This window comes from Cupressus sempervirens, chromosome 8 (assembly GCF_028749045.1).
Source record: "Cupressus sempervirens isolate cs-2001-9-10 chromosome 8, ASM2874904v1, whole genome shotgun sequence".
Taxonomy (NCBI): Eukaryota; Viridiplantae; Streptophyta; class Pinopsida; order Cupressales; family Cupressaceae; genus Cupressus; species Cupressus sempervirens.
Window position 1 is genome coordinate 42,448,507 of NC_143125.1, and position 288,358 is coordinate 42,736,864.

At 36.2% G+C, this 288,358-nt stretch overlaps 6 protein-coding genes, 1 long non-coding RNA gene and 1 pseudogene across 8 annotated transcripts; 6 read left to right on the forward strand and 2 right to left on the reverse strand.

Annotated features, from left to right (window-relative positions):
- The first annotated feature begins 10,686 nt into the window (after positions 1-10,686).
- On the forward strand, positions 10,687-142,153 carry LOC149541485 (Pentatricopeptide repeat (PPR) superfamily protein). The gene is made up of 12 exons (XM_089796738.1): positions 10,687-11,277; positions 30,809-30,972; positions 31,724-31,801; positions 72,841-72,920; positions 97,976-98,060; positions 98,714-99,133; positions 110,569-110,676; positions 140,713-140,780; positions 141,011-141,098; positions 141,506-141,577; positions 141,734-141,787; positions 141,909-142,153. Exons 1-12 carry the CDS (start codon positions 10,821-10,823, stop codon positions 141,987-141,989), a joined length of 1,755 nt encoding a protein of 584 aa, XP_089652864.1. The 5' UTR covers positions 10,687-10,820; the 3' UTR covers positions 141,990-142,153.
- On the reverse strand, positions 59,299-61,225 carry LOC149541486 (uncharacterized). The gene is made up of 5 exons (XM_089796496.1): positions 61,012-61,225; positions 60,742-60,894; positions 60,270-60,670; positions 59,760-60,165; positions 59,299-59,624 (listed from the first exon to the last, which is right to left on the reverse strand). The coding sequence occupies exons 1-5, from the start codon at positions 61,223-61,225 to the stop codon at positions 59,299-59,301; spliced, it is 1,500 nt and encodes a 499-aa protein (XP_089652622.1).
- A 24,816-nt stretch (positions 142,154-166,969) lies between the features above and the next one.
- LOC149541487 (uncharacterized) lies at positions 166,970-175,266 on the reverse strand. Its single transcript, XR_016355134.1, has 2 exons — positions 175,136-175,266; positions 166,970-167,708 (listed from the first exon to the last, which is right to left on the reverse strand). It is a non-coding gene; the product is annotated as an uncharacterized LOC149541487 (long non-coding RNA).
- LOC149541488 (heavy metal-associated isoprenylated plant protein 39-like) lies at positions 167,495-168,751 on the forward strand. Its single transcript, XM_089796073.1, has 3 exons — positions 167,495-167,633; positions 167,715-167,790; positions 168,188-168,751. The coding sequence occupies exons 1-3, from the start codon at positions 167,628-167,630 to the stop codon at positions 168,454-168,456; spliced, it is 351 nt and encodes a 116-aa protein (XP_089652199.1). The 5' UTR covers positions 167,495-167,627; the 3' UTR covers positions 168,457-168,751.
- LOC149541489 (heavy metal-associated isoprenylated plant protein 39-like) lies at positions 174,205-175,543 on the forward strand. Its single transcript, XM_089796074.1, has 3 exons — positions 174,205-174,468; positions 174,550-174,625; positions 175,012-175,543. The coding sequence occupies exons 1-3, from the start codon at positions 174,463-174,465 to the stop codon at positions 175,269-175,271; spliced, it is 342 nt and encodes a 113-aa protein (XP_089652200.1). The 5' UTR covers positions 174,205-174,462; the 3' UTR covers positions 175,272-175,543.
- Positions 175,544-182,370: 6,827 nt separating this feature from the next.
- Positions 182,371-183,724, forward strand: LOC149541490 (heavy metal-associated isoprenylated plant protein 39-like). The gene is made up of 3 exons (XM_089796075.1): positions 182,371-182,656; positions 182,738-182,813; positions 183,194-183,724. Exons 1-3 carry the CDS (start codon positions 182,651-182,653, stop codon positions 183,451-183,453), a joined length of 342 nt encoding a protein of 113 aa, XP_089652201.1. The 5' UTR covers positions 182,371-182,650; the 3' UTR covers positions 183,454-183,724.
- Positions 183,725-207,830: 24,106 nt separating this feature from the next.
- Positions 207,831-208,737, forward strand: LOC149541491 (heavy metal-associated isoprenylated plant protein 39-like). Its single transcript, XM_089796076.1, has 3 exons — positions 207,831-208,059; positions 208,160-208,235; positions 208,349-208,737. The coding sequence occupies exons 1-3, from the start codon at positions 207,970-207,972 to the stop codon at positions 208,606-208,608; spliced, it is 426 nt and encodes a 141-aa protein (XP_089652202.1). The 5' UTR covers positions 207,831-207,969; the 3' UTR covers positions 208,609-208,737.
- An 8,219-nt stretch (positions 208,738-216,956) lies between these two features.
- LOC149541492 (2-alkenal reductase (NADP(+)-dependent)-like) lies at positions 216,957-224,768 on the forward strand (annotated as a pseudogene). The gene is made up of 6 exons (XR_016355135.1): positions 216,957-217,292; positions 217,403-217,577; positions 217,706-217,872; positions 223,815-223,896; positions 224,144-224,267; positions 224,347-224,768. The product of XR_016355135.1 is annotated as a 2-alkenal reductase (NADP(+)-dependent)-like (transcript).
- Positions 224,769-288,358: the final 63,590 nt, after the last annotated feature.

Sequence of the window (288,358 nt, forward strand, 5' to 3'; positions counted from 1 at the left end):
TGAACAAAGAAAACCTTGGGTGAAATGTTTCTAAGGCACGATTTTTGAGGTAGGTTAATAGAAAAGAAGCCCCTGATAACTTTAGTCTCCTGCCTTATGACAAGGACTAATAAGTAAGTAGATAGGCTTAACCCTTGTAAGATGTTTGTTGGATTGTTCAGATTACCTGACTTGTCTTATGCCAAAAATATTTAAGTTGGTCAAGAAAAGGTAAGAGGATAGGGATGTGGATATTGTGAGATAGGAAAAAATGAAGGGCGAACATGAAAGAAAATAAATAATGGAAAGAAAGAATGCCAAAGTATCCTACATGTATGACATCAGATACAACTACAACCATTTTAAGGCCATTTGGTTACAAGGGGTGCAAAAAATAGGATTTTTGAAAATGTTTTTACTAGCTCGCGATTTAATTACACTTTGGAACAGGGTGTGAACATTCACAAATCATAACCAATAAAAGGTTCTTGTCAAAAATGTAGTTTAGATTTCCTTGTAGATTGTTACAAAATTGTGGAGACATCGACAAGAAATGTTAACTATTTCTTAGAGAACATTGGAAATTTATGGGCTCATGGAATACCATACTTTAAGAATTTTCTCAAAACATGTTTACTGCAAAGATTGAGAAACATTTTAAGCAAATGATACTAGAGACAGATGGCCTTTGATTTGGAAAAAGATTATTAAAACAAAGGAGTGTTATGTTATCCTTAAAAAGAAACAATTATTGAGTGCCTAAAAATGATATCTTGTGGAAGGGTAATGAAGTCTAAGAAGAAGCTTGGCCTATGAAACAAAAAATACACTAGGAGGAATATTGTGTTTGAATCTATAATAACTCATGCAATAAACACTAAACTTGAATCTCTGGTACTTAGTATCCACCATTGGTTTTAAATGAAAATTATCATTGTAAAGGAAAACCCAATCAAGGATTAAGTACAATGTTTGAAGGAAGGAGGCATATATCCAAAGAGTTCTTGACTATAAGAAATTGTGATTTGCAACGTTAATGAGGGGTTGTTTATCTGTTTATTTTCAATAATGCTTTAGTTGATATGAAAGCTTTAGCAAAATTTCTAATTATCTAAAAATATCAAACATTTGGGAGCTACTCTTATTTTTGAAATAGAGACAAGATTTTTCCAATCTTTTAAATGAAAATGTTGGATGGATTTAAATTTTGATTTGAAAGCCTAGAAAAAGATATGACATAATTTGGATATTTATTTTGATTTAATGCCTAGTGAAAATCTAATTTGATTCACATATTTCATTTGACTTAATAGTTAGTTGAAAACCAACAAAGTTCAAATGGAAAACTAGTAGTGGATTCATAGCCTAAGAAATAATATTAATGATCACCCTTCCTAGTAAAATTTCTTAAATCTTCAGTTTTGTTGTACTATTAGTAGGTGGTATGGCCTCAAGAGACTAAAAATAGAAGATTAGTAGATATTTTAGAAAACCAATGTAAATCCTCCCGGTTTGTCCATTTTCTTCTGTGTAATAGTCACAAATAGTGAGAGGAAAAGACTCCACCCTAAACATGTCGATCATAATGAGGTTGTCAAGGCTCTCTGCAATGAAGTTGACCGACATGTCAAACAAGACATAACTGATTTTGGTTATCACATACATTGTACAAAAGATTTTAAGAGATTGCTAGGAATCCAACCAATAGATTATGATATTGCTCTATTTTTTATGAGAAGGATATAACAAAACAAAGAGATGCTTGTTAGGACTCATATTTGGCATGAATTCACAAACCGATAGCTTCTCAATTTATTGTGTGTGACCTAAGTCAACAAAAAAAATTATGGCGATGATCAACAACCTTGACCAACTTAATTCTTTAAATCAATTTGCCATACGATTCATACAGATAAAGCTTTTTAAATTATCCATTTCTTACAAAGCAACATTCTTTCAACTATTTACAATGCAAATATGTGTTAAGATTCCTCACAGTTCATTAAATTGTGAAAAAATATAATTCTTTCAATTGTATTAGACTCTTTTAGCTCAACTATCTTATTCCATTGGACAATAGTTTTTAGTGTAATGTCTAAATATGTTTTTGAGCTTTTAAATTAATAGTGAATTAGGTATTTTTCAGATCTATGAATAATTTTTTTGTGGCCTAACACACTAACCACTAATTTGCATAGATCTTGCTTTTAAAAGAAAAGTTAGAGCATTTGATTATATTCATCTTCTTCAATGGTCTCCTTTTGTACACAACCAAAATTATAGAAGAAAAATAAAAGGGAAAGTGAATCTTTATGGTGTGTAAGGATATTTTAGGACAAAAGGATATGCCTAAATCTAATGGTCAAGATAGCCACAAATTAGTGGATGATATTCAATATAGATTTAAAATATGTAAAATAAATTTAGTTTGATGTAACTTGTTATTAGTCTTATTTATCTCCTTATTCTTAATTTTTAACAAATTTGTGTAAAAATCCTTTTAATCTTTTGGTGCGTGTGAGAGAGGAGAGTGGGGAGATGGAGAGATAGAATAATAAATATATATGAGGTGGTAGATAGATAATAAATAAGTAGGTAGAACAAAAGAGAAAGAAAGGAAACAAAATATAAATAAAAAGAGGTGAAGGATAAAAGAGGGATACAAAAAAAAAGTTTCTATACATATAAGTGTTAAGTTTCAGGATTTGCACCCTTCACTGAACTGGAAAACGTTTAGTAATCCTTACTTAACATGGGATTTGTTTGACTATATGGGATTGGACAATGAGATGAAACCTCTAGATTCTAGGCCGGCTCCTATTAGATCCTTTAGTGATAATCTCGAAAACTTAATGAAAACTTGAGGGAAAAGGGGAGAAATTGCAGAAAATAAACCTAAAACCTAAAGCTTAGACTAAGAAAATGAGGTGATACACCAAAGGGTTATGGAAACGTAACCCACATGTAACAGAGAAGATTATATAGCTCTATGAAACATAGATGAAGCACAGCTTCCTATAAAGGCTTGCACAATTGATTTATAATAAGTTTTTCACACTGAAACTACAAAGAGAAAGATAAACTAATACCTCACTTTGACCAATTTCACCTAAAAACACACGTCATAACCTGCAAACAAACTTATTGTTCTACACAAAGGTGCTGAAATGAGATAGAAAAACAAGGAATAATGAAACATTCACAAGTTAACCTATCCAATCATTTAAAAATGCACACAAAAATTGTAGAAAGGAAAAGGGCTAACTGATAACTTCACCAAGCATAATCACACTGCTGTTACTTGTATTATATTTCCAGAAATGAATTACAGACTCTATAGAATGAAGTCCAAGACTCAGAGAATAGCCACAAAACCTCTATCCATAAAATCAGAACCTCCCAAAATGAGTTGAAAAACTCATACTTAACACCTTTTTTCAATTGCATTTTTCAAAAGCCATAAATGTTGGGTCAGATACAACGCCAAAGGCCAAACTTGAGTCCCTAAAAAGACTCTGAAAGGTGTACAAAATCCCCCAAAAAGCATGGCCTGAAAAATCATCACAACTGTCCCTCATAAATGCAGTTATCATCTCAAAAAAGACTCCCAAAAGTCTTTAAAATGTAATAACTTCACTGACCAGCCCAATAACTCTGCCAAAATATCTTGCTTTGACTTTTAAAGCTAAAGAAAATATTTTAATCCTTTATCACATTTAATTAGTAATTCATTTATCTAGTCAATATTAAATATTAATTAGATAAATGAATCATAAAAGCCTTTGATACTTATATCAATTAATAATAATAATACATAATCCACAATTCTTTATTCATTCATTTATTTATAATATATATGATCATTGTATTAATGGTATTATTAAGTGATAAGTTAAATCGCTCAATAACATTATTAATACAATTGATAATATATATTATAAATAAATAAATTATGGACTATGCAATATTATTAATAAGTGATATAGGTGTCAAAGGATAAAAATATTTATTATGTTATTTATTATTATTATTATTTTAAATATTGATTAGATTAATGATATTATTAAAGCGACTCTAAAACCATCACATAATCTCATTAATATAATCAATACATAAAAATAAAGATAATAAATAATATAATAGACATTTAAAAGTGATAGGATTAAAACACTCGTTCTACCTTGATAAGCATAGGCAAGAATATTTGACACTCTATATACCTTATAAAAGGTAACGTTTTGAAAGGCCATGTTTGGCATTAGTAAGGAACACTCACGGGATAGGAAAAGAAGACTTACGAAATATTATAACAAAACATTTCTCACAAATGCCGACCAAAAGAAGAAGCTTCTAAGAGCATATGAAACCTAAAATGACATTAAAGCATTTCATTTTCGCACTTCATTATTTAGAGAAGGCTCTGCTGCCACCATGAGAAAAATGAGGGTTTGCTGGAGCCTATGTGATGACATTCTGTAGCTCAAATCTGGACTTTCTAGGCACTTTTTCCTGTGATATCACTGCTGCTAGAGGTAAAGCCATTCATTTCTTCCATTGTCTTTATCTGTTGGGCTGTTATAACAGAAGAAAACAAAAGAAAGGTGATCTGCTATGTGTTTTCTTTGCTTCTTTCACTGCATTTGGACTGCTGAGTCCTCTCATCATGGCCGCAGTTATAGAACTCAGAAGGTATGCTTTTTGCCTTTGACTTGCAGGGTTTGAGTGGCCATTTTGGGTCTTCCACTTTGCTTATTGCGACTTTTTGAACATGCTGAATGTGTGCAATGTTTTAAGCCGACAATCTATGAAAGAAATCTGGTGTTTGTTTTGATTTTCTCTTGTGATTTTCCTTGCTCTCTTCCATGTGCATATACTGAAGCTCACTCTGTGATAGCCGCCCATATTACTGGAAGGTATGCCGCCATGGAAAACTTACTTGTTGGAACTTAATGTGGTCATCTAGCACAATTTCCCATTTTCATTTTTTCTCTACTGATCTTAAAATATTGAGCCACCTTGAGGGTTATTGCTTTTGGGCTTCAGTGTTGGCCATCATTAACAATTATTTGTTGTTTGGATTTGCTTGTTCTATGAGCCTTGAAAGATTGCTGTTGGTCGCCATTGTGAGAGGAAATTGATGGAGATTTTGTAGAATCTTGAAAAATGTCACCATGAGAATTTGAAAAGTATGTTGTTTTCTGATTCCAGCTATTCCTGGGTTTGTTGTGTTTGTGCACATACAACAGTTTCCCAACGTTTTATTGGTTCCATATTTGTTATAAAATAGGCCTTGCCTACAGTTGAATCTTCACTATCAATTGGAACAATAAAGCCTCTGCCTCTGCTTTCGTCTCAGAATAATTGTCATTGTGCTTGTCTCGATATTATAAAGATTTATCACCATTATATATGCTATGAATACCGTTAAAGAAAACACTTGGAGAGCTGGTATAAATAAGCCTCTTGACTTTGCATTCAAGGCATGCATTTATTACATTCTTTGTAATGAAGATCAAAACTATTAGTGGATGAATTGGGTGCAACCAAATGGAACACAACAAATGCTCCTTCAAACACTCAATAGAATTAACTAGTAATTTGTATGCCTTAACAAATGAACCTGTAGGCCTTCATGAATCATCAACAGATTCTTCATTGCTTTGTTTTATGACTGCTGATTGAATTCCCATAAAAGAAATGTATGTATTAGCTTTTGCATTTTTAAGCTCTCTGTACTTTAAGCTTTGCATACACTTGTTGTTGTTGTTGTTAACAAATAAGTGTTTGGAAGATGATAAAGCTGCTATCAAAAAAAATTCGTCTCTTTGTGCTAAGTTGAATTCACTTTCCAAAACCTGCACTTGGTTTTACTGTGACTATAACAACACTTAATTTTATCAATCCCTCATACTGCTGTATGGACATTCCATTTGCATTTGGCTACTATGTAATGGACACCCAGGAATGCCCAAAAGCTGAATCAATTGCTGAAATTATATTAATTCTAAAAATGCTGCAATCAAGTACAAAGAGATGTATTCCAAAGGACAAACCCTAAGGGAATGACGTCTAGAATGTTACAACAGAGAATGAACGTCCTCTATTGCCAAAAAAGGAGTGTTATTCACACATCCAAGCTCTTATCTAATGCAAATCATAATCATCCGATACAATAATCCGATGCTCAACAATGAGACTTTCAGCCCTATTTATCCTTTTCTTCATCCTTCTGGAAGGAACTAAAACATTAATTAATTGCAAGGGCTAGAAGCTTCCTCCTTCCAATAATTAATGCATACCCTAAAAACTCCTCCCTGGAAATAATTAATTAAATCGAGAGGCTTCCGTCCTTCCAATAATTAATACATACCCTAGAAGCTACTCCCTTGTAATTAATAATTAAATTAATTAAATACAAAGTCACCTTTAAATTTAATGACTTTATAAAAAATTAATTTAATTTTTTCTTATCCTCCACTTAGACTTTGGAGAACGTGAAGGCCAAAAGATGGGATCATTACAAATCCGCCCTCCTTGAAATTGCTTGTCCTCAAGCAATTAAGTAACATAATGGACTCCAACCTCCACCTGGATCCCAATATGTGATATCCATATGGAAGTTAAACCAACTGCAAACCCACATCATCAGGACCAACCCCTGTAGCCTAGCATTCAAAACTTGTGCTGATGAAGTCAGAATGTCACCATAAGGCAACTCCATAGAAGATCTATGAAACATCTTCTTCCCTTTATCCATCCACATAATATATATTGGATTGGAATGCATATTATCACCATCATGCATTGAAAAAGATGTAGTTGTAGGTGAACCATATGTACTCATGCTAACTGTATCAACAATAGGTGTTGCCGCATCGAAATATATGGACATAGGAACAACATTAACTGCTGCAACATAAAACTGAACTGAATTTGTAGTTGATGAAAACTCATAATCATTAACATGTGTGGCTTCATTAGAAAATACCTCAACCACTACATTTATACCATTAAACTCCTCATTGGATGCTTCAACTGACATAGAAGTGGCTGCTGATATGATAGTATCCTCACATTCTCCTAATTCCACTATTGCTACGTCATCATCCCCTGACAAGGCTTCATATGTGGTCTCCTGACTTTGCATGCATGTCTCTACTGACTCTGCTGAAATGCCCACATCACCAACATCATAGCTGGCTGGCTCTATACGTGTCTTGATCCCACCTGAGAAATCGACTACCTTCTGCTCTGGAGCAACATACAAATCATCAATGTTGATGCCCATCTGTCTAGCCATAAGCTGCAACATCATATCCATTCGCCTATTCTGCTCCTGTTGCATATGTTGGCTCTTCTCTAATGTACCCAATAACTGTCTGAACATCACATCTTGATCTGGACTAGTATACATCTTTATCCGACTATCAATATGATCTCCACAGGATGGCAAGACTTATAGCTCTGATACCACTGTAATGGACACCCAAGAATGCCCAAAAGCTGAATCAATTGCTGAAATTATATTAATTCTAAAAATGCTGCAATCAAGTACAAAGAGATGCATTCCAAAGGCCAAACCCTAAGGGAATGACGTCTAGAATATTACAACAGAGAATGAACGTCCTCTATTGCCAAAAAAGGAGTGTTTTTCACACATCCAAGCTCTTATCTAATGCAAATCATAATCATCCGATACAATAATCCGATGCTCAACAATGAGACTTTCAGCCCTATTTATCCTTTTCTTCATCCTTCTGGAAGGAACTAAAACATTAATTAATTGCAAGGGCTAGAAGCTTCCTCCTTCCAATAATTAATGCATACCCTAAAAACTCCTCCCTGGAAATAATTAATTAAATCGAGAGGCTTCCGTCCTTCCAATAATTAATACATACCCTAGAAGCTACTCCCTTGTAATTAATAATTAAATTAATTAAATACAAAGTCACCTTTAAATTTAATGACTTTATAAAAAATTAATTTAATTTTTTCTTATCCTCCACTTAGACTTTGGAGAACGTGAAGGCCAAAAGATGGGATCATTACATACTATGAAACACATTTTATCTCTGCTGGGACTTTTATTTGAAGGAAAAAAAGATTTGGAAACTTATAATGTTGCTGAAACTAACAGAAAACTTGATAAATTTTGTTTGGAAACTGAAACTCCAACTTTGAAATGGTCTTCTTCCTTTACTGGTGGCTATTATAAGTATCATTATTGTTTCAAAAAGATACATCTAATGTCTTTATCCGTCATTTTTAACAAAATTTTGAAACAACAAGTCTAATTTCTTTTTTTCTCTTTTGATGGTTCTTTCTTAGAAAATCATAATAAAGTGGCTTTCTCCTTTTCTCACCGTGATTAGGCTCCCTGCTGTTGTAGAAGATATTTGGCACATTCTTCACTTGATATCTCTTTCTCTTATTGTGAAATTTGCACATTCAACAGAATCCTTGCATTTAATGATAACCTAAAGTTTTGAAACCACCATGAATTCTGTATTCAATCCTCTTGTTTGATGACTACCTGTTTGCACCAATATCAGAGAAAGTTTCTTTTACTGTCTTCTTTGCTTGTAAATTGTTACAAGAAACATTAGATGTTGAGAATTATCCAAATACTCATTGTCTTTGCATGCTGAAATGACGCTCTCCTTGTTAGGATATTCTGAATTTCATGTGATATTTAGGCTATCCTTTATGAGGTTCGAGCATGGGTTCGTGACACTCATAAATGATTTATTTATCTCAAAACTAGACTTCAATTATCACTACTTACTTTTCTTTCATGATGAAATGCATCAATAGATAGAGTATGTAGTCGTAGATATAGGTAGTCATTGCTTAGATCCTTCAGGATCTAACATTAGTTGCTTCATTTTTTTTGCAGCTGCTGGAGAACGTGAAGCTCAGAGCTAGACAAGTGTGACAAGGACAAAAATCATAACCAGTCAAAGCAACAGGCAATGACTGGTTATCTCTACTCCTATTTCTTTCATGTATATATTATCTGTTCGTATATTTCTTGATGAAAGAAAACTAACTAGTTATCCTCACGACTTGTGTGAGATTTTCTCTATTCAGCACATTAATTCATTTCATATTTTGTAAAAATGAAAATTGTACATATCAGCTGATGATCTATACAATGAACATTGTATCTCTTTTGCTCATGATTTCGTATATGATTGCAAAAATGATGAAAATGAATAGAAAATGAATGTTTTCTTCTGCAACTCTTTCTATGATGTTACTTGAAGTAAAATTTAGCATGTGTAAAATTTTGGTAACAATAAGTAAGAAATATATAAATAGGAATAGTAAGGTAAATATAGAGAGTTTAAGAATTAAGGAAACATAAAAATATAGAAATACTATTCTTAGAGAGGAGGGATATGAGGAGAGGATAGGTGGAAAGAGAAACATTACTATTAAGATTTTTTGCCAATAGAGAGGAGGATTACGCGGGCAAGCCTTTCAAGAGGTTGAAAAGAGGAGAGATATCGAGTCTAAGGAGGAAAGATAGGAGGAGGGGAAGGATAACGACGAGGAAGATGAGAATCAGGGGAGTGGGGAAGAGACAGAGCGCGATTTTGAGGAATTTGGGTCCAACCACTACACTTGTATGATTTCGGGCAAAGACAAGAATGTGGTTTGGAGGAATTTCAATAATGTTTCTGCAAGGATGGGCTTAAGAGAGAGATGATTAAAACTCTAGGTAAGGAGAATAAAGAGGGCAAAATACAAATGGAGGAGTTGATTGACCTTGCCCTTATTATTTTGAGTGACATCACCAAGGAAAACCCTCAGATGGATGTGCTTAACAATGCAAAAAACAACGCTATTGATAGCTATCAAACCACTAAATGGACTTACCATGAAATCTAGGAGCTCAAATACAAAGTGGGAAGATTGGAGAGGGATAATTGCAACACACAAAATAGGAAAACTAAGGAGGTAGATGAGATGGAAAACAAAGTGGAGGAAGTGAAGAGTAGAATTCAGACCATGGAGGGCATTGTGTAAAAAATTGCTGAGCAAAGCCATAACATTCTGAAAGCGTCAAATGATAATATAAAGGTGCTCATAAACAAAATTGAAGAACACACGATAGATAAGGAGGATGACCAATCTCCCAACTGCAGCAAAGATAAGTCTCCTGAGGAGGATCGAGGAAGAGAACTAGATCCAACACAAAGGAGAAGGACATCCAGGAACCTAACAAAGATCTTTCAGACCTCAAAGAGGTGGTTGGAAGAATGTTTGAGCTGGAGATTCGAGTTGCAGAAATCCTTAGAGAAATTGCTTGAGTTGATCTCCTGGCTTTTGGGTCTTTCCTAATTTTTTGCCCTGCTTCCCTATTATTATTTAATTTTATTTAATTTTTCTTTAAGTGCTTTTTGTAAGTTAAATTTTAAGTTCTGTAGAGTTTTAGGACCCCATTAAAACCTATTTTCCTTAATAAAAAATATAAAAATATAGAAATTTTATAAATATATAATAATAATAATCATCATATATGCAGCGCTCAACACTACAAGTTATAGAAAAATGATATTTAAAAAAAATATGGTTCACTCATTCATTGGGTGGCCTAACGGTCAAAAAAAAGTTCCCTTCACGTAAAAGGTACAAAAAGGTAAAAGAAAATAAAAAACAAAAGCTAAAATTCAGATAACATTAAATCCATACGATGTGATGAGAACAGTCGATAGAGGATAACGTAAAAATAAAAAATAATTCAATCCGTTCTTGTCCACACAGTCCGTTACAAACCAGAAAATATGACTTCTAATTCGAAATCCTGTGTCACCGTGAAATGAGATTTCCCTGTAATGGCCTTTACCAGACGCAACATTTCCTCAGTAATACCCACATCTGCAGTTGTTCTCATATCCAATGCCTCTCCCAGATATGCAGTTGCCTGCAAAACCTTAAAATTCTCTATACTATATAAAGCCCTGAAGTTACGAGCTGCAGGGAAAGAGAGCTATGACAGCAAGGAGACCGAGGTTCGAATCTCGCACGAATTGGACACCCTTGGCAAGCAATCCGTATTGCAGAACAAGGAGGATTTATTGAGAAAAGTGTCGGCGGCCAAAGATGCTGAAGAAGTTCTGAATATAATTGAGGATAAATTTGAAGGAATTGGCGGTGGGATTATTAGCGGCGAGGATTGTGCGGCCATTATTAGTGCGGCGCTCGCGCGGAATAATGTGGACTTGGCCTTTTCTATATTGCAGGCCATGCGCTGCAATTTGATTCAGAAGACGCTGGAAAGAAAATTAGGAGGTAAAAAAGAAAAGAAATTAAGCAAACTCGTAAATACTTTGCTTTATTTTGAGGCTCACAAAACTATTTTATTCCATGAGTAATTGGCTCATCGCCGAGTCCAGACCAGTAATGGCGACACTCCTGCTTATATTTCTCGTTTTTCCGCGACGCCAAGGAGTAATTAGGCCATCACCTGGCCCAAGCTGGTTTCTTAGTTTTACTTTCAGGGTTATTAGCATTTTCCTTGGCGTAATTGGGACATCACTTAGCGCACACCCGTTACACTTCGAGGAATACCAATACTCTCAATTATTTTTTCCCGCAGAATAATTAAGACAAAACCAGGCCCAAAGTGATTTCTACTTTATTATTGAGTCTCATTAGCCTATTTTTCTTCCGATAATTGGAACATCACGAGGCCCGGACCGGCTATAAGAAAACCCAATCCTCACATTTCTTTCAGTCTACTTTTTCCTACAAACGGCAATTAGGACGTCACCAGGGGCACATGGCTGCGTCCTTAGGCTGAGAGGCGATTAGTACTCGAGTCTCCTGCCACGGTAAACCACCTTAAAATGATGTGGGTACTAGGCGACTACTGTTTGGGTGTTTTTCCTCCGTAAGCCATCTTCTTATAGTGTAGGTGCAAGGGGATTTCAATGACCTTTATGTAAATGAATAATTTTTTTCTTTCCCAAAATAATTTTGTCAGTTCCAGGAATGCTCCCTAGAAAGTGCCCTGCCATTCTGTAAAACTACTTCCCTATTTCATTACATATCTTTTATTATGACCTCTTTAAGAATGTGGATACTATTAGTAATAGTAAGTGCTTTTTACCATGTCTAACTACATTCGAGGTCCTTAGTGTTCCTGAAGTCAAGCATCAGCCCCTACTCTGATACCATTTTGGAAGATTAATACAGGACATGACTTGAAAGGAAATCTTCTACTGGCTGGTGGATTGCAATACCATGGATCTTTGACTAAAGACATTTGTTAATATTGCTTTAATGTTACATTTTTGTGTATACTGAATTAATTATGATGTGCCTTCAATCTACTTGATTTGTTCCACGGTGTGCAACCCCGCCTCCCCACTAAAAAAAAACTTGCACTTTTAATACCTTTGCTCACCGGTTACTTGTACATGTGTTACAACAGATATTGAACCCTCTCTTGGAGAGATATATCTCTAGTCAGTAGGAGACTTAATTGGGAACTGTCTTTCCAAAGTTTATAAATACATTATATAAATTGCATTTTTCTGTGATTAATCATTAATGTTCCACTGGGTTTCCGCAACAGGGAGCAGGATGCACAGTAACATGTTTACAGCAGAGGATGGGAGGTCCTCTTTTTCCTTCCGGGGCAGCAGGGCATGACAATTAAAAATAAGGAAAAATCTAAAAATAAAATTAAACTTCAAATTATTCATATTGTAAGGCATTAATCATAGTCAATATAGAACCATATTACAAGGCATACATGATCACATCATATTCACCATACACACATTGTACATAACATTATAATTGAATTGAGAGTTCACTTGAGAGTGAACACACAAATTGACAAGTCATTGTTTCCATTTCCAATGTGCGTCTATAATGAATGAAATAAAATACTCAAAAGCAACAACTACAGAATGGGCACATAGATATTTTGAGGGTGGGGTTTGGTCCCAGCAGCTGAAAGGGTGCTTGGCTGCACTTTTATATAGTTGAGCGCTGGTGCAGGAGCAGGAGCACACAGGCAGGCAGACAAGTGGCAACACCAAAAACATTTATTGGTTTGATTTGTTTAGCTTAGTTTTGGGTTTGTTTAGCATCTCTCCATGTTATCAGCTCTGGTTGTCTGTTCAGTTTAGCTGTGACAAGCATGTTATATGTGGTCTCTTCTCTTTGATGAGAGCTTTGGTTTAGGGAATGAACATCCATCAAATCATAAAAGTTTAAATATTGTTAGATGTTGTAGTTGCAACTGCTTGGGTATACATGTATGCATATGTGGAAGCACAGACAGGGCACATGAATTATTTGACATAATGCCTCAAAGATGTCTCATTGACACAATGTTTGCAAGATATGCACAAAATGGATCCATCAAACAGGTTTTAAAACTTTCAAGCGAGTGAATTGGCAGTAGTAGAGAAAAATTCCACAACTTTTGCCATCTTGAAATGGGAGTTTTGTAGCAAGGTAAAAATTCATAAGGCTGCATTTTCTCGGGAAAAATAGACATAGGCAGGAGAAAGTGAAGTGGTCGTTCACGTAGGAGTTGAAGAGGTTTAACTAAAGTTTCATTGGACCAAGTAAAGATGATGATAACACCTATGCATTGTGGTGGAAAAAAGAGTGTCACAATCTGTGTAGAACACCTTATGAAATAGAGGTAAGGAAAAGTATCATGTGTAGAAGCAGTAATGTGTAGGAGAAGGGGAAGTCGAAGAGAGAGGTCAAGGGGTGTGAAGATGTGGTACCAGAGAGGGAGAAGAATAAAACAATCTGGAGATAAGGGTTTGTGCAAAAAGAGATTAGTAGTGATCTGAGTGAAGAGAGTAAGTCTGCTATTGGAGTTGAATGGGGCTGTGTAGAAGGTAAGAACTGTAGAATAAGGAATAGAGGAACCAAGTCCATGCTAGTAGAATATTGGACAGTGCGGTAAGGTTGAAAAGTAAGCACATAAAATCAGGGATGCACAAAGAAAGAGGAGACGTAGTCAAAAGAATAGAGCCCTATGTGGAGAAGTAGAGGGGGTCATGGAACAACCTGTCGATAGAGAAGAGACAAAGGCAAAGTTTGGAGGCATCAAAGTACATGTCGATGTGCAGATTTAAGTCATTGAGTGGAATGGTTGCCCATCTTGGAGTGTAGCATAGAAGTATAGAGAGGAGAATAGCTGTGCAAGGAATCTTAATTGTATATTACAGAATCTAAGAATGGACCACAATAGGAGAATAGTGTTAATTGTACGATTGTTTCTGCAAATGTAGAATCATAGCCATTGTTATTGATGAAATGCAGATTTGGATCTCATATAGATATGAGAGGAGGAGACATGAGACATGTCTCTATGGTGTAAACATCATTTAAATAATATTATATTAACATGAATAATAATAATATGTATTATAATATCAATACACACACACACACACACACAATAATATATATTATTAACATGGATAAGTATATATAGGAAATGATGATTACCAATAACAATAATGAACATCAGTTTGAATCAATCTGACTGAAACTACAACTTTAACACTCCCTCTTAGCTAGGGAGGATTTGTAGAACGCATTATGCTCTCAAGTATATGAAGAGATATCATCTTAGTATGATATTCAATTCCCTATGAGGGTAAATTTGACACCTTTCATAACACACAATTGAAACAATTTTTCATAACTTAAATATAGCTTAAACACCACCTTAAGTGTGGTCTATAATAGTAACTATGTGATGGTGTTTGGCAAGATCCAGCCCAAAGAACCATAACAAGTTGGTTATCATGGTGTCCAGCAAAATCCGGCCCAAAGAACCATGATGAGTTGGTTATCATGGTGTTCGGCAAAATCCAACCCAAAGAACCATGATAACAGGTCTACCATTTATAAGATTGTCACCTTACAATGGTTACCTTTTGTCTATTTGTTATCATGACTTCCAGCACTCTGGGACAACAACTTATTGAAGTTTGTCATGATAACAGGTCTAACATTTATAAGATCATCACCTTACAATGGTTACCTTCTGTTTATATGTCAATGAAAGATCGTCACCTTTCATTACATATCATATGTGAAATAGTAACCACCATGAACCAAGTCAGAGGGTGGTGCAAAGGCTTTCACCTCAATTCTCTCTTATAGAGAAGAATATGTTACAAGGAATTTTACTTAGAACTTCTCCTCATAAAGAAGATATTATTCACAAAGGATTGCACCTCAAAAATACTCCCTTTGAACAATGATCCTAGGAAGTCAAGTCCAGTAGTTACTCCCCCCAAGGATTCTTGTCAGACTCAGTCTGAATCTGATATCAATTTTTTGATTTTTTGGTGATAAGTCATCACTTGCTCATGATATTGTTGGTAAACAGATTCGTCCTTTCTTGTTTCTTAGGAATATGACTCTTAGTGCCCAAATCATGAACAATATCTGGTTACAACAGTTGAAAAGCCGTTCTCTAATTATTGGCTTTTCTCTGAATTGGTAGGTACAACTCCCTTATGGAATGATATACAATGAATTATGTTTAGATCCTAAAACTAACACAGGGTATGCTCTTAACCTGAGAGCAGAAGAGGCAAACCGAATTAAGCCTAAACAGAACTTAATCCAGGTAAGGGGAACTTTCTAGTCTATGAACCAAATGGTAGAACTCACACATCCTATGAATTCATACACTCAACACTTAACTAATCTACAACAACTATTAACAGAGATATAAATGAAATTTAAAAAAAATAAATTCTAATGAGTCCTTCTCCGAATATTCCACAGCACATCCTACTGGGTTTATTCACAACCTCAAAACAAAGGAATGAAACATCCTTTCCTTCCTACTGTAACTTAGTTTAAGAGAAAGAATCAGCTAATTAACAACTATCAACTCATTGGAACAGAAAAAAATTGACATAAAATACTCTCTAATTGATTCTGCAACATCAAGTATCCGACACCAAAATTTTGCCGACCCTCCATTAATCATTCAACTTCATACATATAGAGTTTGAGAGATGACCGTTACAATAGGAATTTTAATTGGTTCATCTTCTGAGGATGACAAATGGCAAGATGCCAGTTTGTCGTATTACAAAATTTACAAAATTTGCAAAGTTTACAATAGAAAATTAAAAGGGAGCGTCAGCTAAATCACTTAGACTTCTTTCCTTTTTCAGTTTTCGCTCTATATGCTTTAGTAGCAACTATAATTGGAATCAATTCTTCGTGATTAGGCACATGTACATTAGTGGACCTTAAGAGGCACTTCGAATGCTCTCGAGCTAGCTCCTTCACTGCATTTAGCTGACTTGTCAATTCTTCAGCAGCCACGTGTACGCATCCACCAAGCGTCTGTAGCTCTATCACTCTGTTTTGACTCCTTGAAGCCATTCCCGACAGGTTACTCAAGTACATGGAGAAGTTGTTCTTCATTACCTCCACTCCAATAAGAGCTTTCCCTTGACCGCTAGTTTGTGGATTAGTACGTAATCCTTTCATCATTCAAATGCCCTGTCTTGAGTTTTCTTCACTTTATCTCCTGTTTCCTTGAGTCCTTCTTTAGCTTCTTGAATCATCTCTAGCTTGAATTGCATACCTTGAAGCCATTCAAACAAAGGCTCAGTTCCTTTCTTTAAAATTTTCGCTTCAACTGCCTCCTTTGCCTTCATCTGGATGATCATTTTCAGGGGAGAAATGCACTCATCACATCTTGCCTTCTCCGCGGCCAAAGTGTTGTGATTAGATATGATATTATCCTGCTCAGTTTCCAATCGAAGGATAACATTTCCAATTTGATCGATCAGAGCAACTCCATCTGCATTGAGTTTCTCAATCCATTCTTTTTCGATCTGGCCAAAATGCCTATCTTTCTGAAGTTGTGAGATGAAAGCTTGCACTTCTTTTGCTTTAGGGTTCTCAGTAGCAGGCACACCAGTAATGGTTGCCAATGGAACAATTAACTGCTTGATAAATCTTTTCAATTCTTCTATCTCGGCCTTCATCTTGATTTTTGACAATTTGAGGTTCTCCAGTTGTTCTTCTATCACCTCATTACTTGATCTCCATAGGCCCACCTTTGTATCATGTCTAGCCTCTCCAAGATCAATTGAATGTAGAGTGAAATCATCAAGCATCATGTCTTCAATTCTCCTTGCTTTGTTTGGCTTTGCTATCTCCATGGTTAAGTGTCCTATTTTTGGATCTTGCCCAAGTATTGATAGTCTTCTGCTTCTTAGCTTTCACTATTGCAGACCCAGAGCGAACTGCTTGAGACACAGTATCTTTTATAGGGATACTCTCCTCTTTTCTCTTTCTCTTCCTTTCTAAGATGTCTTCTAGCCAGGACTCTGTACTAATCACTTTAGAAACAGCCCCAAGTGACTCTATACTGAACATTTTCTTCTTCACCGGAGTCACTACCACTGTAGTTGCAGAAAAAGGATTCTTTGGATCTTGAAAAAGAAGCCTAGATGAACTTAGGGCTTTCTCTTCCTCTTGAGTTTTCTTCAGAGCTTCATCAGATTTAGTGGACTCGCTACTATTGCTTTTTTCATCCACGATTTCTACTATTTGAATGGGGGAACCAGTTGTCTTCAAAAGAGGAGCGATTGCAGATGGACCAGGGCTATGATGAGGAGATGGAGTTGGAGTAATGTGAGGAGATGGAGTTGGAGTAACGTGAGTGAGACTGGAGCAGTAACACCATCTTTCAGCTCTTCAGTCCTCTTTTCTTCGGTGCTAGCTTGGGCTCCAATACCTGGTAGAGGACCGCCCTGGCAAGTTGGAGTTATTGAAATGTTCTTCTTTGGGGGTTGATCACCTCCTCTTGCAGATTGAGCTGGTCCTTAAGCAGCTGTGGTTGTAATATTGGGTGTGGCACTCTGAGAAGAAGTGGAAGTAGCAGCGGCTGGAGAAGCTTGAGTAGTCTTGCTCTTACTCCAGCCCTTTTTTGCCATCCACTTGACCCATTTTCCAGTTCTCTTGACGATTCAGGCCATCATAACATGAAGGTCTTCTTCCATATCAACATAAGGCTCATAATTGATTGGAGTATTTCTCAATTTGGTCAAATATGTATTACTATACATATTTTGCCCATCATCTTCTAGCCCTTCCACATCTAAGTTAATACCATATGTCTTTATTTGATCCATTGTCAATCTAGCAAAAGCTCGATCTCGGCTCTCCAACTCATCTTTACAATCCGCCCAATAATCCTCCACAGTAGTAACATGCTTGATTACGCTTCCAATCTGAAGCACATCTCTGGCATACCCATTTGGGTCAAACATAGGCCTCACCACTTCATACTCCTCTAACTTGTACTTGTTCTCAAATGTCTTAAGCATATTTTTAGCATTTGATCGAGTCTCACAACTGTAGGCCCCAACTTTCATGGGGAATTCATACCCCTTCTTCCTCAAACTGGCGCTCAACATGTTCACCTGAATCGCTTGCCCCACGATCTCAATGAGTACAATCATGTCGTTCAGGTATCTAGGTAGCTTCAAAGGAAATCCATCAAATGCTACAAGATGCAAATAAGAAAAAGATGAGAATTGAATGAAAAAACGGCCAAATTGATTGATGACCGCCATTGCTTTTGGACTGAATCTCCACTCCGAACATCCTTGGAGTTCCCTGCACATTCTCATTGTGAATGCATCATTTACTCAGATATATTCCGCATAACTATTTTGCAACTACAGACATGGATAAAATTCATAGCTTTTCACATCATCAGGAAAATTCTCTAATCTGGGCAGTCCCGACCACAATTGTAGGGAAGCCAACATATATATCAAAAAAGAAGACATATAAAATGAATTGTAGAACTTAGCCCAGAGCCCTAGACAGATGTTCACTTACCTCATATGCCCAGTCAACATATTGTGTATCTGAGCAAATAATTTGCACCAAAAAGAAGTATTGTTCTACAAAATTAAGGGCTTCTACCTCACCTTTAAGTCGATGCAAGAGGACCAGAATGTCCACAATCTCAGGCTTGAGATCAGTGCCGAAAAGGGTTTTAGGGACCTTACTCTTAGCTCCCCTTGGCTTTTGGAACCAAGAACTCATGATCTCGTTTCGCCACACCATCTTCTTCAGAGAGAATTCAGACATAGCTCCTCCAATTGTTAATTCAGAGAACTCCTCTCATTTTGGAATCTGCAGGCAGTTCACTACCGCTTGCCTATCAATTGAGATTAGCACTATTTGATCTGGTAGTAAGATTTGCTTTGTATCTGGATTGTAATGATTGATGCATTCAATAATCAACTCTGGAGCTTGTATTGCTACTGGAAATCCGGCTGCCTCTACTAATCCACTTCCTTGAAGTTTCTTTGTTATGGGGTGAATTGGCTCTGTCCTTAGTCTCCTTTGGAAGTCTTGCATGTTGAAGAAGCGAAGTGAAGTGTCTGTGATATTTTGCCATATAGACTTGATTCCACCCAGTCCATCAAAACTGGTGAATCTTGTTGCCATTTTGTCTGATATGAAGGTAAACTGAAATCGAATAATTGCAAATAGTGCAAAGAGTGAACCTTGTAACTTTGAAAATTTTCGGAAGCACTATTCAGCATAATAGTTCAAAAGAGAAAGCAGTGATTTGAAAATCTGTTACACTTATCTTTATATAAGAACCCTTAATCTATCCATTGATTTGCATGATCTATGCCACATTAGCAAATTTAAGGATAAATCCGTTGAATTAGTAAATGTGTGGGTTCTAACAGATTTTTCCCTGTCTTTTCACTGTTCCCGTTGGCCCAACGGTAACTTTCTTTAATTACAGACTTACTTTCCCATTTTTACCCTGTTTTGGAGAAATAGAAATAGAGTACTCCTTGGGAAGAAATCTGCCTGACTAGATTCTGTTTAAAATACCTTCACAAACTCAACTGATTTGCTTCAATTATCTTTCCCAAAACATCCCATGATCAATTCACACAATTACTATGCTTGCAGGAATGATTTTCCATTACATGCGAAAAATTGCTGTCGAGGGTAGAAAGCCCGCAGAGGAGAAGGTGATTTCCACTTTTCCGCTTTTGCCCTCGTTTTACCTTCGCTGCCCTAATCACTTTACTTTAAGCCTTTGGAAAATATAAAACTGGCTTCGGGAGTGAAAAATGGGACCCACTGACTCGCTTTACCTTTTCACAAATGCCTTTTCAGAAAACTGACTTCTTGGCTCAAAACCCGCCGAGGAGAAGTTGTTTCTGAGTTTTCTGCCGATGTTTTTTTTAATCATCTTAGTGAGTTTTGAATGATTCCCACAGTGAAAACATGGCGATACTTGAATGATCTATCCATAACATAATTCGCCTCTCTTTATTTAAGCTCGCAAACCGCATTTGTGAATCTCGGTGGAGTTTCATCTTCGGGGTGCAAAAACCCACCAAGGAGAAGACGAAACTAGATTTTCCGCCATTTCAACTTTCTTTATGTTTGGAACAAAATGAGCTGCAAGTAGTTCATCTGAAGTAACATAATTCAAGAATCTCCATCGAGCAAGGTCCTAAACTACCCAAAAGACTCATGATGATAAAGAAAACCCACCCGGCCATACAATGCGGGAGAAGGGAAAAGATGAAAACCCGATGGAGATACTTATCATTTGAGGAAGATAGGACCAACTGACTCGACCAAACTAAACACAATACAAGTTAATTTCCACTTTGCAAAATTGGTACATGATGAAAAGTGGGGCAACAGATATACATAGAAGTAGGCCCATCAAAATCATGTAGTCACACACATGTATTTCTAGATTCCCTTTGAGTATCAATCTTCTAAGCTCCTACGTTTTTCTTAGAAGAAGTGTCATACTCCCTCCTAATGTAGAAGGATCTCATAATCTTAATCATCAAAGATGTTTGCTTCAAGAGCCTCACTTTATCCATTTTGATCATTAGGGTCTTTGGAGCTACTATCATTAGATTGAGTCTGCACAATATTTGGTTGCATATGTAAAGTACCAACCTTCTTTTCTTGTAAGAACATCCTCAAACATAAAGGAAAAGATCAAGGCAAATAACCCTTATAGTATATACAAAATTACAAATAAGAGAGATAAATGTAAGCAATAAGAATACTTATCTGCACATGAAGATTCATAAATTGTCATCTTACACTATTTGAGAATAAAACATCTCCCCTTTAAAAAAGGTTCAAGTGGGAATGGAACATTGACTATTATTCTCCCCACAATGTAAAATTCCCACTCATTCTTATATTTTTGAACAATTTTGCATCAGAGCAAATATGGATTCCTTTGGCATCATTTCTTGTGTTGATTTCCCCAAATGTAAGATCTACCCCTTCTGCAAGTAAAAAAATTGATTCCTTTCGTGCTCTCATGTTATGTGTTGCCCATATCCGCACTCTCATGTTATATGTTGCCCAATGATTCCTTCCCAATTGAGACACTTCAATTTGTCGGGTTGTCTATTCAAGATGATCTTAGACAATGTTTGATCCACTTATCCAATATGGTTTGTGTTGCCCTTGCTATCCAAAATGAGCTGAAGACCTTGATGAGGTAGTTAGATAGTGGAAAGATTGAATATTATTATTCCCCCTACAAAGTATAATTTCCACTCATTTCATTTTATGGAGTCGGAACGTTTCTACCAATTTTCTTTAGGAGTAAGCTTGTAATCCACCCTATTGACAAAATGTTGTTCAACTGAATTACATATTTCCTATCTCAGCTACCATTGTGGTGACTCCTCTCCTTAGTAAGTTTTTTCTTAAAGGTGGGTCCATGATGCCTAGCACTTTTTGTATTAATTTAAACAAAGTTTTCGTTCTCAATTTCTTTAAGGTGGTAGTTAATATGAATATCTTATTTTGACAGTAAATGTACATTCTTATTCATTAAACTTAAATTCCCATCTCATACTTCCTTAACACTAAAATTCTACTATCAATACTAGAGAATCCATCTCAACATTGTTTACTCCCTCTGAATCAATATCATCGAGATTAGTGTCATATGATTTGCACAGTCCATTAGTTGACCGAATTATATCCTCATGTTCAAGGTTGCCTCTAACAAAATGTCAGGCTCTCTCTGAATCTCAATCTCCCTCTTCTTGCAATAACATTCTCAGAGGAAAAGATCAAGGCACATGGCTCTTTTTTTTTTTTGATAGGTAACACTGTTGGTATTATATTGATAATTAAAGAAACTTACAATATAGTGGTATGGCTAAATACCTTACTGCCATAACTACCCATTTCTTGGCCATACCTATGCCATTACATAAAAAGTCAGAGTATGAACACTCTGCAAAAGACTAGACCACCCATCCCAAATACAAAAGAGAACAAAACAAAATGAAATAGGGTATCTGCTTGTATTCGCCGAAGTCACCACCATCTGGTATTGTTACTCCTCGAACCAATGCGCTGCTTCCTCATGATTAAAGGTTGGTGTTGATTGGTCGTCCATCACCGAAATTCCTTGCCTCCCCCGACGACGCTTACCATTGCCCTCCCCCTCTTCTTTGAGTAGCGAGGCATCCACCCAAACTCCCTTTGATGTGGACGCACCCCCTCCAGTTAGTTCTTCTTCACTATTTGGTGGCGTAATTGTTGCCTTGCAGTGAGTGTGCTCTTTCTCAGCATGGCCTTCATGAAGCCTTGTTTATTCTCCGCTAACGCCCAAATTTGCTCAGTTAGGAACTCCACCATCTTTTTCCATCCTTGCTCTACTTTGGGGATATGGGCACCTTGTGGATTTGAGGAGGGACACACAACTAGTGGCTGAACTTAAGAATCCCCTCCACCAATTAGCCTCCAAGGCATTAGACCCATCTCAATACCTACACCTAGAACAACTCTCAATTATATCTTCCATCCCCAATAGCCACTGCCTATCCACACATGCTGCAACAACACGACGGACCTCCTCTTTCGATTTCCCCACCATCAATGCAAGCACAACAAATAGTGATGCCACATCTAGGTTTGATCTCCTCTTCAAGAATGCGTTTAGGTATTCTGGCCCAAACCTCTATTGCACGCCCTCCAGGAAAGCCAGATCATCAAACACAAATGTGTTTGAGATGGCGCGCGATAATCTGGCCTTCGTAAGTTTGCATCTGAGAATCAGTGCCTAGAGCAAAATTTGCCTCCATTTCTGTTGCGGTAGGAAACAAATGAGTTTGGCCTTCCTTCTATCTAAATTTAACTTCCTTGGAACTCTCTAGAATCGAAGTACCAAGGAAAAAATTCACTCAAGCTGGCACGCATAGAGGATTGGGTATCTCTGCATGTCGTGATATAATTTAATGCCGTTGGAAGAAGGAATCATGATGCCTTCCCCTTAAAATCACCTAGGATGAAAAGTTACATATGTGATTTAATGTGTCTAATGGCCAAACAATAATACTCTTTTTAATCTAATGCAAGGTGTCGCAGGTCCTCAAAGATTTCATTTTGGGAACCCATTGCTGCATTAGCACCCATGTTGGCTAACATGTCTGCTACCTTGTTTGCTTCCCAAAATGAATGAGGAACCTTAAAGTCATCAAATTCTAGAAGCAAGTCTTTGATCTCTTGGATAAATTTATCAAGGTGCCATGCCTCCATCTTCCCTCTCTTAATGCCATTTATGATGATCCCCGAATCCCCTTCCAAATGGATTCTTTTAAATCCTATTTTTGCTCCTAAGACTAGAGCCTCTCTGGTTGCATAACATTCTGCAATGTTATTTGTGCCATCTTGCGAGTGTTTGGCCACAAAAGTGAGAATATTTCCCTTATGGTCTCTTGCTACACAACCACACCCTGATACACTTGGGTTTCCCCTAGCCACCTCGTCAAAGTTAATCTTGATCATCCATCCTCTGGAGGTGTCCAACACACCGTTGCCCTTTTAATAGTTGGGTTAACCCTAACAAGCCCATGAACGGGCTTAAGGCACATGGCTCTTATAGTATATATAAAATACAAATAAGATAGAGACTTCGTTGATTAAATAAAATAATCAAGGATAATAAATAATTCTATATAATAAGATAAGATTAGTACAATGCAATATAGATAAATATTTAATTTAAAGATATACTTTAATCTACATTCACTTATATTCATAAGAGATTATATTACTATCTGGTTGCACATCAACTAATCCTCTTACATTTAATAATGTCAAATTGTTAAATTAAAGGATATTTTTATATTTATTGAAATAAGATAACATAATACATCTCACCTTTTGTACTCTAATAATGAATCTCTTTATATTTGTCAAATTATTAAATATCATTTTTGAATATATATATATGTGTGTGTGTGTGTACAAATATATATCTATATATATTTCTATACATCAATTAATCCTTTCTTTTTAACAATGTCAAATTATTTTAATCTCATTACTAAATTAAAATATTATCCTTAAATATTTGCATCTATATATGTTTTCATATTTAATTATATGCTTACCATATATCTATAGCATATCAATAATGTAAGGACTTTTTAACAATATAAAAGAAACTTTAAATAATACAACCCATACTTACCTTGATGGGATTGGGACTTGATGTCCTAAACAACCTCCTTGATGTGTCTCAGTGCTAAACTAGCTTGTCTTAATTACGGTGTGTGACCCTTGCTAACCATGTGGCTTATTTCCCTTGTACCTTGCATGAGAATCCTCAGAAAGGATCAAGACAAATAACTCTTATACTACATATAAATAAGAGATTAATTGCAAAAGTAATAACAACAATTCTGAAGATATAATAACAATACTCATCTCATTATTTTTATTACTTCCTATATAACTTATTATTATCTCCTTTTACTAATATATATGTTTCCATCTTCTAATTAAATACTTAAACATATATCTATTTATATATTAGTAATTTAAGGAAGTTAAATAATATATAAAAGAAGCATAAAATAATACACATATTCACTTTACCTTAATGGGATCGGCACCCGAAACCCATAACTGACCTTTATATATCTTATGCACTTAACTTTATTATTACCGGGTATGAACATTGTCCTTTAATAGGTCAATGAACCTTCGCTTTGTAAGATTTTAATATATCTTTTCCCATATTTTCCTTTCAAAACCAATAATGTGCCTTTTATCTTCCTTTGACCACTTGACGAGGAAACCTCTGCCGCACGATCATGGTGCCCCCCCCCCCCCCCCCCCCACCATAGGTTTTAAGCAATAAAATTCAAGATTAAGGTCACCCCGTCGATTGTGCACATCTTGAGGACCTCTGAACCGTCAATCTTGCAAATTTGTCGACAAAGAATAAAAAGCTTAAACTGCAAGAGGCAAGGATACATGTCTATGTCGTTCCTCACTTTGGTTGGCTTGTTTGGTTCACAGATCACCATCGCTGCACGATCATCATTCTCATCGCTGACAAGAAGATTTAGAGACCACCATTGCTGCACGATATACATCGAATTGATTTGCTGCTGAAGTTTTAAGACTTTCAAATAAGTGCAATTCACTCGAATAAAGCTGAACTCCACCATCTCAGCCACAAATTATAGAACATCTTGATTATATGCAATAGGCATAAAGAATATGTTATGTGAAGCCTCAAAGTCATAAAATCCAGCATACATGAAGCACATTGAAGTAGGAGATGACATCAATGGTTCTCTTGCACTCGTAGATGTCATTATTGCATGGGATGAATTTGGAGGGTGTGCACAAGAAATTCTCTCACGTATTGTGTTTTGCCACATTTGTCAATTTTTATATGGTGTCTTTGTGATGTGTTTACATTGTGACTATTTGAAATTTGGAATGTACCTCATTCTGCATTGCCTTCTTGATTGGTTCATGTTTTGTGTGGACAATCGTATGGTCTGTTTTCCATTCACCTTACTTTATTTCTCTCTTCCTGCATGTCCTGAAAACTAATCATATCTGCATTTTAGAGACCAACTTCTCCTTGCGGTAATTTCTGTCGAGGGTATTATCCAAAGATATCAACATCCTTACATTTGCAATGATCTGGCTCTGATACCATGTTAATTCTAGGATCGTTGCTGCAAATGTAGGATCATAGCCATTGTTATTGATGATCTTCAAATGCAGATTTGGATATCATGTAAATATGAGAGGAGACATGTCTCTATGGTGTAAACATCATTTAAATAATATTATATTAACATGAATAATAATAATATGTATTACCATATATATATATATATATATTATATACTATAATATATATATGTATCAGTGTTACGGGACTCGGACTCGCCTCTGACTCGGAAAGTCAAAATCCGACTTGGACTCGGACTCGGCGACCAGACTCGGCCAGGACTCGGAAAATCATACAAGTATAATAACGAACTTTTGAAGGAAAAAATTGAATAACATAATATAAAGTTGAAGATTTAAGATTTGAGATTCAATCCTTAATAGATTCTTGGCATGCCACATCATTTTCAGAATTCATATACATTGTAAAAAACATCTTCTAGAAATCTTTCTTTTAAAAAAAAAAAATTAAAAAAAAAATAAAAATCAGAGTCCACGTGGACTCTGCCAGGACTCGGCCGAGTCCGAGTCTAGAGGCAGATTGCCTTGGAAACATGGACTCTGCCTCGGACTCGCAGAGTCCTGGCATGACTCGGCGAGTCCCGTAACACTGATATGTATTATATACAGTAATATATATTATTAACATGGATAAGTATATATGGGAAATGATGATTACCAATAACAATAATGAACATCAGATTGACCCGACTGAAGCTATGAGTTCAACAAATAGTACAAGCAGGTGAGGTTTATGAGATGCCGGATAGATGAATTGATGACAAAGATGTGAGGAGTCGATAGGTCATTGAGGGCCTATGTAATATAAACTATTGTTTTTAAGTTTGATTGAATGAAATTGTTTCAAGTTATGTTAAAATCTGAGCTCGAAAACAGAGAGCCCCTATTTTGGTTTGTGTTAATTTTTGAGTAGAGTTAAATGCTTTAGGGAGTTTTTGTCTTGTGTCAAATGGTACCAGAGCCCATGTAATATAGCATGTAGAAAAGTTGCTGAACATGAGGCAGTCTGACACTAAGACTTGCGGGTGAAGAGTGGAGTTGTGCAAACAGATTGCCAAGTGTGAGGCAGTTTTCACTTGGAAGTGTGAATTGGTTGTGCAAAGCTCAAGAGAATCATTCAAAGTCTTGGGTGATTAAAAGCTAGGAAGTTGCGAAGTTGAATGTTATAAAAATTTAAGAGCAGCAAATGAGAGAATGAGTTCGAAGAAGAGGACGAGGTGGGTCATGAGGAGGCCTATGCTGAATTTGTTTTAGGAGCAATACTGGAAAGAGAGTAATAGGTTGTGGAATATCTTATTAAAAAAGGATATTTACAACTGGGAGGCGAAAGAAGTGAGAGCATCTCGACCGTTGGTGAGTGAAATTCAAGAACACAATGAATGTGATGGTACCTCACCAGTTGAGGTAGAAGATGAAGTTCAAAATATGGATTTGGAGCTTAATCAAGAACCCAATGAAGATGGTGTGTTAAAAGAGTTTGTTTTGAGTAGAGAAAATGAGAGAGAGGATGTATTAGAGCTACTTGAAGAAGTTGCAATTGAAGGTGGCGGTGATGAAGAACATGCTGCAGTAGTGGAGGTAAAATTAGATTTGTGTTATCAAAAGTTGATTTACTAAGAGAGGAGAATCTTTGGCGGAGGATTGTATATGGTGGATGCAAATCCATGAGAGGATGAAAGAGTAGTGACTAGAGTTGTGGATGTAATAAGAAAATTAAATGTGGTCTCTTCTCTTTGATGGTCGACTGATTAAGATGAGAGCTTTGGTTCAGGGCATGAGCATCCATTAAATAAAAAAGAAGAAGTTTGTTAGATGTTGTAGTTGCACTTGCAACTTCTAGGATATACATCTTTGCAAAGGTGGAAGCACAGAGAGGGCACATGAACAATTGGAATAATGCCTCAAAGATGCCTCATGGATGGAAGGATTGCAAGATATACACAAAAAGGATTTGTCAAATAGTTTATCAAAACTTTCAAGCAAATGAATTGGCAGGAGTATATACAAATCCCTCAAACTTTGCCAGCTTGAAATGGGGGTTCTGTAGCAAGATATAAAATCATAAGGACTCATTTACTTGAGAAAATGGACATAGGTAGGAGAATGCAAAGTTGTGGTTCACGCACATTGAAGTTTTTTTAGAACAGGCAGAGATGATGAGAACACCCATGCATTATGGCAGAAAGAAGACAGTTACAAGCTGCTTGGAGGACCTGATAAAATATGCAGAGAGAATAATACTTGAGAGAAGGGGAAGTTGAAAAGAGAGGTCAAGGGGAATGAAGAGGTGGTAGCACAGAGGGAGAGGACAAAAGAGGTGGACGATTGTGGGTTTCGCAGAAAGTGAATAATAGTGACTTGAGTGAAGGGAGTAAGTTTGCTCCAGGAGCTGAATGGGGCTGCAAAGAAGATAGCAGCTGTAAGGTGAGGAATAGAGGAACCAAGTTGCAGAAAGTGAATAATAGTGATCCGAGTGAAGGGAGTAAGTTTTCTTCATGAGTTCAATGGCTCTGCATAGAAGCTATAAGGTGAGGAATAGAGCAACCATGTCTACTAAAGTACAATATTGGACAGCGTTGCAAGGTTGAAAAGTAAGCACATAGAATCAGGGATGCACAAAGAGGAGGAGAGGATGTGAAAGAAGAAAGCCCTATGTAGAGAAAGAGATGGGGGTCCTGGGGGTGAAGGGAAGGATCAGCCTGCAGACAGAGAAAAGAGGAAGGTAAAATTTGGAGGAAGCAAAGAATATGTCATATGTGCAGATTTAAGATATTGAGGGGAATACAAAGATAGCAAAGACATGTCTCTGTCAATTTGCCCATGTTGTAGTGTAGTGTAGAAATACAAAAAGAAGAATAGCTACAGATCACAGAATCTAAGAACTCACCATAGGAGAATGACACAATCTGGTGAGGTCTGTGACAAAACCAAACAGATGAATTGATGAAAAGGATGCAGAGATTAGAGAGGCCATTGGGGGCTTGTTTAACATAAACTGGTTTTTGAAGTTTGATTGAATGAAATTGTTTCAAGTTATGTTGTGATCCCAGTTTGAAAACAGAGATTGTCTGTTTTGGCTTGTGTTTGTTTTTGAGTGTTGAGCTGAATGTTTGAGGGAGTCTTCGTCTTGTGTCAAGTGCCATGTATTATAAACCTGATAAATTTGAATAATATATTATAATTATGCATGCTATCTTACTGAAAATATGTTAGTAGGGGTTGCAGCCATTAATGGTAACCTCACATGTAAGTGAACACATTCCCTGTAAGGAGAGTTTTAAGCAAGATTATACTTTGTCAATCTATTGCTATTTATTTCTGTTATTTAGATGCATAGCCAATTTGCTGCCGTTTTATTATATTATAGAATTATGTTCTGGTGTTGTACCACTGTACTTTGCTAGGTTGTTAAGGAAACACTGGGCTATAGCCTATATGTACATTTATAATGGAGATAACGCTCTGCAAATAAGTTCCCAGATGTATTAGACGTACCTTTAATTTGGGCAATTATTAAAAAATAATAATTTACACTGAATGGCTACACTGGTGTGTATTAAGCATGTTTTTAGAATTACTTAATATCTACTTAAGATGTGCTTTCAGGCTACAATCTAGATTGACTTTTTGGATCTACAAAGGTATTATGTTCTGTTAACCACACAAAATAATTCAGATTTGAAGAATATAAGAAGATGAGAATTTCAGACATATACCAATACCATTGCAATGTGATGTCAAAGTACTGTCAATCAGACAAACAATTCTGTCTCTGCTTGATCCATGCAATTGCAAAACATATTCAGAACACAGAGATAGAGTTAGCTTCTTCCCAAATAAAATTGAGAAGCTAGCATGTTCATAGGAGGCCTGGCTGTCCTTGGGACAGTTGAGGGACGGAAGAGATACCTTTGGCTGTCCTGGGGATGACTTCACCCCTTGCCTTCCAGCCAGAGCCCTGGGGACATTTTCAAGGGCTCTCTATGTTCTAAAAACATGTTGGGAACAGGGATCACTGGAGAATATCTTTTTATGTGCCCTCATGTGACACAGTTTTCTTCCTCAAATTCCAATAACTGGTTGACAATAGATAACAAAAGAAAACCACTAATTAACATGTCATTGTCTAATCTTTGCATGAAAATTTTTGAATTCTTATTTAGCAGAAAAAATTCTTATCAAATCTCAGATGGTACTAATAACTTAAATAACAATAGAAAATAATTTGAAGGACTAAGATTTACGTTTATGCAGTAGTTTTATGATCTTCTTCTCATTTCTTATCTCCAAGTGGCTATGCCTAAAATGATAGGATATAAGGTAATAAAGGAACTTCTTGTCAAAGCATTGATGAGATTAGGTATCCTTGTGGAAAGCCAATGAAATGAATAGAAGACACACAAGTAGTAGGGCATTTCTTAACCCATTGGAACCATTTTATAGAGATTTACAACTGCAAGTTTAGCTAATAATCTTTTCCTTCTCTTCACGAGACATGAATTTGGGAATGGTACAGCTTGCAGATATTTATCTTGAATCTAATCCCGGTTTCTCTGTTTTACTTATGTTAATGGCTATGTATTATGGCTTTGAAGAAGTATGATTTTATGATATTTAAGTTTGAGCTTACTTTTCCTAGAGTTTGTTGTGTAATAATAATGTGGGGCACTCAGTGTGTAATGTGGGTTCAATTTTTCTTCACTGCAATAAGGTATAAATTAAGTAATTCATACAATTGGCATGTTTACTGTAGAAAGCAATCTAAGAGATTCTTCCACTCAGAGATGGAGATGGGCACAGCCTGATGTGACAACTTATACAACACTAGTGCGGGGACTGGCTGCATCTTTACGGGTTTCAGATGCCATACAAACTATTAAAGATATCTCCCGCATTGGTGCTCCTACAGGAAATGAGGTATCAATGGAGTTTTTAATTTTTAAAACCTAAAATGTTTTAAGTTTCTTTCACTGTGGGACATCAAAGAGTTGCTCATGACATAACTCTGTCGTTATATCTTGAGTTTTGTACATTGGCAAGTATCAAGGCTTTTTTGAAAGACGAAAAACATATTGTTTTTTTTTAATCTTATAATTAATGGTCATATTCTCAGCCTTAAATTACTTTACACAAAATCAATGTCAGAAAGTATTGTTTTGGAGAATTCAGGTTGTTAATAGTCTTAGATTAGATTCAACATTTACTCTAAATAGCCTAATTGTGTGTGCCACTTTTTGTTTGTCTATTAAATGACAAATTCATGGGTGATTCAGAGCAGCGCTTGCTAGCATGTGGGGGGCCCTCGACATTATCTAATTTTGAAGTTTATTGGAGTTTCTCTACATCATCTAATTTTGAAGTTCATTGGAGTTTCTCTACATTATCTAATTTTGAAGTTTATTGGAGTTTCTCTTCTTGGATACATATACCTGTGCTTTAATAATCACATCTGTTTTTGGGATTAGTTACATCAGGTAGATTGCTTTATTAAATATAACATCAAAATCTTTTGGTTGCATTTTAAAATTTACGGGAGACAGACAGAGAAAGTTAAACGTGTGCAGTAAGCCATAGTACATTCACATTCAAATATAATATTCCCTAAAAGGCTAAATGCAATTATAGTAGAGATTCAAGGTATTTTATTTAATAAGGAAATGTGTTGCAGGTACCTTTTGGAAAGGTTGTGAAGTGTCCAAACTGTATGATAGCCTTGGCTGTAGTACAACCACAGAATGGAATCCAGGTGAGGGCTGGGGATTTCATTTTGAAATATGTTTGTTTAGATAATCAAGGGGCATTGGCGAGTGTGTAGGCTTGGGAGGCTAAAATGATGTAACAAAATTCATGAATTATCATTTTATTCAGAGGGTGATCAGTTTTTCTTTGTTGAAGGATTTAAGTAATAGAAGATAATTAATAGTTAAGGGCTAGGATTTTAACCCTCTGTTTTGTTTGGCTATTGAAATTACTTGGTTGTGAGGTCCCCCATGATGCCTTTATATTTGAGTAAAATTATATAGTACTTGCATGCTAGTATACGTGGTCAAATTGTTACCAAATCATTTTGTTCCTAAATTTTTTTTGGACTGACTGCACTATCCGGTTCTGTTTAGGTCACTTTACTTTTATGAGTTGTTTTTTTAATGAAACATAGACTGTGTTTATAAAACTATTTATAATCTAACATTGACCGGAAAATTGTAATGCTGATGAAAAAATTTTAAAAACTCAAAAATGATTAATTGAAGCAAGACAAAATCTTGCATGTCTGTGACAGAGAAGAGAAATAGCAAAATTCGGCTGGAAAAACAGCTATAGTTCTTGGTGTACAATACTGTGGAAGGTGCAAAATTTTAGAGAAAGTCGTGTTTAATAAACGTATAAACTCCGGTTTGGCTCAAAACATTTGGGTGTTGGTTTGACACCTTTACATGAACTACAATCAGAAACCAAAGATACAAAGATTGGGGCTCCCTCACTTGTCTTAGAGTTTCTTGTTAGGCATATTCACTAACGATGCATGGATACTATATCCTACAAATAGAACCCTTGATATCCATTGAAAAAGATTGAAGCCATACTGTGCACGGATGATATATATCCCATGGACTAGACAACCCTTGAAATCTGTAATAAAAAAACTCTAGAAATTGCGTATAAAGTTTTTAGTGAATAGAGGAAAATTTAATCGTGTATAAAGTTTTTAGTGGATAGTGGAAAAGTTGAAACCGTGATTAATCACACAAAACATTGAGTTTAAATTAATCAAATTTGCTTATGAATAATTTTTTCTATTTCTACATAAGGAAAAAATTGTGAAACATAATGTTCCACAAAATTGTGATTCATTCACAATTCTTGCTTCTTTAGATTTTCATTTAACCATCAGGGTATGTTGTTATAGATTTTATATGATTTAATTGAAAACTTTTTTTTTTAAATTTCATTTTATAGCTTAAAGTTTATATCATTATAAATTTCCGTATCATTTTTTATATCTTTTATTTTTAAATTCAACTAATTCCTAGTGTTAGTATGGGTTTGAGGCAGTGTCTCAAATTATGGAAATGCCCTCTGGACATCAATAGAATTATTTTGAAAGATTTTTCTTGACCTAAGATCAATCACCTCCCCTTTGAAAGCTATCTTACGCTTCTTGGCCTAAAGACATACATTGGTATGCTTTCTAAATGAGAGGAGATAAAAGTGAAACCTTAAAATCGTGATTTTACTCATAGCATCCAATGATTGGAAATGCGGAACCATAATTCTTCTTCTATCATGCATGCCTTAGTCGAATGTTTTTTTCTTGCGGGCTGTAAAGGGCACAACATCACACATTGCTATGATTTATTTATATTCAATTCATTTTAGTTGTTGCAAGAAAAGGACAGCAGATCATACCCAATATTTTTCCACACTCCCAGATGCAAATTGACGATTTATTAACATCTCCGCCACCATATTAGTTAGCTTGTTAGCAATACAATTTGCGCATATGGCTGAGCTTGTAGTCCTCAAATGGGTTAGGAATCTCACTACATTGCCCACCTCTAAATGCAACTTTATTATGTTTAACATCTTGCACATGCATAAGTGTAATAATGTAGCATGGAATTCAGCCTCATTGTTTGTGACAACTGGTAGCCTTTTTGGAAGATAATTGACTAGTTACCATTTCTTAAGATGTTACCAGCCCTTGATTGGCTAAAGTTTCTTCTCATAGCTCCTTCAAAATTGAGTTTGTGCCATTCTTCATTTGGAGGGATCCACCTTGCACTTGCATTTGAATCCTTGTTCTAGGGGGAAACTTTGGAGGTTAATGTTTTTCAATGAGCGCTATGAATCAGATTCCTCGATGTTTGATGCAACCCTGTGAGTTTTGAACTTGGGTTGATGGTGCTACCTGCAAAACAGGTCCACTTTCATGAAAGTTACCAAGGGATTTTGGTGGTTTTGGATGTAGTAATGTTGATATCATAGTGGCACAGCGGAGCCTAGGTGGCGGTCTACTCATCTCAATTGAATTCAATTATGCACATGTGATCCTGAAGAAGCATGGCATTTTCAGCAGATATAGCAATCTGCGTCTGCACATGTTATGGGATCCTAGAGTTTGCGGATTGCTTTAGGACAAGCAATCTTTGGGTGGTGAGGATTTGTAATGTCCCCATTTTTAATAGAATATTTTAATTAGGTTAATTAATTGAATGGTCCTAAAAATAAAATAATATCACAAGGATTTATTTAATTAATAAAAATGACCAAATCATATTAATTATCTGTAGGTGTTTGCCGTGTCGACACTCTTTTGTAAACCCTCGGGACTTTTGTCTGAAGGGGTATTTATGTGCGACATGTAGGTAGTTGTTAGTATGCAATTTGGATTATTTCTTTGTATTTGCGAATTCCTGTTGAAGTTCTGGATTGTTTGCCATTTCGGAAGTGGAAGATCTTCCCTACTCTGCTATTCGATTTCAACAAGATTCAACCGTTGCCCTATTCCGTTGCTTGTAATACTTTGCTCGGATCTAGAAAATCAGAGCACCATCTTTGCCTGTGAGTTTTAATTAGAGTTTATTTGTATTCAATATCTATTCATGATTGGCATCTATTTGATGGATTTGGTTTTCTAATATTATTTGCATATAAGTTTGTATTCTCTTTCCAATCTTTGTGCAACACACCCCATTTTGTGCACTGTATGAAATTTCCATCCACCATGCTACCTTCCTTTGAAGTCCTCCCTCCATTCATCGTACTACCTTCCTCTGAAGTCCTCCCTCCATCCATTGCACTACCTCCCTCCGTACTCTCTCTAGCCACCATACTACCTCCCTCCGTACTCCTCCCTCCATCCACCGTAATACCTCCCTCCATACTCCGCCCTTCATACTATACTACCTCCTTCCATACTCCTCCCTCCATTCACCATACTACCTCCCTCTGTACTCCTCCCTTCGTACACTGTACGCCAACATGCCAACATTTTGGTACACCAACCTCCCACCTGGACAGGAACATTTATTAACTAAATCAGTTAATTAAATAAGCCCTTGTGACATTATTTGATTTTTAGGACTATTTAATTAATTAACCTAATTAAATATTTTATTAAAAATTGGGGACATTACAGGCAAATATAAATATTCAGATTGAGGCGAACTGAAATCTTCTAGGCAAAATCTACCATCAAACATCTTTATGTGTGCCCCATTAAAGGAAACTATTTTTCTTAAGGTTGCAATTAGTATGCTATGGCATGTGCCATATAGAAAGAGACCTAACACATGCTTGGTGGAGTTGGTAGAGGTGGTGGTTCTTTGGGGGCGACTTTTCCCTTCCAAGTCCCATAAACATCCCTTTAGGATGGGGGTGGGGGGGCACGCTTCCCCTTGGCTATTGAGGAGCAGTATTATTTTCCCCTTGTCCATTGGCTGGATTCATCTTTCCTCTTGATAAGGATATGTTCAATGATTATGCTTTTTTCAAGGTGGCTAGGTATCGTATTTATTATGATATTAACAATACAAGATTCCCATTTTAAGATTGGGAATTTCACAATAGATCTAGTAACTCACATCTAGTATCAGGTGTAAGGGAAAATTACTTATGGTAAAATTACTAGAGAACCATGCATGAATGAAATAAAATCTTGTGAAGCTTGGAGCTTCACATATCGGAGAGAAAATATTTATCAATAAGAAAATTTCTACTTTAATATAACTTCTTCTATAGTTTTATTACCCCTTATCATTGTTTATCTTCAATGACATTTTTTTTACAATTGTAAGGTAGGTTTTGGAACAATCTTTTTATGTTAATTTCTGATTCTATAAAAAATATGATAGGCAGTTGACTATCTCATCCATATGGGAAGGATTAAAAAAAAAGAAAAGATTGCAGACATGCTTAGATCATTGTTCTTGAAGTAATCAAATCAACCTTTTCTTTTCTAAGTCAATCTTGATTATGAGTAATTGATAAACCATTTTGATTTATCTTCAATATTTATGGTTTGACAAGTGACATTGCATTATCAATTATCATTAATAGTCTCAATTCTGTTTCCAATTTTGTACATTCTGTGGAACTTTTGTTATTTACACACACCCACACATATAGTGCTATACATATACATACATAGTTATATGGTTCAACATAACTCGAACATGAAGTTCAAATTTTGCCAAATATCCAACGGTTGCAAAAAAGTTGTTGAAATTTGGGAACAATTTCACATACAAAGTTGATGTTTTAACAAAGTAGCTAGGGCACAAAGGGTGACCATTTTATTTGTAGATGCGACACTGTGAACAAAGGAGAGGTTTAATTCTTAATCTTGATTTCGAGTAATTGATAAACCATTTTGTTTTATCTTCAATATTTATGGTTTGACAAGTGAGTCTCAATTCTGTTTTCAATTTTGTACATTTTGTGCAACTTTTGGTTATTTTGATGTAGGAACATCTTGAGTCTTTGAGCACTCTTGCATCAACCAAAAATAATTCTTGTTTTCTATATCAGTCTGTTGTTTGCGAAGTAGTTGTTGTTGCTTTTGTTTTCATGTTGTGTGCAGTTGTCATCATGTTGAGGACCTATCCTAGATCCTTGTCCTGAGTGTACAAGTTCTAATGTTCCTTATTTCTTGAGTTCTGTGCCATTCTTTGTAGTCCCTATTTCCTCCTATCTTCATCCAACGAAGCGTGTTGTTTCGATTGGTGCGGTTTCCTTTGCTTACGTGGCGTCTTACACAGTTGGGAGCAGACTCCTAACACACGTGTGGACCTACCTTTAAGTGCGCATGATTTAATATTGTCCTTTGCGTGGATTTTGGTTTTCTCTTCCAAGTTTGGACCTATATTGTAATTAAATGCTTGACTAGCCAACTTGTGGCTTAGCTGGCTATAAAAGAAGCTTGGTTAGATGTAGGAAAGTATGATTGGAGTATGATGATTAGAGGATAGAAGATAAGGGATGTAAGTAGAGGCTCTGAGATTGTAGATTCTTATTTTGTATTAAGGTTGCAACCTGGAAGGCTTCACAATTGGGCATGTTGTGGTTTCTTTATATGTGAATTGAAATAACTACACTTAAAAATATGCTGCATCTAGCCTTGTGTTCTCTATTGTTTCATTTATAGCTTCTGTGTACATCTCTGCATAGGGGAGTGTTAAAAGGTTTAAGTTGAGTTTATTCCACATGTTTTTGGATGATTGTTACTCCTTGCATGAGGTGGTATCAAAACAAGTTTTTTTTTGAGGCTTGGATCCTGGAGAACCTTGTTGAATTTGGTTGTAGTGTGGTAGATCTGAAATTTGACCTATAACTTGTAGAAGGTTATGATCTTGTAGGAACTATTGTCAAGATGGTTCATGGTAGAGGAAATGCTGATAATGCTATTATGGACATGTTGAGGTAGATTGTAGTGAGACTTGAAGTTGTTGAGCTCAAAGAAGTGGTGTGCATCTTGAAGATGTTAGTGATGATGAAGAGGCAACACCAAATCCTAACCATGAATGTGAGATTGAACAAGATGAGGAAAGACTTCTGAGAGTTTTGTCTAGGGCGAATGCTAGACCTGCTGTTGAAGTTGCTTCCTATGATGGAAGACTTGAGACTAATGCTGTATTAGATTGGATTGCCGAAATGGATAAATACTTTGAGTATGAAGGTCCTCTTGATAATAAGAAGGTTAAGATGACAGTCACAAAGTTGAAGGGTCATGCTTCACTTTGGTGGGATCATTTGCAAATGAGAGACAAAAAAGGGGCAACGAAAAGATCAAAACATGGGTAAAGATGATTGGAAAGATGAAAAAGAAGTTTCTCCCTATGGATTACCAAGTTAATTTGTTGAGGAAAATGCAAAATTTGAGGCAAAATGACATGAGTGTGAAGGAATATATTGAGGAGTTCTACATATTGGATATCATATCTAGACATGTGGATGATGAACTTGAGAAAGTGGCTAGATACCTGAATGGTTTGAGGACATCAATTCAAGATGAGATTAGCTTTTTTAAGATGGACACTATAGAAGAAGCATATTGGTACACTTTGAAGGCTAAAGAAAGATTGGCGAAGAAACATGATCAGAGACAAAGAGGAAGAGGTGGGAGATTTCAGAGAAGTAGAGGGAAAACTTATGGAGAAAGTAGAGATCTGCTAGCGTAATGCAAGATAAAGGAAAATCAAAATGGAAGGAAGAACTTGTTAGTAAACTAGGTAATTACACTAGAGGTAGCTATACTGGTTACTCTAGGAATAATAATGGTGGCAAAAGAGAAGAAAGATCTTGGTTTAAGGGTACTTGTTATAAATGTGGAGAAGGACATAGAGCTTTTGAGTGTACTAACTTTGGAAAGAAGATTGGAGGTAATAGCATAAGCACTTTGGCTTGTGAAGAAGTTGTTGAAACACCTAATGAACTTGAAAATGGTGAGAACCTGATGTTAAGAAGGATCTTGTCGAATGAGGAAATTGATGGAGAACCTATTTTGAGAAGTGTGCTCAAAACCAAATGCAAGATAGTTGAAAAATGCTGTTCAAGGTAATCTTTGATTATGGACGTTCTGATAATTTGGCATTTGAGGAGTTGGTTAACAAATTGTAGTTGCAGAGATTGAGACATCCTAAGCCTTATCATGTTGCTTGGAGCCTTGGATTCAGAAGGAGCATCAATTACTTGTAAGTGAGCAATGCCTTGTTAAATTCAAAATTGAGAATTATCATGATGAAGTCTTGTGTGATATTATGTCTATGGATTGTTATCATATTCTTTTGGCTAGACCTTGGCAGTATGATAGACAAGCCTTGCATGATGCTAGATTGAATTAGTATACTATTTGGGTAGAATGAAAGAGCCAGAGTATGTTTGGTTGAAGGTAATCAATTTGCTAGAGATATGAAAGAACAAAATGTTTGTTTGTCTTTGATTCTTTGAAAGACAGAGAAACAAGATGATTTAGAACATGCACCTGAGATTGAATCCTTGTTAGCAAAGTTTCAGACATTATTTTTGATAATGTGCCTGATGGTTTACCACTTGTGAGAAACATACTTCATTGTATGGATTTGATACTTGGAGCTAGTTTGCCTAATAAAGCACCGCATAGATTGACACCTGATGAAAAGGATGAATTGAATAGACAAGTGCTAGAATTGCCCGAGAAGGGTTTGATTAGAGAAAGTTTGAGTCTTTGTGCAATATCTGGTGTGTTAGCACCTAAAAAGAATGGAGAATGGAGAATGTTCATTGATTTTAGAGCTATAAACAAGATAACAGTGAAATATATATTCCCTTTGCCTAGGATGGATGTTATAATGAATGGTTTGAGTGAAGCAAAGTATTTTACCAAGACAGAGAAACAAGATGATTTAGAACATGCACCTGAGATTGAATCCTTGTTAGCAAAGTTTTAGACATTATTTTTGATAATGTGCCTGATGGTTTACCACTTGTGAGAAACATACTTCATTGTATGGATTTGATACTTGGAGCTAGTTTGCCTAATAAAGCACCGCATAGATTGACACCTGATGAAAAGGATGAATTGAATAGACAAGTGCTAGAATTGCCTGAGAAGGGTTTGATTAGAGAAAGTTTGAGTCTTTGTGCAATATCTGGTGTGTTAGCACCTAAAAAGAATGGAGAATGGAGAATGTTCATTGATTTTAGAGCTATAAACAAGATAACAGTGAAATATATATTCCCTTTGCCTAGGATGGATGTTATAATGAATGGTTTGAGTGAAGCAAAGTATTTTACCAAGATTGATTTGTAAAGTGGCTATCATCAAATCATAATTAGAGGAGATGAATGAAGAACTTATTTTAAGATTAGTGAGGGTTTGTATGAATGGTTGGTTATGCCTTTTGGTCTAGCTAATGCATCTAGTACATTTATGAGGTTGATGAATGAGGTTTTGAAGAGATTCTTGGGTAAATTTGTGATTGTATCTCTAGATGACATTTTGATATTTAGTAAGAGTAAAGAACATCTTGAGTATGTTAGACAAGTATTGTCGAGATTGAAAGAGGAGAAATTGCCGATTAATTTGAAGAAATGTTCATTTATGAAGGAAAAAATTGTGTATCTTGGTTATGTCATTTCAGCTGATGGTTTGGAGATGGATCATGCAAAGTTGACAATTATTCTTGATTGGCCTACACTTAAGAGTGTTGGAGAGGTAAGATCATTTCATGGGTTGCCAAGTTTTTATAGGAAGTTAATTAAAAATTTCAGTTCTATTTGTAATGCTATGATTGAGACTATGAGAGGAGATAAAAGCAATTTCAAGTGGACATGTGAAGCACAAAAGAGTTTTGAAACATTGAAACAAAAGATTGCAAAATTGCCTACACTTGCTTTGCCTGATTTCAGTGAAGCTTTTCAAGTTGAATGCGATGCTAGTGAAAGTCCCATTGGAGCTGTTTTCAGTCAAGAAGGAAGACCTATAGCGTTCTTTAGTGAGAAATTGAATGATGCTAAGAGAAAATATTCAGTTTATGATCAAGAATTGATGCTTAAGATTTTGTATTTTGTACTGACCATAAAGCTTTGCAGTATTTGGGAAGTTAGAATAAGTTGAATCAGAGACATGAAGTGGGTTGAGTTTTTGTAGAACTTTTCCTTTTCATTCAAATATAAGAGTGGATAGTCAAACAAGGTTGTTGATGCTTTGAGCAAAAGAAGGAATCTGCTGACAGATTTGAGAGTTGAAGTACTTTGGAATTAATTATTTAAAGTATTTTTATGAAATTGATCCTAATTTTGCAAGATCCTTGGAAAGCTTTTAAAGAATAGATGGTGAGAGATAAGTGGATTGGTTATTTCATTCAGGAAGATATGTTGTTTAAGGGAACTCAATTATGTATACCTAGAGGATCTATGAGAGAGAACGTCATGGAGGAGAAACATAATGTAGGACTTGCTGGACATTTTGGAATTGATAAGTTAATAAAATTGATTTCAGATAGTTAATTTTGGCCGCAAAATTATAAGATTGTGCAAAAGATGGTGAGAAGTTGTAGAATTTGTCAAGCATCTCAAGGAACTAGTCAGAATTTGGGATTGTATTCACCATTGCTTGCACCTGTTAAGCCTTGGGATGATATCAATATGGATTTTGTTCTTGGTTTGCCTAGAACTCAAAGAGGTAATGATTCTATTTTTGTAGTATTGGATAGATTTTCAAAGATGACTCATTTCATACCTTGGAAGAAGACATTTGATGCTGTACACATGGCTGAATTATTCTTTAAAGAAGTGGTAAGGTTGCATGGTTTGCCTAAAACTATTGTTTCAGATAGAGATACTAAGTTTACTAGTTATTTCTGGAGGACACTTTGGAAGAAGCTGAATACATAGTTAAAGTTTAGTTCTACATTTCATCCACAAACATATGGACAAACTAAAGTTGTGAACATAATTTTGGGTAACTTGTTGAGATGTTGGTTGGAGATAAGCCTACTAATTGGGATTTGATTATGGCACAAGTAGAGTTTGCATGCAATAATTTTGTAAACAAGAACACTAAGAAGACACCTTTTGAGATTGTTATTGGAATAAATTCTAAGGGAACTACCAAATTGAGAGATCTGAAACTTGACATAAGGAGAAGTGCCAAAGCTGAGGAATTAGCAGATTTCATGAAGGCTTTAGATGAGGAAGTTGAAATGAACTTGGAAAAGAGTAATTTGGAATACAAACAGAGCGTTGATAAAAGGAGACATAAATGTTTTGAAGTTGGTTATGAGGTTATGATTGATTTGAAGAAGAACAAACTTCTAGTTGGTACCTACAACAAGCTTAAGATGAAGAAATTTGGTCTGTGTTAATTGTTTTGGATCTCTGCAAATGTAATAATATTGCCGTTATAATTGATATTTTTCAAATGCAGATCCCAAACTCTTATAAATGTAAGAGTAGGAGACATGTCTTTATGATTAATCATTATTAGTTAATATATATTAACAATATAAATCACAATATAACATATGATTTATGTATATGTATAATATATTATATATATAATATTATAATTATACTACACACATATATATAATATTATAAATATATATTATATTATATATACAAATATATATTATATTATATTATATTATGTATACAAATATATATATATATATATATATATATATATATATATATATATATATATATATATATATATATATATATATATGTATGTATGTATGTATTAACATTGCATCTTAAGATTAAATCAATCCGATTGTAGCTATGATCTTAACACTCCCTCTTAGCTAGGGAGGATTTGTTATGGAACACAATATGCTCTCAAGCATATGGAGATATATCATCTCAATGTGATATTTACAGATATCAACAAAAATCCATCAACTCACAAACACACACACACACACACACATATTAACATATATTACATATGGAATTTACTTCAATTCTCTATGACGCTAAATTTCTCAACACTCCCTCTTTAACAAAGAGTGAATTAAAGAAATTTGATTACAAGACTTGAACACCACCTTAAGCGTGGTCTCTGATAGATTTAAGTTATGGTGTTCGGCAAGATCCAACCCAAAGAACTATAACAACTTTCATGGTGTCCCGCAAAATCTTGCCTGAAGAACCATGATAAGTTGGTTATCAAGGTGTCCGGCAAAATCTAGCCTGAAGAACCAAGATAACACTTGGTCCAACATAGTTTTGTGTTAGGAGATAGGTCAACTATTAATAAGATCGTCACCTTACAATAGTTATCTTCTATTCGTTATCATAACTTTTGCTACTTTGGGACACCAACTTAATGAAGTCTGTTATGATAACAAGTTCAGCTATTGATAAGATCATCAACTTTCAATAGCTCCTCTCTAAATATATACATCAATGAAAGATCATCACCTTTCATGACATAATCACAACAACACCATATAGTAACTCACATGATATCCACCATAAACCAAGTTAGAGGGTGGACCCACCATAGTTGCTACTAGAGGGTGGAACAAGGGTTTTCACCTTAGACTTCTCTCTCATAGAGGAGAGCACATTACAAAGAATTTCACTTAGAACTTTTCATAGAGAAGATATCATTTACAAAGGATTGCACCTCAAAATTCTCCCTCTGAACAATGATCCTGGGAAGTCAGGTCCTCTAGTTACTCCCTTAGGGGCTTTCTTCCCCCAAGGATTCTTGTCAGACTCAGTCTGAATTTGATATCAATTTTTTGATTTTCTGGTGATAAGTTATCACTTCCTCACGATATACATAGGAGTAGGCCTAGCAACATCATGCAATCACACATGTATTTCTAGACTCCCTCCGAGTATCAATCTTCTAAGCTCCTGCATTGCCTTAGAAAAAGTGTCATACTCCCTCTAAATGTAGAAGGATCTCATAACCTCAATCATCAAAGATGTTTGTTTCAATAGCCTCACTTTATCCATCTTGATCATCAAGGTCTTTGGAGCTCCTATCATTAGATTGAGTCTGCACAATATTTGGTAGCATGTGTAAAGTACCAACCTTCTTTTTTTAATAAGAACATCCTCAAACATAAAGGGAAAAATCAAGGCAAATAACCCTTATAGTATGTATAGAATTACAAATAAGAGAGAGACTACAACGAGTAGATAAATGTAAAAGATAAGAATACTTATTTGCACATGAAGTTTCAGGAATTGTCTTCTTAGATTATTTGATAACGGAACATCTCCCTTCTAAAGAAGGTTCAAGTTTGAGAATGGAACATTGACCTTTTTCTCTCCCCTACAATGTGAAATTCCCACTTATTATATTGTCAAGAGGGAATACTTATCTTACTATTCTGGAGAAAAATCTCATCAACTCCTTGAAGATGTAATTTTCTTCTTTCTTCTTTCAAGTTCCAATTTGGTCCTTGTTGATGCGAGTTTTGTATCACTTACATAACATATTAGTAATTGGATATTCGATATGGAGTAACAAACATAGAATTCCTCTCTTGAAAAGTTATTGCTCATGGGATATGAGAATAACTCCAATGTTCCTTACACTTGTGGATACTTGCTTAGTTTTATCGACGTGATTTGCTGGTAATCACATAGACGGCCTTACGTTGTTCATTCAAAGATGACTTGGATTTTGGTGGAATGATGGTGATGGTGATGTGTTTGTGAAATATGCAGGTGGCAGATAATGTTGATGGTGGTGATGATGGAGGATGTGTTTGCCAATGATGATATTGATGGGAAAGCGATGGTGGTGGAGGGTGAATGGGTGTGTTCTGATACTTGACTTACTTCTCTAACTTCCTTCTCTAAACTTCGACTACCCAGCTACTCACTATTCTACTCCTACTCCTATGAATGGAAGGTTAGCAAATGGATAGGAATCGAATCTAATGAAGGCTAACTAGCGGCCCCACCTCCACAGATGCAGTGATTCAAAGGAAAATGAACTAGTTTACCACACAAGGCTTCCCAACCAGCCGCTAGGATGCTAGTGGTCTAGTATTGATCCCTATCAAACATCTACTAATGCTACCATACAGCTATCCATCTACTTTACTCTTGCTTAAACAACTTGAAATGCAACCAACTTTACAACTTGAAAAGAAATTTGATTATGTGGAAGTAGAAAACATGCAATAACACCCAATGTTCTTAATCACCATGCAAGTCACAACAATGAAAAAGAGAGCAATTTTGGTATTATCTTAGAACAATCTCTCCAACACTTCACAAACGAGAGCAAGTGGCCTTATACAAGGGCCAAAAATACAACGGACAGTGGAGATCAAAACAAGATTAACGATCCAGATTGGATCCTAAAAACCCTATTTAGGGTTGCCACCCCATCGGCCAATGAGAAGATGCCACCTCGTCAATGGACCAATGACAAAAGTGCAAAAAGTGGCAACCAATGAGAAGGCACCAAAATGGTGGCCAATCAGAAATAGACACTTGTCCTATTCCAGAAGAAAGAGAAATTGCCACTTGGGCTTACATCAAATGATCTTCTAATATAACTCTTCCCTTTTCTTTCATTTTCTTAGCTAAGACAATGAACTTAGCTAGCCTTTCGTTAACTTCTTCCATAGGAGGACAAGGTGTGTGCTTCGCCTTGAGTTCCGCTGACTTCACCACGCTGCTTTTTGCTTGTAGTATCTTTTCATGATCCTTATCATATTCTTTCGCAAATCCAATAAAAACATTGAGAGAGGAAAGGGTGCCCGAATTTTTTTTCTTAATAACAACCCTTCTTGACTCATCCAACCTCGATCCAAAATCTGTCTCATTGATCCTCTTCTCTGATGTCTTCAAAATCAAGTGCCATCCAACGTCGCTCATCATGGTTGAAATGGAAGTGTCGACGCTTGGGCTGTGATGTGCAACCGCCTTTTGTATCTTCTTTGCCAAGGGGGATTGTCCTTCCTTTAGTCTGTCCTTCATTCGTATCATGTCTACTCTGCCGATATTGGTGTCAGTTATTCGCTTCATTTTCGAGAAGAAAGGTGTTTTGGGCATCATATCCTCTTTGTCTTTCTTAGTGTTTGTCCGCTTGGGATTCTTACTTGCACTAACATCCTCCAACTCATTGCCCTATTACAAGATGGTAGAGTGGTGGACTAGAAGGCTAGCAGAACCAAGGGAAGCAATCCTTAGACTAGAACGAAAGAAGGATGTCAGCTTAAGGACCCCTTTCAACTCTAAATGATTAAAATTCACCTTAACCAATAGCCGGACAGTGACTTTTCGGAAATTTAGGATCAGACCTCAAGAACTTCAAATCCCTTCCAAATCAGAATTTTATCATGTAATTCACCTTCAAATAAAATCACCCAACCTAGGGCAAAAATCGCAGCTCCTTGCAAAAAATCAGAATTTGCAAAAAAAATTTGCAAATACCATGAAAAATCTGCCTTCCCACCAAAAATCGCCAAAGACAAGGGCCAAATCTGCCCTTAAGGAAAATTGCCAACGGAAGGGAAATTTGCCCTCAAGACCAAAATTGGCAAAAAATGGAGAAAAACTACCTCGGAAGGAAAATCGCCCAACACCAAAGAGCTGCTCCAAGAAGAAAATTCGCCCACCAATGGAGAAATCTGCCCTCAAATAAAAAAAAGCCCAAAAGCAAGGAGGAGAAGATGAGAAGTGAGGAAAGAAGAGGAAGGAGTTTCCTCTTATAGCCAACTCCACAAAACCTTCCTAGCTGGCCGACTTGGACCCTGGGAGAAAGAAAAACAAAAATTAATTCCAAATCTGGCCCAACAATTGAATACTTAACCAAAATTAATTTTGTCATGATGAAAATTAACTTTTTAAATTGCCAATTAGTTCCAAATTGCAAAAAGAAATTAAATAATGCCTTGGGGGTGTTAAATATTTTCATTTAATGAGGATTTAGTAATTAATATATCATTAAAATTGGATTTTGGCTAGCCAAAAGCCATTTTTCAATATTAAATTACTAATTTCATTAAACGCTAAAAAGTTTTCAAGGCAATTTAATCCATTTAAAGCCAAATTTTGCAATTTTAATTCAAATCGATTTTGCTAAGCAATTTTAGCATTTTAACACATAAAATTATTTCTCTAAAGTCTAAAATCGATTTTGCAATTTGATTTCATCTTCACAAAAGAAATTTTCATTCACCAAAAATTGAAGATTTTCCAAAAGACCAGATTTAACAAAATTTTCATTTTTAAAAAATGATCCAAATTTACACAATTATATCCAAACTTTCAAAATAAAATGTCTAAGTACAAAATTCACAATTTTATCTTGCCAAGTTGGAATTAACTTTAAAATTTGTTTGGCCTAAGGATAGAATTGGTGGCTTTGGAAAATCAAGTTGAAAAAATCGGGTGAAAATAAGCTAAGTCTCCCACTGGCCTAAAGGTGTCCAAGGCTCAAAATTTTTCAAAACTCAAAATTTTTGGACAACTCCAAAAATTATTAAGGCAACCGAAAAAAGGGGGTCCCCAAAGTTTTGGGGCAATGGTGTGAAAACCCCACAACAGTCCTTTCATTCAATCAAGGTCAAAATATTAATAAAGTTTACCAATAGCAAGAGATATGTCTTGTCATTTGTCTAAACCCATCCATGGTATGCCAATATCTTGAGTAAGAATGCTCGTGCCACAAGAATGAGTTTGGAACTCATACCCTAAGTTTCATTCATCAAAGAGAGACCAATAGATGGTTCAAATGGATTCGCAAAAAATTCATCCACTTCTCACAACTCTAAGCTCCTTTGATCATACAAATTTATATGTTCAACCTTCTGAAATAGAGTTGATAATATTAAATTCCTTCTTAGAATATCACCAGCTTCTTGATAATATTGATGACTTCAATTATTATGTCCACAATCATCTAGATGTCTAGAATCTAGATACTAAGATTTGTATTGATAGAGCGATGGGATTGATATTCATATTTCTACAATCCTCGATTTTCTATAATCCCTTACATAACCTAATATGCATCCCACACGATATTGATAAAGGCCGATCTTCCTCATAGACCCAGAGTTCATCATTAGACATTGATACAATCCTATAAAATTTGCTGCATTCACCATTCTTAATCAATGTGAACTTTACATATAGTTGGTACAGGTTCTTATGAACTTCAATTACATCAGCTTCTTGGTCAAGTTCACTGATCAATTTCTTGAGCCACTAAAAACAATGTCATATTGAATGTTGTTTGTGATGCCAGTATATTGGCTAGTCCACAGGTCCATTTAAGCCATTGTCTTGATACATTTTGTAATAACCCTGTCTGGTTATGACTAATCATACATCAATTTCTTTCACTAAATCAGTAGTCTGACATTTAGTCAAACACTTGGCAAGGAGATTGTTACTACTGGAATGAATTGAACTGGCTCTCACAGCTCAATTGGATGATAATATTAATTCTTGTAAATGTGTTCTTGCTTTATAGTCTTTCAATATATGGACTTTGATTTTCTTTTGCTATAGCTAATGTAAATAGTTAAGCCATGACAATGAAACCAAATTCTGGAAATGATATATGTAGTCCAACTTGATAAACATCAACTTGCAATTTATTATTCAAACTCCTGAATTTAAGATATGCTCTCAACAGAGATAATGAAGAATTCTGAATTCAACTACTCAATGACAATTCTCAAATTCTGTAATATATCTATTGGTGGACTATGGTTTAAAATATGTACTTGATTTTACCCATAGGAAGCACTTGAAGATGCATGTTAGTGGCAGCCCCAAGAATCAGCTCGACTCTCCAAAACATGGGTGACGTAGTGGAGAAAAAGGTTGCCCATCAGCAGCCTAATCGACAACTCTGGTCGCCCAACAAAATGCTGATGCAGCAGGTGATTCTGGAACAGAATTGACAGACACCCCAGTGCCAGCTTCCCTAGCCACTGAGAATTCAGTATGTAGATGCCCAAACTTCAGCATATAAATACATCAAATAGCTGGCTTCTCACGACAGTAGTTAGAGGATCTTAGCCACTCAAATTCACCACAATACCTTCCAATTAACATCACATCCCAACAGCAAACCGAATGGTGTCCAACAGTCATACAACATTAATTTCTCCAGCCACGATATGCACAGCAAAAGCCTCCCGCCAAACACAGGATGTTTGGGCATTGAAATAGAAACCCTTGCCATAACAAGAGGAATGAATGCCTAGGAATCAGAGAATAGAGACGTCCAATATGAGAATGTAATGCTGCCAGCTTCTACTTCAATAAGTCTTTCAAGCAACAGCAGTAACAATAAAGAAAGACCACCACAATTTCCAGAATTCCATCCACTACAAACTCTCAGCACAAAGACTTCTTCCAAAGCAATAGTAACACAAAAATGGAAGATTAATAATTCTCGGAAATCCGATTCACAATACCTCAGCTATGAATTGTCACTTCTCAGAATTAAGCCTCAGCCGGATAATCAATAAGAAATATATTTTCAAGATTATTCTCCTTAGCTATTGGAATACAGTAGGAGAATGTTGGTCAATTGTATACTACATCACAATTGCCAAGAACTTCTCAGACAAGACGCTTATACTTGAGCAAGGGCTCACAAGTCAGAAATTAGGAAAAAGCCACGAAGGCACAAAAAACAAATATATATCCAAGCATGCTTTTCCCTATGAAATGAGCTCTCATTTATAATTTTTCATTGGCCCAAAGTTTCCTAAAAAACTCTAATTCAGAAATTGTGGAAGTTTTCCAAAATAACTCAACACTAGAAATTTTCCAACACACTTTTTAGAAATATCACTTAATGTCATTATTATAATAATATAAACATTACGATAGCAACTTAATAATAAATAAGAGCTCATGCAATTATTAACTTAAGATACCACAGGTGACGACCAACTGCTGAAGCCACCCACTGCACTGCCAAAAATAGAACTACCAAAAACAGTAAATCTATAGCTGGAACCCCCAAAACACCCTGTCAGCTCACGAGGGTCGCTATGATGAGTGAACTCCATCAACTGCGTAGACTTGCCAAAATCGGGGACATTACATATTTTATCACCATTTAGAGGAACACTTAACTATGACATATTTGATTATCTTGACAACATGTAAGTTTGAATTTATTCAATATATTTTACTTGACTAGTAAGAGAAGTGTTTATCCATTCACGTCCTCTTCTTGCTCTTTGTTTATTTATTTATTTTAAACTCTCCTGATTAATTTATAATTTTCGTGATTGATTCAACTATTTTAACAATAAGACTCTTATAAGACTCCCATCTGTCATATTGGATCTCAGTTATTATTTGTGGGCAATAGGCCCGTGCATGCAAATCGTGGTTCCTTGCTTGCTTTCTTTTTCATTGATATATTGATTTTGATATACATGCTTTTCTTTGATAGACTCCCATCTTACTTCATCCTTGCAGATTGTCCATGTGACAATATTCTTTCTCAATTTCTCATAATCGGTCCTATGGGGAATGAGCCACAATCAAGTAGAGGAGTTTATTTATTTAATCTCACTTTCAATCCACGTGATTTATAACTCCTCACGTGTCATTGATGTTTCTCTTTGTCTTCCATTTGGGGTTATCCACGTGGGTGGTCTTGTAAGGTGACCCTTTCTACTAAGTGGAATCAAAATGATCCTTGGCATTTGGTTGTGGGCCCATCTTCTTGGAGGAACTTATAAAAAGACTATATTAAAGTACTTGGCCTTTTGCTATTCTTGACAATAATATGGTTTCTCAGTAGTAATCGAGACATGACCATACAACCAATAATAGTAATTTGGTTATTTCTTGATAATGATTATTACATTTGATTGGTCATTGCTCCTTGTCTTTTTCATCCGATCAATGGATGGTGCCATTTGTTTGAACCACTTCCAAGGTCAATGAATGACCATAAAATTGCATTAAATATCTTTCGTATCCATGTTATTTGTTTTCAATTTTCTTGCTGTGTCCCTTGTAAGTTTATTTGCATTATATATCCCTTCATTCAATTTTTTTCCCTCTGTTATGTAATATGGGTCAATCCCCTCTGAAAATTATTTCCTTTCATATTCTTTTGTTCCCTTATATCTCCCACTTAGATCATCTACTTTCAGGAATATTTTCATAATTTTATCTAGACTATAGGTACAAAATTATGTTCAATCTTTAGCACTGACTACAGGTACACTTGAATCATACTCAACAACGTGAGTTCCTCAAGTCAATAATTTCAAGAAATAAATGTACCAATAGGAGACATGAATTTTTACCAATATCAGATACCAAGTATAGAGCTTTCCTTTAGGATACTATATTCCATATAGTATTTGCCACTCAAATATCTCCCTGTGTAACTTAGTTTTGAGTGGTCCTTCAATGAAATGGCTCCTTCGCTTAATACAATCGCTTGACAATATGCACTTGGATGGAATGGATATAATACCTCCTTACTTTTGTGTCATATCCTTTGATGATTGCTATGTTTGAATATCCTTTAGAACTTTGATTGCTGATACAAAACCAATAGTATTCTTTTTATATGTTCTCCATTTGTGGCTCTAAGTATATATAAAGGGATGTCATGATGCACATTCTCTATTTTGTATTGTAATATCTTTTCTCTTAATTGTTCTACAACTTTTCTATTTTCTGCATTTGCGGCTTGCTGCTCTGATACCATGTTAATTGTTTTGGATCTCTGCAAATGTAATAATATTGCCATTATAATTGGTATTTTTCAAATGTAGATCCCAAACTCTTATAAATATAAGAGGAGTCATGTTTCATGAAGAGACATGTCTTTATGATTAATCATTATTAGTTAATATATATTAACAATATAAATCACAATATAACATATGATTTATATATATGTAAAATATATTATATATATAATATTATAAATATATATTATATTATATTATATTATATTATATTATATTGTATTATATTATATATACATACATATATATATATATTATATTATATATACATATATATGTGTGTGTGTGTATTAACATTGCATCTTAAGATTAAATCAATCCGATTGTAGCTATAATCTTAACACTCCCTCTTAGCTAGGGAGGATTTGTTATGGAACACAATATGCTCTCAAGCATATGGAAATATATCATCCCAATGTGATATTTACGGATATCAATGAAAATCCATCAACTCACACATATATATTAACATATATTACATATGGAATTTGCTTCAATTCACTACTTGGCTAAATTTCTCAACACTTGTAAGATTCTATGGAAATTCGACTGTGGAAATGCTTTTAAAGTTGAATTGTGAGAAGACATGGATATTTCACCTATATTCAACATTGCAGGTATCTTTGAATATTTTGAATCAAACGATGAGCTGAAAACAACTTGGATTATCTTAAGAAGAAGACAGATAGCATTTAAAGGATTTTGAATAGTAGAATAAGTAAAAGCACCAGAGGAAAAGACTACATGGAATACCTAGTTCAGTGGAAAGACAAACCAGTTGAAGACAATTCATGGATTACACAATCTGAGTTGGATCTTTATGATTTAGGTTAGAATACTAGTCATGTGTGATGTGGATATCAACTCTTTATTAAACCCAAGTATTTGATGCAAGAGCATCTTGGGTCTTTGAGCAATCTTGCATCAACCAAAAATACTTTTTGTTTTCAGTACTGGTCTATTGTTCATGAAGTAACGATTTCTGCTTTTGTTTTCATGTTGTGCGTAGTTGTCATCATGTCGATGACCTATCATAGATCTTTGTCTTGAGTGCGCAAGTTCTAATGTTTCTTATTTCTCGAGTTTTGTGCTGTTCTTTGTGGTCCTTGTTTCCTACTATTTTTACCTAGCGAAGTGTGTTGTTCCGATTGACGCGATTTCCATTTCTTATGTGGCGTCTTGCACAGTTGGGAGCGGACTCCTAACATGCATGTGGACCTACGTTTAAGTGCACATGATTTCATTTTGTCCTTTGCGTGGATTCTGGTTTACTCTTCCAAGTCTGGACCTATATTGTCATTAAATGCTCGACTAGCCAACTTGTAGCTTAGCTAGCTATAAAAGAAGCTTGGTTAGATGTAGGAAAGTATGATTGGAGTATGATGATTAGAGGATAGAAGATAAAGGATGTGAGCTGAGGCTTTGAGATTGTAGATTCTCATTCTGTATTAAGGCCGCAACTGAGAAGGCCTCATAGCCGGGCATGTTTTGGTTTCTTTATATGTGAAGTGAAATAATTACACCTACAAATATGCTACATCTGGCCTTGTGTTTTTTGTAGTTCAATTTATAGCTTCTACATGCATCTTTGAGCAGGGGAGTGTTAAAAGGTTTAAGTTGAATTTATTCCACATGTTGTTTTTGGATGATTGTTACTCCCTACATCATATTTATACACACCTACACATATACTCTTATATATACTCTTATACATATACATAGCCATATGGTTCAACAAACCTCAAACATGAAGTTCAAATTTTGCCAAATAATCAATGGTTGCAAAAATATCTTTGAAATTTGTGAACAATTTTGTATACAAAGCTGCAGTTTTAGCAAAGTAGCTAGGGCAGAAAGTGTGACCATTTTATTTGCAGACACGACACTGTGAACAAAGGGGAGGTTTAATTGTGTTTGGCACAATGTGAACTAAGAGAAAATGAAGAGTTTCATCTTTGTGACAATCAACATGACCCCACATTTTCACTTTCATTAGAAACATCGCTGTGACTCTTGCATGGCTGCAATTCTTGTGCCACTCTAGTGCCATTTCTTTAGGTTTTTTTCTCCATTTCTTGTATTCTTTGAAAATTTAGAAAGCTTTCTAAAAAAGTTTCTTTATTTTATTTTTTCATTCTAAAATAATTTAAGAGTACATTAGTAAAAATTAATATTTTAATTTAAATATTGACTAATATGTCAGGCAAAAGCCTACAACGCAATAGTAACTTGCGAGCCTCTCATGTGGGAGGTCTTGGGTTCGAATCTACCTTCGCTTAACATATAATAATAATTACTTCGAACAAATAATAATAATTAATCTAGGCTTCGGTCGTTTACCGATAAAAAATAAATGTCAATATAAAGTTAAAATATTATTTTGTTTGTATTATATTTAAAAAAAATAACATTAATATAATAATAAATTTAAATTTAGTATAAGAAATACTAATTTTAAAGGTTTCTTTGTTTTCTTAATTCCATAAGAAGTATAAAATATTTTTTCTAACTTCTTTTTTGAGAAGCAAGAGGCAGAGGCCATTGATTAATTTAAAAAATAATACAATCCAACTCAAGGAACACTGAGAGGACGAAGTTGGGTAATAGTCCTTCAATTTAGCCTCAATAGATGCCTTACAATCTTTCCAAAGTTTATTTGAACTCCTCTAAGGTTAATAGAAAACCTTAGCCTCTCCATCTCACAATAGCTCATTTCCTTTTTTCTACCTTGGCACCAATCTAGTTTGAAAAACAATACCACAACCACTAGAATGTTATTGAGAAGGAAGAGCTAATTTAGTGATATAGAACGAATATGCTAAAATATGAAAAGTAAGAAGTGAAGAACAAAATCATATAACTAGAAAATTAGATAACAAATGAAAATGGAATTTAGGACTTCAGGTGATTCTTGTTACATGGAAAAATCCTTCAAAGGGAGTGGGAGTTACAATCAGTGGAACAAAGTTTTATAAGTCATTAGGGGATGGATTATCAATCCCCTCATTCACAAGCTCATCTGCTTTCTTGTTACCTTCTTTGTATATGTGATAAAATAAAATCTTATCACAAGATTTGCAAAGTTCCATAGCTTCTACAAGCTTTGCATTTAACTTCGAATTCGTAAAGGATCCTTTTCTTAGAGCATTAATTATGATAGCTGAATCACCGTCTATTTCGAGCTTCTTAAGTCCTAGCTCTTTACAATGAGCAAGTCCTTCCACCAAAGCTGAATTTTCTGCCCAATTGCTAGTAGCTTCACCAATATCTTTTGTTATCATTGCAAGCTCCTTCTCTACATCATCATGTATACAACACCCAATTTATGCTTTACTTGGATTCCTTGTAATGTCCCCACTATTAGGGTTAGTTTGGGACAAGTAATACCTGCAAAATAATGGCTAGAATCACAACAACAAAACTAACTATATTATTCTACCTTATAATTTAACCCCAATCTTAAGGACGTCTCTAGATCGGGATTCATAGCTCATAGCTACCTCGCTGTCTTCCTGGGAGCGCATCCCTTAAGATTCTTCTTGGATGAGACATCCTCAATCCAAGGCCAATCACATATACATATGTTGACATCATCAAGATATTTTGGCACATGGAGAGTATCCATTGATTCTTGGCCATGGTGGTCAGATGGAGATCTTAAAATCTCGCATACCTCATGCATTGAGTCTCATTAATCTCCATGGTGTTAACCCCATGAGCTAACACAATATTATCCACAAGTATGATTCATTAATATAAATAAATTTATAAACATAATTCAATAAATATCATCCATAAACATACCTTTCTTACCTTCTTTTCTTGGTCCATGTGGCTCTATCCTTAGTCGCCCATTTAAAGAATTATTCCTTCTAGATTATCTCAACTCTATACTTATTTTCTAAAATTCTTCCTTTTCTAATTATAAGGAAAGGATAAAATATACTTTTTGTTTCTTCTTTTCCAAGAGTCGCAACCTTTCATAATACAAATCCTTTGAAAAGTCACAACACTTCATAGTTATAATCCTTTCAAAAAGTCACATCATAACTAAAACTCTTTGGAAAAGTCTCAATAATTTATAGCTTCAACATTTTTGAAGAGTCACAACTATCCATAATTATGACCCTTTTGAAGGTTCACATCCTTTCAATATCATTGATACTTTTTAAGAAAGTCACTTCCTTATTTTCTTCATATTACTTTCCTCTTCCATTTTTCATTTTGAACTCCTATCTTCTCCTCTTCTTTTTTCCCTCTCTAAAATAAACTCTCCTCCCTTTTATAGCTTAATTCTAAGGAGTCATGTCTATTTGTTAAGCTTTTCTCGACTTTTCATTAGATTTAGTTAATTTATATTATTCTATGTTATATTATTTATTTACTTACTTATTTGTGTTTATTATTATTTATTATTAAATTCTATTTAGAAAGTTAACATACTTTCTACAATATTGTCTCTTGTATTTCATTTTGTTTCTTTTGTTTCTCTATTTACTCATTCAAATTTTAATATTTCTTAATTATTTAAAATATCATACTAAATATTATTTCATTGATAATATAGATTAAATAATTATTATTTACTATTTTTTATATTTTTTTATTACTTTTAATATAACTTTATTAGCATTATTTATTTAATAACATTGTATTATCTAATTATTATTATTAAAATTCTATCTTAAAAGGGGTATATGACATTCCCTCTTGAGGCACCATCAAAATTTAACTCATACCATCCCTTCTTTGGCACTTTCTATATACAATCTTTTCTTTTGTTTGGTCCTTGAGCATCCCCCTTACCAATAAAGGGAGGAATTTTGAGGCCCATCCATCAGCCTCATTGCTTCTCATCCCAATGAGATATAACTGCAAATTTGATATTTGACTTTGACAGTCTATTGTAGGTCAATTCAACAATGGAGGCCTCGATTTTGTTGACGAGTTGTTTGACCTCCATATTCTTATCTTGGAAGATTATTCTATTCCTCTTCTTCCATAGTTCCCACAAAACTATTAAGGGAGAGGAGATCCATATGGAGTGGAAGATACTACCAGATCGTAAGAAGGGCCAACCGATGAGAAAATTAATAATTGAATTTGGGAGAGCCGAGCTCCAACCTAATTGGGAACACAACCATAACCAGTAGTGGTTAGAATAAGGACAATAAGGGAAGAGATGATCAGTTGTCTCCTCCTCAGACTCGCATAGAGGACATCTACTCGATCACTAGAAGCCCATTCTTCTAAGCCTTTCTATTGTGAGAGCTCTCTTATGGAGGACAATCCAAGTAAACACACCAACTTTGGGTAGGCAAAACTTGTCCCAACATTATTTGAATGGAAGAGGGCTCTTCACATTACCTTGGGAAGTATCTAATAAATTGTAACCTTGCTTGGAACTATATTCCCCACTACTACCACCATCCCATTTAAGAACATCCTTAAAACCCCTGAATGAGACTTTCCCAGAATAAAGTAATTTTTGTAGAGGTTCCCTATCTCTTGAGGGGATATCCTTACCATCTAAATCCTTCCAATGCTATCTAAGTCTGTCAACATAAAAAACCACATAATCTTTAACCTTTGATCCCTTTCTTGCTTCAAGATACTCCATAGAATTGGTGAGGGAAGGGAATTTATCTAGGGCCTTAAAACCCCCCCAAGAATCATGCCAGAAGGAGGCATCCTCCCCATTTCCTAGGTTCTAAGTGAGTTTGTCTTGGATGATAGATCTACATTTGATCATAAAATTCTAGAATCTTGAACCCCTTGGAGGATTGGCCTCCCTAAAGAACTTAATCGGGTTAGGGGAAGACAAGTATTTGTGGGTTAAAATCCTGACCCACTTTAGATGAGGGTATTTCAGCATTCTCCAAACTAAATTAGGTCCTAAAGTTAGCCCTTAAAGTTTGATGTTCTTGATACATGCCCCCCTCAAAAATCCTTAGATCTACAAACCTGATCCCAAGCTAGGAACTTTTTTTTCTCAGCACTACCTTGCCAGAAGAATGTTCTCAAGTGACCATTAATTTCATTAAGTTTACAACTCGGAAGGTCAATGCAAGAAAGTTGATAGATAGGTTGGGTAGATAGAATAGATTGAACCAAGGTCTTCCTCCCAGTTGCAGAGAGCCAATTCCCTTTCCAACCTGTAGTTTTTTTCTTTAATTTATCTATAATCGGGTCCCAAAGCTTTGTAGTTCATTGCCCAACATCTAAAGGTCATCACAAATATTTACATGGATGAGAACCTTTATTGAAATCAAAAATTGCATAGATTTGCTCTTCAATGATAGGCTGCGTATTAAAGAAGAAGATATTCTATTTATCTTTATTGATTTCTTGACCCGAAGCTAGAGAGTATTGTGTTAGAATGTTACACAGAGCGGTGGCCTCCTCAATTGTACTTTGACCATAAAGCATAGTATCATCTACAAAATGCTGGTGTGTAGTCAGATCAAGAGTACTAGTGATATGAATGCCCTTAACAAACCCTAAGGATCTAGCCTTGGAGATAGATCTCCATAGAGCATTTGCCATTAAGATAAAGAGGACAGGGGAGATTGGATCTCCTTGTCTTTATCCTCTTGAGATATTAAAAAAACCTGCCAGAGCACTATTGACTAAGATAGAGTTTCAGAGTTGAGATACATTCAAAGATCAGATTAATCCATTGCTTCAAAAATCCATAGGCTTCTAGACATTTGCATAAATATCTCCAATCTACCCTATCATACACTTTCTTAATGTCTAATTTCATGAGCATGCTTGGTGTCTTTTTGTTTTGGACTGAATGTATAGCCTCGAGAGCTATGATAATCCCATTATATATAGAACGCCTTGGGACAAAGCCTGTCTGTTCCTCAGTAATAAGGTTTGGTAGGATCAATTGAAGTCTAATGGCTAGGATCTTAGTAAAAAGCTTATACAAGGTATTGCAAAGAGCCCTAGATCTAAAGTCATTGAAGGCTGCTGGTTTATATATTTTAGGAATTAAAGCAATAAAGTATTATTAACTTCCTTCAAAAGTTTACCCTAATTCCTAGCACCTTCTAGGGCTCTGGTCATGTCATCTCCTATGAAATCCCAACATTTTTGAAAGGAGATAGCATGAAAACCATCTGGGCCCGTGGATTAGTCTGGATTCATTTGGAACAGAGCTGCCTCAACCTCCTGCTTGGAATTCTTTTGCATAAGTAACTTATTTTGATTAGGGGAGATAAGTTCGGCGATATTTACTAGGACATCTTGCTGAGCCTTGAGGTTAGAACTCACCGAGTTATTGTAAATAAAAGTAACAAGAATCGGAATCGGATCGGAATCGGATCGGAATCGGCAAGGCCGAATCGAATCGTGAATCGGCAATGAATCGGCGATGAATCGGCAAATTTGAAAAAACCCTTTAAATTTAAAGATTTTAACAATTTAAAAATTATTTTATGCACCCTTTATTGAATATAACTTAAACACACTATAACATCATCAAATAGAAGTTAAAACTTAACATACATAAACATGGAACATAAAATCCATCACATATGTAACTATGTTATCTAAAATGTAAATTGTAGGCTAGCTGAAGTAAATAGAAATCAAATGATCACAATGATTTAAATCATAGAACGTATGTAAGATGATCCATAAGACATCAAATCATAAATGTATGTAAGAATCTAAGATGAAGATCCATGAAAGTTTGAAACATATGTCTATCAATGATTCAGTATCAATATCTGTAAACAAAATATAAAAACAAGGCTCCAGCTCAAGCCTCAGACTCATAATCATCATCATCATCCTCAACATCATCCTGAAGCTCGGCTGCAGCCTCAGCCTCAGCCTCTGAGTATCCAGTCTACCTAGTAGCAAGGCGTCTAATGTAGGTCCTAGAGGACTGCCGAGCCATATTTCCCGCATGTAAGATGGGCTCATGAACGTCGCTAGGGCCTGTGCCTGTGCGTGCACGTGTGCGTCTACCAATGCCTGAAGAACGTGCTCTAGCTGCCTCAGCCTCTATATCCACCTAGTCAACCCACACACGGTCTTCCTCAGTGAAGACTGGATCCACAACCTTTGTGAGCCACTTTGATTCTGGATCAATCTCCTCTAGAATGATCGGAGAGGAGTCAGTGCCCAAAATCTGTCTGATCCTAAGACGGAGGTTGTAATGAACAAAGACAATATCATTCAACTTCTGCACTGTCAACCTGTTTCTCCTCTTCGAATGGATGTGCTCGAACATGGACCAACTGCGCTCACATCCAGAAGCGCTGCTTGGCTGACTTAGAATACGAATGGCAATTTTTTGAAGTTTTGGGGTTGTGGCCCCAAACATTTGCCACCATCTATCTGCAATAAGGGAAAAATTGAAAATAAAAACAATTAGTCTCATTTACAAATTACAAGTTAACTCTAAAATTACATAATCAACTTTAAGATTAGAATCTAGATTCATGAACATTGAATATATTATTTAATTTTTACCTGGCTGTAGTGTTGTCTGAGCATTTATGGCCATCCTGCTAGAGAAAAGTGGCCCCTCTTTATTGTTGAATTGGTCTAGCTCAACAATCGCAGCAGCGCTATCTTCATCGCTACTCAACCTCTGAATCACTGTGTATAAGCCAGTGAGAACCTCCGCATCCGCCTTGAACTCAGGACGGAAACGATATGCCGGATTCAGAAAGTAAGCTGCTGCATGGATGGGTCGATGGAGCTGATTCTGCCATCTCCTATCGATGATGTCCCAAATAGGGCCATACCTCTCCTGCACTCCTGCATATTGGGCTCTGATGGCCTCCTTGGCCCTATCCATGCCCTCATAAATGTAGCCCATAGAGGGCTTCTCCCCATCAGCAGTTCGTAGCAAAGCTACAAGGGGCTCAGTGACCTACATATAAAGTAAAACAAAAAACTTGAGTCAAAACTTAAATATAAAATAATATAACTTAAAGTAAAAGTAAAATATTAAATGTTAAATTGCAATAAATTTACCTGCAGGATTTCTCTAGCGGGTTTCCAAAAACCATCCTCATCAAATATGCAATCCGCCACATCTATCCCTACAGTGGTCATAGCATAGGAAGAGGAAATCCACTCCCGCCCAACAAACATGCTCCTCAATTCATCCCTTGATGTCAACAAGGACTGCAAGGTGATGAAATTCGAGGCAAACCTCGTGATACCTGGGCGAGCTAACTCTTTGCCTTCTGTGTACTTCCTCATTTTGCTAAGGACAAATGAATGATTATAAATGAATTTGCATATGTTTTTTGCCCTTTCCACACATGACTTGACAAACTCAAGTTTGCCAATTTCCTCCAACATGAGGTCAATGCAATGTGCCGCACAAGGGGACCAAAATATGGTGGAGTGCCTCTCCATCAAAAGTTTACCTACAACAATTTTAAGTCAATTAGAAATTCAAATAAATTTATTTTCAAAACTTGAAAAGTTAAAAGTTTACCTACAGCAACATAACTTGCTGCATTATCCGTCACCACCTGGATCACATTTTGTTCTCCCACCTCTGCTATGACTTCCTCAATAGCCTCACATAAGTATGTGGCATTTTTTACATGTGCGGAAGCATCAATGGATTTGATGAACATGGTATATCCTACAAGTAACAAAACAACGAATTAGAATATTAAAATTAAATGGATCATCAACAAATTAGCATTCAACAAATCAAAATTTACAATTATGTATGTAGGAAAGTAGAATGATCAATTACCTCCACAGGATACAAGAAAATTGAGGAGTGTTCTATTCCTCCTATCTGTCCAACCATCAGTCATGATGGTGCAACCCTTTGCAATCCACTCCTTTCGGTTCTCCTCGAGCTCAGCCCTCATGTCCTCTACCATCTCATCCAAGAGGTATCCGCTCAACTCAGCCTCAGTTGGGGCTTTAAACCCCGGACCACAAATAGGAACCGCGTCTATCATGTTCTGCCAATAAGGAGCCCTGTCACAAATAAAAATTTAGATGTCAAAGACTCAAATTATAAAACAAGTAAATATAATTAAAGTTTTACTTTTACTTTTAATTTTAACTTTAAAGAAAACAACGAAAAAAGAATCAATTACCTGGCTGCAATAAATGGAATGTTGCAAAAGTACCAAAATTTGCATATCTCCTTTCTGGCAGCATCATGAATTTCCTTGTTCAAACCCATGCCCTCAAGTGTGGGTTGGGAACCAGGAGTAGTGCGGGGCACAAAGTAACTATCCATTCTGCTTTTTCGCACTCTAGGCTGCAATAGGTTGGTGTGGGACTCTATCTCAGTATGTGACCGACTAGCACTAGCACGAGCAGAAGAACTAGGATAAAAAGGAGGCCTAGAAGAACCCTCTCCAACACAACCTACAGATGCAGAAGCTGATGCAGATGCAGATGTGGATGCGGCTGCAGATGCGGATGCGGGAACATGGGAGCCAATACCCCTTAACCCTTCAAGTTGCATTTTCCTATTGGCTTTGTCTTTTTCAATTTTTTCTAATGCCATTAAGCAAGTGCGTTTTGCCTCAGGAGTTTGGTGAGTGCAAATTGTAACATCGTGTCCAGGTATAGCAGCAATGTGGTATTTCAATCTATAAATACCCCTAGAAGTTATTTTTTCTTTACAAAAAATACATTTTGTTTGATATTTGGTTCTTCCAGGAAACTCTTCGTTATATTTCCAACATTCATCTTTTTACCCATTGCGAATTTGCAAAAAATGAAAGCAAAGGCTGCTGCAATAAAAATTTATATGTAAAATATCAAAGTTTGAAGCTAATAAAAGCTACAAAACAACAAACCCTATTTTGCAACTTAGTAAAAATAAAGAACATTCAAGATCTAAACTAAAAATCTTGAAAACTATAAAAATTTAACAAAAAATGCATAATACACTAACATGCAAAAAAAAAAAGAGCACTTACCTCTTGCAAATGAGTTGAGGAGTGTTGAGATTGGCTCCCTAATGCTCCCAATGCAATTGATGGCCTCCCCAAATGGATTGCTGATCTCTTTTGTGCTCTTTCTTCTTGCCGGTTAGAAACCTATGGCTTTTCTTTTCTCTTCTTCTCTCTCACTTTTCCTCTCTTCTACTCATGTTAAATAAATAGAAGGCCCTTTAGGGTTATAACAAAGAGAAATGGTAAAAAACAAAGTAAAAAAACCAAGCAATTTTTTAAAATTTTACAACTCTATACTTTATTGGCCGCGGGCGATTCCTGCCGATTTTTCCAGGCGATTCATGCGATTTTTTGCCTGAATCGCCTGAATCGCCGATTCAGGCGATTCACTTGAAGAAATCGGCAATGGCGATTTCCGACTCCAAAAAAATCGCCATTGCTGAATCTAATCGCCGAATCGCCGATTCAGGCGATTTTATGGCGATTCTCGTTACTCTGTTGTAAATATCTAAGAAGTAAGATATGGCCTCTAAATCAATTTCTTATGGGGATTCTTTTAGAATACCATCTTCTCCTCTAATGGAAGTTCGAATAATAAAAAATTAAACTATTACTTTATAATAATTGTTTTTAAAAAATAATAATATTTAATTATAATAATTTTAAATTTATGATATATTATTATATATAAATTTTCTTATGTAAGTTTAATTCATTGACAAACTTTTCTCCAAATTTTTTGCCCATGCCAAACTTCATCCGAGTTTTATTTTTGCCGAGCTCAAACTCAAGTTCAAACCATGTGACTTAGCTTATATGTACATATAGTGAAATATATACCATATACAACCAAGCCTAGCTGTACCAAACCATGCTTAAAAAACAATTGGTGAACAGACGAGTCCGAATCTGTGATGTCCCCAGAGAGTGGGCCCCTAACGGAAGGTGACGTAGGTCTGTCCGTGCGGTTTGTCGCTACCACGTGTTCGGGGTCCTCGCCAGCGAGGCTATCCTGGGGTTGCCCCCTTAACGCGGGGAGGTGCCGTTTACTAATAGTCCGGGCTTTTGGTACAACGGTTACTAACTCTGTTATGACCCTCTCTATAAAGGCCACAGAAACCCTCAAACTGAACTTAGGAATTTTGTCAAACACTTGGCGTGTAACAGTAACAATATTCAGAATATGGTAATTTCAGATTTGATACTTTCAGAATATAATCACAGAATTACAATATATATAAAGCCATTGAACTATATTTCAATTACAATGCAATAAATTCTGAAATTATTTTATTACCAATTCTGGACTGATTATTACAATGACTGTATGACAGCAAATTTAACCAAAAATTGACATATATTTCAGAATGCAAGAACCTGGTTTGAAGAACTATGGAAGAACACCACGTTTTGCTGCAGATTGTTGATGAAGACCTCCAACCGCACCCCCAAACTGTCCTTAATTTGCTGCTGCTGCCCAAACTAGCAGGGCCGTACCAGGCCGTACCTGTACGGCTGCTGAAATAAAATAATATTAGGGTTTTGGGACCCCCAAATGCAAGGAAAATGGGCGCCTAGGGTTAGGTAGTAACCCTGTAAAACCATAAAAAATAACTCCAAGGGGTTGAGGAGATATGAGCAATTATGTGGTTCCGAACCCTGCTTTGCCAATTCTGAAAATGCACTTATTCTGTCTTCAAACTCTTGTCAAATGCTTCTCCAATGATAGGGCAAATCTGAAATCCTTATTCCAACCAAAACAAAACCCTAACAACGAATTCTCAATAAGCTCCAATGAGATGGCTGAATACCAACTCCAATTATGCAACAATTCAGGTGATATTTCACACCCTCAAAGTCGCCAATCCAAGGGAGTGATTCGTTCCCAAAGATCGAATAATTTGCAGATCCAAAGTCCACAAATGTCTTCACAATGAAGAAGTAGAAGAGTTCTCCAATCCAAGCATGTCCAAATGAGAGGCCCGACCCTCTATTTATTCACTTTTCTAAGAAGTTGCTAGAACTTCTAGAAACATCCTTTATAATTTCTCATTATAATGCACTTTTTATAATAAAGTAATTTTATAAAATAAAAAGTGCAACTCAAATTAAAATTATAACATGTGGGCCCCAATATCACATAATGATAAAATATAACCTCTTAACACTTCTTCAAGAGCAAGATATGACTATCTGATCCGCAGAATTGACTCTCTTTCCACACCATTTGCCTACGAGAGTCTGGAATAGGCAAATCCATGATCAATGCCATGTCGAACTAAAGAGGGGACATTACAGTCCGCCCCTCCTGAAATTGCTTGGCCTCAAGCAATCTCAACGCCGGGTGCTGCAAAATAGCCTCCCCCTCCCAAGTAGCATCCTCAACAGGTAAATCTTTCCACTTAACCAAGTATTCTCTGATCACCCTTCTACGAAGCTGCTTTTCTCTGCTCTCCAGGATGGATTCTGGTACTAAAATCAATTTTCCCTCATCGTCTAAAAGAGGTAATACTGCAGAAGGCACCACATTCTGACCCAACGCCTTCTTGAGGCGTGACACATGAAACACATTGTGCACTCTGCTGTCTGCGGGAAGCTCCAACTCATAAGCCACTTCACCAACTCGCCTGATAATCCTGAATGGTCCATAATAGCGTGGCTTAAGTTTCTCTGCTCCACTCTTCTTAAGAGTAGATTGCCTGTATGGCTGCAACATGAGGTAAACCATATCATCTACCTCAAAACTACGCTCAGTTCTCTTCTGGTCTGCATACTGCTTCTGCTGGTTCTGAGCTCTTGCAATATTGTCTTTGAGGGTAGCAACTATATCCTTACTCTCCTGTAATAATTCACCTGCACTGGGTACCCGGCTGTCGCTCAACAATAAATCCAGGAAACTAGGTGCTTCATAACCGTAAAGTGCCATGAAGGGTGTCATCTGTATAGTCATATGATATGTAGTATTGTAACAATACTCGCAGAGATATATCCATCTGACCCAAGCTCGCTGCTGAGCTGCCACATAATTCCTTAAATACCCTTCCACCCATTTGTTCACAATTTCTGTCTGACCATCGGTTTGTGGGTGATAGCTAGTGCTGGGTGTAAGCTCCGTGCCACATAATCGGAATACCTCCTGCCAAAAGTGACTCATGAAACGGCTATCCCTATCACTCACAATGTTCTGAGGCAAGCCGTGCAATCTGAAAACCTCCCGAAAGAAAACCTCTGCCACCTGAGCTGCTGAATGTGTAGTGGTGATAGGAAAGAAATGAGCATATTTTGTTAATCTATCTACCACCACATAAATACAATCTCGTCCTTGTACCTTGGGCAAACCTATGATAAAGTCCATGGAGATGCATTCCCACTTCCTGTCGGGAATCGGAAGTGGCTGTAGGAGCCCTGCCGGATAGCTGTGTTCTTGTTTGTTTTGCTGGCAAACAAGACACTCTCGAACATACTGCAAAACATCAGCTTTCAGCCCTTTCCAAGTGAACCGCTCTCGAACTGACTTGTAAGTCTTGAAGTACCCGGGATGGCCTGCTGTCGGTGAGTCGTGAAGTGCTCTCATAATCAGTTGCTTAACCTTTGATCCTGGGACCAGGTAAATCCTGTTCTTGTAAATGATCAAATCATCCACAAGTGTGTATCTGGTATCAATCACTGTTCCCTCTACTATATCGGAGGCCCATGTATCCCTGGCATACTCTGCTATAATCAAGTGTCGCCAATCCTCTGATATCTGAACCATAAGAGTGAGGTGTGGCCTTCGAGATAGAGCATCTGCAACAACATTCTGAGTTCCCTTGACATATGAGATGTCAAAATCATATGCCTGCAACTTACCCACTTTTGTTGGCGATCATTCAGGTCCTGCTGTCCCAAGAAATGCCTCAGACTGTTATGATCAGTTTTAATACAAAACTTGCTACCCACAAGATATTGTCTGAATTTGGCCAAAGCATGCATGATGGCCAACATCTCCTTATCATATATACTGAATGAACGCTCAGGGCCTCTGAGCTTCCTGCTCTCATAAGCTATGGGGTGCTTATTCTGCATAAGTACAGCACCTACTCCCTCTCTAGATGCATCACATTGAAGCTCAAATGGCTTCGTGAAATCAGGTAATGCTAGAACTGGGCACGTAGTCATTATCTCCTTAAATCTCATAAAACAGTCCTGTGCCTTCTGAGTCCACACAAATTCCCCTTTTTTCAGTAAATCTGTCATGGGAGCTGCATGTCGTGAGTAGCCACTGACAAACCTGCGATAAAAACCACATAAACCAAGGAACCCCCTCAACTGTGTAAGGTTCTCTGGTGGAGGCCAATCAACAATAGCGCGAATCTTTTCAGGATCCATCCGCACTCCCTCTGCACTAATGATGTGTCCTAAATATAACAGCTCGGTCATCCCTAAGTCACATTTGGACTCCTTTGCATACAAGGACTCCTTCTGTAGAATGCTCAACACCGTCTCCAAATGCTCTAGATGCTCCTGCCATGATCGGCTATAGATCAAAATGTCATCAAAAAACACCAGCATGAATTTCCTCAACTGATGGTGGAAAACTCTGTTCATAGTGGACTGGAAAGTGGCAGGTGCATTGGTCAGGCCGAAAGGCATGACTACAAACTCAAAGTGCCCACAATGACATTTGAAAGCAGTTTTCTCAATATCCTGTTCACGGACTCTGATCTGGTGATATCCTGATCTCAAATCAATTTTCGTGAAATAACAGGCCCCATGCAATTCATCTATCAACTCTTCAATGCGAGGAATAGGATACCTGTTCTTAATGGTTCTCTTATTTAATGCCCTGTAATCAATACACATCCGAAGCGTTCCATCCTTCTTTTTTACCAAAACAACAGAAGATGCAAAAGGTGACTTACTAGGTCGGATGTGCCCCATAGCTAGCAACTCCTCAATGGTCCTTTCGATCTCATCCTTGAGTCGCTTTGGATGTCGATATGGTGTGATCATGATAGGTTTAGCACCTTCCTCCAGTTCAATAATATGCTCAATACCTCTGTCCGGTGGCCTGCCTGGTGGAATCTCACTGAATACCTTTTCGTACTTAATCCTCAACTTCTGAATATCAGGATGATATTCCACCTTATGTTGCTCCTCCTGTGTAGGTATCAAATTACAAACTGCTGCCCACTCTATATCATTATGCCTAGTTAATCTCTCCAGCCGCCTAAATGAGATAGTCCTGATGTCTCCATTACGGATAGCCTTTAGCACATGAATCCTACCATTTATTTCGAATTGTATCTCCATATCCTCTAATCTCAGGGTAACCACCTTCAATGAATGTAGCCATTGCATCCCAAGTACTATGTCCATGTCACCCATGTTGACCACATGATAATCCGCCTTAAACTCATAGTTGTTCAAGCGCAAAGGTAAGTCTCGTACCATCCTGTCACAACGAAGAGTGTATCCATCAGCTACCTTGACTCTTAGTCCTTCGAACTCCTCAGTAATGAGTCCACGCTTCTCTACAAATCGTGCATCAATGAAATTATGCGTGGCACCTGTGTCCAACAATGTAATAACCTTCTGTCCAGCCAAGACTCCCCGAAGTCTGAAAGATCCCTCTCTCTGGATACTAGACAGTCGTGCTTCCTGTAAATGTAGCTCTGTTTCCTGCCTTTGCCCTGCACTGTCTATCTCCTGCTCTCCCTCTGCTTCATCAGGATCCTCATCATGATGTTCTGAACCATCTGAATTTGAGCCTTCGTAATAAGCCCACATTGCCCGGTTGGCCTTCCCTTTTGGCCTCATAGGACAGTCATGGCCGTACTCATACGGGCCTTTGCAATAGAAGCATAGCTTCTTCCTACGCAAGTCATTAAGTGTCTCCTTGTCCAGCCTCTTACTTTCTTCCTTAGGTAGCTGTACCTCTCTATGAAAGGGTTTCCTGTCCCTATCTTTTCCTGAAGGGAAACTCTTTGCCTGACTCTTTGCCTGAAATTTATTTTTAGAAGCTGAAGAGGAATCCATGTCACGAGCTTTCTTAATGGCTTCCTGCAAAGTGGGAGGGTTGAGAGCTTTAATCCACCCTCTCAACGGATCAACTAACCCATCCATAAATAAAACCAATAGCCTTTGTTCAGATACATCTGTTACTAACACTGCAAGTTTCTGAAACTCTGAAATGTATGTTTCCAATGAGCCCCACTGTTTAAGCTGGGCTAATTCCTTGAAATGGAGTTCTGGATCTTTCTTATCAAAACGTTCAATCAGTCTCTCCGTAAACTCCACATATGAGGTAATGTGTGCATGACCCATAGTGATCATACCATGATGCCACCATTCGTGTGCTAACCCATCCAGGTGAATTGCTGCATACTTAATAGCTTCTTCCTCAGACATAGGATTCAATTGAAAGTATGTGTCAAGCTTTTGAACCCAAGCTCTTGCTGTAGACTTCCCCGAGCCATCATAATATGGTAACTGTAGTTTTCCTACTTTCTTTCGTAGCTCATAGTTCTGAGTCCCGTCTTGTCCACGGGGCATATGCTTCATCCGCACATCCATATACTCTCTAAAGGTGATTGCAGCTGTAAAATCTGGTCCTCCTGCTTCCCAATCTCTCCTCAGCTGATCCTGTATGTCAGTGATCTGGGGTTCTGGTACCGGCTGCTCTGGAGCTCTAGGAAGGAACGTAGGAATCATAGGCCTCGAACTTACTGTCCGAGCTTGCTGGGGGGCATGACCGAAATTGTTCCCAATTTGTTCGCCTCCATTATGTCTCTCATCCTGATTATTCCCATTCTGATTGTGACCATTCTGATTATTTCCTCCACCTATGTTAGCGTTCAACCCCATTTGTCGAGCCATCATCTGCATCATGAGCTCCATTCTCTGATTCTGTTCTTGTGCTCTTTGTTCGGCTAATCACTATCCCTGTGCCAGGGTGTCTAATAACTGTAAAAATCTTTCCTCTTGCGGATCTGGACCGGCATTCCCGCCTCTATCCATATTGTAGTCGTAGTCTTGATCAAAAAATACCTCCCCTGTGTCTGTATGACTGGATTCTATGTCCACCTGGATAGATGAGCTAGACTGTTCGCTCTGCAGGTCAGAAATCCTATAAGGCCTTTGTCGCATGCTCTGATTTTAGTGTTTTGACATTTCGTCAAACACTTTCCCTCCTATCCAGCTGTTCCAAATTCCCTATAAGACCTCCACAGGATGGCAGGACTTATAGCTCTGATACCACTGTTATGACCCTCTCTATAAAGGCCACAGAAACCCTCAAACTGAACTTAGGAATTTTGTCAAACACTTGGCGTGTAACAGTAACAATATTCAGAATATGGTAATTTCAGATTTGATACTTTCAGAATATAATCACAGAATTACAATATATATAAAGCCATTGAACTATATTTCAATTACAATGCAATAAATTCTGAAATTATTTTATTACCAATTCTGGACTGATTATTACAATGACTGTATGACAGCAAATTTACCCAAAAATTGACATATATTTCAGAATGCAAGAACTTGGTTTGAAGAACTATGGAAGAACACCACGTTTTGCTGCAGATTGTTGATGAAGACCTCCAACCGCACCCCCAAACTGTCCTTAATTTGTTGCTGCTGCCCAAACTAGTAGGGCCGTACCAGGCCGTACCTATACGGCTGCTGAAATAAAATAATATTAGGGTTTTGGGACCCCCAAATGCAAGGAAAATGGGCGCCTAGGGTTAGGTAGTAACCCTGTAAAACCATAAAAAATAACTCCAAGGGGTTGAGGAGATATGAGCAATTATGTGGTTCCGAACCCTGCTTTGCCAATTCTGAAAATGCACTTATTCTGTCTTCAAACTCTTGTCAAATGCTTCTCCAATGATAGGGCAAATCTGAAATCCTTATTCCAACCAAAACAAAACCCTAACAACGAATTCTCAATAAGCTCCAATGAGATGGCTGAATACCAACTCCAATTATGCAACAATTCAGGTGATATTTCACACCCTCAAAGTCGCCAATCCAAGGGAGTGATTCGTTCCCAAAGATCGAATAATTTGCAGATCCAAAGTCCACAAATGTCTTCACAATGAAGAAGTAGAAGAGTTCTCCAATCCAAGCATGTCCAAATGAGAGGCCCAGCCCTCTATTTATTCACTTTTCTAAGAAGTTGCTAGAACTTCTAGAAACATCCTTTATAATTTCTCATTATAATGCACTTTTTATAATAAAGTAATTTTATAAAATAAAAAGTGCAACTCAAATTAAAATTATAACATGTGGGCCCCAATATCACATAATGATAAAATATAACCTCTTAACACTTCTTCAAGAGCAAGATATGACTATCTGATCCGCAGAATTGACTCTCTTTCCACACCATTTGCCTACGAGAGTCTGGAATAGGCAAATCCATGATCAATGCCATGTCGAACTAAAGAGGGGACATTACAGTCCGCCCCTCCTGATTAGTAACCGTTGTACCAAAAGCCCGGACTATTAGTAAACGGCACCTCCCCGCGTTAAGGGGGCAACCCCAGGATAGCCTCGCTGGCGAGGACCCCGGACACGTGGTAGCGACAAACCGCACGGACAGACCTACGTCACCTTCCGTTAGGGGCCCACTCTGGGGACATCACAGAATCTGATGGCTGACAATTGGTGAACATAACCTTAATCCCTACAGTCTCATCTGCCACACTGATTGCTAGTGAGCTGTGCCGGATTCACTTATGTAGTTCAGTATGCAGCTTTCATTATCATCATCCCAATTCCCTAGTGATAGGTCTAGGAGTTGTATCTGAAACATTGGAGCTTAATAATAACATGCAGTTGATCCCAGAAGATGATAAGATCTCAGGCAACATACTTACTCATTCAGTATTACACTGCTTGAAATTGTTTGGCCACTTGCAGATTAGTGCACATAATTTAAAAAAAAAAAAAAAAGAATAACAAAGAACAAGAGGACAATATCATAGACAGGTATGACTGTTACTTAAAGAGTATGCCACAATAATAGGATGCAAAAGGGGAGCGAGTGTTCTTAGTTACAGACTTGATTGTAAATTCCATAAAGCTTGCACAAGCATTCTGTGTCATACAATGAATGTTAAGTCACACTTAAAGCTGACAGGTTCGGTGTTTACTGGTATTCTATAGCATACCTTTAGGTTTGAGTAGAAGTGATCTAACTTGGGCGTCCTATGTAGCGGTCTAGATCAACTTACTAATGGCATTTTTTATTTTGTTGGGGTGTATCCCTTATAACAACTCTTTTGATGTTGCATCTTGCTATCTGTAAAGGGAAAGGGAAAGATAATCTATATATCACTTTTCTATTGTTCTGATCAGAATCCAAAGTATACATTCATTTTTAAACTCTTTTATGTTTCTGTTGTTTAGATTTGAGATGCCTTAGGTACTACTTTCACTATAGCTGAACCCAATGATCCGTTTGGTCATTATTATTATTTGTTCCTTTCTTTCCATGCTATGTTTTTGTTTTCTGACAAAATATGAGTGCTTATTCAGACAAGTGTGAGAAATAATGATTTTTAAAATCACTTGGCAGAGCCTGGAAGTGAGTTCTTGGAAAACCTTGTGCCTGTAGTATGGTTTGGCTCCTCATAGCAATTAAAATCCCACTAAATTCAAAATTGCATTCCATACTTTACTGTTCCAATCATAGTTACCTAGTGAAGGGATATATTAATGACCTCAGGCACAGGGATAGCATTGCGGATAAGGGTATGGCTTTATATATATTTAAAATCCCACTAAATTCAAAATTGCATTCCATACTTTACTGTTCCAATCATAGTTACCTGGTGAAGGGATATATTAATGAGCTCAGGCACAGGGACAGCATTGCAGATAAGGGTATGGCTTTATATATATATATATATATATATATATATATATATATATATATATATATATATATATATATATAGTACTAAAGATGTGGGGTGTGGGTCTGAGTGTGTAACTTATCCTCTATTATGGGTCTTACTTATCCTAGTACTGTGATTTCATGGGTATTGCTCGTCAAAGTACATACTATGTCAGGTTTTGTTTTATTTGAACATTTTAGGAATAAACTCTCTACAGTCTCAGGTCTATTTTAGTTCCCAAAGAATCATCTATGTTTCAATACAACATACACCCTTAAAAGTTCTCTCTTTATTTTGAGTCATTTTTCATATTAGTCCCAGATGGCAGATGCAAATAAAACTAAGATAAATAGGCTTATCACACATTTTTGTAGATGTTTTAGAATCATTGACCCATGATAAATGTTTTAACTTGAGTTGTATACCATAGCTAAAGGGGTATTTTCAATTTTCACTTTCAACTTTTAGTGTTACTGATCATTTACATTCATTTACCATCTTCTTGACACAATCTGTGACAAATTTTCCCCTTATCTGTATCGGTAACGGATTTTTCTAACTTGTTTCTTTCCTTCAAAATAAAAAATATAGAAATAGAATTAATGAGAACTTTTATTGCATGCAAAAAGTAGATCATACAAGCAATAAATACTTGCAAGGATTATTAAAGCACAGATTAATCCAAATTTGTTCTTGGCTTTTGTTTTTGGTTCAATTAATTTATTGTATTGTGTGTACACTTTCATGCTAAATTTTGTCCTATGGCAGCTTGTATCCTGTTCAAAGTGCCGTTACCAATATGAGCTTATGTCTGGTGACATTGTTAGTCTACAGTCAGAATCAATCAGGTAAACCTCATTCTGTACTTTTTGTACTTATGTTATTGAAATACTTCCATTTACTTCAATGTGATATACATACATTTGAAAATTTTATTCATTCCACAGCATTTATTTTTTATGTAGGTCACACATTCACACTCACAGAGATGTGCAAAAGATAAAAGTCTCCCCGTTGTGGGGGAGTTTCATACAGTAAATCGACAACATATTTGGCATAGTCTATTCTATTGTATGATTATCAATATGATTTTTTGGTAGGTGGGTATGTCTAAGTTTCTGACTAATCTTTAGAGGCTAATGCCATAGCATGCATTTATAAGCCACATATATGGAGCAATAAATGAATTAGAGCAATACACATATTCATAATTATCTTTTAATGCTATAACATACATGCCTAAAGTGATCATCTCCCATAGGCCCAAGAGCAGATGACCATTCATCTTGGAACCATTCCTCTTGGTCTTGTGGCCTTCCGTCATTCATCCTTCATGAGGTGGTATACCTAGTGAGGAAGCTTGTGATAGGCAGATGGCAGGACTAGGGGGGTGTTGTGTAAATCAGTCCGGTTACCAATCAAAACTTTAATCCAACTCACTGTATTCTATGATTTACCAGCAGTAACTAACTTGAAAGGAATAATGACACATGAATCAGTAATGACAAAAAAAATCCAGATTTATGTGGAAAACCCAAGGATGGGAAAAACCATGGTGGAATTTTAACTCTCCGCCATCCATCCTTTGTGAGGTGGTGTACCTATTAAGGAAGTTTGTGTTGGACACATGGCAGAACTGAGGGGAGTGAGTGGGGTTGGGAATCAGTCCGATCACCAATTGAAACTTTAAAATACAAATTTCTGTATTCTATGATTTACCAGCAGTAACTAACTTGAAAGAAATAATGAACCTGAATGAGTAAGAACAAAAAATACCAGATTTACGTGGTAAACTCAGGGATGGGAAAAACCATGGTGAAATTTGAACTTTCTGTCATCCATCCTTCATGAGGTGGTGTACTTATTGAGGAAGCTTGTGTTGGATACATGGCAGGACTGAGGGGGGTGGGCGGGGTTGTGAATCAGCCCAGTCACCAATTAAAACTTTCAAACCAAATTTCTGTATTCTATGATTTTACCAGCAGTAACTAACTTGAAAGAAATAATGGACATGAATGAGTAATGACAAGAAACACTAGATTTACGTGGAAAACCTGGGGATGGGAAAAATCATGGTGAAAAATTAACTCGCTAGATGAATAGTTTGAATTGCAATGATCAGCTAAATAGTACCTGATGAAATTGAACTATGGCTCATTGCCCTAGGGTAAAAATACTAACAAGTTGTATGGAAACTCACTGCCATAGGACAAGATACAAAAAGCTGCCCGCAGACTCACTGTCATCTGGCAATCACAATAATATCTGAGTAGAATCTCCTGATCATGAATTGGATCGAGTGACAAAGCTCATGGCATCGAACACTGTCACAGTACGCTGTTTCTGATGATATTTTATTGAAACTCTACTCTTTGCTCAACTGATTTTGCTTACACACTTTTCTTTGCTTTCACCACATCCACACACACAATTTTCTGCCTTGGGTGAATTATTTAAATATAGGATGGATCATTAAAAGCTTTACTTCAAGTTGGCCTAAACAATGATAAAATAATTTTACACAACATAGGCTTTCTGGACGTAAAATACATGAGGTGATCCACTCGACAAAAGAGAGGGGACCCAAATACACTTATCATAACCCTTTAAAAGAGGTCCAATGGTCCGCACAACAACCAAAGCCATAACTGAAACGTAAAATGTAAATAGGTTATTAAGGCTTATAGAGAAGTTGACCAAGTGAGCATCTTTCGAAGCAATCGTGAATCATGTGGATCTCCATGTACGAAGGAGACACTCAAATAGGTACCCAAACATAACTGTGTACACCTGGACCAAAGAATGATTTCAGATGAGGAAATACATCTGGATATATTGAACTATAGCAAGATTGAAATAAATTGTAAATAGAAGTTATGTTCGATCAACAAGTATCACTGCAAACCATGTCTAGTAAACATTATGAATACCCCACACACAATGAGCCAATCTGTCAAAGCTCACTGCATTTGACATAGGTCGTTACACAACCAATGCCAGATCTTCAAACAAAGCTTTAGCAAATATTGATTAACAGCTGAATATGAACAAAATCCAGATTAGATAATCATTTCAAATCTTCTTCATCAATCAATATCTCAGTCTACTGCGATCACTGCAGTTAGTGAATGAAGTCACACAAAAGAATGAATAACATCTCAATCTCAAGCAACAGCAGACTAACTATCATCTTCCAGACTGAACCACATTACACAAGAAATGTTATTATCCTGAGAAATGCAATGAACTAAGCACTATTCAGTCATATCAGCAGCATCCAAAACACAGTAGAGGTGAATACCTTCTGGACAACTTTCTGACTTGAGGGCAACTGAACTGACTGATCTGATCATTGCTGTCATTTGGAAACATATTCCAATTTGTGGATGAATAACTTCCTAAGAACAACTGAACTGAATCATCATTGTCTAATCATCACTGTCCACCAGATGAGCGTCTTCTGACTTGTGGACGAACAACTTCCCAACATGAGAGCAACTGAACTGATTCAATATTGTCATCTGGGTCATTAATCATAAGCAGGAACTTCTGGAGCACATGTATATCATGCTGAACCAAACTGAACATCTCTAGATACAGTCATCAACATAATAGTAGTCCCACATCATTCTTCAATAAGTCAATATCTTCTGGACAACAGTCGTCAACACAGTAGTAGTCCAAAATGCAGCAGAGGTGAATACCTTCTGGACAACTTTCTGACTTGAGGGCAACTGAGCTGAGTGATCTGATCATCGCTGTCATTTGGAAACATATTCCAATTTGTGAATGAATAACTTCCTAAGAACAACTGAACTGAATCATCATTGTCTAATCATCACTGTCCACCAGATGAGTGTCTTCTGACTTGTGGACAAACAACTTCCCAACATGAGAGCAACTGAACTGAATCAATACTGTCATCCAGGCCAATAATCATAAGCAGGAACTTCTGGAGCACATGTATATCATGCTGAACCAAACTAAACATCTCTAGATACAGTCATCAACATAGTAGTAGTCCCACATCATTCTTCAATAAGTTTGACATCAACAACAACCAAAGTCATATGTGCAACAACTTGTGTCCGTTTCTCCTTCGTATTTCCTTTCTCATCTTGCCATGATTATGTAACACGCTATAGCATAGTTGGAAAACTCGGACTTGGCAACAACTCGCCAAGCCCCCCAAAAGTTTGGCATTGTTTGATAAATTCGGGGTTAATAGTTTAAGGTACCGGGTTAAACCATTTTCCCTCCATACCACTTAGTACAATTTTTGTTTGCAACATTGCTCACCGTACGACCTCCAAGATAAGCCATACTACCCTCCTACCAACCGTATGACCCTCCCTATTTCCATCATACGGCCTCCATATAGTCATCGTACGGTCTTCATTATTGTTGCAACTGTACCTCCATACCACGCTGCCATAACCCCACCGTACAGCCAGCTTGGCCCACCGTACGACCATTTTCATCACCGTCCTACCACCAACCGTATGCCATTCCACCTTCTGCTGTTATACGACCTTCACCTTGTACTGTACAAACTCATCCGTACTACCCTGCAACATCTCTCCCTTCCACTATATGACCCACTTTTAGCATGGCCCCCCTCCATCGTACGGACCCCATTCTGAAGCACACAGACTGCTTTTCATATCTAACCATTCGCTCATCATGTTTAAACACTGCAGTACTAGCACAAAATGTTACAGTGATATTAGAGCTTCGATCCTCCCAGCCTGTGGACTGTGAATGAGAATTTATAGCCAGAAGAGAAGAACCCATTCTGTTGATATAATGGCTGCCGAATCGAAACTTGTAGCTGCTGAACTTGTGGCACTACTGAGAGAACTTGCGAGAAATTAGGCACAGATCAATGATACTCAGCGACTCATGGAAGAGACTCTCAAGAAGTTGGTAGATAATAAAATATCCGAAGAACAAAATGGTCACAACACGGACTTGGTGTCGGGTAAAGCAAACCCTTATCTAGCATGCTCTTGACCTTCCATGCCGTCTTTTCCCCCATGGACGTAGGCACCACCTGGAGGGAAGCAACTGACCTTTCAAGAAATGCAAGAACAACTGAGAGAACACTGGAAAAATGCGAATTTGGAGGAAGATATATCCTACAAAGATCATGCAGATTTGAGAATGAGATATTCAGGAGGCGGAAACAAGGGATAGTTTAATGTTGATCTCAGGAGGAAGTTGAGTAAAGTAAATCTATCACCATTTGACGGATCTGGAACCATATCTGCGCAAGTGTGGGTAATGAAGGCAAATACTTCCAACTTAATCCCATGCTAGAAGAAGCAATTAAATTTGCTGCCTTACACTTGGAGGGAGTTGTGCATGAATGGTGGCATCATGACATCATCACATTGGGGCATGATCAAATAAATACCTTTGCGGAATTCACTGAAAGATTGATAGGTCGATTTGATGGTAAAGATCCAGAACTCAATTTCAAAGATTTGGCACAATTGAGGCAAACTGGATCGGTTGACCAGTAAATTGCAAAATTTTAGAAACTCCCTGTTTTGGTCATAGACATTTCTGAAAGAAGATGGATAGTGCTCTTCATGGATGGATTGATAGAACCATTGAAGGGTTGGGTAAAAGGGTTCAATCCTGCCACCCTGTCAGAGGCCATTAAGAAGGCAAGGAGTATGGCATCATCAACAACATCATCCTCAAGAAGTTACTCACATTCCAATCCATCGGTGTTTCCAAGGGACAAAGATAACAAACCTCCACCGAGAAAGCTGTTGTTGGACAAAGCTACTAGACAAGAGCTCCAAATGAAGAAACTATGCTTCAACTGCAAAGGACCATGGGAATCTGGGCACAGATTGCTCAGGAAAGGAAAAATTCAGTACACTGAGGTCATGTCCGATGATGAGAACGAATAGGAAGAAATACCCTCCAATGATAGCCAATACCATGACAACACCAACATGGTTAGTTTGGACTATACAGAATGAATTGTAGGATTGGTACGACAAGGCAGAACTATCGCCCTAGCCAATAGCCCAACGTGCACGGTTTTACATGTACGAGGAACCCTTCAAGGACAAAGGGTTTTGGTGATGCTCGATAGCAGAGCCACTCTGAACTTCATAAACTCATCCTTGGTGAGGCGAAGAGGTCTACCTACGAAAATGCATGTAGGATTCCAAGTCAAGGTTGCCGGAGGGACTCTTGTACCCTACACACACCTTGTTCCTCAGCTAAGTATCACAATGGCAAATCACACAATGACTGAGGATTTCTTCATAGTGGACCTTGATGACATAGAGGTTATTCTAGGCATACAGTGGATGGAGACACTTGATGAATACACTTAGAGCTTCAAACGGATGGACTTCACTTTTGTTATAGATGGAAAGAAGGTTGTTCTCTGCGGAATGACAAGTGAGGGTCTGAAGGAAGTTTCTGCACATTGGATGGAGGCAATTTTTCAGCGTGATGACGTTGCTTGGGTTGCACATTGTTTTGTTTCGGCAGAATCTATAAAAGGGCAACAAACACCTCCCTTGGATAATGATCTCCAGAATATTTTAAGTGATCATGATAAAGTTTTTATAGACATTCCTCCTAGCATACCACCTTATTGAGGGTTTCAACACACTATTGAGTAGGAAGTAGGAGCCAAGCCGATCATAACCACACCCTACTGCCATCCCAAGAAATTCAAAGATGAGATAGAAAGGATGATTCAGGAACTGCTGAGAAAGGATGGATCCGTCCCAGTTCTAGACCTTTTGCGTCATCAATGGTATTGGTCAAAAAGGACGAGATGATGCGCATGTGTGTGGATTGTCATGCGTTGAACAAAAAATAAATAAAAATAAATATCCCATTCCAAGGATAGATGAGTTCTTGGATGAATTACATGGCACAATCTATTTTAAAAAAATAGATCTCCGTTCCGGATACCACTAGATCCGCACGAGGGAAGAAGACATAAAAAAGACGGCCTTTCGTTGTCACTACAGGCATTGTGAGTTCCTAGTCATGCCATTCAGATTAACAAATGCACTTGCTAAATTCCAATCATGCATGAATCGCATCTTCAACAAACAATTGTGTAAGTACTTACTGGTATTTTTTGATGATATTATTATTTATAGCACGACATGGGAAGGGCACCTGAAGCATCTGGATGAAGTCCTAAGGATTATGAAGGATCAGTCTTTGTTTGCCAAGCAATCCAAGTGTGAATAGAAATATTGTACCTGGGACATGATGTCAGTAAATATGGCGTTCAAGTTCATCAGGAGAAGACTTAGGCTATCTTTGATTAGCCTCCCCCAAAATCACTCATGGAGTTGTGAGGATTTTTTGGACTGTGCAGTTATTACCAGAGGTTTGTAAAAGGGTTCTCTCAACTTAGCGCACCATTAATAGATCTGACAAGAAAGGGGTCCTAGTGGAATGACAAGGTACAACTCACTTTTGATAAGCTGAAGGAAGCAATGAGCACTTGTCCCATGCTTGCTTTACTTGATTTCACTCGACCATTCATTATGGAGTGTGATGCATCCAGATAAGGCATTGGCACAGTACTAATGCAAGATAGACACCCCATAGCCTATGAGAGTATGAAGCTTATGCAAACAGAATGCTTATATTCCATCTACGACAAAGAGATGTTGTCCATCGTACATGCACTAACCAAGTTCCGACAGTATCTGGTGGGTGCCAAGTTTATCATTTGTATGGATCAAAATAGTTTGAGATATTTTTGGAGCAATGTGACTTGAACGAGAGGCAACAAAAATGGGCAAGCAAGGTTCCGGCTTTTGATTTTGACATTGAATATGCGAAACGAAAGAACAATGTGGTTGCAGATGCTTTGTCCAAGAAACCCACCATTTGCTTACTAACCCAGATTTTAGCTGACTAGAAAGCACATTTGTTGGTAGAATATTCTAAAAACACATTTTCTTGTGAGCTAATGGATTGCAATACCCGGGATGATTAGTAGAAAGTAGTGGACGATGTCATTTACTATAAGAATCAGATATTTTTAGTGCCGGAATCCAAATTGAAGCAAAAAATCTTGAAGGAGGTACACGATTCACCCTTGGTTGGACACTCGGGCTTCCTCAAAACTTATAGACGTCTTAAGGAGACGTTTTCATGGAAAGGTCTTAAAGGAGATGTATTGCAGTATGTAAGAGAGTGTGCGATCTGCCAGCAAAACAAATCCAAACATACTCTACCTGTCGGGTTATTGCAGCCTTTGCCAGTTCCAGAATAGAAGTGGGAAAGTATCTCGATGGATTTCATAACGGGACTTCCCAAGTTGAACGGAAAGGATTGTATCTTTGTAGTGGTTGACAGACTGACAAAGTACTCACATTTCTTTGCCATCTCCTCATATTTTCAAGCCGCACAAGTTGACGATCTATTTTTTAGAGAAGTTTTTCGTCTGCACGGTTTAACTCGAAACATTGTCAGTGATTGGGATGGACGATTCATCAGTATCTTCTAGTAAAAATTGTTTCGGTTGGCAGGGACAAAATTGTCACCAAGTACAAGTTACCACCTTTAGACAGATGGACAAATAGAGATTGTGAATAAGTGGCTCGAAGGGTTACCTTCGGAACTACGTTTTGGCACAACAATGGGTGTGGGTCAAATGGATACACCTAGGGGAATATTGCTAGAATACCACATACCACATGTCCATCAGGATGACACCATTCAAAGCTCTATACGAGTACAAACCCCTCTCCTTCATCAACATAGTTCTGGGAGACAGTCGCACACCAAGGGCAAGGTGATGGCTTCAGGAAGGACAGAACATTCTAAGATACCTGAAAGAAAATGTACAATGGGCACAAAAGCAACAAAAGATGCACACCGATAAACACCAAATAGAGAGGAGTTTCGAAGTAGAAGACTTGGTCTACCTCAAGCTTCGGCCATACCGATAATCCTCATTGAAAGAAAAGGGAAAAGAAAAATTGAAGCCACGATTTTATGGCCTTTATCGTGTAGTTCGCTGCATCGGTGAAGTCACCTACGAGTTGGAACTTCCGGAGGGGAGCCATATTCATAACATTTTTCATGTTTCCTGCTTGAAGAAAGCTGTGGGATAGAGCATCACAGTAGCTACAAACTTACCACTGCTTGATGAAGGAGGAGCTCATGTTGGAACCAATCGAGATTATTGAAGTACGTGAGAAGACCCTACGGAACCGAACAGTGAAGGAATATTTGGTACGTTGGAAGCACTTGCCGTTGGACAGTGCAACTTGGGAAGACGAGTATATTCTATAGCATCCGACATTGCGTTTGCTTGAGGACAAGCAAAATTTGGGACGGGAAGACTGTAATATCCCCGTCATAAAATAGTTTATTAATCAAATCTTTGTTAATGGGCCGATTGATTTAAAATATCTCGAACCCATTTTAGTCTTGTTTCCGTAGGTAAATGTTGTTGTTGGCTATCTTTGTACACCCTCAGAAAGTGTCTCGACAGGTATTTAAGAATGACTTGTAGGTAGTCATAGGTAAGCAATTCTGATTATTTCTTTGTACTGTGAATTCCTATAGGAGTTCTAGATTTTTTTGCCATTTTAAAAGTGAAAAATCTTCCCTATTTGGCTCGCGTAGTTTTGGTGGGACGCAACCCTCACCCTATTCCATTGTTGCATGTAATACTTCGCTCGGATTTGGCAAATCGGAGAACCATCTATTGGTAGATTTTAATTGAAGGTAATTCATGTTCAAACCTCCATTCTTTTTTGGCATTGTTTTATAAATTCAGGGTTAATAGTTTAAGGTACCAGGCTAAACCATTTTCCCTCCGTACCACTTAGTACAATTTTTGTTTACAACATTGCTCACCGTACGGCCTCCAAGATAAGCCATACTACTGTCCTACCAACCGCACGACCCTCCCACACAACTGTACGACGCTTCCTATTTCCACCGTATGACCTCCATATAGTCATCGTACAGTCTTTGTTATTGTTGCAACCGTACCTCCATACCACGCTGCCATAACCCCACCGTATGGCGAGCTTGGCCCAGCGTACAACCATTCTCATCACTGTCTTACCACCACCGTACGTCATCCCACCTCCTGTAGTCGTACGACCTTCACCTTGTATCGTACAGACTCATCCATACTACCCTGCAACACCTCTCCCCTCTCCACCGTATGACCTACTTTCAGCATAACCCCCCTCCATCGTGCGGACCCCATTTTGAAGCACATAGACTGCCATTTGTATCTAACCATTCGCTCATCGTGTTTAAACACTACACTGCTAGCACAAAATGTTACATAATAGTAAATAGTTTGTATCAAACTAGAAGCAGTTACATCATTACAATCACATCTTCCTCTTCCTAGCTCTACTAGCATATTGTAATTCTCTATTTTACATAATTTTAAAAAAAAGAAATTTAAAAAAAAATTCTAAAAAGGCACGTCTTGCTTTAGTTTTTGCTTGTCAGAAACTCAAGCGTTATCTCCTTAATGCAAAAGTCAATGTCTTTGTTAAAACATTTCTTCTCTACAATAGATATTTAAGGTTGCCTTTCTGAATGGGTTATGCTCTTAACTGAGTTTGATTCAAAGTTTGTTTCTCAAAAATCTATTGAAGGACAAGCTTTGACAAAAGATTTGATGGAAGCTCCTTCATCTTCATCAACTTTTGATCCTATTTCTTTCCCCGATGAATTTGTGTTACCAATAGACACTGATACTATGTGGGAATTATATTTTGATGGACCTAGATGTTAAACTGGTTCTAGAGCTGGTGTAATTTTGATATCTTCTTCAAAGAAACCTATTCTTTAATCTTATATACTCAATTTCTCAACTAATAATATAGAAAATTATGAAGCCCTCATCGTTGGATTGAGGACATCTTTGTTCCTTTTCACAATTGATTGTGCAACAAATTATTACTTATTAAGATAAGAATGATAAGTTGATGCAATGTTGTGATTTGGCCTTAGATTTATTTGCTAATTTCACTTCTCATTCTATTTCATCACTTCTTTGGAAAGATAATCAACATGCAGATACCGTGGCCAGTGCTGTTTCGCTTATTTCCTTCGAAGATGACAAATAGTTACCAATTTACTATACACACTCTTGATACTCTTGCTTTCCCTAACAATTCTTCTCTTGATACTTATTGTTTGAATTTGCATATGGATGAATGGTATTCACATTTTTTTCATTACTTGATAGCTAGTACCTTTCCCAAATCCATAACAAGGAATACTCAAAATAGAATTCAAATCGCCTTCTAGATATATCATTCTAGCCAATGGTCTTTATAAATGGCCTTACGATGGCCTTTTGCACCTAGGTAAAAATGGGATTCCTATTGCTTTGTAAGAAGCTCATGCCGGATCTTGTGGTGGGCATTTTGGTGGAAAGTCATTGGCTAGAAAAATTATTTGCATGGGATACTATTGGTAGACTATGGAACAACATTCTTTTTCTTTTGTCAAAAGGTGCCCTCAATGTCAACATCACAATAATCTCATCAATGCTCCTGTGGATGAACTCTGTTCTTAGGTAGCTTCACGGCCTTCCAATATATGGGGTTTGGATCTTATTGGAAAAATCTCACCTCCTCCTCAGGGACATATTTATATTCTTACAACTACTGATTACTTCACTAAATGGGTTGAAGCTGCCCCTTTTCGTTCTACCACGACTGATGTTATATGTGATTTGATATGTGATTTTATTTTAGGTCCTGTAAATGCTATGCACTTGTGTCGGCATTATGCGTAACTTTTTCTCTCTCTTCCTCTATTTCCTTTCTTTCTTTTCATTTCTCTCTCTAGCTCTCTTGTGTGCTTGTGTTTCTTTTTTATTATCTTTATGTGTCCTTTCATGTTTTGCTGCATTCTTGACAAAAATACATTCACATTTTGGTTTTGAATTTTATGTGTAATATTATTAATTTTTATGATTATGATATTACCTAGGAAATATTTGCACATTTTCTTACATTCATTTTTCATGTTTATGTTTGTAATCTTTAAAGCAAATGTAGAGATATTGCAAAATGCAATAAACATCAAAATATCATCACACACACACACACACACACACACACACACACACACACACGCACGCACGCACGCACGCACGCACGCACACGCACGCACGCACACACGCACACGCACGCATGCACGTGCACGCACGCACGCACGCACACACACCCACACTCGCACACGCGCACACGCACACGCGCATGCGCACGCGCACGCGCACGCGCGCACACGCAGAAAGACATGGGCTGCTTGCCCTATGATGATGTTGGGGGCACAAAATGGCTGGTCTATCTACACTCTCGGTGGTTGTAGAGGTGTCTTTGTATCACCATCCTCATCTCCCCTAGCTTCTCCTTCATCATCATCACCATCGCCTTCATCCTCAACTACTCCTTGTTGTGCTCTATAAGAGGGCTCTAGGTCTCCTGTAGTCTACTGGGAAGATGGGTTTGGCTTCGTGGATGCTTAGATATATGAGGTAGTCTCTCAAGACACCTGCATCCTCTATTTTAGAGGGAACCTAGATGTCCACTCCTCCCTCCGTATCTGTCTCCTCTATGTTATCTACTCTAGGCCATGGTATCTCTCGAGTCTCTTTATGTCATGGGAGTATAGAGGCATTTGTGGGCGCGCACCCTATTGATGACCAAACTGCCGTATTACCCTCTCAAAATAGTATGACGTCACTCGATATCTCTACCTCATCTCAAGGAATATCCTTTTGTGCATTCGTGAAAGCTATAAATCTAATCCCCTCCACGTTGGCATGTGTGGGTATGGCCTCCATACCATTGACGTACTTGGTAGATGATCTAGGGTGATCGTCTGATATAGTATGTCTTCAAACAACCATAAATATGCTAATGAGTTTGTATATGCTCTCGATGCCAATGTATTTGTCTCCACTAGATATCCTACTAGCCTAGTGCATGTGATATGCTCAAATATCCACACTTGAAGGAGTGTACAAACTGCTAGGATCTATCTTTGATAACACACATATTTTTTGAGCTCAAGGTATAAGTGGGCTAACATTCTCTGGCCCCAAGAATATATCGATCTCTCCTCCATCTGTTGTCGTATGTGTCAATGGTGTAGAGAACATTGTTCTCTTCGTGTCAGGGTTCACTATACTAGCTGTCATGTACAACATGGTCTTCTTGATGAAGGGTATGTGACCATGTAGTATAGGTGTCAAGTCCATCTAATCTCTTTATGCCAGAGCATGTCCTCCCCAACTGGTTCAATATATTTGTTCCTCACCAATGTCCTTTTCTCTCTTGCCTTCTTGTGGTCTCACTGTCAATCCCTGGATCAGCAGTTGTCAAACCCGGTAGACATCTTCTAATATTAGTCATCTCTCCCAATAGAAGTTGAAAGGTGCATGTGTCCTCATCCTATAACACACATTTGTTGAGCTCAAGGTATAAGTGGGCTAACATTCTCTAGCCCCAATAATATATTGATCTCTCCTCCATCTGTTGTCCTATGTGTCAGTAGTGTAGAGAACATTGTTCTCTTCATGTCAGGGTTCACTATACTAGTTATCATGTACAACATGGTCTTCTTGATGAAGGGTATGTGACCATGTAGTATAGATGCCAAGTCCATCAAATCTCTTTATGCTAGAGCATGTCCTCCCCAACCGGTTCACTATATTTGATCCTCACCAATGCCCTTTTCTCTCCTGCCTTCTCGTGGTCTCACTGTCAATCCTTGGATCAGTAGTTGTCAGATCCGGTAGACATCCTCTAATATCAGTCATCTCTCTCAATAGAAGTCAAAAGGTGGATGTGTCCTCGTCCCATCTCTTCATCAGTGTTAGCAACATTTCTTTGTTGTATCTTTCCATCAATGCTAGCAACTTTAGGTATTTTTATCATCCAAAGGAAAAATAAAATAAATCGAAACAAAGCTATTAGATTTCGACAATCCACTTGAATGCTATGATAGTTTTTGGACTCAATTGTGTAATTTTTTCAACAATAATGTTTCGGATCACTCTTTGTGACTCATCATTATGATGCAAGAGAGCATGATTTCACAAACCCATCACCAAATGAGTAGATTCAAAATATCAATATCAGAGTCCCATGTGCTCTCTAGGTAGGAATCCACAATACCCAAGAAATCATGCAAGTGATTCCTCGTATTGTTGTTTTCAAAGAAATAGACTTTCTTTTGGAGCTCGAAAACTTTCTACGAAGTTCATCACAACAAGGGGATATTTTGAAGTAATGGCGTTTATGTCCAGTGCAGGTTGTATTCTTGAATAATGATTGAACGAGGCTAGAGAAATGTTAAAAATTCGTTACCCAAAAGAAGTGTGTGATTGTTTAGAATTTCGTTTGCATATACATGGTACACCCAACTGCAACAAATAGGAAGGGAATTACTTGGAAAACAATCTAAGTTCTTCTAATAGTGGCAAAAAGCACTCGTCTACCTCTACCCTGATCTTGGAGTACCATCTATAGTGGAGACATAACACATGAGAAGCCTCCTTGATGAAGGAAAGTTCATAGAGGGCTTGGAAAATGCTTGTAAATGCAAAAACAACCTACATTGTTCCCGCTTAAGTGCTAGAACAAGGAACTATAAACTAAGATTCACAAGGAATAAATTCTTCAATGTCCAAATTCCATAGTGATATCATCCATCTCAATGCTCGAGTTTGACCACAAGCAATATTTTCTAGTGACTATAGAAGACATGAGGATGGAGAGAAGCTCACCACAAATCCTCCCGAAGATTTGAATTACGGAAAACAAAGTGAAGAAGGATTCAATATGTGTAAACCAAGTTTGAGATCACCCAAATGCAGTGCGCATGAATTATTTTTTGTGTTTGAACTGCTGAAATCTTTTCTACAACAGATATACACCCAGGTACACAGGTCTCATCGTAGCTCAAGTTAGTCATTGCAAACGAGTCATTATTGAAGATTGAGAACCCACATACGTCGTAGAATCCATGGGTTTAGATAAGCTTGTTCAATGTGACAATGCACACAACTTGCAAAATGATGCTTTTAAAAGCCATAAAATTTGAACAAAGAACAAAACATGGGGCGTGATTTGTATGGAGCAAAGGAAAATTTGAAGGAAATAATCCACAATATGTACTTGAATGTGCTCTGGCTGGAAACACTATAGTCAAAGTGTTTGCTAAGTGAAGGGTATTTGAAATAGTCAAGGTAAGAGTGTGTAAAGTTTTAGCCTTGATGGTCTCCAAGTTGTAGTCGAGCACGAGTCAGACCAAGTGAAAGAATTTTGGTGAGTTAAAAAATCTGTTGACACGGCCAAAATGCACCCAGTGTAAATGAACTTGTGGGAAGGATTTAAAAAGGAAAAGGAACATGCCATTGTAGAAGTCAAAATGCGCTCAATGCACTCCTAGCACTAAATCTTCTTAGTCACATATAAGTTTTAAAAAGGAAATATTTGCCAAAGAGCTTGGAATGCATCTGATGTGATTTTACTAAGGGAATATGAATAAAAAAAGTTTCTATGAGGATAGGAATATGTGCCCAAGCGTAGGTCAACATGAATTAAGGTACATCAAAACTGAAGTGTCCACATTGTATGTAAAATCGCGCCCATACCATTTTTTGCCCATGCTAAGAAATTGTTTATGAATGGATATCAAAATGTTTATATATTCATACGTGTAAATGAATTTTATAGGTGGAAAGATGGAAATAACATTGGAATGATAAACTTTCTCTTCAAATTTTAAAGTGAGTCCATTGGTTTTAAAAAGATTCAATGTAGTATGTAAAATGCGCCCATACCATTTTTTGCCCATGCTAGGAAATTGTTTGTGAATGGAAATTAAAATGTTTGTATAACCACAGGTGTAAATGAATTCTATAGGTGGAAAGATGGAAATAACATTGGAATGATAAACTTTCTCTTTGAATTTTAAAATGAGTCCATTGGTTTTAAAAAGATTCAACGATTCCAAAACCACAAAGTTGAGAGAATGGTGAAGTGTGAATTTTCAATTATGAATAATCCTAGCCAATGGTAGGAGTGATAAATGACAATAGATTTGAGTTTGTGTAAAGTTCAAACCATGGTTGAAGATGAGATTGGAAAATAAATCAATTTTTAGAACAAAATTGAAAATTAATAAATAGTAAATATAAAGATAAATGACAATAGATTTGAGTTGGCATAAAGTTCAAACCATGGTTGAAGACGAGATTGGAAAATAAGTCAATTTTTAGAACAAATTTGAAAATTAATAAATATATAATTTTATATTTAATATTTGATTAATAAACTTTTGAAAATTGGAAAAAGGGGAAAAATTGAAAATACATTGATTTAAAGAAAAATTAATTAAATATGAATTTTATTTGATATTTAATTAATAAGTTTTGAAAAAATGAAAATCAATGTAGAGGCAAAAATTGATCTAAAATGGAATAAATTACTTTTTGAAAAAGGATTTTATCCAATATTTAAAATAAAAAAAATTAAAAAAATCCAATGCACTAGGATGAATCTTCTAGATGAAGTTAAAGAACCCAACTTAGCATCTTTCTGAAAAGCGATAGTATATTCAAGACAAGTGGCACTTTCTAGGGAAACTTGGAAGAGAAGTAAAAATAGTCTCCTTAAATTAGCTCGTAATTTTTTAAAAGTCTATTCAAGAGAGTCGTCCTTATTTCATTTTTACACAAAAATTGAAGAGCAAGTTGACAGGAAGATTTTTAGGATTCAACATAATGTGAAGTAGCATGAAGATTCTTGAAGATAGAGGGAAGAATTTTAGAGAGCGAAGATTGTTCTTAGACAAGTATAAAGTTGCTTTTAGTTTGAAAAATCAGAAAATGTTGTGAAACACAGGGATGAGAATTTTTGCGGTAAGTTTAAATTTTTTAGAGAAAATATGAAAATCTTGGGGAAAGAAAATCTCTGGCTAGACAGAATGCAAAAATTTCAATAAAATTTGAAGTTTTCCCCGCTGAGGACAAGTTTTACAAAGAAGAGATTTGGGTTTTGTTTTTCTCATTTCTTGCATGCTCTTATGTATGTTTAATTTCTGTTTTGCAGGTAGGTGAGATGGCAAAACCCTGAGGAACCGAGTCTAACAAGGAGGTAACTGATAGAAAATAAGTAGAGGGGGTTATGTCTAGAATCCAAAATTGTCTCAATATGGTGACACGAACCTCAGATGCTTAGGCATGAGCGAGTTCAACAGTAGAATGTTTGGATACAAAGATCCCAAACCAATGCATTTGTCTACCCAAATTGTGAATAGTGGAATTGTTGCTGCAACTGGTTTTATTCTAGCTTTTCAGCATGTAGAATTGAAATTGGAATGTTCAAGACAATACAATCCAAATGAAAAAATAATCAGAGATCCAGACCGAAAAGTCGTAGTTGATCTCTCTCCACTGACCATCTCAGAAGCATTCAAAATCTCTACAATCTGCAAGATAGTTTTGAAACCAAAAGAGCAAGTACTTAGAGTTTTCATTGATGGGTTTCAACATTGTGAGGGTGTCATAAACAGTAAATGGCTGCAGAAGAATAGAGACCATCATTCCAAGTTGCCTAATGAGCTAGGCTAGCTTGATCTTTAGCGTGAAATTTGAATATAGCGTTTTTTTCATTATGCCCAATAGAATATTTAGGATTCTACAAGTCTATTAATTTCAGGAATAGATGTGCTACTTTATCAAATAGGTAGTTGGGATACTCAACAACATGAATTAGACCAGGCTAGTTAGTGACAACCTATGAGCAACTAGTGAATTCGGAGTAGTCCAGAAAGTTTTATATGAGCTCCCATGTCATTTACATGCTGGCTCGAAATACAATGTATGATGGACTGAGGTGCAAAGGAAGGATTGAAAGCAGTGCTCATTGCTTGAATGTGCATGAATATCATCCTCAATTGCATTTGTATGCCAAGGATGATTATCCCAGAGTTAACGATGCCTTTGCAAATCGCATTGTCATGACTCTACAAAAGAGATTGCACATGAGACTATCAGTTGGGGCAACGAAATTGGTAGAGGAATATAAATGTTGGTTGTTACTAGTTCCCTTCTACATCAGAGTACAAGTACTTTTTGCATAGTCATATAAACTCTCAAGATATATTCGTTGATAAAATGGTCTTGTTGGAGATCACTTGACAATTGACAGTTTATGATATAATACAAGTGGGAAAGAGAAATTTGACTCTAGAATTCCCAATTCTGTAGGAGAAGATAATATTGAAATGTGCCAATGTTTGAAGGAAACTAAGAGATCCTTGCAACAAGATTAGATTGTTGGGAGGTACAAAATATCATCATAGAATGCACCTCAAGGATTTTTGGGCCAATGTTGCAAGCAAGAACGAGATCAGGAAAATGATGTCTTCTAGGTTGCCACCGAGTATGATTAGAGCATGATCTTTCAGGTGCCTAATTAGATAGAAGAGGATTTGAACATGATCCAAAAGGGATATGTCTTGAGAAAGGAAAAGACCATCCATCCATATGATTGATCAAAAAGGGAGATATCAGATATCTATACACTATATGCACTAGTCTTGGATTTCATGAAATGTTGTGTTGAGCAACAGTTTAACAAGTTGAAGGTGTCAAAGGAAAGTTCAAACTTAAGTTAATGGGTCATCAACCGTTGAGAGATGAAAGATTGAGACAAGCCTCAGGAAGAAGATTGGAAGAAGGATAAATCTAATTAGGAAGTGTTGAGCAAAGAAAAGGGAAAAGTGTTGCTCAAGAGGTGCAACCAAGGGGTAGGCTTGACATTTATATTGAAGAACCCCAACAGAAGAGGAAAATATTAAAAAATGCTCCCTCATCATGTAGTTGAACTCTGAGTCTGCAGGAGACTGGTCCCTTCATCAGGGAAGTAGGGACAAGAAGGGGAATTTAGCAGGAAGATCACATGGCTAGGTCAGTGCAAGATGGGGAAAGTATCGACGCTTATCAATAGTTTTCCCAAGGAAATAGGGAGCAGGATGTTGCAACAATGGAAAGTCTCACTCCTATCTTGGACCCAAAAATGATGGAAACAGAGGTTCTTGTGGTGGATGTAGAAACTCCCGTAGTATTGCTAGAAGTTCTTACTGTGGAGGTAGGAGTCCTCGAGACAACAACAAAAAGTCTTGTAGTTGAGGAAGAGATTGATATAAGGGCAGTACAAGGGTAAGAGCTGTTGATAGTTTGGGATTGTTAAGGTTGTAGCTTCAATTAGATTGATTCAATCTGAAATACATTATTGTTATTGGTAAATCATCATTTCTTATATATACTTATCCATGTTAAATAATATATATTATTTTATATATATATAATATTGTTATCATTATTATTATTTTTGTTAATATATTATTATTAATTAAATGATGATTAAACCATAGAAACATGTCTCTTCATGAGACATGTCTCCTCCTCTCATATTTATATAAGATTCAAATCTGCATTTGGAAAACACTTCTAACCATGGCAGTGTTATTACATTTGCAGAAACGATCCTTAAAACTCAACATGGTATTAGAGCCTTGCTGCAACTGTAGAGGAGATGAAAATGAAAAAATCATACAGTGATATCTTTAATGGGGACAAGTGCATGAGACAAAGAATAATCAAGATATGCCGATATGGAGAAAGGTTGAAAGCAAAAAGAGTACAACAGGTTCCTGTGATAATATAATAAATTGACACTGAAACATTGACAGCATGCTGCGCAAATAGAAAATGGACAACAAGATGGCCTTGGTATAATAAAAAGACAACAGACCTAGATCACAAGACTGCGATGCATTATGCTGCATGCAAATACTTGTGGCAGAATCAAACAAAAATTGTCAAGTGCAGAGCAAGACAAGTATTCAGCCTTCGATTATTCCTATCTCAGTGACATCAAGTCACAAAAGATCAATATTGTTTCATAGTGGATTGATAGTAATAAACTTATTACTGTGATTTGAAAACAGCAATCATTGAAGGCCATCCAACTGTCGAATCTAAATCAGCTTCTGCTCTATGTCATCTGCAAACAAACATCCAAGAACAACCTACAAATGGAAGCTAGAACAAAATAGAGAATATGGATCGTGTAAAAGTATATATTGTGATTATGCTTACCATTGAGCAAGATATTGCGTTGATCAATCCCACATTATCAGATGGAACACTGGGTTTTCAAATTTGCCGATAACATTGGAGACTAGTACTATAGAGGAAATCTTCATATTTTCTTACCGTCAAGCTAAGTCACAGAGTTCGGCGAATTTCAGCCATCAGGTTCGAAATTCCGCGAACTTCAAAACAGCACAAAAAATTCGTTAAAGTTCGCCTAATGTTCGTACAGATATTTCAAGCAGTCTTTAATAAAAAGTATTCAAGGGTTTTTGCCATTTTATTAACTACACGTAGAGGCATTAATCTGTGTTTTTTCCGTCCGTGTTTTTATAATCTCTTAGAGCTTTACACAAAGGTCTATGTCTGTGTTTTTATCGTCTCTGAGAGTGCCATTACACAAAGGTTTCGCGTTAAAGTCATGGACGAAAAGCAGAACACATTAATTGTCATCAGCTTCAAACATGATCACATAAAGTCGAGATTTAAATAGGATGCGCGAATGATCTTACTCCAAATTATTTATCTGTAATATATTTTTATATATTATTTTGTATGTTAATATTATTTTTATTATGTGTATAATAATAATTGTAATTCCACTCGTTGCCATCTTTAATTTTTAATGTTATAAAGTCTACATATCTGAAGTCGAATTAAAATATAATTATAAGTGGTAAATATTATTTATTTATATTATAGTTTTATATGCTTAGATAATATTATTATACTGTGATATTTTAGTTTTTAAATTTTTTTATGTTATCAACATCATTTTTATTATTATAATTTATATAATGTTTTTTGTATTTAGATAATATTACTATTTTATGTGATAAATAGTAGATATAATTTATCAATTTAAAATACAATATTGTTCTGTATAATATTTATATAAATATAAATTTTTATTATTTATAGTTTTTAAAAATTAATTTATATAGGCGAATTTAATGTCGAATTTTTTCGGACTTTTTTGAGGTCTCGAATTTTATCCGAATTTCATAGTTGCCGAATTCGAATTCGAACTCGAACCTTGTGACATAGCCGTCAAGGCTGAGTTCAACAATTGTTAACCAGTGGTTACCGTGCACAAGGCAGATGTCTCTACACATAGATGACTCAAAGAAGCACTATGGTGAATGCCCCCTTCCTTCTCACATGAACTTCTTCAACATTTCTATTTTCCCATTGCATGGGCTATAAATATGGTGGAGATGAACAAATGTTGAGGACCAAGCCGCACATCCATCGTGGCTGAATTTAAAAAAGAGAAGAAGAAGACTATGTTGGCTGTCACGAAATATTTGGGTGGAATGAGAGACAAGGAATGGATAACCAAAGGAGAGATTGACGATAAAATACTGATATTATAGAAAGGAAAATAGAAATGTTTATTATTACATCGTAGGACATAATTCAGATAAGAATCTGAAGATTAATAACATAGACTCCTTGATTCATAAAAATGTCTCGAAATCATATTTGAAGAACCAGTTAGGAAATAAGAGACCAATCAATAGGAAGTTCACAACCCTATGCATAGGAGGAATTATGATCAAAATCCTAGCAATAGAGGAGACAAAAGAAAAAGCAGAAACAAAATCTGGACGTGATTCAGCGCAAGGTGACATAGCCAAAGTTCAAAGGAGATGTGTTTATAATATATATACACTAGGAAGAGGGTGAGTATAATCAACGGAGATAGTAGGGGAGTTATATTTCATTTGTGAAAAGTCAATGTTGATTAGTCAAAGAGAGTCGATTTAGAAACCTTTGATATATCCAATTTAATCTGCTCAATTAAGCAAGTGCCTAATCAACATAAATTGGTTACAAGTATATAATCATAGATTAGAGATATCACAAGTGACTGCAAGTACAAAAAAAATGTATATTAGAAACATCATCAAACTCCTTTGACTGAATTCGTGCACCACAATATACATAAAAAATCTACCATCATAATTGGCAGCACACTCGTTTTTATCAAAGGTTAAGAGAAAACCAAGTCATTATTATCGCACATAAGAAAGTGTATTGTCGGGGATAACCTAACTTCTATGTCGCGGGAATATTAAGTGAAATTAATCACCGACTAGTTAAGGATAAGAGAGGCGACACTAAGAGGTGGGATTAACATTCAGAGTCACATATTAAACAATGCGATGTAGAGTTTTGACCCCTTTACATAGTATTAAGGGAGTATTGTTAGCCATTTCAGAGGAGATAGTTCAGTTTATTTAGAGAGAGCTCATTCAAAATCACAATAACTCTTGGACAAAGGATGAAATCAACCCGAGATAAATATGGTATCAAACAAATTAAGCTAGAACTGGTAAGATATTAGGAGATCATCGTTGAATATGAAAAGGAGAATATGTTTGTACGGCATAATCCTCTGGAAATGGCTACCTACCTGCTGCATATTATTGGTGAATTTGCTTCTGTCAAAACTTCAATCTGGGTAGGGATTAACATTGACAGGTTGTGGCATTTCTTGAATAATAGTTGAGTCAAGTTGTTCACGATGTTGTGAAAAGATTGTTAGCCTACTATTGAAGATAATCATAAGGAGAATACATAAAAGCTGAAAAGTCTTGTTGTTTATAAAGTTTCAATATTGAACTCTGAGTTGTCATCGAGATGGTTGGAGGTAGGAGCATGTAGGACAGTTTTGAGCCATTTGGAGCCATTTCTGTAATAAAATCAAGTGTTTCTTCAGGAAGATCAAGGAATTTTTGACAGAGACAAGATATAATAGTGATGATATTTGGCATGAAGTCAACATCCAATAATGAGTTGACAAAGAGAACTCATAAACTTGCGGAATTTGGCCAGGGTCGACCATTAGTCTATAAAAGACAGTTGGATATACTCGATCTTGAGAAATTTATTGCATCACTATGATTCATGAATATCATGTAAGGCTTGTGATATGGATTATAGAGGAAATTGTCTATTATCAATATAAGTTGGCGAGGATAAGACAATCTATTATTAAATGTAGCAGATTGCTATACAACTATCCCTATATTATGTTTAATAATTAAAAAGGGAGCAACGCCATAAAATCTGAAAGGTTGAAATTAAGGAATTGGAAGCCGTTTTCATGAAAATTGGCCTCTTAGAAATAGTAACTGATGTTGACTATCTATATGCTAGAAGACAAGTCAAAAGGTTGGCTAACAACTACAAGTCATGTAGGATACAAATAAAATCTAACAAACTGGGGAGCATATTTTGAGCAAAAGACAACAAGAATAAGAAGTTCCATGATCCAATGTTAAAGTGATCTTGTGATGGTTACTACAACAAACGATGGTCGACTTCATATGCTGGAAATTAATGGAGAAGCAGTGATGCATAGGAGTGGGAAATTTTACATTGTGGGGGGTGGATAATTACCTTAACCAGTGTTTCATTTCCCGTGGGAGGCATTTTTTTGATGTGATGAGCCCTTACTGGATTCATTAATATTAAAGATGTTGACATACAGATAAGTATTTGTTATTCTAAAGTATTACATTTATCTACTCATTATAGCCTCTTTGTCATTTGCATTTTTATATGTACTATATGAGATATTTTCCTTGATCTTTTCCTTCGCATCTGAAGTTGATCTTGTAAGAAAAGAAGAGTGGTACATCATGAAGAAGTATTCACTTATCACTAGAAAGTCAGGAAGATCGATATTAGATTCAGAGGGAGTTCGACAAGCATCCTTAGGCGAAGAGAGCTCTAAGGGAGTAACTAGAGGACTTGACTTCCCAGGATTGTTGTTTAGAGAGAGAAATTTGGAGTGTGATCTCTTCTCTATAAGGGAAAAGTTCTAAGTGAAATTCCTTGTAATGCATTCTTCTCTGTGAGAGAGAATTGAGGTTAAGGCCCTTGTACCACCCTCTGACCTGGTTCATGGTGGTTAATATTTCGCATATGATATGTAATGAAAGGTGACAATCTTTCATGGACATATAAAAACAAAAGGTAACCATTGTAAGGTGACGATCTTATAAATGGTAGACCTATTATCGTGACCGAGTTCATTAAGTTGTCCCAAAGTGCTGGAAGTCATGATAACGAATGTATCATGATCAAACTTCATTAAGTTGTTGTCCCAGAGTGCCGAAGATCATGATACTTGTCATGATAGAAACTGTGACATTGTGATTTCTTGTTAAGTTGTTGTCTCGGAGTGCCAGAAATTAGAAAACTCATATCCTTCTAGGATATAACATATTCTTTTGGTAGGTGTCAAGGATTTGATGACAGTGCACATACCAAAAGAATATACGTATGATGAATATCATATGATTGATATTTCTTGTTGAATCATACTTCTGATTATATTGAAAGATAACATCTAAGTTGATGGATTTATGTTGATACCCTTAAATATGCCATTCCAGGAATATCATTTTGAGATGATATCTCTTCATATACTCGAGAGCATAATGTGTTCTACAAATCCTCCCTAGCTAAGAGGGAGTGTTAAGGTTGTAGCTTCAGTCGGATTGATTCAATTTGAGATACATTATTGTTATTGGCAAACATCATTTCATACATATACTTATCCATGTTAAATTTTAAATTATATATATATATATATTGCTATACATATTATAACTTTTGTTAATATATTATTATTAATTAAATGATGATTAAACCATAGAGACATGTCTTGTCATGAGACATGTCTCCTCTCATATTTATATGAGATTTAAATCTGCATTTGGAACACACCTATAACCATGGCAGTTTTATTACATTTGCAGAAATTATGCTTAAAACTCAACATTTTACACCATGTGAGCTGCTGGGAGTGTAGCTGAGAGAGGACCTGGGGATGGGCTTGATTACCATATGCAATAACATTTTTTGCTTTCCCTTTTTAGAGACAACTTGGAGATACCTTAGATATTCTTTGGTTACTGTATGTCAAATATTTGATAGTATATTAACTGCTTTTGCTTAGCTGTGGACAATCAGTATAATTATTTTCTTTCTGTCACAAATAAGTACTATACACCATAACCATCTCGAGCGTTAGTTTATTCATATGTGCTTATCCTTAATGTCATCTGGGAACCTGCTTCTCAACTAACAAATAATTCCATAATGAACCTGGGTAAAAGAACACAAATAACTACTATAATGTCCTTGGCCCTACTGGCAAAGAAGGGTAAGGATTTACTTGATTGCATGCTGTAGGATTTCAATGGGTTGGTTGCATTGCTTTTTTGACATTTGCTTGGGAGAAAAATTAAGCTGTCAGTAAGGCAATCAAATCGCAGACACAATCTTGGGATCTTGATTTACAACGATGAAGCATACATGATTTGACAAGGGTAGTGTTCCCTACCCAATGGAAACATTGGATCCTTAGGTCATGAACACCAATACTGCATATGTGTTGTCATTGGAATCCTGTCATTCCTTGAAGAGTTCCTTCAGCAGGGTTTCAAATATTTATAATTTTATTGCTAGATTGTGAAAGTCAATGTGTGCCACTTCTATACACCATTTTATATCATAATTGTTTGCTTTGGACTTGAGATTAGAATCCTGTTCCCACTCTTTTGCTAATGAAAGCATGGAAGAGGATAATTTTTTGGTTCATTTTGCAGTGCTCATAACCTAGAAACTTAAGTTGTTTTTCTATGTAAGTTTGACTTAGATTGTTGATTATGCTTGATTTCTGTTTGTTTCTAAGGATCTGCTCACTGGCGAACGCAGCACAAACATTTCACTGATGGAAAAAGGAATGAGATTCTTACAAATTATAAAGCGAAGCCTCCCTGCTGCTGTTCATTCAATTATGGTAATGCCCCTTGCTTTTATTCCACATATGTGAATTGGATTTTGGATAAGTTTGCATACAAGAGCCAGGTTCATTAAATAGTTTACTTGAAGAGATCCCACATAATATTGGCTGAAATTTATCAGCAGAAATGGCCCAATATATTTTCAAGGATGAAATGAATAATGAAATATAATACAGTGGTTTGAAATGCTGCAAAAATTCAAATTCAATGTTGTTAGGATCAAATGAATAATGAAATATAATATAGTTGCAGTCTGAATGAATAATTGAAGATATATGTAGTTGGACAATTTGTGAGTGAATTTTGTCTCTAGTATCCATTTGTTTTCTTGTAAGATTTATATCTTTTGCATTCCATAACATTGTGCATTAAAAGTTGTCATTTTATACTTTCTTGCCAGAGTAGCTGGTTATAGTTTGTTTGCAGTATAATTAAGCTTCCCATTAAACTATAATTTTGCTGAGTTGTCTGAAAATGAAGAGAAGTAATTTTGTCTGAGGATAAGGTTCTTCATTTATAAAGTTAATAACTTGAAGTTTCTTCATGTTCAAATTGAGAGAAACAAGTATAATAACATGATGTTTTTCTTAATGTGCACATCCTGTGGCTTTTGATGTTCAGCTGATAACTGTTCTTTAATTTATTTCAGATTCGTGCTCCAAATGGACTTGCTCGTACACACAGGTTTGCAACAGATTCTGCTGATCTTCCCGTACAAGAAGGGGAAAGAGCAACAGTTGCATTAGCAGCTCCGTCGAATGTTGGAAGGAACATGGGCCCTCTCAGATTAAGTGCGAGGACTCCTGGATGGAGACCTGGTGAGCCCATGTCTATAACAAACCATGTAACTGGGATGGAATTCCGGCTTTTACGAGCTCCTCCCAAATCTGGCAGTTCAGCTTCCTTTGAGGCTTCATTTATTATTCCTGCATTAGCTTTACTTGCTGGTGGAGATGCTGCCACTGCATTCATTGATCCTACATTGCCTAAACTCATCTCAACTGTTGCTGTTTCGGCTACTGTTTTAGGCACTGCTGTTAATGCCTTAGTTTTACCACAATTGAGTAAGGTATATTGAAAATCTGATTTTTATGGGCCTACGATGTGTTAAGTAAATCATCATATCCTTGTCGCTATAGTTCAGGGGTGAAATTTTCATTTGTTTCTGGAGTTGAAAGTTTCAAGTAGCCTTTTTTCTTCTGAAGGAGACATTGTCTGAGATAATATGTTATTTACAGGAGTCATTGTTTGGTTATCAGCTTGCAGTATAGGTTAAAAGAATATAGATCTTTTTTTAGCAGAGATAAAATTCTCTCCCATGTTTCTATTCTTGATGTTTATAAGGTGTGAAGATCCAATATCAATAAGATGTTTTATTTAATTTTAATCATTTGCATGCTTAGAAATTATTAACTCAAAATACCATTTGTAGTTGTGATTTTTACATCAGTTGTTCTAATGTCATAGATGTTGCCTTGTAGATTGTGATATTTACGTGTGTGAAATAGGGTATGATAGGACAAACATTTTGAAAATTGCGATTAATTAGAATTGCCAACAATAAGATCTCCTGTGACTATATACATGTGAATTCTATTAACACCTAATTTTCCTGCTCCAGTTGCCTTGCTCACATCCTCCATTTCCACTCATCAAGTACTCCTTTAGAAGCTGTCTCCAACCATTTTTTTGAAGGATCTTGTATCATGTAATAATGTCTGGGGGAACATTAAGGGAGATTTTGCCCAATTTTCATGAAGATTATGGAAAGTCGTGGTCTTTTCCTGCAGATCGTAGAAATCCCTAGCTGTTTCCTACAGTTTCAGGTTTAGATTTCATTTTAATTTTAACTATTTATTTTCACATTTCACTTCAGAAGTTATGCTAAGTTTCTATACTCTGAGGCTCTTAGCTCATTAGACAAGTGTTTTTTATATTTGTAAAATTCCAAAATGGTAATGGAAGCAACAAGTTTTCATACTTTTGATTTATTGCTAGCCATTTCCTATAGTTTCTTATTTCAGATCTCATTTGAATTGATAATGTTTGTTGTATCAGTTTCAATTTTGAATTGTAGATGTTTGAATGTTTGTGTACTTGGTTGTTTAGGTCAATATGATACTGATTTTTTATTTGAAAATAGCTACAGAAGTTTACTTCTACTTTTAAAAAGAAATGAAAATATATAATATTCATATATTTGTATGATATGCCATCTCTTATTCCTAAATGTGGGAAATATATTTTGCCATACCAGAAACTCATTCCATTGTCCCAAGTCTCTGTCTTTGTTACCAAAAGATGTGTAACATAGTCTGACATAGAACGTTCATTTTGAGTGAAAATCCATGCAGTTTATGCTGAATGAGTAATGTTAGCATGAATCCTGGAGGTCTCATTAGACATCTAATTAAATATTCTTGAGCATTTACATTCCTGACAACATTTCTTATGGTGGTTTTTATTTGTAACGGGGAAAGTAGGACAAACCCTTAAATAGAAAAAGTGCTACTTTATTTTAAAGATCTGTTCTGTCTTACACGAAGGCTTTGAGAGCATGTGTAATGACCCCGAAGTTGTCAAAAATAAATGAAATATTTAAATTTGACTTAATTAATTTAATTAAATGATAATAAAATAATAAATATTATAAAATGCCACCTTATCAAATAAAGTTTGCCAAATACAATTAAGCTGGCCAAGTTGGCCTATTGTTCTAGATTCTTCTTGGAGTCCTTTATAAGGAGGTTGGATGGAGGAAGTCAGCATGCTGGGATTTGATAGGCAGTATGGAATTTTTGGAGACAGACAATAACCTAGTTCTCCTAGAGGTGTGAATTTGTGATGGTGTTCACAGCTACCTGCCAAATTTGTGAAGTCTCCTATAGAGACAAATTTGCAGAAATAAAGATATTGCATGACAGAGGTATCCAGTGCTTATATCTTACTCAGGTAATTCTGAATGTTATATTGATCTGCAACCTGTTTCTGGATTCGATTGACAACTTGCAGATTATGTCATGAATTGTGGAATCTATTTGATCTTATGAATTTATATTGTCTTCAGAATATATTTGGGGTCCAAAGTAAAAGCAGATTTTTTAATTTTAATACTCCAAAGTCCAAAGTGACCACCACAAATAATTCATATTGAGCTTGGTTATGAGAATAAATTTGGCTCTTTTTATTATTGCTTATTTGTGATCAAGTTTGGCGAACATCTAAATTGCCTGATAATTGTCATGAAACCTTTGGCCACTTAATTAAGAAGCATCCTGCTATTATGGGTTGGGTATGTGAGAAGACTTTCATTGAACTTTGGCAGGGAGAATCAATAGCACATATTAAGCGCAGGGATCTGTGATGAAGTGATCGACAAACTAAGGTTAGTGCTTATGGCAAGGTTTGAGGAACGTAAAAATCCAACAGCAAGAGTGATTGTTTCTGATTAGGCTCAGTCTTTAGTTTGGTTGTGTATTATGCAGGCAGTGATGACATTCATATGGTGACTCCAACATTGTTTCTGCCCATCTCTTGATATTGGATGCAGATAATACTTCTGGATCTCTGTTCCTTTTAGGCTGTTGTTCATTTCAGATTTAGAATTATGTACAATAGATGTATTGATAAGTAGGAGATATTTCTCACAGCAAGTCAACTTGTGATATTGCTATCTGGATTCAATTGTGTAGTTCTTGAGTCAAACTCATTGAGCCATGTTTCATGAGTAGTGGTGCATAAGAACCATCTCTAATGAGAATGAATGGAACATGTAGCACTCATTGTATCTAAGTGATGTTCACAGAGTGAAGTACTAGGACTTCTTGAGAGATTGCCCATCTCACTGCTACTCCAGCTCAAGACAAGTCAATGAGTTTGACTCAAGAACTACACAGTTGTATCTTGATAGCAATAGTACAACTTGACTTGTCGAAAATATGAATATCCTATTTATCAATTGATGTGCTTAAGGGGTTTTATAGTGAATGCGCTTTATCTGTCATCTTGCTATTATAATCTATACTCCTGGCACGGCCACTGATGTACTAGACTTGCCTATATGATTTTTATTGTATGCTCTTTGTTTTGCTATCTCTGCATTTTATTGATTTTCAGCATTGTTCAAAAGAAAAATATTAGAATTGAAACAACTTAATAGAAGTTTCAAGAAACTTAGAATTATCATTTCTGGGACAGCTTGGAAAAAGGAACTTTACAATGTTATCAGAGTTCACAAACCTGTTAGCCTATGGGGTCAATTGATGAGCAAAAGAACACAGAGGTATCTGCAACGAGAAAAGAAGAAAGGCAGCAGGATGGGGATGAAGAGGAGGATGCCGTGAAGGTATTCTTCAAGAGATTTTATTGAAGAGTTACTTCTGAACATGTCTGAAACATTAAGAGAAATGTCATAGATTAAGAGAGTGATCATCTAGAAACAAAATGGTGAGAAGCTCATGAATGAGAGGAGTGAAGGAAGCGATTCCAGTGAAGGAAAATTGGTTGCGGGAGGACAAAAAGTTCTAGTCACAAATCATTCAGGGCTAAAATTTTGACAAATGAAAATGTGGGTGAAAGCCAACCTGATCAAACTAGTGAGATGGATTGCATTCACACTGAATACCATGCTCCGAGTAAAGCAGTAAAGAATGATATGACTTTCACTAAATATTGTGGACTAAAAGGACGGCATAGGAGGAAAGGGTATGAAGGGGAGGATATTCAGTATTGTTTGGGAAAGGTCACACTCCCAAACTTTGATAGGCCAAGTGGTGCATCAACAAGGTTATGGCTGCAAAATATTTCTTTTTGAATACCATGTATGAAGAGTAGGCTATTAAGTTTGCTACCCTGCTTTTGGAGGGAGTACCTCATGATTGGTGGTATCATAGAATTGTGGTCTAGAGACATGAATTTATTTCCACTGTAGAAGAATTTAGTCAAAGGTTGATTGAGAGGTTTGATAGGACAGATTTAGAAGTTCATTTTAGAGGATTAGAATGGTTGAAACACGAGGGCAATGTGGAGGATTGTGTAGTAGAATTTCAAAAGTTGGTAGTAATGGTTCCAAATGTAACAGAGAAAAGACTCATTGCCCTATTTGTTCAAGGCTCAGCTGAACTTCTCAAAGGATTTATAAGGTCATTTAATCCAAATGCTTTGCAATGTGCCATTGCAAAAGCCTTTGATTTGGAGGCCTTGAAGAATAAGAACAACTTTCCTTTTAAGGGAAAAATCAATTTCAAGGACAAGCAAAAGAAGGTAATCAAGAGGAAAGCCAAGTAAGGAAGATAATAAGAAGCTGTAATTTGTGAGCAAGATGAGTTGTCCAGGAAGTTGTGCTTCACTTGTAACAAGCTTGAGTGCTTGGTCATAGATGTCATGGTAAGGGTCAATGGTATTAGATAGAAGTTACTTTTGATGTCATTGACATTGTTGATAATACTTGATAGTGACAACATGGAGAAAGATACTGTAGCCTTTGTACATGGTGCTATACTTTTACTTTCAAGAGCTTCTAGGTATTAACCATTTAGAGTAGGAGGATTGGTTAATGGACAGCAAGTAACATGCTTAATGGATAGTGGTGCAACTCACAGTTTTGTGTGTGAAAGCTTGGTAGCAAGTGGAGGATTGCCATTTGAAGAATTTGTAGGGTTTTATGTTATGATGGTTGAATTGTTTAAGAGGAAATGCAACGAGAGAATACTACAAATGAACATTGATTTTGATGCATACACTATCACTGATGAGTCAAATAAGATAGGGATTGTCGATTCCGATTTCATATATTAACTATCCAATGTTCGCATTCTTTTGGTCTATACATTCAACATTTCAGAAAATGGATCTGGAGTTCATGGTAGAAAGGGAAACGCTAATACTAAAGGGCTTGGTGATTGAAGCACCACAAGCACTAGTAACAAATATGATCACAACCATGTATAATCACGAGTTGAATGAAGGGAGAACCATACGAGTTGATTCTCCAAGTTGTAAAGAGAATCTAGTTGTAAGTGGTTTCTCAAGTTTGACATTTCATCATGAGCTTTCTGAATAGCACACGAGTATACTGAGAGGGGGGTTGAATCAGAATATTAACAGCCTTTTCCAAATTAAAACTTTTATTCAATTAATTACTTTAAATGCTGAAATCAACAATTATGCACATAAACACAGTGACACAAAGATTTACGTGGAAACCCAATGCGGGAGAAAACCACGACAATAAATGCTTTTAAATGAACTTTGTTCTTTCACAAAGTATTGTAGGTTTCAACCTACTAGAGGCTCCAACCTCTATGTTTATGAGCACCAACTCACTGAAAGCTCCAACTCCCACACTTCATAGGCTCTGACCTACTAGAAGCTCCAACTCCCTTTGCTATCTTCGTGAGCACCAACCCACTGCACAGAAACAAATTTTTCACCCTGTCAATGTTGCTTACTTCAACTGATGATGAACATTTTATTTCACACTTTTCTCTTATATGTATAAATTTATACATCTTCTCCCTTTCCTGAAGTCAAACAAAGATATATACTTTTCTTCAATCACAATACATACATACATATATATATATATATATATATATATATATATCAGATTTTCAATCTGATTATTTAATTTTTTTTAACTCTTTTTATACCTTACATTTGACTTCTTCTCTGCTTTACACTCCACTTTATATTGACTTATATATTCTTCTTATTTACATTCACACTTCGTCTATATGAACGTATATATCAGATTAAAAATCTGATTTTTTCTATTATCCTCTTATAACTCCCCCATCTACTTACATTTATTTTTCAAATGACATATTCCTTTTTATATCTTACCCGTAAGGGTGTGTGACGTTTCAAACATGAAAAGGCATTTCCTTTCACCCATTCTCATTATCGGGCTTCTCCTCAAGTTAAGAGTATTTCAAATACATTCTACATGCAGTATATGGGCTGCTTCTTAATCATTTATTTTTTGTATGATTTGAGACTGTCTAACTCATATGCTAACTTGCTTATTGTTTATCAAGACTTCACAAATACATCGTTGTGGTGCTTATAATGACTTTGTATGCCCAACATTCATTTCATTCATACTCAATATATTGTTTGCAGATGTTTGTTAATGCAGTCACACATGCGTCTTGACACTTGGTATAACTGTCTTTCCAGAATAAGTTCATCAGAAAATTCTTCTATTGCAGTTTTCAGTTCAATAATAAGTTAATCTATCTCCCCTTCAAGTTCAACAACCATAGATGCATTCATACTGATTTGCAATGCTGAAGTGTTAATGAATATTTTGTCCTTGATATTAATTTTCCTCATATGCATACCTTTGACATGGATGGTGATGATGCTAAGTGTTTTGTTCATCTTTGACATCAATGACAATATTCCATCACTTTCAACCTATTGTGCATCCATGATGGGCAGATTGGAGTATGTGGAATAGATGGGTATCCAACCACTAATGAATACACAACATATTATTCAAACTTCATTGTACAACATGAATATTGAGTGGCAGGATTATGATGAGACGTTGTTGGAAGGAGAGTTATTAGCATAACCATAGGGATTCTTCTACATGACAGAGTTTCTGATTTAAATAATGTTGATTGCATTAGAGCGGAGCAGCAGTGTGATATAGGGCTACTCATATGACTAGTTTGGGATCCTAGTGGTGTAGAAGAATTGCTTGAGGACAAGCAATGTTTGGATAGGGTAGATTGTAATGTCTCCAATTTTCTAAGGTGAGATTAATATAATTGATTTTCTTTAAGTTGTCAAAATAAATGAAAAACTTAAATGATGACTTAATAATAAAAATTAATTGATTAAATTAAATGATAATAAAATATTATAAAATGTCACCCTATTAAATAAGTTCTCCAAATATAAGTAAGTTGGTCAAGTCAGCCTGACATTCTAGATGCTGCTTGGAGTCCTCTATAAGGAGGTTGGACAAAAGGAAGTCAGCATGCTAGGATTTGATAAACATGTTTGAATATTTGGAGATGGAAACCTTCGGGAGTTTAGGAGAGTTGGATGAAAACCTAGTTCTTCCAAAGTTGTGGATTTGTGATGGAGTTCACAGTTGAGCCAAATTTGGAAAGTCTCCTATAGAGACAAATTTGCAGAAATAATATTGCAGGATAGAGGTATTCAGTGCTTATATCTTGCTTGGAGGAATATTATTTTTTAAATGTTAAATTGTTTGCAAAATATATTTGGCGTACAAAGTACAAGAAATTGTTTTAATTTTAACGCTCCAAAGTGACTGCTATAAATATTTGAGCATGGTTACCAGAATATGTTTGGCTTTAATTATTATTTCCAATCCATTAGAAGGGAAAATACAAAGGTCATCCGGTGTAATTGTTGTTAAGCTTGGCGAACATTTTGATTGCCTGATAATTGCTGTGAAGCGTTTGGCTGCTTAATTAAGGAGGATCCTGTTGTTATGCATGGGGTATGTGAGAATATTTTCATCAGAACATGGGCAGGAAGAATTGATAGCACATAATAATTGCGGAGGTTTGAGACAGTTATCGCCAAGCTGAGCCCAAGGTTGGTGCTAATGGCAAGGGATGAAGAACACAAAAATCTAATGGAAGCTAATGACCTGGCAGTGGCAACATCATGCTGTTCATAATTATACAATGAGAGCGATTATTTTTCATTAGGTTTAGTCTTTAGTTCGGTCACCAATTGTCCAGACAGTGATGACATTCATATGGTAACTCCAGCATTGTGTCTGTCAATCTCTTGATATTGGGTGCAATGTATACTTCTTTTCAATTTGCCATAAGTTTTTTTTTTCTTTCTTAGAACTTTGTTGAGTTCCTTTGTGTTCTCTGTTTCTGCTTTGACCCAAAATTCTTTCTTGGTCTTGTGCTTGGTATTGGTCTCAAATTTGTAGGCAAAGCTGTAGGATTCTCTAACCGTGGAGAAATTGGAGGGAATGTTTATTTGATTGAATGTTGCTTAGAGGCCCAATGTATACTTGAATGAGATCCAGTTTAGTCATATAAACACACATTGAAAACTAGAGTGTGGAAAGTATTGGTGTTCTTTTGCACAAATCAGTCCTTTGTTTGTGCAGTTTGGAAAAGTTTGATGTGTTGATCTTTGTACTTCCTTACCCAGTAGCATGCATCTCTGAGGGCTTCAATGAAGTTGTATCCTAGGTGTGTAGGGATTGTGATATGATGTTCTCGTGGGTTACGAAATGGAAACATGAGTGGCAGAAATGACTTCACGAGAGAGGTCAGATAAATAAAACACCAGTTGCAGGAAGAAAAAATGTCCTGTCACCAAAGTAATTGTGAATGCCTTCAAATTTTTCAGACAAGTAACTCTCAAAAAAAATGGCTTCAATTTGCAGGCTCTCACAAAACCCTCGACTTTCAAAGGTAAATATCATGAATTTTTGTTATAAAAAATTCACATAAAATCAAGATGCCACAAAATTTTCATTTTTAAAAATTCCTCAAATTTTAAAGAACCCCCGTTGACGCGCTTTGATACCATGTTATGGATAATTGATGTATAGATGATGTTTTTATACGAAACAATCGTGAACTAACAACAGAAAAGTAAAGTTCCTAAAGCAACTAAGATGACCATTAAAGAAACATTACAATATTTTAATATCCGTAACATAGAAAATATCTTTGCTGAAGTATTGTACCATTGACAAAACATAGTACATATAAAATCACTTAAAGTCAAAATTTCACTACTTAATAATTAATAGCCCACAATTATTTATAATTCTAGATGGTATGAGGAAATCTATATAATATTATGTTAATGTTTCCAACTTTTGAAAAGATCAGCTCTTAATATTTTGATGTTTTGAAATTTAGGATATGTTGTAGACAGTATTACATGTTGGTGCTCACTCCTACCATGGAATGAGAAAATCATTGGAAATTCATAGTTTGACACACTGAGTGAGTTGATTTTAATAGGGAGTCAAGTCTTGGATTTGTTAATTTAAAAATATCAATATGCCATGATGGACTACTTTGCAGTGGTATAAGCTAAGTGATGATTACATCCATATAAAATTACAATGCACCGAACCATTTGTATGAGAATAGCGGCTGTGGCAGTCAGCTACTTTATTCTGGATTACTAATGGAAGCTTCTTTAGGTGGCAGCACTCTTGAATTTGAGTTGGGACTCGGGAGTTTAACCATCGCAGAAGGAAATATAAATTTCATGCCAAAAAGAATGCCACCGAAATTGGAGCCATAGATGTTTTGTCAGAGACTAAGTTAAAAAATGCCTCCTTGTTTTCTTGTTATTCCTTATGAAAATGGACAGCCTTCTGTTTTTATCTCAGTGATATTGTTTGGAAGCACCTATCAAGTGCCGAAATCAACAAATCTTTTGGGTTGAGCTAGGGTTGTAAACTTGGAACTCAAGAGAAAGGTGTTAAAATGAATTCAGTACCGATTGTTTTGTTGGATTAGTGGCCTCCAAAACTGTTTTTTTTTCATTTATGGATGATTATTGATTGCCTGGTCTGGTAAGAATGGTCCATAGAGATCTATTGAAAGCATGTCATCTTTTAGCAGGAGAGCTCATAGGTACTTGAAGACCATGTTGTAAATTCTACCATGTAACTCTTTGGAAGAACTAGTTTGAAGCCTTTCCTCTTTCTTTACTATTTGATATTTTCATATCATGTGTGGGAACATTGCTTTTTCATTGGTTATTAATTGGTGATTAAATTGTCTTCAAAACCAGAGCTTTTGGAGCGATGTGCATGGAATGTCTGCTAAATATTCTTCTGTTGTCATTTCCAATTGAAGACAGTATCAGTACTCACTAATAAGAAGAATCAGAGGTGAAGAGAATCAATACATGCTGACAAAAACACACTACAAATCAGTTCGAATGCATAGAATAAGCTCAAGATTGGTTCAGTGGGCTTCATTGGGAAGGCATTGTGAAGATTTCAATTCAAAGGATTTTGATAAATCTTCAGTTATGGATCCCAAAATGTTGTAGCTTCAAGTGCAGGTTGCCAATTTTTCCTATATGGTTCTTCTATCTTCCCAATATAATTTAAATAAAAATATGTATTCTCTTGGCCATGCATCATACTGAAGAGTGTGTGTCAGTACATTTGGAACACTATCAAATTTTGTTACAATGGCCTCAGCTTATATAATACATTCATTTTCAAAATTGCAAGTAGTGTTACTTTCTCTCCAATTTGGGAGAAGCCTGCTCCATATGCTTCATAAATTGTGTTAATAGTAAATACTTCCAACCGAGATGTCTAACCAGATTGAAAAATTCTGACCACAACTTTGAGGGGTTAAGGCATTCTAAAAATTCTGTACATAAATTGAATTGATGCAATTTGAAATGCAGAAAAAAGTCTGTACTGGTGTTCTGTTCATCAGGTAAATGTTCTGATGCTAAAGAATATATAATCCAACTTCTTCAAACCATTCCTAGTTCAGTTATAGGTGTGGTAAGCTGAGCCAAGTTTCTGCCTTTTGTCACACATTGAATGGCTCTCTAGAGAATACTTAACTTTCTTCCTAATGTTGTTACTCAACTTCATAATCATGTCATCTGGTATATTGCCATCACTGTTCATAAACAGTTGAAGGTGCTCTGCCAAGTTGGGAGAGAGCCTGGACTTAAGAGCAATCATATGAATCATGGTAGGGATTTTCGATGCCTAGAAGTTAGTTCTCACCTATGATGAATTGGTTGGAAACACGATTACCAATTTTTACAAGTTCTTTGTCATTGTGCTTACCTTTCTTTCAGTCTGTTCCAATTTACACAATCATGTACTTTAAATACTCGTCTGATACTCTCTGAACATATACAGATTGTTTTTGCATCTATCTTCTTGCTGGTCCAGATATCAAAGGAGAGGAATGTATGACGTTTTTACAGAAGTTATATAATCTGATAGCTATAGTGACTATATGAAATTTGAATGCCTAACCACTTTTTATTATAGCAGAAGTAACACAGTAGATTTTTATATAGCCTAATTAGTGTTATTCAAATTACATATGAACTGGTCATTGGTAACTGGCTTGACTCTCAACACTACCATTTCCATCAATATAATAGACCATTGTATCTTTTCACTGTGTCCTTTTAGTGTTTGCTTCTATTGAATCTCTCTTGCATCATCTTGTCCCTGTTTCTGCCCTCCTTTTCTGTTCAACATGAAAGATAAGGAGAACAATGTAATTGCTAGATCTATATTTGATAAGTACATATTTAAATCCATCTTGACAACTAACACGTTGTTTTATCAATTATTCTCACAATTACATAGGCCTGTTTGATGGAATTATTCAGACATCCTTTAATTGCTATGGTTAGTTTTTAAAATAAGCCACAGTTATGGCTCTTAAAATCTAAAACTCAGAATGAGATTATATACATGGCTTCTTTCTATTCCCAATGCTATGCTGGTTTTGATGTGTTCCAATCTTAATGCAGCTTCCTCAGAGGATGGTGGATGTATTGGCTCTCAGACAACAGCTTCTATCACAATATGATCTTATACAATCCCGTCTTAAGGAACTAATTCAAGATGCAGAACAAGAGGTCAGTGCTTTGCTTATCTAACTCCTGTAATAAAGGCAAATACGATAACCTTGGGAATTATAGACGAACTCAGAATATTGTTAATTTGCTTAGTTATTGTTTCAATACAAACATAGACTAAGGTTTAAGAATTCAGATATAGAGAGTTATAGACACATGAATAAATTATAACTCTAGTATAATAGAATATGACATAGATCAATAATAAATCATCACATGTCACGGAACTGTTTCACATTTCCTATTAGCTGGGAAGCCACCCTGCTTTGTAGATTGGCCTAACATTTTCACTAAATGTTGGAAAGAGACAAGAATAATATATCATCGTGTGTCACTTACTGGTTTGCATATCCTATTAAGTGGGAACCTACCCTACATTCTTGGATCTGCTTTCCATTTTTTCTATACACTGCATAGTTACAAAGTTACGAGATAAATTACTATAGAAAAGTCACAATGACATCAACCACTTGCCACAAACATTTGGTTTCGATTTTCATTAGTCCAGACAAAACTAACATTTCAGCCTGACTGAATCTGTGCAGTTTACTTTGGAGTTGCTTTTAAAATAAAACCTTTACTGAAAAAAATATGAAACTGAGAAAAAAATATTACATAATTCAACAGCTACATTATATGCGAAAGAATATCAAATTCTTACATTTTAATACGCCATGGAGAATTTGTCAACTCCTACAAATATTTTGTTACATAGGAGCAAAGCCTTTTGCTGTTTCTAAACATGGAAAGACTATGCAGTGCTTTTCACCAACTTTTTAGTTTGCATTCCATATGACTTCATATTTGTGGTTATTTTATAACTAGGCCATGAACATGAACCTTATCTCCTGGTTCAGTAATCATTCTCTCCTAATTAGTATTGTCTTAAGGAGTTCCCTGATTATATATTTGAGTGCAGCAACCTCCTCTTTCATGGACTTCACCTTGCCCATCATAACCCTTTTTTAGTAGAAAGCTTGTTAACTTATTGAGAAAACCCAATGACCTTCATCTCTAGTAGCATAGGGAAGGTTTTTAATTAAAAAACTCTGGCTGGAGCTGCATTAGCAGGGAACTGAATCGGCCTCAGTTTGTCAAGAAGAATCAAACTGAAGAAACATTTCAGATTGTAATTCTGACAACCATTAACTATCAATACCTTCCAACCTAGTAAATGTTTCTTATGCCACACATATTTGTTTCAAGTCCTGAAGATTCTCCTCAACTTAGGATCTGGATGAAGAAGCAAAGCTACCAAATTCTCCCCAACCTCCACATCCACCAAAAACCTTTTAATTGATGATGAAAATATTATATGGTGGGACCTTGAGACCTTAGACTAACTCTATCACACTATACCATAAAATCTAAAAGCATCTTCACCACTCTACCTGATCCCTTTGAAGAATAGTTGAATTGCTTTATTAATTAGAAGTTAGACATGCTTCCTCTATGCAGCTGATTTTTTCTTTATTTCCAATTTTGGAGACACTAGAGGGAAATTTGAATTTCAAATATACTCATATGATAACATTGATAAATCTAAAATCATTGTCCAAGGGGTTTAGTGTAGTTGATTAAAGAAACAAGTTCTCATTTTAGAGAGCTTGGTTCAAATCCCAAGAGGGACATCTTTGTGGAATTCTAAGTTGTGACTATTGGTCTTCCATTGGTTGTATTTGTCTAATTGTGAAAAGGTGGATTCCAAGTGGTGACTCTTGGTCTTCTAATTGTTGATTTTGGTGTGGTTTCTTGTAAGGAGCTCAAATAAGCTTGCAAGTCTCATGTTGTTGCTCATAAGGAGCACAAGGTTTGTAAACAATCTTCAATATAAGAAAAAAAATCTAAAATCATTCATCGTATACATTATGCATAGTTATTCAGTTGAAATTCATAAATTCATATATATAATCATAATGTAACCCAATGCTATAGTTAATTCAAATTGCTTTCAACTCATACATTCATAAATGTAATTATTTGAATATCAAAATGCCCAAAGGTTGCAAGTTTCAATATGCTAGACATATTAATTATGAATATTAAGTACTTATAAATAATATTTTAATAGAGTATCAAAATGCCCAAAGATTGCAAGTTTCAACATGAATTATATGAGACTTTCTCGAGTATTCCATGAGGAAATTTTCAGAAAAAAATTTCTTGGATTTTTCAAATAAAATCAAGGGTTTTCAGTTTTTGGCAAAAAAAAAAAAAAACAAAAATTGGGGTTTTTGCAGATTTCTTTTCCATTTTTTTCATTAGAAAAACAAAATTTTCCAGATTTGCCAGGTTCTCTATTCTTGCAACTGAGGCTTATTTTTTCCCCCTCAATAGGGGTATTCATTTTTTCCTCATGTTTATCCTCCAAAAATTGTGATTCTTTTGACCTAATGTATTTTGCATGGTGGGTTTTGAATGATTTCAAACAAGGCAGGGTCTTTTCCTAAAAATGTGGAGGACATTTTGATGATTTTTCCCAAATATTGTGGTTTTCTTTTTCTGCATTTTCAAAATTTCCTGACAGAATTGTGACTTTTTATAATTTTGTCTACAAAATGAAGATTTTGACAATTTTGGTACAAAATTGTTTGACTTCAGCATTGCATATTGGGTTTGGCAATTTTTCCACATAATTGTGGTGTTGTTTTGCTGTAGATTCTTTTGACGGCTTTTGGCAAAATTGTGATTTTAGAGTGTTTTGTTGATTCTTTATCAAAAAATATCAAGGCTTTTTGAGAAGGTGATCTTGGTTTCCGTCTCTTTGGATAGTGGGAGGGATGGCTTTGCTATCCAACACCAAGTTTGAAGGCACAATTGTTTGTACTCTTGGTCATATGAGGAAGTTTTGTAGAAAGAAGTTGGCTGATCAATAGTTTTGTGGCCAAATGATGTACAAAATATGTCATGTCATTTGTATGGTAGTTAGTTGACAGGTAAAGGAAGGTCATTGGGTGTCATTTTCCTTAGATTCTTTTCATGAATTTTGGCAAAATTATGATTTTAGAGTATTTTGTTGATTCTTCGTCAACGAATATTGAAGCTTTTCGAGAAGGTGATCTTGGTTTTCGTGTCTCTAGATAGTGGAAGGGATGGCTTTGTTACCCAACATCAAGTTGGAAGGCACTTAGTTTCTTTTTGTTCTCTGTCATATGGGGAAGTTCTGTAGAAAGCAGTTGGCTGATTAGCTATTTTATGGCCAAATCATATACAAAATATGTCATGTCTTTTGTATGGTATTTAGTAGAATGACAGTTAAAGGAGGGAATTAAAGTAATATTGCAATATTTAATATAATGGTCATGTAATTAACTTTCTTTGAATTCTGTTCATTTTTATTAACTTTATGTTATCTAATGGAATAAATTTTTGCTCCGTCTTTAGTTCTCGATCATTTTTGTTATGGAAATATCTTATCGTAATTGCTTTAAGTATCATCTCCTTTGTTTAATATTGAATATTAATTGTATCAATTATCATTTCAGATCAGTGTGTTCTTTGTGTTAGTTGTATTGTTGTGAATTCTGTTGTTTTCGTCAATCTGAAGAAATGACATACAAGATAAAGGTAATGCTGCAGTACTGGGAATTTTGTTTTTGGGTGTAAAAAACAAAACTCAACTTGTTACAAAGGTGTACCCCAAAACAAAGAAACAGAGAGAAAGAAATCAAAATCGAGGCCTTCAGCACCCGGAGAGGAGGTGAGATTGGGATTCACAAGCTTTGGAACATCTTAAATAGATACATAGTCCCATGAAACCCCCTCTTAATAATCCTCTTAACAAGATTTTAATTGTTTACCAGTAAGAATCTTATTTTGTCAAACAAGCCACTAATTGTTTTATACTCTAGAGTAGTGTAACATAGGGATGCGTCCCCACCTCCCTACCCCTACCCCCAAAATCCCGATGTCTACGAGATGGGGACGAGGGGATGTTGTTCTGGTGCCTCCAGCGACGCCACCAGTTTGCCACTGTTTTGGCAGAGACGGGGATGTCTCGACGTCTCCTGAGGGGATAGGGGACGGGAACAAGCCTCTTGATCCCTCCAAGAGCAGCTGCGTGTCCCCTATCAACCAAAAAATTAAAATTTGTTTAAAAAAAAAAACATTTTTCTAATATTCTATTGGTTGTATTGAATATCATATCATGTTGCTCAATGTAATCATCTTTATTATGGTATATTCATGTTTTTGATATCGATGACTTTTCTTTATTAATTTAATATTTATATAATAAAAGTTTGAACTCTTCCTTTTTCTGATTCGAGTATTTAAAATTTTAATATTTATTGTTCAATGTTCCACTTTCATGTTCAATGTTCAGTGCAATGCTCAAGTATTTAAACTTAAGTAAATTAGTATTTTACATCTTTATGTCTTATATTGTCATAAATAAATTCATAACTAGCATTTGAAGTACCACATGTATAGTATATAGTATATACACACAACCCCCGTTCTCGTCCTCCGCCATCCTCAAATTAAGGCCCCTCTGCCCCCCTTGCCCGAAAACTTGTCCCCCCGTCCCTCAGGGTGATGTAACTATGCTTAGGAGTAATATGGAAATTCCATATGCTCTACAAATAATATATGAGGGGTTTGTTTACTATACAGGTAAAGAAAATGAACGCATACAGACAATGAACATGAATAGCAGAATTATATTCGCAATAGTAGATGATTGATGCTTTACCATGATCCCAGACGGGATATAAATACTACCGCCGAACCTTCTCGAAGGAGTCCGTCGGCCACAAATATTCTATCCGCTACAAATTATTTACTGACGACGTCGGCTACAGAATACAGAAACACCGCCGGACATCACCCTGTCGGCTACAAAATATAGAAACACCGCCGAACATCATTCCGTCGGCTACAGAAACACCGCCGGACATCATTCCGTCGGCTACAGAAACACCGCCGGAACCATCCAGTCGGTTGACACCATCCCCCCCAAAAAGAAAAGTCGTCTCCGGACGACAATTACAACATATCTGAGACAAATTAACAACACTGCCACATCACTTCTACATTCATCCCGTTACATTTGTAGCCTCTGCTAACACAATTACTGCCATATCTGAGAAAAATCTGCTTCTGTCACATCACTTCCACATTCATTTTGTTACATCTGTAGCCTCTGCTAACACAATACTGTCTCCTCAAGCTGATCTTGATCGCCACCTGTGCTGCTTTCTCTGTTTTCAATTCCACGGTACCCTGAGCCAAGTGTCGCTGCACTGCCTCCAACTAGATGATTAGCTCCTCCCGAGCTCTCTACGCATCCACCAAGACAGCCTCCTAGCCAACACCTACTCCAAGTGCCTCTGGTACACAGAAAGTCCATGCCTGCAGCAACTTCAACTCTTCTACACTAGTCAGACTCCCACGAATGAGGGTCCAAGGGGCAACGCCCCCGGTGGGGTCGAGGGGCAGCACCAAATTAGCATTTCGCAACCCACACAGGAATGCATGGAACCCACCATTTCTGTCATTTTCTGTCGATTCTGCACTCTTTCTAACAACCACAGATGCATCCCCTTTCCTTTGGCATCATCTGTAACTCATTTTGAACAACTTGAATCTATTGTCGTTTTTTTTTTTTTTTTTTATAGCAACCCCTCTTCTGTTTGTCTGTTATTGTTTCGCCAGCTTGTCATGGCACACAGAATCAATTCTCCCCAGGCCTCCGTTCGAACGACTCAGGGAGGTAATAGAAAAAACTTCATCTGATATCGGCTACTGGCTTGATCTACACGGAATAATGTCCGCCAATCCCTAACAGCAAACACTTGACACTGCCTTTGCAATCTTCATAAATTAAGTTTTAAGCTCGACTCTGTCTCTTCTTAATGCACAGGAACGTTGTCCTCCAATTGCAACCCGTGGAAGAGTCTTAAGATGGCGGAGTTCTTCATCTGCAACTCGTGTAATCTCAGGAGGAGTTCTTCATGCCGGCGGAGACTACTCGTGGAAGAGATTTCCAGCATTTTATAAAGTATATTTTAAGCCCGCGGGGCTTGCTTGGCAAAGGACTTTAAAAAAAAAAATTTTGTGCCCACGGACAGCTGCCCGCGGGGTCTTTCTCTGCCCGCGGACAGGCAGTTGTCCGCGGGACTTTCTCTGCCCGTGGATAGGCAGTTGCCAGCAGGACTTTTTAGTCCGCGGGCCTTTTTGTCCGTGGGGCCCGCTTTTTGTTTTTTTTTTTTCAAAATTTAATTTAATTTAATTTTTTTTCTCAAAATATTTTGTTTTTGTTTTTTTTTTTTTCCAAATTCTAATACATCAAATAACAGCGGTACCTTCAGATGACGTCGCCGCGAGAGAGTCCTGTAATGACGACGATGGAGGATTCAATGACGGCAAGAACTTTCTTGCACGATATGGTTTCAACTTAGATCCGTTAACTGACTGAGCCATCTCCTGTCCGTCCAAAGTCGTCAGTTTGATTGTTCCATTGTCGCCAACCTCCCGGCTCTGATATGGTCCAACCCATTTGCCCTTAAACTTTTCCACTTTGATTTCATTCTGATTGTCGTACGGCTTATGTTTGTTCTATGCCACCTCCGTCGCTCAATGTGCCTGCGGTCGTCGCGCAACTAGATTATTTCCTTGCTGTCGGTGCCCTTCCACTAATTTTATGCTACGGTGTAACCTTTTCTTTTCGCGCGGTCTATTCACCATGTACCGGAGAGTGGGATCTTTCGTTTTCCTGTGTTCAGAGTATGTTCTTCCCCTCAGCTTCAGCCATGGTAGCTTTTCCTTCTTCAGCTTCCCTGCATTCCTCCGGACATTCATTTTCCTGTGTTTTGTCACGTTCGTCGACCGTTAACATATTGCAACTCGGAAACAGTTCGTAGTCTTCTATCTGCCAGTGGAACAAACCATTCACCGAGTCCAGGTTGTCATCATTCGATCCTCCGTCAAGTCTCAATACTCCTTCGTCTGGTTCCATTCTCCTCTTTGCTTCGTCATCACTTTCGCTGTCACTTTCTGAATCTAACGATACTGCCTCCTCATCGACCATTTGTGTATGCAGGTCAATTGTGAATCTTTTGCCTCCGCGCTCCATTGATAGGGTATTTCGTTTCCAATCATGTTTTACTTTTGCTTGCACCAACCAATCCCGTCCCAGAATAGCATCATATCCTTTTCTTTTTAATGGAATGACCACAAAATCCAATAAAAATGGTTGCGTACCAATTGTTACCGGTTGCACTTTCAAGATTCCCAATGGTTTGATTCCATGCTGGTCTGCCGTGAGCAACTGAAATGCAGGTGGCCACAATGTCAGCTTTCCCAACTTCTTCCAAGTATTCTCCGGCAACACATTCACGCCGGACCCTCCGTCGACAATTGTGTCTGTCAAAACATTTCCCAAAATCCCCATCTCGACGACCGTCGGGTGCCGTCCGGATGTGAGTGCATTGGATCTATTGTCATCACTTCCCTACTATCCCTTCCTGTGTCCTCCGGTGCTTTCGGAAACGGTGTATGATTCAAAATGGCCGTCCGTAACTGGGGCATTGTGAGAAGGTCACTTATCTTGACCGGTATCTCCGTTTGTAAGATCTGTCGTACAATGTTTTGTTCTGCGAAGTTCCTTGCCAAGGTGCCGGTGATGTCCTTCAACTGAGATGTCCCCACCGACGATGCCTTTGCAATGTCCGCCTGCGCTTCCCCCACTTTTCTCTTTTCCTCCGCTTGCCTCCGTGTAATTGCGAGAACCTCCTCTACATCCATGCCGACAGTGATCAAGTTTACTCCAGACTTTGGACACTTGAAATCTTCGTGATCGCTGGGTCCGCACCATCTGCATAATAATTTCGGTGTGTTTGCCGCTGTACAATCCCGCGCAAAATGACTCCACAAATTACATGCTCGGCATTGAGCGATCGGCCGTCCGTTTGCATCATACTGGGTTCGACTTCGGCTTCCATTATTATTGTTATTATTTGCATTGTTGTTATTTTGCCCTCTGCTATTATTCCTATACCCTCTGGATGTGGCACCATCAATGTTTGCATTTCCGTTACTGCCCGATGGGGAAGCCTGCTGCGTAAGAAGCACCTGCGGAGATCCTCTTGTCTTCATGTTAAAGGGACAGTCCTTTGTCGAATGTCCCATGATCTAACAGATGTCACAGAATTGGTTCTTCGGACACAATCCTTTAGTATGACCGTCGGTCTTACATTCCATGCACCACAGTTCACTACCTTTTGGCTCTTTCTGCATATTTTTAAACTCCATCATTCGAACCATATCCTTCTGTAAGGCACGAACCTTTTGGCTACTACCTTCGTTGTCGCTGCTAGCATCTCCAGCAGATTCGTCGTCATCAGAGTCAGAGGAGCTAGTTTTCTTCTTCTTTGTCTTGTGCGCACTTTCAAGGTCCAGTGCTCTGTTATAAGCATCGACATACGATGACGGTGGCACAATTTTCATTTTCCTCCGCAACTGTGAGCGTAGGCCGTCCACAAACCACCTTTTCTGCAATCCGTCCGTCGGCTTGCTTTCCATTTTGTTTATTAAGTCTTTTAATCTCTTGGCATAGACACGGACAGTTTCGTGCTTCCCCTGTTTCATATTGAAAATCTCTACTACGATTTCATTATCGTCCCATAAAAGTTTAAATTCCGCTAGGAACTCCTTTTTAATCTTATCCCAGGTATCCAGCTTCTGCGGATCCATTCCGAAAACCAATCAATCGCGACACCCCGTAGGGTTGCCGGAAATTGCCTGGCCCATTCGTCGGCATCTGTGATTCCATTTGCCTGCCAGATTGTCTCACATGTCTTACAATGTCGGATGGGGTCGGCTGTACCATTGCCTTCAAATTTCGGCAGCTTCTCTTTGGGTCCCGCCATCACAACACTAGAGGTCTGCACTGTCACACCAGAGGTCTGCACTCCTACACCGGCAATCGGCACTCCCACACTGGCGGTTAGCACTCCCACACCGGCAGTGTGAACTCCCACACCGGTGGTCGGCACTCCCACACCGGCGGTCGGCACTCCCACACCAGCAGTTTGAACTCCCACATCGGCGGTCTGCACTCTCGCACCGACGGTCTGCACTTCCGCACCGGAGGTGTCAACTGTTGCAAACCTTGGTGAAGAAGAAGGATCCTCTGAAATTGTTTCCCGTGGAAGTCTATCCTAGACGAAGAGATCACTCCACACTCGTGCTTCGTCGGCACTGCGAGCCGTGCAAGTTAATACTCTTTCGTCAAAGTTTTCCTCCCTTGGCGAACACAAGTTCAAGAACTCCTCCCGTGCTTCTTCCACCAATTCCACCCGCTGCCGAGTCTTCTCCAACAATTCTTCCGCGCTCCGGTGTCCGTTGGCAATCTTCTGAAATCTCTGTCGGCGTTCGGCTTGCTGTGCCAGAATTAAATTCTCTTGCGCAGTACGGATTCCATCTTTTCCCTTCGCCTTATTTTGATCCTTGTTAAGCTGATTTGGCATTAATCTTCATTCCTCCCACCTTCCAGATTCATAAGGCAACGACGCCAAATGTTTACCGTACAGGTAAAGAAAATGAACGCATATAGACAATGAACATGAATAGCAGAATTATATTCGCAATAGTAGATGATTGATGCTTTACCATGATCCCAGACGGGATATAAATACTACTGCCGAACCTTCCCGAAGGAGTCCATCGGCCACAAATATTCTATCCGCTACAAACTATTTACTGACGAGGTCGGCTACAGAATACAGAAACACCGTCGGACATCACCCCGTCGGCTACAGAATATAGAAACACCGCCGGACATCATTCCGTTGGCTACAGAAACACCGCCGGAACCATCCAGTCGACTGCAGAATACAGAAACACTGCCGGACATAATTCCGTTGGCTACAGAAACACCGTCAGAACCATCCAGTCGGCTGATAGGGTTTCCCTAGCAAGGAGAGAATAAATACCAACTCTAACTGAATCACTCAACGAGTTGGTATTTCCTCATATTTTAAGTTGTCTACACACTGAGGATCACCAAGAAGGATGACCTAAAAATTTCTTCCTAACTAGCCCTCACTTGTTTTGATGTTTATTATGAAGACTATTAAGGTGAGACCATTTTGATAAGACTTCAATGCTACCCAATGAGGTGATCGAGTTTTTCCACCTTGAGTTGCTTCATGGATAAAGGGGGCCACTTGTCATGAGGGACAAAAATGCTTGTGGCCCATAATTGAATTGTCCTAACATTTGATGCTATGAATGTTTTTCAAGTGCCAAAGAGTATTATTTTCATTAAATTAGTTGCTTTAGCAACAAGCAAAGATTAGATGTTAGTGGTTCCAAGCTCTTGATGGACAAACTTGAGCAATCACATGCCATCTTTACTGTTCCCATATTTATGAAAAAATGTACTTTGAAAGAGTCATTGGAGGGTTCAGGACAATTTAGACGAGATTAGCTCTCTCAGTGGTGCTCATGGTGAGTTCAGACTAGATTCCCGACCCTCGTTTTTCTTTAGAGACTTTATGTGATTCAGTAAGTTGGATTTTTTTCTTGAGGGTTTGCTTGCCCCCTTGCCATAAGAAATCGCTAATTGTTTTATTTAAGTTAAGTTATCAATTGTGGTTGTGGTTTGATATTGCCTTTTTATTAATTGTATCAACTTTCCATTATTATTTATTCTTAAACCGACACAATAGTTAGGGACAAGGTTTTAGAAGTTCCAAGATTTTGAATGATGGAAATTACCAAACACACTCCATCTTTATCATTTCCGTATTTATGAACAAAAATCTATTTCCAGAGAATTAAGGAAGGATTGTGGAACATCCCCATATCAATGCTCATAACATGTAAAGAACCCCAACTAGTTCTAACTTCAATTCTAGTGGTTTGACATTTTGTTGAACACTTATCATGCAAGCTCTGATACCACTGTAAGAGCCCTGCTGGCTCACATTAATGCAATGTTGGAGAATGTTTTTTGAATTTTTTTTTTCGGATATTTAAGTATTTTTTTTCTATTTTTAAATACATATAAAATGCTTTGCAATAACATGAAACAAAACAATTGATAGAAGTTGCCAACTTAGTATTCCAATTGCAGTTTTAAATGGAGGCAATTATTACAACTGATTCTCAAGACAATAAATATAGGGAACTTGGATGTGTCAAGGCATTGGGTATTTATTGCAGTAGAACCTTAGAATTTACCAAGCCAACTTCAAATGTCTTTCAGCTTTATGGAAACGTTGCCAACACTTGCAACATTGGTCTTTGTAACTCCAAATGCATCCCTAAGTTTAGCTGCTGCTGTAGCAAACAAGTAGCAGCCTTAGACAGGGTATGGTCACCTTCAGAATTGGCCACCCAGACAATACTAAATTTGCAGATTGGAAATATCATTTTGCAGGTAGTGTTCACCTTCAAAGTAATACTCTGTATCAAAATTGAAGGATAGAAATGATGCTGTCCAAATTAGTAAACCCTCCTGGTGTTAGTTGCAACAATGTTAACAAATTGGTATACTTCATCACCAATTTGTCAATCCTAAAATGCAGAAATAATCCTCAGATTTTAGGATACAATTCATGTAATGTCCCCATTTTTAAGTTGTGGCAGATTTGATGGATTCAGTCCATTATTGAGTCCTTGTAGGTTGATATTGGTGTTTAGAGGACCTTGTTGTAATGCAATTGAATTTGTGTTCTGAAGCTGAATTGAACATTCCAATTCACTGTTGTTGTATAGTGAATTTTTCTGGAGCTTTTCAATTGATATTGGGTGTCCATATTGAGGGTTTTAGAGGTGAATTATCTTAGCCTTTCTTACTGTCATAACTGTATCTGGGAAATATGTTTATGTGCTGAAGTTTGGGTGTCTACTATCTCTGTTTTTTTATGCAGCATTTGTCTTGCATTTTGGTGTGGTTGTTTCAGCGTTTCATTCATAGCTAGCACCTATTATATCTGTGGAGTAGCGTGGGTTTTAATCAGATATTTATCTTCAGCTGGGCAACGTTCCAATTGGTATTGGCGCTACATTTGATTGCGTAAAATTCCCTATTGGCTGCTGTGATTTAATGCCATTGAAGGCGAATTCTTACTACTGTTATTGAATGCCAATATTGGTGCCGCATTGCTTCTGCAACTGTGTCTTTGGAGGCTGTGAATATATATAAAGAGGCAGCGATGAAATTATAAATTATAAATTATTACCTAATTGAGGGGCAATAAATTATAAATTCGTCTTTTGCAAAACTTAGTTGGAAATTGTTTTGGTTAAGAAGTGTGTTGCTTGCCATTTCAATTTACTTTCAACACTTGTTATATTGTTGAAAAACATAAAAATCGTATATCTTGAAAAAACAAAAAAAGTGCAAAACAAAGAAACTCAAGTCGCATCCTTTAACACTGCTAGAGTGAGTCCGTAGGACTATTACAATGGTATTAGAGCGGTTTCCTACCATCCTATGGAGTAGGAAAATATTTGTTGTTTTGGATCAGCTGTTTTAATTCTAGCACTTATTTCAGCTATGGACAAATACAAAAAATCTAATAATTATGGGAATCGGTCAAATAGTAAGGAAAATCTTAGGAAACAAATAAATGTCCTGATGGAGAGGATGGAAAAGGCTTAAACAAAATCAGAAAAGGATGGAAGCAAGAGTTCTAGATTCGACAACAGTGAATTGGGTAGCTAGATATATGGTTTCCATATTTAAAAGGACTTCTTCACCAAGAATGCAGCAAGAGACTGGAGTTTTTCATAGGTAAAACATCCAGAAGTCTTCACCATGAGTTGTTAGCAGCTCGTGATCATGGTCTTGTGCTTAGTGGGGCAGCCACTAGTCCTATTTGGAGATATGATGTTGGAGATTCTACACAAGGACATGTGGATGTGTCCATTTCATTAGTGAACAAGAGCACTGAGTTTCAACAATTGAGGATTCTAGACTTAGTACTTTGGAGGATGCTGAGGACATGCTAACTACCTTTGATGATGACACTCTTACATTAGTTGGAAGTAGTGGGAATATGGGTGATATAGGGTTCGATTGTTAGGACACTAGTCCCTTGCAAGCATGTTGATGATGCTGTGGATAGTGCGACTGCTGATTATGTAGTCGTTACCACTATTCGTTTAGACTCTCTTGATGAGAGCGTTGTTTTCGAAGACTACGTGGAGGATATGAGGACTGATAATTCTGTTTTTTATGGTAGTTGCCATAGTGTTGAGTCAGTACAGGAGACAAAAGTCTTCTCGGGTGGGTCAATGAGGGCATGGAGCTACCCAGTTATGACACTTACGATTTGAGTGTTACAAAGAAGTTAGGTGATGTAGGTTTATGCACTAGTGTTTTTGGTTCAAAGGATGACCTTGAGTCATGTATGCAACATCAAGCGACAACAGCGGGGGCTCAATTGGGCGATGAGGATACTGGTATTATGGGCACCTCTAATGATTTGTATGAGGATGTTACATGTTGCAATGAGTCTGGTATTTCATATCAAATGCTTGGTGATGACTTGGGGTAATTATTGGATGATGATGGGTCCCAAGATCGTGATTTATAAGAACTTATTCATGAGGGGGAAGCAGAGACATGCGAGGAGTTTGGCATAGCAGTGGCTTCTACTTCATCAGAGGAGGTATTGGTAGAGGTACTCAGTAGCAATACCTCGGTTGTTGATGTGTGCTAGGATGATAACACACATGATATTAGTGATCTTATGTTGAGCAATGCAGGTACAATCTCTTGTCATTGTGCCATTAGTGAGTCAAATAGCTTACATAGGAGCCAGGGTTTGTAGAGACATCATGTGACTAGACAATTGAAGGTGAGTGATAGTGACATCTTTTCAGCTCTTGAGCATTATGATGCTATTCAACAGATGTTAGTTGTATTTAGTTGGGGTGATCCTATGTTAGAGGAACGTGGCGGTAGTTGCCTTTGCCTAGATGAGATTCATTCGCTTAAAGAAGCTATCAAGATTTTGAAGCATAATTATTTACAGTTAGTGGCTGACAAGGATTACCTTCTTGAGTGGGTGAGTGGGTGGCACTTTTTATGAGACATTGTTAGGGAAAGAGGAGGCGGTTGAGCTCACTCATGAGCTTGAGGTGATTGTAGACTCTTTGCAGTATACATGGTTGCCTTTCCAAGAGTCATAGTCACGTCTATATGAGGTTACCGTGGAGTTAGAGTGTGTTTAGTCTACACCAGCCCCAGAGCCAGTTTAGTTACATATAGTGGTGATTGGTGGAGAGTTGACTTCCACGGATAGAGATGATGGATGGGATGAGGATACATTTAAATTCATCCTTGTTTTGAGCGCAGTAGTGATAGATGAGATAACTGTATCAGTGGAGGACAATAGAGAGCTTCTTGTTATACCAGGTTCCCTAGAAGTTAGCATGGTACTAGTGGATTCTTTGGAGGGTTGTATGCCAAATCTTGACACTTCTCCCTCTTCTTCATAAGACTTGGGTGGGGTATCACCTGACTTGGAGACAAGCTCTCATGGGGATTTGTTTCCTTCTGTCGAAAGAAAATCTATTGCTTCATCTCATTCAACTAGTAGAATTGGATAGTTGGAAGTGCCTCAGTTTCAGAGGGATTAGCTATAGATTTCAGGGGAGGTGGTTGGAGACGAGCTTAATGGGGATTTGTTTCCTTTTGTCAGAAGCAAATCTATTGGTTCATCTCATTCAGCTAGTAGAATTTATAGTTGGTAGTGCCTCAGTTTCAGAGGGATCAATTGTAGATTTCAAGGGAGCTGGTTGATGCTTCCTCATATAACTTCTACTACATAGAATCATTTATGGAGTATTTTCTTGAGAGTTTGGATTTGTGGAAGGGATCATACATAGCTTCTGAGGGTACTCTCATCCAAGGTTCTCGCAACATTCGACGTCTGGTGGGAAAGACTATAGAGACCGTGGCTACAATGCTTCCCAATAGGAATTTTTTGGTTGGGTTTGCTGAGAGGGTTTCCTAGGATCCTGCTCGACCAATTGTTTCGAGTTAGAGATTGGAGCCATCTCCTAATTCCCGATTTGGTACCGATGAGCCTTTGACATAGATTGGAGCATTTTATCAACATTACACAGTGAGGAGTGATCATTTCTCTTTTGAACCTTAGGTAGAGGATTTGGTTTCACACAAGTGTGGGTTGGCTCCATTTTCACACCATCCTCTATGGGATGGGTTTGCACCATTTTCAAGTTAGTAGTAGGCTACTTGTAGAGTTAGTATATCCACGACAGTTTTGCAGAGGGTGGAGATGGTGGTTGTGTCATAGGCACCTATGGTTGTTACTAACTCTACAGTGCAATAGGATGTGAGTGTCAGTTATATTGTGAGCCATGTGTTCACAGAGCTAGACTTCAGTTGAGTTGAGTTCCGATGAGTTGTTTGCTCCAATGCCTACATCTAGCTTCTAGATGATTTTGTTTTTGATGTCGGTTATTTGGGTGATGGTGCTACAGGAGTCGGTTGTGTACAATAGGGATATCACATAGTTTTACCCTTGGGATTTGGATGGACTGTGATGTTTGTTTTTTCTCTGGGATTGCTTGGGAACAAGCAATCTTAGGGAGGGCAGATTGTAATATCCCCATTTTTTATTTGTGGCAGTTTTGATGGATTCAATCTATTATTGGGTCCTTATAGGATGATACTAGTTATTAAAGGACATTCTTGTAAAGCAATTGAATTTGTGTTTTGAAGCTGAATTGAACATTCAATTGACTGCTGTTGTATAGTAAATTGTTCTGGAGCTTTTCAATTTGATATTGGGCATCCAAATTGAGGGTTTTAGACTCAGCTTTTCTTACTGTCATAACTGTATCTGGGAAAGGCATTTATGTGCTGAAGTTTGGTGTTTATTGTCACTGAATTTGGGTGTCTGCTATCTCTGTTTTTGAGGCTGCATTTGTCTTGCATTTTTGTATGGTTGTTTCAGCATTTCATTCATAGTTGGCACCTATTATATCTGTGGGGTAGCATGGGTTTTATTTATCTTCAGCTGGGCAGCGTTCATATTGGTATTGGCACTGCATTTTTTATTGCCTAAAATTCCCGATTGGCTACTGCTATTTAACGCCATTGAAGGCAAATTCTTGATACCGTTTTTGATCACCAATATTGGTGCCAAATTGCTGCTGTGACTACATCTTTGCAGGTTGCGAATATATATTAAGAGGCGGCAATTTCTTTAGAAGACCCTACACACATTGCTTGGCATGGGAATTATATATCTGCTGTAAATTTACAAACATAAGCAATCACATACAGGTTTAATTTAAATCTGTTTATAATTACCTAATTGAGTGGCAATAAATTATAAATTCATCTTTGCAAAACTTAGCTGGAAATCATTTTGGTTAAGAAGTGTGTTGCTTGCCATTCCAATTTACTTTCAGCACTTGCTATATTGTTGAAAAACAAAAAACTATATATCTTGAAAAAACAAAATAAGTGCAAAATAGAGAAACCCAAGTCACATCCTTCAACATTGCTAGAGTGAGCCAGCAAGGCTTTTACAATTCTTCATATGTTTCAATGTCTCAAAGTGTAAAAATGGATGGAGGAATCAGTCCTCTCAAACCCCAACATTGAAACCTTTCGAGAGACTCCAAACTCATAAAAATGCAAATGACAAAAGATGGTTAAATTTCCTCATGAAGGCCTTTTTATAATATAAAATGAAACTTGGCTTCTCATTCACACCCAATGCCCAATACCTTCATTAGCACACTTTTCACTTAAATGCACTTTGTATTAAACATAGGCACATAGTTGAATAATAAAATTTATTAACTCTCCTTTGCCTCCAAAAATGACCTTTTCACTAACATCATAATATTCTGACACACAAGGTCATTGTTTGTTGTAACCAAAGTTTAAATTTTTTCAACCTAGTTCCAACAAGCTATGGTACTAAGGTGACCACCAACAAAAATACCAACCTTAGCGAATTTAATTAGATAATAACCATAATTCACCCGTCTTGCAAAAATGATTGAAGAAGCATTAGAACTGAAATCTGACAGCACATGAGCTTTCCAAATGAAGAAAGATGATGAATAAACTTGACAAGGTGATTTAGTAAAATTACATGCTCCCTCCAAGATTCTTGGAAGCTAAACCAGAAGCCAAAAATAAAAACTAAGAGCATCATTCAACTCTTCTAACTAATCTGAGCTCATCAGAACCACATGTTGACTTACTACAATTAGTAAGTCCTTCAAAACAAAGCTAAAAATAACCATTGTCCACTGGAGAGCCTAGTAACTCCACAACAATGTCATCTAAAACCTAGTATCAGACTACAAGGACCGAGTTATAGGTTGTATCCAAAGCAATCTTGGAGCAAAAACAAACATCACAGTCCACTTTGACCCCAAGGGTAAAACTGTGTAATATCCATGTTCTTTGCTTGACCCCAAGCAATCTTGGAGCAAAAACAAAGATCACAGTCCACTTGGACCCCAAGGGTAAAATTGTGTAATATCTATGTCCAGCACAATTGAATCCTCTAGCATTAACACCCAAATAATTGACATCAATAAAAGAATCATCTAGAAACTAACTGTAGGCACTGATGGCGTAGACAACTCATCAGAACTGAAACCAACTGAATCACCAACTCTGTCAACACTTGATTTCCAATATAATGGACACTCACATCCAACTACACTACAGAGATAGTAACAACCATAGGTGCCTATGATACAACCACTATCTCCAACCTTTGTTGAGCATCCTCAATGTGTCGATACTACAAGTGATATAACTTGCAATTGCAAATCCCATTTGCAAAAGATGGTGCTAACTTATCCCATAAAGGATGCTTTGAGACTATTGCCAAACCACACCTGCACAAACCAAGTCCTTTACATGTGGGTCTAAAGAGAAATTGACACTCCTCACTGTGTAATTATGGTAAAATGCTCCAATTTGTGTTAGAGAGGCTTATTAACACCAAAATGGGAATCAAGAGATGACTCCAATCTCTAACTCCAAACAATTGATTGAGAAGGATCCTCGATAACCCTCTTAGCAAATCCAACCACAAAATCCCTATGGGGAAGCATTGTAGCCTAAGTCTCTACAATCTTTCCCACCAAACGTTGAATACCATGAGAACCCCAGATGAGAGTACCCTCAGGTGTTCTATATGGTTCCTCTTGCAATTCTGGACCCTCAAGAAGATACTCCTTAAATGACTCTGTGCAGTAGAAATAATACGAAGAAGCATCAACCCACCTGCTCTGCTACAATCCACAACTGATCTCTTTGAAATTGTGGCACTACCAACTTTGTATTGATATTAGCTATATGAGATGAAGTAATAGGATTGTTTTCAAAGGGAAAATTCCAACATGAGAATCAACCTCCTAACTAGATGATACTCGACATGTGTCTAGTGAGTATGAGGGAGTGGTGACGTGAACTCTCACACAACTCATAGCTGAGTCCATCTCTACATCACATTGGCTATCAAAAATCTGCCCTGCATTACCTATCAATGGACTACTTTTGGAGAACCTGATACAACAAGAAGATCTTTGCAATCCTCCACCGATGCACTCATTTCATTTGTAGCTATTGCACTCATATCAAGGATGGATGTAACTACGTCCTCATCACATCCATCATCCCTATCCATGGTCAACTTATCACCAACCAGCACTATATGTAGCTGAATTGGATTTGGGGCTAGTGTAGACTATACACGCTTGAACTCCATGGTAACCTCATCCAATGTGATTGTGACTCTTGGAGGGCCAAATGAGTACACTGCAAAGAGTCCACAATAAGAGCTCATCAACCTCCTCTCTTCTCCCCAAGGCATCATAACATATCCAGTCTCTCTTGAGTAGAAATTTTGATTTGCTAACAACTGTAAATAATTATGTCTCATAATTTTGATAGCCTCTCGAAGAGTGTGAAACTCCTCAAGGGAAAGACCGCCATTATGGTGCTCATCTATCATAGGAGTGCTCCAACCATAGGTAGCCAACATCTATCAAGCGACATCAAAGCACTCTAAAGTTGTGGCAATCATGCTATCGCTAATCGTTGACTCCTGGACATGTTCTTTGACCCAAACTCGACACTGTGATAGGAAATTGTATCTGCATCACGTGCCTTATGACACACAGCATCATGTGTGCTATATCATCCTCGCTCACATCAACAATTGAGGTATTTCTACTGGGTACCTCGATAAATGTGTCGTCTGAATAAGTAGAAGTTGTTTCCATATCAATCTCCCTGCATGCTTCCACTTCCCATGTAATTGCAAGTCCTTGCGAGTCGTGATCCCAAGAGCTATCATCAAGGAATGAGTCCTTTGAAATATTTTCTAAAGTCTGATATGACAAATCAAACTCATTGCAACATGAGTCATCCTCATAGATAACATCAGTAGTACCCAAATCATGGGTACTAACATCATCCACCGGTAAAATCTCTACTGTCTCATGTTGTTGCAAGCATGGCTCACTATTGTCATAAAAATCAGAATCATCATGGCATAAATCTGCGTCATATGACTCACTTTTAACACTTGAATCCTAAGTGTCAATTCAAGGGACTCTATGCAACCATCACCTACATATGGAAAAGTCACTATCTCCTGCATAGGCTCACCATCATGACTGCCATCATAAAAATCAGAACTATTGGAGCTCATATTTTCCATGTGATCCTTCAAACTAACACTTTCATCATGTGAGTCAATAATCATAGTGATGCCAAAAACGTTCTCCACACTCACCTTGTCATCAACACCATCAAGAGCCTAGAAAATAGGACTAACATTTTCAGTACTACCAACTAAAGCAAGGCTTCCATCAATCGTGGCTATCACTAGCTCTTGTCTTATGTCAATGTTGGGACTCAATGCAATTGTCTTCAAGCAAGTTTGTCATAACTACATGCTCCCGAGAAGAGCCTCCAACAACACACGTCTGAGGACGAGTAGTAGCTGTCCCATTAAACAAAGGCTCCATCATGTGATGGTTGCTGGTTGTTGAAGCTACGCCTATACATTCCTCTTGATTCTTTTTCTGTTTTCTCTGTGAAGAAGACCTTTTAAAAATGAAAACCATACACCTTGCACAATTTCTTATAGCTGCCGGGTTTGAAAATAATTCATCCATCCTTTTCTGATATTGTCTAAGCTTTTCCATACTTCCCATCAAGATATTTGTTAGCTTCTTGAGATTACCCCTGCTATTCAATTGGTTTCCATATTTACCAAATTTCTTGTGTTTGTCCATAACTAAAATAACAAGAGTGTTGGTCACTCAAATAACAACACCAAGACCAAAATAATAATAAATTTCCTTACTGCACAGGATGGCAGGAAATTGTCTGATACCAATGTAAAGAACCCCAGCTGGTTCTAACTTCAATTCTAGTGGTTTGACATTTCGTCAAACACTTATCACGCAAGCTCTGGTACTACTGTAACAGCCTTGCTGGCTCACACTAATGCAATGTTGGTGAATGTTTTTTTTTCTTTTTGAATATACAAGTAGATGAATGCTTTAGACATAATATTGTAGCATTACATGCATGTTGTATAGGCATTAGTAGTCTTGTGGACTTATTTTAATCCCTCTTGAAGTAGGCTTCATATATTTCCTTTTTAATGATCTGGATAGATTTCAGCAATGGAATATTCCTTGTGCTTTTATTTTTTATTGAAACTTATACCTGTAATCTATAAAATTCTCAATTCAAATTCTAATGTTTTTAAGTCCATCATTCACTTGTACACAAAATCAAGAAAATAGTGGGGTTGACCCCACAACAAGACGATTGTCGTGATCCTTGTTTATAGGGAGGCCTCATGTTTGACTCCTGCCCATCTCCATGCATTACAAAGAATGATGTATCTTGGTTTGGTGCACATACTTAGTTGTTTATGGTTGGTTGCATACAAATGTGCTATTGTGGTTGTTGGCCGATGGTTTCTTTGGCTTAACAATTCACTGGTTTCTTGGGGTTGTGCTATGTGTCAGATAATCCTTGGTGTATGGTAGTCATGGGTGCCATAAGGAGTTGACATTGTGTCGTTCGGAGTGATAAGGTGAGGGAGGTATAAGGAGTCTTTCAACGTTTGGGAGGTATAAGAAGATTTCTTGAAGTTAGAAAGTTATAAGGAGACTTAATGAAGTGATAAGGAGTCGTGGGAGTTATAAGGAGATATGTTGGAGCGATAAGGAGTGCTTGGTAGTTGATATTGGAGTTTAATGAGTGCATTTATTTAGCAACGTGTTCATGCCTAAGTACTAATGCTAGTTCAAAGGTCCAATCAAAAGCAAAAAATTTATCGAGGAGAAAAAGCAAGGAAGATTTACATGAATAATAATCGCTAAAATTGTGGCTCAAATAGTTGCTCTCTCTTTTGTACTATCAGGTCTCTATTTTCTAATGGAATTGTATTAACACTTAATAGTTTTACAAATCTGCTATAATAGTCATCAATGGCAACATTTAAATATCATTTATGGTCTTTTGGGATATAATATTATGTTCACTAAGTTGAACTTTGCAATTGCTTCCTCTTTCATATAATTTTCTTGTCATTCTCAATATAGTTCTCCTTCACACCATTATAGAAATCGCAAGTGCTACTAATTCACAAATATGAATAAGTTAATTCTTGTTTTGTAATTTATGATGTCTTCTCAACAAAGAAAACTGTTTTTTAAATGACTTCTTTGAGTTTGAGGATTTTGAGAACATGAAGGCCAACTTGGATAGTCAAGAGGATGAACAACTTATGAGAGGCTGTCAACTAAGAGCTTTGTCATTAAGATCAAGAGTCATTGTCTACATTGGATTCTTTGGAAATTTGTGCATTGTTTATATCTTGATTTTGTACAAACCTATGTACCCTGGGGACATGTCCTTGACAAAAAACCCAAGTTTCTGAGACGGGGATGTCATCAAGACGGGGGGATGGGTATGGCTAGCCCCCCCATCGTCTACAAAGTGCCATGAAAACCAAGGGATATTCCAGTATGTGGGGACTCCCAGGAAAAAATAGGGGGATGACTAGCCATCCTTGGTATGGAAAGGGGACGTCCAAACGTCCCTTGGCCGTATTGGGACGGTCAGCCGTCCCCTATTTATTTCATGCAAAAAAAAAAGTTCAACCAAAATACATATAAATAATGCCTCTTATTTGGTCGCTCAGGTGGGCCCCACCCCTCCAAATGTCCTAAAAGGTTAAAAGAGACCACATTTTGATTGTTTTGTCATTTCCTTGGTTTTGCTAGTGATGTTAGAGTGTGTAGCAATTGGCCGAAGTTTTCATTTTGCAAGAAGTGGAGGTGATTCTTTTGCTTCCAAGAGCTTGAGCAAGGGTTTGAGCTTCCATTTTGTGCACCAAGTAAGTATGAAACTCTTTATGCTTCCATTTTTCATTTTTAAAATAGATTTGCAGCTTGAAAAGTCTGATTTAAAAAAAAAATCATTGTTTCAGCTCATATTTTCATTGCATATTTAAATCTCAAAACAAAGCACAATGAACAGCAGGAGTACTAGTAGTAGTGGTGATGAGGAAGAAAATGTGGTTGGGGGTGATGTTGCTAGTAGTGATACTAGGAAAAGTGTAGATGCTAAATCTGATTTGTTATAATGCCCTTTTGTTAATGCGAGTTTTGTATCACTTACATAACATATTAGCAATTGAATATTTGATATGGGATATCAAACATGCAACTCCTCTCTTGAAAAGTTAATGTTCATGAGATATGAGTATAACTCCAATGTTCCTTACACTGTTGGATACTTGCTCAGTTTTATTGATGTGATTTGCTGGTAATCACGTAGGTGGCCTTACGCTATTCATTCAAGGATGACTTGGACTTTGGTGGAATGAAGGTGATGGTGACTCGGCTTGTGAAATGTGCGGAGGCAGATAATGTTGATGGTGGTGATGATGGAGGGTGTGTTTGCTAATGATGATGTTGATGGAAAGCGGTGGTGGTGGAAGGTGAATGGATCAGTTCTATCACTTAACTTACTTCTCTAAGCTTCGACTACCCAACTACTCACTATTCTACTCCTATTCCTATGAATGGAAGGTTAGCAAATGGACGGAGATCGAACCTAATGAGAGCTAACCAACAGTCTCACTTCCACAGGTGCAATGATTCAAAGGAATAATAAACTAGTTTGCGACACAAAGCTTCCCAACCAGCCACTAGGATGCTAGTGGTCTAGTATTGATCCCTATCAAACATTTACCAATGCTACCATACACCTATCCATCTACTTCACTCCTACTGAGCAACTTGAAATGAAATTTACTTCAACAACTTGAAAAGAAATCTAAGTAAGTGGAAGTAGAAAACATGCAATAATACCTAATGTTCTTGATCAACATGCAAATCGCAACAATGATCAAGAGAGCAATTTTGGTATTATCTTCGCAACAATTTCTCCAACCCTTTACAAATGAGAGCAAATGGCCTTATATAGGGGCCAAAAATACAACGGACGGTGGAGATCAAAACAATATCAACGATTCAGATTGGATCCTAAAAACCCTAATTAGGGTTGCCACCCCATCGGCCAATGAGAAGCTGCCACCTCATCAATGGACCAATGAAAAAAGTGCAAAAAGTGGCAACCAATGAGAAGGCACCAAAATGGTGGCCAATCAGAAATAGACACTTGTCCTATTCTAGAAGGGAGGGAAATTTGCCACTTGGGCTTACATCAAATGATCTTCTAATATAAATCTTCCCTTTTCTTTCATTTTCTTAGCTAAGGCAATCAACTTAGCTAGCCTTTCGTTAACTTCTTCCATAGGAGGACAAGGTGTGTGCTTCGCCCTAAGTTTTGTTGACTTCACCACGCTGCTTGCTGCTTGTAGTATCCTTTCATGATCCTTCTCATATTCTTTCACAAATCCAATAAAAGCATTGAGAGAGGAAAGGGTGCCCAAATGCTTTTTCTTGATAGCAACCTTTCCTAACTCATCTAACCTCCTTTCCTAACTCATCTAACCTCGATCCAAAATCTGTCTCATTGACATCCTCTTCTCTAATATCTTCAAAATCAAGCGCTGCGCCGTTGTCGCTCATCATGGTCGTAGTGGAAGTGTCAATGTCTGGGCTGTGATGTGCAATTGCCTTTTGTATATCCTTTTATGGTATCACCATTGGTATTGGTTATTCGCCTCATTTTCAAGAAGGGTGTTTTGGGCATCATATCCTCTCTGTCTTTCTTAGTGTTTGTCTGCTTGGAATTCTTACTTGCACTAACATCCTTCATACTCGTCGCCCTATTACGGGATGGTAGAAGGCAAGTAGAGTCAAGGGAAGCAATCCTTAGACTAGAACGAAAGAGAGAAATCCACTTAAGGACCCCTTTCAACTCTAAATGATTTGAAATTACCTTTACCAATAGCCAAGGGGGATTGTCCTTCCTTTAATCTGTCCTTCATCCATATCATGTCCACTATACCGATATTGGTGTCAGTTATTCTCTTCATTTTCGAAAAGGGCGGCATTTTGGGCATCATATCCTCTTTGTCTTTCTTAGTCTTGTCTGCTTGGGATTCTTACTTGCACTAACATCCTCCATGCTTGTCGCCCTATTATAGGATGGTAGAGTGGTGGACCAGAAGGCAAGTAGAACCAAGGGAAACAATCCTAAGACTAGAACGAAAGAAGGATGTCAGCTTAAGGACCCCTTGCAACTCTAGATGATGAAAATTTACCTTAACCAATAATCGTACAACAACTTTTCGGAATTAGGACTAGACCTCAAGAACTTCAAATCACTTGCAAATAAAAAATTTATCACGCAATTCATCTCCAAATAAAATTACCCAACCTAGGGCAAAAATTGCAGCTTCTTGCAAAAATCAGAATTTTATCTTCCACAAATTTTGACACCCACAAATTTCGGCTCCCACAAATTTCGCCAACCAAGAAGAGTGCAGATCTGCTCTTGCAAAATCACCAACACCTTGAGAAGGAGAAGTGAGAAGTGAGGAAGAAATGGGAGAGAGGCCTCCTCTTATACCCAACTTTCTTACTCCCCCCAAGCTGGCCAACTTGGACCCTGGGAGAAAGAAAAACAATAATTAATGCAAAATTATGGCTCACAATTAAATACTTAGCTAAATATTAATTTTGCCAAAATGAAAATTGCCTTTTAAAATTGCCAATTAGTTCTAAATTGCAAAAGGAAATTAAATGGTGCCTTGGAGATGTTAAATATTTCCATTTAATAAGGATTTAGTAATTAATACGTCATTAAAATTGGATTTTGGCTAACCAAAAGCCATTTTTCAATATTAAATTACCAATTTCATTAAAGACAAAAAAATTTCAAGGCAATTTTAATCTATTAAAGCCATTTTTTTGCAATTTTTACCCAAATCGATTTTGCTATGTCAATAAATTTTTTTTGACAAAAATAAAATAAAATATCTTCTAGAGCCAAAAATTGATTCTTGCAATTTAGCGTCATTTCAACAAAATTAAAATTTTCATCAAAGAAAAATTTGAAATTTTCTAACAAAAAATTTTCCTTTTGAAAGATTATTCAAGTTTACACAATTATATCCGGATTTTCAAAGGAAAACGTCTAAGTACAAAATTTACAATTTTATCCTGCCAAGTGTTGCTCTTTAAAATTTGTTCGGCCTAAGGATAGAATTGGTGGCTCTGGAAAATCAAGTTTAAAAAAAAAGGGGTGAAAATAAGCTAAGTCTCCCACTGGCTTGAAGGTGTCCAAGGCTCAAAATTTTCAAAAAAAACCAAAATTGTTGGACAAAACTAAGAAATTGCCAAGGTGATAAAAAAAAAAGAGGGGGGTCCCCAAAGTTTTGAGGCGATGGTGTGAGAACCTCACAACACCTTCCACCATCATGAATTTTTTTGCAAAGGGTCCTTTCAATATGAAAAAACCTCTTCTCCAATATGTCACACCTAGGCCAAAAGATAAAAAGAATTCAGGAGGTACTAAGGTGTGGGATTGCCATGTTTGTCTTGATGATTTTAGGGGCAGCTATACAAGGGTGAAGTCACACTTTTTAGGTGTTGCATGCCATGGAGTCAAAGCTTGTCCTAACTTGACTAATAAATAGAGATTAGAATGCCAAAGATTGCACTTAGAGGCTGGAATAGAGGGGCAAGATTTGATAGTGATATCACCTTCTATTCCATCACAATCATCTAGGCATATGTCATCCGCCATTGGTACTAGTGGCAACGCTACTGAGTTTAGAGGGAAGAGAAAGATGAGTAGTGGCGAGAAGGGCTTGGTGGAAACTATGTTTAATGCACAAGCAAAGGAAAAGTGTGAGACATCCATTGGTAGATTCTTTGTTGCTAATGGTATCCCATATCATGTAGCCTGTTCCACTTATTTTGAACAAATGGTGAGAAATATATTGAATATAAATCCCTCATTTGTGCACCTTGGTGAGCATACGCTATGAACCATCATCCTAAATGAAGAGTTCTCATGGGTTGCTTTGTTGTTTGAAGATATGAAATGCACTTGGGTTAGGACAGACTGCTTTATTGTGATTGATGGGAGGACCGATGTTAGATATCGACCACTCATCAATATCATTGTCACATCCCCTGCTGGCTCTTATTTTTTGAAAGCCATAGATTGCGCAGGAAAGAAGGATGCAAAATTCTAGTTCACCATTTTGAGAAATGCCATAGAGGAGGTTGGGTCGGCTAGTATACTATAGGTTATTATAGATTTTGCACTTGTGCGCAAATCAACCGGTTTGATGATAGAGGGTGCTTATAGGCACATCTTTTAGATCCCTTGTTGTGTTCATGCCTTGAATAATGCATTGAAGGACATAGGGAAGATTGAATGGGTGAAACAGGTAGTAGAAGCTGGTGATCCACAATGAGGTAAGTTGCTGATTTTTAAATTTAATGTTAATCTTTTGCTTACTGATTTTCATACTAACAGTTTTAAAAAATTTAAAATTCTAATTCGGATTTTAATTTTTGTTTGCATCTTGTAGATATATTTACTTTGTCACAGCACCCATTGTAGATGTCATCAGATATGGTGATACCGACGCTCTTAGTTTGGGAGAGATATATGAGACTATTGATAGCAGTTGGGGAAGATGAAGAGAATTGTTGCAGCAAAGGATCCTAAATTGGGGTTTTATGAGGAGCATATTAGGTGGAACATGATAAATACCTCGCTTCATATGGCAGCCTTTTCTCTAAATCTCAAATGGTATGCACAGTTGGGTGGAAGGGGTCTCCCATGTGATAATACCAAGGTATTGAATGGCTTCATAAGAGCCATTGATAAGATGTATTCAGCTCAAGAGGCCTCTACTCTTCATGCACAGTTCCTTGACTTCACCAACCTCCGTGGCCCAAACTTGGTTAAGCCACAAAGAAGGTTGGATAGAGTGGTTTTGGCACAGAGAGATCTTATTGGATGGTGGACTTGGCATGGGAGAGATACACCTGAGTTAAAAACACTTGCCACTCGGCTCCTTGCACAAGTTGCTAGTTCTTCAGCTGCTGAGGGGAATTGGTCCACATATTCATTTATCCACTCCATCAAGAGGAACAGACTTACCTCTAAAAGAGCAGAGAAGCTAGTGATAGTGCATCATGCTCTTCAACTTGCGGATCAACAAATTGCAAAGTATAGGCAAACACCAACTTTGTGGTGGGATGTTGATCCCGAGGATGTGGCCCAGATTGATGAGGATTCATTTATCCACTCCATCAAGAGGAAAAACTTTTACCTCTAAAAGAGTGGAGAAGCCAGTGGTAGTGCATCATACTCTTTGACTTGCGGATCGACAAACTGTAGAGTATAGGAAGACACTAGCTTTGCGGTGGGATGTGGCCCAGATTGATGAGGATGATACATCACTAGGATTGGTTGGGGTTCCATTAGATGAGACTACGCTTCCTGTTGAGGATGATAGTGAGAACTCTAATTTTGATGCCATGGTGGTAGAGGCAGAATAGTAGCATCAGTCTACTTCATTTTTCCATGTTTTGTTTTTTCAGTTCTATATTGAACTTGAACATGGTGATGATACATTGATACGTTATGGCAGCCCTCTAGCCTTTGGGCGTATTTAGATTTTCAATTTTTTATGATATTGTTCATTGCTAAACTTATATTTAAATATTTTTATTCACATATTGATATGCATATTGGCAATTGAATACTGAAATTGGTTATTATTTCCTAGATGGCATTCAAATGTTGTATGTTAAGGTTTTATAATGTTTAAATGACATGCTTTGTGCTTAGTTTCATTTGAATGACATGTATATTTGCAAATTTAAGTGTATATTTTAAATTATATATATATATATATATAGACATCCCCATTTGCCGTTCCCCCCCCCCAAACCAAAATTGTTGTCCCGAAAACCCATCCTGCCATCCCTCGTCGTCCCCCACCATCCCCGTCTCGGAAACTCAGGGGAACATAGGTACAAATCAATTTGTGATTGGAATTTTCTCAATTGTAACCGTCTAGTTAATTTCCTATGCATTATGAATTATGATTTGTGCCATGCACTGCAATCAGCAATATGGATATAAACCAAAAGATCCCATTTTCTACAATTCATGGGTTTAACTTTATATGCTATGGAATGCCCTTAAATTTATATAAAAGTAGTTTTTGTCTTTTTTCTGTATTTTTTACTTTTTTCTTAAATCTTACTTTTTTCCCAAAGTTTTCCCCTCTTTTTTATGTTGTATTTTTTGTTTGTTAATTTTTCCCCAAACAATTTTCGCTGCCAGAATTGAAACATGTTCTCCTAATAAATAAATATATCCTTTTCATCAATTTAGTAAGAGTCAAAGAAAATAAATCTGTCATGATTTAATAATATAGTAAAAACAAACCCTTAACAATTCAGTTAACAAATTGTCTTATTGATTTAAAGTAGAATTTCCTGAAGTACTTAGTAGCCAGATTTCTTGGCAAACATAGCTATTTCCGTGGAATGAATCTGTCCCTCACACATCTGAAAATTTGAGATACTAAAATGAATGTTGACTAAAAATAGGGGAGTCTTAGATAACAGCGGGTTCTGAATGGATCCCCAGCTAATACGATAGCAGAAGCCAATGGGAAAAGATGAAGGGGATGGATCATGGCCCTTAGTCTCAATCTACGCTAAATATTTCAAATTGTGCTGAGGAAAGGCAGTAGGCTGAGGGACTAATGATGGTGAGTGTGGTCATTGGGGAATGGAATAAAATTACATTGACACGTTTTAAGACAGAGAATCAAAGTGAACAAAATGATGCCATTTTGGAACCATTGAATTCCTATTGACATATGGCCTCTGATGGACTTGTGAAGGACACAACCAAACATAACAAAAAAACAGACCAGATATTCATTCCACAGTCTAAATTATAGCATATTAGATTACAGCAAAACAAAACGATATTGGAGAGAGCAGTAATAGATGATTAAATTACAATATCTATGACTATTTATGTAACTATTTAGTAGGTTGCAGTAAGGTATTTATATTTTGTTAATATCATTAATAAATGTATAAGAATGTGCTCATTATTGGAAATGGCCGAGTCACTGCATAGTCATGTGATCTTAAGTAAGATTAGTCTTCGTAAATTATTTTAGATGAACATCATTGAGGGACTCTCTGACGTCTTCATGTATTGCACAGCCCATGTTTACAGGGATCTACTAGTGATCTACATTATGAATACTGTATTGTCATATTCTATTGTTTTGCAAAGTTTTTTGTCCTTTTATTTACATTTTTTAAGCTTTTTGAATAGAATAATCCTTTTCTTTGAGGATAATGTTGAAAAACTTGAAGAAAACTTGTACATGATATAATCATGTATAGTGATGGCTTTGGTAAAGTTACAAGGATTAGAATTAAATGCTTGCCACTGAATTCCTAATTACATTAATTGGACATGCTATCTTGGCTACAGATGTGGTCACTATGATTGTGCAACAACTCGTGCCCGTTGAAACTTAATGGTTTCTGATCTCTGTTTTGAAGGTTTGGATGCTAGCCCGCATGTGCCACTTAGAGAACAAAATTGAAGTAGTTGGAGAATCCTCTTACAGGTAGAACTCTAAAAAACATTTTGAGCAGTTTGAAACTTTAAAATTAAGAAAAACCTGATTTACATACCTTACCTTTCACTTAATGAATGGATCATCACCGTAATTAATAATCAATGCAGCATGTCACTCTATTTTGGCATTGAATGCAAATATGTTTTTTGAGTTTTTCCTTTTGATCTTATTCTAAGATATCTCTGGGCCTGGTCCAACATCTTCTTGTTTGCCTACAGTGCTCGGAGGAGCAGGGTCAAGCACGCTCAAGAAAGTTTGGATGAGGCTCTTGTTGCAAAATTGGAGCTCATTGACAGCTATGCAAAAGTTGGTTGTTTTGGAAGTTATACACACACACACACACACACACACACACACACACACACTTCTTCATACGTTGAATGATGGATGTTCAGGCCCTCACACTCTATCATTTCAAAATTTGAAAAGGCCTGTTTAAAACAGTATAACGCCCACTTTGAATATTGGATTTGAGAATTAAGATAAAGGGACTATGATATTAACAGTTCGTGAACTTGTATATAGAAAAAGGGACTATTAGGCAACAACCTGTATTTATTTTTTTCTTAGCTTTTTTCTCTGCTGAGAAGACTGAGCTCTCCCAGCTCAATGAACTGGGTATTGTAGAAGTACTGCAAAATATGCTTTCCTGTTAAATTTTTATGTTTCTACATTCAAATCATTGATTTCTTTTGATATTGATAATTGAACAGATAGCTTCACTAATTGAAATTGAGGTGGAGATGGACATAGATGTTTTTGCCGCAGAAACAGCAACTAATGCTGTGAGTATTAATGCATTTTTGGATTACATCATTAGTTCTCAGGATCTTAATTGATTTTTGGTATGCATTGACCAGTCAGAAACAGATTCATATAGCTTCTCTTTCGTTCGTAGAACATTTTCTCAAATCTTTTTGATGGATATGTATCTGACACAGACAAGGATAGCTGAACAAATTGAGCGGCTTATGGAACTGGAAGATTTGGAGAAGGTACAGATATTGAAGCAAATCTCTTTACAGGAACTCTAACTGGCTTACACAAATGATAGTATACTTTTTAACTAACTTCTTCTGTTTGACTACATGTTAATTATGAATTTTGTTCTTACAGCAATGGCAAATTCAGGCCGAGGCAAATGATGAAGTTGAGAGGCTTCTAAGATCTGAACCAGTTTTACCTGATTCCCTTTGAAGCATTATTTATATGTGGCCAATGTCATAGTTATGAATTAATTTTTTTACAGAGATGGATATCTTGTGTCTTTATGGAACTTTCTTAGGGGGATGGAAAAATGTTCATCCTTCCTATGGATTTTGTTTCCAAAAGAGTTGAATTACAAACTTTTTTAATTCCCATCTGGTTTCTGTACTCTGCATCGTCTTCATATGTTTGTAGGGTAATGTATTTGTTTGTAATATATGAATGTTAGATTCTCTTGTTACTTATCCAGTAATCAAGTGTTCTTAGTTTTGAATCTCAAGAAATCGAGAGAGAAGCTCCAAGCATTTTTGCTCAGGGATTCTTGGAGAATGAAGAATTGGAAGGCGATCAAGAAATACATGTTCTGTGTTTCAACAATCTGATGAGAAAATGAGGCAATTGGGATACTGATAAATTGGACTTATGCGGACATTGTTTGGTGAAATTATCAGTTTGATAGTTGTCAAATAATATTTTATTTTCACCTAAATGATATGTTTACCGCATAAGTTAATTAAGACACGCACTCAGGTAATGAACACGTAGGTCCCTTCGGAAAAAGTCTTGTTATGTAGCCGACAAGAAAATAGTTGTAGTGACATGTTGTATGTGGCCGATGGACTCCTTCGGGAAAGTTCTTCGGAAAGTATTTATAACCCCTTCGGAAAGCATTGTAATCATGTTATCATGGAAGCATAATGTATTGTTTGGCATATGCGAATAATAATAAGAAGAGTGCTGCTGTTCGTATGCGTGTTCATTACTTGCGTGTGTTTTTTAATTAATTTATGTGGTAAATATTTGGCGCCGTTGCCCAATGGACCTGGTACCCAGGCATGAGGATATGAATTAAATGCCGAATCAGTTGAACAAAGATAAGAATAAGCGGAAGGAAAAAGATGACATACGCATTGCGCAGGAAAATTTAATTCTGGCTCAGCAGACAGAGTGCCGAAGGAGATTCTAGAAGATTGCCGACGGAAACAGGAGTGCGGAAGGATTGTTGAAGGAGACTCGACAATGGCTTGATTGGTGGAAGAAGCGAGGGAGGAGTTTCTGTACCTGCATACGCCACAGGAAGAGAATCCTGATGGAAGGAGATCGACTCGCACGGCTTGGAGTGTCGAGTGAGCACGAGCGTAGAGTGACCTCTTCGTCCGAGATATACTTTCGGAACGAACAACTTCGGTTGACGAACCCTCTTCTTCACCAAACAGCGCGGAATTCGAAAACAGCGCGGGTGTAGAAAACAACGCAGGTGTGCGGAACAGCGTGGTGTGCAAAACAGCACGGGTGTTCAAAACAACGCGGGAGCTCAGAACAGCGCGGGTGCTCAAAATAACGTGGGAGTGCAAAACAGCGCAGGTACACAACAAAACCCCCGACATATAGTGATAATGGCAGGTCTGAAGGAAAAATTGCCTAAATTTGATGGTGATGAAGCAGTTGATCCCATTCGACATTGTAAAACATGTGAAACGATCTGGAGGGCAAATGGCATAACAGATACAAACGAATGGATCCGACAATTTCCCGCTACCGTACGGGGTGTTGCGATTGATTAGTTTACTGATGCTGATCCACAAAAATTAAACAGTTGGGATAACATTAAGGAGTTCATTGCAAAATTTCAACTTTTGCGTGATGATAATGAAATTGTAGCAGAGATATTCAATACCAAGAAAAAGAAGAATGAAACAGTATGGGTCTTTGCCAGGAGATTGAAGGACTTAATTAGTAAAATGGAGAATAAGCCGGCAAATGGGCTCCAGAAAAGATGGTTCATTGAAGGCCTTCACCCGAAGCTGTGGAAAAAGATGAAGATCGTGCCACCATCAACATACAATGAAGCGTACAATCGGGCAATGAACCTCGAAAGTGACCAGAAGACAAAGAAGAAGAAGAAAAACAGCTTGTCCGATTCAGAGGACGATGCATCTTCAGGAGAAGATAGCAGCAATGATGAGGGAAGCAACAAGAAGGTCCGTGCCCTCCAGAAGAACATGATGTAGATGATGAAGGAATTCAAAAACATGAACAAAGAGACTAAGGGCAATGACCTATGGTGTACGGAGTGTAAGAAAGAAGGCCATACGAAGGGATCCTGCTCGAAAGATCAATTTTGTGAAATCTGCTAGATTCTGGGACACTCGGTAAAGGAATGCCCTTTCAATTTGAAAACAAGAACACCGTAGCAAGTGTTCCTGACATAGGAGGCATCCCCGTCAGAGGGAATGGGAACACCAGTATGGAAGGAGCCACATCGGATGGATACAGAAACAACCGGCACGGTCAAAACAACAGCAGCAATAACAACAATGGCGGAAGGAGTCGAATTCAGTACGATGCAAATGGTCGGCCAATTGTTCAATGCCGTGCATGCAATTTGTGGGGTCACTTTTCCCGAGAGTGCACAACAACGAACACGCCAAAGTTGTTATACCGTGTTATGTCCCCTTTTCAAATAATTAAAAAATAATAATCTTTGCTAAGGCAGGCAGGCCCAAGAAAGTGAAGTTTCAGAAAAAATGGGTTAATCTTTGGAAACCATTGGACTAATAAATGAAAATTATTATTAAAATAAGTTTCATTAACCTCTCTTGGACGTGAGTTACAATTATGCCCTCTTTTAAGGGGTTTGGAGGCATTTTGGTGATTCCAGAACTTGATTTTTGCTCATTCCTTGTTATTCTTCAGAGGCTGCCAAACTGTGGAGAAGGAGACCCAAGAACGGGAGTTTGCAGGTTTCCAGGGAGACCCAAGAACGGGAGTTTGCAGGTTTCCAGGAAGGCTAAGGACGGGAGTTTGAAGCCATTCCATGTGCATGCTCATACAGAGTTTGCCTTTGTGCTGAACAGTGCAGATTTGTGGATTTTCGGGTGTGTTTTTGGTATGAGTTTGGTGTTTCCAGTTGAGTATTTCATATCAGTTTGGGTTGCTGCTGTATTTCAGAATTTAAAGTGTTAAAATAGAGCTGAATATATGTATTGGGACGTGATTAAACTTATGAGATAGATTATTAGTGTTTTTGTGGTGTTTCCGGGCATTTTTGTGTTAATTTCGGGAGCCCGATGAGCATAGTTTTTGTCCTACATTTGAGAACTGTTGTGTAAAGGCTCTAAGGATCTGGAAATGTCATTTTGTAGGTTGTTATGCTACTGAAATTTCTATAAAAATGTCCACTTTCAGATTTATTAATAATTTGTGAAGTTGTGAAGCTTTTGGCACTATTTTCAGCATACCCGATTTGGGGTTTCTGGAGAAATTTGGTGGATCTTTGGGATATTAGTTGTTTGATTTTAAAGATCTGATTTGAGGCTTGAAATATCATGTAAAATCAGAAAAGGGACATTTCAGTGGTATCAGAGCCATGATCTTGCCAGCCTGAGGGTTTGTAGAAGTTGCATGTCAGTTTTGACAACTACCCAGATCTTGCATTTCAGTTTTGAGAACTACCCAAATCTTGCATGTCATAATTTATGGTTGCATGTTGCTTCTAATTAGTTGCATGTCAAAATTTATGGTTGCATGCTACTTCTAATCATTTGCATGTTAGTTCTTGGTGAATTTGGTGGTTGTAGAAGTTTGCATGTCAGTTTTGACAACTACCCAGATCTTGCATGTCAGTTTTGACAACTACCCAGATCTTGCATTTTTGACAACTACCCAGATCTTGCATGTCATAATTTATGATTGCATGTTGCTTCTAATCAGCTGCATGTCAAAATTTATGGTTGCATGCTACTTCTAATCATTTGCATGTTAGTTCTTGGTGAATTTGGTAGTTGCATGTTGCTTCTAATTAGTTGCATGTCAAAATCTATGGTTGCATGCTACTTCTAATCATTTGCATGTTAGTTCTTGGTGTTTGAAGAAGTTATATCTTATTGGGGTTACACTCTACTTTATCCAAAATGGACAGGTATAGTACAGAGTCTCAGAGGACACGATCTTGGACAATTGATAACCAGAGTCAAAATAGTAGAAAAGATGGTTATTTAGACATTCGAGATAAACTTATGAAAATAAGCCATGACATGTCTGAACAGTTGATTGAGCACCATCGTATAATGAATGACATGTTGTCTGACCCAGCTAAGGTGGATAAGTTGACTGGATTTCTATTTGGCAGATTTTCTCATAAGACAGATGACACAATTCCCAAGAACTTGCATGAGGAGTTTGAGAAACTAGCTGATAGCCAGGTAGAGGTCTCAGATTCTACTCTGCCACAGGAGGTGGTGGGAAAGGATATTACACAGATTGATAGTAACGGTCAACTTGATACTCAAATTGAGACAATTGTTTACAGGTCGTCAAAGGGTGATGCCACAGGTATTCAGGATGGTATAGTTACAACAGGCAGTGACTACAGCGTAGTGGGTTCAGATGATGATTATGAGGATGTTGTTGTGCAGGATGGTGAGATACCTGGTAGAGATGAGCAGACATTGAGCATTCATGACTTTGCTGAGAAAGAGTACCAGGCACAGTTAGATGCTTCATCACATGAGGTTGAGGTTGGTAGTACTTCACATGATTTGTCCAGCCAGCTGAAGGTGAACAAAGATAGTATTGTGACTTCATTATCTCATCATGATAGGTATGTGGAGTTAGTTGGTATTGGTCATATTACTCAGGTGAGGAGTTTTCTTGAGTTACCAGTTGATTCTAGTTTACGGATATGGACTCCAGATTGTTATATTGGCATTCGGGATTCAGTTGACTGGAGATCTTTAACACTTTTTGGTAGCAGTGTTTGGGTGCTATCATGGATTTGATTAGCAGATTACATGGTGTTGTCTTTTTTTGTGCCAGTATCTTGTCTGATGTTGGTATTAGTTTTTATACACCGGTGTTGGGCTTTGTTTATATATCCAGTCGACCACACTTGCTGGAATGTGTTGATGATCTTTCATATTTGGCAGTGTGTACAGATGAGTCCCAGGATCATATTGGCATTGATGACATCCAAGAGGATGCAGTGGGAAGTTTTGAAGACTTAGTTTCTTTGAGTACAGAGGAGTTGGATAGCAGTGCTATAGTTTTTGATACTCCGTATGTTGATATGAGCTTTAGATTTGATTCACAAGATATGGATGGTAATACTCTAGAGACTAGTAACTTTGAGGATACTCCTTTAGATAGTGCATCAGAGGAGGTTTGTAGGAGACAATCAAGCCAGTGCCATCATGTGTCTAATCAGTTGAGAGTTAGTGACCGAGATATTGCTATCACTTGCCAGCATTTCGATGCTGCTCGTCAGTTGCTAGCAGTTTATGGATGGGGTTCTCCTACTAGTGATGAGCAGGGAGATAGTTATCTTTCCTTGACAGAGTTCCACTCTTTATGGGAGGCTATTCGGATTTTGAGACAGAATTATATGCAGTTGGTAGCCGACAGAGATTATCTTATGGAGTGGGGCAGTATAGCATATGATGCATTGTTGGCCAAGGAAGATGAGGTGAGTGAGCTTACTGAGCAGCTTGAGGTGACTTCTGAGATTCTTGAGAGTACACAGTTGGCTTTCAAGGAGTCACAATTTCATTTGGCTAAGGTGACCATGGAGTTAGAGCGACTACAGTCTTTACCTGATTCTATACAGTCACAAGCTGTGGTGTTTGGTGATCCGAGGATGTCCATGGCCGAGATTGTTAGAGACAGTGGAGATGGGGATGCATCCATCCTTGATACTAACATTGGCATATCAGGTTCATTCCCACTAGAGTCAAGTTCAATTGAGTTGGGTGCTGTAGCAGATTTTTGTGGTGTGCCTGACATGGTGGTGACCTCTAGTACTAATGGCACGAAGACTAGAGATGTTGTATCAAAGACCATGTGTGATGTTGGTGAGTTGATAGTTGGCATGGTCCCTGCTAGTAATACTACTCCCTTCGCAATGTCTTCAGAGGTAGTAGTCAGTTCCAACTTGGTTAATGATCGATTGCAGTTAGTTACATCTGGATTGCAGTCTGAGCCACTGACTGAGATTGGTGCATTCTATCGGCATTACACTGTGAGGTATGCTCATCAATCTACCTTTGATGACCATGTTGATGAGATGATGATACAGAGATGTACTTTGGTTCCTAGTGCTTATCATTAGTTATGGGATAGTTTGATGCCTTAGGATGAGAGTTGTGATGGGCATGACATGGTGATAGGTCCTGTAGTTGACAGGTTGATAATACATGACTTAGAGCAGGAGTTTTGGAGTGATGCTTTAGCAGGTGTTGTTATTGATTCTACTCCTTTGGCTATGACATCTCTTGACTTAGCTGGTGATCAGTCACAGTGGGTTGTATCACTTCTTCATGGTGAGCTGTTGACTGAGGTTGGTTTTTTTTATCAACATTATATTGCAGGGTATGTACATCAGTTAGCATTTGATCCTTGTGTTGAGGAGTTGATGGCAGACAAATTTGGTTTGGATTCCATTTCTTACTCTTTATCTTGTAATGTCTTTTCACCATCAGCAGTGCATGGGAGTTATGGTAATGAGATAGTGGCTAGTGATTTGCAAAGTTGTGTTGACTGCAGGAGTTGTACAGTGTGTGGATTCTCCATACTTGGTACAGTTTCATTCGAGAGCATTCACCATTGTTGCAGAGTTGGATTGTACATTCAATTTTGTGAAATCTACTAGATTCTGGGACACTCGGTAAAGGAATGCCCTTTCAATTTGAAAACAAGAACACCATAGCAAGTGTTCCTGACATAGGAGGCATCCCCGTCAGAGGGAATGGGAACACCAGTATGGAAGGAGCCACATCGGGTGGATACAGAAACAACCGGCACGGTCAAAACAACAGCAGCAATAACAACAATGGCGGAAGGAGTCGAATTCAGTACGATGCGAATGGTCGGCCAATTGTTCAATGCCGTGCATGCAATTTGTGGGGTCACTTTTCCCGAGAGCACAACGACGAACACGCCAAAGTTGTTATGCCGTGTCATGTCCCCTTTTCAAATAATTAAAAAATAATAATCTTTGCTAAGGTAGGCAGGCCCAAGAAAGTGAAGTTTCAGAAAAAGGGGGTTAATCTTTGGAAACCGTTGGACTAATAAATGAAAATTATTATTAAAATAAGTTTCATTAACCTCTCTTGGACGTGAGTTACAGTTATGCCCTCTTTTAAGGGGTTTGGAGGCATTTTGGTGATTCCAGAACTTGATTTTTGCTCATTCCTTGTTATTCTTCAGAGGCTGCCAAACCTGTGGAGAAGGAGACTCAAGAACGGGAGTTTGCAGGTTTCTAGGGAGACCCAAGAACGAGAGTTTGCAGGTTTCCAGGAAGGCTAAGGACGGGAGTTTGAAGCCATTCCATGTGCATGCTCATACAGAGTTTGCCTTTGTGCTAAACAGTGCAGATTTGTGGGTTTTCGGGTGTGTTTTTGGTATGAGTTTGGTGTTTCCAGTTGAGTATATCATATCAGTTTGGGTTGCTGTTGTATTTTAGAATTTAAGGTGTTAAAATAGAGCTGAATATATGTATTGGGACGTGATTAAACTTATGAGATAGATTATTAGTGTTTTTGTGGTGTTTCCGGGCATTTTTGTGTTAATTTCGGGAGCCCGATGAGCATAGTTTTTGTCCTACATTTGAGAACTGTTGTGTAAAGGCTCTAAGGATCTGGAAATGTCATTTTGTAGGCTGTTATGCTGCTGAAATTTTCATAAAAATGTCCACTTTCAGATTTATTAATAATTTGTGAAGTTGTGAAGCTTTTGGCACTATTTTCAGCATACCCGATTTGGGGTTTCTAGAGAAATTTGGTGGATCTTTGGGATATTAGTTGTTTGATTTTAAAGATCTGATTTGAAGCTTGAAATATCATGTAAAATCAGAAAAGGGACATTTCAGTGGTATCAGAGCCATGATCTTGCCAGCTTGAGGGTTTGTAGAAGTTGCATGTCAGTTTTGACAACTACCCAGATCTTGCATTTCAGTTTTGAGAACTACCCAAATCTTGCATTTATTGTAGAAGATGGGGTCTATGCCTATAATCGGATGCCGTTCGGTCTGTGCAATGCGCCTGCGACATTTCAACGGATCATACTACACATTTTTGACAAGATGTCCGTCGAAAACTTTGAGGCATTTTTGGATGATTGGTCAGTGTTCAGTGCGGAGGACAAACGTCTGGCAGCCTTAGGCGAGTGTATGGAAAGGTGCCGTCGTGCGCGTTTGGCCCTGAACCCGAAGAAGTGCAGATTTATGGTCCCACACGGAAGGTTACTCGGACACAGTCTGTAAGGAGGGACTAAAGACAGATCCGGAGAAAGTGCGGGTCATATTGGAGATGCAGCCATCCACCAATGTGACAGAGGTAAAATCTTTCCTTGGGCATATAGGGTATTACAGGCGTTTCATCAAAATTTTTGCCAAGATAGCATATCTGTTGGATAGGTTAACTTGCAAGACAGAATCGTTCCGATGGGACAAGGAACAGGATGAAACATTTGAAGGAGTCAAGGTACGACTAGCTACAGCACCTATTTTGGCATACCCGGATTGGAATAAGGAGTTTCATGTGCATGTGGATGCATTGAACTATGCGATCGGAGCAACTCTCGCGCAGACGGGAAGCCACGGGTTGGATCATCGGATCTACTTTGCCAGTCGATTGCTATCAAAAGCTGAACAAAATTATAGTACAACCGAACGGGAAGCATTGGGGATGGTCTATGCTGTGCAAAAATTTCGACATTACTTGTTGGCTACTCCATTTGTGTTCTATGTCGATCATCAGGCCCTGTTGTATATGATCAACAAACCAGTCATTCAAGGAAGAATCAGTCGATGGTTACTCCTGTTGTAGGAGTTTACCTTCAAGATCATTGTACGGCCAGGAAAGAAACATGTAAGCGCGGATCATTTGTCACGTATCAGAACAGGAGAACCAGCAAACAGTGTAAATGATGACTTTCCTGACACATAGTTGTTTCAAATTGTTGCACTACCGGAGTGGTATACAAGCATCGGCGAATACTTGTCGACAGGACAGTTTCCAAATACCATGCCACCGAATGAAAAATGAAAGTTGGTGATACAGAGCAGAACATTTCAGCAGATTAATGGATTGTTGTATAAAATGGGACCCGATCAGATCTTGAGGCGTTGTGTCCTGAAGGAAGAAATTCCACAGGTACTGAAGGAAGCGCACGAAGGACCGGTAGGACACATGGGGCCGGACACAACTGCATGAAAAATACTTCTAGCAGGATTATGGTGGCCAACAATATACAATGACGCCAGGGAATGGGTTGTTGCATGCGATACATGTCAGCGAGCTGGAAAACCTTTGAAGAGAGATTTCATGCCTCTGAATCCTTCTCATGCTCAGGAGCTCTTTGAACGGTGGGGTTTGGACTTCATAGGACCGCTAAAGACAAGCAGAATCAGAAGGTGCCGTTACATTGTTGTCGCAACGGAATATTTGACTAAATGGGTGGAGGCGCGTGCACTACCAGACAACTCAGTGGTAAGTACAGCAAAGTTTATTTATGAACAAATAATTACTAGATACGGCATTCCGTTACAATTAACAAGTGATAGAGGCGGACATTTTGTAAATCATGTGATCCGATTGCTTACCACGGAGTTCAGAATTTATCATTCGCTATCAAGTCCATACTACTCAAGGGCAAATGGACAGGCCGAAGCTACCAACAAAATCCTGGTATCAATTATATACAAATCCTACGCAGTCGAAGGGGAGGATTGGGGGGAGAAATTACCTTCTGCTCTGTGGGCTTACCGCACGACGTATAAAGTTACAACAGGATACACGTCGTTTCAACTGATGTTCAAACAAGAGGCTGTAGTACCAGCGAAATTTATGATACCAAGCTTGTGGATAGCACTAGAAAACAAGTTGGGCGACATGGAAAGCTTAAGGGAGCGGTTGTATAAACTGAACAGGTTAGAGGAGAAGCGATTATTAGCACAGTGGGCAACTGAAGTAATGCAGAATAGGCGAAAGGCATGGCACGATAAGCACCTAAAGCTAAACAAGTTTCAACCCGGACAGTGGGTATTGAAGTACGACGGCTGGAATGAGATCAAACTGGGCAAGTTCAAAGTTAAGTGGGTCGGGTCGTATTAGATTCGGGAAGTAGGGGACAATGGAGCAATAAAATTATGGACTTTGGATGGACACGAAGTGCCTCAGGCGGTGAATGGGTCGAAGCTGAAGATATATCACGACCGGAAGGCTTCTGCATCACAGAATGGCCTTCGGGAGACCCCTTCGTCATTGCAAACCAACGGTGACGACATTCGTAGGGTAAACTGACTTTGCTATTCTTTCTTTGAAAAAAAAGAAAAAAAAAAAATTTTAAAATAAAAAATAAAATTAAAAAAAAGAGAAGAAAAGTACCATACGATTTTTAGGGAAAAGTACCATACGGGTTTCGTATATGAAGGAAAAAAGCAGTGTCGTACGGATTTCATAGTGAAGGGAAGAAAACTGTATGGCTTCCATAAGCACCGTACGGATTTCGTAGTGGATGGAAGAATACCGTACGGCTTCCATATGTACCGTACGATTTTTAGGGAAAGGAGTGTCGTACGGTTTTCAGGAAAAAGTATCGTACGACTTCATACTTGAAGGAGAGAGTACCGTACGGTTTTTCATATCTGAAGGATGGTGTACGATTTTTCAGACAGTTTAATGTGTAGTACGGTTTTCAAATTTGAAGTACGATTTTGTAGACAAGGTACAGTTCTCATAACTGAAGGGTTGGTGTACGATTTTTTAAGAATTGCATATTATAACACTCAGACCACCGTACGGATTTTCATAGCCTCAAATTGTACGGACTTTTTCACTGCGGATTTCACTACTTACCATTTTTTGAGCTTTGAATAGCGTACGGATTTGTGGGATTTCACCAGGTCTTGCATCTTGTTACAGATTTTCTGAGCTTTGAATAGAGTACGGATTTGTGTTATGGCATCCGGGTTTTATAATATATAGGCCTTATGTGGGTACCAAAGACAGAGTTTGCAGGTAAAATTGATGAGCCCTCTTCAACGTTGAGCCTGTGCTGATCCTGCCGTGCAACAGAAGAGATGGCCAATCCCTTAGCTCCTCTTAAAACAGCTTATGAAACGACAGTGGTGTCTGCAACAAGTAAAGGGTTTGGATGGTGCCCAACATTGTAGGCAGTTTGGTGAGCTACTATCTAGTACCCATTGTGGACGCTCTCCTTCCAAAGCATTTGCACTATTACTGATTCCATTTCCACTCAAGTAGAGGAGCGCGAGGTGGGTGAACAAAGGACCATAGCATTGACAAATCGTCTTAAGGAAATCCTCAGTTGAAATATCCACAATCTTTTCTTGCTCTTCCCATGACGGCAGGTATTTAATGTACAATCTGTAAGTTTGTAACGTACAGGTTCCAATTTGATCTCATTGCATTGTCGTACGGTAACCACAACATTCTATAACTCACCGTAAGGATTTTTGGGGCAACCACTCTATAGACTTGTGCTCTTGCTGCTGTACGGATTTCTCAACTTCACCATCGTACGGATTTTTTTCTCCTGTACGGATTTTGGAAATTATTTTTGAAAGAATTCTCCACTGTACGGATTTGGAAGACCATTAGGAAAAGACAAAAGATATGATTAATGGAGTCTGCAGGTAAATGATAGTGGAAAAAACAATTAGCATAGTCTAAAGTTGTGGAAGGCAGGAGCATGGCAGGTACAGGTAATCTGAATGAAGGCTCAAGCAGCAGCAAGGAGAAGCGTAAGACTACAACACTTGCAGCAGTTGAAGTCACACCATAGACTATACAATTTGAAGGATTAAACGGAATTGATTGCCGGAAATGGTGGCAAGAAACCCGTGATAACCATCCAATTAAAGCAAGCATCAGAAGAGCACAGGTTGAATGGGCCATTCAGATGCCTGTTTTTTGCATTCGAGATTATGAAAGGTATCTGCATACCATGATTGAGACTTATGGCAGAGCTTCTCAAAGGAGCACATTTCAGTATCTGGGATGGAACTTAGTGGTATCATTCAAGGCAGCCGATTTCACACGTGTTTTTGGCATTCCAGGGCAGCAGGGCAAAAAGGTTCAGTCGAAAAAAATTCCAAAGGATGGAAAGCTATTTTTAATCAGATTAGTATGTGGAGATTTGACTGAAGCAGAGCAGGCAACATTAGCTGAGACATCAAAGGGAAGGGGTTTAAAAAAAATCGACATTCAGGAGGGGCCATGGCGGTGTCTGATGGACTTGGTCAAGAGCAGGCTCACAGGATCCTCTAGGGCATCGGATATCACATTTCCACAGGTATCCATGATGAACGGCATAATGAATGGGAAAGTGTACAATTGGGCATCTGTGCTGGCTGAACGAATGCATGAGTTTATGACTCTCCAGCACAAGACCTTTTATATGCCCCATTACGCCATTGGTCTCTTCCTTGATGCAGCAGCACGGATGATTCCAACGGATGAGTTAGAGGCAAAGCCTGGACCACTGGCTCCATGAGAACCTCCTATCATGCGATGGAAGCACTTGGACACAATCTCTGGGCAGAAGGGTTTAGCAGGCCAAAAGAGGCCCCGAATGGACATGGCAGGTGATACTGATAGCGGCTGACAGGAGACATCTTTTGAGCAGGACAATGTGGAGGAAGAAGGGGAGGGCGAGGATGATGAGGAGGTTCAGATTGTCACGGCTACCCCCTTACTATTTTCGCGTGCTATAGTTCTTGTGACTTCCGAGTTGGTACCCCGAGGTCTACACATGGCTCACATTCTGGGGTTTGGACAGACTCGGCGATTGATATTGATGACTGGAGGATCCCACCAGGCAGTCCCACTAGCCGCACCATGGCAACATGGGGTATGGCCTTCTCCTGTTCGACCGAGAGTTGGATTTGTGGTCGGCTTTGCCCACCTGACAGCACCCGTCACCTGAGAGACTTCTTCAGCCCCTGAAGCACTTCCGGTAGCAGCACCCGTGGCGCCTGCCATAAGTCAGCCAGCAGCAGTTGTTACCATAGCACAGTCAGCAGAAGCTCAGGCACTTCCAGTAGAGAACGTACCAGACGGAGGAGTGCAGGAGTGTACGGACCCAGCGCAGCCTGAACAGCCTGAGGTCATGGATAGAGCTAGTGTTTTTCTGAGGCAGTAGTTTCGACTCATTCCTGATAGGCATGGCCCGTCCATTCAGTCTCCTAGCTATTCCGGAGTAGCACCTGTACCAGAGCCTCAGTCTCAGGAGGAGGGAATGCCACATGTCGTGATTGTGCCGACAGCAGAGGAGGCGGCACCGGATGTGGGCATGGCTCCCGCTAATGAGGAGGACAATAGTGATGCAGAATGGTCATTGGACGATTTCGCCAAGGAGGATTACGAGTCGGATGAGGACAGGTGCAGGAACTACCTCAGGACTATGAAGTCTGCATTGAAGAAGGGGCATGATATGGCGATTTAGGCTCTCACTCGGCGAACAGAGTGACATTTGATCCGAGCGTATATTCGTGGGATTTGTCCTAAGCGATTTCAAACTTGTTTTGTGGATAGAGGTTGGCCGGTAGTTGAGACACCAGAGATGTTGGCAGATTGGGCCACTGAGCTAGAATTGGGACCGAGTGACACTCCGACGATGAAGTTGGCACATGAGATCGTGGGACTGTACAAAGAGGTTTACTATGTGCGGCAGCGCGCGGAGGCAGATAGGGCAGCAAACAGTGTTGTAGCCCAAAAATCTCTCGCGGTTGAAAAAGAGGCAAGAGAAAAGTTAGCCACTGATTTGGCCGACAAGCAGGCAGCTTGGGCAGTAGAGCGAGCAACACTATTAAAGGATATGACAACAGTGGTACAGGAGAGGGACGTGGCTATGCGGGATAAAGATGTGGCAGAGCATGAGTTGCAATTGGCCAAGAGGCAGGCTATGGATGTTGCGCTTCTACTGAAGGAGGTTGTAGAGGTTAATTCACAGATTCAGACAAATCTGCGCATTCGGACTGACCAGGTGTATGAATTACGTCGTCAACAACACTCTTTTGGGACACCTTCTTCTCTCCAGTATTTATTTTTCTTGGTTGTGGGTTGTCTCCTAATTTTGCTAGTCGTTAGGAGACGACTTTTCTTTTTGGGGGGGGGGGGGGGGGTGATGTCGTCGGTAGAAATTGTGTATTAGCCGACGAGTCCCTTCGGAAAAAGTCTTGTTATGTAGCCGACGGAAAAATAGTTGGTAGTGACATGTTGTATGTGGCCGACGGACTCCTTCGGAAAAGTTCTTCGGAAAGTATTTATAACCCCTTCGGAAAGCATTGTAATCATGTTATCATGGAAGCATAATGTACTATTTGGCATATGCGAATAATAATAAGAAGAGTACTGCTGTTCCTATGCATGTTCATTACCTGCATGTGTTTTTTAATTAATTTATGCGGTAAACATGATAATTTACTATGCCAATGGATAAAGGAACAAGTACAGAGAAATGAGGTCAGTTGATATGTTATTCTATATGATAATGAAATCTGGATGTTTTATAAGCAAGGTTGGTATGTTGTTACGAGATTTTAGAACAGCTTAAAAAAGGCATTACTAGTCTATAAAATATGAGTAATGTTGCATATAACATTAAATCCTACACTAAACAATGGATTTTGTTGGCAATGATTTGTCGACGACTTGGTGAATAAAAGGATAAAATATTTGGAATTTGTGGTCAAATACCACAATAATTACAGCAACAGATATGCTAAATTTTAGAACTTCAATGGGCATGCAAGAAAGGAGCTTGTAAGCTGAAGCTACACTATAAAATGGAATTTGTTGGCGACTTGGTTAAAAAAGGATGAAATATTTGGAATTTGTAGTCAAATACCATAATAATTACAACTAGCAGTTGCACACTTTTGTACGCGCAACAATAAGTAGATAGATAGATAGATTTTTAATGTCCACGAGGCTAAGAATAGCCTATGATACAACCTTCTGACTATACCAGCTTTAGTAATTCAGATTTTTTTTTTGCAAGCTAATGGTGAGCTCCCCTAACTTCTCAATGTACTCCTTGACTAAATTGTGCCAAGAGCTTCCAGATATAATGTCCACAAATTTGAACTTGATGTCCTCATACGCATCACATTATAACATAAAGTGTTGTTCCGTTTCCACCTTCCTAGCATTGCAAAACGTGCAAATTCTCTCTTTCCAAGACTCTTTTGGCCTCTTCCATCGACCGGTCTCACATCGGAGTTGATGAGAGTTGGTTCTAAGTTGTGCAATGAGACTTTTAACTCTAGAAGAAATGTTGGCCCCTATGTATGCCTTTTGGAGTTGATGACATGTGGGGTTGAACTCACTGATATAATAAATTTTTTTCCTTCCAAGTCCATTATCCCAAATCTTCTTATAGAATTTCTCCAAGTGGGCCACATATTAAAATGGATATTCCATTTGCACATCCACTTGATGTTTTCTTGCATCCATGTCTTTTTACATTTGCACAATGTATCATTAAAAACCATTTTAGGCCATCTATCTTCATAGATTTTTTCAGTTCTTTTTAGGTAGCTAATGAGGCGAACCATAGCAATTGCCTCGAAAGGTACAACCTCCACTTCACTTAACATAATATCATATGAGACGATGTTCTTGATTTTAAACTTGTTTGTGATCCAATGCTTCTGAATCCTCTCAATTTGTTTCCACTGTAATGCTAAAGTGCTGCTGGCCCATATTTCACATCCATAAAGAACAATTGGTAGCACAAGAAGACCAAACAAAGTTTCACTAATTTTCCAATCCCAAGTCTCTGCCTCTCGACACCTATTTTGAAGTGTATAAAATGCCTTCCATCCACCCAATAATCTTTTCTTTCTACAACCTTTCCAACTTAGATTTTTGTTGAAGTCTATCCCAAGTTATTTATACTTTGCAACTTCCTCAAGTGTGTTGCCTTCAAAATAGAACTTATGTTGATGTTGATTTATGTTTTTTAAAAAAATCCATGATTTTAGTCTTGCTGATAGTGACCTGCATCCCAACCATGTTGCAAAAGTGCTCGAGAGAAAGTAGATGTTTTTGCAAACCAGGAGTAGATGTCCCAACCAAAATGAGATCGTCTGCATAAAGGAGTAGCCTTATTAAAAATTCACCTAATTGGATACACTCACCATTTTGCATGTCTAACCATTCCTTAAGTTTGTCAATATATAGGTCAAACAAAGTAGCAAATAATGGACAACCGTATTTGACCCCTATATCACTTCTAAAACGCTCTGAAATATCATCTAATGTTTTAATTTTGACTTTTATCTCTTCATACATTTTATGAACATCAACTCTAAGATTCATAGGCATTCCCAAGCCAAAGCTTGTCCTAGGGACAGTGTCAAAAGCCTTTTTTAAAATCGACAAAGCAACAAAAGATCTCGAGCTTTCTCTCTCACATTTTTTTGATGATATGCCTCAAGGTGATACAATGATCAATTGTTGAGTGCTTTGGCCTAAAACTAGCTTTCCCTTTTGTGTTTTTATGATTTTCCTCAACTAATTTGCTGATTCTATTTTCTAGCATGTTGCCAAAAAGTTTTGCAAGCAAGGGGTTGATCATTATGGTTTTGTAATTGGAGGGATTATTAACATCATCATTTTTGAAAGAGGGTATAGCAAGGCTAATCGTCCAATCTCTAGGCAATTCGTGTTGGTTGATATTATTGAAGATTTCTGTAATGTGCAGTGTAAGGGTTTTCATGCCCCACTTGAGATACCCTGCTTGAAGTTCAACTAAGTCGTTTGCCTTACCTACACCCAACTTCTTAATACTTAACTCAACCTCTTGCACAATGAAAAGATCAGTCCTGCTGTTGATATGTGATATGTTTGAGGGGAAGAAAAATGGACATAATGAATAATAAGAACAATATAGATTCATATATAATATTTTGAATTTCTAGGTATTTATAGATCTCTTGTGAATATTATCTCCAAAGCCATTTGTAACAATTTTATTTTAGAATTAATTGTAGAAAATGCAATAATACTTCTTTTTTTGTGTTGTAAAACCAAGATAATAAATATGATCTTATAGATGTAGACTTGACCATCACCTTGATAATATTTAAATTAGGTATATATTTTATAAAATGTTGTGTTAGTATATATGACATTTAGTTTAGTTTTATTATCCAACAATTCCATCCTTTGTGTTATTCACATCATTTTTATAAAATAATGAAAATAATAAAAATAATCTCTACATTGAGTTACAAATCTAAATATATAGAACAAATCCAAAATCTATCTTAAGATTTGATACCAAATTAAGTATAATTCAACATAAATTTTGAAAATATTTAATTAATTAAAAAATCACATTTATAATACATTAATAATTATAATTTTAAATCATAACAAAGAACAATATTTTTATCATAAAAGTAAATATATTTATTTACTTTTATAATTTAGAACTTCATTTTATATTTATTGTATAGAAATTATTATTTTTTAATCAAAATTAATTTATGTTTAATCAATTAATTAAATAAACTATAAGAAAAGTTTATATAATTTGCTCTTCCATTGTATGAGAACATTGAAATGATAGAAAATAAGCTTCACTTTATTAATATTTAAGAGGAACATTTTGAAGCTAAAATAGTAAAATAATGAAGAGACTTTATTATATTTATTATCGAGGATAAAATTATTTGGTACTATTATATGAGTAAATAATAAAGATCTATCTAGAAAACACATTTGTAGATCTTATATATAATCTTGTTCCAATTTAATACAAAGAAAATGGATAAAATATTAGATTAAAGAATATTTAAGATTACATGGAAGTTTGACTTTCCTCTTTTCTTTTCCATGACATTAAGAAACTTCTAAAACATAGCCCCGAGCAAATGAAAGAAAAGATGGATGTGTTGAACATGCTTGCATTATCTTTCCAGTTCTTGCTTCCTATGGATAAATTGGACACTTACTGTTGACTTCTATAAGATTATCACACAACTTTTGAAAGCTCACAATTCTTTGTGTTACAAACAGAATAATTAAAAACACATGGCAGTAGAGTGGGACAATCTATTAAAATCTAAGCCCTAAATAATTATTTATCTTAGGAGATCTATGCGTACACTCTGATTATTAGAGATCTAATCAATCTAATCAAGCAAGAAAGCTACAATTGACAACCTTGTAACTACCCAATATTGCACCTTCCTCCCAATTAATTTAAACATGTTGTTAATTAAGAAATAAAAAACAAAGTAAGCAGCTACCTTCTCTACTTGTTCAATGAGCATGCAAGAAAGGAGCTTGTAAGCCAAAGGTACGCTAAAAATGAAATTCATTGGTGAGTTGGAAAAAAAGATAAAATGAAATATTTGGAATTTATGGTCAAATACCATAACAATTACAACAAGTAACAAATGCTAAATTTTAGATATTTAATGGGCATGCAAGAAAGGAGGTTGTAAGTTGAAGCTAACATTATATCAGAGAGAACATTAAGAATTTGAAAAAAAATAGATGCAATATATTCAGCAATGACGAAATATTACTCGATGACAATTTATTTTTATTTTTATGGTATTTATAATTGGCTAAGTTACCAGATGCTCTCTTAGAAGCTTCGAATTTGGATCTAGAGGCATTTGGAGGCAGATTCTGATTTTGGTATGTAGGGATTCTCATAGGTAGTGCCACGTTATACACACTTATTAGGAGGAGCATCACAAAAGAAGTGTCTCAATCTTTGTAGGATCAAATAAAACTTCTAATAAACATTTTTCTAAATCCAATGATTTATTCTTTACAAATATAAAATTTCTTTAAGGCAAGAGCCCACAACAAAATAGTAAAATTGTGAGCCTCTCAAGTGGAAGGTCTTGGGTTTGAGTTTATTAGAATTTAACACACGATAATAATAAGAAATGACATGGATATAATCTCTTTACCTATTTGTTCTAGTTAATTTCAAATAGACTCGTAACCATGTTTTGATAGATATGTAAAAATTGAAACTTGAAACAAAATAGCTTTATAATTTTAATTGCACTTATTGAACATCTAAGATTGTAGGTGGATGGTAAATCCCTAGCTGACTTGGTTAGTTTTGATCAAAGTTTCAAACTCATAATAGTATCTTGGCAGATTAGAGAAATAATATCTATTTATTCACACATCTGCATATCAGATTCTTGTACTTGCAACATCATTTACACCCAAATTGGTGACTTAGATTATTAGTCAAAAAGATGCAAGAAGGCATTAAAGATAACTTCAAAAAATGGCCTGAAGGAAAAAGATACAACCTTAAACCATGACAAGTTTGAAGGATATAGGAAATGTTAAATGAATTCTTGTTACTTTATATCATTATTCCAACACTTTCGTTACAAATCCTAGAGACAAATTGGTTGATATATATTTTGGATATAACTCCATATATGACTTGATATTCGAGTAAGACTACACAAAATTAAAAACTGTGAAATAAAGTTCAATTTAGTTCACTGACTTAATTTCTTGTCATTAGAAGGGCATGATAATTGATCGGTGGTTTGATTTCTCACCATTGGAAGGGCATAAAATTGATCTATGAATATTCCACATGGGCTAGGTAAGTAATATCATGTATTTGATCTTATGTATATTTGATGATATAACAAAATGGGCTAGACATTGATGTCTTTTATTTGATCTTATGTACAAGTGATAATATAACAAAATATCATGTTTTTTAATCCTATGTATTTTTGATGATATAACAGAATGTGGTAGACAACCAATAGCTTGCATCTTTTAATTGAAGTGTAATCGTAATGTTGTATTAACGAATTATTTTATATTGTTAAGTATAGATATCTTATGGGTGAAATTAGCATGCACATGCCATTTTCTCTAGTTTTGTGTCTACCATGGGAATGTTCTTTATGCAATAACAAATTGACAAGTGGGATATTCATATGCTTGTGTCATGTAATCCACATGACCACAATTATAGGAGATTAAATTCGAGGTTGAATTTCCTACATATAGTAGTAGCTTAAGTGTCAATGACGAGAGCTTGAAGATAGAAAAGATCTATTATTTTCAAAATCATTTCTCTCCTTGGAAAGAAACATATATGTTTTTTTATTGTATAAACCATTCACATAAGATAGATGAATAGGGAATACAAATAGAAATGTGCATCTTTGAATTCAACAATGGTCTCAAGTTGGAAAGAGTTGACCCCTTCAAAACAACTAAATGCCTAATCATGGAAGTATAACCAGATGGGAAAAATAAAATAGCATTTGGAAACATTGAAGATGTGATGACATCACTATCATCAAAAGGTTAACATGAGTTATCTAATGTTCTCAAGATATGTTATGTTGAAAATTTGCAAATAGGTATGATATGTTTAATAGATAAAATTTTTTAAGGAGCTTTACATGGAAGATAAAGAATATCTTGTTCCACTAAATAAGGGGCCATTGATGTAGCAATATTGATCTCATTAGGAACAACATAAGAGGGTTATGTGATATTGATAAGAGAAGCAAGAGAAGTCTCTATCTCCAAAAAGTTCAAGACCTATAATAATTTCAAGCTATTTGGAAGTATCATCATCAAAATGGTATACTATCTACATTATGAAGGATGATGAAGCAATGTATAGTACAATTATCTAGGAAAGGAGATAGATAGTTTGGTGATCAAAGATCTCTAGAAACTTGGCCCAAAGAATGAGTTATGAAGGTCTAATTCAGCACAATAGTGTCATGATCAACATTGGAACATATTAATCCTATAACATAACCAATATTATTGTTTTATATTGTCTTCCTCTTAGGAGAATCTAATTTAATTTTGTTTGTGAAGATAAGGAAAAATTTAAGCCACCTAACATGTATAATGATTATGTTTCCCCAAAATTCATCACTATTCTTACTCATGATTACTATAGAAGGATTAATAGAAAAATCCATGATCAAATCTTGAATAAATTTATTCTCTTGTTTAGGTGCTCAATTTTCTCATTTCTCTTCATCCTTTATTAGATAGACAAATTGAAGTCACCAATTAGTTCTTGGAAGAGTATCTATATTGCTTCACTTCAAAGTAGTAGTGTTAGTGAATGCTTTGTAGAACCACAAGCAAAATAGTGGTAAAACACTACCATTCATATATTTTTTTAAATGTGCTATTTTATGGTATAATATCACTACCATCCTCCATCTATGACATCATTAATGTGTAACTAAGGTTTCAAGCCATGGGGGACCATATAATGTTGACTTCTGAGTTGACTCTAGTCTTTTGTAGAGTGATCAACGATTCTAATGGGAAGTGCTCATTCTTTTCAAATAATCTACGGTTTGCACTGACCTTCGGCTCACCCACGCGTTCAGCCCACCTCACCAAGTGCATCCATCCACACATGGTTGGAGGTACCTCGGACTCCTGCTTGCCTCATTTTTAACCCACACATTTTGGGAAGTAGAGTTGTTTTGGTTATTTGCATGGTTAATTTGCTCATTGTTTTGGGCCCCATATTGCAACCCAACATTTTTTGGAATGACCAATGGTGGTTTAAACATTTTATCGGCGTTTGGAGATTACAGTTTTTTTTGGGGAGCGACATTGACAATGTGTTTGGAAGATTTTTCTCCCTGTTGGTAGTCTGTGGGTCCGCATGTTTGTGCTATTTCAGCGCCCTTATTTTTGGCACCATTTTTGGTTTGGCGAGTTGTCAATTGGAGTCCGTAGCGTTCTTCCTACCACCTCCGCTCCTCCAACTGTGAGCTCAACCATGCACAGTAGGCTCCTCCACCTGCCATGTGGCCTTCTATGAGCCACATCTAATTTTATGACAAAAGACTCGTGCATGCCACGTCCATGTATTTTAACATCTTGTTCATGGTCTTTTGCCATCTCTTTGCCTCATTAATGGTGTTATTTCCAACCTTTTTTAGTGCAATATTACATTTGTTATATGCAAATTTGGTGTTTAATATTTTAAACACATGCCTAGATTGGCCACCTGATTTTTTTCTAGCACTAGCGCTCTGTTCGACATATGTTTCTGACGATTGGATTTTTTTTTTCCAGTAGGGGTCATTTTTAAGGTGTTCTTTTGCCTTGATGACCATTTGACCATCAAATTTGGGCTCATCACTTCTTGACGCCAGCGTCATGTCGACACTACATCAGCAATTTTATCACCTCTTGAGGCTCCGTTTGGAGCTACCTTCACATTTTTGCTCATACCTCAAGCATACAGACTCTGTTTTCTGCAAACAAGATATCACTGGAACGTTGGTTCCAAGCCCGTCATAGTGGTACAGGTGTTTTTCAATTTTTGATGGTTTTTTCTGTTGTTGAAGTCAACAGTATAGTTTTACACTCAAAGAGACATATCTTGAGCATCCAATCTCTGATTTGGGAAATCTATTTTTCAATTTTTGATGCTTTTTTGATGGCTTTTTCTGTTGTCGAAGTCAACAATATAGTTTTGCACTCAAAGAGACATATCTTGAGCATCCAATCTCTGATTTGGGAAATATTTATATCATTGGAAAGGTCTTTTCGGGCTCTTTCCAATGATGTTAGTTATTTTTTCAAGTTATGCTCTAGCACATTCTTTTTAGTCTTTTACATTTTTACGTTCTAGTGGATATCTTGGTTGTTTTAGGTCTGGGGATTGATTTAATTGCTTCAGAGGATTTGTCATAATTTGTACTATCTATTGTATTAGTCATATGCCTCTTCTAGTCTATTTAGACATCATTTGTATGCATTCGTGCAAACACACTAAGATAAAGTGTCATTCTATATTTGTATTTTTGTTTTAGTGATTTTGTCTAATGATTTGAGCAATGTCATTTGAGGACACTTATACAGATAATTGTATTCTTGGGATTCACCATATCTTGTGTCTTATTGCACATGTACTACTCTAATTACAGTGCCATGGGGGGTTGATATTTTGCCTTTATTTGCAATCTCCCTTTGCCCAGTGAGCATCCCTTCCATGACATTAGCCTTGTGATGTATCTGAGATTGATCGCCTCAATACACACATATGTACTATTTTGTGCATCTTGATCATGGTTCATTGACATGCAGTTCTTTTGACCCATTTTTGAATTGCCTGTCACCTCACCCTTGTCTACATTAGGGAGGGTTCTTTTGTTATTTCTCATGCTTCCTTGGTTCGATTGATCAACTTTTCAGGGTTTGGTGTTTCATGTCATTTATATCTTCGAGTTCAATTGTTTGCCTTTTTGTGCCTCCTAATTCGATGTAGATTATAGTCTTCTGTACCTGGTCAGGTTCTATTTAGTGGAGGTTTTTTAGATCAACAGTTACTTTTGACGGAGCTTTGCAACTTCTACATGATTCAGTGGTGTTTTTCATGATCATCTTTTGTTCCTATCTTCTAGGACATTCCCTAGTTTGGAGGCTTCTACAATCTTTCACTTGTTCTTTCAACATTGCTTTCCACCTCTTTTTGGAGTAGGGTTTTTCCCATGTGGTTTTTATCTATTTCTCCTCTTTTCAGAGATTTGATTGTGCTTGGGGTACCTCATCAGGCTTTGTTGTTAAGACCCAAATCTACTTTCTATAGTAGTTTTTTAGGTTTTTAGCTACTCCCTAAGTTTATCTTAACGGGGGGTGTTAGAGTAATTAGATATTTCCTAATTAACTCTAGTTTTCTTAAGCTAAAATTTAGGCATCTAATAATTAATTCTTTTATTAATTATTATGATGCAACCTAGGTTGGACCTTTTTTGGGTTTCGATCTCCTCTATAAGGACAATCTCTCTTTCTAATTATTAACCAATTCACTTTTGATAATAGCAATTTTGTTTTTTCTCATCAAGAATAACTCATCTGTGGATTTGAGAATTTCAACCTCCATAGCTTTTGCTTCTCTCTTTCTGTGACAGGTGTTTGCATGCAGGTGATTCTTGGGAGTTGGGTTGATATTTCATCAACTTCAACACAAATTTGAGTGTAGTAATTATATATGTGGGGGTCAATTTCTATAATGGTATTAATGCATGGATATTAGTGTAAATTAGGTAGAGATGAATTCAAAACCATAGAAATATTTGAAAAGAACAAATTAGAGTGGACAAAGATTAAGGAGTAAGTTGTACTCAACATAAAAGTATGTCACTTATCAATATGGAATCTTGATAACATCTTTTCAAAATAAGTCCAAAGTAAAATAATTATAAATATATATGCACATTACACAGAAAAGAAAAAAAAAGTGTTCCATACATACATACAATAAATATGTGTTTTAACTTTGGAACAAACCTAAAGACTTCATTCCATTACAGATTTTGCACAAACCCTTATAATTTCCCATTTATAGACTTTCATTTGGCATTTGAGTAATGTCCTTTGTGTAGTTTCTTTTGTGTCAATTCTCTTTCCATTAGGAATGTTTCAATATGATAGGATGTGCCTCTCTAACACATGTAGGCCATGGTCACAATGATCACTTTAGTTGTAGCTAGCATGATTCTCTCCATCACAAACATTACAGTTGGTTTCCCTTGCAATATGGACATTCTTCCACATCTCAACATTGTCATCATGGTTGGTTTGATCTAGGAAGTTTTTGTACTTGAACCTTGCAAATTATCCTATGTAGCTTGATCCTATTCAAGAATAAGCTAAATACTAATTATTCTAGGCTAGAAGTTTTTTTCTAATGATTGAAGATCTTTTCGGTGATTTTTTGTGATAAGAAACTCACCTTTTCTTACTTATATAACCTTGATGACATGACAATTTGACTACTTTAAAATTTTGATTTCTAATTTAAAACTTTAAAAATGTGATTTTGTTCAAAGTACTTTTTATATAGAAAATTCATTATACTTTTATTTTATAATATAAAAAATAAAACACTATTCATCATAAAAATATGAAAATATGTAAAAGATGCACAAAAAAAACTTAACATAAAAGACATTACTTAATGCAAAAGTTATTTGGAACAAGACCAAAGTCTTACGTTACTTCAGCCCACTACCACATTGACTGGAACCTTCGTTCTTTTAGTGTTTTCAGCCCATTTGCTTCTATCAGTTTGATCGAATATTACTTTCAGCAAAAATTTCCTTTTTCATTTTCTCTCATTTGTTCTCTTCAGATTGAAGTAAAGAAAGGGAACATGATATACTTTTGACATTTCAATAGCGTGGTCGGCCGAATATTGAAGATAAGTAGAGGCCTCTCAATTTTGCCTTGCCCTTATATGCAAAGAATATTTTTGGTCTGTTTGGATAACTAGATTTTGTATCAAGTCATCATCACAAAGGAAGAAGTTTCATTCAAAGAGCAGATAGTTATTTATAGACCATTGTTTTCATTGTTAATTCATCTTCACACTCTTGCCTCTTATTGCTAAGATCATTCATATATCTTCTTAAATCATCTACATACTCTACTTCTTATTGCTAAAATCCATCATAGACCTTTATTTTACTAGTTGAAACATCTCCATACTCCAATTCTTTCATAGACCTTCATTTTTCTTGTTAAATCATCTTCATACTCTACTTCTTGTTGCTAAAATCTTTCATAGCAAAACTTCAATTTCATCCTAGAGAGAATGAAGGTAACTACTGAATCCTTTTTGTTTCCACCTTTCAATTCATTCTGTAATATAGAGTTCTTCTAATTTTCTTTGTACCTGCAGAAAATTGTGCTGAAATCAGAAATGAATAGCGAGAAATGTAAAAGAAAGGTATTGCAAACTATTGCTGGGATCCAAGGTAAGCACACTTACATTTCGAAGAGCTGTCTGAATTAGATTGTGTGGTAGTTTTTTCATTAATGTTTCAAATCATCTTTCATGATCTAAAATCAGGATGATTGAGTGCTTTTGGAGAACAAAATCATTATAAAGATATAAAGCCATACATTCTATCAAATTGATTTTGCTTAGCACTCAATCATCATAATAATTGATCACAGAGCATGATCCGAAACACTAAATAGAAAAACTATCCTTCAATCTAATCTAAAAACAGTGTCTCCAAATCTAATAGATTGTAGAAACTTGATGTCTTGAATTGGCACCCACATTGTTACACTTTGTGATTATACTTTTTAAGCCTCGTATTCTCTGAAAGGGACTAAATAAACATTGTCCTCATTGATTTGGTGCAGGAGTTGATTCTGTAAGTGTGGATTTGAAGGAGAAAAGGATAACTGTGATAGGAGATGCAGACCCAGTGGTATTAACAAATAAGCTAAGGAAGTGCAGATTTACAGAGCTGGTTAGTGTAAATACATTCAGAGAAGAGCAAAAGAGATATTCTGATGAGATGGGTGGGAGTGATGCGTGTAGTCCTCATTATAGACGCCCTTATGCAAATTCATATACACCATCAGGAGAATTCTATGCCCTCACAGATGGAGATCATTATTCTTACTGATCTACAGTTTTGTGCATAGTACATATTGTATAGAACAACACGATTTGTGATATTGGGTTAAGGGATTAAAAACCCAATTCATGATTTTTGCTCTTTCGAGTGATTTTTTTTTGTTTTTCTTCGGCCTCTTTTTACCTTTAGTACCGATCCATGGCTGGAGCAGACCAGCTTAGAATTGAGCTCTTATGTCAAATGTCCATTCTCTTGTAAATATCCAAAATCTATTCAATTTTTTGTTACCAATTCATCAATCCATTGAATTGAAAAGGAAAAAAAATAGGTAGTTTGTTTTAAATGCTGTTAAATGGTCTACGACTCATTCCTGAAGTTGTTTGACTAAATACACAGTGAATTTGGCGTACTACATGCCTTCAGTCCTAATCAAATGCCGTTCAATTAAAACGGGCTTATTTTCTTTCAGTTGTCATCATATATCTTAATGATTTGGAACTTTTTACACATTATTGTTTACAAGTGATAGAGGAAGAACATTAAATTACAATCATTTTTTAATTGTTATTTATTTGAAAAAAATGAAGGGTTAAAATTTATTCAAGCACACATATTAGACAATTCTATTGAGATCTACAAAGTGATCTAACTATTGAGTGAAACTCAGACATAATTGAACCTTATCTACAATATTCCAATTTTGCATGTGATTAGAAGCCCCCTCAGAATGTTGCCGAGTCAATAGATGAATCACCACCCGTAAATTTGATTCACAAATAAGCCTACTCGATCCTACATCATAAGCATGCTTCATAGCATACAAAATAACAATAGCCTCCATCATATTGTAAAATTGAACAATCCCCAAGCTATCTCTACCAACTCTGTCAATATCCACAGGACTTGGGTATCCCCAATAAGACCCACCCATGTTGATTTTTAGAATGCCCTATGGAGGAAGACTCCACTTCCCCACTCTATTTATCTTCCAAAGAGAGTGTTTGTATCTATTTATCATGAGATGGCCTTATGGAGGAGAAATATGGAGACAATTATCACTAATAATCTCACTAGGATCCACAACCTATGTTAATTCAAAATTTGCCAAAATAGTTTCTCCCAAAGAATGGAGAAGTTTTCACTACAATTAGTGAGCCCCCAACAATACACCTTGAAAGATCTGACAATTCCTCTCCAACCAGAAATATCAAATAATAAAAGAAGGGCCCAAATACAAAAAAGTATTGGAAAAATGGTTAATGCTTCTCTTTGGATTTGTGACAAGGGACAATCCATCTCGTGTGGATCCTAAAAGTCTAGTGGTTGAATTAGGCATTGACAAGTCAATCTTTTGGTGTAGTAGAAACCCCACTTCTAAAAAGTGGTATCAAGGCTTGGTCATAGGTTCAAGTCTTTTCTATGAGTGACGTTGCCCTGTAGGGATTGGCTTTGGGGGGATTGATCATAGTGCACCAACATACTTCACGAGATTTGTGACATGGTTTAACTACCACATGTGGATTATATAAATCTATTGGTTGTATAAGGCATTGGTAAACCAATCTTTTGGTGCAATGACAATCACACTTGTAACACCAAACAACTTGAAGAAAATAACTCTCGACATTAGTCTTGCCCCATTGATCAAAGAACTCAGCCAAAGAAGAGACATGCTAGCAAGCTTGATTCCACACATCCCACCTAAAGTGTCAAATATGTTTAGTGAAGGTGCATTGGAAAAATAAATGAGAGACAAATTTTCCACTATTACAACATGACACACACATTGAGGGGCCTTGAAAATCACACTTACATAAATTATCCCAAGTAAGACACTAATTTTTGACCACCAACCACATGAAAGAATTGTGCTTGGGTCATGACAACTTGTACCAAGCTTGTTTCCACCAAGGAACCTAAGTGCCCCCAAAAGTCTGCCTATGAGCTCAACATAATTTGCAAAAACATAAAAAAATTTCAAATAAATCATAGCTTGTGCAAGCCAAAACATCATTCCTAGCCAAGGTAGTACACTCTTGAGACTATAATTTGAGCCAACTCTTACCTATCTCCCTCAGATCCACCCAAAGGCCATTAAGAAGGATATTTCTAGTGAAAATGAAGTACCAACCTATAGTTATGGGCAATCTTGTAATGGTCAACAATGTCCTAGCCAACAACAATAAAGGTATCACAAAGGGCCAAAAGGTAGGGATGAGTAGAAAGGATAGAAGAATGACCATCCCAAGATTCTAACCAAAAAGAGCTTGAGATCCTGTAGGACAGATCCAAAAGAGACCATTCTATACCAAATGAATCAAATGCATTAACACCTAGAAGATACTTATGGGTGAGAATACATGCCCAATTGATTTTGTCTTAGTACACTAGCATCAACATAACTTAGCAAAAAGAGCCTTCCCATTTAAAATAGAAGAATGTAAGCAATCAAAAGAAATTGAACTTAGAGTCACAAAGCCACATAAGCTGAAATTTAAAAGGAGGATTCTTTGGACCAACCAAAAAAGGAAGAAAATGTGATTGGCTAGTGATTGGAACCTCTCAAGTCAAGAATTTTAGAACTAGTAATTAAGCCATTGCAAACCAAAAATAGGAGATAATAAACCTATCTATCCATTCAGAGATCACCGCCTATTATTCCAAGTGAAAGTCCTATTAGAACACTTGACATCCACTAAAGTAAGAGAGTCCGCTTGAGATTAAAAAATGATCAAATTCTAGACCTAACCTAGGAATTCCTCATCTTTTCTCATCCAAAATTAATACAAAATTAAAATCACCACCTAACATCCAAGGAAGATAAGAAGCACATGACTAGGTATTTCTTATGTGAGTCATGGCATAAACATTAGTAATTAGAATAGTCTTACTAGAATCCAAAGAAGAAGAAACCATAAAAATAGAAAAATGACTATAAATCCACCAAAGGGGAGCAATCTTACATGGATCCCAAAAAAGTGCCAAACCTCCAGAATTACCCTAGGACCCAATGAACTAACACTAACCAAAATACTAAATATAGGAAGCATATTGAAGCACACATCAACAAAAACCTTAGTCTCACGTGCATCGAAGATGTTTGGTGAATGAACTACAACCAAAACATGAATACAATTTTTTCAAGGGATACTATTTGACCCCCTATCATTATAGGAAAGAACAATCATTGAGAAGATTGGGAGAAGTAAGCATCAATGGGCTTGAAAACCCCTTATTCAACTTGCAATTATCCAACAACTTTAATCTTCTCCTAATCCTTTTTATAGCCACCTCTAGAAGAATTATCATATGGGACTTTCTCATGAGGGCATAGTTGTAAATCCAAACTCAACACTGAGTCTTCCTCCTTGCTAGTCAATTGCACTGCCTTAGTTGAACTTGTTAGAAAAATATCACCCTATAAGTCAGAGAAAAAGAAAACTTTGATGCAAGGATATCAAAAGAGCCATCATATTGTGGACAACATACTACATCAAAATATGGAGCTTCTTCTCTTGCACAATGTCAATGCCCATTGTAAGTGCATCTGAAGAAACCTCAATTGCAATCCCTTCCTCTAAGACCATAGTATTTGAAACCTCAAAGAAATTAAAGTTATCATCAAGATTTTTATCCTTAAAGGATCTCTTTTTCCCTCTCTCCTTAGCATGATGTTTAACAAACATGAAGCCATCCTTATCTAGGCCATTTTCCTACGTAGGGGCCTTACTCTTATCTCCTCTATCTACCTTTGAAGCTAAAGGAGGAGGAGAACCACCTAGAGAAGTACTTGCATTCTTACTAACTTGAGGACATTGGCATTAGAGATGATTGTACTCATCACATAACAACAGAAAGGGAGAGACTCATAATCAAATTGTTGGATCCATGAAGAGGAGACCATTTTTTTTTTTCTAAAGAGTTTGATAGTGGATCATTCAAGTCACCATCAACACAAATGTAGAAAAAATAAAATACCTTGTTATCCTAGGTTTGCTAAGAAATTATAACAAACTTACCTAGCAGAGAAATGATCTAGTTCAAAATGCCCTCATACCAAAACTCAAGAAGAAGCCACTCAAGATAAAGCCTTGTCAAATGAACCCACACATGAACCTTTGAAGGCATCTCTTTTGCAGATTTAAACCTTGCATGCCAGGGTTTGACAAACAATCCTACATGGTTATAAAATCACGCTCATTCCTAAAAATCATGATTCATGTTTTCCATATTAGTAAATACAACTAGAAAATATTTGTTCATAACAAGCATGATCTCTAAATCCCTTCAACTTGCCATGTGTGTCGAACTCGTGCCTCAAGTGCTAACAATGAAATACAAATTTCGAGGAATTTACAGATGAGTGCATGCCAACTCCAATACTCTACATCCTCCATGTTACTTGATAAAATCCTAGAACTCTATGATTAAGATTTTGAAGGTTTTCATTGTTGGTAAAAATAAATATAACTCAATAAAGACACTATTGACATAGGTTATCAGAAAACTAGACAAGTTATCAAAAGATTAGAAGTGTCATCAAAACCCTAAGACTATGTTATCAATAAATGGAGAAGCTTATTAGAGAAGCCAAGGATAAGGAATAAACTGCCTATGGAAACATCAAGAAACCCTAATTAGGTCATGAAGCAAAAGAAAAATTAGGTTAAGAAGGAATACAATCAAGAATGAAAAAGAAAAGAGAGTGAGTGAGTGAGTGTATATTGAACAGTGATACAAAAGTGTTGAACAACAAACTATTAGAAGGAAGAATAAGTATTATAGAATGAAGAGGACCTCTCATGCAGTACAGGAAGGTTAGTACATGTTAATTTTTTTAAATATTTTTATACTAAACAATTTGTAAACAAGATTGTTAATCATTTAACATGGTGTTCTTAAAAGGACTTAGAAGTTCTTGTCTTGAACTTATTTAAAATATTTTAACAAGGTGAACACTATAATAGTGGGATTAAATATCTTAACAAAGTGGTCTTTGACATGACTGTTGATATCCCTAAAAAGGTTATTAGACACTTCTAAGAGGGCATAGTCATTCAAAGGATGACATTATTGTAAGTTCATAACAAGACACCTTATTACCGCAATGATGCTCTGTGGGTATTATCTCCACCATAGTTTTTTCCTCTGACCTAAGGTTTTCTACGAGACTAAAATATTGTGTTATGTGTTTATGAGTTTGATGTTTACTTTTTCTTTTCTTTACTTTGCATTGCTATAAATAGCATCCATATACAGTCTATCAGTAATACTATCAATTACAATATAAATTATCGGTGAAAGTGATTAGCTTTTAATATAGAACATAAATTACTTTTAATTCTCTAATATACCATTAATCATAAAAAGATAAAATTTGGAAAGGAAAATTCAAAAACGTTAAAATGAAAGACATTACTTAATCCAAAAGTCTACCTTTGGAACAAACCTAAAGTCTTACGTTACTTCAGCCCACCACCACATTGACTGTGACCTTGATTCTTTTAGTGTTATCGGCCCATTTGCTTCCATCGGTTTGTTCAAATATTTCTCTCATCAAAAATTTTCCCTTTTTCATTCTCTCTCCCATTTGTCCCCTGTAGATTGACCAAGCAAAGAAACGGAACATGGTGTACTTTTGACATTTCAATGGCGTGGTCGGCCGAATATGAAAGATAAGTAGAAGTCTCTCTCAATTTTGCCTTGCCCTTATATCCAAAGAATATTTTTGGTCTGTATTTTGTATGAAGTCATCATCACAAAGGGAGAAGTTTCATTCAAAGAGCAAATAGCTATTTATAGACCATTGTTTTCCTTGTTAACTCATCTTCACACTCTTGCCTGTTATTGCTAAGAGCCCTTCATAACTTCTTAAATCATCTACCTACTCTACCTCTTATTGCTAAAACCCATCATAGACCATTATTTTACTTGTTGAATCATCTCCATATTCCAATTCTTTCACAGACCTTTATTTTCCTCGTTAAATATCTTCATACCCTACTCCCTGTTGCTAAAATCTTTCGTAGCAAAACTTCAATTTCATCCTAGAAAATGAAGGTAACTACTGAATCCTTTTTGTTTCCACCTTTCAGTTGCTTGTGTAATGTAGAATTCCACTAATTTTCTGCGTGTTTGCAGAAAATTGTGCTGAAATCAGAAATGAATAGTGAGAAATGTAAGAGAAAGCTGTTGCAAACTATTGCTGGGATCCAAGGTGAGCACACTTAAATTTCGAAGAGTTTGTGTTTGAATAACATTGTTCCGTAGTTTTTTTTAACATTAATGATTTAGATAATCTTTTATGATCTATCATCAGAATGAGAATGATTGAGTGCTTTCCGGGAGCAAATTCAGAAAATAAGATGATTTTGTTCTTTAATTGCATTCAATCAATCATTGTGATGATAGATCATAGAACGTGATCTGAAACGCCAATAGAAAAACTATCCTTCAAATCCAATCCTAAAAAGGGTTTTTCCAAATTGGAAACTTGATCTCTTGAATTGACACCCACATTGTTATACTTTGTAATTATATTTTTAAAACCTCCATTTTTCTGAAATAGACTAAATATATAATGTCTCCATTGATTTGGTTCAGGAGTTGATTCTGTAAGCGTGGATTTGAAAGAGAAAAGGATAACTGTGATAGGAGATGCAGACCCAGTGGTACTAACAAATAAGTTAAGAAAGTGCAGATTTACAGAGCTGGTTAGCGTAAATACCTTCAGAGAAGAGCAACGGAGATATTGTGATGAGAGTGATGTGTATAGTCCTCATAATAGACGCCCTTATTCAAATTCTTACACACCATCAGGAAGATTCTATGCCTTAACAGATGGAGATCATTATTCTTACTGATTTACAGTTTTGTAGAGAGTACATATTGTATAGAACAACATGATTTTTTTGTATTGGGTTATGCGGAAAAATCCCAATTCATGATTTTTTTTAAGTTTTTCTTCGGCCTCTTTTAACCTTTAGTGATCCATGGCTGGAGCAGAGCAGCTTAGAATTGAGTTCTTATGTGAACTGTCCATGCTCTTGTAAATATCCAAAATCTTTTCATTTTTTGTACAATTGATCAATCCATTGAATTGTAAATGAAAAAAAAAAAAGTTTGTTTGTTTTAAGCGCTGCTAAATGGTCTGTTACTCCTTCACTGATTAGAACTTCTAAAAATGAATTTGGTGTGCTCCATACCATCAGTCCTAATCAAATCCCATTTAATATTTGGCATATTTTTCCTTCTATTGTCTCCGAATATCTTATTACTTTTGACAATACGAAAGAACATCAATTATAACTTATGTTTCAATTGCCCTTCTCTTCAGGCACATCTTTAGAATCTTTCAAAGAATCTTTTGCATTTTAAACGTCAATAAAAATCATGTTCACAAGGGAAGGTATATTTGGCCAATTGAAATGCATCAATATTCAATTCCTCACCAATATGCAAGTTACTAGCACTGATTGCGAATGATGAGTGAAAATCATAAATATTTATCTAATGTATTGAACAAAATTAAAAGATGAGAAGAGAAGAGAAAAAAAAGATATTACCAATTTTCAATGTTATTATATATTATCACTTAAATAACTTTATATCTTCACATAAGTAATCTTATAGACATTTAGAGATGTGCTATATAAATGTATAATTATAATGTAATCTTATATAATAATAAAATAAATTTATCTTCCTCAAAATAAAATTTATAAAAAAATTAGTCTATTTGTCAATTAGCATTAGCTTATTTGGACATAACAATGTCAAAGAATGGCACAAAGAGATCAGACAAGAAAATTACAAGTGAAGAATCCTTGTCCACAGAACCTTCTTTCACTTCATTTTCTTCGTTTAATGAGCACGTGATTTATAGTTCAACATTTTGCATGTATGTTCAAATAACCTCACAATCCAATTTTCTCTCTCTCCAATTACGATCCTTAAGAAACCTTCACAAGCTTCTAAAGTTGTATTCATTGGAAAAAATGAAGTTGTGATAATGGGCTAAAGTAACAATCAATTTACATGTATAACTTAAAGCTATCATAATGAGGAAAGAAGAAAATACATTAAAATGGTGCTCTAGGAAGGTTGAGTGTTCTACAATTCTCTTTGTGCACATGTCTTTGCTCCCTTTCTTTCTTGCATTCCCTAGGTAGGGTTGTTGTACATACCATATTTACTAGAAGGATTTTGATTTTTTTTAAATGGCTTTGACCACTCTTGGCATAGATGCTATTGTTGTTGCTAAAGTGTTGCCTGCTAGTATTGCTCCTCCTCTGAGCAAGTGTGCCAAGAAATTCATTCCCAAAATCTTCCATGAGGTAAGCCTTCTACCCTAATGTCATATTGCCAATTTTTTAATTTTGATCAAGCTCGTGAATGGCTTGAAAACCATACACTCATTGGTTATTTTGTTAGAAGAATTCCTTTTGGAAGTGTCCTTAGGAATTTGGATTTCCAAGTCTTGGCTCCCTTATGGGGTTCACCTTGACGAAGTCCAAAACCTCACCAAAGGGGTTTTCCTTTTTCAATTTGGCAACCCATTGCATATGGATGTCATTCTTAAAAATGGAACCTCATTTGTTTGAAGATCTCTTTTGGTTTTCCAACCTTGGTACTGGGACTTTCGAGTCTCTGATGATAAAAAACTTAAATTTCTTGTGTGGCTTGAATGGTAAAGTTTTCCTTTTCCCTATTAGCTCTTTATAGTCAACATTGCTCAATCCATTAGTCGTGTCATTTTCCTAGAACCTAATCGGGTTTACCATACCCTCCCCCCAAAAAGGGTTTGTGCTAAAATTGATCTTGCTTAGGATCTTCTTGAGTCCTCAAAAATTCAAGTTGGCAGTCATTCCTTTTCATAGAAGGTTTGTATTTAAATTTACCAAATACTTATTTTCGATGTCATCCAGCAAAGTATAAGATTAGGGATTGTCCCTTAATAACCTTGTGACCTAAGGAAACATCACAAGCTCTTGTGGTGTCCAAGGATTTTGTTGCTCCTTGTCCCTTAGACACTCCAAAGGATGTGGTAACCTACATAGTTATGGGTTGTAAGGATAAATTCAATGCTTCCAAACATGTTATTTGTCTTCTCCAACATAATCTTCCACCTCAAAGTCTACCACTACAATTTCAAACCCAGTAGCCCCAGGGAATGCTCTTGCTCCTTCAGAGCTACCAAAAATGTAGACACGATCTTCCTTGACTACTTTGGTTTCTAGAATTCTAATTTCAACACAAGTGAAGCTTGTTGGTTCTCTTTGTAGGGCCCAATGAATTCGATGTTGGATGTTAGCAATATGCCTTTGAATGGCCTTAGGGGTATTGAAGAAGAAAATGGAGGATTTACACTCATTGACTTTTTGACCTAAAGCTGCAAGATAAACATCCAAGGCTTGCCTAAAATATTCAATTTTCTGAACCAAGCATCATTGCCACCCCTGAATCAAGTCCTGAGAAACACAAAACTTTAGAAAGTTGCCCAAACATGCAACCAAAATAATAAATAAGGGAAAAGAGGATCCCCTTGGCAAAGGCCTCTAGAAGCACCAAAAATAACAAAAGATTCTCCATTCACAATAGTAAAAGAAGAAGCAGAATTAACACAACTCATAGTCCAACTCACTTGTCTTGAACCAAAACCAAAGGCTAAGAGAATTTTCTAAGGTAAAATCCATTTGAACTTGTGATAATCCTTGGCCATGTCCAATTTTAATGAACATAGATCTCTCATTTGAAGGTTCCATAGAGTGAATAACCTCATAAACAACCATGACCCCATCTAGAATATGTATAGTAGTCGCATAACCCTCTTGTTCCTTAGAGATCACCATAGGAAGGAAAGTTTTGATCCTTTCTGCAATTAATTTATTGATAATCTTATACACCACATTAGAAAGAGAAATAAATCATTTGCACCTTCCTTTTAGAGAATGAGATTCAAAAGGTAAAATTCAACAATTGAAACACATGCTTCATACAAAGAGATTCCCTACAACCTCTAGAAGCTCCAAATTAATAATATCCCAAAATTCCTAAAAATCAGCAGGGAAGCCATTTGGGCCTGAGGCTTTACCTTTCTTCATCTCGAAAATAACCTCGTCTAACTCAAGCAACAAAATTAGATGAATGAGATAATCATCCATCATATTGGTGGCAGGAGATATAATGCAAGAAATGATCAAATTTATCCTCTGCAACAACGTGAGGGGAATCTTCAACAAAAAGAGAAGAATAAAACTAATGAGAAATGTGAGTCAAAGCTGATAGATAAGAGATTTGAAGCCCTTCAAAGGTAACAAGAGAGGAAATATGCCCCTTATGTCGATGAGCATGGGAATAATGACAAAATAAAGTAGTATTCATATCCCTTTCTTGCAACCAATCAATTTGAGCCTTGTATTTCCAATAAATTCCTTCTTGAGGTTTCCATTCCTCCATATCATGCATGGCATCAAATTCACTTTTCCAAGAGTACTTAAGAATCCTAAATCTTGAATTTGGAAAGGAATCACTGAAAGATGGTCAAATGAATTCATCTTCTTAGAATGATTGCTATCAAAATAAGACATAATCCATCTCTTAAGATGATATTTGACATATTATAGTTTCTTCAAAAAGACAAACATAGTTGTGTCATAAGCAAGGCCACACTCTCTCCACCACATAGGCACTAGATAACACAACATAGAGTCTTGAAGCCAAATAAGCCGAAATTTAAAAGGAGGATTCTTTGGACCAACCAAAAAGGGAAGAGAATTTTATTTGCTAGTGACTAGAACCTCTAAAATCAAGAATTTTAGAACTAGTAATTAAGCCATTGCAACCCAAAAATAGGAGATAAGAAACCTATCTATCCATTCAGAGATTGCCTCATGCCCAATCCCCCTATTGTTCCAAGTGAAAGTCCTATTAGAACACTTGACATCCACTAAAGTAAGAGAATCCACTTGAGCTAAAAAAAGATCCAATTCTAGACCTAACCTATGAATGCCTCCTCCTTTCTCATCCAGAATTAATACAAAGTTAAAATCACCACCTAACATCCAAGGAAGATAAGAAGCACATGACCAGACATTTCTTATGTGAGTCATGGTATAAACATTAGTAATTAGAATAGTCTTACTAGAATCCAAAGAAGAAGAAATCATAAAAATAGAAAAATGACTATAAATCCACCAAAGGGGAACAATCTTACATGGATCCCACAAAAGTGTCAAACCTCCAGAATTACCCTAAGACCCAATGCACTAACACTAACAAAAATACTAAATATGAGAAGCATATTGAAGCATGCATCAACAAAAACCTTAGTCTCATGTGTACCGAAGATGTTTGGTGAATGAACTATAACCAAAACATGAATACAATTTTGTCAAGGGATACTATTTGACCCCCTAAGATTCCAGGAAAGAACAATCATTGAGTAGATTGGGAGAAACGAGCATCAATGGGCTTGAAAACCCCAAACTCAACTAGCAATTCTCCGACAACTTTAAAATCTTCTCCTAATTCTTTTTATAGCCACCTCTAGAAGAATTATCATATGGGACTTTCTTATGAGGGCATAGTTGCAAACCCAAACTCAACAATGAGTCTTGCCCCTTGCTAATCAATTGCACTGCCTTAACCAAACCCGTCAAAAAAATGTCACCCTATAAGTCAGAGAACAAGAAAACTTTGATGAAAGGATATCAAAAGAGACATCATATTGTGGACAACATGCTACATCAAAGTATGGAACTTCTTCTCTTGCACAATGTCAATGCCCATTATAGGTGCATCTAAAGAAACCTCAATTGCAATCCCTTCCTCCAAGACCATAGTGTTCAAAACCTCAAAGCAATTAAAGTTATCATTAGGATTTGTATCCTTAAAGGATTTCTTTTTCCCTCTCTCCTTAGCATGGCATTTAACAAACATGAATCCATTCTTATTTGGGCCATTTTCCTACATAGGGGCCTTACCATTATCTCCTTGATCTATCTTTGAAACCAAAGGAGGAGTAGAACCACCTAGAGAAGTACTTGCATTTCTACTAACTTGAGGACATTGGCATTGGAGATGATTGTACTTGTCACATACTTGACAACAGAAAGGGAGAGACTCATAATCAAGTTGTTGGATCCATGAAGAAGAGATCAATCTTTTTCCCAAAGAGTCTGATAATGGATCATCTAAGTCACTATCAACACAAATGTAGACAAAAGAAAATACCTTGTTATCCTAGGTTTGCCAAGAAATTATAGTAGACTTACCTAGCAAAGAAATGATCTAGTTCAAAATACCTTCATACTAAAACTCAAGAAGAAGCCACTCAAGATGAAGTTTTCTCAAATGAACCCAGACATGAACCTTTGAAGGCATCTCTTTCGTAGATTTAAACCCTACATGTCAGGTTTTGATAAACAATCCTACATGGTTATTAAATTATGATCATTCTTAAAAATCATGATTCATATTTTCCATATTAGTAAAGACAACTAGAAAATATTTGTTCACAACGAGCATGATCTTTAAATCCCTTCAACCTTCCATGTGTGTTGAACTCGTGCCTCAAGCACTAACAAGGAAATGCAGGTTTTGAGGAATTTATAGATCAATGCATGCAAACTCCAATACTCTACATCCTCAATGTTGCTTGACAAAATCCTAGAACTCTATGAGTAAGATTTCGAAGGTTTTCGTTGTTGGTAAAAATAAATATAAGGACACTATCGACATAGGTTATCAGATATCAAAAAACTAGAAGTGTTATCAAAACCCTAAGATTGTGTTACTAGTAAATGGAGAAGCTTATCAGAGAAGCCAAGGATAAGGTATAAACAACCTATGGAAACATCAAGAATGAAAAAGAAAAGAGAGAGGGAGTGAGTGCATATTGAACAGTGATACAAAAGTGTTGAACAAGCAGCTATTGGAAGGAAGAATAAATAGTATAGAATGGAGAGGACCTATTAGCTAGGCAGTAAAGGAAGCTTAGTACATGTTAATTTCTTGTTGTTTTATACTAAACAGTTTGTCAACAAGATTGTTAATCCTTTAACATGGTCTTCTTTAAAAGGACTTAGAAGTTCTTGTCTTGAACTTATTTAAAATATTTTAACAAGGTGAACACTCTAATAGTGGGATTAGATATCTTAATAGAGTGGTCTTTGACATGACTGTTGATACCCCAAAAAAGGTTCAGACACTTCTAAAAGGGTATAGCCATTTAGAAGATGACATTATTGTAAGTTCATAACAAGACACCTTATTACCGCAATGATGATTTGTAGGTATCATCCCCGCCACACTTTTCCCCTCTGACCATAGGTTTTCTGCGAGACTAAAATATTGCGTTATGTGTTTATGAGTTTGATGTTTGCTTTTTTTCCTCTTTACTTTGCATTGTTATAAATAACATCCATATGCAGTCTCAGTAATACTGTTAGTTACAGTAAGAGTTATCAATGAAAGTGATTGACTTTTAATATAGAAAATAAATTACTTTCAATTTTGTAAGATACAATTAATCATAAAAAGATAAAATTTACAAAAGATCATGCAAAGGAAAATTCGAAAACCTTAAAATGAAAGACATTACTTAATCCAAAAGTCTAACTTTGGAACAAACCTAAAGTCTTACGTTACTTCAGTCCACCACCACATTGACTGTGACCTTGATTTTTTAGTGTTCTTGGCCCATTTGTTTTGTTCAAATATTTCTCTCATCAAATTTTTTCCCTTTTTCATTCTCTCTCCCATTTGTCCCCTGTAGATTGACCAAGCAAAGAAACGGAACATGGTGTACTTTTGACATTTCAATGGCGTGGTCGGCCGAATATGGAAGATGAGTAGAAGAGTCTCTCTCAATTTTGCCTTGCCCTTATATCCAAAGAACATTTTTGGTCTACTTGGATAACTAGATTCTGTATGAAGTCATCATCACAAAGGGAGAAGTTTCATTCAAAGAGCAGATAGCTATTTATAGACCATTGTTTTCCTTGTTAATTCATCTTCACACTCCTGCTTCTTATTGCTAAGATCCTTCATAGCTTCTTAAACAATCTACCTACTCTACCTCTTATTGCTAAAACCCATCATAGACCATTATTTCTACTTGTTGAATCATCTCCATATACCAATTCTTTCATAGACCTTTATTTTGCTCGTTAAATATCTTCATACCCTACTCCCTGTTGCTAAAATCCTTGATAGAAAAACTTCAATTTCATCCTAGAAAATGAAGGTAACTACTGACTCCTTTTTGTTTCCACCTTTCAGTTGCTTGTGCAATGTAGAATTCCACTAATTTTCTGTGTGTTTGCAGAAAATTGTGCTGAAATCAGAAATGAATAGCGAGAAATGTAAGAGAAAGCTGTTGCAAACTATTGCTGGGATACAAGGTGAGCACACTTAAACTTCGAAGAGTTTTGTGTTTGAATAAGATTGTTCCGTAGTTTTTTGCATTAATGATTTAGATCATCTTTTATGATCTATCATCAGAATGAGAATGATTGAGTGCTTTCTGAGAACAAATTCAGAAAATAAGATGATTTTGTTTTTTGATAACATTCAATCATTGTGATGATAGATTATAGAACATGATCCGAAATGCAAATAGGAAAACTATCCTTCAAACCTAATCCTAAAAAGAGTTTTTCCAAATTGGAAACTTGATCTCTTGAATTGACACCCACATTGTTATACTTTGTAATTATATTTTTCAAACCTCCATTTCTCTGAAAGGGACTAAATATATAGTGTCTTCATTGATTTGGTTCAGGAGTTGATTCTGTAAGCGTGGATTTGAAAGAGAAAAGGATAACTGTGATAGGAGATGCAGACCCAGTGGTACTAACAAATAAGTTAAGAAAGTGCAGATTTACAGAGCTGGTTAGCGTAAATACCTTCAGAGAAGAGCAACGGAGATATTGTGATGAGAGTGATGTGTATAGTCCTCATAATAGACGCCCTTATTCAAATTCATACACACCATCAGGAGGATTCTATGCCTTAACAGATGGAGATCATTATTCTTACTGATTTACAGTTTTGTGCAGAGTACATATTGTATAGAACAACATGATTTTTTGTATTGGGTTATGGGGAAAATCCCAATTCATGATTTTCTTTTAGTTTTTCTTCGGCCTCTTTTTACCTCCAGTGATCCATGGCTGGAGCAGAGCAGCTTAGAATTGAGTTCTTATGTCAACTGTCCTTGCTCTTGTAAATATCCAAAATCTTTTCATTTTTTTGTACAATTGATCAGTCCATTGAATTGTAAATGGAAAAAAATTGAATTTGTTTGTTTTAAGCGCTGCTAAATGGTCTGTTACTCCTTCATTAAGTTGTTTGATTAGAACTTTTAAAAATAGGTACACAGTGAATTTGGTGTGCTCCTTACCATCAGTCCTAATCAAATCCCATTTAATATTTGGCATATTTTTCCTTCCATTGTCTTCGAATATCTTAATGATCTGACTTACTTTTCTACACATTACTTTTGACAACACGAAAGAACATCAATTATAACTTATGTTTCAATTGCCCTTCCCTCAGGCACATCTTTAGAATCTTTTGCATTTTAAAAGTCAAAATAAAAATCATGTTCACAAGTGAAGGTATATTTGGCCAATTGAAATGCATCAATATTCAATTCCTCACCAACATGCACGTTACCAACACTGATTGCTTGCGAATGATTAGTGAAAACCATATATATTTATCTAATGTATTTAACAAAAATTAAAGAATAAGAAGAGAAGAGAAAAATAATTTATTACTAATTTTCAATGTTATTATATATTATCACTTAAATAACTTTATATCTTCACATAAGTAATCGTATACATATTTAGAGATATATTATATAATGTACAATTATAATGCAATACTCTATAATAATAAAATTTCTCTTCCTCAAAATAAAACAAATATTTGTCTATTTGTCTATTAGCATTAGCTTATTTAGACATAACAATGTGAAAGAATGGCACAAAGAGATCAGACGAGAAAATTACAAGTGAAGAATCCTTGTCCACAAAACCTTCTTTCACTTCATTTTTTGTGTTTAATAAGCACGTGATTTATAGTTCAATATTTTGCATGTATGTTCGAATCACCTCACAAATTAAGATCCTTAACAAACCTTCACAGGCTTCTAAAGTTGTATTCACTAGAAAAAATGAAGGTATGATAATGGGCTAAAGTAACAATCAATTTACATGTATAACTTAAAACTATCATAATGAAGAAGGAAGAAAATTCAATTAAAATGGTGCTCTAGGAAGGTTGAGTGTTCTACAAGTCTCTTTGCGCACACCTCTTTGCTTACCTTCTTTTTTGCATTCCTTAGCTAGAGTTGTTCTACATACCATATTTACTAGAAGGATCTTGATTTTTTTTTAAATGGCTTTGACCACTCTGGCACAGGTACTATTGTTGTTGCTAAAGTGTTGCCTATCAGTATTGCTCCTCCTCCGAGCAAGTGTCCTAGGAAATTCATTCCCAAAGTCTTCCACGAGGTAAGCCTTCTACCCTAAATGTCATTTTAACAATATTTTTATCTTATTCAAGCTTTTGAATGGCTTGAAAACCATACACTCATTGGCTATTTTTTAGAAGAAGTCCTTTTGGAAATGTGCTTAGGAATTTGGATTTCCAAGTTTTGGCTCCCTTATGGGGTTCATCTTGACAAAGTCCAAAACCTCACTAAAGGGCTTTTCCTTTTTCGATTTGGCAACCCATTGTATGTGGATGTCATTCTTAAAAATGGAACCTCATTTGTTTGAAGATCTCTTTTGGCTTTCCAACCTTGATCCTGGGACTTTCAAGTCTTTGATGATAAAAAACTTAAATTCCTTGTGTGGGTTGAATGGTCAGGTTTTCCTTTTCCCTATTGGCCCTTTATAGCCAACATTGCTCAATCCATTAGTCGTGTCATTTTCCTAGAACCTAATCAGGTTTATCATACCCTCCCCCAAAAAGGGTTTGCGTTGAAATTGATCTTCCTTAGGATCTTCTTGAGTCCTCAAAAATTCAAGTTGGTGGTCATTCCTTTTCATAGAAGGTTTATATTTAAATTTACCAAACTCTATTTTTGATGTCATTTAGTAAACTATAAGATTAGGGATTGTCCCTTAATAAGCTCGTGACCTAAGGTAACATCACCAACTCTTGTGTTGTCTAAGGATTTTGTTTCTCCTTGTCCCTTGGTCACTCCAAAGGATGTGGTAACCTAGAAAATTGAGGGTTGTAAAAGTAAATTCAATGCTTCCAAACAGGTTACTTTGTCTCCTCTAGCATCATCTTCCACCTCAAAGTCTGCCACTAAGATTTCAAACCCAGTAGCCCCAGGGAATATTCTAGCTCCTTCAGAGCTGCCCAAAATGTAGACACCATTTTCATTGACACCTTTGGTTTCTAGAATTCTATTTTCAACACAAATGGAGCTTGTTGGTTCTCTCCGTCGTCATTTTTATAGCCTTTCTGGGTCTGATGAATTTGATGTTGGAGGAACCACAAGAAACAATTATTCCTAGGAGACCTTAACCCAACATTTAAATTTGCGTCAACCTTATTGCATAACAACTTATCCTCTTTAAGGAGTTCAGAAACAATGAATGATGGTTTCTGATAGATTTTTTTTCTTGGAATGTCCAAGGTCTCACTAAGATTCTCAATAAATACCTAGTTTGAGATGTTTGTGGTCAATATTTTGGCTAGATTTTATTTTCCTTTAGGAGATCAAATTTGTAGATTTCCTTCTTTCTTCTGCTTGCAAAGTGATTTGGCCTTAGAGTTTGATTTTTCTCTCTTCTCATGAGGCTAGAAGAGGAGATGTTGCTACTGTGTTATCTTTGTGTTGCAAAAAATTTCATTCTCTCTCATGGAGAGGATCCTTGTCATCGACTAGTTTGAATTTTATTTAATGATTCATTTCCTCATATAACTTGGTTCTTGTGTTGTGTTTCAATATGGTTGAAGTGGCAACAAATATAGGTGGCATTTCACTCTTCCATTATCCAACGGGTGAGAGAGAAGCTTGGTTCTACATGCACAATAAATTGGGTCTTTATGATCCCAATTTTAAATGTTGCATTCCACATGTGGCCTAACACACCTAGTGCAATTTTTGAGCAGGGCTTAATAGAGTAGTATGGAGGCTCGATCATGCTATGATATCCTCATATTTATTTTTTTTCTTTTGGGACTTCTTAAGCATGATTGGTTATGCCTTTAGCTTATGTGACTTTATCCAACTACTTTCCCATTAAATTTTCCATTTAGTGGAGAACTCACTAGTCACATTTTTCTTTGCCAACTTGTCAACTTAACACATCATTTCTTCATCATTTTACCACTTTGGACCACATAAGGAATATTTAAAACCTCTAACCAATACCATCCCAATTGTTAAGTTGGATTGAATGGTGGAATTTTGTTTTCTTGGACTGTACAAATGTTTTTTATTTTTCTTTGGAAAACAACTAGCTTTTTTTTTGTTGCCAGTTCTATGCTAGCAATACCAAGGATTACATGCAGTTTTTGGCAAGCTAGAAACTCAACACTTTTCATTTAATGTACAAGTTAAGGTGGAAAAACTTCATCATGCAAAGAAAATTTTAGACACTTATGCCACTAGAGGAGCTCAAGTTAAGGCACAATTACACTGAATTGAAGTGGGCGATTATGCTACTAAGGAATTCTTTTCATCACTCTACCCAAAGAATTCCAATTCAACGACTAAAAGGATCATGTAAGGGGATGTTATTCATTCTAAACTTCCTAGTATTCTTTAAGAATTTGTAGCTCATTATAAACAAGTTTTAATTGCTTAGGAATCTAGTTCTTCTTCCAAGTAAGCTCTTCTAGATTGTTTCACCCGATTCCCCAATCATCTTTCTCCTTCTCTAGTTTCCTTTTGTGATAAATTATTGTCTAATGAAGACCTTTGAGAGGTTTCCTTCTCCCTAGATGATGATAAAGCTCCAGGGTGTGAAGGTTTCCTTGTTGAATTTTACAAAGCCTCATGGGGCACTTTAGAGAATGATTTATACCATTTTTATGTAGAAGCAGTTCAAAGTGGCACTTTATGAAATGAAATTAATAGAGGAAATATTAAGCTCATATATAAATTTGGTGATCCTAAAGACATTTGTAATTAGATCCCATTCAGATTGCTTAATATTTCTTATAAATTATTTCTAAGGCTCTGTCTCTTTGAATTTTCTATCTTCTCCCTCAAATTGTTAGACCAGGACAAATAGGTTTTATTCATTCCCATTTTATTTTGGATAACATTATTACTATTTGGGAAGGTATGGAATGGGTACGTGTCTCTAGTTAACTAGCTATTTTTTCAAAAAATGACTTTGCAAAGGCTTATGATCGTATAGAATGGAATTTTATCTTGGCTATGTTGTCTTCTCTTGGGATTGAACCTCATTTTGCTTCCTCTATTCAAATGCTTTTTTCCAATGCCAATGCTAGTAGTCTACCTCTTTTGGTTTACATATATTCATTAGACAAGTTTGCCCTCTTTCTCCTGCCTTATATATCAATTTAGCTAGTACAAAACAAGATTGAACTAAAATCACATATTACTTTAATTCAAGGTATGTGGAGGACCTTCCAACAAGCTGATGAAGTTTGTTACATGAAATGTTAAGAAGCTCCTCATAAAGAAATTCTCATTTATTTTCAAAAGAAAAATATTGGTGATACAAGACTCAAAATTGAGTAAGGAAGAAGAAATTAGGTATATATGAATTTTGAGGGAAGAAATTTTAGTTGTGTGCTAGCAAAAGGTGCATCTAAATGTCTAATTCTATTGTGGGGCCTAAGAAAAATTGTTTATGAAGAGTTGGTAAATAATGCAAATTGGTGATGAGGGTGTGTTAAGAGTGTTAGGAGCTTTGCCAAGTGTTTACACAACACAATCTTTTTTGGTGATGTTTTTAGTTACTCTTTTGGTTTTAAGGTTTGTATTTTCTAAAATTTACTATAATAGTTCTAAAATTAATTAAATTTCAAAATTGTCAATATTTTTAAATTTTTATTAATCTTTTATTTGAATTGTGTTATTATTAATCAAAAGTCTGCCACTTTTGGTTTGGAAAAATCTATTAGACTGGAGAGTGCACCAAGATGGTGTACAAAAAAGGGGGTATACGCTGAAATAAGGTAAACCTAAACTTGGACAAGACATTTGAGGGTCATCCACTCAAAATGACAAGATGTGTAAAACATATAAATTGTAGTACTCTGAATCTACTTTCTAAAGAGTTTTTAAAAAATGGATAAGATTAGGTGGGTCAAACCCCACGCACACGAAAAATAGTTCTTGATTTTTTTAGAAAATCTAACACAACTATTTTTGTGTGCAACACAAAAGACTTTGTTATATTCACTATTTTACAAATCCCTTTGATAGAATGATAAAGATTCATATCTAGAAGTCATACATTTTTTTGTAATTTTTTGATGAGTATTTTATTTTTGATGAAATATTGAATTGACTACATCTTGAAATTTTGGTACATGTTCGTGTGTTGAGCATTACTTGCACCAAAACAATAGAAAATGGAAACTTTTAAAATAACAATGTGTACAAAATCAAGTGTAGAACAATAATATATAGTTTATTTTGAATTTGTTTAAATATATCAAAAGTTATTAAAAAAATGGTAGACATATGCTTGTGAGAAATGTCAAGGCATTGGTAAAAGTAATTAAAGTTTACCATGTTAATGTTGTCCTAAAATAGAAAAATTTATATTGTTAGAAAGCTAAGAAGATGTGTAAGATTATGGTGGCAATTTTAGAGATACCAACTTCACCATTAGAAAACCTGATGAAGGAAAAGACAGGAATTCGTCTTAGAAGATGAAAAAATATCCAAAGGAAAAAAATGGAGGGAAAAAAATCTCCCGAGCCTTATGGGACTTTTACCAATTTCAAACCCAGTATCCCCAAGGAACGTTCTAGCTCCTTTAGTGCTGCCAAAAATGTAGACAACATCTTCCTTGACTCATCTAGTTTCTAGAATTTTAGTTTCAACACAAATGGAGCTTGTTGGTTCTCTTTGTTGTCGTTCTTGTAGCCTTTCAAGGCTCGATGAATTCAACATTGGAGTAACCACAAGAAACAATTATTCCTAGAAGACCTTTACCCAATATTTAAATTTGCATCGACCTTCTTGCATAGGAACTTATCCTCTTGATAGAGTGTGAAAACAATGAATGATGGTTTCTAATGGATTTTATTTCTTGGAATGTCCAAGGTCTCACTAACCTCCTCCATAAATACTTGGTTTGAGATGTTTGTGGTCAATTTATTTGGCTAGATTTTATTTTCCTTTAGGAGATCAAAGTTGTATATTTTCTTCTTTCTTCTGCTTGGAAAGTGATTTGGCCTCAAAGTTCATTTTTTCTCTCTTCTCATGAGGCTAGAAGAGGAGGTGTTGTAACTTTATTAGCTCCACATTGGAAAAAATTCCATTCTCTCTCATGGAGAGGATTCGTTTCATTGACTGGTTTGGATTTTATTTAATGATTCATTTCCTCATACAACTTGGTTATTGTGTTGTATTTTAATATGGTTGAAGTGGCCTCAAATAAAGGTGACATTCCCCCCTTCCATTATCCAACAGGGGAGAAAGAATCTTGGTTCTACATAATAAATTGGGCCTTTATGATCCCAATTTTAAATGTTGCATTCCACATGTAGTCTGACAAACCTAGTGCAATTTTTGAGTAGTGCCTAATAGAGTAGTCAAAATGCTTGATCATGCTATGATATCCCCATTTTTTTTCTTTTGGAACTTCTTAAGCATTATTGGTTATTCCTTTAACTTATGTGACTTTATCCAACTACTTTCCCATTAAATTTTCCATTCAATGGAGAACTTACTAGTCACATTTTTCTTTGCCAACTTTTCGACTTATCACATCATTTCTTCATAATCCTACCACTCTGGACCACATAAGGAATATTTAGAACCTTCAACCAATACCATCCCAATTGTTAAGTTGGATTGAATGGTGGAATGTTTTTTTCTTGGATTGTGTATTTGTTAATTTTCTTTAAAAAAAAACTAGCTTTTTCTGACCGCCAATCCTATGCTAGCAATACCAAGGATTATGTGCATTTTTTGACAAGATAGCAACTCGACCGTTTTCATCTAATCTGCAAGTTAAGGTTGAAAAACTTCATCATGCCAAGAAAATTTTAGACACTTATGCCACTAGAGGAGCTCAAGTTAAGGCACAATTACACTGATTTGAAGTGGGGAATTATGCTACTAAGGAATTATTTTAAGCACTTTGCCCAAAGAATTCCAATTCAAGGATTAAAATGATAATGTAAGGGGATGTTATGCATACTAAACTTCTTGGTATTCTATAAGCATTTGTATCTTATTATAAACAAGCTTTAATTGCTTCCAAGTAAGCTCTTGCAAATTGTTTCACCTAATTCCCCAATCGTCTTTCTCCTTCCATAGTTTATTTTGTAACAAAAATTTTTTAATGAAGACCTTTGGGAGGTTTCCTTCTCCATAGATGATGACAAAGCTCTAGGGTGTGATGGTTTCCATGTTGAATTTTACAAAGCCTTATGGGGCACTTTAGAGAATGACTTATACCATTTTTATGTAGAAGCAATTCAAAGTGACACTTTACAAAATGAAACTAATAGAGGCAATATTAAGCTCATGCCTAAATTTGGTGATCCTTAAGACATTTTTAATTGGATCCCATTCACATTGCTTAATGTTTCTTATAAATTATTTCTAAGGCTTTGTCTCTTTGAGTTCGCCATCTTCTCCCTCAAATTGTTATATCGGGACAAATAGGTTTTATTCATTCCCATTTTACTCTAGATAACAATATTATTGTTTGGGAGGGCATGGAATGGGTATGTGTCTCTGGTCAACTAGCTATTTTTTCAAAAAATGAGTTTGAAAAGGCTTATGACTGTATAGAATTGAATTTTATCTTGGTTATGTTATCTTCTCTTAGGAATGACCCTCATTTTTCTTCCTCTATTCAAACGCTTTTTGCCAATGCCAATGCTTGCATTATTATTAATGCTAGTACTTTGCCTCTTTTGGTTTACATAGATCCATTAGACAAGGTTTCCATCTTTCTCCTACCTTATCTATCAATTTAGCTAGTACAATACAAAATCATGCTAAGATCACATCTTAATTTAATTCAGGGTATGGGAAGGACCTTCCAACAAGGTGATGAATTTTGTTACATGGAATGTGAAGAAGCTCATCATAAAGAAATTCTCATCTATTTTCAAAACAAAAATATTGGTGATACAAGACTCAAAATTGAATAAGGAAGAAGAAATTAGGTATTAAAATAATTTTGAGGTAAGGAATTTTAGTTGTGTGCTAGAAGAAGGTAAATCTAAATTTCTGATTATATTGTGGGGCCTAAGAAAATTTATTTATGAAGAGTTGGTAAATAATGCAAATTGGTGATAAGGGTGGGTTAAGAGTGTTAGCAACTCTACCAAGTGTTTAAACAACACAATCATTTTTAGTGATGTTTTTAGTTACTCTTTTGGGTTTAAGGTTTGTATTTTCTAAAATTTAGTATAATAGTTCTAAAATTAATTAAATTACAAAATTGTCAAGATTTTTTATTTTTATTAATCTTTTATTTTGAGTTGTGTTATTATTGGTCAAAAGTCTGCCACATTTGGTTTGCAAAAATCTATTAGACAAGGTTTTCCTCTTTCTCCTACTAATGCTTGATTCCTATCAATGGTCATTAGTCCACCTCTTTTGGTTTGTACAAATCCATCAGGAAAGGCCTCCATATTGCTCCTACAGAATCGATTAATGGTCATTTTGTTGATGATTCCATCCTCACTGTTATTGAGGGTGATGCTCTAATCACCCAAAAATGTTCTAGTAAACTATAAGCCCTCTTTTCAATATTTTTTATATCTATACTAGATTACATCTTATGTTTGATCAATTTTTCATATTTATCAATCATTAACCTTTGATCAAATCATAAATAATCATTTATTTGATTTTATCCTATGGTTTAAACAACCTTATACTAAGTCTTTATTTAATTAGAAGAACATGCTCACTTTTAATCAAATAAAATCCCCTTGATCCCATATGTGCACATGAAAACATAATTTCCTAATTTAAAAATAAAGGAAAAGACTTTTTGTGTACACGTTGAATGCACACTTTCCAAGGTGAGTGGAATCTCTTTTTCCTATTAATCTCCTCCACTCATTATTTTTTCATTTAAACATAGGCTTTGATTTTTCCTTTTGAGAATTTTTTACTCAAAGTCAAAGTGAGAATAAACCTCCACCCTTGATTTTTGCCTCTTAATCTCTAACCATCAAAATCTCTTCAAAAGGATGCTCTTTCCTCACCCTCTTATATCTTAGACATTCATGCTATTGTTATTGTTTAGCTTTGATTCTTGGCTTCTTGAGCACTTTAACACTTACTTTGCACTTTAATACATGCATACTAGTTTAATATTTCCTTTTTTGAATTTAGATAAGTCCACATAGCTTAATTAGAAGGAAAGTAATCTTGCTCTTGTTAGCTTACATTTTCTTTCTCATTATTGCATCATCAAATTAACTTAATCTCTCACTCATTCTAGTTAGTTTTGCATTGCGTACTCACTTTGATTCTTGTCCATACTAACATTCTTTCTCTTACTCATTGAATCTTTCGTTCTATGGTGCACCTTGCAAGTGTCTCTATCATTTAGTACATTTAAGAGTCACCATCATTTTGAATCTTGCACATCATGGATAGGAAGATATAAGCCACCATTCAAGACTCCATTTACTCTTGGACATCTTGGATAGAAGGGTTTATATAAGTGTACATACTTTTGAACATATAGAAGCCAATGTTCAAAATTTCATCCACTACCTTGATATTTTTTTTACTTCATAGTTGGCTCCTCCAACCAATGGAATAAGACTCTTAGCATTTGGAAAGCCTTTCTGCCACATCCTCAATGGAGTTTAAATTATAATTTGTAATGGATTCACCATGGTCAAGTATTCTTCTTTCTGGGTAGTCCATTTTCCTTTCATGTATCTCCAATTGACTTATACAATGTAGTTTTTGCCAAGATTGAGACTAAGCTTTCTTATTGGATTACTAAACCTCTTTCCCTTGTTGGTAAATTTCAATTTTGTTCAAATATTATTACTACCAATAATGTTTATTATTTCTCCTTTTGGTCACTTTCTCAAGCATCATATGCCAAATTGGATTGCCTTCTCTACAATTTTTTGTGGGCCTTTGATTCTCAATGGCATAGTTTTCACTGTGTGCCCTAGGAGTATTTTTGTCTCCCTCATCATTCCAAAGGCCTAGGTCTCATTTCCACTCATGAAAAAGGTCATTATCTTTTTGGTAAAAGGATTTTTTTACAACCTTTATGGAAATGAAGCATGGAAATTTTTGCTTCATTGTTGCATTGCTTTTGGACATCCTATTCACCATCAAGCATGGAGAGATTTATGCTTTCACAATATCCTCCTAATGATAGAACCAATGTCAATTCAAGGCACATTTTTTATCAAAATTATTTGGTGAGCTTGGAAAGATGATAAACCTTGGTAGCATTGGCATGATTCAAACTTTTGCAAGGGACTCTCTTTAAATTAGAAGATCCTACGATGGTCTCCTCTTATTTACATGCAAATAATGTCACTAGCTAGACTTCCAAGCCTCAAGGATTTACATTTTCATCACCAAGGTCTAGACACTCCTCAAGATCTTTTCTGCTAAGAGATTATGTCAATTCACACTTGGAAGAATGCTTGCATGTAATTTGATCTTTCTATTCATGATAGGGAGATATTTTAATTTCTTGTCTAACTCCTACCACTGGAATTACTATATAAGATTTTCATCACCTCTTGAGAACCATGGTGGAAGGATTGGTGATGGTATCAATTACTTCCTTTGAAAAAATCACCCTCGAGGGGGATACCTCTAACTCTCGCACCATTTTCTCATGGTGGAGGTCTTGAACCAGAGATGGCATGTTCATTCATCACATTCTTAATGGAGGAAACCATTTATTCCTATTTGGTCAAGTATTATGGAACCTAAAATTTCTCATTTTAATTGGTGTTTGTTGTTTCAAGGCTTACCTTTTCTTGCTTATTTGCATTACTTGGGTGTTATGGATTCCCATTATCTAGATTCATGCCCTCTTTGCCACTTTCTATCCATTGATATTTTCATGGCCACACATTTTTCTTGGAGACCACCCTTCTCTTCGCTTTCCAATCTTGCAAATTCAACACACTTTTAGAGTGACAAAGCTCTTTAAAATATGGAAGGAAAGGAATTCAACTATTTTTCAAATACAATTTGTTGGAATTCTTTAGAATAACTGAGTGGGGGGTGAATCAGTTATCCAAGGTCTAGATGTACAATAATAACTTTTCACAACTTAGTGAACCCATATCCATAAAACATTTTCATCATGCATGCATCAATTAGATCATGCAATCACTTAAACTTGTAGGTTATTGTCAAATCAACTTTGTAAAAATGTAAGCATGAAACATAATAGATTCAATAACATATTTGACATGATGATTTAACGTGGAAACCCAATTTGAGAAAAACCACCAGTAACATACTACACATTCTCACTCATTTGAATTGATGCCTTGTGAAAGGCCAACCTTGTTAAAGGTTACAATGCACACTATTAAATGTGACCTAGTTAAAGGATTTCAATCACCTTGTTAGGAGTGATCCTTGCTAGAGGACTTTAGATCATTCACTTGGAATGTCACCCGATTAAGGGATTTACAAATGACTGTTAGGTCAACCTTAATCCAAAGGATTTATCCTAGGTTGATACAATGATTAGAAAGTAATAGTAAAGCTTGATTTGATAACAATTTACAACACACTTGCAAATTACAGATCTTTTCTTTAGTCCTCCATTCTACTTGGCTTTCACACACTTTAGCTTTGATAGCTTGTTCACCCTTCAAGCATCCATACCCTTAAGCCTTCTTGCTTTGCTTTCCAATGAAGTCTCTTCTCTTAGGTCACTAAATGAGGCAATACCCTAGACTCCTCGTCTTCCTTAGGTTCTCACACATGACAACCTTTGCTTCTAACCAACCATCTTTATAAATAGAAAATTAAGATTTTTTGTCATTCATCCTCCATCATCCATTTTAGGGTTAGGTGGATTAGGTAGGATTCAATGAATCTACCAACCATTTCATTGTATTCCCTTCTAGAAACTTCTCCTTCAATCCTCTTTGAATTTGCCTCAAAATAGTTAATCTTGAATTCTATGCCACCAACTCATCGTGCTTATCTTCCACATGGTTCACACAATCCAAGAAATCAAACTTGTCAAATCAGATTCATCAAATTCACTATCTTTCTCATAATGTTGACATTTGATATTAACTTTCTTTTGATGCTCAACACATACTACGTTGCTTAACATCCACTATCAAAACACTCGGCACAAACTAAAGTTTATTGGTGCTCAGTGTCAACTAAACTTTACTCGGCTTACTCTGAAATTAACTTTTCTTGGCTCCAACTAATTGTATGCTTGGCTTACACTAACTTTTCTTGACACCTACTATGCAAATTGTTAAGCTTGGCAGACATACTTCATTTAACTTGTTATTCTAAATTTAATTAGTGTATCCATCCTTTGCAACCTTAAATAGATTATCAATGCACTATAATATCATTGTCTTAACTGATCCTTGTACTCCTTTTCCATATCATAACTCAACTTTTCCTCTAGGTGCTATTGTTACCACATTTTATCAAATCCTCTTCATCAATCAAACAAATGATAGTACTCAAATCAACATAATAGTAAAATGATTGATTATATTAATTTTTGCACCATATAAGATATTTCAAACTAGGTCAACTTCAAAGGATGACCAGTACCTTATCTATTGGGCCATTAACTCACATAAATTTGACATTTACTTCTGGATCTATCTTAATACTTTGTGAAAATATTATCAATATTCATTTCCAGATCTCATACATATCAACATCTTCAATGAAAACCATAAAGGTCTTCCAATTTACATTAAGCATTTACACAACCCATTTGATTATTAGCAAAAGTAGTTTGAAATATAATTCAAATCAAATTACAACAAAAATTTAATAAAAATTTTCATTAAATCTTAGAAAATAAAATGGATATAAAAGAAAGCAATTGTCTTACTAGCAAGTAGCAGGTTTGACATCAGTGACAAAATAATGATTGAAACACATTATCATACTTGTATCAATTTGTTTTCAACACTCTTATTGACAATAATATGTCTTTTTTTTCTAAAGCATTTATTTGTAACAATAATCTCTTTCAAATTTAGGCTCAAGTAGATAATGTCCCCCTTGAGGTGGCTCATTTACAAGAGCAACTCCTACATTGCAGAAATGCTTCCTATATTGTGGCTCACATACCACTTGATGGCTCTTCTTCCAATGCCCCTCCATATTCCCAATGAAGGAATTAGGGATGCAATGGTTCCAGTAAGAGGAGTATTTTTTTGTCTCAACCTCCTTAGAAGCCCAATCCTCCCTGTCACTACTCATCGTGTGCTTTCCACACTTCAATTGGCTATCATTCCTCTCATTTTCAATCTAGTGCTCACCCAACATGCTCCAACCACTAGTTTCCACTTCTGGTTATGGACCAAGTGGTTGAGCTTCTACTCAGGATTCCCTCAACTCTCATTAACCATTTTTCCTCATCAAGATACATAAAATGAGATTGATGATGATGTTGTTGATGGATGGACAGTCACAGATTTGAAAAATTCTCAGTTCCATGGATAAAGAGTTTTCAATGATAAATTTGATCCTTTGCCACCTTTTTCGTCACTCTTGTGGCATCAAGATTTCCTCTTTGATTGACCTTGAGCCTTTTTTTAACTCTAATATTCACCTAGGGCTCAAGCCTTTTGATTATTTGGTATGGGTTAACTCCGAGTTGATGATTCCTCCCAACCACCTCAGACTTTTCCCAAATTTTGTACTCTCTATCTATAGTTAATATAATTTGGTACAAATATTTTATCTTTAGAAAAAACTATCATATAATTTTTTTATTGAGATGTTTAAATAAAATTAAATATTTTTTTGTTTTATCTATTGTTTCCTTTATGATAATATTAAAATATTATCATATCAAACTCTCAAATCAAACTCAAATCAAACTCTTTATAATAATTTATTTCAAATGAAATGTACCTAGCAAAAACATGAATGTTTGCCAAAAAAGGTTGTATTGAAATGATATATCAATTGTAAAATATGTAAAAGAAAGGCATTGCATACAATTGACAAAGTTTTGGGTAAAGCTTTAGAAATGAACTAAGTAAGAATTTTCTTTTTCTTGGATGTTTATGTTGGTAAGTGATCAATCTTGGAGACTCGGATGTTTTCATTGGTGATAACTAAGCTAGTTGATGTGATTTCCTGATCCAATAATTAGTTTTGGTTATGTTTTGCAAATAAAAATGTATAAGTATTATGCAAGAAAATAATGAACAACTAGATTATTTTTGTTTGTGAGCTTAGCATTGTAATCAATATTGGTCACAGTTCTGGATAATGGTAGTGTGTGGTTCATATATGTTGCATATATTTTTTCCTATGATCATCTATAGTGTTTGGCACAATTTTTCAATGGTAAATGGGATGACTAGCGGTGATCAAATTTTTTAGAATCAGTTTGAAGATTAGGAAATTTGGCCTAAGGAATTGAATTATTTTTCCTCTTCAATTACTTGGCATTGTAGGGAAGACATCGTAGATGATAACTCTTGGATATCAATTCTTAATAACTAGTTTTGGATACCGTGCCACATGATTTGTGAAAACAATTTTAGCAAGCCAATTGAGAAATTGATCGAGCAAGGTATAAAGCAAAGTTAAATTTTGCATGTGAGAATGGTATGATGTATATTGATATTATTATGTTGAATTGATGTTGAAATGTTTTTGATTAGATAAACAGGTTTTGCAGGGATCTTGAAACTCGAGAGTTAATACAAATCAAGCTGAAAATAAGCGTTAGAAGCCCAGCCACAAAAGAAACAAGTCTAAAGGCTGAAGTAGCACAAGGCCTAGCCAAATAAACAAAGGCCAAAGAAAAGGCCAAACCAAAAAGACAAAACAAAACAGCCAAAAGCCAGAATCGAAAAGCCATCCAAAAAGGAAAATAACACGAACTACTCCTTGATCTTTCTTTCCAGCTCCTGTAGCCTCCTGTGCCATCTTTTTCTCCTCGGCCTCCTGTTGGTGAGTCCTGAGATCTTCTTGGTCAATTGATGTTGAAATTTTATCCTTGATGCTAGATCAGAGAAAATGTGAGCTATATAGTTGACTAATTAGGTATTGTGATGTCATAGTAGTCATTTTTAGTATTGTAACTATTATCTCTTGTATTTGGATAGTGAGTCCTTGTTGATTAGGGAGATTCTATTTGTTGGAAATATGAGATAGTCTAAGTTACTGAGAGGAGAGGGGTAAATCAGTAACAAATAAAACTTAATCTTAATTGACCAATTAATTCTTCATTTGTATTTTGATCTAATTGCATACATGAAAAATTGAAAGCATCAAAACATTCATAACACTTTGACACACAATATGGTAACCCATAAACCTTCCAAATAAAAAGTAAAACTAGGGTGGGGATGATACCCACAAGCTTTAGTACTGTAGTATAAAGTTGGCTTGTTAAGGCTTACAATGATCACTTCTGATGATCTACCCTGTTAGAAGCAATAAGGACTACTAGGTCCACCTTGTAAAAGGATTTACAAACATACAGTGAAGTATGCACTTGGTAAAGATATTTATAATAGACTGTTAAGTCTACCTTGTGAAAGGATTTAACTGTTCCACCTATTAGGATGAACTAGTGGTTGATCTCTAATCAACAACCTTGATTTATTGAATGAGATTCCTTTGGAGGGTAATGATCACCTTGCTGTGATAGATAAATCTTTGTTGCTCCTTATACTGCTTGTAGCCTTTTTACTTTGCACTTCTTCCCTTATATCTTTCCAATTCAAATTTTTTTACACTTTGGATGTGATACAATACATTACATACATACCAATCCAAATTACAATTCATCAAAGTCAGCTACAATACAAGTTTCACCACAATATACAAAGTCAACTCAACTACTGGTACTCGAGTTCTGACACTTGGCAACCATTGTCAACACTCAACATTGTCATGCGCTTAGTAGATGTAGAAGCTTGGTTCTAACTAATCACTTCCAAGTAGTCTGAACTTGGTCTATATTGGTGACTTGGTGATATTGCGAAACTTGGCAGATAAACTGAGTCACTTGGTTAACATTGAATAGCTCAGTCAACACTATCACTATGAGCTCGATATAAACTAAATCACTTAGTTGAGACTGTATAGCCTGGTCAACACTAGATTCACATTATTGAAGCTATGTACTTGGTAAACACTAGAGACCTTGGTTTGCACTGAGGAACTCGATAAACACTATGAAGCTCAGTTTACACTAATAATCACCAACCTCGTAGATACTATTTAGTGTGAACTGAATATTTTTCTTGGAACTTGGTAGCAACTGTAGAACTCGGTAGAGCCTAAAATACTTGGGTAACACTGTAAACTACAAGATAAGCTCGATAGATGCTAACCATCTGATTAAGTGTGTGTGTCACTAATAAACAAACTTGACTGTAATGTCAACAATCTCCCCCTTTGGCATTAGTGACAAGAACACTTATCAATCAAAAATGAATTCTCAAAAAAAAATTCAAAACAATCCTTAGTCTTCAACTCGATAACATACTCTGTTTTTGAGTTTTTTTTCAAAATTTCTTTTGTAAGAGATGTTTATCTGAATATCTGTACATGTATATATATAATATTATGATACTCCTCATACATATATATTCAATATACTTTACATGTTATATACATCTTCTCATCTTCTCCCTTTTTATTGCATCATCACATATTCTCCCCCTTTTTGACATAAATGCCAAAGGTGTACGCTACATGGCAATGTCAAAATGTGACAAGAAGTCAGAATGTACCTTTAAAATCAATGACATTTTCTTGTCCCAGTTTTCTTGCAACACCTTGCTTGCATGCAATGCAATTTGAACTTCTGTTGATAATTCCAACATGTGACCAGCTATGGAGAAGTTGTTATCATGGATGAGAGTTTTGGCATGTGCAATGTGTTTTTGCAATGCATCCATGTTTGAAAGAATCATGCCTTGTATATTTACAAGTGTGGCCCTTATCCTGGCTTCTCCCCTTAGTAATTCTACTTGCATATCAGTCAAAAATCTGAACTTTGTATAATGAGTAGAACTGTAGCTTGGATCAAGTGACAACAACTATTGTAATACAACTCCTAATAGGGTTGAGGGCTCTAACAAGGCTGAGTCCTCTAACAAGGGCTAATGTGCTAAATTTATAAAATGACTCTTAATAAGGTTAAAATCTCTTGAAAGGATATTTTTGAATTAGTACATAGTTGTGGGTAGCATCCCCACCACGGGTTTTTCCCTTGGCTAGGATTTTATCAAAAAAATATCATGTTGTTATATGAGTTACTTATTTCTTTGTGGTTTACTTTCCTATATTATTGTGTGTGGTTTCATATGGTTGAGTTTTGAGATAATTAATTCATGCAAAGTGTTGCAATATTGATCCCTCCAAGTATTGCTTGACCCTAACATGTTATATTTTTTTTAGGACACTATGAGAATTACTTATTTAGTATAGAAGTTAATTCTATAAGCATAGATTTGGGTGGGCCAAAAATAACTATAATAGATGATGTGGATCTATTATTTTAATAGGTAAGTTGAAGAATTTGTGAGCATTCCTACCAAGATTTGTCTATGTTATTCATATGTTCCTAGAGGAATGTATATTAGTAGTGATGATAATACCAATGCTTTCTTTATTTCATGATCAACACACACCAACATTGTTTAGAAAAATGGGTGTTTGCACCAAGATGGTGTGCATAAAGGGGGGTATAAGTGGACACCTTTTTTTTCTAGAATAGAGTAGACCTGATCTTGGAAGACCCATTCGAGGGTCATGCACTCTAAATGAGAAAATGTGTAAAACAAAAATTGTAGTACTCTAAATCTAGTTTATAAACTACTAAGGGTTTTTTAAAATGGATAAGATTAAGAGGTTCATATCTTGCACGCACAAAACACTATTCCTATTTTTTGGTGAAAAACATAACATAGTTGTTTCTATGCACTCAACAAAACATATAATTGCATTTGGTATTTTGCAAAACCCTTTGGTAGGATGATGGTAAGAGTGAGATCTAAAAATTGTGTATTTTTTCATAATTTTCTGATGAAAACTCCATCCTAAAATTCTGGTACCTCTTCATGCGCTGGGCATAACTTGCATCAAAATAATCTAAAATCAACACCTTATCAAAAAGTGTATAGAATCAAGCATAGAAAAAAATATTTAATTTATTTTTCATTTGGTTAAGTAGATCAAAAGTTATTAAAAAAGTGGTAGACAATATTTCTAAGAGGACTGTTAAGACACTAATATAGAAAAAAACAACTTCATAGTGCTAATATTGTCCAAAAATTTAAAACAAATATGGTTAGAAAGGTAAGAAAATGTGTGAGATTATGGTGGTAATTTTAGAGATACCCACTTGACCATTTCCAAACCTAATGAAGTCAAAGATGAGAATTGACCTTACAAGATGAAAAAATCTATAAATCAATAAAAATGGAGGGAAAATATTAACCCAATCCTTTGGGTAGTTAAACAGGCCTAGATTACCAAGCCTAAATGTGATCACACTTTTTTGTTAACAAAACATGATCGTGTTAGGCTTCGTATGACTAAACTATCACATTGGACATAATGTGATCGCACTAGGCTTCATATTACTAAACTATCATACTAGACATAACATGATCGTGTTATGTCTAGTATAACTACACTAGACATAATGTGATTGTGTTATGTATATGTAAAACTATAGTCAATTTTCAAAGGCTTGATAGGCCTAATTAGGCCCAATTAATTGAGGAAATACTTAAACATGGATTAATTTCATCAAATAAATGATTAAATCAACTAGGACACTATAATTTTTTTTATAAATCCTCAATTTCATGCTTTGAATATGCCAAACCATCACATTTTTCAATCACTTCATCGTCTAGTTCACAATATTGTGAGAGTAATTAGAAAAAATAGTATAAGGAAAATATGTGTATTACCAAAGATTGCCCAAATCTCACCACATGAAGAGTGTGGTGGAGGGACAATGCACAATGAGTTTTGTACAAATATTCCAATGTCAATTCTATCAAGGAAAGTTTAGGTTTTGGAACCTAGATTGTGGATCTTGGAATTATTCAATTTTTTGTCCATCCAAATGACGACCCTTACAGGGAAAACCTAATTGCAATGCAATAATACAATGTAAGGTCAGGATATAGAAGAGAGATTCTTGTGGTTGAATGAAAAGAAAAATCATCTTATGAAGAAATGATAGAGACTTCTCATTAAGGCTCTAAGGTACATTGATTCATTTTACTCAAATTTCTCTTTGATTTTTATCATGTAAAAAATTTTAGTGATGGGTTTTTGTGTGTATGTCAAGAATAGGAGGAAGAAGGGTTTGAAATTAAGCCAAGGGTGCATCACCATGAAAAATAAGGAAACCTATAGTAATATTCTGCTCAAACATGGATAGACAAATTATTGGAGCTCTTGTCGAGATGAAAGAAAAATTGATGCCCAAAATTGATAGCCAATCTAGTGTAGCTCTTGAAACAATGAAACATGTTAATAAGTGCTCTAGTAAATGTACGGATATAATTTGGAGGTGCCCCAATCTCTCTCTCTCACCCCCCACCCCCACAATTTGAAACAAGAGAGATAAAAATTTCCATGACATTCTAGTAGTTAGAGGTGCCATGTTCATCACAAGTTTTTTATGATAGTCTAGTAGTTGTAGGTGTCATCTTCATCACAAATTTTCCACGATAATCCAGTAGTTGCAGATGCCATCTTCATCACAAGTTTTCCATGACAGTCTAGTAGTTGCAGGTTCCATATTCATCACAAGTTTTCCATGACAACCTAGTAGTTGTAGGTGCCATCTTTATCACAAGTTTTCCATGGAAGTCCAGTAGGTGCAAGTGTCATCTTCATCAAAAGTTTTCCATGACAGTCCAGTAGTTTCAGGTGCCATCTTCATCACAAGCTTTCCATGGCAGTCCAGTAGTTGCAAGTGTCATTTTCATAACAAGTTTTCCATGACAGTTTTTTGTTCATCCAAATGGTGACCCTTAACTTGAATAAACCTAATTGTAATAAAACAATACAATGTAAGGTTAGGATACATGAGACAAATTATTGTGGTTGAACCAAAAGATAAATCATCTTCTGAAGAAATCATAGAGGCTTCATGTGAAGGCTCTAAGATATGCCAATTCAATATGCCACCACCACTAGATTTGGAGGGCATGAAAATGAAACCATTATTATCCTATGCACTACACTTAATTTCATATGTTCCAATCATTTTGTCACTTGTATACATGACATTCCAGTAGTTACATGTGTCATCTTTATCACAAGTTTGGTTAATGAGGTAAATTTTGCATCATAATCTTTAGTTGTTGCAATAGCATCAGAAGCCATCTTCAACACAATATGATCAATAGATAGTTTTGTATGCTACTTCTACATTGGGATGTTTTCTTTCTTGTTCATGTAGTTGGGTGATCCTTGGAATCTATATTGCATATATTACCACAAGTATCAGGTATCATGTGTTAAGTGCAACCAAGGTGAATGTTAACTAGGTATTCCCAATCTCAACAACCTCAGGAATCATCATAAGATCCCTTAAAATATTATTTCTAAGTGCATGTGTACTAAAGACCTTATGTCACTACTTGAGCTACTAGTAGATGGTGAATATTCATCATCATCATCTAACATCTAGGCTCACATGCATCTCATGTGTTAAGTGCAACCAAGGTAAATGTTAACTAGGTCTTCATAATCTCAATAATCATAGGAATAATCCAAGCCTGTCAACATGCCACCACCACCAGATTTGGAGGGTATGGAAATACAACCATCATTATCCTATGTGGTACACTTAATTTCATATGTTGTAATCATTTTGTCACTTGTAGACATGATCATTTCTTCACTGTAACATATATGTGTATAAGTATTTGGGTTTAAGTATGTATTTATGACTCAACATGTTAATGGAGTATGTAGTTTTGCCATTAGTGTTAGTTTTTTGTAAATATTGTTATTTTTGTGAAATAAATATTTCTTTTGGATTTCTCATGAAGCTTGTGTACAACCATTAAATCCTAGTTCACAAAATTCTTTAGAATGACAAGAGCAAGAACAAGACCAATAATAGACTGACCTAGAGATGGATAGAGGTATCAAGTCAAGAAACAAATATCAATTTTGAATCAAGTTGGGTTTGATATGGTTTTTGATAACTAGAATTCTTTATATGTTGAAATCCCTCCTATAAGGTATGTAGAGGTTATCACTGAACTTTAGATTTCTATTTTCATGTAGGTACTTAAAAAGGACATGGAGGTCTAGTTGGGAGAAAGATTCAAAATAGGTGACATACCTAAGATTGTTCCAGATTCAATGGGTGTATCTCCTCCATTGACAAATATGAGCTCTTCTAGAAACTTGTTGGATCTAATGTATCAAAAGGGGTCATGAGGGGTCCTAGTGTGTTGAAAGGGACATTTGGACTGATTAAGATCCCTTAAGATACCTTAAATTTTTATTTTTGAGTGCATGTGTAGTAAAGACATTTTCCACTACTTGAGCTACTAGTAGATGGTGAATATTCATCATCATCATCATCAAACATAGGCTCACATGCATATCTTACTTCTTTCCTTTTTTTTCCCTTTCTCCTTTCTTAACAAAATTCATAACTAGATTCTCCACAAGCAATTTTTTTCTTGATAGGTGCAATATTTTCTCCTCAACTGAACATGTTGTAGCTAGTTGATATACACTCTCAGTTTTCTCTTGGCCAATCTTATAGGCATTTTATTGAGCCTATAAACCACAAAAGGGTTGAAATCTAGATCTGGTAGAAGAATAGCATTAGATAAACTTAGGGCACAATTGAGGGTTCCTAGAACTTCTCAAAAGGGACATTAGCTCACCTCTTATGACCCCATATGATCCCTTGGGACACATTACAACCATCAAGTGTTCCTTAAGTGGGATTACATCCCCTTAGGAAACACTCGATAGTTCTAATACTCTTCTTCTACTAGATCTGAATTTCAACTCTTTTGTGGATCTAAAGGATTGGCCAAGAGAAAAATGTGATTATATATCAAATGATTACAAAATGTCCAGTTGAGGAGAAAATATTGTAGCAGTCAAGAAGAAAATTAGCTATGGAGAATGTGGTTATGAATTTTATTAAGAATAAAAATATTAACCAATTACTCAGGATTAAGAGACAAAGCCCACCTGGTTAATGGAAACGAGGGGGAAGAGCTTCTTGCACACATGATAGAAGTTACAGATAAGGACCTAAAGAGCTAGAATGGGGAAATCAACAAAGGAAAGAAGTAAGATATGCATGTGGGCCTATGTCAGATGAAGATGATGATGAATACTCACCATCTACTTGTAACTCAAGTAGTGACAATCTCTCTCTCTCTCTCTCTCTCTCTCTCTCTCTCTCTCTCTCTCTCTATCTATCTATATCTATCTATATCACTCTTGTTTCTTCTAGTTCTTCATAACCCGATGGGGTTATGGAGGACTAGAAGCAATGCTTCTAGTTCTTAATAATGCGATTGTGTTATTTAAAATGTTAATGTTTTTCCTTGGCTCGATACTAAGCCAAGACCCACTTTTTTGCACACCATCTTGGTGCATATGCTCGAATCATCTTTTAATTGAGTAGGCACTTTGAATGAATAATTTCTATTTATCAACTACCTTTGTAGTTCTTAAATATGAAATGAGTGCAGTATAATAATAAATTGCTTTAAGTTCATAAAACTAAGATAAGGTGATGTACACTCAAGTCCAAAATAAATACTTGTTAAATTATTATATAGAAATTACTCATTGTTGAAGGATAAACCTATTGTAAACCATCACCAACTCATTAAATATACTTAGCTAAAAATTAAAAATATAATTGAAGATTGTATTATGTAAACGCCTATTTAATTGCATTAAACATTGCACTTGTACAATATTGTTGTAGTCAACATTCTAGCATTGTACTAAAGATTTTCTTGATTCAAATTTTCTCACACAATACAAATTATCATTAACATAGAGTGAGCAATATATTTTATCTAGATTCATTGTGTTATTGATCACTTTCAATAATTGATTGGTTTAAATAAATTTGAAATTTTATTTTGGTGAACTACTACGTATAAACATAGAAAGAAGCTGTCTATTTAGTATAAATGACTCCATGGGGTTATCTTGCTTGTTGGGTGATAAGTGTTATCAAACAACCATTGTATAAATGGTAATGCTAAATGGTATTATACAACCATTCTATAAATGGTAACTATAAGGTTCTAAATAAAGACCTAATGCATGGAAAATCAACATTGGGTGAAAATAAGAAAAGGAATGGTTCTTGCAGTAGGCCCACATTAGAGAATCAAATACTTAAGCATGCAAAACAAATGATAAACATAGGTTGAAAGGCTTCATACTACTATTAATAAGGAAGGTAAAAATAAAATTTATAGGTGAAATATGTTTTTGTAATCACTTGTCTTTGCACTTGTGTGTGTGTGTGTGTGGGTTTAGGGTTTATAAGGGTAAGACAAATTCAAGAATATAAATCATTCCTCAAGTTGTTAGAGCTTGCATTCAATAAGATTTGATCTCTATCAAGCTTATTAACAACCATCCTAACTTTATCTATAAAATAAAGATCCACTAACATAAATATCTTATTTGACTATAATACAAGAGAATGAATATATACTCATACCTCTATATGATTTCAAATTCCAAATTTTTTTAGCCCATAACTTTATTTTAGGTCTTTTATAAATGTGAAATTTAAAAAAAAATTGTGACAAGTTATTAAAAAAATTATATATTACGTGTGATCTTCTTCTACATGTGACCAATTTTTCACACTGTTATCTTTTTTTTTTTCAGATGTAACAATTACTATTTTTTATTTGTAATCTTCTTCATCTAAATGTGGCAACTTTTACACACCGTGGGCGGCAAAGTTTCTTCGAGATCTCCACTCGGTAACTTTCAGACTCGATTATTCAAAGATGCATCGACAGGGAAAACCCTTGCTTTTATTCCCTCCAACACAAACTTCACGCGAAATCCCACAGTACAAGTTACCGAAAGCCAAGAGGAAAAAATTGCTGATCAATCCCTTATTATCTATTTAATTTGTCTCATGTTGAAGACTGAGATTTAGTATGCGAGATCTACAGTTTTTGAAATCCAAATCATCCTGTGAATATAGTTCGAATCATAAGCGATTCAGATCGATTCTTCAAAGAATGAAGGTATGCTCATTTTCTGCTATTTGCTCTTTTGATTTTTCCCCTGTTATTTCTCTGGTGTTGTTAAGGCACTGACAGAATTAAACGTATCTTGCCTTTGCAGAAAATTGTGTTGAAAACGGACATTGACTGTGAGAAATGTAAGAGAAAGGCATTGCAAGCAATCGCCGCCATTAATGGTAAGTTTCAATACTAAAAATAACAGTTTTAGGGTTAGGGTTCAGTGTTACTTGTTAACCGCGTTTCTTACATTACAAAAAAATAAGCTAAGTGTTGTGCAAATTTGGTGCAGGTGTTGATTCTGTGAGCATAGATCTGAAGGAGAAAAAGATAATTGTGATCGGAGAGGCAGATCCTATCTCGTTAACAAGAAAGATGAGAAAGTTCAGAAGTACAGAACTTCTTAGTGTGGGTCCTGTGAGAAATGAAATGAGATTAAGGCATTGGACTAGGACGGAGGCGCCAAATCCTGCTTCTTCTACCACTTGTCACCATTGTCAAGGATTGCCTTCTGCTAGTGATGACAATCCAAATGCTTGCTCTATATGTTGATTTTGTACATTGGCCAAAGCATTCCATTTTAGGAACAGATTTTTTTTAAAAGTGTACTTATGGAACAAAATTTCAATTGTGTATAAAGTACTCATCTCATAGTGTACATAAAGTTCTTATTCTACATAATTGTATTTGGATGATAATGTATGTCTAGTTGTACTAAATCATTAGAAGCCATGGATGTAGCAATATTAGTCTCATTAGAAGTAATATTAGAAGTAACACATGAAATATTAACATGTGTTTCTAAAATTTTTGTTAAAGAAATAATATTTTAGTTTCATTAGAAGTAACACATGAAATATTAACATGTGTTTGTAGAATTTTTGTTAAAGAAATAATATTATGGTTCAAATGACTATATTCTCACCCCAAAAACATCCATACTAGATGTTTGAGTGTGAGCATTGGCTGAAAAAAATAAGAGGTGTACACTCAAAAGTGGCATTCATTCTCTCTAACTACTACAATATCTCTATAGTACGAATCCCAAATAATGATAGAATCTAGTGTGAACTCGATCCTCTTTCCTACTATACCATGTCCGATCTAATAGATAGAAAGGATATTGGTAGAGAGTGATAGAACTCTTGAAGAAAGTCATTAAATGACCCCCATCTATGTAAAGAGATCATTTCCTGTAAACACACATAAATGTTGTTAGCGCTCAAGATAAATGGTGATGAATAATACTCAAATTAATTGAACGTAGCCTATGATGAAGTCATGTGATGAGAAACTCCATGTTAAATTATACACCTTTCTATTCTGTAAGTTAAAACTTTAACAAGTGCTTGCCCCTTCTATTTCTCAAACAATGAAGAAGATGAATGAATACCCTAATGAAGTTGAAGGAAAATTAATTTGATTCTTCTTAATTAGATGCTTTAACTCATTGATCTAATTTGAATAGCATTGAAACTTATCATCCTCTAATTTCTTGCAATATGCACATGGAGTTATTCTTAGATTATCTAGGCTTACTAGTCACCAATGCTTGTAATTTAGAAGATTTGACGATATCTAGTTGAATCAAACTTGTCTTCTTCTTGAATCAGAAGGTTTAGAATTCATCACAATAGGGTCAATATATGCAACTGTAATAAAAAAAATATGACTAATATAAAATCTAGAAACAAACATTGTATTATGAAAATGGAGCTTGGATAATATAGTTAAAATCAATTGTAAATTATTTTCAATATTCTTGCAATCCTTTTGTTGTCCTCTTAACTGATAAGTAGGAGATAATTTCCACAACAAGTCAAATTGTTCCATTTATTCTCATTAGAGATGGATTAATGTTAAATCACTACTCATGAAACAAGGGTCAATGAGTTTGACTCAAAATCACATAGTTAAATCCTGATAGCAATATCATAATTTGACTTGCTGTGAAAATTATCTCCTACTTATCAATTGATGAGCTTAAGAGGCTTTCTAATGAATGGTTCATAAGGTACAACACTTGGTGAAGGTTTTGCAAATGGGATTGCAAGCTTTGGGTTTAACCATGGAGGAAACTCCGTAGTTAAGCGCGCTCAGGCTAGAGTAACTGGGATGGGTGACCTCCTAGGAAGTCTCAGTGCTTCACCCCTGTAAGCATCACCTAGATCCAATGAGTGCTAGGTGTTCCATTTATTCTCATGAGAGATGAATTCATGTTGAATCACTACTCATGAAAAATGGGTCAATGAATTTCACTCAAAATCACACAGTTAAATCCTAATAGCAATATCACAAGTCCTCTTAACTATTTAATCTTGAAGACATAAACTTCGATATAATTAAAATCTTCGGATTAAGATTCATCAATTTACCATCAATACGATTCCCAATAATATTGTTAGTCTAATCATAAAAAAAACTAAGTGTCTTAAGCTTCATTATTGTTGACTTTGCTTTTGATGCACTACATCGACAAGGATATATGGACAAAAGCTCTCTCTTGAAGGAGCCAATTTAATTGTTGGCAAGGTTTTGTGTGGTTGTGCTACATCTGTGTTGGATACATAACTAAAGATAATGCGTAACTCTACGAGGAAGGCCTTTGTTGGTTTGATAAGACAAAGACTAGGAGAACTATACTTCACGTTTTAATGCTTTTTTTTCTTCAAAATACTAGTATATAAATCTATTATACTAGAAATCTAATACCAACAATTATTTATAATGGAAAATTTCAACAAAAGTTCAAAATAGAAAGGGTAACACTTGAGATTAAAAAGAAATGATATGTGAAACTAAAACCTAAGGATGTCAATCAAAAGAAAACTCAAAATTACTTAAGAAAGGTAGGGTAATCTTAGTAGTGAATATTTTCCAATTGGCTAATGCCTTATGTTGGCAACCTAAGAATTGTCAAAAAATTTGTACATTAGGGCACTCGGACCTTATAAATGATGGGTCCAATCCACAAGCCAATCACCGAATCGGTTTATGTAATTATCTCCATCTTTTTCATGACTTCACCAATATAATCTAATTTTTTGGACAAGATAAATTCCAAAATTTTGCCTACGATTACCAAATCTTGTCTTAATTGACGACCATAATTTGCCAAAAGTCTTATAAAGATATATTTGGAGGAGGACGCAAATTCACTTGGCTTTTGCAGAAGCGTATCCCAAATCAATACAATTCTTGCCAACTATTTTATAAAATCCAATTATTGGATAGTCCATAATCACCTCAAAAATTATGTAAGGCATGTTATTATTAAGTGAGATTCACTAAAAAGGTGTTGAGCATATAAAATTCTACTCGACTTTTTTGAAAAGAATTGGTACACATGCATTCAAAGATCAATTTTGTCTAACACAATTTGGTCAGTTCTAATCTCTCAATTTAGATCAATAGCGAAGTTTCAGGCCACAAACAACCATTGTTGTTGAGTGCATTGGCAACTACTATTGATGTAAAGGCAAGTGATTACTTTTTTTGAAGTTTTATAAGTTTATAGCATTATTCTAAATTCATCTCTATCCAAATCTACAATTTTGATTTCACTCTTATTCAATGCAGACCCATTAGTTGTCACTTGGAAGACCTCAAATATGATGACATCTAGATTTTAGATTGTAGATCATAGAGCTAATGCATCATATTGGACATAACAACTAGTCTACTATCACTTCTTCTAAAAGTTGATATCTTTTTCAAACTTCATTTTGTTGGAGATGTCAAACATGAAGAAGGGTGAGACTCCTACATTTCCCTAAAGCCAAGAAAGGCCAAAAAAACACATAACCTTGTCATTGTACTTTGGTGGCAGATAAGTTTGTGGTGAAAATCAGGAAGGCACATTGGCACAAGTACATATACAAATACAAGATTCACAAACTACATGCCATATTGAGGAAGACAATGGACCTAATATCTCAAATCACAGTGAATTTGAAGAATTTTGGGAGATACCATGTAATCTAGAATGATATAATTGACTTGGGTGAGAATTCCACAAGTACATCATATGATGATGCACAAAATGGGAAAAGAAAACCCAATTCAAAAAAGGATAGGGAATAAAAAAGGATAAAAGGTGGGATCTATCAGGGAATCTTTAAACAAAATGAGTGTCAAAGTATCCATATTTTCTCCCTTAATGAGTTTGCTTGTTCATACCACATTTATAGTGTAAATCTCCATAGTTGGCATTTTATCTTTGGAACACGTGTCCTTAAGATGCTTCTCTACCTTTATTTCTTTTTCAGATTTGAATCCTTGGTATTAAAATTTAGATGTGGTTGTATGCAAGATAGCCAACATGGGCAGAAAGGTCTAATGAAGAATGAACTTTGTTCAATCCTCATCTATGAACAAAAATACATTTCTATACTCATTTAGAACTAAATCCTACAATGAGCATTCTCTATGAAAATTTCTTTTAATCATTTCAACAAATTTGTAATCCACACATTTTACACTCAATGCGACTACACCTCTCTGTGATTTTAAAAATCATCTATTGGTGCAATTAAATATTCTTAATTACACTTCAACACACTTAGGATAATGCATTTGTGTATTTGTTCATGTAGATACATGTAGAATTTTACACTTCACTTTAGTACATTGTGTAAGTGAAATCCACTTGAGGTGGAGTTAGTTGTTATCTCATACCTCTTTATGTGTTAGATCCACCTTTGATGCTCTTATCACATTATCATTCTCTCATTGTTTCACATATTGCTTATACTTTGTTAAACAATGGAGGATGATCCACCACTATTGGAAATATGATTCCACCTTGTGTGATTGATAGGTCATCTTTCACATCAGTCTTGGTTATCATGTATTACTTATAAATTCAAGCATATCTAATTTGTATTTAACTATTATTGTTTGACTATTGATCATCATTGAGTCCTTTCAATTGAGGATCATATCATTTTTTGTCTCTTGTTCTATTATATATTGCAAGAAACCAACCATGATGAGATCATTACAATAATAATAGGATTAATGAGCTCAAAAACTTACTTAAGAAGAACAAAATCAATGTGTCAAATGCTTCTACATCCACTTCAAAGGGAAAAGAGAAATCACTTTTGGAAAGTTCAAGTTCTTTAGAGGAATGGATTCTTGACTTGGGTTCCACACTTCATATGAAAGCTTCAAAGGGGGAACTTTCTTCATTGGATCCATCTAAGATACCTCACATATAGGGAACAATACACATGTGTAAGTTGAAGGGAAAGGACAAATTGAGATGGAAAGAGATTTCAAAGTTGTTCTTTATGTTCTTAACCTTAGCACCAATCTCCTTTCAATTTATCAAATCACTCAAGTCTATGGAGGTGAAAATAAAGTTGAGCTCCTCTCTGATGTATTTATGGTAGGAAATGATTCATTGGTTATATTTGGTAAAGCTAATTATTACATAGGGCTTTATTCTTTCTCCCAATTTGTCCCTAAATTTTCTTCTTCACATTCCTTGTTGACACATACACAGTCACAAACTAAATTATGGCATGAGCGGTATGAGCATTGTTGACTTCCATTATATTCACCAAATTTTCTCTACACATATGGTCAAAGGTCTACCTACAATCAACTTTTCTAAGGGTGAGTGTTCCATTTGCATAATGAGTATACATGTAGAAGAGAAGTTTGACAAAGGAAAGTTTTGGAGATCATCGTTTATCCTTGATTTGGTTGACAATGTTCTAATAGGATTTTTCCTAGTGACATCAATCAACAAGGGTTCTATTTTCCTCAGATTCTTTGATGCATTTTTATACTACACATGGGTCTACTTTCTTGGTCACAAGAATTTAATGTTTGATAAGTTTATCACCTTTAAGGCTCGTGTTGAGAAGCAATAAAAAAAATCCATAAAGGTTTTTTGTATAGACAATTAAAGAGGATATGTGAACTCAAGACTTATGGACTATTGCAAACATGAGGGTATTGATCTTCAAAATCTAGTTACATCTAGTCCACAACAAACAAGAGTTACATAAATGAAGATTAGAACTCTTAAGGAACTAGCAAGCTACATGATTGAAGCCAAGTCTCCTAATCCATAACTTGTGGTAGAAGCTATAAGTTATGCTAATCATATTCTCAATAGATCTCTTCATAATGCCTTAGATGAAATGAATCCTTTTGAGGCATGGTGTAGAAGAAAACCAATTGTGAAATACTTTTGAGTATTTTGTTGTCCAACATGGGCACACATATCTTCAAAAAAATGCAAGTAAGCTCCACCAAGGCATTGCACAATCACTTGATATGAAGAAAGCATTAAGGCGTAATAAATTTTATGGATCATGAGACTCATGAGATCTTCCTAGAGAGGAATGTTCACATTGAGGAAACCTTACTCCTCTACATACTCTAGACATTGTGGAAACTGATAGTGACAATAGGGGCACTAATTCAAATGGTTTATCTACCTTAACCTTGACATAGGATTACACCTTTTCCTAGTAAACTCAAGGTTGAGGATACTCCATCATCTTCCACTAGATCTCGTTGGGTCAAACAAACTCTCAATTCAATAGGTTCACTTGTGGAGGATCCTTCAAATAGTCAAAGGACAAATTCACAACAGATCATCTTCTACATGCATAAATTGCTACAATGATAGGTCCATGTAATTCAATACAATTGGGTACACTTGTCTTCTAGTTACAACATCATGGGACAACTACTTGTACAATGCAAGTTTGTGTGTGGAGTCCTACAATGCAAATATGGGAGACATCATTGATGACACACATCTTCTATTTGATGAGAAATATATCTTAATAGTTGTTGCAAGGGAATACTGAGACCCTCTTGTCCATTCTCTTCACGATCAATATTTTATGTATCATTATGTACAAAAGTTGCAAGATGTATCTTTATCATTAAAGTAAACATTTGGTTCTTTGGGACATGTTCCACATACATCCTTGTAAGATTTTGACTTGTTCTTTCAACAATTTTGTAAGGGGAAAGCCTTTAGTATTGACACAAGGATAGTTGAACATTTTTTAGAGATATCATACATCTTGAGATCTCTTCCTATAGATTGGAGAGGTATCTCATATACATCGATAACAATGTTTCTTCTTAAGGGGAAGAACATTGACTAACATTCATGAACTAGCTTCTACATTCATCCTAGAGCAATTATATCTGATACATTGAGAGGGGGCTATCTTGTCTCTCTTCTTCTTCTTCTACTCTCTTATGGTGGGCGAGGGGGTGGGGGACATTTTCTCGATGTGGAGTTTTGTCATTCTTATATTTCTTGATTGTATATACATGATATATATATCCATCTTGTTTGCTTCCCATCTCTCTTTTGGGAGGAGGATTTTTTCCATGAGGTTTTCCCTCTTTCTCCACTTTTTGAGAGGTTCCATTTCTTTTGCATATTGTATAGGGGTGCCTAACACAACCTAGTATCTAAGACCCATCATTCATCATTATCTAGCATTGTGAATTGAAGTATTGAAGTGTATTCTCTTGAAATGCACTTGGCAGGGGGGAGGGGGTGGTGTAAGTGCATATACTTTGCTTAAGTCTAATTAGGGTAATGCATTTGCATATTAGTTTTCACATAGACATAAAGGAGTATGTAAAATGCACTCGAGGTGGAGTTACTTGTTATCTCATACCTCTTTATGTGTGAGATCCACCTTTAGTGCACTCTTATCGTCATCACTACTAATAGACATATTCCACCTTGTGTGGTTGATAGGTTATCCATTGCATCACTCCTAGCTATCATCCATTGTCTATATACTTAGTCATATCTACTTCGTATTTATCTATTGCTGTTTGATTATTGATTACCATTAAATCCAATCAATCAATTGAAAATTATATCATTTTGTCTCTCTCATTTTATTATATATTCAACTTCTAGATCTTTGAATTTTCATTCTTTACCATTAGAAAATTATTACACCATCACATGCCCTATGTGTACTTCTACATTCAGCACACATAACTCTCAAGGTAATTCCAACTCTGTGTGAGTCATGCTTTGATGAACGCCATATTTTCCAAGCATATCTTTTAATCAGCATTTCAAACTATAATATCTGCCCAAAATCAAACAATAGAGACATGTGCTTTCATGCATTGCAGTTCAGGGATATTCTTCATTAGTTGGACAAAAACAAACCATGTTGCTTGTCTATACATCCACATTCTTGTGCAAGACCTGCAGTCACTCTAACTCTGAACGATTGAATATAGAGTGCATTGCTCATATTAATAGCTATATTCCTACCTTTTCAACAACTATGTTTCCGTAGATTTGTGTGCCATTTCTAAGTTCCCATATTTGCAAGCACGTCCATACATTACATTCCTAAAGCTACCCACTATGCACAAGCAGTGAAAAATGCTGGCAAAGGCGTTAAAAACTGTCTTTATATTGGCACATATATTTACATACAACAATAACATCAATCCACATGTTATAAGGAGGCGACTGAAAGAGGTCATTATTGAGCTTGGGTCCAAAACCACTGGCATTTGCTTGAAGCTTCTAAAGCCTTTGCACCGATCCTACGATTCAATAGTAATGGCATTCCCTGATATCAGGAAAATATCTTATATCATAGAATCTTTAGAATCGTTATATTGTTATTATTTTATATATTTTTCGATATGATGAAAGTTTTAAAGACTGCCCCTGCAAAATCATATTATAATTAGGAACTCTGGAGCATCATTAAAACTTTTAGAAGGCCCATTAATTACCAACTCTGATACCTTTTTATACTAATCAAAAGACCTTGCAAGCTGTGTATTTGTTTTCTCTCTCTCTCTCTCTATATATATTTAAAGCATCTAACATGGTGCTCAACAACTTATCAACTTGGCTGTACCAAGCGAACATTAAAGTAAAATTACATCCGTTGGGAGCCAAGGGGGCTGAATCCAGCTTCTTTTTAAACCGTCTTCAATTGTGTAAAACCATTGAGCTTAGACAGAGGTTAAGCATGGAGAAAATGGTGAGGAGCAAACAAGTTGTGTTGGTTTCTTATGCCGATGCAGGGCCTGTAACAGATGATCATGTGAAAATCAGAGAAATCCAGTTGAATTTAAATGAATGTAAGGAAGGAGAAGTCGCCGTGCAGAATTTGTGGGCTTCAGTGGATCCATATCTCAGATGGCGTATGAATAAAGACACCAAAAGGGGACTCTATTTTGACAACTTCAAATTAGGCGAGGTTTTGTGTTCATAGTTTCTTAGCCTTGTTTGATTGAATTTCCAAAGTTCTATGCAATTATTATGATCTTTGAAAAATCAATTCACCATAAATTACTGTGCATTGTGCAGCCCATCTCTAATTTTATGGTTGGGAAAGTAGTTGTCTCTGCCCATGCCGGATTTGAAGTGGGTGATTTGGTAACTGGGTTGTATGATGTTTCGGAATACAGCATTGTGGGAGGATCAATGCTTAGAAAACTTGACCCTAATTTGGCTCAACCTTCTCATTATTTGGGGCCCCTAGGTACTGATCCATGGTTTTATTGACACTCTTAAGGTTTTCTTGTATTTGAGATATGTTACATTTTTTGCATCTTCCTGTAGGATTTTGTTTTTGTTTTTGGGATTGAAGGATTGTGTGGATTGAATCAGGAATGGTATGAATGAGTGCTTGGGGTGGTTTACTGTTACTTGGAGAGCCTAAACGTGGAGAGGAAGTGTTTGTTTCAGCTGCAGCAGGAGCAGTTGGTCTTTTAGTGGGGCAGTTGGGCAAAATTAAAGGCTGTCGCGTTGTTGGCAGTGCTGGTACTGACCAAAAGGTGATTCGTCTCTATTCAACTTGTGCTGTTTTTTCTTAAACGCTCTTTGCAAATTCTTCTTGCTATATGGCTAGAATCTATGAAACATTGATTGTTCTATATACATATATATAAACCTAGGAAGATGTGATTGCTAACAGAATAATTTTCTTTGTAGAACCAGTCTAGATCTTTTCGATGGTTTATGATTTGAAAATTTATATTAAGATAAATTTTACTTTTTTAATGTTTTGTTTGTGTCTCTATTATGAAAAGGGGGAGGAAATACCGAAGCAAATGGGTTCAACTGCTATATCATTTATGAGAAACTTTGTTGCTTAATGGATGGTTTCATCTACCAGTGTTTTGGTTTCCATCCAGCACTCTGACTCTAACGGTAGTTTGGATAGGTTCTCTACTGAATCCTGTTTAGACTCTGGTTATAAGGTATTCATTGGCTTAAGAAACAGCGGCCCTGTTAAGGGGCATGCATGATATGATTTTATTAGTCTAGGTTGGTTAGGCTTTTATGATGTGGTAAGAAGGGTGGGTGTTCCTTCACGTAGCATAAGAATGGTGAGAAAACTAAGAAGTAGATGGCTTGTCTGATTAAGCATCTGCATACAATGATGTGAAATCAAGGTTTGGTACTTCGGTGCCTAGGGGTTTTGGATGATTCCTTTCATATGAAATTTCCTGATCTCAAAACTGAAGTGGCCAATTGAAATCAATATTTTTCAGGTGATGTTATTTTTTTTTACTTAAAGAGAGGTTTTTACTAAAAGAGGGGTAAAAATAAGGCAAAAAATAAAAACAAAAAGGAGAGCTCAACAAGGAGCTCTATCCTAAGCAACAATGCCATCTAACTCACGAGACAAATTCAAGGATAGCTGCCCCCTATCCACAATATTCCATCCTGAACATGATCAGAAGCCCATTTGGCCAAGAAATCAGCAGCTGTATTCCATTCACGAGGAATGTAATTAAAACTAACGGACTCTAGAGAAGTACAAAAGAGAAGAGTTTGATTAGCAATAGAAGCCAATTGCCAGCTAATATCCTCAAGCAATTGCAAAGTCAGCAAATTCACCACCACTTGAGAGTCAAATTCCCAAATAAGCTTGCACCATCCCCTCAAACAACATTGCTCTGCAACAAATAAAATGGCTAGGGTGTCCATGAGATTGTTAGTATGTCAACCCTTATGCATTGAGAAAAGAAATTGAACTTCTCTAGAGTTGCATCGAGCCACACCCCCAATGTTTGCAAGACCTGGATTTCCCCGAGAAGAACCATCAGTGTTGACTTTAAGAACTCGAGGTGGAGGAGGTGACCAATGACCCACACAATTCACCTACCGCTTCCCTTGATTTGGAACATTATGATACCATTGACCTGCAGCCCATGAGAACTCATGCTGAAAATGAAAGTTAAAGCGAGTGCAAATAGCAAGATCACAAGGATCCATACCTCTATCTAACTTACACTTAGCTTGAATAATTTCCTGAAGAGAGTGGGAAATCTTCCACCAAAGATGCATGACTCCAATCTGGACATCCCAAAAGATTCATCAGTTTCTCTCCAACCAGATATGCTAAAGAATAAAAGAGGGGCCAGGAATCCATGTAGCCTAAAGAGGTGAAGCCTTGGAGGGGACACTCTCCAAGCAATCCCAAAACTTGGGCAAGGAGGAAGCATGTTGATAAGAGCAACCCCAAGAGCTCCACCAAAGATGCCATAAGTGGGTAGAAAAAGAACAATAGAAGAAGAGGTGAGAGACAAACTCCTCTCCATCACCACATAGCACGCAAAAGGATGGGCCCTGAAAAATATGTTTACAAAGATTATCCCACGTAAGACATCGGTTGTGAGCCACCAACCACATGAAGAAAATACATTTGGACAAAGAAAATTTATTCCAAACTTGCTTCCACCAAGGGATCTCGTCATCCTCTAACAATTGTCTAGGAATCTCTTGTTACCCGGTAGAAACAAAATATTTACCAAATAGGGTAACACCCCAAGCCAAAACGTCTGGCTCCAGAAGGGAGCAACACTCCCTAGAAGCCAAAATTCTAGAAAGCTCTTGGCAGCCCGCCTTTGAGCCCCCAAGAGGCCAATTTGAAGAGTGCTTCCATCTATATCTGACAACAAGACACAACTGATAAGGAGTCTTATAATGAGCCACTTTATCCCATCCAGCAACAAGAAACGAATCCCAGAGAGTTTGAAGATGAGGGTAGGTGGATAAGATGGGAGGGCTGCCATCCTAAGCATTAGACCAAAGAAAAGCCTTAGATCCTCCCTTACATATCCAGAAAAGGCCCCTCTTAACCAATTGAGCTCCAGTTTTGAGAGTATTCCACACTATAGAGTCACAACCTTTAAGAGGAGGTGTGGAAATAGACCAAGGATCAGCACCTCTAAAATACGTATGAGTAATTATACGAGCCCAGAGTTGATTTTGTTTAGAGCACCATCGCCAGTAAAGCTTAGTAGCCAAATCTTGGCTACTCAAGATAGAAGATTGGAGGCCAAGACCACCCTCCTTCTAAGGCCTGCAAACAGTCTTCCAACTAATCAAACTTCATTTAGAGTTATGCAAATTACCACTTCAAAGGAATTACCAAGAAAGAGCATCAAATTCCTTGAAAAAGCAAACAAGAGCATCTTGAACCATGCTTCTATAAATGGGGAGTGTCTGAATAACATATTGAAGAAGGGTAACATGAGCAGCAGTAGATAGCCATCTATGGGTCCATTTATTTATCTTCTCCTGAAGCTTGTCAATAAAATTCTGCTAAAAGAGGTGTGGCTGCCTAGAAACAACGATAGGAATGCCAAGATATGTCAAAGGAAGTGAACCAATCTGAAACCTAAGGATATTAGTAATCCTTCGCTGAATAGGTTCAAGAGTGATAAAGAAATATATATAGAAGATTTGTGTTCATTAACTTTCTAGGTTGTTGCCGCCAAATAAATATCCAAAGTATGTCAGAAAGCTTTAGCTCCCTTGACTTGAGCAATTTCTGCAATAGTAGAGTCATCAACAAATTGAAGACGAGAAAGAGAAGGTATATCATTGCCCCAATGCCACCCCTAGATAGAGTTCTAGGACACTTAATGCTTAATGAATCTACCCAAACCCTTAGCCATAATAATGAAAAGATAGAGGGAAATAGGATTACCCTGGTGGAGACCCCTAGAAGCACCAAATAACTGAGAAGGTTGGCCATAAAGAAGAACAAAGAAAGAGGCAAAAGTGACATAGCTCATAGTCCAATTCACCCACTCTGAGCTAAAGCCAAAGGTAAGAAGAATATTCCTTAGAAGGCTCCATTTGACTCTATCATAGGCCTTAGCCATGTCTGACTTAATAAACATAGATCGCTCCCTTGAGCTAGCCATAGAGTGGATAGCTTCAGTAGCAATAACCATCCCATCTAAGATTTGTCTTCCAACAACAAAACCTCCTTGTTCTTTTGAAATAATATAAGGAAGTCATGTTTTAAGTCACTCAACAATCAACTTTGTTATAACTTTGTAAGCCACGTTAAATAGAGCAATAGGTCTAAAAAATTCCAGTTGGTTAGCCCCATGTTTTTTGGAATAACCAAGAAAGTAAAATTCAGTGCCCAAAGCATCTGCTTGGTAGAATAAGATTTTTTTAACAACTTCTAACAAATCCTGATTAATGATGTCCTAGAAGCCTTGAAGTAATTCAATGGGAAAGCCATTGGGGTCAGGAGCTTTTCCCTTAGGCATACCAAAGACCACCTCCTCCAACTCAGCCAAAGATATCAGGCGCACAAGATAATCATTCATTTCCTGAGAAATAAGGGAGGGAATGCAGGACAAAATAATATGCTCTTCATTATCAGCAAGAGGAGAATCCTCGGAGAAGAGGTTAGAAAAGTACTGAGTAGCCTCTTGAAACAAAGCTGGCAAGGAAGACAACTGAATATCTTTAGAATTAACCAAATAAGAAATATAGCTCTGATTCTGATGAGATTGCACATTCTTGTGGAAAAAGGCAGTGTTCCTATCACCTTCTTGGAGCCAATCAACTATGGCTTTTTGCTTCCAGTATATTTCCTCCCGAAGATCCCATTCTTCCACATCTCTAGAAGCGAGGGATTGAGCATTCCCTAGATCCTCTAAGAAACCAAGATCCCTAATCTGTCTGGTTATGACATCTAGATGGTCCTGAGCGAGCCTCTTCATGGAATGAAGGTTCCCAAAACAATCTTTGTTCCATCTCTTCAGCTGCCTTTTGACATATTGAAATTTTTTAGAAAACGAAAACATAGCAGTACCAAAAGCAGGGTCACCATCCCTCCACCAGCAAGAAATAATATCATGAAGAGAGCAGTCCCGAAGCCACATGAGCTGAAACTTAAAAGGAGGATTCTTAGGAATAATACCCCAGTGGCAGAAAATTTAATTGGCCAATGATCAGAATCCCTCTAGTCTAGAATTTTGGAAGAAAGAGTGAGGGCACCACTAACCCAAAAGAAAGAAAGTAAAAATCTATCCAGACGTTCTGAGATAGCATCAACTCTAGTCCTTCTATTATTCCAAGTAAAGAGACCATTAGTGGGCTTAATATCAAAAAGATGCAAAAGATCTATATTTTTATGAAGAAGATCAGAGGAAGGGCTTGACTGGGGTGACCCACCCCGCTTCTCTTGTAGACTTAAAACTGAATTGAAATCTCCTACGAACACCCAAGGATGGTAAGGATGAAAGTTTCTAACATGCCGAATATGTGTTCAAAGTTCCACCTTTCCCACAAAATTGACATGCGCATACACATTAATAATTAGGATCACCTCACTTTAATCCAAAGAAGAAGCCACCAGAGAAAGAGCTGAATGAGAAGACACCCAGCCAAAGGGGAGAAATTTTTTGAGGGTCCCAAAAGATAGCCAAACCACTGGAAGTCCCCATAGTCCCAACACTCTGGCATTGCCCATGAGGCCAAATACTAGAGGCAAATCAAACAATAGACTCTACTGGAAGCTTTGTCTCCTGGATATAAGAAATGTCTAGAGAATGATCAATCACCAAATTGGGAATAACCTTTTGTCTAGGGATGCTATTCAACCCCTAACATTCCATGAGAGGATGATCATCACTGAGTAGAATGGAGAAATGAGCATCCAAGGGTTTCACAGTCCCAGACTTTATCAACATATCTCCTGCAAATCTGAGCTTCTCTTGGTCTTTTTTACGCGCACTCTTTAGAGGAGTAAATGAAACCATCTTAAAAGGTCTTTACAGCAAACCCAAAGGAAGGGGATCCCCTTACATTTACCAGATGTCGGCACATCCTTAACTAAGTCCGCCAGAACACCATCATTATCTTGAGGCGCCATATGATTCACCAAAGCTCCAGACTCGGTAGTTATAGGGAGCTCATTTGTCCCCCGGTGATGTTAGACTCTAAGTTGATAAGTGTAGATTTTAAGTTTACTACTGCTCCCTGCCCACATTATGTATCTTTTCCAAACTATGTAAGTAGAAGAATTTAGATCCCTATCTATTTTAGGCCGAGACATATGGATTCTGGATGACAATTGATATTCTTTCTTTTTGTAATAAGGCAGACCTTGTGTATTTTTATGGTATTCTATGAATGCAGTAATATCTGATATGATAACTAGTTCAGTACACGTTAATCTTGTGTTTTTTTCCCTTCATTATGAAATCTATTAAGCTATTTGGAATCCAAACTTTAATAAGACCAACCATTTTATAGCTTTTCACATGACAATTGATATAGTTTCTTTTCCTAATATGGTAGACTTGGTGGGCAATGCCTTGAATTAATTAAAGAATAAAATTAATTAATATGTCTAGTATTACTCTTAATTGAATTATATCTGATGTGATCAGTTGATTACAAGTTAACTTGAATCACTCGAATCCATTAACTATCCGATGGCTTTATGCCTTATCAGGTTAAGATGTTGAAAGAAGAATTTGGGTTTGATGATGCCTTCAATTACAAGTCTGAGACAGATCTGGATACAGCGCTGCCAAGTAATTTTTTTTTGGAAATTAAATGGTTTTACATATTGCATATAGTTTAATAGACCTGTAGGTAGAGTTTGAATCTGAAGTAATTGAGGGACATGGGATGAGAAACAAAGTTTACAGTTTGTATAAATACTCCTCCATTTGTTTAAGAAACCTTCAAAAGCATTGCACTAGATTACTGAATAGTAGTGAAGCATGTAAATTAGCCCTCTTTGATTGAAGAATGATTCATTGCTGGATGATTTCTGAGTCCTGAACAGGTACTTCGCAAAGGGAATAGACATTTACTTTGAAAATGTTGGAGGCAGTTCTCAATCACATCAACATGAATGCAAGAATTCCTGTATGTGGAATGATCTCCTCAATATAACCAGGTAAGCCAAATTTATATATCTGTGACCTATGGATTTAAAAAACACTTTATTGGTGAATCCGATGCTTTGCCCATTGCAGGAATGGGATAAATGTTATGGAGTGAGAAACCTTATGAATCTGGTAGGAAAATGTGCAAAAATGCAAGGGTTTCTTTCTGGGACGTTTCTTAATCGGAGGGAGGAATTTGTGAAGGAGATGGGAGGATACATGCAACAAGGTAAAATCAAATTCAAGGCAGATGTGAAACAGGGAATAGAGAACTTCTTAGAAGCATTCAATTCTCTCTTCAGTGGGGGAAACACAGGGAAAGTTCTGGTTCAGATTGCACACAGCTGAGGCCAGGTGTTTAAATTTGGGCAGCTTTTCTTTAAAAACTTTTGAAATTAATAAGGTAAATTGGCCCCATTTATTATTATTTTTGTTCATAATTTTATTTCCTTTTAGAAAAAATAATTTTTGAATGTTAATCTTTTTAATCAATCAGAATTTTTTTGGGTCTATATCTTATGTATTTTGTGCAATACATGGATCTATTGGTAGGATATGAAACAAACAATGCTGTATGTTTCAATGAAGAATTTCAAATCAATCATAAGGAGAGGACTTAATAGTTGAGCAATTTAACTTTGTTTTTATGTGAAAATTACAACTTAGATAAGTATGTTAAATCTCAAAGATAATTAGATTTGTAGAAAGAAAAATAGAAATAGATAGATGTAACGTAAATAAATAAATCTATATAATAATTTTATTAAAATAAACAAGTCTTCACGTGGATTTCAGGGCCCCTCTTATTGTGTTTTGTGTGGTCATGGAGAGGAGTCTGTCTCTCATCTGTTCTTCCATTGCTCCTATTCTATTCAAATATGGCACCTTTGGTGGAGCGCTTGGGGTTGCTCTTGTCGGCATGCTTCCTCTTTGCCTGAGTTCTGGGCCCGCTTGGGTAGTGCTCCCTCCAAGTCTTCTTCTCTCCATGTTGCTTGGATTGCTGGCTCATCTTTCATGCTTTGGCATATCTGGTTGGAGAGGAATCGTCGCATATTCCAAGATTTTCGGCATGGTGTTTTGCATCTTTGGTGAAAAATATCACATTCTCTTTAGGAAACTATTCTTGTGAAGTGTGAGCTTGATGGGGGTATGGATCCGGTTGATCTTGCTATCTGTAATCGCCTCAATTTTCATCTTCAGGATGGGGCTGTAGCTCATAGGTTTTCTTCTATGTCCAGGTAGCTTCACCATCAGAGGAAGGGTCGGGTTAACCGGGATGGGCACTGGACTCCTCCTCCCTGTGGAGTTCTGAAAATTAACACTGATGGTTCTTCCTGTGGGAATCCTGACCCTGCTGGTATTGGCGGAGTGGCTCGTTGTAGTTCTGGGGATGTTAAATTTTTCTTCTCAGTTCATAAGGGGGATTATACTAACAATCTCATGGAAGCTCAGGCTATTTTATATGCTGTGGAACAATGTTGCTTGCGGGGATGGAATAAGATTATCTGTGAGTCTGATTCCCAGGTGGTGGTGAACATGCTTTCTTCGCAAGAGCTTGAGGATGTTAGTTGGCAGCTGGCCACTGTTGTTAAGCAGATTATTCTCTTCTCTACTTCTTTTCAGTTCATTAGGTTCATGTATATTCCTCGTGAATGGAACAGAACTGCTGATTGTTTAGCTAAATGGGCTTCTAGTCATGATCCGGGTTGGAATATTAGGGATAGGAGGCAACTGTCCTTTGAGATGGTGCAAGAATTTGATGATCTTGTTGCTCAGGATCGAGCTTCTTGTTGAGCTCTCCTTGTTGTATTCCTTTCTGTCTTAATAAATTTTTATCCCTCTTTTTCCAAAAAAAAATAAACAAGTAAAGATTAAATAATAGTATTAGTATTCGAATAAAATATAAAATATAATTGACGATAATAATAATAAAGCTTTGAAAATATGATTCTATTATTAATATTATAATTTATCTATAACTAATTGTAATATTTTTTATATTTCTATAATTAAAGTCGTATTGTAGAATTACTTTGAAGTAATTATTTACAAGTTCTTTCTAATCATGAACTTATTTTAATAAATATATTTTCTTTATTTATAAAAAATATATATAAATTTAATTATAAATATAAAAGTCAGCAATTTTTAATTATAATATCTAATAAATTATAATTAATTGAAATGTTAGTCTTAAATTACTTTATAATTAATTTTTATATTAATAAAACTTCTTTAGGGTATGTGCAAGATTATGGTGTGTCAAAAAGTGGCGATGTGAAAAAAATAGAGTTTGAAGATGTCTAAAAGCGCTTCAAAATCCGCTCTGACTTTTTTCCACCTATCTAGGTACCAAACTTGGAAGGTAAGGCCGAGCCTTATTAGATATTTGATTACAAATCAGATATCCGATTTAATATCGGATATCCGATAGCCAACGTAATAGACAAATATAATAATATTATTATTATATAATAATAATATAAAAATATTATATTATAATGTATTATATTATAATAATATAATATAATATTTAATATTATAATATATAGTAATGTAATATAATATTTTGTGCAACACATGGATCTATTGGTAGGATATGAAGCGAACAATGCTGTATGTTTCAATGAAGAACTTCAAATCAATCATAAGGAGAGGACTTAATAGTTGAGCAATTTAACTTTGTTTTTATGTGAAAATTACAACTTAGATAAGTATGTTAAATCTCAAAGATAATTAGATTTGTAGAAAGAAAAATAGAAATAGATAGATGTAATGTAAATAAATAAATCTATATAATAATTTTATTAAAATAAACAAGTAAAGATTAAATAATAGTATTAGTATTCAAATAAAATATAAAATATAATTGATGATAATAATAATAAAGTTTTGAAAATATGATTCTATTATTAATATTATAATTTATCTATAACTAATTGTAATATTTTTTATATTTCTATAATTAAAGTCGTATTGTAGAATAACTTTGAATTAATTATTTACAAGTTCTTTCTAATCATGAACTTATTTTAATAAATATATTTTCTTTATTTATAAAAAAAAATATAAATTTAATTATAAATATAAAAGTCAGCAATTTTTAATTATAATATCGAATAAATTATAATTAATTGCAATGTTAGTCTTAAATCACTTTATAATTAATTTTTATATTAATAAAACTTCTTTAGGGTATGTGTAAGATCATGGTGTGCCAAAAAGTGGTGATGTGAAAAAATTAGAGTTTGAAGATGTCTAAAAACGCTTCAAAAATCGCTTTGACTTTTTTCCACCTATCTAGGTACCAAACTTGGAAGGTAAGGCCGAGCCTTATTGGATATTTGATTACAAATCAAATATCCGATAGCCAACGTAATAGACAAATATAATAATAATATTATTATATAATAATAATATTATTATATAATAATAATATTATTATATAATAATAATATAAAAATATTATATTATAATAGTATAATATAATACATTATAATATAATATTGTTATAATATAATATTATATTATAACAATATTATATTATAATGTATTATATTATAATAATATAATATAATATTTAATATTATAATATATAGTAATGTAATACAATATAATATATAAAATATAATATAATATAATACATTATAATAAGATAATATAATATTTTATATTATAATATATAGTAATGTAATATAATATAATATATAAAATATAATATAATATAATACATTATAATAATATAATATAATATTTTATATTATAATATATATTAATGTAATATAATATATATAATATAATATAAAAATATAGAAAATATAATATGATATAAAATATAATAATAAAAAAGTAATATATAATATAATATATAAATTATAATAATATAATATAATATAATATAATATATAATATTATAACAATATTATATTATAATGTATTATATTATAATAATATAATATAATATTTAATATTATAATATATAGTAATGTAATATAAACATCAACTAAACAATTTGAAATGGCGCTCTACTCTGCACTTGGGAAAAAATCAAACCTTTTTCGACCTGCGAAATCTCGAAGAAAAATCTTGCAAAAACATATAGAGACAAGCGGCCTCAGGCCGATGTGGCAGCAAAAGAAACCATAAAGCACATTTGATAAGAGATACTCGGTTAATACAACAAACAGATTTGAAAATTTTTGCGATGCAGAGGAACCTCGCAGCCAGCAATGTAGCAAGGGAAATAAAAATCATGAGTTGTATGTTCAAAATCCCCCTCCGCAGAACTCTCAAATCCGTTCTGAGGTACACCAAAATCCGAAATTCTAAATTTTTACGATAGATCAACTGGATAATTAGATCCGAATTTTCAATTTAACAAAATATGCTCACACGAAAAAATGCAAGGCTAGGGTTCCGGATACATATCAATCGGTTTTACCACTGATAGGAAGTTTATCACCCTTTTCTGTTTCCCCAAGTTCATACATCCCGCCCCATCGGAGAATCCATAATCCACATCACTCTGTGAACCCTAGTTCATCTCCTAGGTCATCTCCGCGCCATGCAAAAGATGAACCGGTCGGAATTTCAAATGAAGCTATCGAATCTTCATGGGACAAATGCATAAAAAGAGGTATCTTTGCTATTTGGAATGGGCCACAGGATGATTTCCCTTTGTTACTCGATTGGTTGGAGGAATCCTACGAGAACCAGGTAAGTATATTCACTTTCTCAGACAATGTACTTTTTTTACTATGTTTAGATGAGTCCATCAAAAAATAATTTTTATTATGGTCTGAATGTTTCTTTAATGGTCATTGTGTTAAATTCATAGATTGGTCTCACAATTTTAGAATAGAAAATTTAGATTGCAAGTTGCCTTCCTGGTTTGTTCTGCCATCCCTCCATCCGGAGCTTTGTCATGAAGATATTATTAAAGCCATAGGGTTGGAGGTAGGAGAGGTCAAAGGTATTGATGCTTCTTTCTACTGCTGTAACAATGTCAAGGTGTCAATCAATGTGAAGATCAATCACCCTCAGGAATTTAACCAAAAATTTATAACCAATATGGCTTCTTATGATATCAAGTATCAAACTTACAAAAAGAGAATAGTTGATATTTAAGATTTGATGAATTTCATAAAATCATGCCCAAGATTCTCCCCCTTACCTCAGATATCAACAGTCAATTTTGTTGGCTGAATGCAATGAGGAGTAAAAGATAGGAAGACCAGATCTCTCCAATAGGATTCCATAGTCAGGTCAATCAGAAAGAAAGAACAGTCGATGAAGCATCAGACAAGGTTTTACCTAATAAAAGAAGACTTAAATCAGTTATAATTTCTAATCCTCAAAAGGACACAGACCTGGGATTGGATGATAGTCATTCTAAAAGACAGAATAGAAAAAAAAAAAAAAAATTGCAGTGAAACATGTCAATGAGAATTGTAAATCTAGTCCCTCATCAAAATAGTTTTTAAACAGAGACAAAGATGACCCTAAAAGGAATGTTACATTGCCAATAACAGTCATAAATCAAGATCCAGAACAAGATACATAAACACATGAGGTTCCTGCAGAGCATAAAGGAAGCAGTTTTATGATAGATGAAAAAGTAGAGAGTCATTGGGAAACAAAAACTCTAAAGGGGTCCTCGGTATACAGGTATCAGAAGGAGCTTGAAGAGAATAAGGAAAAGGCCCGACAAGGAGAGTTACAAAATAGAACTACAGATTCAGTGAATCATCAAGACATAGAGGAAGCAGAAAATAATATGCTTTTTTCTTCGCCCAAGGATAGATTGGAAATAGCAGCTTCAAGATCAAAACTACAAGAACCTCAACATTTCAATACAGATATTCTCCCTGAAGTAGAATTAACCTCTCCAATATTTGATGGAACTAGAGGAGCTTCAAAATTTTGGCAAACTCCGGATGAGCATCCTCTCTCGCCTTTCAGCCTAGTAGAGGCACAAATTTGGACTAATGGCAAAAGCCCAGAAGTCCCAATTGTAAAAGTCCTTCAAATTTTTTTAAATGAGGATCTAGAATTTACACAAGATACTGATCTGTTAGAGATTGAAGATAACGGTTTGGAATAGTTAACAGAGGAGCTCATTCAGGTCTTTGACTTTGAGAACCTAGATAAGAGTACTAACTCTCAAAAAGAGGAGTTGGTACAGAAAATAATAACCAAATTGGGAGGAAAAGATTATATAGCTGAGGATCTCCAAAGGGATATCATAGGGATCCAGATGGAGGACAGTATAAGGAAAAAGGACAAACAAAGTGGAAATACACCAAAAGGTTATCAGGAAAATAACAAGACAAATATTGAAGAATTGATAGAAATAGAAAATAAAAAACTTGAGGAGGACAGTCTCGGGCATCAGATCTACAAGGAATTGGAAATGGAGGAGTTTGCAAGATTAGAGAAAGGATCTGCATCAGCAAATCAAGTACTGGATATATTTCAGCAAGAGCTTGGTATACAAACAAATCAGGAAGGTTTAATTTCTCCAAATTATGGCAAGACAAAAGGAAAAAGAGGTAGGAGATCATTGAAGGAATTACGTGAAAATGAAGGTCTAGCTAGAGAACAGAGGAAAATTGATGAGCTGCTTATCATGAGGAAGGGGAAGAGCCTTCCTAAGGCAAAATGAGAATAACATCTTGGAATGCTAGGGGTCTTAATGCCCCTAGCAAAAAAAGGTTATTTAAACAATATTTAATTTTTTTAAAATCAGATATAATATTAATTCAAGAAACCAAACTTAATAAAGGTGAAGGCGCTAAACTTAGTAAGATGTTGGGGCTATGGGATTCAATCTTGATTGAGGCAATAGGTGCCTCGGGAGGCTTAGGAATTATTTGGAACCCTAGGAAAGTAAATCTAACTTATCTAACAAATAATAAAAACTGGTTGTGTGTGAATGTACAGGGTATAAAATCAGATATAAAATTCATTCTTATAAATGTGTATGGTCCTAACAGCATTATAGGGAAAAAAAACTGTTTGGGATGAATTAAGCTCGGTCATTATTGAACACAAAGAAAATCCGATTATATTAGGAGGAGATTTTAACACGATTCTAAGCTTAGATGAGAAATTAGGAGGTATTCAACATCTGTTGCTTTCGTCTATAGAATTCAAATTATGGATAGAAAAACTTAGTTTACTAGAAATTCCATCAAGTAACGACATATTTACATGGAATAATAGAAGAAAGGATAATGATTATATTGCGGAAAAAATAGATAGATTCTTCATGGGAGGTAATATTTTTTCCAATAATAAGGATTTTCAATCCTCCATTCTGCCCTTTGCAGGATCAGATCATTTTCCTATTTGTTTGGAGATCTCTGAACATTCTAAACCTCCTAGAAATCCATTTAAGTGTGAAAAGATGTGGTTCCAAGATTCGAGATTTCTCGAACTGATTAAAACATGGTGGACTCAAGCAAATTTCGTTGGGTCAAAAATGTTTATTTTCGTCTCCAAACTCAAATTGCTAAAAGAAAATATTTTGAGGTGGAACAGAGAACACTTCAACAATATTTTCAAGGAAAAAATAGAAGTTGAAGAAAAATTGGAAAACCTGAATCAGGAAATCATAAAATTTGGTATGAATTATGAGAAATATACTTTAGAAAAAGGACTCCTCATGAAACAGGAAGATATTTTAGCCAAAGAAGAAATCTACTGGAGACAAAAATCCAGAGAGAAATGGTTGGATGAGGGAGATAGGAATACTAAGTTTTTTCACAATTCCACAATCCAGAACCGAGCTTTCAAGAGAATTTTCAGCATCTTGTCGCCGTAGGGTACACATACAGAAAGTTCACCAGAAATAGCAAAAACGATAGTTTCTCATTTTAATAATCTACTGAATAATTATGAAGGGTCTAATAGGGAGGCATAGTCCCGAATGCTCAAATTTATCCCAAAACTGGTCTCTGCAGATGACAATAAAAATCTAAATAGACCAATATCTTTGGAAGAGGTTAGATCTGTAGTCTTTAATATGAGCCCAGATAAATCCCCAGGCCTTGATGGGTTTCAAGCGTTCTTTTTTCAAAAATGTTGGGATATACTTGTGGAAGACTTATGGAAAGCAATTGAAGCCTCAAGGAATGGTGGATCTCTATTAGCCGAAATCAACTATTCTTTCTTTACGCTTATCCCTAAAAAGGATTGTTCGAAACATCCCGGAGACTTCCGCCCTATTGCTCTATGCAACACCATTTACAAAATATTTTCAAAAGTCATAGCTAATAGACTCAAGGTAATTATGCCAAAATTGATCTCAAAAGAGCAGACAGGTTTTGTTTTAGGAAGATCGATTTTGGATGACATACTCATAATTCAGGAAGTCGTTCACTCTGCTACCATAGATAAAGAAGCATGTATGTTTATGAAGCTAGACATACAGAAGGATTATGATATGGTTGATTGGCATTTTCTCTGTAAAGTTTTAGAAGCATTTGGTTTTTCTCATCAATGGATAAATCTAATATTTAAGTTCATTTCTACTCTGAAGATTTCTGTTCTCATAAATGGGACGCCTGAGGTTTTTTTTGAAATATCTAGGGGTATTAGGCAGGGAGACCCACTATCCCCCTCCCTCTTTATTCTAATGGCTGAAGCCTTTGGGAGAGCAGTCTCCTGCACTTATCAAGAAAGAAAGATCTTTGGTATTACTGTCACCAAGAATTTTCCTAATATTACACATCAACAGTATGCAGATGATACCATTCTATCTGGTAAAAGTTCCATTCAAGAGGCCAAGGGGTTTAAAAGAATAATTCAGCATTATATGGATGCCTCAGGTCAGAAGGTTAATAAAGAAAAATCGGATATTTTCTTCTTAAACACATCTCTTGAAATGGAAAATAGGATATGTGGAATTGTGGGATACAAAGAGGGAAAGTTCCCCTGCAAATATCTAGGCATCGCCCTAGAAAAGAAATCGAGGTTCACCAAAATTTGGATGGACACGATCGAAAAGGTGGATAAGAGGATTGAGAGTTGGAAAAATAAGTGGCTCTCTAAGGCTGGGAAGATTACCAAGATCCGAGCAGTCCTTTCAGCTACTCCAATTTTTCCCATGGCATGTCTTCCCCTTACTAATTGGATGTCCAAGAAATTTGAGACCAAACTTAGAAATTTCTTATGGAAGGATAAGGAACATGACAAGAAACTTGCTCTTATTAAATGGGATAACTTATGCAAACCCAAGGAATGTGGGGGTTTAGGAATAAAGAAGCCACAATGGCAGAACGAGGCTTTGGGAGCTAAACTTGTGTAGAGATTATACCAAGAAAATGAACACAAATGGGCCAAAATTCTATATTATAAATACCTTGATCTGTCGGATCCGGAATCATTGTTCAAGATGGAAAGGCTTCCAAAAGGGTCAAAATGTTGGAATTTCATGTCAAATTGCCGAGGTATTATTAGTAAATTTCTTTCTTGGGATGTACAGCAAACTTTGGCATATTTGTCCATCCCTAGTGGTATGGGAACTTTGGAAAGAAAGAAATCATCGGATTTTCAAAAATAAAGAGCGGAACTTAGTCAATTTTTTGTTAAAATTGGAAGTGGCTATAATAGAAGTTATGAATGCCTATCTAAGGAAATCCTCCCATGAAGAAGGCTCTTTCTCTTTTTGGGATGGTACAATGAAGAAACAATGGGCTAATCTGATCAACCCCCCCATGGTATATACAGTTAGTAATAAAGTGGCAAGGGCTAATTGTAAATGGGTTCCTCCACCCCCAAGATGGCATAAACTGAACTTCGATGGTGCAGCAAGAGGGAACCCCGGTATAGCTGGTGTAGGTTGTATCATCAATAATGAAGAGAGGCAGTGGATTGCAAAGATAGCCTCTCCTCTCCCTCTGGTTTCTAATAATATGGCAGAATTTGAAGCGCTGGAGAAAGGTCTAAAATTATGCCATAATCTAGGTCTATCTAAAATCATCATCGAAGGCAACTCTCAAGTTGTTCTTAATGGTATTAGAGTTAAAAAGACTCCTAATTGGATCCTAAACTCTAAACTCCAAGAAGTGTTGATTTTAATGGAAAAATTTGAAGACGTATTAATTAACCACATTTACCGAGAAGGTAATACTATGGCTGACAGACTCACCAACAGGGGTGCTGATGGAGAATCGCGCCTGATATATAACTCAGAGTCTTCTCCTCCTTTGAAGAATTAGATAATATTCACAATTATTCCTTTTATATTAATATTCATACTCTTATATAAAAGCATATATATATTCATATGCTAATATAATCATAAACATATATATATATATATATGATTTATAGCTTATTAGATACATACTTGTACTTATTTCTATTAATGTTCCATAATAATATACCTTAAAACTCTATATTCAATTAATAGGAAGAAAGAGATTATATTATAGTATTATTTAGCTATTTTTGATATTTTCGCAATTGTATCTGTATTGTCTGTTATTATGGGGATTTTAGTATTATCAAATATTTATTGTTGATAGCTTTATTGTTATCTCCTGAGAAATATCCTTTTCTCTAATTTTGATCACGTTCGCATTGTTAATTTCGAGGTGTTATTCTGTTTTCCTTTATTTTAGTTCTCCTTAGGTATCTTCTTGATTTACTGTCGCTGAGATTATTTATATAGGGACTTTTCCCTGTAAGCAATACGTCTGACATAGCTACAATGATTAAGAGATATTAACTCCGAGCAATTGTCCCGAGCCTAGATTTCCATTCACTTCCATCTTGCTTTGCGTGTTTTCCAGCTGGCCCCCAGTTGTAGATCGTGTCATGAGATATCATTACTTATTAAGGGTCCAGAAAGTTATCATTAGTAAATTTGAGTTGGAATAGGGGAGAGCGAGTTCCGGACTTGCCGCTTGGCTCATGTGATAAAGGCTCTGGAAATGTGATCTAATACTTAATATTTAACTTGAGTAGATGAGGTCACTGCCTAACATAGATTCTAAATTTGTATAAAGGGTACGAAGGATAGATCGGTAATGATGGCTTTTTCTACCTTATGGGAATGAATTTTTAAGCAGAACACATAGAATTAGAGAGGCAGGCTTCTACTACTCCTGAGTGTTAGCTTGTTGCTAAGATGGAAACCAATGTGAGTGTCTATCATATGACAGAAAACAGAACAATGGCCTTTCTTGGAAAGGTAACGCCGAAAAGATGGAACCGTCTTCTGAGAAATGTAGATGATATGTCGCATTTTACCGTTAATAGGGTGTTAGGGGAAGATATCTTTGATTATAGGGAAGCCTGGAGAACCAATAGCTCAATAATTGGGACTTTCATTGGAGTGATGGTAAGGGCAAAGTCTGGAAAAGAAGAGATTGTTAGGCTTTGTGAAGATATTTTTAATCCTGTTTGGAGGCGAGGGTTAGAGAAGGCGATTCACAACATCGATGAAAAGGGCAAAATCCCTTACCCTGAAAAATATATGGGTCTTCCTCTGGGTGCAGAAGAGTTGAAGACTGCCCCACGTCGACAATGCCTTATGGTTAGGGAAAATTTGGCCTTTTTTAGGGCTTGGCCTCAAATGGAAGCAAGTGTTAATTTCCTCCTATGCTGGAATGGGATTAGGGCAGAAGACAATCTGGATTGGGTGGTTAGATATATTAACATGTTTAAATCCTATGTGAGTCCGGGTGTAGTCTTTAATGATCTCAATGACTTGGAATTCTGCATTCTTAATGCTGAAAAATCGAGCAAACTCAGAGTTGATTACGTACTCCCGCCAAACATAGTCATGGATGATCCAGACTTTGTTCCAGAGGTGATTGTGGTCTCATGGAAAAAATAGTATATGGTTTTAAGTTTTTGATATCTAGTTATAGAAGGCAGTTATGTACTTAGTTAGACTGAACTAGCATTAAAAGTCTTCTGGTAATCTTTTGGGTTCCTCATCAATATTATATAGGATGTTGCGTCGATACTGGTTATAGTTTTATATAGTATAGCTTTGTATATCTCTGACTATATATTTTTGTAAGGTTATATTGAGTAATAGAACATATTTCCAAGTGGCTGGTGTTATGATGGATTTAGTATTTGTGCCATGCTTTTGTTTTATTAAGGTAGCGATTTTAGAATTTTGTGATTGTTGAATAAAATTTGGCATTGTTGGCGACTATTTCATCATATGATGGTATCGTTTCCTTTAAATTAATCATGCAATTGGGTTGAATTGATTAAACAAAAATTTGAGGGTGTGTTTTTGACTTTTTCTAGAAGATATAAGCTTATTCTGTCAAGATTTATCTAGTTTCCTCATTCATATCGAAAATTAAGCACATAGTCATTCAGCTGGTTTGCAATTTTGTCTTAATATTATGAATTCTTGAGCTTCTTTCTCGGTCTGTATAGATAATCCGGGTCCTTAAATGTTTAATCCTTATTTCACAGATCTCTTTTAGGTTTGGATAATGAATTTTTTTATCTGTCTGAAATTCAACATGTAGTATCCAAAATTTCTTGATTATGCTTCGCAATTTAGATTGCATTAACTAATCTATGGGATAGACATTTAGATATGCCTTGTTTGATTTAGGTTACGATTTTAGATTTCTGTGACTTATTTGGTTACGTTGGAGACTGTTTTTGCCAAATGTTGGTATTGTTTCCTCTTTAAAATTGCAAATGGGATTAATTGATTGACCAAAAATCTAAGGTTTTGTTTCTGAATTTCTCCAGTATGTCTATGCCTCCTCTGTCTAGAGTTAGTTGTTTTCCCCATTCATACCTGGAATCAAGTTCATAGTCATTCGGATGTTTTACAATTTTAATCTTATTATTATAAATTCTTGGGCTTCTTTCTCAGTCTGAATTGTTTTTCCGAGTCTTTCAATGTTCAATCCTATTTTCACAAATCAAGGGATTTGTAGTTAGATCTCTCTCAGGTTTATATATTGGAATCCTTTTATCGGTCGGGTAATTCAGCATCTACAGCTATGAGTCCTTGGTAATGAATCATAATTTAGATTAATATTAGGATCTATGGGATAGGATTTTTAGAATTTGCCGACTCTCTGTTTCTTTTTTCTGATAGTTTATTACCTCTGTTTTTTTATTTATTATGTGCTCTTTTGTTTTTTCCCCAGCCTTGTTTAGTATAGGTTTTATTTTAGGTTTATAATGGTTTATGGTCCATATTAGATGTAATTAGTAGTCAGATTATTTATTATTCTGGCCTTATTAGGCATATTTATTATTGGATTCTGAATGAAAGAGCAGATTGGAATGTGGAAAATTTTCTTTAGGCTACTAACAATTTTATGTCTTGAAGAAAGAATTCCTTGACAGGTATCTTATTTCAGATTATTTACATTTAGTTGGAAGGAAGATATACTGAGTCAAATTTCCATGGGAATGCCCATATGTAACTCATGTAATTTGTTAACTTATGTAACTTTGAGAACCGGGGTATGCCCCTAGGGTAATGTAATAAGATAGGACATGAGTCCCGGGCAAGACTGGAGGTTTTCTTCTCCGTTCTTTCCTACCAGTGCCCGTTTGAACGGAGAAATTCTATGTATCTTTTATCCCTTACTTTAATATATGATCCAAGGCCTTGGCCATTTATTAATAAAAAAAAAAAATGTAATATATTATATATATATATATATATAATATAATATAATAATAAAAAATAATATATTATAATATAATATATAATAAAAAATATAATATATTATAAATTATAGTAATATAATATAATATAATACATTATAATAATATAATATAATAATAATATTATATTATAATAATATAATATAATATTTTATATTATAATATATATTAATGTAATATAATATATATAAAAAATAAAAATAAAAAATAAAATATAATAATAATAAAGTAATATATTATAATATAATATATAATAATATAATATAATATATAATAATATAATATAATAATATTATTATATTATTATAATATTATTATATTATATTATTATATTATTATAATATAATAATATAATATAATAATATTATTATATTATTATAATATTATTATATTATTATAATATAATAATATAATTATAATATAATAATATTATTATATTATAATAATATAATAATATAATATAATATAAAATATAATATAATGTAATATGTTATATATAATATATAATATGTCACTGCGTATCAGATATCCGATATCTGCTGCATACATAAAAAAAAAACACAGACCCGTGGGCATTATTTTTTGGTATTTCGAGGGGCCTATTTGCAAGGGCAACCGGATATCAGATACAATATAGGATATCGGATATCCAAGTAGGTTTTTTTTTTTTTTTTTTTTTGTTCACTCATTTTTAATCTAAATTCAATAGATTTTTGCATAATTTTGTTTGTTTTAGTTGAATCTAGGTTTTTTTGAAAAAAATGGTTAAAATTAAGGTTTTTTTAATATATATTACGTTTTGCAATTCAATAGGAATGGCTTATTAGAATGATGACACAGAGGCAGGAAATAATATTCCTCGTAACCCCCCACCAAATGATCTAGTATGCCCACAAAATCGTCCACCAAATGATCCTCTACCCCATCAAAACCCTCCTCGAATTGAGGATTTGATAAATGAAAACCTCACTGAGTTGAGAGGTTTGCATAGGACAAATAATAATGTACCCGCATTGGCTCCAATGTTATCCACATTAAACACCATAGTGGATAACATTGAAAGCCTTACGAACTAGCAAAATGCTGCTCTTTGTTGGCATGATGAAATGCACGCGATGTTTGATGATGGTTTGGACTATGATGAGGTTGCGGCCCTCAACATAACCAAAGAAGATTTGGCTAGCCTTTTTGCGAACCCAAAAATGGGTTTAGGAGTTGACCCAAAAAAATCCAAACTATCCATTAAATGGTGCACAAATGATGCCATACGTGCAAACTTTTGGGATCGTTGGTGGATGGTCTTTGATATCCCTCCACATGGCAATTTAGACATACCATTTTATTTCCTTAAAAAATTATATTCAGAATTTGTGTTGAAACTTAAAGTGAGCTATTGGAGCATGAAGCCCAACATGGGCTTAGGACTAGGAGCTCCTCAGGATAGACCCTTTTCTCAGCGGAAGAAAGCTGGCACTTTTGTCCCCCCCACTGATATCTCCCCTCCTCCTCGAGTGCACCATCCAAAAATTATGACAGAGGCTAGCTCTCAGACCATCAGAGCCATTCATAGGTTGAGTAGCCTCATGATATCTCAGGCTAGGTCAGTCCTGCCTCCTTGTGTTGATGATGTTGGTGCCAGTTCATCATCGGCTGGCTCATCACATGCTTGTGTGCCTTACACTTGCATTACATGCAAGAATATTTCCCTGGGTCCCATAGGTGATCTTCCTGAGTATCATTTTGTATTAGATGAGGATACACCAAACACACGTGCAGAGGCTACAGACCCCAATGCAAGAGAGGAGGGGAATGCAGAGGCATGGACGCCTTTGGTGTCGGTATGTGTATACAAAAACATTGATATTATACATATTCTGATGGCATGATCAACCACATTTTGTATATGGATCTATGTATTTTGATATATATTTGAGTACTTTGTCTATGGATATGCTGGTCTATTTTGATATGTTCATTATTAATAAATGGTATATTACAGTTCAAGTTTTTATTATTGATTCATATTATATGAGTAGTGGTTTGTACAGATTTATGACTTATAAGAATGTATGGTCTATTTAACACTTATTGCATTCTGGCAATGCTGATATAGATGACAAAACTTCTTGAAAATCACCATCCTTGCACTACTCTTAACTCAAAACCTATTTAACCATAAAATTTTCAAGATCAAAATTAGTCAATTCACTAGCCCATTTAAAAATTAATATCATATGAATTCAATATTTATTCTCAACGTCCCTAGCACTAGAAAAGTCTTATTCTGAGTGGTTGAGCTAACCAAATGCTTTTAACATATATTTTGTCTTTTAAACATAAACTGTAATAACATTAAAAAGATGTGTTACTTATAGAAATAATAATAGGAACAGAAGACATATAAGTACCTCGAAAGATCAACCTCAAAATGCACTTAGAGCACCTTGGAGACTCCTTGGTATGGGGTGGCCACGGATGATGGATGGTCTCCGTGGTTGGAACAAGGGTGTGACTAGGGTTCACCCACCCACCCGGAGCTAATGGCATTGATGATTCGATGCCAAGATCAACAGTTTCAAATTTACGCTGTGGTGCACCTATGAACTGAGGCACACTGCAAGTTTTGGTATCAGGCGAGATCGCTGTGCCGAATCCAAACAGAATATGATCTCTTGAAAATGAGATAGGTTATTTTAGGTCTGAACATCACCATCCTATAGCATTTGACAGTTCATTGATAGCCCTCACGAGTTCCAAGTTATGACCCTCAGAAGATCGACCTCAAAACGCACTTAGAGAACCTTGGGGACTCCTAAGTATAGGGTGGTCGTGGATGATGGATGGTCTCCATGGCTAGAACAAGGGTGTCACTAGGGTTCACCCACCCACTCGGAGCTAATGGCGCTAACGATTCGATGCCAAGATTAGCGGTTTTAAATTTACGCTGTGGTGTACCAATGAATTGAGGCACACTGCGAGTTTTGGCATTGAGCGAGATCGCTGTGCCGAATCCAAATGGAATGTGATCTCTCAAAAATGAGATAGGTTATTTTAGGCCTCAACATCACAATCTTGTAGCATTTGACAGTTCATTGATATCCCTCACGAGCTCTAATTTATGACCCTTAGAAGATTGACCTCAAAACGCACTTAGAGAACCTTGGGGACTCCTCGATACGAGGTGGCCACAGACGATGGATGGTCTTCATGGCTAAAACAAGGGTTTCACTAGGGTTCACTCACTCAGTCAGAGCTAATGGCACTAATGATTCGATGCCAAGATCAGGGGTTTCAAATTTACGTTGTGGTGCACCTATGAACTAAGGCACACTGTGAGTTTTGGCATCGAGCGAGATCATTGTACCGGATCCAAATGGAATGTGATCTCTTGAAAATGAGATAGGTTATTTTAGGCCTCAACATCACCGTCCTGTAGCATTTGACAGTTCATCGATAGCCCTCGCGAGCTTCAAGTTATGAACCTTGGAAGATCGACCTCAAAACGCACTTAGAGAACCTTGGGGACTCCTCGGTATAGGGTGGTTGCGGATGATGGATGATCTCCGTGGCCAGAACAAGGGTGTCACTAGAGTTCACCTGCCCACCCAGAGCTAATGGCACTGATGATTCGATGCCAAGATCAACAGTTTCAAAGTTATGTTGTGGTGCACTTATGAACTGAGGCACACTGCGAGTTTTGACATCGAGTGAGATCATTGTGCCGAATCCAAATGAAATGTGATCTCTCGAAAATGAGATAGATTATTTTAGGCCTCAACATCACCATCCTGTAGCATTTGACAGTTCATTGATAGCCTCACAAGCTCCGAGTTATGACCCTCGAAAGATCGACCTCGAAATGCACTTAGAGCACCTTGGAGACTCCTTAGTATGGGGTGGCCGCAGATGATGGATGGTCTTCATGGCTGGAAAAAGGGTGTGATTAGGGTTTACCCATCCACTTGGAGCTAATGGCGCTGACGATTTGATGCCAAGATCAATGGTTTCAAAGTTACGCTGTGGTGCACCTATGAATTGAGGCACACTACAAGTTTTGGCATCGAGCGAGGTCACCGTGTCGAATCCAAACGGAATGTGATCTCTCAGAAATGAGATAGGTTATTTTAGGCCTCAACATCACCGTCTTATAGCATTCAATAGTTCATCGATAGCCCTCACGAGCTCCGAGTTATGAGGCTCGGAAGATCGACTTCAAAACGCACTTAGAGAACCTTTGGGATTGCTTGGTATGGGGTGGTCATGAATAATGGATGGTCTTTGTGGCCAGAACAAGGGTGTCACTAGGGTTCACCCGCCCACTCGGAGCTAATGACACTAACAATTTGAATAGTTCTAGCCATTAGAAGTTAGATTTTGAAAAGTTGTCAAGCAACTTTTTGCAATTTTTGCAATTTTTGGGCTAAGACAAGTTTTAATGCAAATTTGATTGCAAATGGACTCTACAAACTCCTAGGTACCCTAATAATGTTCTAAACATCTAGACTTACCTAAAAAACATGGAATTTACCAAAAATCCACTTTATTGGACCAATTGATGGCCAAGGCTTATAGTTGCACCATGGGGTCTTGTGTCCATTAAAAATGTGGATGGTCACAAGGAGATCATTAGATCTATCCCTAAACCTTATTACATCAAGAAAAGAAAAATTATTAGGTTCTTTGCATTAATGTTCCCTGTATTTCATTAATGTTATTGGACTAAGAACTAGTTTATGGGTTCCCTAACCCCAAAAGCCCCAGTTCACCTTCTCAGAACCCTTGTTCCTAGGGCATCACCAATCTCACACGTGCCAAACCTTCTTGGACTAATTCAAAATGTAGAAATCTCTGTTTTATCACCATAAACATGAATCAACTCACAAACACTGCACTCTTTAAGGAAAATCAAGGATAGCCACAAGGAAGAGAACGAAGTAAGGTGAAACACGAGTTCAAGCTCAAGGCCAAGGAAAGCAATGAAAGGGGACTCGTTGAAAGAATTTAAGTTCAAAGGAAAATACTTCAAGATAATACACTTTGAAAGTGGAGCAAAGGAAAGAAAATTCAAGGATCAAGCTAAAGGAATTATCCCAAGACCAAACCTTCACTAGTAAAAAACATGGGACAAGTTTGGATTTAAAGAGGTCCATGGACAAGTTCAAGGATTAAATTCATAGGCATTCATGTGTCCCAATGCAAGTCAACTTTACACTTGGGTCAAAAACTTAAATGTTTGAAGAACAAAGACTATCTTACAAGGAGATCAACTTGTCTCTATTTACATCAATTTTTTGTAAGGATCAAACAAGTACACCAAGAATATTCGACGATCTACCACCAAAGTGAGCTTAGGAGCATGAACAAGGACATAAAGCAAAGTTTGAGGTTGAGGGCACAAAAGAATGCAAGGATAAGATTCCCATCAATGGAGTGATCCTGATGATGATCAAGTTGTGCAAGGAAATGGATTTAATATGCCATGGAAGATGTTAATGCATGCAAGGGATTGCTCCAAGGATCAAACCCAAAGATGAAGATGAAAAAGAAGAATTCCAAACAATGAAGGTGGAAATATCAAGGGTTCAAGCATCGTGAAGTCCACCTATCCAAAAGAAAGAAGTCCTAGAATGATAAAAAATTCCTAAGAATAAGGAGGTGGAATTAAGATAAAGATTACATGTAGAAGTTAGATGTCATAGAGTCACAACATAACAGGCTTCCCAACATTGAAATGGAAGAACTTAGTGAAAATTTGTTCAAGTTGATTGGTTTCGCTAAAAGGGAGAGGAAGAGAGGAGTATACATCTTGGATGATAAGTTGAATGATGACTAGGTGGCTTCCTTGTTTCTTATTGGTCCTTGGGTGATTGAATGTTTTTCACTGGCTTATTTTTTGGCTATTTTTGGTTCGCCTAATTAGAGCTTGTAATGGATTAATCTAGATCATTATTTTCGAATCAATCTTGTTAGTTCATTATAATTGGGGCTCCTATTTAAATCCCTAGCCCTCTCATTTGTAAACCAAGGCTGTTGGAGAATTGTTGCCAATTAAATGCCAAATTTGCTCTACTTTTCATTGTTGTGTATTGCATGGAAAATTGTTGTGATCAAGTTTTGACACAAGGTAGGATGGGTGAATGATTTCGTGGGAGCACTCACCAACCATCTTGCTAGAATGCAGGATTGCCACAGAACCCAAGATGTCATGCATCAAGTTTGCATTATTGAATAATGATCCTTATTTCCTCACTTAGCTTTAAATTTTATTTCATGTTGTTTAGTATTAGTTTTGTTGGATGAGAGAATTATGGATGCACTTGCTCAATTCAAATATAAACTAGATCATCAGCCTCGTGTTGATGGTAGGAGTGCCTTGTGTGGTGAGTTAGTGAAAGTACTCAACTCAATAGTGTAAGTCACCCAAGTGATTACTAGAAAATCACATTATTTCACTAAGTGAACATCCACAATTAAAGGAACCTTAAAATCATTTCATGATCTTACTTAGCAATCTTAGCATGAGAGATAACCTTATATCAAGAGAGTATTGAATGTTTGGTGTTTCATTGAGTATTTGAATCTGCATGTTATAGTGGAATAAAACTCACAATAAAATTAACAAGATTGGAATCTTTGCAACTTGATCAAGACCTCTATAGAGATACTATCCTATTACTGGATTTTAGGAATTAGATCTAGTTAAAGGTCTCCATGAAGCCATAAAATTAGACTAAGACTAGAAGATGTGGTCCTCACTCAAAAACTAAACCATGAGAAAATCCCATTTGAGTGTCATACGTATCATGGACATGGTCATTTTAATAAGGCCCAAAAAATTGTAGACAATTGCAATAATGAATCTTTTTCAAATTAAATTTGGGAAGAATTACATCAAAATTTTAAAAAAATTAAATGACATAGTATTTTAATTGTTCATCCGTACTTTCTCAATTTTTCTTGTTTGATTAGTTTGTTAAAAATAGTTTTAATAATCATAATGTCAGCTTTATGTCAAATAAGGAAAAAGCCAAACTTCTAATAAGATATTCACAAGAAATTATCTTTGATATAGTTATAAATGCTCTTAAAATTGTCCATATAGCCTTGTATCACATGCAAATATGATTATGAAGAAAATAACATAAGAAGTAAATATACGTAGTCGAGTGTTCCAATAGGGTCCTCTCTCTATTTTAGGTCTCCAACAGGGCTTCATGATCAACATTAGCAATAGTAAAAAGTTCTTTTACTTTTTGTCTTTCTTGATGCTTCAATAACTTTACATTTGTTGCTATAATAAGATGTGAATATATGAGAATTACTTTGTGCTTTTTGATAGTCTTCGAATACAAGAATTCCGTTCCTTCTAAGCATGTATGTCCATAGCCATGTTCCAGCAACAACCACTGAACCAGTAGGATATGTAAATCCATCATCATATGTGATCGGTTGTGCAAGTTTTTGTTTACCTCTTACACAACGTGCTAACCAATAATCAGATTTCTCATCATTCCCCTGTGGTGCAACCAATGCAAAGACATGTCTTGGCTGAAGTAGATATGATAGATGGTTATGCTCAAGTGAACTTTCCATGTCATCATTTTTGATAAAGGGTATGATAGAAAATGGAGTAATATAGTGTGGAGCCCATGTGTCCACACACTCACTTGACTCATAGTGATCCCAATCACACTGAAAACAACTAGGACAAAAACAAGCTAGTTGTCATGTCTAAATGGTCGATGTACTAGAATTAGAGCTTCGGAATGAATGCATTTTTGATGAGTCTCTCACTGTAACACAATTTGATGTATCAGCTATGGACCCTTCCTCAACCAACCAAAAGAACCTGCGTACCACTGAATCAAGAGTCCCCCCCTGTGATAATGCTAAACTACACCAATCAACAATGCTATGAGCATCAAGAAGCTCTGCTGTTGAAATCTTTAGTTGCTTTTTAACTAGAGCTCTCTTCACACATGCCCCTACTCCATCATGTTCCCCTTTTCCATGGCTGGACTCAAAAAAAACTCCAAATATGAGGCACCCCTCTGTCTACATGCATCCTACACAACTAATAAAACATACGAGCATTCTTGAATTGACCTATACAGTTATCTGAAAAAATGGTATGTCTATCCATAGCAATTGCATGCTCATGTAAGAAATCAAAATAATTCTCGAAACAATGTTGCAAAAACTCGTGAGAGTGAGATCTATCATCACTCATATAAAAATGATACTATGTAATAATCTTTCAATTATCTTCCACACTATTAGGAGCATGTCTATATGTTATGTGAACAAAAATAACAATCTGAATGGAGTTGTAATACTGAGATTGTGTCTCATTTTGAGGTTGCAATTTGTAGTTCTCAGCAAAATCAACAACTGATATAATAGTGCCAATGGGAAAAGTCTCCTTACACATTCTAAATTGTTGATCCAACCACTGAGACCTGTGACTATGTCTTGCATTCTTGTAAAAAAGATTTTTTTTGAAATCTGAAATAAAACTAGCCACACTGATATCTTTTCCAACCAATTCACATCTAAAGCTCTCACCCCGACTCTTCAATGTGTATTTCACCGTTTCATATACCCTTTTTTTCACTATTGTCTTTTCAAGATCTTGTTCATACCCCTCATGGAAACATGTGTCAAACTTGGATAAGCCACCACATTCTGAACACTTCTCATTTAAGCAAGCATTTCTATAAAAGGAACAACTATCAACTCTATGACATAAAAGTTGATCTAGCAAGTCTCTTGATGATTTTGGAAGCCCACTAGCCCCACAATCCTCCAACATTTTTTTAATATGCAAAGTAGAATGGATGAAGCGTAATAGTTCATGGTGCATAGAAAACTCAACATGATATTTGCAACATGTATTTCAAATTTTGAGTGGCACACAATAAAATGGCTTCAAAGATTCAAAAGCCCTTTGTGATATATGAAGACTTGGATGACTCTCTCTAAATTGTTTGAACAACATAGTTTGACTTACCTCGAAATAGTGTTTAGGATGTAGCGTGTGGTCTCTGATGCCAATTCTCAACTTTAACACTTCTTTAGCATTGGGTGATACTCGTGAGTTAGAGTGCCAAAATTTTGTAATTTCTTCCTTCACATCATAAGATTGCTTCTTATCAAAATGTGGAAGTCTCCCACCAAATGCCCATGTTTCATTTTGAAGAGGATCATCAATTTTCTCTCGTCGACTAAGTGCTCTTCTCAAAGTAGTACGATTTAGATTCAAATCAATACAAGTTTGTCTCATATATCTACCCTTTCTCAAATGATGAATTACCAAAGAGGTTGTAATAACCCTTCGAGCAACTCTGTTGTTCTTCTCCTTGCTATTTTTTCCAATGCTATTGAGAGCACTAGAAAGATTCTTCACAATAATGACATTTCTTTCCAACTTTTTATTGACATGAATCTTCAATTTGGAAAGCATAGGTCTCATCTTTTGTATCTTTAATAAGTGCATGAAAAGTTGACATTGCTCTACCACTGTCTTGTTGCCGAAAAACATCTGATATAGTCTTGAAGCCCATAACCAATTGGTTCTTTCCAATTTTTTCCCCTCCAAACTAGTAATAATCATTTCATCAATTTCAGTTATCCATTTTGGTGTTTTAACCTTCATGTCGATTATAATTAGGAGATATGTAACGTTCTTGTGCATTGTCATGTTCGACATGGTCAATTATGCAATTTGGATTATGACTTGGTAACATTTCATCTTCAAAATTTTTATTCTCTAAATTTTTAATTTCGGCATTATCGTTTTCAATAGGTACATTTTCATTCCCCAACTGTACATATTCATTATCAGACTCTATTATTTCACCTTCGACTAATTCATCGTTAACTTGACTAATATTTAGCATACCTTGTCTTTTTCTTTGGTGTTCCATTTTGTCTCTTTCCCTATATACCGCAATGTCTTCATTGGATATCTTCATTTTGCGTTTATCCTTTTGCCGACTGGTGCTCCCCATTCAGATGACAAATTCGAACACCTAAGGTTATATTTTCGATTGGTTGGGCCCCAAAATGCACTTTTTTGCAAAACTCGTGAAAAAAGAACTGAAAAAGTGATGTTGTCAGGTTTGTAGGTACATGGATATGTTGGAAATTGGTGCCAGGAAAAATTGGATATCCGATTTTCTCCAATGACATTTGGAGGGAAAACAACCTTTGCTATAATAGTATTAATATTATAATAATTATTGGAGGGAAACCGACTTTGGTTTATTAGTATTAATATATAGTATTAGAGCTATAAGAGTATTAATATATATTATTATTATAGCTATAGTATTAATATATAGTATCAATATTATTATTATACCTATAATAGTATTATTATTATTACTATAGATATAATAGTATTAATATTTAGTGTTTATTTATATTATTATTATTATGCTACAATACTATTAATATGTATATTAATACTATGCCATTATAGTATTAAAATATATTATTATTATAGCTATAATAATATTATTATTATTACTATAGATATAATAGTACTATATTTAGTGTTTATTTATATTATTATGCTACAATAGTATTAATAGTATAAAAATATCGTATTAATAGTATATATATATACAATATGCTACATATGTCGTCAATTAATGGGTCAAAGGGGGTCATAGGGGTCCTAAGACCGCTAGGGACATATTTTATCATTTAATGGGTCAAAAGGGGTCATAGGTCACCCTATGACCCCCTTTGACCCATATAAACAATTCTAATACGTCCTTAGGGGTCATAGGACCCCTAAGGACATATATCATCATTTAATGGGTCAAAGGGGGTCATAAGTCACACTATGAACCCCTTTGACCCATATGAACAATTCTAATATGTCCCTAAGGGTCCTAGGACCCCTAGGAACATATGTCATTATTGAATGAGTCAAAGGGGGTCATAGGTCACCCTATGACCCCCCTTGACCCATATGAACAATTCTAATATGTCCTTATTTAATGGGTCAAACTCATATTAACAATTTTAAGATGTCCTTAAGGGTCCTAGGACCCCTAGGGACATATGTCACCATTTAATGGGTCAAAGGGGGTCATAGGACACCCTATGATCTTCTTTAACCCATATTAACCATTATAATATGTCCCTAGGGGTCCTAGGACCCCTAAAGACATATGTTGTCATTTAATGGGTCATGGGGGGTCATAGGTCAGCCTATGACCCCTTTTGACCCATATAAACGTTTCTAATACGTCCCTAGGGGTCTTAGGAAACTTAGAGACATATATCGTCATTTAATGGATTAAAGGGGTTCATTGGTCACCCTATGACCCCCTTTGACCCATATGAACAATTATAATACGTCCCTAGGGGTCCTAGGACCCCTAGGGATGTATGTCGTCATTTAATGGGTCAAAGGGGGCCATAGGTCACCTTATGACCCCCTTTGACCCATATGAACAATTTTAATATGTCCGTCATTCAATGGGTCAAAGGGGATCATAGGTCACCCTGTGACCCCCTTTGACCCATATGAACGATTCAAATATGTCCCTAGGGGCCCTAAGACATCTAGAGACATATATCGTCATTGTATGACCCCTTTTGACCCATATAAACAATTTTAATACGTCCCTAGGGGTCCTAGGACCCCTAGGGACATATGTCATCATTTAATGGGTCAAAGGGGGTCATAGGTCATAGGTCACCCTATGACCCCCTTTGACCCATATGAACAATTCTAATACATCCCTAGGGGTCCTAGGACCCCTAGGGACATATGTCATCATTTAATGGGTTGTTGGGGGTCATAGGTCACCTTATGACCCCCTTTGACCCATATGAATGATTCTAATATGTCCCTAGGGGTCCTAGGACACCTAAGGACATATATCGTCATTTAATTGGTCAAAGCGGGTAATAGGTCAACCTATGACCTTTTTTGACTCATATGAACAATTCTAATATGTCCCTAGAGGTCCTAAGACCCCTAGGCACATATGTTGTCATTTAATGGGTCAAAGGGGGTCATAGGTCACCCTATGAATCCCTTTGACCCATATTAACCATTCTAATATGTCCCTAGGGGTCCTAGGACCCCTAGGGACATATGTTATCATTTAATGGGTCAAAGGGGGTCATAAGTCACCCTATGCCCCCCTTTGACCCATATGAACAATTCTAATACATCCCTAGGGGTCCTAGGACCCTTAGGGACATATATCATAATTTAATGGGTCGAAGGGGGTCATAGGTCACCCTATGACACCCTTTGACGCATATGAACCATTCTAATACGTCCCTAGAGGTCCTAGGATCTCCAGGGACATATGTCATCATTTAATGGGTCAAAGAGGGTCATAAGTCACCCTATGAACCCCTTTGACCCATATGAACAATTCTAATACGTCCCTAGGGGTCCTAGGGACATATGTCATCATTTAATGGGTCAAAAGGGGTCATAGGTCACCCTATGACCCCCTTTGACCCATATGAACAATTCTAATACGTCCCTAGAGGTCCTAGGACCCCTAGGGACATATGTCATCATTTAATGGGTCGCTGGGGGTCATAGGGTGAACTTATGACCCCGACCAATATGAAAAATTCTAATATGTCCCTAAGGGTCCATTTAATGGGTCAAAGGGGGTCATAGGTCACCCTATGACCCCCTTTGACCCATATGAACAATTCTAATACGTCCCTAGGGGTCCTAGGACCCCTAGGGACATATGTCGTCATTTAATGGGTCAAAAGTTGTCATAGGTCACCTTATGACCGTCTTTGACTCATATGAAAAATTTTAATATGTCCCTAGGGGTCCTAGAACCCCTAAAGACATATTGTTAGAATCTGATAAGATTAATAACCCAGAAAACTAGTGCAAAGAATAAATATCTAAACTATGAATGCATATGATACAAAATCAAAATAGCATCATAGAGTTAGTCTCCAAGAGAGTAATGCAAATGCTCGAAGCAAAATAGCATTAAGAGGATGCAAAAATAAGAGATACAAATACAAGCCAGGTAGCATGCTTATATATGCTAGGAAGAGGGAGGAGGTGGCAACACCAACCAATGAGGAGCAACCATCTATCGGACTAAAGATAGCAAAGTATCTTCCTAAGATAGCTAATGGATGCTCACATGTAGGAAGGTGACACCTCACAACCATTCACCTAATAAGACATGCTTTATTAACCTAAGCGAGATTATTAAAAGTGTAAAAAAAAAATTAGAAAAATAGGGAAAATAAAAAACTACACTAACACCCCCCCATAAGCGAAGCTTAGGTGGATGCTAACCTAGCAAAGCTATGAGAGAAGGAAAATATGTCCCAGCAATAAGGCCTGATTAGGCACCCAATACACAAAAAAGGACTAGATGAAGGAAACTAAGCGTCCAATCTAGGAAATGTCCCAAAGAGAGGAACAAAAAAGAGCATGAAGCATCTCCGAAGCATGAAGCTGCAAACACTGTCAGAAGAAACTGCTGGAACCCCCACTGAAATAGTGCATGACCAGGTAGAGAAGAAAAAGTCTGAAGAGCTGATCAATCGAAGAGGTGACCTCCAAAAGTAGGAATGAATGAGTGTCTATATAGTAGATGAACCATCTCACCGAAATGCATAGATGCCTAGCCACTGCATCTGCCTAGTACATAGGAACAAAAACTGAATACATAGATCACTCAACCGAACTAAGGAAGCAAAAGAGCCAATAGGTGAACCCCCCCATAATGCTGAACAGGGAGAGGGGTGACAGGAACACTGAAATGCAATGCCAAAAACATCTGCAAGAAGAAGAATCAGGAACACCAATAGTGCAATAGAAGTACAAGCACAAGATAAAGGGCGGTGTCACTGACACACTGCATGGGCTAATGTCGTGGAAGAAAAATTCACTTGACAAAGGTGGATGAGCACAAAATGGAAAAATATCATGACCCCCCATGGCACTTTATAACTGAGTGCGAGTACAAACAAACACAAGGTGTACAAGATCCCAGATATGCAAAAGCAGGCACTTTATCTCAGTGCGTTTATAGAAAAAAGAATGCAACATAATAAAAGCATATAATGCTCAGAAGTTAGTAAGAAGAGTGAGCCAAAAGAACACAAGAAGAGATTTCGGGACCTATAAAATCCAAGTAATCTGCCATAGTGTGAAAGTGCAAAACTCGAAGGAGAAAGAACCTGGAGTAGAATCTGGATAAAAGACCTCTACAACTGAATAACTCACAGAACCATCTTTCCAACGATATCTAGTGAGCCCAAAAAAGAGTCCGAATGAGCAAGACATGGCTCTCGGAAGACAAAATAGAACATTTGGCTTTGACTGCCAAAACAAGCAACTAGACTACAGCAAAAATAAAAAAACACCTATACGATCATCTCCATCTCGGAACCAAATTTTTGATGCATTTTTTAGATCAAAAAAATATGTCTGTATGCTCAAGTTATGGCGAAAAAACCAACAGGGCCTCCTCATGAAGAGCATATGTTAAAAGTGAAACTTGGACACAATAATCAAGGAAACAAATAGCACCACTGCGATCTACTTGAAAAATCATGCACTTTCAAAAACAGAATCGCCTCGATACGAGGTCGTATGAGAAAGTTATGATCCTCCAAAGTTTCCAAAACGAGAACTGTGCACAGTCACGACTGAAAATCTGCAATTTCTGAAGAATTCATGCATGAAAAAAAAAAAAAAAACTCCACTGATGGATAGAGCACAAAAAAATAGCTAAGTTCATAATAAGAATCATCAAAATCGGAGTCCATATGAGCAAGAATGAGACATTTGAAAACTGCGTTCAAATCTGCGACTACCAACGGAGGGGGGTATGGCTGTAGCTTTGCATACTTGATTCTGCAAAATATACAACTTGCATGCAAAATCTAAAAGATACCCAGATGGTTTTTCGGGGCTGCAAACAAAACCCAGAAAGTGTTTTTCTTGCTAATGTACAGAAGATATTGTTGTAGTGTAAATCAAACGCCTTTAACAGTAAAAAATGGCTCCAAAAATTAAAAAATGACCCCAGCAACTAGAATATGACATGCAAATGCTGGATCAGCTTTTTCTAAGTCCATCAATGGCATGCTGGAACTTGCAAAACTGATTGAAAACTTCAAATATGCAAGTTGGTTGTCAGATTTGAGATTGAAACCTTAGAGAAAAACCGTTTTTGTCAAAACTTTTCTGACTCTCAGGATCATCCAAAGATGCAAGAGAAGAGCATACTTCATTTTTCAAAAAATTACAATAAAGTTTATTTGCCCCCCCCGAATCTCTCAAATAAGGAAACTAAAATCTACTCTTGCACATAGAAAAGCTCTGATACCATGTTAGAATCTGATAAGATTAATAACCTGAAAACTAGTGCAAAGAATAAATATCTAAACTATGAATGCAAATGATACAAAATCAAAATAACATCATAGAGTTAGTCTCCAAGAGAGTAATGCAAATGCTAAAGCAAAATAGCATTAAGAGGATGCAAAAATAAAAGATACAAATACAAGCCAGGTAGCATGCTTATATAGGCTAGGAAGAGGGAGGAGGTGGCAACACCAACCAATGAGGAGCAACCATCTATCGGACTAAAGATAGCAAAGTATCTTCCCAAGATAGCTAATGGATGCTCACATGTAGGAAGGTGACACCTCACAACTATTCACCTAATAAGACATGCTTTATTAACTTAAGCGAGATTATTAAAAGTGTAGGAAAAAACTAGCAAAATAGGAAAAATAAAAAACTACACTAACACATATGCCATCATTTAATGGGTCAAAAGAGGTCATAGGTCACCCAATGACCCCCTTTGACCCACATGAATGATTCAAATATGTTCTTAGGGGTCCTAAGACATCTAGGGACATATATCGTCATTCTATGACCCCTTTTGACCCATATGAACAATTCTAATACGTCCCTAGGGATCCTAGGACCCCTAGGGACATATGTCATCATTTAATGGGTCAAAGGGGGTCATAGGTCACCCTATGATCCCTTTTGACCCATATGAACAATTCTAATATGTCCCTAGGGGTCCTAGGACCCTTAATGACATATGTCATCATTTAATGGGTTGTGGGGGGTCATAGGTCACCCTATGACCTCCTTTGACCCATATGAACGGTTCTAATATGTCCCTAGGGGTCTTAGGACACCTAGGGACATATATCGTCATTTAATGGGTCAAAGAGGGTTATAAGTCAACCTATGACCCCCTTTGACCCATATGAACAATTCTAATATGTCCCTAGGGGTCCTAGGACCCCTAGGCACATATGTCATCATTTAATGGGTCAAAGGGGCTCATAAGTCACCCTATGAACCCTTTTGACCCATATTAACCATTCTAATATGTCTCTAGGGGTCCTAGGACCCCTACGGACATATGTCGTCATTTAATGAGTCAAAAGGGGTCATAAGTCACCATATGCCTCCCTTTGACCCATATGAACGATTCTAATATGTCCCTAGGGGTTCTAAGACACCTAGGGACATATATTGTCATTTAATGGGTCAAAGGGGGTCATAGGTCACCTTATGACCCCCTTTGACCCATATAAACAATTCTAATATGTCCCTAGGGGTCCTAGGACCCCTAGGGACATATGTCGTCATTTAATGGGTCAAAGGGGGTCATAGGTCACCCTATGACCCCCTTTGACGCATATGAACTATTCTAATACGTCCCTATGGGTCTTAGGAACTCTAAGGACATATGCCATCATTTAATGGGTCAAAATGGGTCATAGGTCACCTTATGACCCCTTTTGACCCATATGAAAAATTCTAATATATTCATAGGGGTCGTAGGACCCCTAGGGACATATGTCGTCATTTAATGGGTTGTGGGGGGTCATGGGGTGAACTTATGACCCCCTTTGACCAATATGAACAATTCTAATATGTCCCTAGGGGTCTTAGGACCCCTAGGGACATATGTCATCATTTAATGGGTCAAAAGGGGTCATAGGTCACCCTATGACCCATATGAACAATTCTAATATGTCCCTAGGGGTCCTAGGACCCCTAGGGACATATGTCGTCATTTAATGGGTCAAAGGGGGTCATAGGGTGACCTATGACCCCCTTTGACCCATATTAACTATTCTAATATGTCCCTAGGGGTCCTAGGACCCCTATGGACATATGCTGTCATTTAATGGGACCCCCTTCGACCCATATAAACAATTCTAATATGTCCTCAGGGGTCCTAGGGACATATGTCATCATTTAATGGGTCAAAGGGCCCTTTGACCATATGAACAATTATTATATGTCCCTAGGATTCCTAAATGAATCAAAGGGGGTCATAGGCCCTTTGATCCATTAAATGATGACATATGTCCCTAGGGGTCCTAGGACCCCTAAGGACATATTAGAATTGTTCATATGGGTCAAAGGGGGTCATAGGTTAACCTATGACTCCCTTCAACCTATTAAATGATGACATATGTCCTTAGGGGTCCTAGGACCCCTAGGAACATATTAAAATTATTCATATGGGTCAAAGAGGGTCATAGGTTGACCTATCACCCTCTTTGACCCATTACATGACGACATATGTCCCTAGAACTCTTAGGGACATATGAGAATCGTTCTTATGGGTCATAGGGGGTCATAGGTTGACCTATGACCCCCTTTGACACATTACTTGACAACATATGTCCCTAGGGGTCCTAGGACCTGTCAGGACATATTTCGTTGTTATGGGTCAAAGGGCTTCGACCCATGAAATGACGACATATGTCCCTAGGGGTCGACCCCTAAGGACATTAGAATTGTTAATATGGGTCAAAGGGGGTCATAGGGTGACCTATGGCCCCCCACGATCCATTAAATGACGATATATGTCTCTAGGGGTCCTAGGACCCTTAGGGACATCTTAGAATTGTTCATATGGGTCAAAGGGGGTCATAGGTTGACCTATCACCCCCTTTGACCCATTACATGACGACATATGTCCCTAGGATGCCTAGGGACATATGAGAATCACTCTTATTATACATATTAATATGTATGTTATTAATATATGTATATAATAACGTAATATTTTCATTAAATATAATATGTATTATATATTATTATATTAATATGTATAATAACGTAACATATTATATATATATATACATATATATATATTATTATTATTATATTAATATGTATGTTATTAATATATATTAATATATTAATATGTATGTTCTTAAGATATATGTATATTATTAATATATATGATTTAAAGGGGGTCATAGGTCAACCTCTGACCCCCTTCGACCCATAAGAATGATTCGAATATGTCTCTAGGGGTCCTACCTTCGACCCATTACATGACCACATATGTCCCTAGGGGTCCTAGGACCCCTAGGGACATATTAGAATCGTTCATATGGGTCAAAGGGGGTCATAGGTTGACCTATGAACCCCTTCGACCCATTACATGATGACATTTGTCTCTAGGGGACCTATGACCCCCTTTGAGCCATAAGAACGATTCTAATATGTCTCTAGGGGTCCTAGGACCCCTAGGGACATATGTCGTCATTTAATGGGTCAAAGGGGGTCATAGGTCAACATATGACCCCCTTTGACTCATATATACATATATATTAATAATATACATATATATTAATAACATACATATATATATTACGTTATTATATTTAATAAAAAATATTACGTTATTATATATATATATATGTTACTTTATTATACATATATTATATTATTAGATATATTAATATAATAATATATAATACATATTATATATATATATATATATTACGTTATTATATTTAGTAAAAATAATAATAATATAAATTATATTTATAGATTATAATAAGAATAACATAATATATTATTATATATTAATAGATTATATCTTATATCTTTACATTACATTATTATATATATAATATATTAAAATACATCTTTACATAGTAATATAACTGAAATAATTTATAAATCATAAGCTATAACTCTTAAACCCGGTTTTCCCTCCAAAATGGGTTGGAATTTCAAATTTCTTAGCAAAATTCACCGAGTCATATCGGATATCCGATTAGGCTTGGTATTTACCAAGCCTATCCTGTCAGCCCAAAAGACGTGTTTGAAGAGGGTTTTAGTGATACTCAGACTTTGGGTAGCCATCTGACAATGTTATTTTGATCAAAATTGAATGAAACGAAAAAGATTTTTTAATATCATGCTCGAGATTCCATCAATATAATTTCTATCAAATTCTGAGTTTGATAAGTATTTATTAGTTAATTATCAATGAAGATTATTGTAAAGTGCTGATTGACATACTGATTGAAAAATAGCTATAACTTTCAAACGGTATAACATTTTTTAAATCTAAAAGTTGCGTCACATTCTATGCTTCACCTAGTATAAGAAAAATAAATAAATTAAATTTGGTAAAAAAATTTATTAGTTAAGATGGTCAGACGCAAGACTTTTTTTTTTCCAAAAAAGTTTTGGTAGAAAATTCATATTTAATTATTTATTTGGAATAAAAATATTGAAAAATATGCGTCACATTTAGGCATGAGTCTACTTTTCATATCTATAATTATATTAAAAAATATTATCATTTGATTTTGATTAAGGTGGTCAGACATACACCTACTTTTTATTTTTGCCTTGAAATTTTTGTAGTACTGCATTAAAATTCAAACTTTTGACCAATCAATTATTTTTTTCTCCTGATAAGGCTTAGTAGTTTAGAAACTACATTCAATTTCCTACAGATTATTTTTTTACAACTTTTTGATATAAAGTCCATAACTACTTCAAAATTATGTGTCAAGTTGACATAACCTTGATTTGCTAATTTTTCATTGCCACTTAAGGCCATAGTTTGGTACACCATGATCCTGCACATACCCTTTATCAATATAATAAAATCTTTATTTTATTTATATTTATTTTACTAGTAATATATTTCTAAATTTTATTTTTATTAACAATTTTTAAGTTATCAATAATATTATATGTTTTGTACCGTAATTTTTTTATATCATATACAAATTTTAATTTTAATACAATAAATATTTTATAATATATAATTCTAAATAGTTTTTATTTGCTTTTCATTCACAATTTAGAATATTTAGAATATCGAGGGAATAATTGGGGGAGAGTTTTTATTTTTTTATTTCTTTAATAGGTAAAAGACATTTGGTCATACAAAAGTACAATAATCTCCATTTTGAGCAAACTCATTTAACATCCTCATCCATTACTCTTAAAATGTGGTTTTGCTTCCTTTCTTGTAATTTAATAAAAAAAATTTGGTTATATTCCTCCCAAAAACTTTTGAGAACCTTGACTAAGACCTATTTTTAGTATTATCAACGAAGAATAAATTGAACATTTTCATTTCAATCTAATAAAGATAGTGTGTATAGGAAATTTTCATATTTATTAAAGGGGATCAAAATTTCTAAACTCTAAACAAAAAAAAAGGTTAATGCCTATTTATTTAATAGACTACCCTTTGTTAATCATTTTGAGAGAATCCTATGCGTTAAAGAAGATCAATACTTTAAATGCTATCCTATATAATAGGAGAGGATGAGACATCCTTGCATAGTCCATTCTAAGATCATCACAAATAGATAGAGTAGGGCAAAAGTAGTTTAAACCTTGAGAATCCTTGGGAAGGATGCATCTCCCTAGTTATCATATCCTTTGAGCCTTTATTTAAAGGATATAATAACAAAAGGGGAGGGCATCAAATCAGAAGAAGACTATTTGAGAGTCCTTGTAACCTAAATAAAGGATCACACTAGCATAGAAACAAATGAACAACTACCAATCAACCAACCTTAAGACTAGAGAAGCTCAATTACTAGAACAATCAACTCAACCTTGAAAACCTAAATAGAGCAAAAATGAGTATCCCAAATTCATGCTAAAGATAGGAGATAGAATATAAGGACACTACCTCTAAGCAAGCCAAAAACAAAAGGGGTAGATTGATAATATGGAAAAAGGACACACGATCCAGAAACGACTTAAAGGTAGACAAGTAGAACAAAAAAACCAAAGCCATCATTGATAGAGTATCCTAAATATTTATTGGTCATATTAAAGTCAGATATATCATACCCAACTTTGATGATGGGAAGGGTGAAGCATAATAAAGTAGAAAAACCCAACCAAAGAATAGGTTAGAAAAAGAGATTAAAAAAAATAGAGTTGGATCAAAGAGGGATGCTTAGTCAGGGGAAACACTGAAAATAGACACAACTTGGGAAGTATTAGGATATATTGTTATGTTTGAAAGAATTATTAGATTCTCAAACAAATAATATCACCCCAATACTGAGACAAGCACAAGACCTTTATAACAAAGAATGGAGGAAGGGTGAATAAAGGGCATAATCAAACTAAAACAAGGAAGGGAATGAATTGAGAGATTAAAAGTAGAGCTGGAATACATAGTATTAAGAATCTTAGCCGAGATAGAAGGACTTAAAGGAAAATCAATTGAGAAATGTTGGGTGCTACATAATAAACTTATTCACCTTAACTGGCCTAGCATAGGGAGCATGAAGTATTTCAACCAATAGGAAAGCTATAAATTATTTTTGTTAATGTATAAACATAAAAATTGCACATCTAGTCAAAGGGCTCTTGGTTTATTGGTTGCATTGAAAGGCTCACAAAGAGCCCACCAGGGATCAAGTCTTGTTGAGTGTAAGGCCTCATACATTTAAAAGGGATGAGGTTGAGTTCATGCCTCAGGAAAATTTGGCAGAATAGATACCCCTCAGTCCTTGGTTCTTAACCAAAGAGGCTAGGAGAAAATAACCGAACCTCCATAAAGTAAAATAAACACATCTAAACCATAGATTTTTTTTATTTTTATTTTTTGACATAATGAGAAATATACTTCAAATTTTAATTGGTGGAGATTGGTTAAAAAGGTTATTTAATCACTACTTAAAACTAACAATCTATAAAATGATACATTAATGCCTAACCTATGGCAAGTACTAATAAGAGAAAAATATATGTATATATCTAGAGGTAGAGAGAGAGTTTGAGATAAAAGGAGGGAGAAGAAAGTCCTAGATAGAGATAGGAAAAGAAATTCTAGGGGAGAGAGACTAAGACTAAATTTTTTTTTATAATGTAAATAAATATTAAAATTTAATTTCATCCTGATAAATGACAATGGAGACAGTGTACCATTAGGGGGGAAAGTGATTCGAAATGGGACAAAATGATATTGCAAGAGCATAAGCATCTTTATTGCCAATCAAAGCCTTTTAAAAACTACGGGTAACCAAACTTCATATGGAAGGGAATCCATTAATTATCATCAATGTCATCATTAAAGGTATTTTGAAAGCTTGAAACCTTCAAATTAGATTATAAACATAATCTAGGAGCTAGCCATCCTATAAGACTTTAAAATCTCCCACATAAAATGGGTAAGTAACATGGAAGCTGATCAAATGTCAAATTGGGCACTAAATGTTAACATGTCTGAAGTAGTTATAGAAGAGTTTCAAAATGTACATTGGTAGGATGAGAATGAACTAATTCCTTGAACATTAATTGAAAGAGGAACACATTTCGAAATGCATTTATGAATAGGTTGGCAAGCTCTTTGTAGATTGTGTCGCATGCAAGAAAGAAAAGGTGATGGGACTTGCATTAATGGTAATGTAACTTTCCACCCCAATTGAAGCCCTTTTTATCTCTATTAACTAATCAAAGAAGGTTTATTGGGTCTATTCGAGGTGTTTTACAGTGAGAAACAATGGAATCAATTTTTACCCTAGAATACACTTAATAGAAAAATTCATTCTATGGATTTTTTGGTAAAGCATAGATGGATAACATGTTTGAGTTTCAGCATCCCCAACTCACAAAGGATGTTGAGCTATTGGTAGGGGAGATGTTATTCCAAGTTCAAATTTGAACCGAACAAACATGGATGTGTACTCGGGTATTATGACTTGGGCCTTGGAACTTGGAGAGTCTAAAACATAATGTGTTTTGTTATGCATCAATTGGTTCCACAAGAAGCCATGTTAAGCCTCAAAGAAATTTTATCCATTTTAGTCCCAAGTTGGGGAATAAAATTTGATGAGAAGGAAACAGACATAGAAAAAAAATAGGTACAAACTTACCATGGCTATTTGTAGAAAGTCAAAGACACAAGTGTTTTAAGAAGGCTAGAATGGGTTGGGAAGCCCTAAAAGTGCTAGTAATGATTAATATTTATGATAATTACATTGGAAAAATGAAAGAAAGTGTGGATTTCTCACAAGTTGATGAGGAGAATCTTATAAAAAGTTCAAGAGTGTAAGGAAACTTGCATAAAAGAATATAACTATTTCTACATAACCCATAACAGATCTGAAATAAATATGCAATTGAAATCCACATGCAAAATAATAGATGACATACCCGCAAAATGTGATACAAGATATACCCTGGGAAGCCCTCATTGAGGGAAAAATCTAGCCTCCAAAAGCATCCATCACCATGTATTTTTCAGCAAAAAATACCATTGCAATACAACCATGGAACCCTTCAAAGTCATAGCCACCATTGAGAAATCTATGTGAACAAGCATGAATTCGCACATCCCATGCCATGCTTCCAACTTTCACAAATGCTCCCTTGGCTAACCTATCAAGCCTTGTTCGGCTCAACTCTTCCCTTTTTGCCTTCTGCCTTTCTCACCCCAACAACTACCCTTGTGGCTGCTTATATAGTAGCAAGTCCCACAAAACCACCGAGTGGTATTACATAAACCATGTGCTACCTAACCCATTGACCCCACATTTAATATTGGTAATTTAATTCTTTTCCCCAATATTAAATAATTACATCAAATATTATCACAATGTTACAATACAACTCATCAAGTATATCCCATGAGAATCTTTACATGTTGCACATCCATCTAGATGCAACATTACATAATAAAATAAAATAATAAAATATAACAATATTATGCAATATGTGCAACAACCATTATCTCAATGGAGAGTATTGACAACAACTCTCCAAAGGCTTCAAGATGCAAACTTGAACCTAAACGCAATGATAGAGGAGAAAATTGAGGGGATTGTGTCTCAAACCCTTAGATGAAGCCCTTGGCTTATGGTCATCCCTTAAGTGGGTAGTAGGTTTGGTTATGGTTATGATAACTGTATTATTCTATTGATTTGTCAAACTTTATGGAAACCTTTTTTTTTTTCCTAGTAGGAAAACTTGTACATGCTTGCAGCTTAATGGCATGTGCTTTTACCAACAAGACACAACCAATTATGTGGTTCTCTTTTTGGAGGTAACAAATTAGGCCAATTTGTACTATGGATGATAGTTTATGGATCTTGTTCGACATAGTCACCATGTAATGACAGTTTGGGCAGAAGGGGGGTTGGTTTGAATAAATCTTTATGACCATTCTGATAATGGGTGGACATGTTGCATGTTTGGTGGGTTAATCTTCTTAGGGATTTTTGAAGTACTTTTTTGGAAGGACACCCAATGGGGTAGTTTTTGGCATGCAATGATGAATGCAAAATTGGTCGATGATGAGCAAGAAAGAAAACCAATGTTAAATTTTTGTGAAATATCTGTTTGTAAATTGTTTTGCCAGCTTGGGAATGATGAGAATGTTTGGTGTTCGTATAGTTTGTTATGTTTGTCCTTCACGAAAAAAGGTACTAACAGTAATGTTGGATGTAATTGAGAATTTTGATAGATCTAGTGTTGAATGTATTATAAATTTAGAGATAGTTCTTCACTAAGTTAATATGAGGTAGATCCAATGTAAACAAATGACTTCTTTTTATTAATAAAATAAAAAAAATTACTAATATATGTGTGTGTGTGTGTGTGTGTGTGTGTGTGTGTGTATAAATATATATTCATTTTGTTTACAATAATTAAAATTTGAACAACATAAATAACTAGCATTTGCACCCAAATGAGTTGCACCAATAGAAATATATATTGTAGCTATTCTATTAAACAATTGAAAGATATTACAAGTAGATGTGAAGATGCTCCCTTTTATGTGTATATCATACATCACATTTTTAACAAATATACGAATAAGGAATTTTCTCTACATCTTTTGTATGACATGTTATGCTTCGTATCATGTATGTAGAGGAGACCATTGTTATGTTCTTGCAATATTTGATTTCTCACACAAAAAGTTTTGTCAAGAAGGCCTCTTCTTTTTTCCTTAAAATTCCGTAGGAGTTGTTTTGCATCTTTGAGCATTGCTCAAAAGAAAGCATTGGTTGAATATGAAGGTTTCTTAGTGACTTGACTCTTGACATGGTCATAAATGTCAACCCCTACCTCTCTTTCTTGCCAATATTGATAGTTGCTTTCTCTAGTGTTAGCCCTAGGGATTTGTGTATGGTTATGACCCATTCCATAGTCAGTGGTATTTTTCATCTGCTACCTAGCAACATAGGAATGATTGACATGACTTTTGGGTCATCTTTGTCCCATGGTGGCCCATGGTAATTTTTAAATCTTGTTGTAACATACATTAGAACATCAAGTGGGATAGTGTAAGGAAACTTGCAAGAAAAAATTATAACCGTTTCCATATAACCCATAATAGATCTGAAATAAATAAGCATTTAAAATCCACATGAAAGAGAATAGACAATATACCCAAAAAAATGTGACACAAGATATACCCTGGGAAACGCTCATTGAGGGAAAAAACTCAACTTCCAAAAGCATCCATCACCATGTATTATTCAACAAAAATACCATTGCAATACAACCATGGAAGCCTTCAAAACCATAGCCAGAACCAAGCAACCCATGTGAACAAGCATGAATCCACACATCCCATGCCATGCTTCCAACCTTCACAAATGCTCCCTTGGCTAACCTCTCAAGCCTTGTCTTAGTCGAGTTTTCTTTTTTCCTTTTGCCCTTCTCTTTCTCATACAAAACTACCATTGTGATTGCTTGTATAGTAGCAAGTCCCACAAAACCACCAAGTGGTATTACATAAACCATGTGCTACCTAACCCATTGACCCAACATTTAATTCTTTTCTCCAATATTAAATAATTACATCAAATATAATCACAATGTTACAATAAAACTCATCAAGTACATCTCATGGGAATATTTACATGTTGTATGTCCATATTGGTGATCCTAGGTGCAACATTACATTATAAAATAAAATAATACAATAAATCAATATTATGCAATGTTTGCAACACCCATTATCTCAACAGCTAGCATTGTAAGGTTGTAGACAATTTCAATTATTTCACAAAAAACACCATTCGAAAGACCTACTTATGTCCATGTATTTTTTATTGGCACTGTACATGCCTTTCTCAAAGTAGGACTTTTTTGTCAATTTGTTCATCGCTCACCACTTTTTGGTTGTACTTGTCATTGTGTTTAGCATGATTGCACAATTCAATAGTTTTAACACACTTCTATTGTGTACCTTGACTGAGTCACTAGTTACAAATAAGTTTGTTGCATTATCAAATCTTCCCTTTGTTCCAATTTTATTTATCTATTTTTGTGTGTTGTCAAGACATGTCAGCCTTCTTGTCTTCGTTCAACTTGTCATATGTTCTCCAATAGTTGACAAAATTGATCATGTTCTATACTTGTTCCTTTTTGTGTGTACATTTTCTTCAAGGTGACTACTATTGTGTATTGTTCTCATAATGTTTTGGTAGCCAAGTGTGTTGTATGGATAGGCTTTTCCATCATGGGTGGTAACTGCATAAGGTCACCAAAAAGAATTATCGAAACTCCTCCAAAGTACATGTTCTGATTACACAAGAATGCCTGTCTCAATTTGCTATCTATTTTTAATAGTAGTTTTGGCCCTATAAAACTCAATTCATCAGTTAAGATGTATCATATATAATTTAATTCTTCTTGTAATTTTGTCAATGATTTCCCTTCCAACAATTGCATTTCTTTTATGGGAATCTTGAGAACTGAATGTATTGTTGATGCATGTATGTTGAATGTGTATACATCTATAGGTGCTAGGGTGAGAAATTGTTTTTTTCTTTATGGTGTCACCTTGTTTAATGCATTTCTTATGCGAGCTATTAAGTATGACTTTACTATACTTGGCATGCCCTGGATGATCATGCCCCATGGTTGGGTAAGAACATTTTGATTGTAGTCAGTAATTACTTTGAGTGATTTCTATTTCTCTATTGACATTTAATACCTCAATATTTTGGAGTTTGACATGGTGCTTCCAATTTTCCTAGATGATTTCTTTGTATGTATAAATTGCAAAACAATGCCACACAAGTTTTTAGGTACACCTATTGTTTTTAGCAAACTCTCACTCACCAAGCATATCTCAAGTTCATCTAATGTGGTTACATTTGAGAGGCCCATTTTTAAAAATAGTTGTCATTCATTCATTTCTTTCTATTTCATTGGTGTCTTTGTCACTGTCACTGTCTTCTTCTTTTTATGAAGTGGTTTCTTTTTGTGTAGTGTTCCTATCATGTCATACTTGATAGTCATATTAATTCATTTTCTTCCAGTTTGTAATTAGAAAATCCTTTGTTAGGCCTATATACCTTGGTATCTCTCTAAAATACTTGTACAAGAGTAGCTCACTCCAACAAAATACTTCAAATTCATTTGAGCCTTCATTTGGCATATTGAAGAACTTTGGGTAAACACTTACAACAATTTTTTCTTTTCTCTCCTTCCACTTGTGATGTTTATGATTTGTAGAATATATATAAGATCACACACTCTCTAGCAATGATACCATGTCTAGTTATTGAGACTGCCTAATACATGTCTATGTATAGGTAGACTGCATTTGGCTTTCATCTTTCATCCATGTTACATATTTCTTCAAGTCTTAGATATTTTCTCTCCCTTGGATGCATATTTTGCAATATACTTTAGAACAAGGGCTTTTGAGGTAATTGATTGACAATCTATGTTTTCTCTCCATATTGCTAGCATAACTATGTTGTGTATATTGAGTCTATCATCATTTCTTGCAAGCTCATATTTTTAATCCCTTCATTATCGTAGGATAGGGTGGAGACACTTTATTCTTTCCATGGATCATTGTATCAACACTCTATATTTTTCCCTTTCTTTTGCAAGAAACTCCTTCTGTACATCTCGTGTGTCATTAAGCATGATTAACAATGTTTTCATAGTCATCCCTAGGATATCTAACATATATCTCAACTTTATTTAGCAAGCAAGGGTCATCATGTAGATAACAAGAGATTGGATTTCTTCTTTGTTCTAGGATGTGAGGGTTCCATGCACAAACATGCATGTCAAAAAGTAGGTTTTCTTGCTTGACTTCTATAGAACTCATCCAATCCATTTCTAGTTCATCATGGAGCCAAATCAGCCCATGTATATTTGTAGTTCCTCTATGTTGTCACTCATATGATCAAATGTTTTAAATCTTCATCTTTGGTGGTACTGAAAATTAAGAGACCATCAAGATATACTACCACAAATTTACCTATGAATTCATGTAAGACTTCATTCATTAACCTCATGAATGTGGAGGGGGCATTTGTTAGACCAAATCAAATCACGAGACATTCATACAAACCTTCAACAGTCTTTAATGTTGTCTTCTATTCGTCACCCTCCTTGATCCTTATTTGATGATACCCACTCTTATGATCAATTTTTGTAAAATACTTGGCACTTCCCAACCAGTCCATCAAATCCTCAATTCTAGGTTTTAGAAACCTATACTTGATGGTAATTTATTTATGGACCTTGAGTTGGTGCACAATATCCATGTACCTCCTTTCTTTGGTGCTAGGATAGTAGGAACTACACAAGGACTCACACTCTTCCTAATCAACCTATGATCAAGAAACTCTTGCATTTGTTTGGCTACTTTGTCGTGTTGTTGTGGAGTCATCCTATAGGTTGCTTTATTTGGTAGGGAAGCTTGTGGGATAAAGTCTATTTGATGGATGATAGACCTCTTTGGAGGTAGATTAGAAAGTTGACCATCACTGATGATGCCCTCAAACTAATTTAGGATATCTTGAACTTTTTTAGAATTTTTTTTTCTTCTCCTTTTCTCATTTTTTATTGTTTTCACTACGATAGCATACCCTACCTTTTTTCCTTCTATCATATTTTTCTCCTACCATCAACACATTTGGACCCCTGACATGAGTCTCTTTTTCATCTAACAAAGACTAATTTTTTTAGATAACTCCATCTTTCTTAAAAGAGTAGGGATTCTTTTGTTCATCATGTGTGGCCTCCCTACCAAACTACCATGGCCCTCCCAAAAGAAGATGCAATGCATTCATGGGCAGGACATCACACAACACTTTGTCTTTATACCTCCCAATGTTAAATTTTACCCAAGCTTGTTTATTTACTATCACATTTTGTCCTTTTTAAACCAAGTTATCTTATAAGGATTACTATGGGACATTCTTTGCAAATTAAGTTTCAATGTTGCCTAATCAGACACTATATTATCAACATAGACAAGATCTATGATTATTCTACATACCTTGTTAAGAACCTTGCACTTGATAATGAAGAGACTCCTCCTTTGGCAAGGTTCCTCCTTAATTGGCTCCTTAATGAGGGTTCTTCTTAGCATCAATTTTTCTCTTAACTCCGAGTCCAATGGTACTTGACCTTTCTTATTTCTAGTTTCTTCTTCTTGCACATAGGTGATCCTGTTTTGATGCAGGAGCATCCGGAGGTATAAGGGCAATCCCGTGTCACCCAAAAAAATATACTTAGACTTAGTTTCTATTTCATGTGTTTTCATTTTTGGATACCCATTTGGGTCAAATAAAGGTTCCAACTCTCACAGTTCCACTATCAGTGTTCATATCCTGAAAAAATAGGAGTATGTAATTGAGCCATCATTTTGGTGAACTAGGAGGTGTAAATTGGCTAGATGAATGTAATTTTAATTTAGAGCATTCCAGAAAAAGAATCAAGTCAAAAGGCCCCACGGTTTGAAAGTTATTGCAGTTTTTTGGGTTGTGGAGACCTCCTAAGAATGCTTCAAAGTCAGGTTAGGGGCATTAAATGACTTTGAAAAGGGCCAAAAAATGGGGTACGAGCAAAGCCTGTCCATACAGCTATAGAGCACTTCGAGAGATTTCCAAAAATGTAAACGGTTTGTCAATCAGAGCTACGGTTCAAAAGTTATGCCTCCCGAAAGTTCGATTACCATTTCTGGATTCTTCTAGATTTGCGTTGACTTCTAACGCAGCTTCTAGAACCTTCTATTTGGTCGGTGGATGCCTACTAGCACTTTTTAGAATGTCCTCCTAGTCCTTAACCCTTCGGGGTCTATTTAAGGAGATTTTTGGCATTGTAAAAGGCAGTTCAGAGTGGAGTTTGAGAGGAGGTACTGAAAGGAGAAATTATCTCCACATTTATGCTATTGTAAGCCCTTAGGGCATGTTTTGAAGTTTATTTTCTCTGTACTGAATGTACTAGCTTATTTTTTAATTAATACAATTTCCCTTTTTTGTTGTGTCCATTCTGTTCTTGGGTTGTGTCCCCATCAAGTGGTATCAGAGCTGGTTTTCCTGAGTGTGTAGATAGAGCACCAACTGTGAGGCAGTTTGCACCAGGACTGTGTGGTTGTGGGTTTGAGTTAGAAGATGCCTCTATGAAGAGAGCGTGGTGGAAGGGCCAGAGCTATTAATCCTGAGGAGGTTAGAGCCCTCCAAAGTTAGGTACAGGCATTGCAAAAGGAGCTCCGTAGAGGAGAAAATGTTGTCGCAGGTGACGACAGTGAGGATGACAATGAAGAAGAAGAAATGGGACCAGAAGGGGAATTTGATGGGGAAGTTCTGAATCATATAGAGGAAAGGATTTTTAGGGCCATTACAAAGTTTGGAAAAAGACCTACAATTGAAGTGGGTGTATTTTCAGGAAATCTGAAACCAGATGAGTTGATCGATTGGATCAATGAACTGGAAGAATACTTTGAGTATGAGGATATCAGGGACCCAGATAGGGTTAAGTTTGCAAAGGCCAAACTGAAAGGCCATGCCAAAATCTAGTGGCAAGAGGTTCAATTAGAAAGAAACAGAAGAGGAAAGGAGAAGATCACAAGATGGGATCGCATGGTGGACAAATTGAAGAAGTAGTTCATCCTGTGGACTACGAGCTTGATTTGTTTAAGAAGATGCATAGGTTAAAGAAAGTAGGAAGATCAGTCCAAGAATATATAGAGGAATTTTACTGACTCTTGATTAGAGTGGAACATGCAGAAGCAAATAAGGAGAAGGTTGCTCGTTATATCAGTGGGTTGCGACCTAGCATCCAGGAGGAATTAAGTCTGGTAAGAATGACCAGCGTTGAAGAGGTATACCAGTTTGCCCTACGAGTTGAAGAGAAGTTGAATAAAAGGTTTGAAGGAAGACAAAGAGGGTGTGGTCAAGGAGGAAAAGGAAGTGGTAGATAATCCAGAGGCCGCAATGAAACCCAAAAGAAAAATGAAGATGTGGGTACTAGCAGGAACCAGAGGAATGAGGCTTTCAACCGCTTCCATGATCAAGACTTTGGAAATTAGAGAGGAAGAGGTAGAGGACGTGGACAAGGAAGATGAGGCTTTCGTGGTACCTGTTTCCATTGCAATGAAGAAGGTCATCGTGCCTTTGAATGCCCTCAATGACAAGGAAGGACAGATAGGAGAGCTGAGGGCCAAGCTAGGGTTGCTCATGTGGACGAGGATGCACAATCATCACATTCAGAGGATGCAGAAAGAGGAGAGACCTTGGTAAATGAAAGAGTCCTACTAAGTGGTGAGATTGAACTAGGACAATGAAGGAGTTTGTTCTGTACCAAATGCAAGTGTGAGGATAAATTTTGTGACGTGATCATTTATGGTGGTAGCACTGATAACTTGGTATCAGAAGAGATGGTCTCTAAGCTGAAGCTCAAGAGGGAGAAACATCCCCAGCCTTATCGGATTGCTTGGGTAAAATATGATCATAAGGTCCTGGTAAGTGAACAATGTTTAGTGAAATTCAAAATTGGGAGTTACCATGATGAAGTTCTTTGTGATGTTATTATGATGGATGTTTGCCATCTATTGTTGGGTAGACCATGGCAGTTTGATAGACATGCAGTACATGATGGACATGCAAACACATACTTTTTGACAAAGGATGAAGTTCGCCAAAAATTGAAGCCCATGAAAAAGGAAGGTGAAAAGGTATGTAGTAGTGCTAGGATTCATCTTGTTGATGAAAGGAAGTTTTTAGATGGCATGAAACATCAGCATATGTGCTATGCTTTGATTCCTAGGAAAGATAAAGAAGGTAGTAGTGAAATACCACTTGAAGTCTCAGATTTACTAGGGGAGTTGGGAGATATTATCTCTGATAATGTTCCAGATGGATTGCCACCAGTAAGGCAAATCAGTCATCAGATAGATCTGATTCCAGGAGCTAGTTTGCCTAACAAGGCTTCTCACAGGATGACTCCTACTGAAATAGAGGAGCTAAATAGATAGGTTCAGGAGCTGTTGAGGAAGGGCTTGATTCAAGAGAGCCCGAGTCCATGTGCAGTACCTATAGTACTCGCACCAAAGAAGGATGGAGAGTGGAGGATGTGTACAAATTCTCGAGCTATAAATAGGATAACCATCAATTACCGATTTCCTTTGCTAAGGATGGATGATCTTATGGACTGCTTGAGTGGAGCTCAGTACTTCACAAAGATAGATTTGAAGAGTGGTTATCACCAGATACAGATTCGAGAAGGAGATGAGTGGAAAACAACATTCAAGACCAAGAAGGGTCTTTATGAGTGGTTAGTCATGCCCTTTGGATTGACGAACACCCCAAGCACCTTCATGGGGCTCATGAATGAGGTACTTAAGAAGTTCTTGGGAAAATTTGTTATTGTCTATTTGGATGATATTTTAATTTTCAGCAAGACTTTGGAAGAAAATTTACTGTATATTCGTAGTGTCCTTGAAAGGCTAAGGGAAGAGAAACTGTTAATTAATCTAAAGTAGTGTATCTTTGCAAAAAGGGAGTTAGTCTATTTGGGGTTTTTTATATCACCTGAAGGTCTCAAAATGGATCCAGAGAAGGTAAAATCCATCTTGAAATGGCCTATTCCAAGGTCTGCTACTAAGGTAAGATCATTTCATGGTCTGGTTAGTTTTTACAGGAAGTTTATTAAGAATTTCAGTGGCATATGTGCACCCCTAACTGATACAATAAGAGGGGATAGAAAAGAGTTCAAATGGACTGTAGCAGCTATGAGAAGTTTTGAATTGCTAAAGAAGAAGGTGACAAAATAGCCTGTGTTGGCACTTCCAGATTTTAGAAAAGTGTTCCAGGTTGATTGTGATGCTAGTGGTAGCGCTACTGGGGCTGTATTAAGCCAAGAAGGTAAGCCTATTGCATATTTTAGTGAAAAATTGAATGATGCAAAGAAGAAGTATTCTGTTTATGATCAAGAGTTCTATGCAATAGTTCGGGCCTTAAAGAAATGGAGGCATTATTTATTACCAAAGGAATTTGTTTTGTATACTGATCATTAGGCTTTACAGTACCTAAATAGCCAAGGTAAATTGAATTAGAGGCATATAAAGTGGGTAGAGTTCTTGCAGAGCTATACATTTGTGTTGAAGCATAGAAGTGGAAAATCTAACAGGGTTGCAGATGCACTAAGTAGGAGACAATTGTTGCTTACAATAATGCAGGTTGAAGTAGTTGGGTTTGATGAACTCAAGAATTTGTACCCTAAGGATCTTGATTTTGCTGAAGCATGGAAAGCTTGTAAATAGCCTGTTTCTATAGATAGAACCAAGTGGTTAGACTATCTGATTCAGGATGGCATGTTGTTCAAGGGTAGTCAATTGTGCATTCCAAGGAGTTCCATGAGGGAAAATCTTATTAAGGAGAAACACAGTGGAGGGATGGCAGGACATTTTGGTCGAGATAAGACCATTTCCATTCTTAGAGAACATTATTTTTGGCCTCAAATTTCACAGGATGTGAAGAAGTTTGTACAGAGTTGCCAGGTTTGTCAAGTTGCCAAGGGGTTTAGTCACAATACTGGCCTATATAAGCCATTTCCTATTCCATCAAGGCCATGGGAGGACATAAGTATGGATTTTGTTCTTGGATTTCCAAGCACACAAAGGGGTAATGACTCAGTATTCGTGGTGGTTGATAGGTTCTCCAAAATGGCACATTTCATTCCATGCCACAAAACTCATGATGCTGTCCATATTGCAGACTTGTTTTTCAAAGAGGTGGTAAGACTACATGGTCTTCCAAGGAGTATAGTTTCTGACAGAGATACTAAATTTGTGGGGTATTTCTAGAGGACATTGTGGAAAAAGTTGAGAACAGACTTGAAATTTAGTTCCACGCATCACCCACAAACTGACGGCCAAACAGAAGTGGTAAACAGAAGTCTAGGCAATTTGCTGAGATGTTTAGTTGGGGATAAGCCCAAGGGATTGGATTTGATTCTACCACAAGTAGAGTTTGCTTACAATAACTCCATAAATAGGAGTACTGGAAAATCACCATTCCAAATTGTATATGGGAATAGCCCAAGGACTACTCCAGAATTGAGGAAGATAGAGCAAGGGGAGAGGACAAGTGTTGAAGCGGAAGAATTTGCTGAACATATCAAGCGTCTACATGAGGAGGTTCAGGCACACATTACCAAGATGAATCAAGAGTATAAAGCTAGGGCTGATCAAAGGAGAAGACATAAGGAATTCCAAGTAGGGGATCTAGTCATGGTGTACTTACAAAAAGAAAGATTTCCAGCTGGTACTTACAATAAGCTGAAAATGAAGAAATTTGGCCCCTACAAAATTTTGAAGAAACATGACTCAAGAAATGCATACGAGGTGGAGCTACCAGATGGTGTTCACATTTCTCCTATTTTCAACATTGCAGACTTAACAGAGTATCATGATGATGGTGCAGATGAGGAGCTGGTGTTAGAGCAATGTCCAATTCCTACTTCTAAGAAGGAGGAGATAGAAGACATTCTAGATCATCGTGTGGGTAGGAGTACCAGAAACAGGCAGTATGAAGAGTATTTGATCAAATGGAAAGGACGACTGATCAAGGACTCAACTTGGATTTCAGTAGCTAAGGTTTCCCATTTGGGATTTCCTCTACCATTCATAAAGTGACAGGGTCACTTTTCAATCTACCCTGGGTGTCTGATGCAGGAGCATCCAGAGGTATAAGGGAAATCTTGTGTCAACCAAAAAAATATACTTAGAATTAGTTTCTATTTCATTTATTTTCATTTTTGGATACCCATTCGGGTCAAATAAAGGTTCCAACTCTCACAGTTCCACTATCAGTGTTCGTGTAAATCCTGAAAAAATAGGAGTATGTAATTGAGCCATCATTTTGGTGAACTAGGAGGTGTAAATTTGCTAGATGAATGTAATTTTAATTTAGAGCATTTCAGAAAAAAAATTAAGTCAAAAGGCCCCACGGTTTGAAAGTTATTGCAGATTTTCGGGTTGTGGAGACCTCCTAAGAATGCTTCAAAGTTAGGTTAGGGGCATTAAATGACTTCAAAAAGGGCCAAAAAATGGGGGATGAGCAAAGCCTATCCATAGGGCTATAGAGTGCTTTTCAAAAATGTAAACGGTTTGTCAATCGGAGCTACGGTTCAAAAGTTATGCCTCCCGGATGTTCGGTTACCATTTTTGGATTCTTCTAGATTTGCGTCAACTTCTAACACAGCTTTTGGAACCTTCTATTTGGTCGGTGGATGCCTACTAGCACTTTCTAGAATGTACTCCTAGTCCTTAACCCTTCGGGGTCTATTTAAGGAGATTTCTGGCATTGTAAAAGGCAGTTCGGAGTGGAGTTTGAGAGGAGGTACTGAAAGGAGAAATTATCTCCACATTTATGCTATTGTAAACCCTTAGGGCATGTTTTGAAGTTTATTTTCTCTGTACTAAATGTACTAGCTTATTTTTCAGTTAATACAATTTCCCTTTTCTGTTGTGTCCATTTTGTTCTTGGGTTGTGTCCCCATCATCTTTTCACCTCCTTAGGTATTTAATCCCTTTATATGGCACATATAGGATGGATACCCATATTGGTTACAAGTGTAACATTTCATTGTATCAAAATAGGAAGGTCCTTTCCCTTGACTATTTGACCTTCCCCTAGGATTATTGCTTGATCCCCTACCTCTTCTTTGTCCTCCTCTAGAACTACTGTCCTCACCTTGATCAGTGAGTTTGGCTCCTCCTTGTGTTCTTGGTTATATGGTTATGGTGCCAAAAGTTCCTCTTTGATTTCTTCCATCTTTACCTCTGCCTCTTCCTCTAGAGTTATACACATGCTTCCTTTTCATTGTCTCCTCCAATTTGAGAGCTAGCTGATAATATTTTTGGACAACATTGGGACTCTATATGTTGATTTCCTCCTGAATGTTCCACCTCAAACCATTGATGTACCTAGTCACTTTGATACTCTTAGTCTCTTTTAAATTAAACCTCAAATAAAGTTTTCAAAATTCTTTAGTATAAGTGGTCACAACATTGTCTCTTTTCTTCAAGTTTTGCCTCTTAGTATGCAACTGAACTTCAAAATCTTCAGGGAGATATGTCTCTCTCACTTTGGCTACCATGCCTTTCCAAATGGCTATGGATTTACTCCCCTCCTTTACTCTTTCATCTTGAATGAATTCACACCATGTCAATATTGGTCATCTCATTTTGTCTTTTGCAACCTTTATCTTTTGGGCTTTTGTGATGTTTTCACATTCAATGTAGTTTTCCATACCTTGGCTACCATGCCTTTCCAAATGGCTATGGATTTACTCCCCTCCTTTACTCTTTCATCTTGAATGAATTTACACCAAGTCAATATTGGTCATCTCATTTTGTCTTTTGCAACCTTTATCTTTTAGGCTTTTGTGATGTTTTTACATTCAATGTAGTTTTCCATACCTTCTATCCACTCCATGATATGTTTTGCATCCATTTCTTCCACTAAAAATTGAACTCCTTTAATGGATTTTAGGAAGGGCTCCTTAGTGAATATTGGATTAGAGGTAGGTACCTCATCTTGTAAAGAAACCCACTTGAGCTTTTCTTACTCCTCTTGGTTTGTGAACTTGTCACTTCTTCTGTCTTGAGGACCACTTCCTCAAGTTTGGGTTCCAAGGCTGCTATCTTGTCCTTTAGCTCTTGGTTCTCATCTTCTTGATCTTGCACCTTCTTTGCTAACTCCAAATTTGTCACCATCATGGACTCTCCAAAAGATTCTAAGTCTAACATATGGCTTCCACCTTGCCTAGGTAGTGTCAAATGAAGTTCTTTCCCTCTTAAGGGTTCATCTATCCAATCTACTTGTCAAGTTCTATAACTCATAATAAAAACAAGGTGTTTTTCTTCCTAGGCTATCTATCATTCTTGTTTCTTGATTTTCTTATCTCAAAAAGGCTCATACAAGTAATATACTTTATACATGTAATATGTCTCCTTGATTGTATTCCACATTACAGGGGTGTGGAGACTTGTTTCATTGGTCCAAGGGAATTATTCCACCCCCTTAAGACTTCTCAAGTCTATTCTTACTATTTGATTTCACCAAATAGTCTTTATCCACTTCTAGACCTATTAGGTCATTAATTAGGCCTCCTGGATCAATATTTTGAGAATTTTTTTCCAAAATTGTCTTAACAACCCAAGATTGTAATGGGAATTTAGAATACCCTTTTTAGAGTCCTTTAATATTTCTAGGGATTCGATTCACTAAGCCCTTGGCATATGACCAAACCCTATTTTGAGGGTTTCTAGAGTAAATCAATACCACTAAACTAGTATTAGGTTCTTAGGCTTGTAACCTCCATGAGTGGATTGTTCACCACTTTTCCTTTCACATGAACATGTTCCACACACTCCTTGACAATATTCACTGACCAAACCTTCAAAAAATATGCACCCCTCCAAGTTTCTCATGCATTAACAGTGATAACACCTAGCTAGGGTTTCACCACTCTCACATAGGGCTTGGCCTTAAAAATAGAAAACTTAATTATTTCACCTCCTTCTTGATATTGTACACTTTACAATGAGTTTACTAACAAAACCCAAAGGGCCATGGAGTTGAACTATGGGATGTCACTTAGACTCCATTTTCTTTGAACTACCCAATATAGGAGAGTGAGCTGACAATTTTCAATTTTTTTATTATACTACTCTCTGCTATTCACACTAAGTCTAGATCATGTACAAAATTTAAAAATGAATTAATTTAGTAATAGAAAAAAACACACTTCAAACTCAATAAATCCAAAAAAAGATGTCTAATATGTGATCATTGTGTAATCAAAATTTCTAGGTTTACTTAGCAATTTCATAAAATGCCAACATCTAACCCTCCAATATTTATTGAATTGGCTTATGTAGCCTTGGTAAATCATACTCAACTAATTGGCATCCATGGATAATCACCTAATCTGATTGTTACACTTCTTGAAAAAGTTTCTCACAAAAGTTGTCAAGTTGCAAAATTGCAACTTGACAACTTTGCAACATTTTGATAATCTTCCAAATTGACTTCTTCCAAGTTCTTCCTATGGTTCCAAATGATTTATCATGAGTATTTAATCTTATTACAATCCATTCTTATCCTTACTAACCCCAAGTTAACCATTTCAATCCTTTGACAACTTTTTGGCAACTTAGTAACATTTTGCCTAGACCAAGCAACTTTTGACATTTTGGGTACAAAACTTGGCATTTCACTTCACCACCTTCCCCTAAAGGATTACACATAAATGAACTAGGCCTACTTTAACTCTTATTTCTCACATCAACCCTTTCTAGGGATTTCACACCAAAATTGAGGACCTAAGTCCTAAGTGCTATTGCACTAGTAGTCATGATAGATAATTGAATTTACTTGAAATTGTCTAAATCTATTTCCCAAAATCATTTTTTCTAATAGAAATTTGGGATAATGGCCTTGAACAAGAAATTAGGCCTAGAAACCATTACAAGACAAAAATTGGTTTGGTGAAAAAACCTTCTAGTGATGAAGGAACTAATAAAATCCATTCCACTAGACTATAATCAATGATGATCTCCAATTACAAGTAGATATTCAAGTCAGGCTAGAGTTTTCTTAAAACCTTATCAAAGAGGAGGCTTATCAATTTGATATAGAGGAATCTCTATTTGGATAAAATAAGCAAGACATGAGGGCAAAACACTCTAGATTCAAGAAAGGGCCATAGGAAAAATGTGTAGCTACAAACAAGTCAAGGTGGTTTCATCTAAATTCTCTAGAGGATAAAAAATATTAGGGCTTTCTAGAGATAGAAGAAATGGCCATGTGTTGATGGAAGAGCCTTGTATATTAGCATGACCTATGTGTAGAAATATGCAGTCCCAAAAATAGCATGACTTTATGAAAAAGAAAGGATAACACATGTCAAGTTTCAAGCCATATGACTTATCTTCAAAGGAAGAAAATAGGTGTGGTCCCAAGGATTAGGAAATATGTGAGTTTTCTCTATAACCACCTCAATAGAGCTAATGAAACCCCTTTAAGATTAGTTTGGGTAGAAAACCATTCCAGAGGCCATTTTTGATAAAGAATTTCTCAAGTCCAATGGGATCGAGGCAATCCCTACCTCTGTATATTATGTTCTATGGTGTGCACTGGTGTAGGAGCACCCAGGGAAAGGTAAAACTCTAAGCCCAATTTTGGTTTTTAAATGGTTTAACCAACCATTGGGTTAATGAGGAATAGTAATAAAGTCCCAAGATTTGTTTAGGGGGTTTTCTTTTGATAGGTTTTTGATTAGGAGTCTGATTTTGTCAGTTAGGTCCTGATAAGGGGAAAATTGCAAAAGTTACTCTAAGAGGAAAAATGAGTTCAAATTCCTTAAAACGAGGCAAGGAGTATATAAAGGTGGTCCTTATAGGTTTTGAGGTCACCCTAGGAGGATTGATAACATCCTATGCAAATTTGAAGAGTCTAGGAGTAAAATTGCAAAAGTTGTCAAAAAGTTACATTGACAACTTTGCAATTTTTGCAAAATTGCATGACAAATTTTAGGTAGTTTCTATAAAAATCAACAAATTGGGCAGTTATGGTTGGAACTATAGGCTAGTATGGAGCATGAAGTCTATTTAATACTTTTCCATATCATTTTGAGGGATTGGAAAACTAGGTGTACAGATACCACCTCTAGTAGGACAATTTTGTGTGTCTGAAGCGTAGTTTTTGAATTTAGTTATTGTTTTAGGATTGAATAGAGGATTATTTCTAAGGGAATATCATCTTGAATTCATTTTTTGGATCTATGTATATACATTTTTCTTTCAAGTAAGTTTTTGTTAAGGTTTAGAAAACTATTTGTTACTTGTGACCCTATTGTCTAGTTTTGTACTACAATTATGAAATGGGCTATGGCTTGAGTGTCCTTGGTCTATACACCATGGATCTTGGATAACAAGAAATAGCCTCTATATGTATTATAAATATGGTTTGTGGAGTTTTTGGAAGGTCATTTTCTATTTTTACAAGTGAGCCCTAGGCAAGCAGACAAGCTTGGCAAGGCGCAAAGAGAAGATTGTAATGCAATTTGTGAGGAACAACAGATTGGTATGGATCAATATTGGCTTAGAAATGTATGAGAAGTGTATGAAGTTATTAGAACTCAAAGGAGGAGGTTGGACAAGGAGTTTGACACTTGTGGAGGAAGAAACACTAACATTGCCCTTAAAACCCTTAAAAGTAGAGTTTTCTGAATCTATATTTTACGAACGTTACTGGAGGCCAAGACCTACAAAATATTCAAGGGTTGGTCATGTGAAACAATAGTATAGTATATACCAAGGTGCCTTGTTAAGGGATTTTGTAAGTTATATCACTTTCCTTGTTTCTATGAGGGCTAGAGGGGCTCTTAGGGCTACAAGGTCTAACTAATAAATTTGAAGGGTTAAGAGGGAAAACCTTGGAAATTTGGTGCAAAATGATGGGAAATGAGCCAAGAACTATAGGAGGAGGGTTCAAAATTTTTTTTGGAGTACTTGGTGCATTTTGGTGAAGTTTTAGCAAACTAGGCCAAAGAGTGCATATTGGGTGAACTTGGGGAATGACATTGAGTCTTGAATTGTTGGGAGAGTTTCTCAGGTAAGGGGATAGTAGAAAGATCCTCTAGGTTAGGGTTGGGACAGAAAACCCTATAGTGGGCTAAGGGTAGCTTGAGAAGAGCTAGAAAACTCTTAGTTGAAGAAGCTCCCCATCAAAGTGGTTTCAGAGCCATAAGATTGTGCTTGTGGTGGCATGTTTTATCCCATTGAATCAAGTGGATCTTCCAAGATGGTTACCAATGTGAAGTTGGCAAAGGAAGAAGATGACCAGAAGAAGCTCTTAGAATAAAAGACCAAGATTATAGATGAGGTGAAGGATAAACTGAAAGAGATAGAGGATGCAACCCAAGCTAAGGAAGATGAAGACTTCAACAAGGGTAAAGAAAAGGAAAGTTTAAAGGATGAGATATTAGAACTAGATCCTCCACTTGGTGAGAAGGAACCATTCCTAAAAGCCCTCAAGAAATTTGGAGGGAAGAGTCTAAATAATGTTTCCTTATTCCATGGCAATATGGATGCAGAGGTAGTCTTAGAATGGTTGGGAAGCATTGAGAACTACTTTGAGTGTAAAGGGACAATAGAGGCCCAAAAGGTAAGGTTTGAAAAGTCTAGATTGAAAGGCCAATCCTTGGCATGGTGGAAGTTTGTACAAGAAGAAAGGGAAAGTGAGGGAAAGAAACCTATAGCTAATTGGAAAGCAATGGTGGCAAAGATCAAAGAAACATATTGACCAGAGGATTATGAGATTCAAATTCATAAGCAAAGGGAGAATCTCAATTAGAAAGATCTTGATGTGACTACATATACTGAGGAGTTTTAGAAATTAGCACTAAGGTCAAAGGTGCAAGAAGTAGAGAGCATCAAGGTGTCTAGGTATTCGAATGGCCTTAAATGGTCCTTCCAAGATGAATTGAGTTTATTTAGCCTCACCACTCTTCAAGGAAAATTTCAAATGGCTAGGAAGGTGGAAGAAAATTTGAGGAAGAAAGGAGACTCAAGCTCCAAGAATAGGGGCAAACGAAACAATTTTAGGGGTGGCTCAAGGGGAGACTCTAATAGCAAGAGTAATGAGCAAAGAAGCCATGGGGACTCGAAGTGGAGTGAGAAGACCAATGCAACTAGTCAGAGAGGAGGCTCTAGTAGAGGCAGAGGATTGAACAATGGTGGCAAAAGAAGATATGGTAATAGAAGCAGAGGATCACACTTTAGCAACATGAAGTGCTAGAACTATGGTAAGTTGGGAGACCCTTCTTATAGATTCATCATCTTCTTATGGGGAAAACAAAATCGCCTATGTTTAATAAGAAGACAATCAGAAGGCAAGAGAAGTGAGCCTTGATGTTAAGAAAGCTTAAAACCTCATGTTGAGGAGAGTATTGGTTAAAGAGCTAGTCAAAGATGAGCCTAAGCAGAGGAGATCATTGTTTAGGACAACAGGCAAGATATATGAAAAAGTATGTAAGGCGATCATAGAATCAGGGTCTACAGATAATTTCATGTCAGAGGAGGTAGTACAAAAGGTTGGTTTGACCAAGATTCCACATGTGTGCCCTTACAAGTTGAATTGGTTGAATAAGGGGAAGAATATCCTAGTGAATGAACAAGTGTGGGTAGGCATCACCATTGGAAAGTATTAGGATATGATCTTGTTTGATGTACTTTCCATGGATACATGTCACCTACTATTGGGAAGATCTTGGCAATATGAAAGGGAGGCAGTGCATCATCGTAAGGAGAACAAGTATTCCTTTAAGAAGGATGGTATAACTTACAGAATCTGGTCTATAGTGGAGGAAGACAAGGTGGAGAAGTCCATTGCTAAAGAATTATTCATGAGTGGAAAGGAATTCCTTAAGGATTTGAAGGAGAGTGAGGAAGTAGGGTATGCCATTATGCTAAAGCCTAAGGAGGAGGAGACAAAAACATCCACACCTATACCTGCAGAAGTACAAGAGCTGTTGGACTAGTTTAAAGACATCATCTATGATGGAGCACCACCTACTCTACCACCTAAGAGAGCCATAAGTCATTAGATTGGCTTCATACTAGAAGCATCACTACCAAACAAAGCTACACACAGAATGACTCTAGACCAAAATAAGGAGATTGCAAGGCAAGTTCAAGAGTTTCTTGATCAAGGGATGATTAAGAAGAGCAATAGTCCATGTGCAGTACCAGTGGTCTTAAAACCCAAAAAAGGAGGTAAGTGGAGAATGTGTCATGATTCTAGGGAAATTAATAAAATCACAATTAGGTAGAAATTTCCTATTCCTAGGATAGAAGACCTGATGGACTGTCTAGGTGGAGCTAGGTACTTCTCCAAAATTGATCTTAAAAGTGGATACTATCAGATTAGGATGGAAGAGGGGGATGAATCGAAGTCTACATTTAAGATACTAAAGGTCTTTATGAGTGGTTGGTAATGCTATTTGGCCTTACCAATGTACCAAGTACCTTCATGATAGTCATGAATAAGGTTTTGAAGGATTACATTAGGGTGTTTTTTGTGGTATATCTAGACGACATTCTCATCTTTAGCAAGACTAAGGAGGAACATATGAGACACCTGGAGTTCATATTGAGGAAGTTGCAGGAGGAGAAGTTGACAATAAACTTAGAAATGACTAAATTCATGAAAGAGGAACTGGTGTGTTTTGGGTTTGTAGTATCCCAAGGAAATCTTAAGATGGACAAGGACAAGGTAGAGGCTATTTTGAGTTGGCCTACACCTAGATCTGCTACTGAGGTTAGGAGTTTTCATGGCTCAACACAATTCTATAGAAAATTTTAAAGAAAGTTTAGTGAAATATGTGCACCTATGATGGACACAATCAAAGGGGGCATGGAGACTAAATTTGTGTGGACCAAAACTGTAGATCAAAGTTTTGAGAGATTTAAGAAGAAGGTAGCAACCCAAACTATCTTGGTTCTACATAGTTTTGAGAGACCATTTGTGGTGGAGTGTGATGCTAGTAACATAGTAGTTGGGGCAGTATTGAGTTAGGAGGGCAGACTAGTAGAATTCTTCAATGAGATGATGAATGAAGCCAAGACAAGGCATTAAACATATGACCTAGATCTTTATGCACTTGTCCAAGCCCTCAAGAAGTGGATGTATTATCTCTTACCTAAGGAGTTTGTTGTCTTCATAGATTACTAGGATTTGCGTTAGATCAACTCATGGGAGAAGTTAAGTCTGAGACACATAAAGTGGATAGAGTTCTTGCAGTCCTATAATTTTCTATTAAACATAAGAAGGGGACAAACAACAAGGTGGAAAATGCTTTTAGCAAGAGTTTGTAAATAGTGCAAGAAGTCAAGTTGTAGAGGATTGGCTTAGAGGTTTTAAAGACCTATATGAGGAGGACACTGATTTCTTAGAGGCTAATAATGTATGTAATGATTTGCTAATAATTTCCATAGTGATTTTTCTAAATACACATTGTAGAATGGGCTTATGTGCAAAGGACAACAATTGTGTATTCCAAGGGGATCCATGAGAGAGAATCTCATAGAAGAGAAGCACAATGGGAGCATGAGTGGGTACTTTGGTCTTAATAAGACTTTGGATCTTGTGGAAAGGTTTTATATTTGGCTTAAAATGTAGAGAGATGTTAGGAGGTAAGTGGAGAAATGTAGTATGTTAGAAGGAAAAGGGGATTTCATCTAATGCAGGGCTCTACCAACCTCTCCCTATTCCTATAGGCCTTGGGAATGCATCATCATGGACTTCATAGTGGGATTACCAAGGACTAGGACATGGATGGATAATGTCTTTGTGGAAGTAGATAGGTTCAACAAGGTGAGCCACTTCATACCATGCAAGACAACACATGATGCAAGTAATGGTGCCAATCTATTCTTTAGGGAGGTGGTTATAACACATGGCTTTCCAATAAGTGTACTAGTTGATAGGGATGTCAAGTTTTTGGGGCACTTTTGGAAGACCCTGTGTCGAAGGCTTGGAATAAATTTAGCACATAGTTCTACCTACCATCCTCAAACTGATGGTCAGACAAAGGTAATAAATAGGGTATTGGGGAACCTACTAAGATGTCTTGCTAAGGAGTATTGATAAAGCTGGGAACATGTTATTACTCAAGCTGAGTTTGCATATAATGATAGCAAGAATAGGACAATAGGGCTAAGTCCTTTCCAAGTGGTATATGGTACTCACCCAAGAGGCATAATTGAGTTGAGGAACCTGCCTTCTCATGAAAAAGCCAGTAGACAAGCTAATGATTTTCTGCAATCAATGAATGAGGTGCATGACCAGGTCAAACAAAATCTAATAGAAGCCAATCAAAAGTTGAAGGAGAAGAAAGATGAGGGGAGAAGAGAGTTGAAATTTCAAGTAGGATACTTGGTGATGGTATACCTCAACAAGGCTAGGTTACAAAAAGGAATCCCTAGCAAGTTACAGATGAGAAGGATCAGGCCGTGCAAAATCCTTGAAAAGTATGGAACCAATGCCTATAAAATAAATCTACCCAAGGAGATGACTCTCTCCCCAATTTTCAATGAGAAAGTTTTAGTACCTTACAAAGGTCCTAAGTTGGGTGACATAGATTATCAAGAAGAGTTAAACAAAGCTATTGAAGACATGAAAGTATCTGAAAGAAGCAACCATAGGTTGAGAAGGTCTTGGATTCTAGAGTGAAGAAGAGCACAAGAAACAAGGTCTACAAGGAAAATTTGGTAAAATGGATGAAATTTACCTGACTTTGAGGAAACTTGGATTGCTAAAGGTGACTCTAAGAAATTAGGCATCAACAAGGATCTCCTATCTCCAGCAGTACCTTAGGTTTCTTCATGTAGGGGGAGAATAGTGTAGGAGCACCTAGGGAAAGGTAAAACCCTAAACCCAATTTTGGTTTGTAAATGGTATAACCAACCATTTGAGTAATAAGGACTAGTAATAAATTCCCAAGATGTTTTTAGAGGGTTTTGGTTTAATAGGTTTTTTATCAGGAGTCTGATTTTGTCAATTAGGTCCTAATAAGGGGAAAATTGCAAAAGTTGCTATAAAAGGAAAAAAGAGTTAAATTCCTTAAAATGAGGAAAGGATTATGAAAATGTGGTCCTTAGAGGTTGTAAGGTCACCCTAGGAGGATTGGTAACATCCTATGGAAATTTGAAGAGTCCAGGAGAAAATTTGTAAAAGTTGTCAAAAAGTTGCATTGACCACTTTGCAATTTTTGCGAAATTGCTTGACAAACTTTAGGTAGTTTGTGAAAAATCAATGAATTGGGAAGTTATGGTTGGAACTACAGGATATGATGGATCATGAATTCTATTTAAAACTTTTCCAAATCATTTTGAGGGGTTGGAAAACTAGGTGTACGAATACCACCTATAACAGGATAGTTTTGTGTGCCTAAAGCATAGTTTTAGAATTTGGTTGTTGTATTTGGATTGAATAGAGGATTGTTTTTAAGGGAATAGAATCTTGAGTTAATGTTTTGAATCTATGTATATTTTTTTTCTTTCAAGTAAGTTTTTGATAAGGTTTAGAAAATTATTTGGTTCATGTGAACCTGCTGTCCAATTTTGTGCTGTAGTTATGAAATGAGCTATGGCTTGAGTGTCCTTGTTCTATACACCATTGCTCTTGGAGACCAAGTAGTATCCTCTATAAATATTTTAAATATGGTTCATGCAATTTTTGGAAGGCCTTGTTCTATTTTTACAAGCAAGCCTTGGGCAAGCAAACAAGCTTAGCAAGGTGCAAAGAGAAGCTTGTAAAGCAATTTGTGAGGAAAAGTGGATTGATATGGAACAATATTGACTTGGAAATGTAGGAGAAGTGTATTATGATAGTAGAACTCAAAGGAGGAGTTGTACAATGAGTTTGACACTTGTGGAGGAAGAAACACTAACATTGCCTTTAAAACCCTTAAAAGTAGGGTTTTTTGACTCCGTATTGTATAGATGTTACTCGAGGACATGACCTAAAAAATATTAAAGGGGTAGTCATGTGAAACAAAATTCTAGTATATATCAAGGTGACTTTTTAAGGGATTTTGTGAGTTATAGCACTTTCCTTGTTTCTAGGAGGGCTAAAAGGGGCTCTTAGGGCTACAAGCCCTAACTAGTCAATTTGAAGGGTTGAGAGGGTAAACCTTGGAAATTTGGTGTAGAATGATGGGAAATGAGCCAAGAACCATAGGGTGAGGCTTCAAACTTATTTTTCAAGCACTTGGTACATTTTAGTGAAGTTTTAGCAAACTAGGCCAAAAAGTGCATATTGGGTGAACTTGGGGAACATGGGTAAGGGGATAGTAGAAGGACCCTCTAGGTTATGTTTGGGAGAGAAAACCCTATAGTGGGCTAAGGATATCCTAAGAAGAGATAGAAAGCTCTTAGTTGAAGAAGCTCCCCATCATGAACTCTAATGCAAATAAGAGAATGAAAGGATGAGAAAGAGAAAAACATCTGCTTGAGCATGTTTGTTGATAATGGTTTTAGATCAAGGGGAAAAATGCCCTTTCTTCTTGATGTGTTAATAGATGTCCATACATGTTTCCAAAGCTCTTGTTTCCTTGCAATAAGGATGATGTTAGACAAGGTTTCTAAATATGGATTTGACCATATCATTCCATTTGCTTAAAATTATCTAAAACATGTTCAAAAAATATCAGTTTCCAATCATTATTCTACACTACATCTACCAACAATATTTTCTTGAATATTTTGAAATCATTTTTAAACACGCCTTTTTAAGCACAAAGAGAAAAAAAATAAGATGCATCCAAAGATGACTAATGTGGAAAACTTCCTGAGATTGGGATCTGTTAATAGTAAATAATTAATTAAATTAAATTATCTTCTTCTTAAGATTTCCCTTTATGCACTTGCATTTCCATTTAATAATTAAATATTAATCCTTTTACCTCTTAGGGTTTCCCTTTTAGGTTTTATGATCTCCACATATAATGATTGATCTATTATATTTTCTACACATTTTAGTCTGATAAATATATTCTTGCATACTATTAGAGCCAAAACCTTTCCTTCTCTTGTCTTTGCTTCTATGTGATAGGTTCTTGCATACAGGTGTTGTTGGAATTATGATATATTTTCCATTAGTGCAAACACTTATTCTATCCTGATGCTTATCTTTCTCATCACTTAGTCTCAAGTATATACCAAGCATTCAGTGGTTACCTTATAAGTTCAACAGGCAAACAGTTCTCACCGAGCATTCTAGAAGATACCGACTGAATGAGATGTTCAACAGGAAAACAGTTCTCATTGAGCATTCCAGAAGATATCGACTGAATGAGAAGTTTGATAGGAAAAATAGTTCTCACCGAGCATTCCAGAAGATACCAAATGAAAAAGGTAAAGGAAATTCAACAGTGTTTACCGAGTGAAAAAGGTAATCAAAGATCAGCAGTGTTTACCGAGTGAAAAAGGTAATCAAAGATCAGTAGAGTTTACCGAGTGAAAAAGGTAAACAAAGGATTCAATGTTTACCGAGCTAAGCAAGGTAAACGAAGAAGATAGTTTCTATCGAGTAACACTACATCTACTGAGTCACCAATGGCTACCGAGTTCCAAGCAATGTTCTGTGACTAGTAAGAACTGAGTCTCTACTTCTACCGAGTGCATGATGATGCCAAGTAACATAGTGGATGCCGAGTATCAGAAGGTCACCAAGTCAGTTCAGTGAACTTGAGTTTACTAATGGGCCGACTCAGTAATGTTTTGTTAATGTTTTGTTCACTTGTGTTTTGGCCGACCTTGTAACTGTAAAATATTGGAATGGTATATATGTAATGTATGATATCATTTTTGAAATATGAAATGGATATGAATATGAACATATTGGCATGAAATAAGAAAGTATTGTTTGCATGTAAAAAAGGTATTGCTATCAGCAGTAGAGTAAAAGGAATACAACAAGGTCAGCATAAGGAGTAGAAAAGTTATATCTATCACATCAGGTGATCAATGCAAAAGGATCTTATTAGCAAACAAGTTGTAAGTAGATCCACTGTTTCATCCTAATAGGTGAATCAGTCTTTTAAATCCTTTAACAAGGTAGACTTAACAATCTTTTGTAAATCTCCTAACAGAGTGCATACTTCATTGTATGTTTGTAAATCCTCTAACAAGGTGGATCTAACAGTCCTACTTGCTCCTAACAGGGAAGATCACTAGAAGTGATTATTGTACGCCTTAACTGGCCAACTTTGTTCTAAAGTAACAAAGTTTTTTGGGAATCATCCCCGCCCCAATTTTACTTTCTAATTGGAACATTTCTGGGTCACCAAATCATTGTGTTCATGTGTTATGAATGATTGATCTTTCATTTATGCAGTAGATTAGATGAATGAATGATAAATGGTTAAAGTGCATAAAATTTTATATGTTACTGATTCACCCCTCCCCTCTCAGTAACACATTTCATCTTGAATATTTCCAATAATTGGTATCAGAGCTTTTGGTTCTCAGGACAAAGTTTGACAGCTTGAGCAAAGATCAAGAGTAATGGAGATATTCAAACTTGACAAAGCTATTGAAAATGAAAAGTTAGATCTGGAAATGATCATGGCTCAACTCAAAGAAGCTAAGGAGTATCTTTCTCAATCCTTGAAAAGAAGGAAGGAACTTCCAAGACAAATGAATGATCATCAGTATGTTGAAGAAAGAATTGAAGACCTTTTACCTTCAAGTAGTTCAAATGAAGCTAATGAGGCAATCAAGGAACTCTTGGCAAAGAATGGTTCCCTACAGGAAGAAGTAAGAAAACTCAAAAGAGAACAAGAAATCCAATCAATCAGGCTATGTGAAGTCTTGTAACAAAGAAACAAGGCAAATGAAGACTTAGAAGTAAGAAATAGTCAATCCCTTCAGCATCAAGATCTTATAAATGAACTTTCCAATGCAAATGAAGCAATTATGAATTTGAGATCTGAAAATGAAGACCTGAGGAATGATCTGATCACTGAAATACAAATTAATGAAAGCTTAAAAAATAACTTGAGATCTGAAAGACAAATCAATAAAAGTTTGGAAAATGACCTAAACACTAAAAAGAAAATCAATGAGAGAATGATGAAATCACAAGTAGACATGACTCAATTAAATCAGCTAAGTGATCAAAATCTTCATAGACAAAAAGGCAAAGCTGGACTTGGTTACGAGGAAGAAGGTGAAACTTCCAAACAAGGTGCACAAAGAAATCAAAGGCCTACTTGTAATCACTGTGGTAATATAGGTCATACATCAAACAAATGTTGGAGTAATGGAAAGGAAAAATT

Coding starts and splice junctions, on each gene's coding strand:
- LOC149541485 (XM_089796738.1), top strand. CDS start 10,821: ATGGCCTTTACCAGACGCAACATTTCCTCAGTAATACCCACATCTGCA. Junction 110,677..140,712: donor TTCAAGATGCAGAACAAGAG/GTCAGTGCTTTG, acceptor TCTGTTTTGAAG/GTTTGGATGCTAGCCCGCAT. Junction 141,099..141,505: donor TCATTGACAGCTATGCAAAA/GTTGGTTGTTTT, acceptor ATAATTGAACAG/ATAGCTTCACTAATTGAAAT.
- LOC149541486 (XM_089796496.1), bottom strand. CDS start 61,225: ATGATAGACGCGGTTCCTATTTGTGGTCCGGGGTTTAAAGCCCCAACT. Junction 60,671..60,741: donor AGCAAGTTATGTTGCTGTAG/GTAAACTTTTAA, acceptor AAATTGTTGTAG/GTAAACTTTTGATGGAGAGG. Junction 59,625..59,759: donor TCAGACAACACTACAGCCAG/GTAAAAATTAAA, acceptor CCCTTATTGCAG/ATAGATGGTGGCAAATGTTT.
- LOC149541489 (XM_089796074.1), top strand. Junction 174,626..175,011: donor AACTATTGCTGGGATCCAAG/GTGAGCACACTT, acceptor GATTTGGTTCAG/GAGTTGATTCTGTAAGCGTG.
- LOC149541491 (XM_089796076.1), top strand. CDS start 207,970: ATGCGAGATCTACAGTTTTTGAAATCCAAATCATCCTGTGAATATAGT. Junction 208,060..208,159: donor CGATTCTTCAAAGAATGAAG/GTATGCTCATTT, acceptor TTGCCTTTGCAG/AAAATTGTGTTGAAAACGGA. Junction 208,236..208,348: donor AGCAATCGCCGCCATTAATG/GTAAGTTTCAAT, acceptor AATTTGGTGCAG/GTGTTGATTCTGTGAGCATA.
- LOC149541490 (XM_089796075.1), top strand. Junction 182,814..183,193: donor AACTATTGCTGGGATACAAG/GTGAGCACACTT, acceptor GATTTGGTTCAG/GAGTTGATTCTGTAAGCGTG.
- LOC149541488 (XM_089796073.1), top strand. Junction 167,791..168,187: donor AACTATTGCTGGGATCCAAG/GTAAGCACACTT, acceptor GATTTGGTGCAG/GAGTTGATTCTGTAAGTGTG.